This window comes from Suncus etruscus, chromosome 5 (genome assembly GCF_024139225.1).
Source record: "Suncus etruscus isolate mSunEtr1 chromosome 5, mSunEtr1.pri.cur, whole genome shotgun sequence".
NCBI classification, from domain to species: domain Eukaryota; kingdom Metazoa; phylum Chordata; class Mammalia; order Eulipotyphla; family Soricidae; genus Suncus; species Suncus etruscus.
The window spans coordinates 45,177,909-45,428,951 of NC_064852.1; the positions used below are offsets into that span (position 1 = coordinate 45,177,909).

Genomic DNA, 251,043 nt, shown 5'->3' on the forward strand with positions numbered 1-251,043 from the left:
AAATCTGTGGAGTGATGGAACTAGAATATAATTGAAGACCGTCTAACTCAGACTGGTTGCTCTTCCTTACTTCCTCTATTTTTTCTGTAATGGAACATAATTGAAAAGAATAGCACATATTTTTTGGTTTCTAACAAATGTCTTGTTCTGTACAAAGTGAAAAGGACTATATAGAATAGCACATGGTTAAATTGTTGTTATAAATTATATAGGCACAATGGTCTTTCTGTGTTTTTTTTTAATGTTAAAAGAACCTAAAGCTTTAGTATGGCCTAAACTGACAGTACTTGAGTTATGAATTAGCTTCGAAGCAGCTTTCTTTGACACCAACAGGCACTTTATTTGACGTGACAAAAAATTACAATCTAGTTTTAAAGGTAACATTTGAGCTGAACTCAAGATTTGCTTTTTAAAAAACAATCTGTAATCTTCAGTTACCAGTGGCTGATTTCCAGGTTCTATTTTGAAAGTGATAATTAGGCTTAGAAATTTTTTTGCTAACTTTGTTATGTAAATCACACCTTTTGGGGGAAATTGGACAAAATAACACAATAGCAATAGAAAACCACTTTACCCTAAATGATTTTTTTTCTATTCAATCAGATGAGATATGTGCTAGGCATCTTGCCATACTCAATGGTTCCTGGAGCATTTAAAACTTCAGTCTTCAAATTAGAAAAGAATAGACCTTGTTTTTGTTTATTCTAACCTCAAATATAATTTTGTGTTACTCCCAACTTGGGTCACTCCTTGACTAATTGAAAACTCATTGAAGAATAATGACCAAATAAAAATTTGAATAAATTTTATTGCATGTCATTCGGAGATAGCTTCTCCAGGATAGCTCAAAAAAAAGAATGATATCATGCTGTCCCAGAGTGGATAGCAAGATGAAAATGCTCCTACCAAATAGCTTGAAGACCCTATTCTTGCTCCCCAGGAAACAGTGTTTAGTTTTGTTGGGAAAGTCCAATTCCAGTGATAGACTCAAGACATCTGCAGAACTAAATATATTTCTAAATGCAGCACAGCTTGAAAAACAGATCAGATCTAGTTTCAAAACACCATGCCGTTAACCCTTTTCAAAACATAGAGTTGTTTGACGTGATTAACCTTAAATTTAAAGAGAAATGTCACAAAGAAGCATTTTCTATGCAAGCATTCACTTTTATCTTAAAATAAGACATTCCTGCAGCTGCTTTCCACCTTAAATATCTCACTGTATTCACCCAATGGTCTACTAATTTATGTAGCCTTGAACAAAAGCAAAATGCATATGATGCTCCTATTCATATGTGAGGTCAGAATAGAGAAGCTGACTCATAAAGTCATTTGTAAGTCATAGTCTTTTCTGTCATCAGTTTGTTCATTTGTTATTATGAGCTGTACAATTGCTATTTTTCTTTTCTTGTTCCAAGCAGAAACATAAGGTCTAGGACAGAGAGAGTGAAGTGTTTAATGGCTCCTTTCTTTCTCATTTCCCCATTTTAGAGATAGACAATTGACTGACATAGCTAGTTGGACACAATTGCCTTTGTCATCTTGCCTCTTCATGGCTTTTTGCTTTAATCATTTATCAGTGTGCTTTTGTCTCTGGAAAGAATAGGTTTCCAGAACACATGTGCTCTTTTTATTGCTTAATAAGATGTTTATCACAATGCAGGGTTGTGTTTTTTTTGTTTTCAGGTTTTTTTTGTTTTTTTTTTTGTTGTTGTTTTTTTACAAATTACCTACTTTTAAAAAGTAACCTTTCCTTTATTGATACTCTCCCAATAGCATGGAGAATATGAGTGAAGGGAATTTTCTTTTTTCAACTGTAGTTCTGAGCTTTTGTAAATAGACTGGTTCAAATGAGTCTTCCCTGATTTCCTAAAGATATTTTCCTTTTCTGCACCATAGAAGTATTATTTGGAGTATATATTTAATGCCTTATTCTGTTCTTATCATCAGTTTGCCTGTGGTATCAGTGGTTCCCTAATCTGCCACATTTCAAAAATTCTTAGATATTCTGTCAATTCTGATTCAGTAATATGTGAAATACCTAAGAAACTGAATTACTTTTAAAGCTCTCACAATATTTTTTGTTCAAATTCCTACCCCTAAAAAGAGACTGTTTGCCTTGTATAGTAAATGTGAAATAGTTTAAGTGGGCCACCATATATGTGAGAGTATAATTTCTTCTAATACAATTTCTTCTAATATAATTTATTTTAATTCCCTAGTGATCCTGAGATTGACAGTAATCGAGACCTTTTATTAACATCTAGTAAGTAACAGGGAATATAAAAGTAGAGATAGCAATGCAGAAAAAAAAATCTATGTGGTTGAAGAATATCGGTAAGGACTAAAATAATAGTCTAGAATAAATTAATAAGAATTTTTTAATGCTAAGTCAAAAATGAATGTTTAGTTAATAACTAAAAGATGAAAAATACCCTAACTCTTAGAATGTCATAATCCAGAAAAAAGTTTTAAAACATAATTCTGAAGTCATTAAAAGAATGAAATTGATGGGAGAGAGACTAGAGTCAGATAACACCATTAATATATTAGATATAAGATGAGGATACCCTGATTAATGAATGAGGCATCAAAGAAAAAATAGCAGACTTTAGGGTTGAAGAGAAGTATTAAATGGCAGGGAAGGTTGAAAATTATTTGTTGTTGTTGCTACTGTATTTGTTTTTGGGATACATCTGGCTATATTCAGGAACTACTCTACAGTTAAGGATCACATCTGGCAGTCCTCAGGGGGACCATATGGGATGCCAAGGATAGAATCTAGGTCAGCCATGTGCAAGACCCTACTTGCTGTAATATCATTCATGCCTAATAGTCTTACTCTTTCTTTTTATAAAAAAAAAATTTGTTTGCTTCCTCGTATTGTCTCCCCAAGCCTTGTCAATAATGACCCTTGAAGGCAGAGTCAAGAGTAAAGCCTAAGTACTACCAAATATTGGCCAAAAACTAATAAGGAAAAAGAAAAGAAAAGAAATAAATAAAAATAGAGAAAGAGAAAGAAAGAAAGAAAGAAAGAAAGAAAGAAAGAAAGGAAGGAAGGAAGGAAGGAAGGAAGGAAGGAAGGAAGGAAGGAAGGAAGGAAGGAAGGAAGGAAGGAAGGAAGGAAGGAAGGAAGGAAGGAAGGAAGGAAGGAAGGAAGGAAGGAAGGAAGGAAAAGAAAGAAAGAAAAAGAAAGAAAGAAAGAAAGAAAGAAAGAAAGAAAGAAAGAAAGAAAGAAAGAAAGAAAGAAAGAAAGAAAGAAAGAAAGAAAGAAAGAAAGAAAGAGAGAGAGAGAGAGAGAGAGAAGAAGAAAGAGAGAAGAGAGAGAGAGAAGAAAGAAAGAAAGAAAGAAAGAAAGAAAGAAAGAAAGAAAGAAAGAAAGAAAGAAAGAAAGAAAGAAAGAAAGAAAGAAAGAAAGAAAGAAAGAAAGAAAGAAAGAAAGAAAGAAAGAAAGAAGGAGGAAGGAAGAGAGGAAGGAAGGAAGGACTATAAGTATATAATAAATATACTGGAAATATAAGTATGAGCTCAGTGAAGAGGTTATGTGGATGTCTGAGAAAGAATAAACTGGTAAGGAAGGAGTATAAGAATTGTCTAGCAACATCAATTATCAATCATACCATGCCAAATACTATTTTTTTAATCTTTAAATGTTAATGATTTAGCACAATATGAGCACAAAATTTCTCACAATTTAATAAGGGCTGGCGAATTTAGGGGAAGCAAAGGATGATAGTAGATGAGGGACTTACTTCTATTTCATATATTCATTCAAGGATCCCAGTTTCTGCTCAATTCTACTATGGTACAAGACCAAGACTATCTTGAAAGGCATTGTGGGAAATGCTACAGACATTTTATGAGTCAAGATCATAAGAGTTATTTGCAAGTTTTCTTTGCGCTCCAGAGGAGTACATTTTAGTGGATCTATCAAAAGCCAGACTGAGTGTGATGCAATTACTACAAATTTATATGAAAATTTCTTAGCACTGCCAACTCCAAATAAATATAATTTACCAATCATAAACAAATAAAACAGACACATACATACACACAAATAAAAGCCAAAAAACACTAGCCTGTAGCCAAAACATGAATGATTTGATACATACACAGCCTATGTATAATAGTTCCAAAGGAAGGAGATTGGCCGTGCCTCTCTCAATGCTCAAGGTACCTCTAGTTTGGCTGCTGAAAAATAAACATTGGGAGCCGGAATCTGTTAGTACAGCAGGTAGTGTGCTTTCTTTGCCTTCCGCTGACCTGAGTTTGATCTCCAGCAACCTATCTAGTCTCCCAAACACCCCCCGCCCCCGGATTCATTTCTGAGTATAGAGCCAGGAATAAGACCTACACACAGCTGAGTGTGGCCCAAAAACCAAAAAATAAAATAAAATAATAAATACTGAACACTGCTTTTCTTTTGTGTCTTGTTTTTTTTTTAAGCCAAGTAAACATCCCCTTTAGATTTGTTTTATTAAATACAAGTACTAATATACATCATTGGTAAAGGTAAGTCAAGTAACAACTTTTGAAAAGGGGCAGGGACACTTGTGTATATTGTTTCTACCTGCTTCCATGGTGGGAATTTAATTATATAGCATTCATAATTATAAGAGGTGCTGAGATAACTAAATTCTCTAACAATTGAAAAAGGAAACATATTTGGTGAACACCGCCTATCTCTACCAGTTTTCTTCCTGGTTATCAAAAGGGCACTTATTTCACCATCTCTCCCCTTAACGAACAAAGTCACTACCACTCCATTGAAAGAAAGCCCAGTGCCCATTCAATCACTGCATCCAGCACAAAAAAACAGGATCTCTGATTAATGATTCAAACCCCCTAAAAGTCCCAGCGGGATTTTTCAGTTTCTGTGAATTATGAATTAAAAGTGCACAACTTTTTAGTCTCTGAAACATATCATTCCAAAATTCAATGCTGTAATGCACACAAAAGCATTCCAATTGGAACATGGAGATAAGAATGATAGAAATCCTAAAATTCTTCTGCTCAGAATTATGAAATTTTTCTATCCTGAAATGTGTAAAGGTTTTCTTGCACAAGGTCTGATTATATTATTTTATTTCTGTTATTATCAGTAGTAGTATCAATATTAAAATTATTGTTTTATTACTGTTTTCCCCTTTATTTGTATATGCACCACTATCAATTCATATGTGCAAAGTATGAGCTATAGTAGTGAACTACATTCTCCACCCATCTGATTCTTTTCTATTTCTTCAAGGCGTGGGGAGGAAGACTTCTTCCAAAAGGCTTATTTCTAACTCTGTGCTCAGAGATTGTTCTCAGTGAGGCTTGGGGGTGCCAATGATAAAAACATGGTCAGTTGTGTGCAAGACAAACACTATACCCTCAGCGCTATCTCTGTAGCCCCAATCTGGTTCAGGTTCGTTTCTTGCAAAAGACTTCTTTGACTTTTCTGTTGATGACCATTGTCTCTACCCTCTCAAAATTTTTTCCTTGCCCTAAATCTTTTTTTTTGGGGGGGGGCATATCTAAAGTGGGAATTTGGAGAATTTTCCTTCTTGCAAACTGTTGATGGAGGCTATTTGTTGTTAGAGTTATCTGATAGTGTAAGAGCTGTCTTACGGTTTGAACACTCAAGGAGTTTGTCATTTTTTAAATCCAGGATTGCATTTTGCAGTATCTTTGACCATACTTTTTCTTCACAAACCTATAATATATCTTATCTTCTTTATTCATGTCCATTCCATTCCTAAGACAAAATTTTAAATTAATTTCTAGACAAAATTCTTTAAAATGTGCTTTAAAATCCTTACAAGTGTGCTTTATTTCTGTTTTCTTAGTGCTGTAACTTGCAGTCTCAGTCAGACAGTGGTTACCACAATACCATCAGATTTGGTCTAAAAGTTCTAACTTTAATAGAATCTTTGCCAACTGCTTGGATATTGATGTTACATGTCGTTTTCTTTTAATTCAATTTTGTTTTCTACTAGCTAGGGCTGAGAAATGATCATGTTACCAAAACTTTAAGGTCTCAGATTTCTTGATTCTTTTAAATTCTTCTTTTTTCTTTTGGGGCCTTACCTATTTTTCAAAATATGTTTCAAATTTTAGCCAAACGTAGTTAATACATATTGCCAGTTTTATTCCTTCCTATCTTTTCTTTTGGAGATATTTCCTCAATAATAATAATAATCTGCTCTTAAAATATGACATGGTAACTTTACAAAACCATTTGCTACTATTTAACAGAGATTGACATTTTTCCTATCTTTTATATGAGTTTCTTTAAGACCTGCTTCTCCCCAATGAGAAGTCAATGTCATATGTTTTAATTTTTTTTATTTAGTATTCCAGTCTTCAGTACTAATCATACATCCTAGCTACTATAATAATACTAGATTCCCAATGACTTAAATAATGTTACTAGTTCATGTCACAGTTGGTACATAACAGGAACAAGGAGCTACCAAGAATCTTTTTACTTTAACATATAGTTTCTGTTATGGAATTAATTGTGTCTCTGTTCCATCCCCAGTTCAGCCATTCAACCACCAAAATTCATTTAAGTACCAACTAAATAGCTTCAGAATGTAGCTGTATTTGAAGACAGGGTATTTACAGACTTTATTAAGTTAAATTAAGGATCAGTGTGGGACTTTAATTCAGTATGACTGATGGCCCCACAAGAGAGGGAAATTTGGACATAGACATGTACTGACTAAAGACAATGTAAAGACATGTGGCAAAGTTAGCTACAAGCCAAGAAGGAAAGAAGAAACATTCTTCCCTCATGATTCTCAGAAGGAGCCAACACTGCTGACACCTTGATTTCAAAACTTAAGTCTCTAGAACTTTGAAAAAATAAAATGTGTTATTTAAGCCACCCCTGTCTATTGCACTTTAACATAGTCACCATAGCAAGCAAGAAAGCTTTCTAGTTCCCAGGTATTATTCAAATAATAGATGAAGAAAAGGATCCTAGAGACTCTTACAGATTGCTATAAGGTAATCATAGTGATGTTGAAAACATTAGCATAAGCTCAACCAGAAGGAAACCCAATTCTTATTTTTTTTTCTTCTGCTTTTTTTTTTTTTTTTTTTTGGTTTTTCGGGTTACACCCGTTTGACGCTCAGGGGTTACTCCTGGCTAAGTGCTCAGAAATCGCCCCTGGCTTGAGGGGACCATATGGGATGCCGGGGGATCGAACCGTAGTCCTTTCTTGGCTAGCGCTTGCAAGGCAGACACCTTACCTCTAGTGCCACCTCGCCAGCCCCTGTTTTCTTTTCTTAATTTTTTTGAGAAACCCCATATTGTTTTATTGTTTTTACTTTTTTGGGAGCAACTCCCATGTCCATCACCAACGAATAAGAGTTATTTTCTCAAGAACAGATGAGAAATATCCCATTTTGATTTTCTACATCTCACAACACAGAAATTTTGATTTGAATGGGTATGTGTATATGTATATTCATTACGGTGTTTAGTACAGTAGCCAAGATATGTACATGATTGGAAGAATGTATTAGAAAGGAAGTTGTGGTAATATAGTAGAATACTATGTCACTGTAAGAAAAGATAAAGTCATGCAATTCACTGCTACATATGGATGAATCTGGAGGGCATCGTGCAGAGCAAAGTCAGTCAGGAGATGGATAGGTACAGAATAATCCCTTGCAAAAATGAGATATAAAGCTGTATAGTAAATTTCAGATAGATTAATTTACATAGGCCATACAGCTTGTAGTGCTTTAAATTATATATAAATATAAAATATGTGTATACAATCCTTGAAAGGCATATAATATAAGTCATCTCATTCTGGCCTTTACTTTTCCAACCCTTTGTAGTTTCCCTAGCTTATTCAGAGTAACCAAGTATATTCAAATATAGATGTAAGGCACATTACAAGAAACTGATCATTTTTAATGTCTCCAACTTTTTCTTGACATCACCATAGCGTGTGAACTCTTCAACCATGTCTCCAAAAATGATTCCCACAGTCTGTTCTTTCCACTTAAGCTGTTCCTTTATTCTCCAAAATATGCTAGAGAAAAGCCCCTTCTCAGGTGCCCTGAGAATATGCTGCTCATATTTTTCTTGATTTCTTGTTTCTCTTGTTTTTTAGTTCATTTCCCTAGGTAGTATAAGCATACTACCCAAATCTTCCCAAATCCTCAAGTATTTTTGTGGAACCCTCATTTCGTGACCCCTTCAAGTCCCACTCTTCAATGCTTCTACCCTCTGCATACCATTTATGCTATTATTTTGTCATAGTATCCTTTGTTTGTTTGTTTGTTTTGGGGGGATTGTTTGTTTGTTTTTTGCTTTTTTGGGGCCAGGTGATGCTCAGGGGTTACTCCTGGCTTTGTGCTCAGAAATCATTTTTGGCTTGGGGGAACATATGGGATGGCCGGGGATTGAATCGCGGTCCGTCCTACTTTTGCACATGCAAGGCAAACGCCCTACCGCTTATGTCACTGCTCCAGCCCCATGTCAAGTATCCTTAATTTTAACTTCAACCGTTTTCTTGTGCTCAAAAGATTTAAAATAAAGTGTATTTTTATATTTCTAAAACTTCTGGGGCTTTCACAATTTATTTTATGGTTAGAATAAATTTGCATGAATCGTCTGCTCATTTTCTTCTTTTACAAAGTCATAAGTTGGCAGATCTTCTTTCAGTGTGTTGTCTAGATATGGCCTTCCCTGGTCAAAAATATGGAATAGAGAACCTCGTATAGACTTTCTAATCTTTTTAAAAAAAAAAAAGTTTTGCACTTTTTTGCATTTCTAAAAAAATAAAGTAAAATAAAAAGAGGGAGAGGGACAGGGAGATAGCTCCAAGTGCTGGAGTACATCTTTGCCATGTGGAGGACCTAAATTTTATTTCTAGAATGGATAATCCTCATATTTACCCACCTCAGAACCTCTGAATGTATCCCTGGTATTTCCTAGCAACACTAGGACAAGCATCAAACCTCTGAATCTTCAAGGTTGGGAATAATTACAGGGGTCTCCTGCATACTCCCTAAAAAATTAAAAATAAAACCCAAAGGACAAGGAGCTATATCAAATGATAAAAACAAGTGCTTAGTGTGTTTGAAGCTACGGATTTGATCCCCAGCACCATATGCCTGTCCCCAGTATCACTGAACAGGTCTGGTGACTGACTAAGCACCCTGGCCAAAAGCCCATATCTGGTTACCTCTTTCTAAAGTGTGGTGCCTATTTTAAACTAACAAATCAACCCCAGAGTACCTACATCCCTCTTTAGGATTGCAGGAGTTCTTGGTTTTTTGGAAGAATACTAAGAAATCTCAGTTCTCTCCTTCTCTTCCCAACAAAGTGTACAGGTCTCCTGGGAACCAGAGAAATAGTTCAGTGGGTAGGGCATTTGCCACACATGTCTGGCCCAGAATGCCTCATATCCCAAATGGTCCCATGAGTTCTGAGTACAGAGACAGGAGTAAGCCCTGGCCCTGCCAAGTGAGACACAAAAGCCAAACTCCAAAATGTGTATAAGTCCCCTTCTTCTAAATTCAGGTAGGCCAACGAATGCAACAAATTTACAGTGAATCACAGGTACCGAAGGTGGTCCAATTAAGTGGTTCCATTGCAAGGCCACAACTAATTGTGAAAAGTATAGTCCTGAGACATATGGAAGCAGAAAAAAAGGGAATCTTTTATATCCCTAAGATGCCAAAATACTTCCAGCAAAATTCTGTGCTCCAATAGAATATCTATGTAAAGGGAGAAATTAATATAGTAGTAAAATAGTAAAGCACGTGATTTACAAAATAATTTTAGCATTGTTATTTTCTATCCCTATGGCAGTTTTCTACAATATTATTTTATGGCTTTAAATAATGATTATATAGACCAGCTAAATATTAAATATAAAATAAACCATTTTCTCTTATCCAAGTTCTAATCCAGCATGACCTCTGCTGAGCGTCTGAGATTAGGCATGTTCAGGGTAGAATGGCTGCAGTAAAGAATGGTTTTTCTCACTTAGCTTTTTCTATGAAATGATAACAAGCAGCATTTGGGAGGACAACTGTCTAACAGTAAATTGGCCCAGGAGAAAAACAATAAATAGATTTAAGGATAAAAAGCATCTATCTTCTCTGCAAATCAGCTGGCTGGTTGGGCCATAAGCGAAACTTTCCAAACTCTCCAGAAGCAGCAAAAGCAGGTTCTGAACACAAACGAGAGGTTGAAAAGGCAGGAAATGAGTTTTAGATCATAGGTCTCAGGTACTGAGAGACTACTGCAGGATGATTTTCTTGATATACTGTTTTACATGGTGCAATTTAGACATTCTAATGTCCTACAGTGTTACTGATATCAGAAACCAGTCATCTCTGTTCATAGCCTAAGAACAGAAGAGGAACCTTCAACTACATTTAAATGTTCCGTTTCAGTTGGAACCAGATATTGACAAATCTTTTTGAACTTAAACATAAAGTATTTTATTATGCCAATTATAGAAAACCCAATCATTCAGACATGGAGAGAAATAAAATGCCTGCAGAGTCCAAGGTAATAATTATAAAACTGGACATGGATGTAAGTACAGCATTAAAAATGTCTTCCTAATTTTAATAATTTTTTTAAATAAGGAGAATCAATCATTTGTTCTTCCCTCTTAATTACAAATAAATATATGGCATTTAAATAGAGCAGTCATATTAAGCATAATGAATATAGGTCTATATTGGATAAAGTCAGTTCGAAGGACAAAGAAAAAGACAAAATATAGCAACATTCTGTGTGTGTATCTTCATTTTCCCCTCTCTCATAAGAGCATAACATACTGAAATTATTTAGTAAACAAAACTTCACAAATCTTTATATATATTTTTAAATAATAAGGGTTTTCATTATTAAACATCAAGATGGAACTAGTTTGCCTATTATTTATTTTTACTTTCAGAATATATCCCTTCATTTATAGATATTTGAAGCACATTTGTTCGTTGCACATATAATTATTAATTACAAAACTAACTAGGAAGCTGATTACCTGCAAAGCTTCTTAGCAATATTTTCTTGTATGACACACAAAAAATAGAGAAAATTGTTTTGGGTTGTTATTGGTATATTTGCTTATCATTTTAGCAAATTTATCTACCACCAATTGAAGTAATATTAACATGATTATGAATCTTACAAACTAAATCTTACAGACTTTTAACAAGTCTGCTTAATATTTTTGTTGTCAGAAAATATCCTTTACATCATCTTTGTTACAATTTTTAAAAGATAATCTCAAATCTTATTATATAAGTAACAAAAATGTTTTTCAACAAAAAAATCTAGTTTCAATGGTCCTTTTCAATTTGCTGCTGTAGAACTGCTTGATACATCAACAACAATGCTTTTCAGTTTCTCATCAGCACTTTCATTTGTCCTGTAACCTCTCTGGCTTCAAATATGTTAAAAGAAGATGTGAATAGCAATTAGGCACACCTTGATGCTTTTCCAAAAAGAATAATAAAGGTCTTTGGCTGTACCTCTAAATGGATAATTAGCCAACTTTGCCTTCCTTGCAATTTCTCCTCTTCCCCAGAAAGTCTCCGACTCATGGTGGTGGTTAAAAAAAAAAAAAAAAAAAAAAAAGGTACAGGGCTGTCACAGATCTCCTCTCCAGGACTTAGCCTACGCTATCTTGGTGACCTCACACACTTATGTGACAAAGAAAAAACTTGTTCGATTCTAGTTATTTGAACAGTTAGAGATGCGAAGTAGCCACATTTAACACCCACATATGTAACTGCATATATCTGTGCAAGTGAAAAAAAGTCAAAGCAGGGGCAGGAGAGATAGCATGGATATAAGGCATTTGCCTTGCATGCAGAAGGACGGTAGTTTGAATCCCGGCATCCCATATGGTCCCTGAGCCTGCCAGGAGCAATTTCTGAGCATAGAGCCAAGATTAATCCCTGAGCACTGCCGGGTGTGACCCAAAAACCATAAAAAAAAAGTTAAAGCAATTTTTCTAATATTTCAAACAGACAACCCACATCTTTACAAAGAAAATGAATTCTCATTTATTTAAAACATAGTTTATGTGCTTGGAACCAAAACACTTCACTAAATAATATCATATGGTAGAGAAATAAAAGGAACAAAGGGTGTTTTAGTAACTGGAATTTGATGTGTTAAATAAATGCAGCATAAAGCTTACCTGTTGCTGTGAGTGTAATACAATCTCAGAAAACTCATACATTTCTAAGATGATGTCAGAATATATGCATTCCTAAGCACTGAGATTAACAATACATTTATATAAAATGCACATGCTGATTATTAAAAAATATTGCCACATCTAAAAGAAATTAAAAACCATCATATAAAGTATATTAATCAAAACTCAGTTAGCTTAAGAGTGACTTGTTTAAAATCCAATAAATGTTCATTAAGCACTCTTAACTCAAGCTATAATCTACATGTTTTAATTTTAGCCAAAAAATTTCTCTAATTTTGTCTTTTTCCATTATGTCTAAATCAACATAAACACCTTATAAATATAAAAAGTATATAATTCTATATAAGTATAAAAATATACCCAATGTCTTCTATTTCTCCATTCAAAGTAGTCAGACTTCATTTAAAAGCATAAATTCTCAGCTACCTGAAGAGAATTACTCAACCCTCACAGTTATAACTAAGAGTTATGGCACTTTTAGTTTTATATTGGTAAAGAGTGTTGAGGCATGTGTATAAAAAAGCATTAAAAAAATCAACATGTGATAAAAACCGGCTAACCTTTGCAAAAGCTGGCTCCCTGTGTGTGACACCAGGCGGGGAAAATCCGCGAAAGTACACCGGCCCAGTGGGGCTCAGCTGCGAAAGACTGTGAGTGTGACCTGTCTATGTCTGTCTACTGTCCTCTTGCGTGAAACTCTTGCGAGTGGGGCAAAAAGAGCCTCCAGAAACCTCGCTCGCCCAGACGCCATTTTCAGGGAGGGACTTCAGAGCATAAAAACCGGCTAACCTTTGCAAAAGCTGGCTCCCTGTGTGTGACACCAGGCGGGGAAAATCCGCAAAAGTACACCGGCCCAGTGGGGCTCAGCTGTGAAAGACTGTGAGTGTGACCTGTCTATGTCTGTCTACTGTCCTCTTGCGTGAAACTCTTGTGAGTGGGGCAAAAAGAGGCTCAGAGGAGCACGTCCGCTCCGCTTCGCTACGCGAAGGAAAGAACTCCATTGCAACAAGAAGGAAAAATCACACTAAGAACGGCGCTATATCACAGAAGCAAACATTTCTCTCGGGACTGTCTTCTCTGTTGCATGCTCGGGCCTAAGATTTGACCCAGTGTGAGGCTTCATCCACGGAGGACTCCCCTCCCTTAGAGGCAAGTCAGCCCATCCAGAAAGGGAGGAGCCAGAGGAGTGTGCTGCCTACATCATATAGACAATGAATACCACCACAACACGTAGAAAAACCCACAATACAAGTGTGACAATGGGGAAACAACGCAGGCCAGCATCAGACATAGAGAATGAAGATGACAATTCTGAGGACCAGATAATGACTGAACAACTAATCAACCTCTCAGATAAGGACTTTAGACTAGCAATATGGAAGGTGCTCAACAGACTCCAAGAAACCATGGATCGAGTTGAACAGAACACTAATAAGAACCAAGAAAATATGAAGGCAGAAATGACAAAACTCCAAACTGAAATAACATGTCAACTAACAGGACTGAAAAAGTCAGTAAACGAAGTGAATGACAAAATGGATAAGCTCTGGGACAGGGTATCAGAAGCTGAGAATAGACTTGGTGCTGTGGAAGATGAGATACATAACAATTCCATACAGCAGGAGAGATTGGACAAAAAACTTAAAGCAAATGAGCAGACAATGGAAAAATTAGTCAAAGAATGGGAACAGACAAAAATAGAAGTCTATGATAAGATCAACAGAAACAACTTAAGAATCATTGGAGTCCCAGAGACCCAGGAAGAAAATTTCCAGGAAGAATCAATGGTCAAGAACATCATTAAAGAGAAACTTCCAGAGCTAAAGAATATATGTGATCAAATCCTGCATGCCCGAAGAGTACCAACCAAAAGAGACCCCAGAAAAACCACCCCAAGACACATCCTAGTCACAATGACAAATCCCACAGATAGAGACAGAATTCTGAAAACAGCAAGATCAAAAGGGGAAATCATGTTCAAGCAAGCTTCCCTGAGATTTACAGCAGACCTGTCACCAGAAACGCTCAATGCCAGAAAGCAGTGGTGGGATATTGTGACAAGACTGAATGAAATGAATGCTTCACCCAGAATACTATACCCAGCAAAACTCACTTTCCGGTTTGATGGAAGAATACATGGTTTCACAGACAAAAAACAGCTCAGAAACTTCACAGACACAAAACCAGTCTTAAGAGAAAAACTGAAAGACCTAATCTAAGACAAGACTACCCAAAAGACACACCAAATTTTGAAATAAAGATGGCGTTAAATCCCAGGACAATTCTTTCTCTCAACGTCAATGGACTAAATGCACCAGTTAAGAGACACAGAGTGGCTAAATGGATCAAAAAACTCAATCCAACCTTCTGCTGCCTACAAGAAACGCACCTGAATAGTCAGAACAAAAATAGACTCAAAATAAAAGGCTGGAGAAAAGTTATCCAAGCAAACAACACCCATAAAAAAGCTGGAGTGGCCATACTAATATCAGATAATGCAAACTTTATACTCAGGAAGGTTGTAAGGGACAAAGACGGACATTTTATATTAATCAAGGGGTACGTAGAGCAGGAAGAATTCACTCTCCTAAACATATATGCACCGAATGAGGGGCCAGCAAAATATTTAATACAACTGTTGACAAATCTGAAAAATAATATCAACAACAACACAATAATTGTGGGGGACCTTAACACGGCTTTGTCAACACTGGACAGGTCAACCAGACTGAAACCCAACAAGAATATACTAGACCTGAGGAGAGAAATGGAAGAAAGAGGCCTAGTGGATATATATAGGACACTCCATCCCCAGAAACCTGGATACACATTCTTTTCCAATGTACATGGGACATTCTCCAGGATAGACTACATGCTGGCACATAAAACATACCTCCATAAGATCAAGAGGATAGAAATTTTGCAGACTACCTTCGCTGACCACAAGGCTCTGAAATTATTTGTGAACTCCAAAGGGACTCAGAAGAAACACTTTAACACCTGGAAGTTAAACAGCCTCATGCTCAATAACCAGTGGGTCTGAGATGAAATCAAGGAGGAAATAAAAAGGTTCCTGGAAACAAATGACAATAAAGACACAAACTCTCAGAACTTATGGGACACAGCAAAAGCAGTACTGAGAGGAAAATTTATAGCTTTGCAAGCACACATCAGGAAGGAAGAAGGAGCTTACCTGAGTAGCTTAATGACACAGCTAATAGAACTAGAAAATGCTCAACAAAAGGACCCAAGAATAGGAAGACAGAAGGAAATAACAAAGCTGAGAGCAGAAATCAACGAAGTGGAAACTCAAAAAACAATCCGAAAGATCAACGAAAGCAGAAGTTGGTTCTTTGAAAAAATAAACAAGATTGATAGACCACTGGCAAACCTAACAAAGAAAGAGAGAGAGAGAAACTTGATAACTCGTATCAGGAATGAAAAAGGAGAGATCACTACTGATATGACAGAGATTCAAAGGGTAATCAGAAACTACTTTGAAAAACTCTACGCCACTAAAAATGAGAACCTGGAAGAAATGGATAAATTCTTGGACTCTTATAATCTTCCACGGTTGAAGGAAGAGGATGTAGCATATCTAAACACCCCCATCACCATTGATGAAATTAAAACAGTAATCAAATGTCTGCCGAAAAACAAAAGCCCAGGTCCAGATGGATTCACTAATGAATTCTATCAAACTTTCCAAGAGGAACTACTGCCAATCTTGGCAAGACTCTTTCATGAAATTGAACAAACAGAAACACTTCCAAATAGCTTTTATGAAGCCAACATCACCTTGATACCTAAACCAGACAGAGACGCTACCAAAAAAGAAAATTACAGACCAATATCACTGATGAATGCAGATGCAAAGATCCTCAACAAAATCCTGGCAAATAGGATTCAATGCCTCGTTAAGAAGATCATCCACTACGATCAAGTAGGTTTCATCCCAGGAATGCAAGGCTGGTTTAACATCCGTAAATCTATCAACATAATACACAACATCAATAACAAGAAAAATAAAAACCACATGATCATATCAATAGATGCAGAGAAAGCATTTGATAAGGTCCAACACCCATTCTTGATCAAAACTCTCAGCAAGATGGGAATGGAGGGAACCTTTCTCAATATAGTGAAGGCCATCTACCACAAGCCAGTGGCAAATATTATCCTCAATGGAGAAAAACTGAAAGCCTTCCCTCTAAATTCTGGCACAAGACAAGGCTGTCCTCTCTCACCACTCCTATTCAACATAGCACTGGAAGTACTTGCTATAGTGATTAGGCAAGAAAAGGATATCAAGGGAATCCAGATAGGAAAGGAAGAAGTCAAGCTCTCACTGTTTGCAGATGACATGATACTCTACTTAGAAAACCCTAAAGACTCTATCAAAAAGCTTCTAGAAACAATAGACTCATATAGCAAGGTGGCAGGCTACAAAATTAACACACAAAAATCAATGGCCTTTCTATATACCAATAGTAATAAGGATGAAATGGACATTAAGAAAACAACCCCATTCACAATAGTACCACACAAACTCAAATATCTTGGAATCAACTTGACTAAATATGTGAAGGACCTATACAAAGAAAACTATAAAACTCTGCTCCAAGATATAAGAGAGGACACACGGAAATGGAAACACATACCCTGCTCATGGATTGGCAGGATTAACATCATCAAAATGTCAATACTCCCCAAGGCATTATACAGATTTAATGCCATCCCTCTAAAGATACCCATGACATTCTTCAAAGAAGTGGATCAGACACTTTTGAAATTCATTTGGAACAATAAACACCCTCGAATAGCTAAAGCAATCATTGGGAAAAAGAATATGGGAGGAATTACTTTTCCCAACTTTAAACTGTACTACAAAGCAACAGTTATCAAAACAGCATGGTATTGGAATAAGGATAGGTCCTCAGATCAGTGGAATAGGCTTGAATACTCAGAAAATGTTCCCCAGAGATACAACCATCTAATTTTTGATAAAGGAGCAGGAAATCCTAAATGGAGCAGGGAAAGCCTCTTCAACAAGTGGTGTTGGCACAATTGGATAGCCACTTGCAAAAAATTAAACTTAGACCCCCAGCTAACATCATGTACAAAGGTAAAATCCAAATGGATTAAAGACCTCGATATCAGCCCCAAAACCATAAGATATATAGAACAGCACATAGGCAAAACACTACAGGACATTACAGGCATCTTCAAGGAGGAAACTGCACTCTCCAAGCAAGTGAAAGCAGAGATTAACAGATGGGAATATATTAAGCTGAGAAGCTTCTGCACCTCAAAGGAAATAGTGCCCAGGATACAAGAGCCACCCACTGAGTGGAAGAAACTATTCACCCAATACCCATCAGATAAGGGGCTAATCTCCAAAATATACAAGGCACTGACAGAACTTTACAAGAAAAAAACATCTAACCCCATCAAAAAATGGGGAGAAGAAATGAACAGACACTTTGACAAAGAAGAAATACGCATGGCCAAAAGACACATGAAAAAATGTTCCACATCACTAATCATCAGGGAGATGCAAATCAAAACAACGATGAGATACCACCTCACACCCCAGAGAATGGCACACATCACAAAGAATGAGAATAAACAGTGTTGGCGGGGATGTGGAGAGAAAGGAACTCTTATCCACTGCTGGTGGGAATGCTGTCTAGTTCAACCTTTATGGAAAGCGATATGGAGATTCCTCCAAAAACTGGAAATCGAGCTCCCATACGATCCAGCTATACCACTACTAGGAATATACCCTAGGAACACAAAAATACAATACAAAAACCCCTTCCTTACACCTATATTCATTGCAGCTCTATTCACCATAGCAAGACTCTGGAAACAACCAAGATGCCCTTCAACAGACGAATGGCTAAAGAAACTGTGGTACATATACACAATGGAATATTATGCAGCTGTCAGGAGAGATGAAGTCATGAAATTTTCCTATACATGGATGTACATGGAATCTATTATGCTGAGTGAAATAAGTCAGAGAGAGAGAGAAAAACGCAGAATAGTCTCACTCATCTATGGGTTTTAAGAAAAATGAAAGACACCCTTGTAATAATAATTTTCAGACACAAAAGAGAAAAGAGCTGGAAGTTCCAGCTCACCTCAGGAAGCTCACCACAAAGAGTGATGAGTTTAGTTAGAGAAATAACTACATTTTGAACTGTCCTAATATTGAGAATGTATGAGGGAAATGTAGAGCCTGTTTAGGGTACAGGCGGGGGTTGGGTGGGGAGGAGGGAGATTTGGGACTTGGGTGATGGGAATGTTGCACTGGTGATGGGTGGTGTTCCTTTTATGACTGAAATCCAAACACAATCATGTATGTAATCAAGGTGTTTAAATAAAAAAAATTATGCATTAAAAAAAAATCAACATGTAGTGATTGTCACCAAACACCTACCAAGTAGCAGCTGCTGTCCTGACACTCAATGCCGGTTCAGAGACCAACCCTGCACCAAAGCGTCTGTGGAAATTACTTGATCAGAGGTGAGTTGGCACCGCCCAAGAAGGGTGGAGCCATAGGAGTCTGGTCGCTCTGCTTTGCTATGTGGCAGCACACATTTCCTAGCACAATATGCAGTAAACATAAACTACATGCAAGACAATGGAGAAACAGTGCAGGCCAACACCATGAATAAAGAATGAAGATGGCAGCTCTGATGGCCTGAAAATTGTCAACCACCTATTTATTCTCTCAGATAATGAGTTTAGAAAAGAAATGTGGAGGATTTCAAAGAACTCAAAGAAAGCATGGATCAAGCTGAAAGGACCACAAATAAGAATCAAGAAGATATGAAAATAGAAGTAAGAAAACTCCAAACTGAAATAACAAAACAGAAAAGCATGGTAAGCAAAATGAAAACCTCACTGAGAAGTCGCTCCAACAGAGTAACAGCAGCTGAGGACTAAATCAGTGAGCTGGAAGATGAGGACCACAACAACTTCACACACAAAAAGAATGGAAAAGAGCCTTTAAAAAATTATCAGACAAGGTAAAAATATTCTTTAAAAATGTGAATAGATGAAAATATAAGTCCTTGATAAACTCAACAGAAACAACATAAGAATAATTGGAATCTCAGAGACTCAGGAAGAAAATCCCCAGGAAGAATCAACAGCCAAGTAAATTATTGCAGAGAAACTCCCAGAGCTAAAGAGTACATACAATCAAATTCTGCATGCCTGAAGAGTACCAGGTATAAGAAACCTGAAAAAAAGTACCCCAAGACACATCCTAGTTACAATGATGAATCCCACAGACAGAAATAAAATACTGAAAGCAGCAAGATCAAAAAGGAAAATTACATCAATGGAGCATCCTTATGATTAACATCAGACCTTTCACAAGAAATCCTCAAGGTCAGAAGGCAGTGGTGGCTTATAGTGATAAAACTCAATGAAATGAATGCTTTGCATAGAATACTATACCCAGCCAGACTCATATTCATGTTTGAAGTAAGTATATATAGCTTTACAGATAAACAATAGCTCAAAAACTTCAAGACACAAAACCAGCCTTAAAAGAAAAACTAAAAGGTCTACTTTAACACAAGGCAGAACAAAACACACAAAACTTCTACACAAAGATGACACTAAATCCCATGACAATTATCTCTCTTGACATCAATGGACTAAATGCACCAGGTAAGAGACAAAGAGTGGCAACATGAATAAAAAGCTGAATCCAACATTCTGCTGCCTACAAAAAACACATTTGAATAGTTAGAACAAACATAGATTCAAAATCAAAGGTTGAAGGACAGTTATCCTAGCGAATAACCTCTTTAAAAAAATCTGAAGTGATCATATTAATATCACATGCCACAAACTTTAGATTTAGAAAACTTATAAGGGACACTGATGAACATTTAGTAATAATCAAGGGATATGTACAACAGGAAGAATTCTCACTCCTAAGCATATATATACCCAATGAAGACCAGCAAAGTATTTAATACAATTGTTGACAAATATGAAAGAAGAAAAATAACCAAGAATGATAAACCACATAGCCAGGAATAATCCCTGAGTGTTACCTGGTGTGACCAAAAATCCAATAAATAAATAAATAAATAAATAAATAAATAAATAAATAAATAAATAAACCACTTGCAAACTCACAAAGAAAGGGACAACTGAAACTTAATAAATTGAATTAGAAATGAAATGAGGATATCACTACTGATACAGCAGAGATTCAAAGGGTAACTCAAAGAGACGACTTTGAGAAACTCTATGCCACAAAACATGAGAATGTGAAAAATATGGATAAATTCTTGGACTCTTGTAATCTTCCATGGTTGAATCAGGATTATCTAGCATATCAAAATAGACCCATAACTATTGAGGAAATTAAAAGGGTAATCAAGTCTTCCCAAAAACAAAAGGTCAGGCCCAGATGGATTCACTAACGAATTCTTTTAAATCTTTCTTTTTTTTTTTTTTGGTTTTTCGGCCACACCCAGCGGCGCTCAGGGGTTACTCCTGGCTGTCTGCTCAGAAATAGCTCCTGGCAGGCATGGGGGACTATATGGGACACCGGGATTTGAACCAACCACCTTTGGTCCTGGATCGGCTGCTTGCAAGGCAAACACTGCTGTGCTATCTCTCCGGGCCCTCTTTTAAATCTTTCAAGAGGAGCTTCTACCAATCCTTTTCAGGCTCTTTCAGGAAATTGAAGAAACAGGATCAATCCCAAATAGTTTTTATGAAGCTAACATCCCTCTGATACCAAAACAAGACAGAGATGCTGAAAAAAAAAAAAGAAAGAAAACTACAGACCAATATTCCTGATGAACACAGATGCAAAAATACTCAACAAAATCCTGTCAAATAGTATCCAATACTTCTTCAACAAGGTCATACAACATGACCAAGTAGGTTTCATTCCAGGAATGCAAGGATGATTTAACATAGGCAAATCAATCAACATAATACACATATCAACAAAAGGAAAAATATAAACCATATGATCATATCAATAGATACTAAGAAAATATTTGATAAGTTTAAGGTACGAAACCCATTCATAATCAAAAAGACTCTCAACAATATGGGAATGGAAGGAACTTTTCTCAATATAGTCAAGGTCATCTATCACAAGCCAATGGCAAATATTTATTCTCAATGGAGATAAACTAAAAGCCTTTCCTCTAAAATCTGATATGATACAAGGCTGCCACCTCTCATAACTCCTATTCAGCATAGAACTAGAAGTACTTGCCATAGAAATTAGGCAAGAAAAAGATATCAAGGGCATCCAGATAGGAAAGGAAGAAGTCAAGCTCTCACTGTTTGCAGATGACATGATACTATATATAGAAAACCCTAAAGACTCTACCAAAAAGCTAGATAAAACAGATTTATATAGAAAAGTGACAGGCTACAAAATTAACACAAAAATCAATGGCCTTCTTCTACACCAATAATGATAGAGAAGAAATGAGCATTAAAAAACATTCAATTCATGTGCTATGCCATGGTGCCTATCTCAAGACCACGGCGTTTTTTTGGTTGTTTATTTGTTGGTTTTGTTCTGTTTTGGTGGTGCTTAGCATTTTCGTTGGAACTCTTAATAGATATTTGACACTTCATTTCATAGGGGTGGAGTGTTTCACCTTCTTTTTCTCCTTCGTCTCTCAAACCGATGACGAGAGCCTCTAGAAGAATTTTGCTTATTTCCGGCGTATTAGACTTTTACCCCAGTTTATCACTTTTCTCCTCTTCAAACAAAACCACATAACCTGAACTACCTACTCCTGCCTCCCAACTGGAGGGGGAAATAAAGGAGGCATCAGACCAAACAGGTGTAAGACTACGAAGTAATAGGATAGGTACAGAGGGGACCACATATTCTAGCAGCCCTGGGGGTGAGGGAAGAGGATATGGGTGGTAGGACAAAAATGGAGGAGTAGGGAAGACAAACCGGTGATGGGAATCCCCTTTGATTTTATGTAAATATGTACCTAAAATATTATTGTCAACAATATGTAAGCCACTATGATCAAAATAAAAATTATGTTAAAAAAAACATTCAATTCACATTAGTGCCCCACAAATGTAAATACCTTGTAGTCAACTTAATTAAAGAGGTTAAGGACCTCTACAAAGAAAACTACAAAACACTGCTTCAAGAACTAAAAGAGGACACAAGGAAATAGAAACACATACTCTGTTCATGGATTGGGAGGATTAGCATCATTAAAATGGCATTAATCCCCCAAAGTATTGTACAGATTTAATGCAATTCTTCTAAGGACATCTATGACATTCTTCAAAAAAGTGGATCAAACACTCCTGGAATTCATTTGGAACAAAAAATACCCACAAATAGCTAAGCAACTCTAAGAAAAAAGATGGGATGTATCACTTTCCCCAACTTCAAATTACACTACAAAGCAATATTCATTAAAACAGCATGGTATTGGAATAAAGACAGACTCTCAGATCAGTGAAATAGACTTGACTACTCAGAGAATGATTCCCACACATACAGTTAATCCTTTATAATGGAGCAAGAAACACAAAATGAAGTAAGGAAAGCCTTTCAACAAGGGCTGCTGGGATAACTGGTCAGCCACATGCAAAAAAGCAAACCCAGATCTCATTCTAACACCATGCACAAAAGTCAAATCCAGATGCATTAAAAACCTTGATATCAGGCTCAGAAACATAGGTATATAGAAGAATACTTAGATAAAACACTCCATGACATTAAGACCAAAGGCATCTTTAAGCAGGAAACATTACTGTCCAAACAAGCAGAAGCAAAAATAAACAGATAGGACTATATTAGACTGAGAAGCTTCTGCACCTCAAAGGAAATAATGACTAGGATAGAAAGGCCAACCACAAAATGGGAGAAAGTATTCACCCAATACCCATCAGATAAAAAAGGGGCTAATATCTAAAATATACAAGGTACTGACAGAATTTAAAGAGAAAAAAAATCTAAACTTATCCAAAAACATGGGGAGAAGAAATGAATAGGTACTTCCTTAAAGAAGAACTACAAATGAAAAAATGCTCCACATTAACTAATCATCACAGAACTGAAAATCAAAACAACAATAAGATACCACCTCATGTCATAGAGACTGGCACACATCACAAAGAATAAGAACAATCAGTGCTGGTGGGACATGGGAGAAAGGAACTCTCATTCACTGTTGGTGGGAATGCTGTCTGGTCCAGCCTTTCTGAAAAACAATATGGAGTTCCCTCAAAAAGCTCGGAATTGAGCTCCCATATGATCCTAGGGACACAAAAACACAATACAAAAATGACTTCTGCATATCTATATTCATTTTAGCACTATTCACAATTGCCAGAATCTGGAAACAACCCAAATAGCTGACAACAAATGAGTGGCTAAAGAAACTGTGGTATATATACACAATGGAATACTATGTATCTGTCAGGAAAAATGAAGTCATGAAATTTTCCTATATGTAGATGGATATGGAAACTACTATGCTGAGTGAAGTAAGTCAGAAGGAGAGAGAGACACAGAATAGTCTCACACATCTATGGATTTTAAGAAAAATAAAAGACATTATTGTAATAATACACAGTGACTATAGAGATGAGGGCTGGAAGGACCTGCTCATTGTATGAAGCTTCCCACATAGAGTGGTTAATTCAGTTAGAGAAATAACTACACTGACAACTATCATAACAATGATCGTGAGAGAAATAGAATGCCTGTCTGAGTACTGGAAGGGTGTGGAGGAGGAGGAAGATGGATGGGGGGGCTTTGGTAATGGGAATGTTACACTGGTGAAGAGGTGTGTTCTTTATTTTTTTTTATAACTGAAACCCAAATACAAACATGTTTGTAATCATGATGCTTAAGTAAAGATACTAATTTGTTTTAAAAAGTGAAATAATTTGGTTAAATAGAATCATTCCATGACCAGAACTGAACCTGGTCTGTGATTAAAAAAAAAAAAAAAAAAAAAAAAAAAAAAAAAAAAAAAAAAAGAACATCATGTATAAGGTTGAAGAGATAGTTATAGAGTCTGAGCCCATGTTTTGTATGTGGAAATTCAGGGTTCATTCTCAGCACTATATGGTCTCTCAGCACAAACACTAGCAACCCCTGAGCTGATAGCTGGAGTAATCCTAGAATTGCTGTTTTTGGTTCCCAAATAAAATAAAAATAGACTTTTAAAATCTGGCTTGAAGAACATACAGAACTAGGATCTACATGTTAGAATTGCTTCAGTTCATCTAGAAGTGTTTCTCAGAGGTAAAGCATTTGACTACAGAATTGCTACAGTTAAATATACTCAGTTCTGCCTCTTTTTAATAACCTCAACAAATCCAAGTCCCTTTTGCATATCATTTTTCCAAAATTGTTTAGTCCTTTATTAGTAAAATTTTGACACCACCTTTTTTTATCTCATATAATACTATACATATATATAAATAAATGGTAGCTAACAGGAGCACTTACTCAGTGCCAGGCATTGTTTTACACATTTAACACATAATATATTTAGTGATTAAACTGCAAAAAATAGGTACTACTACTATGCTTCATTTTACAGGTGAAGGAGTTAAGGGGCATAGATGTTACAACTTACTAAAGTACAAATCCACATTTGTAAGTAGTAAAGTCAGATTTCAAAGCAAGAGTCTGACCTTTAAGCTATACTTCCCCAAGAAACACAAAGTATTTCTCCTATTTAACTAGCCCACATGAATAAAAAGGTTAGAATCCAACAGCCTAAACTACTTTCAAGAAAAGACTACTTTGGCTGTTTTGAGGAACAATAACAACTCCAGTAATTACTTATTAAAAAGAACCAAAGTCTTAAGGTAACCTTCTTTTTTAAATATTTTATTTTATTAAAATCATTGTTTACAAAGTTCTTCATATTTGGGGTTCAGACATACAATGAATCAGGGCCATACTATATGAAACTTACCACAAAGAGTGATAAATGCAGTTAGAGAAATAAGTACATTAACAACTTTCATGACAATGGTACTGAGAGAAATAGAATACCTATCTAGAATACAGGCAAGGGGTGAGGGATGAGAGAGTTAGGGGCATTGGTGGTGGGAAGGTTGCACTGGTGAAGGGGAGTGTTCTATTTTATGACTGAAACCCAACTACAAATGTGTTTTTAATCATGGTGCTTAAATATAGATACCACTTAAAAACAACAACAACAACAACAATAAATCAGGGCCAAACCCACCATCAGTGTCGACCTCTGTCCACCAATGTTCCCACAGTATATCCCATATCACCATCCTTTGTTCCCCAGCCTGCCAGTAAAACAGGACCAATTTAGTTTAGATTGTTAAAGTTTGGGAAGGTAACATTCTCAATATCTCTCACAATGGGTACTGTTTTCATTAGGGGTAAAGTAGTAGTTTATCCCACATAAACTACTCAAGCAAGAGATAAATTTCATGCAAAAATAAATGTTTTACATCTCTGTCCCTTGTTTCAATTGATTATAACATGAATCTTCTCCACTTCCAGGTGCCCTCATAAAGAATTCACAGTTGAGAATCATTGACTAAGAAAGAAAATGGAACTCTTAGGTTAGAAATCAAGAGCAAAGGGCTGAGTATGAAATTGAGTTTAGAAAGAGTCTGCAAAGAATATTTGATGGGCCAACAAGACCTTTCTAGACCCCCTAAAAAGTTAATGCCATCTAAAAAAGAAGAAAAGCCTGAAAAAAACCTTCTTCACTGTTTACCATTAGTTCTTAAGAAATATCACCTATAGTCCTTTTGTGCTCAACATCAATCCTTTCCATAATCCATTAAAGACCTCTGTCAGATGGAATGAAAACAAGGTCACTGAAGTAGGTTTACCACTCAAGTAGTCATAGTCATTCTTTCTCTCTCTCTTTTTCTCTCTTTCCCACAAACATGTTTGTTCCTACAAATATTTTCCATAAAGTTTTTTCTATTTTCTGCTGTTTAATCCACATATCACACAGTTCAGCCACTTAAAATATACAATTAAAATATCTTTTCAACACAGTGTCTAGAAAAAGTGTTCAAATAGGTGAACATCAAGGGTAGTTCAAGACTTCTTCAGCATACTGTTATCAACCAGTGTTCCATTTATCAGGGTATATGAAAGGTAATGGGGAAGAGGTTGTCTGGCTCTGCAACTACCCTCTTTAACAGTCTTGTACCAAATACATGGGTAATGTGCTATTACTGAGCAATAATCCTAAGAGCTACAAATAGCTCTGCCCTGTAAAAAGACTCAAAGTCAATATTTCCTCATAGGAGATTTATTTTCAGGTCTGTGTTAAGTTGGTTGGGGTTAAATATGATGATCTTCACTTTGGTACTCATAAAAGGGAAAGACATTGGTTTGGGTTTGGCTTACTCAAAATCCCACCATTTATTATGGGGCTGATTGAGCTTAGATTTTCAGTTAGAGTGCTTTGCTTTTATCTTTTAGGAGAATAAACTTTAATGGCAGTATTCTACAAGGTTGAAAAGCAAAAATTACAATAAAATACAATTCCTTTGTAAAATACGCTTGATGTGTTCTTTCAAACTTGATCTTTTGTTACTAACAATGAAGATTTAGCACTTATGTAGCACTTTTAATCCACAAAGCACTTTTCAAATGCTAACTAATTAAACATCACAAGCACCCTGGGAACAAGAAAGTTATTTTATTAGGCTACTTATAAGCTTCCTGTAATGTGTATATTTAATACTTTATTTTTGGGTTCATCAGAATTTTAGTGACATGGATGAAGACAATCTCATTTAACTAATTAATTGTCTTCTTTACATAATTCAATGGAAGGATATTGATTAGATATCCTGAAGTTTTCATTTAACTAGTATATGATAGGGTTTGAGGTTCTTAATGTGTATTTGGTGTGACATATTGTGATTTGAAAGTATAATAAAGTAATATTAAGTGGATAGTCCCAAATCAACCTTTGAAAGCGGGTTTAAAAAAAACACATCAAAATTGTTAATATTTATCAAGCCTTGCCTAACCCAAGAACACTATAGTGGTTTACATTTATTGGCTTATTTAATTCTGGCAATGGTTCTTTCCCAAAGTACACAATTAGCCCCATTTCACTAAGAAGAAATAAGAGAAAGGAGGTGAGAGAATGTGAACGGGGAATGTAAATAGCTGCTAAGAAATTTAGCCAGCCAGCCTGGAGAAAGAATTCATGTTCTTAGCTCTATGAATTACTATTAAATTCACAGTGGCTAGCAATTTCTTAAAAGATTATAATTAAAATCCAATGGTCATTTCATTAGAATAAAGCTCCCCAATCCCCCGCTAGAAATCTTACACTATGTTGTGGGGATGAGACTTCATCTCAGCTATATGGTGGTGCTGTGTTGTGCTACTGAGACCTGGTTGATGCAAGGAATATCAGGGCCACAGTCCTGGGGATAGGCACATAGAGTATAAGAGGGAATCTGTAGCCTCACCCTGCAACTCATGCATGCAACTTCTTTGATCTATTTCCCCAACCCCTTTAAGCAATCTTAAATTTAAATATAAAAAAGAGGTTGGGAGGTCCAGAAACATAGTACAGGGATTAGGGCCTTACTTTGCATGTGACTGATAGCAGTTTAATCCCTCGAAATGCATGAGCCTCTAAGCACTGCCAACCAATGAACCAAGAATAGCCCCAGAGGGCCTTAGGGTTTGATCCAACTCACCCAGACACCCTGAAAAAGAGCTTGGGCCAGCAGTGTGGCCCAATTGGTGAAGTGCACATGCCTTGAATGTACACAACCCTAAATTTGTTTCATGGCACCACAAACAGTCCCCCAATATCCTTTGATGCGGCCCCAGATAGTCCTCCTGAGCACTGCTGTGAATATCTCTTCAAAAAAGAACTCAAGTTCTGTTCCGCTTCCTATTGAGAAAAATAATTGTAGGTCTCAAACTTTCAAGAATGATTTTAAGGTTTGATAATTATTTTAAATGCACATATATTAAAAATACTCTGATCACTAACCACAGTTAAATTTTTGAATTTTTAATTAGTCAATTTGTTAATAACATCTAGAACAACTGTTAAACTTAACACTTAGTGGATAGAAAATGCCATATGTAAAAATTTTTCTTTAGATATGTAAAGTACCTAAGGATGTGTTTGTATATGTGTGTTTTATAAGTTAAGAACAAGTAAAATAAAACCCTTATGTTAGAAAGAAACCAAATTTAGTCCATTCTATTCAACATATACTTTTTCAAACATACTGGATCGGAGGACAATCTGTCTGTGACCTCTGGCATCCCATTCATTGATCTTCAGGGTTGATTCAGATGATCTGGCTGACTAGGTTCATGTTCTCAGCCTTCCTTCTTACTCCAGCGCTTCCCCCTAAATCTGTGTGGTCAGGACAGCCTTCCCCAAATAGAGACACAATGTATTTCTGTAGAGGATGTATATGTAGCTACACAGCACTGTTAGAAATTCCAAACAGCTCTCAAATAGCATAGTGAATTTAATGGAGTGTACAGATAATAAGGAATCTCCACATACAGCAGTATCTATTGAGCTCCTACTATGAACCTTTAAGAACAAATAAAAAATGTTAAAGCCTGTGTAGTATATCTATAACTAAATATATTTGCACAAATACCTTGATAAAAAAGAAAATGTTCATTTATTATGATTTAATGCACCATGTTTTAATTAGGTTGATTCAAAGTACAGATTATCCTGCAATAACTTATTTTACCCTAGATTGGATTTATACTTTAATTTAAATAGCAATCTTGAATATGTCTCTCATTAATATGCAGATGAAATTTAAATGAGACTATAACTTTTGTCTCTGTCACTACCATTATGTAACAAATATTCCATTGCATCATCAGTGCTCTCAAAAGTCAATTTTGATAATGCTATAGAACTTGCACCACCAAGTCTAACCAACTCAGGACAAATCCTCAAGGGAGTTTTTCACTATAAGGCAAATTCCTCAAAGTAGTAGTTTTTTACTTCTCATATCTTCCTTCCTTCCTCCCAACACTGCTTCAATGCTCTCTAGTCTTTATTCCCTCAGAGGGTAAAAAGTACAGCTATAAGAAACCAACTATGTATTTCAGACATTAGAAAATAATTCAAAGGTTTAAAATACACTTGTGATTATACCACTCAGTAGGAAGACATTCACATTATATAACACATCTTTGAAAGGTAAACTCAGCAATACTCAGCGGCTGCTCCTGATTCACTACTTTAGGGTTCAATCCCAGCAGTGTGCTTCAGACCATCCAGTGCTGAGAAACTTAACCCCTGGGACTAACATGCTTCCAGTTCTTAAAGCTATTATCCCACTCCTTATATATTCCTATATGTATACTTATATATACTTTTTTTACTCCTGCTAAGTGATTTCATCACTTTATCTCTACTTCTTGTAAATAAAAACATTATCTCATAATAGTTTTTTGAAAATTAGACAGTTTACAAATAACTATAAAATATTTATAAAATAATATTCAGTTATCAGTGTAAAATATTATTCAGTTATTCAGTGTAATATCAGAGATATTACAGCAGGCAGGTAACATGCTTCCTTTGCAGGTGAACAACCAGGTTCTAGCCCCAGAACTACCGCATTTTCCGGTGTATAAGACGACTTTTGAAACAAAAAAAGTCAACCGAAAATTGGGGGTCATCTTATACGCCAACTATATCCCGAAAAATGTTTCAATGTGCCGCTAAACGAAAATTGTCTGAATATTGCCACAAAACGAATTTTCCAACTCGATTCTGCACCGATCACTGCAAGGCTGCTCGGACCACCTCTCTAACTCAGCCTATCCAAGCAAGATTTTTATGCATGCAAATTAGACAATGTTCTGGACCTGAATCTACACTGTAAAAAGCCTGCTCAGATTGGCCAGAGTCAGAGAGGAAGTCTATTACAGTATAACATTTGAGCCTTTGCTTGTTGTGTTTGGCTCACTGTGGTACATACAGTTGCAGCACAGGAACGTTCTGTCTGATACAGCGAATATAGGCCTAAACCTATGTTTTAACTGCAAAATTAGTCGTCTATACGCCGGCAAATACGGTATGTATGATCCCCTAAACACTGTCAGAAGTGATTCCTGGAGCATAGATCCAAAGAGTAAGCCATGAACACAATTAGGTGTGCTCCCCCAAACTACAAAGATAATGATAATAATATAACTATATTAGCCTTCCACTTCAAATGCTCCTTTCATGTGTGTCAGAAAAAATGTCTACATTAAAGGTATATGTATTAAAGGTATAGGAACAATTTAATAATGATTAAGGCTTTTACACTTATTTTTAAAAGTTGTAGTTTTCAGGGATAGAGTGGCTCACTTGCCTTGAATGCACTGACCAAAATTCAATCCTTGGCACCTCATATGGTCTCTTAAGTATAGCCAGGAGTGATCTCTGAGCTCAATACTAGAATAAGGCCTGAACACTGCAGAAATGCTGACAACTTCCTCCTATAAAAAAGAATCTGTAGTTTTTCTTTTACTTTCTCTTTATTTCAGAACTACAAGTGAAGTCTGTTGGGTTACTAATCCTATACTAATCAATAATTGTACTCCACCCTAGGGTGTGATCTGGAGATAGTATATTGGATTATCCCTTACTTGGTATTCTTCTCCCTCCCTAGAGTGGGACTTGATTCTTGTCAATAAAAGCAGGGGTCTGAGGAAGACAGGGGCTCATTCTTCAGTCTTCTTCCACCAAGCTGCGCTCCATCTCAGGGGCAGAAAGCTTCGGTGGTTTGAATTCCTTGCGTGAGCACTGGATTTCCTGAACTCATTCTTGTACCTCTTCACTGTGAATTATTTCCTGTGGATCTCTACATCTGGAACTGTTTCCCCTGTCCTAATCAGACAAGGGAATGGGAACTGCCTTTCCTGTCTGGGAGCTCGGTGGGAATCAAACTTTGACCAATCTCCTAGAGAATGTGACTCTTCAAAGTCTATGTTTTAAAAGGCTGATAGAGAGAACACCAGTTGTGGGCTCTTAGCCATCTTAAGCATAACTATAATGTCTAATCATCAAACAAATGTTCCAATTCAAGAGTCAGTCATTGTGAGGAGCCAAAGAGATAGCATGAAGGTAGGGTGTTTGCCTTGCATGCAGAAGGATAGTGGTTCAAATCCCGGCATCCCATATGGTCCCCCGAGCCTGCCAGGAGTGATTTCTGAGCATAAAGCCACGAGTAACTCCTGAGCGATGCCAGGTGTGACCCCCAAAAAAAAAAGAGTCAGTATTTTGATATAAGCATCGTTTGATGATGTGACAAAATAATTTTACAATAAAAAAGAGAAATTTTAACCAAAATATAAATAACCTTGATTAATAGGTGCCAAATGGTATATTAAGAGCTGTATATGCAGACAGTTATTTAATTTCAAAGCTGTGATCTTGGCAAACTTGATAGATTTTATAAAAAAGGCAATATTATCCTCATTTACATGGAGGAAGCATAAGATTTTTCAAGTATGTATCTTTATATATTGAGGTGCAAAAGAAATAAGTCCTTTCTCTCCCAACAACACAATTCAGTGAAAGGCTCTCTTCCAAGAACTGACCAGGCCTGTCTTTGATCAGCTGAGATTGGTTGAGTTCAGGGTTGCATTCATTGGCCAGTTATAACTAGAAAATACCGTGTTGAGTTAAGTAAGCCAGAAGAAAAAAAGACAAATAGGATGCTCTCACTTACCAGTGGTAAGCAGAACAAGTGGATGAGAAAATGTAGTAAAAGGTTGCCTAGATCACCCTTTATCCCAGATTAAGGAGGAGGAGAGAGCAAAAAAGAAATCAAAGCAGAAAGGAAGAAGATGAGAAAGGGAGGCAATGTGGAACAGGGTTTGGGGCTTTAGTTATAGGTGATGTGGCGTAGCTACAAATACAACACTGAAAACATAAAATCTAAGCTAAGGCCACCAAATTTTGCAATGTTTAATCAAAATGACAGACAGGGAATGGGGATGGGTTGGAGGGGGAATATTGGGGGTATGGGAATACTGGTGATAGGAGTTGACACTTGTGATAGAATTGATTGAAATAGTATATGCCCTTTATGCTAAGTGAAATAAGTCAGAGAGAGAGAGAGAGAGAAAGACACAGAATGGTCTCACTCGTCTATGGGTTTTAAGAAAAATGAAGGGCATTCTTGCAATAATTTTCAGAGAGAAAAGAGAGGAGGGCTGGAAGGTACAGCTCACTTCATGAACCTCACAACAAAGAGTGATGAGTTTAGCTAGAGAAATAACTACATAGCGAACTATCCTAACAATGAGAATGTATGAGGGAAATAGAAAGCCTGTCTAATGTACAGGCAGGGGTGGGGTGGGGAGGAGGGACATTTGGGAATTGGTGATGGGAATGTTGCACTGGTGATGGGGGGTGTTCTCTTACATAACTGAAACCCAACCACTATCATGTTTGTAATCAAGATGTTTAAATAAAATATTTTTTAAAAAATAAATATTATATGCCTTAAACTCAACTATCAATAACAAACCACAGCTCTTTAAATAAAATACATTTAATATATTTTTTAAAAAAATAAAAGCTCTGGGGCCGGGCGGTGGCGCTAGAGGTAAGGTGCCTGCCTTGCCTGCGCTAGCCTTGGACAGACCGCGGTTCGATCCCCCGGTGTCCCATATGGTCCCCCAAGCCAGGAGGGACTTCTGAGCTCATAGCCAGGAGTAACCCCTGAGCGTCACCGGGTGTGGCCCAAAAACCAAAAAAAAAAAATAAAAATAAAAAATAAAAGCTCGGGGATGGAGCGGTGGTGCTAGAGGTAAGGCATCTGCCTTGCAAGCGCTAGCCTAGCACAGACCTCGGTTAGAACCCCCTGCATCCCATATGATACCCCAAACCACAAGCTATTTCTGAGCATGAGAGAGAGAGAGAGACAGAGAGAGAGACAGAGAGAGACAGAGAGAGACAGAGAATTTGAAAACTAGATTAATGAGATATTTCTGCAAAGAGAATATTGCAGGGGCCAGAGTGATAACACAGTGGTAGGGCATTTGACTTGCATGCAGCTGACCCAGGACAGATTTGGGTTCGGTCCTGGTGTCCCATATGGTCCCCCGAGCCAGGAGCAATTTCTGAGCATCAAACGAGTGTGGCCGAGAGAGAGTGTGTGAGAGAGAATTTGAAAAATAAAGGCTCCAAACTTTCTTGTCTGATCACATGCTCAGTACTTGCATCAAATAGTAAAGAAGAGAGAAATAAAGAGCCAGAATTGAACTGACCTGATTCTTTAGCCCATTCCTACCACAGAAGTATGCAAAATAAAATGACTGACATTTTCATCATAACTCCTAGAATGAAGAGAAAGTCACTCCTCTAATAGCAAAGCAGTTCTGGCCAAAATAAAACCACTGGTATTTAATGCCAATATACTTTAATTCAAATAATTAATTCCATTAAGAAATAGATATGGAAGTTTGTTTTTATTATTTTCTCCCTCCAAGAAAACATGACAACAGCATAAAGAAGCACATTTATAAGTTATCTAATAGACTGTAGCCATAAAAATGAAAATAAAAAAACAGCACACATTGGCAATAACACAAATGTAGCTTTTGTCTCAATTTAAAATTCACTTTAAAAATTGTCACCAGATCAACTGTATGACCAGCTTTAGCTTTGAAGAAAACTTAAATTTTTTTCCATAATTATTTCCTTTTCCTTGGGATTTTTACTAGCAAAAACTGTGTATGCAGTTGTTATTCATTGTCTTTAATAGCTTAACTTTTTAATGTATAAAGGAAAGGGAGGGGAATAAACTAATGTAAAGGCTTTCTAATAGCTTAGATTGACCTCTAATTGAAATGAGTCTTACTATGAAATAAAATGATAAAAGCTAATTTTATAGCAAGACTTAAAATTATTTCTCTTAATGACTTTATTTCCTGACAATGTACTCTATAAGTAATAACACTGAAATTGGTTTACAGCTAAAAGTGCTAAAGGATTTATTAATTCCTTTAATTCTTCACTATGTATGAAAGCCTCCTATATAGTCATTCACTGAATTAAGCATTATGGATATCAAAGAGAATCTTAGTGTCATAGAGGAAAGTTCAGGAAACACAGATGGCTACCAACCACTTACGTGCAAAGAGTTATGACAGCACAAAGGAACAAGCACTTAAATTTGCATTGAGATGTCAGAGAAGGTCTTATCGATGATGGTCTTAACGATGAGAGAAACATTACCTCTTTTTAATAAACAAAGATGAGAATAATGGTACTTCAGAAAGAAAAAGTAGCATGCACTTCTCAAGGACTTGGTGAATCATCTATATCAAGTAAGATAGAGACAGTAGAAATAAATGCCCCAGAAACTAAGAGGGGATAACATAGTAGGATTGGAATATTGTGCCATGTGGAGGAGTTTGGACAGAAAATTCTGGAAGGAGGTCAGGTGACAAGAAAATGAATTGTCATACCTATAGACCAGAAATCTACAGAAACTTTGCAGATTTCTAATAAAAAATTATCAGTAAGGAGAAGCAAAGGAATTATTAAAATAGTTTCTCTCATCTTGAAAAGATGGGTTGGATGAAGAAACCAGCAATGATATTAGGAAAAATAGAAGGAAAAGACAAGGAAAGGGAAGACAGAATAGGAATGCATTAGAAGAATGATCAGAGCTATATTTACCTATGTAACAAAACATAACTTTGTTTTTCTATATAATAGCTACTTCAAATAAGTTGTTTTGTGTCCATTGCAGCACACAGTACTGTTCAACAACAGACAAGTAGATCTGAAGATGTGGTACATATGCAGTGGAATACCACATAGCTAAAAAGAATGTTACAATCATGCAATGTGTGCTTCAGTGCTGATGGAACTAGAAGATGCATTAAGTGACGTAAGCCAGAAAAAGAAGGATAAATACAGAATGCTATCATTTATATGTGGTATTTAGAATAATTGCATGAAGAAATACAATGGTTTAAATGGGAGTTGTCTTGAACACCCTCGGTATAGCAAAAAGAAGGAAAGAAATAGAGTAGAGGAGGAGAAAAACAAATATGAAAGGAAGGGGGGACTAGGCGCATTAGTGGTGTTAAAAAAGGACAGAACTAAATATCCAAACCAAAGGCAACAACAATAAAATCAAGAGATTCAAACTCTAACAATCTATATTTAAAATGGGCCTGTTATACTGGCAGGATGGGAGACAAAGTGTGGTGGGATGGGATGCACTCGAGGAATATTGGTGGAGAGAGGTCAACACTGGTGGTGGGATTGGCCCTGATTCATTGTATGTCTGAGCCCCAACAATGAAAGACTTTGTAAATCATAACATTTTCAATAAAATAAAATTAAAAATCATCTGAATTGCACATTATATATTATTGTTTTATTAATTTTATTACTGTATTGATTATGCCAAAACATGTCACTAAATAACAGTATGGAATAAATCATCTTTTTCTGTAGTCACAATATTATAAAGGAATATTATATTTTTGAGAAGCATGGGCTGATGTGGTGGTGCAAGCAGTAAGGTCTGCCTTGTCATGCGATTCAATCCCCCCCCCCAACATCCCAAATGGTCCCCCAAGCCAGGAGCGATTTCTGAGCGCATAGCCAGGAGTAACCCCTGAGCATCACCAGATGTGTCCCCAAAACAAAAAATATATATATTTTTGAGAGGCAGTAATATCATGTTACCTTTTTCTGTAGTCACAATATCATATGATGAGTATAACATGTTGAATAGCAGTAATCTCATTTTGTGTTTAAGTAATTTTTTCAGAAGGATTTACAAATGCTTTGGTGAAAAAAAATATCTACCTATATATGATTGCACTGTAGAAATTTTTCAACTAAACTTCTTTCTTAAGTTCAACTATTATCTTCTTTATTAAAGTCAACAATTCATACATATTTTATTAATACACTTACATATTATATTCATGAGCTTATGTCACAATTTTAACCTTAATTTTTCACATGCATATACTAAGTATGTATGTATGTAAGAATATAACAATATTTTACATATTTTCAAATGTCTTTGGTATAAATTCATAAAACTTGAGGCTTAAAGGTTAAGAATAAACTACCAGAAATAACAATAGCTATTACTTGTTGAATGTTCCAATAAAGTTCCAATGATCATCTAAGAAACTTGATTTCTACTCTATAATAAAATTTTCAGTGATCTTAGGTAAGACACTGAAAAATATTCCAAAAACAATAGCTGAGATTTTTATCACATCATATGTCAGAGTGGAGAAGTTTGGGTGTCTAGTCTTATTTCAACTCTGAGTCTTTTTCATTTCTTTTCTTAATGCATTCAAAAGTTGTTAAAGTTTCTTATATAAAATATGATTGATTGTTATAGTGACAGTAATTGCATTTTAGCAAAAGTAACCATTATAGTAATTTTCTTCAAGGAAGAGAAATCTAGCTAACTAAAGTAGCTAGTTACTTCCTTGCACATTAACTTTGAAATTTTAAACATAAAAATACTTGACAATGGAAGCACAGATGAAGAACATAAAATGGCATGCAATATTTATAAAACTACTTCCATGTGGTGGTTCACAATTTTATGTAGAAACTTTATCACATATTAAGCAAAACAGAACACAGAGAAAATTTAAAAATTTCTGCACTCATGGGTCAAATACACTGAAGTCCCCATTTGATGCCTTTAAAAAGGTATCTAAAAAAGAAAAAAGATCTAAATATCTCTAATTTTCTCTAACTATAGAATATCCCTAACGACAGAAGGCTACAACCATTTTGAAACCAAGATTTATTATATTATGTTCTTAGAAGATGGTACCAAATGAATCCATGAAGATCATGTGATTACAAAAGAATTTTTAAATAATAATGCATGTACATACTGTACAGTTGCGTGAAGTAACAACTTGTTCATGTCAGATCACAAATGAAATAGCATTAGCATTTAATTTCATGTATTTCACTGCACACCTGAATATTAATTAGCAACTAAAATAGGAAATGTGTGGTACTGCACGTATTGATAAAAAATCTTAGTTCCTTATTCTTCAGACAGAAGCAATTTAACATAAATTGCATCCTGAGAAACACTACTTACCATTTTTACAGTTTCCTTTAAAATCTTGCCCTTATTATTAAAAGCATTATATTAATTTCAAAATCAATCAAAAGCAATTGAATTGCTAGCTAAAAATGGAATTGCATTTTCTAATATTTATTGTTAATAATGTATAAACAGTAACCACTATGAAGAATATAAAGCAGAAGCATATAACTCAGCATGCAAATAAATGAACAGGATTCAAGGTGCTCTAAATCTACTGAGCCTACAGAAATGTTTCAAAAGGCCACAGAGAACCTGGGTACTTTGCTTCCCCTTCCATAATCCTATTTTAGAAATGACCCCAGAACTGAAAAGGGAATATTTATTTTGCAGGTTGAGACTGAGGAAAAGAAAATTAAACTTAATAATTTTTCCCTCGCTGCCTGTATTCATCTCTATCTTCATTCTTTAGCTAGCTACAGTATTTAAATTGACCTTTGCACTACCATTTGATTTATCTTAGAGCTATTCATCTAGAAGAAAATTTCTTTCACAAAGCCACATTTATTTAATACTTTTCATTATTTTTGCACTATCCTTACAGATTACAGTTTTTCTCCCATGATTTCTCCCATTTGTTCTATCAATTGCATCTATAACAGGTATTTTTTGATGTATGGCAAGGAATGTCATGAGGGAATTAATAGGTTTGTGAGTGTGTGTGTGTGTTTATTTGCACATGGGAGTAACCATACACAAGTCTGTTAGCTTTTGAGTTGCATTTCAAAATAGGGACTAAATATGAAATTGATATGGGTTATGATTGTGATTCAAATGATAGGACAAAAACTTGCATGTCTGAGGCCCTGAATATAATTTAAGCATCATGTTGTCCCCAAATACTTCCAAATAAGTCCCATGCCTCCTCCATACCACCACCATCACAACAAAATTTGATGGTAGAAATCTTTATCGATGTTCTATTTCCTTGAATGCTGGCTAGTCTCAATTATTAACAGAGCACAAGGTAAAAAAAAAAAACATAATTGCAAAATAATTACATTAGTAGACATCAAAATAAAATACTCTTATCTGCTAAGAAATTCACAGGGTGGTGCAAATGTGAGTACTTTTTGTTATAAACAGAAAACCCAACCCAAACTTACATAAACATTAGAGAGAATGTATTTGCTGATATGATAGTCCAGGGGACAAGAGAGGAGCAGGTGCAAATGATCATAGTTTCAGATGATTTGGCTGCTGTTGTCACAATTCTTCAATTTTTTCTTTGTTGGCTAGTTTCTTTCCAGGTCACAAATATTTCAACTAGAAGCGAAGCAACCAGTACTATCTTCTTGCTAACTCACATATCAGAAGAGAAGATAGGTTCTTTCTTAGCCAAATAATAAAAGTCCTGTGCATCACTCAAATTAGCCCAGTTAGATTGCTTTTGAGTTATATATATCTCTAGTGTCAAAAAAATGAGAAAAAAAATAAACAGAGATTCCTAAATTAATTTGGCCTATAGTTTCTTTTTCTAAAAATAAAAATCACTCAATGGAACTCTAGCTTTTTTTTATTTAAAATCAAATGTTTTAATTAATACATATCTTTTTAAAAATAATATTTTATTTAAACACCATGATCACAAACATGTTTGTAGTTGGGTTTCAATTATAAAAATAAGAACACCCCCTCTTCACCAGTGAAACCTTCCCACCACCAATGCCTGCCATCTCCCTCCTCCCTCACCTCCTACCTGTATCCTAGACAGGCATTCTACTTCTCTCACTCACTACCATTGTCATGATAGTTATTAGTGTAGCTATTTCTCTAACTGCATTCACCACTCCTTGTGGTAAACTTCATATCATGACCAGTCCTTCCAGCCCTTAACTCTATTGTCTCTGGACCTTATTACAATAATGTCTTTAATTTTTCTTAAAACCCATAGATGAGTGAAATTATTCTGTATCTATCTCTCTCCTTCTGACTTATTTCACTCAACATAATAGATTCCATGTACATCCACCTATAGGAAAATTTCATGACTTCATCTCTCCTGACGGCTGCATAATATTCCATTGTGTATATGTGTGGCCTCATCCCCCCATTCTTCCCAGGTAACTTGATTTTACCTGCAAGACCCTGCCCATTCCTGGGAGGAGTCTTGGAAAGGTTAGATAAGGCTTTGACCAGAGAGGATTAAGGCCTTTTGGTCTTTTGTCTTTTGGTCTTTGGCCAGGATGGAGAGGAATTGGCATTTACCTGGATGGAGAGCTATGGCTGAGGGAGAAGCGAGAATGCAGGGCTGAATGTGTAAATGGTTAGCAGCCACATCTGTTGGCTAGGGCAATAAAGATGTTATCTCTCTAGAAGCCTTCCTGTGAGTGAGTTCAATACCGGTTGCTTTCCTGGACCCAGACCCACCGGTTAATGGGGGATAAAGCCACGTGGCCAGGGCCTAAGGACAAAGGCCTCCACCACCATCCAAGGCCATCCTAAGGGCTGGTTTGCAACATATATGTACCACAGTTTCTTTAGCCATTTACTTATTGAAGGGCATCTTGGTTGTTTCCAGAGTCTGGCTATTGTAAATAGCACTGCAATGAATATAGGTGTGAGAAATAAATTTTTGAATTGTATTTTTGTGTTCCTAGGGTATATCCCTAGAAGTGTTATAGCTGGATCATATGGGAGCTCAATTTCCAGTTTTTTGAAGAATCTATATTTTTTCCAAAAAGGCTGGACTAGACAGCATTCCCACAAGCAGGGAATGAGTTCCTTTTTCTCCATGTTCCTGCCAGAACTGACTGTTCTTATTCTTTGTGATGTGTGCCATTCTCAGTGGCATCAGATGGTACCAAAGTGTCTGTTCATTTCTTCTCCCCATTTTTTGTTAAAGTTAGATGTCTTTTTTTCTTGTTAAGTTCTGTCAGTACCTTGTATATATTTTATATTATCCCCTTATCTGATGGATATTGGGTAAATAGTTTCTCCCATTCTATGCATGGCCTTCATATTATAGTCACTATTTTCTTTGAGGTGCAAAAGCTTCTCTGTCTAATGTAGTTCCAAATGTTTATTTTTGCTTCCACTAGTTTGGACAAAGATGTTTCCTCCTTGAAGATACCTATAATCTCAATGTCATGAGGTGTTTACCTATGTGTTCTTCTATATTCCTTATGACTCTGGGTCTAATATCAAGGTCTTCATAATCCATTTATATTTGACCTATGTGCATGGTAGATGGAGGTCCAATTTTGCTTTTTTGCATGTGGCTGACCAATTGTCCCAGCACCACTGTTGAAGAGGCTTTCCTTGCTTCATTTTGCATTTCTTGCCCCTTTCTCAAAAGCTAATTGACTGTATGTCTAGGCAGCATTCTATGAATACTCAAGTCTATTCCACTGATCTGAGGGTCTGTCTTTATTCCAATACCATGCTGTTTTAATGACTATTGCTTTGTAATACAATTTAATTTTGGGGAAATTTATTTCCTCCTTTTCATTTCTAATTTAGTTTATTAAGTGTCTTTCCTTTTCTTTGTGAGTTTAGCTAGTGGCTTATCTTGTTTATTTTTTTCTAAGAACCAACTTTTGCTTTCATTGCTCTTTCAGATTGTTCTTGGGATTTCCATTTCAGTAATTTCTGCTCTAAGTTTGGTTATTTCCTTCTCCCTACCTATTTTTGGTTCATTTTGTTGATCATTTTCTAAATTTATAAGCTATGTCATTAAGCTATTTATGTATGCCTCTTCTTCCTTCCTGATGTGTGCGTGCAAAGCTATAAATTTTTCTCTTAGTACTACTTTTGCTGTGCTCCACAAATTCTGATAATCTGTGTCTTCATTTGCATTCACTTCCAGAAATCTTTTGTTTTCTTTTGTCATGCCATCCAGAGCTGCTCTGAGTGGGATGATTTACAGCAGCTTTACAGCGCAGAGCAAAGGCTTAAAAATGTCTTCCATGTGCCAATGCACAGAGCTCTACCCTCTATGGGCAGAAACAGTCTACCTCTATTGCTGTGCCCTCAGGAGAAGTTTTCTGTTATCATGCCCTCTGGAGCTTTACTGGGTGGGGTGGTTTACAGCAGCTTCACAGAGCAGTGCAAACTAATAGATATTCTTAAGGTTACTTTTATCCATATTTTCTAGGTATTAATTTATTTTTTAATTTTATTTTATTTAAACAATTATGATCAAATGAATCCTTTATTGTTGAAATTGAGATATACAATGAGTCAGAGCCCTTCCCACTATCAGTGTCAATCTCCCTCCACCAATGGCCCCAGAGTGCATCCTATACCACCAACCTTTACCCTCTGGCCTTTCTTTATAACAAGCATCTTTAAGTTTAGGTTGTTAAAGTTTAGGTCCCTTGGCTCTATCATCATAGACTTTGGGCTGGATATTTAGTTCTGTCCTTATTTATTTCCCCACCAATGAATTCGAGACCACTTAGTCCCTGCTCCCCAGTCTTTCTTTGATCCTTTCTTCTTAGTTTTGTAGAAAAATGTGGCATTATGTGGCAAAATAAAGTAATCTATGTTCTAAGATTCTATGAAAAAAGTGGGTATCCCAAATTAAAAGGTAAGAGATTAAAAATCCAATTTCAAAAGGGTGTGTATGGCAGGTTTTGTGTGTGTATGTGTGTGCTTCTTTTATGTTTTGCATAGGTCCAGCAAAATATGACGGCAATAAGAACAACCTTTGGTCTAAAAACAATAAGATCTTACCCCTGAAGCATCCTAAGTTGCATACTAAATTGCATAACCCCAAAGTCTTTCTCTGTGGTCCCAGTAAAAGTTTTTTTTTTTCCGTTTGTTTGTTTGTTTGTTTGTTTTGGCCACACCTAGTGACACTCAGGCGTACTCCTGGCCATGTGCTTATAAATCGCTTTTGGCTTGGAGGACCATAAGGGATGCCGGGGGATCGAACAATGGTCCATCCTAGGCTAGCGCAGGCAAGACAGACACCTTACCACTGTGCCACCGCTCTGGCCCAGTAAAAGTTCTTAGGTTCTACATAATTACAGTCAGGTTCCTGTAGTTAGAGATCATGGTTTTTGTACAGATCCTATGTTGAAGTCAGGGTGGCACGAGCATCTTCTTGTTTCGTCTCACCATTAGGTGATAATGCAGGGAGCCCTGCCATGCAAGCAAGTTGTTGCTGTTACCAAGTTGTCAGGATGTCATATAAAACCACTCTGGAATAAGTCTATGCCAGGGCAGCATTAGAGCCATCCCTGATAGAAGTCCTATTCCTGGTGCTGGTATAGAAAACCATGCTAGTTATACTCTACCTTATTTTCATATTTTATTTTGGTTTTTGGGTCACACCCAGTGATGCTCAGGGGTTACTCTTGACTATGCCCTCAGAAATCGCTTTTGAAACAATATGGAGATTCCTCAAAAAACTGGAAATTGAGCTCCCACATCATCCGGCTATACCACTCCTAGGGATATACCCTAGGAACACAAAAGTGCAATTAAAAAAAATCCCTTTTTTCCACCTTTATTCATCGCAACACTTTTTACAATAATCAGACTCTGGAAACAACCAAGATGTTCTTCAACAGATGAATGGGTAAAGAAACTGTGGTACATACAACAGAATATTATGCAGCTGTCAGGAGAGATGAGTTATGAAATTGACCTATACATGGATGGACCTATATATTATGCTAAATGAAATTAGTCGTATGGCAGGAGATAGACACAGAATAGTCTCACTCATCTGTGGGTTTTAAGAAAAATGAAAGTCATTATTTTAATAATGCCCAGAAACAATAGAGATGAGGGCTGGAAGGACCTGCTCACAATATGAAGCTCACCACAAAGAGTGATGAGTGCAGTTAGAGAAATAACTACACTGACAACTATCATAACAATGTGTATGAATGAGGGAAGTAGAAAGCCTGACTCAAATACAGGTGGGGGTGGTGGGGAGAAGAAAGATTTGGGGCATTGATGATGCAAATGTTGCACTGGTGAAGGTGGGTGTTCTTTATATGACTGAAACCCAACTACAATCATTTTTGTAATCAAGGTATTTAAATAAAGATTTAAAAAAGCAATCGCGGGCCGGGCGGTGGCGCTGGAGGTAAGGTGCCTGCCTTGCCTGCGCTAGCCTAGGACGGACCGCGGTTTGATCCCCCGGCGTCCCATATGGTCCCCCAAGAAGCCAGGAGCAACTTCTGAGCGCATAGCCAGGAGTAACCCCTGAGCGTCACAGGGTGTGGCCCAAAAACCGAAAAAAAAAAAAAAAAGCAATCACTCCTGGCTTGGTGGACCATATGGGATGCTGGGGGATTGAACCTCTATCTGTCCTAGGCTAGTGTGGGCAAGGCAGACACCCTGCCATTTGCACCACCCTTCCATTCCCAGAAATCTACCTTCTTAAATAAATAAATGGAAAGTGGCTCACAATTGTTTTCAAAACTACTGCCATTACTCTCATTTTTCTAGCACTCACTCCCATGAGATAATATGGTAATAGTCTTCTAGAAATTTCTTTGAAATTTCCTAATTTGGGATATACTGAGTTCTATACAAGGTATATTCCTAGCATATAGTAATAAATTCCAAAGGTTCTTTGAAATATTGAAATGTTTCTAACCAATTATACCTGCCCTTCAAACTTTTTACATGGTTTCTTTGGCAACCCAGACTGGAGTCTCTCTGACCCCTCTGTATACAAAAATAAAAATAAAATATCACAAACATAGGAATATATTTCACCTTGTGCTACCAATGAAACAGGCATCTTTTCTATTTGGATGCATTATGGTTGTTAGCACATATTTAATACCATACCATTGAGGACAGCATCAGTCCTATTGCATTGGTTTCTCTCTCTCTCTCTCTCTCTCTCTCTCTCTCTCTCTCTCTCTCTCTCTCTCTCTCTCTCTCTCTCTCTCTCTCTCTCTCTCTCTCAGGTTTTTAGTTTTTGGTCCATACCTGCTGGCTCTCAGGGGTTACTCCTTGCTCTGCACTTAGAAATCACTCTTAGCAGGCTTAGAGGACCATATGAGATGCCAGAAAACAAACCTGGGGTTTGCTATGTGCAAGGCAAATGCTCTACTCACTGTGCAATCGCTCTGACCCCTGCATTGGTTTTCTAAGGCTACCATAACACACACACACACACACACACACACACACACACACACACACACACACGACTGGCTAAAACAATAGAATCCATTCTCTCATCACTCTGGATGTGTCAAGTGCAAAACCAAATGATTGAACGTGCTGTGCTCTCTCCATATATTATAAAGAAGAATCTTCTAGCTTCTTTGGTCATCTTGCCTGTGCCAGAAAAAAATACAGATTTCTGACTCTGTAAGCTTCTAAGTGTCTATATCTAAATTTTTCTCTTCTTAAAATGAGCCCAGTCATTGGATTAAGCTCATACTCATCCATTATGACCTCAAATGAATTGCTTCTACAATGATCTTATTTTCAAATAAAGGCACATTTAGAAGTTTGTATGCAGAATGAGTATTTACTAATATGTTTGGTTGCTATGATGGAAAATTTGCGAAGTGATATTGTGGGAAATTTAAACACGTGGTAAACTATGGATACTGGACCCCTGGATCTTTGCTCACTTCATTGACCTCATTATAGTCAATAATTTTATAGTCAAAGTAGCACTTCAGATTTTATTGACTTGTGATATGGAACCCACATGCCTCTAGATTTTAAGTCTGTTAATTTCAAGAATTATTCTGGAGGTGGGCCAGAGTGATAGCATAAAGGCAGGGCATTTGCCTTGCACATGGCCCACTCAGGACAGAACCAGGTTAGATTCTTGGCAACCCATATGGTCCTTGAACCTGCCAGGAGCAATTTCTGCATGCAGAGCCAGGTTAACCCTGAGTGCCATCGGGTGTGGCCCAAAAACAAACAAACAAAAAACACCAAAAGATAAAAAGAATTACTCTGGGGAAAGAATCTGGAAAATAATTCTTAATATTACATGCTAATTCAAACATTATTAATAAAGTAAACCAGCAATATATCTCACCTATAAAAGTATCATTGCTCTTCAAATGTATGTAGTATATTAGGTTAAAATTCACTCAAAATCTTCTCGAATATGTGGTATTCTTTTGTCACTGTATATGGTTAATAATAAAATACAACTTGGATTGTGAGTTTTTTGGGGTTTTTTTTTTTTGGTGTTTTTTGGTTTTGGTTTTGGTTTTTGGGTCACACCCAGCAGCGCTCAGGGGTTATTCCTGGCTCTATGCTCAGAAATTGCTCCTGGAAGGCCCGGGGGACCATATAGAATGCTGGGGTTCGAAACACCGTCCTTCTGCATGCAAGGCAAAAGCCTTACCTCCATGCTATCTCTCCAGCCCCCTGGATTGTGTTTTTATGGAGTCCTCTTTACTATAATGCTCATGGCTGCTGACACAGACCAACAAAACAATAGCTCAAACACATCAATTTATTTTTCATATAAGAGTTGGACCACACATCTAGAGAGTTAATGCAACTTCATGGTCTTGATGATTTTTCAGCTAGGTTGTTCCTCCATTTTCAAAATGTGGCTTTCATTTGCTCCTTGTGCACATTTCAACAATGAACTTGTATTCTGCTTGCATGCTATTGGTCAGATCCTAAAATATGTAAACAAAAATAGCTGCAGGAATAGCTGGGAAATATAGTCTTTTTTTCAGGCAACCAGGGGCTCAGCTAAATCTTGAAACTGTACCACTGGAAAAAGATGGTTTACAATTTTTGAAAAAGGTGTATGTACTTGGGAGATAGTTAAGAATATTTTCAAATGATGTGTTTCTTCCCTTAGATTACAAGGTTTGTTTTACAATAGTTTTAAAGATCATTTAATATATTTTATATTTTAATTTTATCTTTATTATACTACTTTATCTGACTATTTTAATCCTACTTAAGTAGCTGACCTAAATATGCTCAGTGTATGTCAATAGTGAAAGGCTTTAGAGTAATAAGGAGAATGATTGAAAACATTTAAGGTCAACAGAAAGCAGTGTATAAAGAAAGGGAAATGACAACTGGGGAGTGGCTAGAATGAGGCTTTTAACTCTGCATCTCTGGTGACAAGTAATCCAATTATAACAAATGAAAAGTTAAGCTAGGATATCAGAATATCCATTTTATTGACGACAAAAACTGTTTGTACAGTGACACACATCCAAGTGAAACTCTGTAAATGTTAAAACATGATATCCTGGTCAGAAGAGATATTATATGGGCTAAGGTACTTGTTTTATATATTGATGGCACAGGATCAAATCCTAACACTGCTATGGAGTAATCATTGAGCACAAAACCAGGAGTAAATCCTAAAAATGGCCAGATGTGCCAAAAGGGGGGGGGCGGGGAGACAAAGCCCAACAACAAAATAAAGAGGAGGAAATAGAAAAAGGAGATATCTTTATAAGTGCCCAAACAAGAAATTTAAGCAGAACTCTGTCTGAACAAAACAAAACAATGCCAAAAAACTTTTAAAAAAAGAAAATATAGGGGGCCGGGCGGTGGCGCTAGAGGTAAGGTGCCTGCCTTGCCTGTGCTAGCCTTGGATGGACAGCAGTTCGATCCCCCGGTTTCCCATATGGTCCCCCAAGCCAGGAGCGACTTCTGAGCGCATAGCCAGGAGTAACCCCTGAGCGTCACCAGGTGTGGCCCAAAAACCAAAAAAAAAAAAAAAAAAAAAAGAAGAAAAGAAAAGAAAATATAAACAATTAAGAAAATACATAATGAATTAGGAGCATACTTTTCAATTTATGATTGTTTGAAGTTTTGTTTTGTTTCTAGGGCACAGCTGGTGGCACTGAGAGTTTACTCATGGCTCTGCACTCAGAATTTACTCCTGGCAGAATGGAGGGATCATATGGGATGCTGGGGGTCGAATCTGGGGTGGCCAATTGCAAGGCAAATACCCTACCCACTGTGCCATGCTCAGGCTTCCGTTTATGATTGTCTGAAATTTTTTGCTGGTGATAATAGTTTCACAATCTTGATTTGTTTGCATATTTTAGTACAAATTATATGAAGATTAGTACACTAGATACCTATGAAAAATAATCATCACCTCCCATACTTGTTCTTAATAGCAATTTTCTACTTTTAATGTACTTATAAACCATTTCTAAATTTACCAATTTTTCTTCTAGGTCTCTAATTGGGAGATTGTTTTTTCATGTCTTTTTTCAGATCCTCATACATGTTTTAAATGCTTCTAGATTTCTATAAAATTTTCTTAAAATGTCTTTCCCCAATTCAAACTATCATACTAACATATTTGCAAATCTTCACATCCAGTACCACTTGATACTAGAAAGACTCAAGGCTTAATTTCTTTTCTATGTACACTATTCCTCTGTAACTATTATCTAGTTTCATGGCTTTATATGTGAACAATTCTTTACTTATAGATAATAATGTCCCAAATTAATAATAAAAATACAAAAAAAGGAGTAAAAATAGATAACTGAAAGAAGAGATAGACTAAAAGTGACATAAGGACAGTAGTATAAAGAATTGGGGCACTTGGAAGTAGTGAGAATGCAATAATTTTCTGTATCATTAACACTATTGTAACCATGTTATCACAACTATAATTTAAAATAACAAAAACCCTCATCACTAACCACAGCATAAAAAAGATGAAATTAGGGGCTTAAGAGAACTCAATGAGTTAAGTATGTTTGCTATGCCTTGCAGGATGCTGATCACTACCCTCTGATCATGGGGGGCACAACCACTTGATAGGAAGGAAGGAAGGAAGGAAGGAAGGAAGGAAGGAAGGAAGGAAGGAAGGAAGGAAGGAAGGAAGGAAGGAAGGAAGGAAGGAAGGAAGGAAGGAAGGAAGGAAGGAAGGAAGGAAGGAAGGAAGGAAGGAAGGAAGGAAGGAAGAAGAAGAAGAAGGAAGGAAAGAAAGAAAGAAAGAAAGAAAGAAAGAAAGAAAGAAAGAAAGAAAGAAAGAAAGAAAGAAAGAAAGAAAGAAAGAAAGAAAGAAAGAAAGAAAGAAAGAAAGAAAGAAAGAAAGAAAGAAAGAAAGAAAGAAAGAAAGAAAGAAAGAAAGAAAGAAAGAAAGAAAGAAAGGAAGAAAGGAAGAAAGAAAGAAAGAAAGGAAGAAAGGAAGAAAGAAAGAAAGAAAGGAAGAAAGGAAGAAAGAAAAAAGAAACAAAGAGAAAGTATGAAAGAAAGGAAGAAAAAGACATAAAGTGAAATCACACATAAATGCTTAGATTCTAAGTGGATGGAAACTATAAAGCCTATATTTTTGAAGGAAAAATGCAAAGTAGGCCAAATAAAAGATTGACCAAAGATTAGAAAGACAAAACCACACACTTAAGCATACCAATACATTATGGTTAGAGAAACTGCTTTAAAAGGCTTATATTTTCTTCCCTTTTGTGGTCACCACTGAAGAGGCAAAAGTCAAACTAAGTTCAGTTCCTTTGAAATTGCTATCTAAAAGCAAGAGCCATAAAAAGTGATTTCAATATACCTTCTCACATTCATAGGAAGGTTATACTTTCCCTTTTTTCTAAATATCTGAGAGAGAAAAAGATGTCTAATGCATGTTCATCTGAAAGAATAACAAGTTTACATTTCATGAAAACTCTACAAAGGTCAACAGGTTAAGTCAGTACAGGTTTATAAGAAGGAATGTATACCTACACTGATTTCACACAGTGAGAAAAATTAATGACACAACTGTTCATATGGGCAGTTATCTTAGCAAAGTGTTAGTTACTGAGTTATAATTGCAAAAAGGCCACAAAAGGATCCTCAAAATTATTTTTGGAATCTTGCCAAATACCAAAGGAAAAGGGTAACGATAAAGAAGAAATAATTGAGAAGATGCATGTATAAAGTGATCTGATTAAGTAGCCTTCATTTTAATACTACTAAAATAAGAAACAGGGGCCAAGAGGGCCAATTAAGAAGAAGCTGTTGTGTCCTGCTGTGATCAAGGCAAAAATTACACTATAATTTAGATTAATCTACAGGGAAACTGACCTGAAACCCCAACAAACTCCAGTCATACCCAGGGACAAAAGCAAATAATTTAAATGAATTAGCAGTAGACACCTTTGACAAAATAAAAAACCTATCTGAGCAACAAACTGTGATGGGAAGAGTTCTCTAAGATTAGGAACTTTGTCCTGTAGAGCATAAATGAAGTTACCAGAATACCAGGCTTCACGACTCTACAAGACTGACAGTTTTACAATACAAACAAACTAGAGCAGATAAACAGGAATTAGAATCACAGGCAGGCACCATTTTGGTCACCTCTTATAAGTTTGCTGGTGGATCCCTAGTTTTCATACCTTGAGAAAAAATTCCAGAGGAGATCCATACCACCCCGAGTTAACTTAACAAACCAGTCATCTGATAGGTCCTTATTAGGATTGCTTATATTAATAAGCAAAGCTGGCCCCTTCACATTGACTGTTGGCAAATAAATCATACCCTTATAGACAGAAAGCAGCCTCCGACACCCATAGTTTAGACCACTATTCTGCTTTTACTCTCTTACAGTGCCAAAGATACACTTTGTGAATCTCCTATTAAGCCTTTCCTGGTACAGATTAACCAGACACCAGAACTGCATGACTATGGCACCCTGGATGCTTCAGGGCACTAGTAACTTTGAACCACTGATTGTTGCCCTAGCCTTCTAAATGGGTCTCGCTGATGCCTCCAGGAACTTGCAATTTTGAACTCATGTCACATCCAAGGCCTGTTTAAATTTGGCACATAGCCACCGCTGGGCACCTGTGACTATGTACCACTGCTCACGGTATAAACCTGCTCAAACTTGGTGCACAAGTGCCCCCAGGCACCCACAAACTTAAATTCTTGGCAGAAGTCCAGTTTTGATACACAGATGCCTCTAAGGACTATGATTTTGAACATTTATTGTAACCCATAGATGCTCAAATTTTGTGGTCCAGACCTTGTTAAAACCATTCTGCACCACACACACACACACACACACACACACACACACACACACACACACACACACACACACACACACAGTTTAAGTTCATTGGCCTTACCTCTATAGCTGCTTCCAGACATTCATCACTGCAAATCCCAGTTACCAAACAAACCAGCACTGTGATCCAACCACTGTCAGGCACTCTGACAGAAAATTAACTGTCATTTGATGAGCATGTCTTGCTTGGATGTGACTGCTACTATGAATCCTGCGTAGTCTTCTTGAACTTGATGTTGCAACCTTGGTGGGGCACTTGTGACCAAAACTCCCAGTGATTGCCACACAAACTCAGAATCTTAAACACTGCCTGACATTTGTCATTATAAATCTCTAGTCATTGTCTTAAGCAGTCTACCACCTTAAGCTCTCATGTAGAACTAGGTCTAATGAGGACACAGAATTTATTTATAAATGTTAACAAAAGACTGAGAAAAACCACATGTTTATTAGAGCTATGTAAACTCCCTGATAAAAACTTCAAAACAACAATCCTAATGATGCTCACTAAATTAAGGAAATTAATGTAGAAAAAGTTTCAAGAAGGAGGAAGTATGAGAAAATTCAAAACGAAATCAATGAGCTAAAGAACATAATATTTGAATGAAAAGTAAATAAAGGAACTCAAAGCAATATGATACAAGCTAAAAAAATTGAGTCGGTAAACTCAAGGTTATAATATGAAAAATCGTTAAAAAAGAAATATAATTTTAATTAGAAAATACAAATGTTTATGGACAATATTGAATAAAAACATTTGCATCGTCATAGGACTTCCAGAATAAAAAAGGAGCAGAATTCTTTGAATAAATAGTATCTAAGAATTTTCCCAAATTAAGGAAGGAAACTGAATTAGGAAGCTTAAAGAATTTGAAATAAAATAAACAACACATATCAGGACACATTATAATTATAATTAAAAAATTCAAAGATAAAGAGAAAATTCTTTAGGTCATTTAAAAGTAAAAACTATAAATATATTCCCAGTCCCCAGACTGTTTGAACCCTACCTCAAGGAAGACTTCCTTGGGACCCCTGATACCACCACCAGGTGCATTGGAACCCCCCCAGGACTCTCATACACACACATGCTAAACACCTTCAGATCAGAGAAAAAGAAAAAAAAAATACCTGGCAGTCAACTTCTGCCCAAGCTCAAGGGTTCTTGAAAATTTAGGTTAGTCACCCAAGTTTTGTGTTTTAGTGTTATATCATACTAGACTCCAAATACAGTTCTCAACATGGTAATGCCTTGACAAAATACTTCAATTTATCCATCTTTATTTGATTGTGCCTATTATCAAGATCTAATGCTTATGTCCACAGAGACCAAGGAAATAGGCAACTGCACACCATAAACTTTTGTTACAGGCCCCATTCATTGATCATGTTTTTACAATTTGCTTTTTGAACCAAGTTAGTTTACTCTTAGAGCACAATACACATTGTCAGTTTGCTTCCAGGAAAGAAATCTGGATCCTCGAGACATAGTAAATGATACGCCTGGGGTAGAATCCTCTTACGGAGCTCACTATCTTATTGCTTACTACCCTAGATGTGAAAATTATGATTGTTCTAAGAAATCTCTATGCACAGTCTAACCTCAGAAGCTTTTATCTAGCAAAGTTCATTCCCACCATTGATGAATTGCCTAGAAATTGGAATACATACACCCCATGTGCTGGTCTCACTTTTTTAAGTGCTCTGACCCATTCCACAATGGTCAGTCCTTCAACTGCAACCTACAAATAGAGCTCCATGTCTGTCTATATGTGTATGTGTGTGTAAGTGTGTATGTAGTGGACTCCTCTATGCTTGTCTAACTGCACATAATCTTCACATAATTGCACATAATCTTTACCTATATTGTATATAATTTGAATTATATAATATCCCTCCTCCCCCATCCCTGTCTACCACCTTACAAATCCTCTTCAATACCCTCACACCCTCAACCCTGATCTTCTATCTCCCTCTATTTAACCCTTTTCACCCTCATATCTTAATTCCTCAGGAATCGGAACCTTTCCCCTACCGCAGCAAGATGCCAACCAATTCCCAAAGTGAAAGAACACCCTTTCAACCCACTATGCCCTTGCCCCATGCTACAGACCCAATCTATGCAGCCCTTTTTCTCTCACCTCCTTCCACTGTAGACTGTTGCTTGCTACAGAATTGGGCTCCCAAGAAACCCTCAGCTCAAGGACACTAACTGATTCCCAACTTCTTCAAACCATTTCTCAGACTCCACAAGACCACGGGTGGGATGAAACTGTGTTTTGGAGTCTACCACCCCACAACTATCTCAAAAGACTTTAAGGGAATATCTATATTTATTTTGTATGTTTCTGTAGATGTATTTTCTTATAGTTATAATCCTTAGTGTCTATCTATTTCCATATATAGAGGTAGCTTCCACCATCCCTGTTTTGGATATGCTTAGTATGAAATATTTGTAGAAAAGTCTTGTTTTGGTTATGAACTCAGGTTAAAATCATGTTATAGTTTGTTTAGCTTGTTATTTTTACCCCTGTATGCACCAGGAGCATCATGTGGCATTGCTCCTTTTTGCATAGGCACACTAAAATGGGGAAATTTTACATATAGAAAGAAGTTTTAATCTAATATGGATAGGAACTCTTAATGTTTATAGTTCAGGGTGCCTTTCACCATGAACATTTGTCATGGAGACTTGACTTAGTCCTCAATGGATCGGACATCGGTCATCCAACTCTGAACCTCAAATATCAACATTGGTACTGACACAGTTTATGGCACCAGCACCAGGACTCAAACTCCCCCTGGGGGAAGCCCAAATGCTGCTCTGGCTCCAACCTACTTTACGGTAGGTTCATAAGACACCCTGACAAAGAGAAAATGTCAACAACTTGATCTAAGGTCAGGATGCCCTACCTCAGCACCCAATTGTGAGATGAAATCAGAAAATGCTCCATCCTAGGATCTGTGTAAGAACCACAATCTCTAATTATAGAAGACTGACTATACCAACTGCGACTAAGCAGAACTTTTCCTGGGACACAAAGAAAGACTTTATCCTAGGCTTCATTCTGGGATCTGTACAAAAATCAAGATCTCTAACTACAGAAGACTGACTTTGACAAACCCAAATGAGCAGAAATTTTTCTGGAATCATAAAGAGACTTTGGGGTTGGACAACCAACATGCCTGGAACCTGTAGTCAGTCTTTTGACAGTATGCTTTATGGGTAGAAACACCCTGTATCCCTTAGGTCAATAAAATTTCCTTTCTAATTTCCCCAACATTTGCTGTGCCTATGTAAAAAAATAAAAATAAAAAATAAAAAACTGCCCCCCTATTTTTTATTTTCTTCTTTTAATTTTACATGTATTCTAGATAAGAGCTACCACCTTTTTCATAGAACTTTAGAACTTGAATTATTTTGTTTTGCCTAATATTTCTATATCTTCCTACAAAATGAGAAAAGAAAAAAAAGTGGATGAGGCCCAGGGGCCAAGTGGTCTCAGGAGCATTGAGTGAGGAAGAAAAAAATGGTCAGATCTAAATACCCAAGCCAAGTCAATGACAGTAGAATCAAGCAACTCAAACTATAACAAACTAAACACAAAATGAATTTGTTACACTGTTAGATCTGGGGGCAGGGAATGGAGGTATGGGATGGTGGGGGGGGTCAACACTGGTGGTGAGAATGGCCCTAATTCACTGTCATTTAATTACTGAAATACAACCGTGAAAGACTTGTAACTCACAATAGTCTCAATAAAAAAAATTTTTTAAATATAAATATAAGAGAACTCTCATAGGGCTGTAGATTTTTTTTCATGCTCTGTGTGTGTGTTTATATGACCACACCCAGGCAATGTTCAGGACTTATTTCTGGCTCTGCATTCAGGAATCACCCCTCATAGAGTTTTGGGTAACCATATAGGATGCCAGGGATCAAATCCAGATCAGTCACATGCAAGGCTTTATCCACTCTACTATTTCACCAGTACCAGGACTGCATATTTTTTAACTGAAATTCTATAGGCAAAAGATAATGGCATGATAAATTTAAAGGGTTAAATGAAAAAGACCTCTAATCAAGAATACTCAATCAAGAATATTCAATTGATGTAGAGATTTTAAGTAATGATAAATATTTTCATCAACTAATTTCAATATTAATTCATTACAATACTTAGAGCAGCCAGTTACCTTTAAAATATAAAATGTGGTTGAGACCAAAGCAACAGCACAGCAGGTAGGGTGTTTGCCTTGCACAAGGCCAACCTGACCAAGTCCCAGCATCCCATGTGGTCCCCAGTGTACTGCCAAAAAAAACCCCTAAGTGCAGAGCCAGAAGTAACCCCTGAGCATTGCTGGGTGGGGTCCCAAAACAAAAACAAAACATATTTATATGCATATATAGAGAGAGAGATTGTGGGGAAATAATGTAATATTGAGTTATCTTAAATGGAATTTAAAATGTATTTACTTTCTTTTTTTTTTTTTTTGCTTTTTATTTTAGGGCCAAATTAGGTGATGCTCAGAGGTTACTTTTTGATCTATACTCTGGAATTACTCCTGTAGGTGTACCACATAGGCACCACATAGGTTTCTGGGAATTGAACCCAGGTCTACCAATTGCAAGGCAAGCATCCTACTCACTGGCCTACTTACCTGCCAAGTGCAAGATTTATTAGCTTTAAATTAAATTGGATATAAACTTAATACCAGAAATTTAAATCTCATATTATTCTCAAAGAAAAAATAAGTATGAAGAGGGAAATGGTGGGTTGGAGAGATAGAACAGGGGTTAACTTGCTTTGTACCCAATGGGCCTTGATCAATCCCCTGAACATGGCCTCCTAAACACCACCAGGAGTGATTCTTGAGCACAGACTCAGGAGTAAGCCCTAAACACTGTTGGGTATGCTCCTCCCCCCCAAAAAAAAAGAAGAAATAGAAGGAGGAAGAGGGGGAGGAAGAAGAGGAAGATAAGAAGAATGAGGAGGAGAAGGAAACAAGTCATCACAGAAAAAAAACAAATATCAAATGATGAGTGGAAGATATGAAAGAACAAAGAAGCAGAACAAGTAGCAGTAAAATCAATAGAGCTGTAAATTCTTACATATCTATAATTTCCCTAAATATCAGTATACTGAACTCCAAAACAAAAGGTACAGAAAGTATAGATAAATCTGAAAATAAAACCTAGCCTACTTCTAGGAGACCTATGTGAGTTCCAGTGATAAACATAAACACAAAATAAAACTTTAAAAACAATTTGGACTACAATAATTAAACTTTAAAAGTGTGACTGTTAAGGAGGCAAAATTGCAGTTAGAAAGGTCATTTGGGAGCAGTAGCAGTAAAAAGTTGACATGTGAGATTGGTTTTGGGACATTCAATATCTGGAACTCTATTATGGACACATTTGTAAATCATGGTGTTTAAATAAACAAATTATTTTAAAAAATTTTAGAACAATCATACAGGAAATAGTAGCTTAGGAAAAACATGGATAGCCACATTTATAACAGACAAAATAGCTATCAGACTGTAAAATGTAGTGAGAATTATATGGATGGTGAAGAATAAATAGGGATCAATACATCAAAAGTCCCTCATTAACACAGGTGTGTACCAGAAAATACAGCAACAAAATATACAAAGCAACTACTAACAGGCCTAAAGAGAAACAGCAACAGAAATACTTTAGTAGTGGGGCATTTTAAACCCAGTCTCAACAATAAACAGATCAATGCAACAGAAAATCAACAGGAGAAACCGCAGCTTTAAATAAAAATTTGAGCAATCTGGATTAATGACATTTGCAGAGTCCTATGAGCACCCCCAATATACAAATACAAATTCTTCTTTAATGCATGTGGAATATTCTCAAAGATACAATATATCTTGGGACACAAAACAAATCAATAAAATATAAAGATTGAAATCCCAGTGAGCATCTCTGGCTCACAATTAAATAGTGCTAGAATCCAATCATTAAAAGAAAACTGGAGAAAAAAAAAAAACCTCAGAGATTTTGAGACTAAGCAATTTGCTACTACTGTGTGTCAATGAGGATATCAAAGGGAGAATGAAAATATTCTTGAAAACAAAGGAGAGTGAAAACACCAGTTATAATACACATGACACAGCAAAAGCATGGTAAGAAGGAAGTTTGTACAAAGAAAATCTTACATCAAGAACAACAACTATGTTGAATTAAGCATCTAAATTCGCATCATAAAAGATACAAAAGAAAATAGGGTTGGGGAAATAACTCAAGAACTTGATGTATTGTCTCGTAAATGAAAAGTCCTTAAGTCTATACCTGGCACAGAAGGGTATTTCCAAGCATTTGGTGTGTGTGCCCATAGTGATCCCTGAGTACTAAAGGTGTAGCTCCTGTTGCCCAGCACAACTGGGCTCAAGTACCATCAGCTAGTCCAACTACTAAATAACCCAGTCTGAAGGTTAAGCATCACTGGAATTGTCACCACGGCTTAAGAACTCTGCACTGCCCCACAAAATAAAACTACATAAAAAAGAAAAAAAGAAAAAAATGAGGAGCCGGAGTGCTAGCACAGTGGTAGGGCATTTGTCATGCATGCGGCCAACCCAGGGGTTTGATTCCCAGCATTCCATATAGTCCCCCAAACCAGCCAGGAACGATTTCTGAGTGCAGAACCAGGAGTAACCCCTGAGCGCTGCAGAGTGTGGCCCAAAAACAAAACAAAGCAAAATAAAAACAAAGAATCATGAAACCCAAAGTTATTAAAAGAAAGAAAATTGTTAAAAAAAAGTTTCAGGAATAAAAGAGAAATCAAAATGGCAATATATAAGATTTGTGAAACCAAGAGCTGTTTATTTAAAAGATTAAACAAAATTAACAAAACCTTGGATGGAAGGAAGGAAGGAAGAAGCACAAATAAATAAGAACAGAAATGAAAAGAAGAAAGTCACACAGTTATCACAGAAATACAAAGCATCATAAAAGACAACTATGAACAACTTCATGCCACTTAAGTTGGAGAACCTAGAAGAATGAACAATTAAAAATCATATAACTCCCGAAGGCTGGGGCAAAAGAGAAAAAAAATCTTCTAAGGCTGTTAAAACAAAAAGGAAATAGAAAACTTGAGAAAGCCTATTACAAACAGGAAATTGAAACAGTGATCAAGTCATCCTTAAAACAAAAGACAAGGTCCAAATGGTTTAATTAATATATTCCATCAAACCTTTAAAATGACCTATTTCTATTATTCTAAATATCTTCCCCAAATGATGAAAAGAAAAACTTTTCAAACACTTTTTATGATTCCAACATTTCTCTGGTACCAAAAAGACTAATAATAGTCTTTTTATTAGACTATTAGGGAAATAGATCAAAGGGCTAGAGCATGTGCTTTGCATGTGGACACCCTAAGTTCAATTCTGGTAGCCCCAGAATCACCAGGAAAAATTCCTAACACCATAGGTGTTAAAATACCTACCTGTCAAAACAAACAAGTAAAATGAGAGAACGAAATCCCTAATGTACATAGGTGTAAATGAAGATCCTAAACAAAATCTTAAGAAGCTAAATTCAATTATGCATTAAAAGGATATTAAACCAAAACAGGGATACAAGTTTGCTTTAACACAAATAATTAATTAGATTAAAAATAAATGTTACACCTTAATTAATGTAAGATACTAAGTTAACAAAAGAAAGAAAAAAACAGATCATATAATCATATCACTAGATGTACAGAAGCTATAGACAACTATTATTCAACATAGGCCTACCCACAGCAACTAGGTAGTAAAAATAAATAATAGATTATATTTGGAAAAATAATACTATCACTAGTTTAAGATGATATGATTATATGTATAGAAATACCTATAGAAGCTACAAGAAATTAGTTATACAATAGATAAATACACTAAAGTGGTAGGATATAAAATAATCATACAAAAATGTGAGGTCTTTAAATATGCAAATAACAGATTAGAAGAAATGAAAAGGAGAAAGTAACAAGAAATTAAGAAACAAATTCCACTTGCAATTGTATTGGAAGAATTTAGTAACTAGAAGTCAACTCAGAAGAGAGACTCATCAGTCAACAACTATAAATTTTTGCTTTCCAAAAAGAGAAATCCCACAGTAAACTGCCCAATATCCCATGTTTGTTCGTTGGAAGATCATTAAAATGATTGTCCTATCCAAACCATTATTTAAATTCAATGTAATTCCTATCAAAATCCAAATGGCATTCTTCAGGGGCATGGAATAAATATTACTAAAATTTACCTAAATTATAAAAGACTCTAAATAGTTTAAAGAATCATGAGAGGTCCAGGGGATATGTGAGCCATCACATTCCCAATTTTATACCTACAAGACTAATGAATAAAAGCACCATGAAATTGGGTCTGAAGCAAGTGTATAGTTGGTAGGGTATTTGCTTTGTATGGACCAACCAGAGTTCAATTCTTGGAGCCCCATATGTTCTGTCCCAAATGATACACCAGGACAGATTCCTGAGCACAGAACCAGGAGAAAGCCCTGCGCACCTTAGGATATGACCCTCCAAAACAAAACAAAATGTAAACACTATGTTATTAAAATAAAAGCAGACGCTCAGATCACTGTAATACAATTAACATTGCAGAAATAAACTTTCCTATATGTAACAACTAATTTATAAGAAAGGAGCCAAGAGAATAAAGAAGAGGAACGTCTCTTCATCAAATGGTGGTGGGAAAAATGGATAGCAAGCCAAATGCAGAAAAATGAAACTGGATATATTACAACATACCTTTTAAAGTTGAATTTAAAATGAATTAAAGACTTGGATGTTATCCCTTAATCCATAAAAAAGATCAAAGAAAACATAGAGAACTCCATGATATTGGCATCCAGAGTGTTTTCAGGAATTCAACTCTTGTCAGCAAGGAAAACAAAGACAAAACTAAAACAAGTTTCTGAACAATTAAACAAAATCATTAAAACAAAAAGAAAGAGGTGAGAGAAATAACTCAAAGGGCTGAGCAACTTGCCTTACAAGCTCAAGGCCAGGAGAGCACTGCATGCCTATCCAAGCACTACTAGCCACAGTACTAGTTGGCTCCAGAGCATAAACTTGTGTGGCTGGTATTCCTCAAGGACTGAGCAGCACTGCACCACTGGATCTAAACATTAAACTGTTAGGCCGGCAATACTTAGTCACGTACATAAGAAGTTGTCCCTAGGACATTATTGCTAGAAGTCTCCTCCCAGGAAATAAAGATTTCCTATTGAATGAAAATATTTGCATATCACACACCTGACAAAGGGTAATTATATAAGATATATAAATATTCCACCAAATTCAACAAAATGTCATCCAAAAGTAGGGAGAATTGCATATACATCACCAAAGAAGACATACAGATGACTAGTAGTCATATGAAAACTGTTTACTATCACTTATAATCACAGAAATATGAATCAAAATGCCAAGGAGATATCACTGTGAGAATGGTCTATAATAATGCAGTAGCAGGGGGGTGGGAGGATAAAACCCTCACTCTGCTACTATGGATGTAAATTGGTCTAGACTCTATGGTCTAGAAAGAAAAAAGAAAAAAATATGGAATTATCTTATGTAGTGTTTAAAGAAACGAAGAAGAGGAATAAGTTCTTGTAAAAATAAGTCCTAAACTCTGACCATAGAATTGCAGTTACTATACTGGGTTGAGGCTAAAAAGATTCAATGAACAATGGTAGAGTCCAGAGAGACAGCACAGGGCACAGGGCTTACTTTGCATGCAGCCAACATGAGTTTAATCTCTATCTTCCCATGTGGTCCCCTGAACCCTACCAGCAGTGATCCTTGAGAGTAAAGCCAGGTGGAAGCCCTGAGCACTGCTGGATATGCTCCCTCCTCTAAAAAGAGAAAAGAAAAGAAAATTAAAAAAAGAAAAAAAAGAAAAAGAAAAACAGGGGCAGAGAGATAGCATGGAGGTAAGCCTTTCATGCAGAAGGACAGTGGTTCGAATCCCCTGTGCCTGCCAGGGCGATTTCTGAGCATAGAGCCAGGAGTAGCCCTCAGCGCTGCCGGCTGTGACCAAAAAACCAAAAAGAAAAAAAAAAAAGTGAGATAGTGTATTTGTTTAGGCACTTGCCTTATATGGAGCCAACCCTAGTTCTACCCTCAAAGTCCACCAGAAGTGATCCCAGAGCCCACCAGAAGTGATCCCTGAGCCCAACAGAAGTGATCCCTGAGAACAGAGCCAGGAGTAAGCCCTGAGCACTGCCAGCTGTGATGTAAATAAAAATAAATAAATAAGTAAATAAATAAATAAATAAAAGTACACCAATGGACTGTGGTAAAAGGATATTGACCCTTTGGTATTAGGTGTGGCAAGGTAACATTAAAATATATAAATATTTAAACCTTGTAAAGCTGTGTTAATTAAGTAAAACCATTAATAAACATTTTAACTGTTAAAATAAAACAAAAGAAAATCAACTCAATCTTCTCCTTTTAGACTACTAGTCTACCAAATGCCTCATAGTCCAACTGTCAGAATTGATTCAAGTTCTTTTCTATTAATTTGATTTAAAAAAAAACTTTTACCAGAAGTAAAAAAAAATCAAATACTTTCAGAAATAAAACTAGGTTCCTCCATTATAAAAAATTTCCACTGCCTCAATCAATAACAAAATAATAGTGAAGGCCTTCTTGGCCCTTCTGCAGGTAGAGTAAAGAATCAAGAAGCTAACTTTGCCTTTGTTCTTCTTTGAGTCTTCTTACTTTGAAAGATGCACTGTATTTAAAAACCACCATGTTTTTAAAATAATCCAAAAATGAAAGAGGGCAAAAGTCAGAGCATACTCCAGGTACAAGGATATATAATTGGAAAGCATTTACAAGTAGGTACCTGAATTTTTTCAAACCACATCAATGAAAGAAGAGGTTACATAAATGGCTCTTGAGTATTGAAACTTCAAGTATGTTCACAAATCTGAAGGTCTGCAAAGTAAGAAAAAATTCTTGCTAACATCCCTTAAAATCTCCAACACAAACTGAGATGCTAAAAAGACATTTTTATATACAATTCACATTAGAAGACAACAGAAGCCTCCTAACAAAGAGAACATCCCAATTACCAGCATCTCTCAGCATATAGAATAAAAGTCTTAAGATTTCATTTCCTAACATTATCTGATCTGGAGTTTCACTGGCTTTGTTTCAAAATTAATACCTCAGAGAAAACTAAATTTTATGTAAATTTTCTAATAAGGACTTTAGCATAATGGTACAAATTTATATGTTTACAGTTATTGTTAGCCTATTGCACAACTTTGTCTTAGGGATATACCATGGAATGCTCAGACTCCCTGCTCAATGCTTGGGGATCATTGCCAGTGATACTCAAGTAATCAGATGGTGCTGGGATTAAACCTAGACATTCTGCATGCAAGCATGTGCTCCATCCAGTCTGTTATCTATCTCTCCTACTGCTAATGAGCAACTTCCATATTAACTTATTCACTGCCCAATATATGTATTTGTGGTTTTTTTATTAATATAAATAGGGCAGAAGTTGTGCTGTACCTTGCAAAAACTATTCTTTACTACATAGATATTTCAGTATATAATGGTTACTTGAGTAAGAGGACCTGGATGACAGCTGAGGCTCTATAGAAATGAGCACTTTCAGGTTCTAATGTCCTAGAAAACTAATTTTGGGGGGCATACCCGGTAACACTCAGAGGTTAGTCCAGGTTATGCACTCAGAAATCACTCCTGGCTTGAGGGACCATAAGGGAGGCCGGGATCAAACCCAGGTTCATCCTGGGTCAGTCGCATGCTAGGCAAATGCCCAACCACTGCTCTATCGCTCTGGCCCCACCTAGAAAACATTTACCAAAACATTATTTCTGTCTAATCTAAGATTCTATATATAAGTTGCATATGTGTATATATTTTTAAATTCTCATAAATTCAACCACCATTGGAGATAATAAAGACAATGAAGGATAGCAAGAAATGGCTGGGAGAGATAGTACAGTGAGCAAGGCTCTTGCCTTCTAAGTTACCAACCCCACTTCAATTCATGGCATCCCAGATGAGTACTCAGCACTACCAGGAGGGATCCCTAGGCTCAGAGTCAGGAGTAAGCCCTGAGCACAGCCAGGTGTGTCCCCTTAGTCAAATAAAAAAAATAAATATCTTTTTTAAAAGCAAGATAGCAAGATATTAGTGAAAAGTCAACATTTTCTTCTCCATTTGCTAAGACAAGACATATTTGTTATCAAATTCAATATATGTTATTTTAAAATTTACATATCAATCACCAACTGGCTTAATTCACCTACATATTTGAGCTATATAACAAACAAAGAAAACAGGCATGGTTGAAAAGTCAATAAAAGTTAAATCAAGGCCACCCTGGGACCCGGACCAGGCAGCCAGAAAAGGTGGGTGTCGGGTGGTCCCTCCTGGAGGGGATTCCAAGCTTTCCCCGCCCTTCCCCCAGTGAAGCGGGGAGGGCACAGGGAGGAGGGTGGGTAGATCCTGGCTTCTGGTTCTTCACTGAATCCTTTCTTGATCTGGAGGCTAGCTCTAGCCAGCATGGGGTCTGGGGAGACCCCAGTTCAAAGGCCTTGTCCCTAGCTTGGGGGTGCTGGGAGCCTTAGTAGGCCCCCAGCCGTCCCCTCTCCTGCCCCCTCCTCAGCCTCCGGGCCTTCCCTGGGACCCAGCCCAGGTGGCCAGAAAAGGTGGGTGTAGTGTGGTCCCTCCTGGAGGGGATCCCAAGCTTTCCCCGCCCTTCCTCCAGTGAAGGTGGGAGGGCACAGGGAGGAGGACGGGTAGATCCTGGCTTCCGGTTCTTTATCGAATCCTTTCTTGATCTGGAGGCTAGCTCTAGCCGGCATGGGGTCTGGGGAGACCCCAGTTCGAAGGCCTTGTCCCTAGCTTGGGGGTGCTGGGAGCCTTGGTAGGCCCCCCAGCCATCCCCACTCCTGCTTCCCCGGCCTCCAGGCCTTCCCTGGGACCCAGCCCAGGCGGCCAAATAAGGTGGGTCCAAAGTGGGGGGTGCTGAGATTTGCTCATTTTTATTAAGGCAGTCTCTGGCAATTTCTTACCAGTCTACATGTTCAAAACCAAGCAGGGGCTATCGCCCCCCCCCCCCCGCGCACAGTAAATATTAATAGTATATCCTATTCTTCAGTTATGTTTTGTGTATGTAGAATGTCCATCTTGTATTGTGCCCTTTCACTCACCCCTATAAAGCTCATTTTCACTCCTTAACTCTATCACCCCCAAGCATCAGTTACCCCCCCATTTACCCTTTTTAACTTCAGTACTTCACAGTCCCAATCACACACCAAAGTGGTGCACTGGATTTAACAACCCCCAACTATTTCAAAAGACATAAAATGAACATGTATGGCCTTTGAATATTTTATGTCTATTTTATTTGACCGCTATAACTCTTACTAAATATTCTCTTATACAGTGAAGATTTTCCCCACTTTTTATCTTTTTTTTCTATCTGTGAGCTGTTCAATAAGGAATTTTTGCTGAAAGAGTCCCTCAGATTAATGCTTATGTTTAACCATGCCATGGGGATTTTTGGACTTGTTCTTGCAGTCCCTATATGGGCCTATAACACCATGTGGCATTGTTCCTTGTTTGCATAGGCACATTAAAATGGGAAAATACTATACATACAAATAAGTTCCTATCTAATAGAGGTAGGAACACAAAAATCTTGTACAGTAATGGGTCCTTACACCCTGAACATTGACATAATGACCTGACACAGGCCTCAGAAGAATGGGCATTCTTCATTCACCCCTGAACCAGGGAAACTAACTACAAAACATCCAAGGTCATCTGTAACATCATCTGGAAGCAATCCTCTACCAGGGAAGACCCTACCACTGCTCTGACATTGACCTGCTCGAAAGAGACTTCCCTCAACACTAAGAAGACTTGACAACAATGACCTGCTTACAGGACAGGGCTCTCTGCATTGCCCTTTGATTGTGAGGTGAAACTAGAGGACACTCTACACCATCCTGATTTTAATTTAGAATATGCAGATTCCAGGATCTTTAATACAGAAACATAACACCAACAACAGAGACTGTAAAAAATAAAAGTGTATTGGCACTACAAACAATGACTTGGATTGGACAAACTAGTTTGCCTGGAGCCTAAAGTTGGTCTTCTGCCAGGAAACTTCAGGGGTAGGGTCTCCTTGTATTTAGCCCAGGCTTTTCCTTTCCGTGTCCCTTATATTTTGGTGGGCCTATGCAAACAATAGCTGCAACTCTAATACCATTTATATGGTGTTCCTTTGACTCTAATCCTTAAAAAAAAACCCACTTAAACTTTTGTGATTAATTTAAACTAATATGCCTGGGCAAGGAAATGTAAGAAAATATTATACCTTCAATGTTTAAGGAGTTACATAAGTTTTATGGCCTTAGATTGCTTTGTGTACTGCTAAGAAATGTTATAATGTACTACAATATGGGGACTTAAGGGACAAAGTAATTGTACATGGGTTCTATTTTATTTTTCTTAATGTTCTTTGGCTGAAAGTTCAAAATTAAGGTATCAGCAAGGTGTTTTCTTCTAAGAATTCTGTTTATGAGTGATTGTCCTTCCACTGTAACTTTACCATTTCCTCTTTCTTTGCATCTTTGTTCTCATAATTAAAAATAAATTTATAAAAAAAGTTAAATCAAGGCCAAATTAAACAAATGAGACACCATACCCCCAAGATCATCAAAGGAGATCATTGTTAGGTGAGTAGGTTTAGTAACTTTAGCAAGGAGGATTTGCTATGTCCATCACCAATACAAAGAAACTTAAAAACAAACCCCACTGCAAAACTGATGTATAACTGGTTGTATACAACTGTATTTATTTTATTTTTTAATTCTATTTATTGATTAATTGATTGGTTGGTTATTGGTCCACACCCAGCATTGTTCAGGGGTTACTCCTGGTTCTGCCCTTAGAAATCGCCCCTGGCAGGCTAGGGAACCATATAGATGTTGGGAATCGAATCCACTCCCTCCTGGTTGACTGCATGCAAGGCAAATGCCCTACTGCTGTGCTATCACTTCAGCCCTCCAAATGTATTTTTAATTTGTCATGCTGATTAGCACTAAATTTTATTGAACTTCCATAAATGTCCCATGAATATTTTTAACCCCTTACTAGTAGTGCTAGTAACAAATAGACAACCATTTAACAATAATCTTATTTCAAAAAGACATCATAACATAAATATAATATTCAGTGGCAATTATGATCACCAAAATTAATATAATAAATAATTTATTTTAATAAAAAGTCCCCATTTTGTACTATTTCTAAAGTGACTCAATAGCTTTTTAAACACTGGCCATTATGTGATCATATATAGGATATAGGATATAGGATGCTAAGGAGTTCATATATAATCATGTGGGTCCTTTCAGAGATTTGTCATATGTAACTTGCAAGCACTATACTTCAAGGGAAACAATAGTTTTCCTTTACAATATCTATTAGAATTTAGACTGTCTAGTATTATAATTACATACCAGGAAAGCTCAGAGATTCAACTGAAAAACTATTTTGCAAAGCTGTGAGATATAAAATTAAGATACAAAATAAAAACAACAAATAGTGTGACTATATAGTTGAAGGACTCAAAAATATAAAATGTGCAGGAATAAACTCAATAAGAAATGTTCGATGGTATACCAAAATATTAATAAGTGGTAAAGATATACTTAGTTGGTAGAGTTAACCAAAACTATGTCAGTTACAAAAGAATTGATTTATAATTTCAACATAAGCCAAAGTAAAAAATATTTACAGAGTTAGAAAGATAATGCTGGAGTTAAGTCATTTGCCTTGCAAGCTGTTGACTCTGATTCAGAAGCTAACACTGCATATGATCCCCTAAGCACTGCCAGGGGTTATTTAATCCTGATTAGAGTCAGGAATAGCTCATGAGCACCACTAGGTATGGCCTAAACCCACCCTTCCACTCCCAATTTAAAACACAAACTGGTAATAGTTTTTTTGAAATTAGATGAACTAATCAGAAGATTTATGTGGAAAAAATAATTAACCAGAAAAAAGATAGAAAACTGAGGAAGGAGAAAGGAAAGGGAATGAAGGGGAATTAGCACTAGCAAATACTAAAACAAAATCTAAACTCCAGTGTGGCAATGGTTATTCATTAAATATTCTGATTAAGAGACTATTATAGAAAGCATAATTGTTAATGAAAACTGCAATTTAATATATGAAAAATTTTAAAATAGTATTTTAAATTATTAGGTAAAAATAAGCCCCTTCCCAAATAATAATGTGGGATGAAAAAGTATTGTATTTCTCCATACTCTAGAAAATCACAATAAATTTCAAATGATTTATATACAAAGTAATGAAAGCATATAAATAATAGGAAAAAACATAGGAAGTTAATTTTTTAACATCACAGTGGAGAGTCTTAATATTTATAACTCTAAATTCAAAACCCACAAAAGAAAATTACATATTTAACATTATAAAAATCTAATGAAAATATTTAAAGACAGATGACAAAATGAGAAATTAAAAACAAAAATAGTAATCTATTTTATATATGAAGAACTTCTTGAAACCACTAAAAGACCATACAAAAAATTGAAAACTAGGCAGGAAAAAATATTTGAGTCATAAAAAGAAGTTCAAAATGGCTAGTAAACATCAGTAGATGATCAAGAGAAATAGATGCTATAACTATACTGTGCATCAGTTTTCTGGATGACAACCACTAACCTGATAATGCATTTTAGTCTTTGTAAGACTTTCTTGTTCATTAGAAGGAGATAAAATTGGTACAATTCTTAGGCAGTGAATTTTGCAATGTTTATTGAAGCCACATCTACAGATCTAACTAGTTTCACTTATAGAAATTTTTCCTATAACATTTTATTATCATATCAAAAATATCATAGGTGCCAATAGAAATTAAACATTTACAATTTTAGAGAAATTAAAAACTGAAAACAATTTACATGCCCAGCAATAAGAATCTGATTAAAAGATGACCATTTATTTATAGTATCAAGTGCCTTACCACCTGTCATACTATCTCTCTGTAACCTCTGAAGTGAAGTATTATATAGTTTTAAAAAGAAAATTGAAGAAGCTTTCTAGTATTGTGTTTTGGGGTTATACTTGGCAGTGTTCACTCAAGATTCACTCCCTGCTCTGAACTAAGGGATCATTTCTGGAAATTCTTGGGAAAGAATATGGAATGCCAGATATCATGATTTTGTTTTTGTTTTTGTTTTTTTGGCAAAAGTGAAGGATTAAGATTATTGGGCCAGAATGTTAGCTCAGAGGGTATGTGGCTTACATGCAGCTGACTTAAATTCAATCCTTGGCATCCCATGTGGTCCCCAAAGTACCACCAGGAGTAATTCTTGAGAAAAGAGCCAGGAGTAATCACTGAGCATCATTTGGTATGACCCCAAATTGAAAAAAAAGCAAACTATTGATATTTTCTGGCAGATGCATAAAATAGTTACAAGAACATATCAGAAAATAATTAATTCTAGTTAAATGTGTGTGTGAGAGAGTAAGAGAGAGACAGAAAAAGAGAGAGAGAGAGAGAGAGAGAGAGAGAGAGAGAGAGAGAGAGAGTCAATTTATATTATCTTCTTTGCTGCCAGGGACTCTTTCTACTAAAAAGTACCACTAAAACCACACTTTGTAAAGAGGAAGCTCATACATTTTTTTTTTACTTATTTTTGCTGCTTTTCTAAAGATAAAAGAAATTATGCACAAACAGAGTGACTTTCTTTAAGCCTTTCTCTCCCTTTAAGCCCTTATTTAGTTTGTTTTTGAGGTTTGTTTGTTTGGGGGCCACACACAGCAGTGCTCAGGGCTTACTCCTGGCTCTGTACTCTGGGTTCACTCTAGTAGGACACTGGGGAAGTATGTGGTGCGGGAATCCCAGTTTATGAAGTGCACAAGGCAACTTACCTTACTATCACTCTGGCCAAGGATTTTTGGGTCTTTTTTGTTTGCTTGTTTGTTTAAGTTTTTGTTTTATTATTATTTTTTGATATGTTTTTTTTTTGGGGGGGGGTGGCACACACCAGCAGTGACCAGAAGCTATTTCCTGCTCTGTGCTCAAAGAACCATTCAGTGTCAGGGATTGAACCAGGACACCATATGAAAAACATGCATACAGGCCCTCAAGTTGTCTTGCCTCCCCACTCTGTGGAGGGCAGGGTGCCAGATCTAGCCATACTCAGGGCTTACCCCTGACTCTGTGCTCAGGGTACATGCGTGGCAATTACTGCTAGCAGTGCTTAGAGGACCATATGAAGTGTTCATAACTAAACGCAAAGCAAATGTCTTACCCATTGTTCCATTTCCCCGGACTGTTTAATCTCTTTTAAACATTAACATACAAAACCCAGGAACCACCAGCCCTTCAATTTCTTACCTGCTATCATATGTTTTAAGCTGCTATAATAGTTACCACAGATTTGGCAGCTTATAAATAACAAACTTTTGTTTCTTTTACTTTAGTGGAATCTGGAAACGTGAGAGATCAGGGAAACTTCATGGTCTAATAAGAGACTTTTTCCAGGTTGGAGATTCTCTTGCTAAATCTTCATTTAGTGCAGGGGTCTCAAACTCACAGCCCGTGGGCCATTTGTGGCCCTCCGTACAACATTTTGTGGCCCGCGGCCGGCCTTCAAATATCGCAATATTCGCGATTATTTGCTAACCGAATAATCACAATAAAATCGCATTAGTAAGAAAAAATCGCATTAAACATTCACATACCTCGAGCAGTTCCGTTCGTGGTATGCAAATGTTTAATGCGAGTTTTTGCAATTTTTTCTTACTAATGCAATTTTTTAGTGCAAATATTTGGCAATAGAATAATCGCGAATACTTTGCACCTAGCACTGACGTCTTTTCCGCTGCTCCTGCCCGCTGTCCCTTGCATTATTGAAGGCCTAAGGAAGAGAAGTTTGTTACAGAATTAGATTTTGTCATACCTTCATCATGACTTCATCAAAGCCTGCAGTGAAGAGAAAGACTGATGACAAACACAGACAATTTCAGGAAAAGTGGGAGACGCAGTATTTCTTTGTTGAGCACAGGGGCATCCCCACATGTCTTATTTGCTCAGAGAAAGTTGCAGTGCACAAGAAATACAACTTGAAATGCCATTATTCAACTAAACATGCTGAGGAATGTGCAAAATATCAAGGAAATGAGAGAGCCAAGTGGGTTGCCAGTCTTAAAGCATGTCTAATGAGGCAACAAGATATCTTCAAGAAAGCAACCAAAAAAAAAGTTGCATCAGTCAGAGCTAGTTACATGGTTAGTGAGATGATTGCTAAGGCAGGGAAACCATTCACAGGAGAGTTTGTTAAAAAATGCATGTTACAGGCTGCAAGTATTATCTGTCCAGAAAAGAAAGGTCAGTTTAGCAAAATCAGCCTTTCTGCCAACACTGTGGCAGAGTGCATTTCTGACATGTCAAGTGACATTTATCATTAAAGCCAAATGTTTTGATGCATACTCAGTTGCTCTTGATGAGGGAATTGCATTAAATCGATACAACACTTTGGGATTTGCCATTATAATGATGTTAATCCTCCCAATCCATGAGCAGGATATGTATCCATCTCTTTGTGTCCTTTTTTATTTCTTGAAGCAGTGCTTTGTAGTTTTTTGTATAGGTCTTTCACCTCATAAGTTGTTTTTTGGTTTTTTTTTTTTTTTTTTGGTTTTTGGGCCACACCCGGTAACGCTCAGGTGTTACTCCTGGCTATGCACTCAGAAGTTGCTCCTGGCTTGGGGGACCATATAGGACACCGGAGGATCGAACCGCGGTCTGTCCAAGGCTAGCGCAGGCAATGCAGGCACACCTTAACTTTAGCGCCACCGCCCGGCCCCCTAAGTTAAGTTATATATATATATATATATATATATATATATATATATACATATATATATATATATATACATATATATATATACCTAAGTTAAAGTATAACAGACACTGCGCATCTCACAATTTATGTCCGTAGTGTTGATTGCAATTTTGAATTATGGAATTTCTATAGGCCAAATTTCAATGACCCTAGATAGACTAATTGACACTAAGATGCCTTAAAAGACATAGTTAGTTTAACCCTCAAATTAGTTTTAACCCTCAAATTAGTTTCATCCTCAAACCTTAGTTTAACCCTCAAGTTAATCCAGGCAGAAAAGGTCATATCTTCAAGTATATGATCTTTGTAAAGAGTTTTATCAGCTTGATAGTGGAAGTAAACTAAGAAGAAAAGACAGTGATTTAAAAGAGCAGCAAATGAAACAATTGAGGGGCGAAAGGAATAGTACATACAGAGTAGGGCACGACACCTACCAGGTTGGTTGTCAGTACTCCCTATCATTTCTCAAACTCAGGTGTGATCCTTGAACCCAGAGGCTGGAGTGTGGCCCCAAACCAAAACCAAAAATAAAATAAACAAGTAGACAATAGTGAGATAGCTTAGAAGAGATAGATTATTGTTTTCAGTTTGTACTCACTTCATGAATTAAAATGCATCACTAACCACCTCATCTATCTCTAGTTTTTCCCTAAAATTACCCAAGAGAATAGATATATTAGTTGTGGAGTTGAATAGTTCATGTGTTCTGTACTTTGGTAGATATAATTTAAAAAGGTGAGCTCCATATATGAAAAAGAAACCAAAGCAAAGAGAAATGTTTGGAAGAGAAATTTCTCCCTTTTTAAATCTTTAAATGGCTGAGGAGGTATACCTTTTCTTAAGATAAGGGGCAGAGAAAATTCAATCAAAGTTGCTTTCTGTTTGTTATCTGTGAGTGGTGTTTCTTCAGGCATTTAGATCTTAATTGAAAAAGCATAAATAAATTTCCCAAGCCCCTTATTCTCTTTATAAATAGCACTTTCTCACTTGTGTGCTATATACTTCATTTGCCTGAAAAGCAATTTAAGACTTTCTAGTAGCTTTCAACAAATATATAGCAGCTTTGTAGGCCTGGTTTTATTTATTATTCTCATTTGTGATTTATTTTAAGAATATACTTATTAAACAGCCAAAGATACAAAATTAGTTGGCATGCTTAATACAAAAGAAAAAAATTTCCTTCAAAGTCATCTTCACAATTTTAATGGAGATAAATGACTATTCACCTACATTTTTTAAAAGATGTTTGATTTAGAGACATGACATATAGAAATTATGATCTATAATGTCATAAAATAACAAAACCTTTGTTTATGATCATTGAGCATGTCTTAGAGTATAGTGTTCTAAGAATCCTTGAATCTTTTTTTATAGAGGAGTTCAATAATTATGTTAATATTTAATAAATTATAAGAGAAAGTTTTTGAAAGTGGCTTTTACTAAAGAAACAAATAAATTTTGTCTCAAAATTGTGTTTTGTGGCATTTTAACTTACTATTCCCACTTGTCTTATATACCACAACAGACATAGAAAGGGGTTTTGAGTTTTTTTTTAAACCTCAATTGTCATTATTTGACCTGTTAATTCTCTAAAAAATCCCTATTGACAAAATTTGCTTTATTTCACCTCACCAAGGTTTGTTCAGTGAGAATTAGAATTGTTTTAAACTTTTGTGTGTGTATGTGTGTGTGTGTGTGTGTGTGTGTGTGTGTGTGTGTGTGTGTGTGTGTGTGTGGTTTTTTGGGCCACACCCGGCAGTGCTCAGGGGGAACTCCTGGCTCCATGCTCAGAAATTGTTCCTGGCAGGCACAGGGACCATATGGGAAGCCGGATTCGAATTGATGACCTTCTGTATAAAAGGCAAACACCTTACCTCCATGCTATCTCTCCAGCCCCGAATTGTTTTAAACTTATATTGTCTAAAACAATTCAGAAGCATTTGTTTAGAATAGCACTTTGTTTAGAAAAGATAGCACTTGCCATACTAAGAGGCCTGTCCAAAAAAATTAAAACCAAATTCTGGAAAATCAAAAGTCTCTCATGAACTTCGAAAAGTTCCAGCATTATCCTGAGATTCTAGAAAACCTTATGCATATGAGTGGTTGAGTGCATATCCCAGAATGGCCAGGAAAAGCTCTTTTCTCATGTTTAGGCCTTGTTCAAGGAGAAGTGAAAACTAAGACAAATTTGTAAATAACAGCACAGTGAAACATGTCCAATTACACACACACACACACACACACACACACACACACACACACACACACAGCCTATTGACAAGTCTGGACACTTATTGTTCTAAAGCATTTTAGAGATTTTTCCAACAATCTTTCGTTGACTACTTGACTAACAGAACAGGAACAACAGAAGTACCCTAGGGGAAAAAAAGTCAGGAACCTGGCAGATAGCTCAAAGTGATAAAGAGCCAGCCTTACATGCTTGAGGCCCTGAGTTATATCACCCGCACTTCATAAGAATCCACTGATTCCCCCATACCTACTAGGGTTTTGCCCTGGGAAGTCTCTAATACGATTGGGACTGAGCAGTAACCTAGCTTTAGAACTGCATTGCCAAACCTCCACTGATAAGCCAAGTGTTTCCAGAAAACAGTTAGTGCTCCAGCTAGGGAGGACCCCCAAAGGGGGGAAAAATGCAGTGAGCAAGAGACTTGCAGTCTGGCATCTGCCCTGCTTTGTTCTATGTGAATGACTGCAAGTCTCTTGCTCACTGCATTTTTCCCCCCTTTGGGGGTCCTCCCATGTAAATTAACAATAGAACTGTGGGTTGAGGAAGCACTTGGTGGTCGGAGCAGCCACGGCTATGGTGCTGGAGCTTGCCTGAAATGCCTCCAAGGACCTCAAGGTGAAGCGGATCATCCCATGCCGCCTGCAGCTTGCCATTCGTGTTGAGTTGGACTCATCAAGGCTACCATCGCTGGCTGGGGAGTGATTCCTCATATCCACAGGTCTTTGATCAGGAAGAAGGGGCAGCAGAAAACTGCCTAGACCTGTCACGACTCCTTGCCCACATCTGCTTTTCCTAGAACCCAAAAAACAACGGTGATGGGTGGGCCCTTTGGGAGCAGCTCAGGGGCAACTTAGCTGCTTGCTCTAGACTCCACAGCAGCATGTGTGACCTTAGACTCAGAGCTGGGAAAAGCCTCTATATGTGGCATCAGCTTCCTGCTGATCAGCTAGGTCCTTCCCATGCATTTTATACAAGATGGAATAAACCATTTTTTTTTACAAAAAAAAAACAACAACACACACACACACAAACAATAGAGCTGTGAAATATAAAATTAAATTAATAACCTTTAAATATGATAATATACATTTTATGATGATTATAATATTAATGATAAGGAGGGAAAGGACCTATACTGGACTATTATAAACTGATCTTTTCTTTTTTTTTATCTTTTGTTTTTTAAATTATATTTTAAACTGTTGTTGGGTTACAACTTCTCACCTCTTTAAGATAAATGACCTTGAGACTAAAGGCATCTTCAAGGAGGAAACTGCACTTTCTAAACAAGTGGAAGCAGAGATCAACAGATGAGAATACATGAATCTGAGAAGCTTCTGCACCTCAAAAGAAATAGTGCCCAGGATACAAGAGCCACCCACCGAGTGGGAGAAACTATTCACCCAACACCCATCAGATAAGGGGCTAATATCCAAAATATACAGGGCACTGACAGAACTTTACAAGAAAATATCTAATCCCATCAAAAAATGGGGAGAAGAAATGAACAGACACTTTGATAAAAAAGAAATACAAATGGTCAAAAGGCACATGAAAAAATGTTCCTCATCACTAATCATCAGGGAGATGCAAACCAAAACAAGGATGAGATACCATGTCACACCACAGAGATTGGCATACATCACAAAGAATGAGAACAATCAGTGCTGGCGGGAATGTGGAGAGAAAGGAACTCTTATCCACTGCTGGTGGGAATGCCGTCTAGTCCAACCTCTATGGAAAGCGTTATGGAGATTCCTCCAAAATCGAAATTGAGCTCCCATTCAACCCAGCTATTCCACTCCTAGGGATATACCCTAAGAACACAAGAATACAATATAAAAACCCCTTCCTCACACCTATATTTATTGCAGCACTATTCACAATAGCCAGGCTCTGGAAACAACCAAGATGCCCTTCAACAGACGAATGACTAAAGAAACTGTGGTACATATACACAATGGAATATTATGCTGCTGTCAGGAGAGATGAAGTCATGAAATTTTCCTATACATGGATGTACATGGAATCTACCATGCTGAGTGAAATAAGTCAGAGGGAGAAAGAGAGACGCAGAATGGTCTCACTCATCTATGGGTTTTAAGAAAAATAAAAGTCATTTTTGCAACAATCCTCAGAGACAATGAGAGGAGGGCTGGAACTTCCAGCTCACTTCATGAAACTCACCACAAAAAGTGGTGAGTGCAGTTATAGAAATAACTACACAGAGACCTACCATAATCACGTGAATGAATGAGGGAACTGGAAAGCCTGTCTGGAGTACAGGTGGGGGTGGAGGGAGATTTGGGACATTGGTGGTGGGAATGTTGCACTGGTGAAGGGGGTGTTCTTTACATGACTGAAACCTAATCACAATCATATATGTAATCAAGATGTTTAAATAAAGGGGAAAATAATATGCACCTACAAGGAATGATGAAATCATGCATTTTGCAGCAATTTGTATCGAATTATCAAAGGGGAGATACCTATATTAACCTTAATCCTAGATTATAGAAACAAGTAGAATAAGGACAGAAAAAATGGTGGTGTTCAGGGGTATTCAGATACAACAGGGGTAGGGATCAGAGTCAAGCACATTTAGGGAGAAGTATGGTTTATAAATCTAAACTACAGAGCTAGTAATACTATAAGCATGAGATACAAATTTCAACAACTAAACTTAAATATGTGTCTGTTAAGGAGGTAGGGTAGGTGGTGGGAAAAATCTGGAAACTTTAATGAATGAGGAAAGAAGATACTATTGGGTTTGATGACTCTGTATAACTGAAACTCAACTATGAATAATTATGAAAATAAAAATGCCCTAATAAAAAATTAAACATAAAAGAAAAAAAGGATAAATTTGTCTTTCAATTTGTTTGATCATATCATTTTTGATTATAGAATTTTCCTTTGGTCCTTTTTATGATTCTGGTTTCTTTTTTGGTTTTATTTATTTTTTGGTTGTTATTTATTTATTTATTTATTTTGGTTTTTGGGCAACACCCGGCGGTGCTCAGGGGTTACTCCTGGCTGTCTGCTCAGAAATAGCTCCTGGCAGGCACGGGGGACCATATGGGACACCAGGGTTTGAACCAACCACCTTTGGTCCTGAGTCGGCTGCTTGCAAGGCAAACGCCGCTGTGCTATCTCTCTGGGCCCTTGGTTGTTATTTATAAGTATTGTTTGCTTTTGGAGCCATCTAGGGCAGCAATAAAAATTTACTCATAGTTCTGTGCTTGGGGAACTATACAGGTGCCAGGGATTGAACTCAGGATTGTTGTCTGCAAAAAACTCCTTACCTGCTGTTACTATCACATTGCCCTGTCCCTCCAGCCCACCACCATTGGTATTGCTTAATTTTTAAAAATACTTGCAAACTTTTAAATTGAATGCTGAAAATCATGTGCTAAAAATGAAAGACTTTCAGTTATCTTTTTCCAGAATATATATATATATAATATATGGGATGATTGTATTATTTCAGTCATGCTGGATTTCAAATTTTGTTAGCCTTAACCATTCCCAATTTGTTCTAACATTTTATCTATTTTTGTGGTATCAGGGATTAAACCCTGGGTCGCATACATGCAAGGCAAGGTTCTACCCTTGAGCTTTATCCTTGGCTCTACGCCGACATTTAAAACTTAGCTTTTAATTTCGAAAAAGCAGTCTTCTTGGGTTCTCATCTGAAAACTTGAGGTATTTTCTTATGCTCTCCATCTTGGTGGTCTCTTGATTTCTACTGTCTGCCTAGCTCTTTGACCTTCAGGTTGTTATTTTACCCTGTACTTTATCCTGTATAGTTTGTGAGTTTAGCACATTCCTTGATTGTTAGTACACAGAAATTTGGGCAAGTATTTCTGTGCTTTTTCTCAGTCTTTGATTTTAATCTTAGCACCGTGGTAGCTTCAAATTCCATCTTTTTCTTTAAACAAGTATGATTTCCATAGACTGTTTGTTACTAGTATTACAAGTAAAAAGCTAAGGGGAGGTTCAACTCATTATACTTTTCTTATCTCTAGGATATTGATCCCTCTGATACTGGCTTTCTTCTCTAATAACTTCAAATAGTGCTTGCATGTGTTATTTTCAAATAGTTATTTTCAATAATAGTTAATATAATTTTTAAAAGTTTTCTCATAACCTGAAGTGGAACAATTTACTTTTAATTTTCAATTTTACTGAATTTGCACTTCCAATATTTGTCTCATTTGCGGTTTTAAAACTGGAACATTAATACTGAGTTAGAAAAATTATGTACCTGACTAAATTTGAAAAAAAACATAAATGATAAGTGAATAAAATTTTAATTCAAATATTAAGCAAACTTGATATTATTATAATTTTTCTATAATTTTTTTCTAAATAGCGAAGAAAAAATAGATTCCTGAAGTACATATTTATCTAATACTGGACATTTAACATTCTGAATATCTCAGGTCTAATATCAAAAACAAAATGAAAATATCCTTTAAATTATATATGTATAATATTTAGTATTTTAATTACACACATTTTAATTATCTTTGAAATATATAACATCTATCTCTTTTTTAACAAAAAGAAAAAATATGAGGGCTTGGTGATTTTTTTTTTCCCCTAAGTGAAAGAAATAGGTCTCTAAGATGTTTCATGGGTCTTCATAGGATGGGCTATGCTCCATTTAGAGATCTGTTTCCTGCTTGGAGGGACAATTAATATGCTTACTACTTGGGAAAAAGCATGGCTCATTGGACTAAACTTTGAATCAGTAGTTTGGAGTTATATTCCTACTTCTGCTCCTCATTCAATTTGTGGCCCCCTCAGGCAAGCTATTTAACCTTTGTATTTGTTCACCTCAGAAATGAGATAAAATAATCAGCTATTTGCGAGAGTGGCCTAGTAATAACTGATTTTGGATGAAAAGAGATGCATATGATATACTTTGAACCACTAAAGTTACTGAAAATAATTTTATAATTAGTTTCTCTTAAAGCTTCAGTACTACTTTGATTTAAATTCTTCTGATCTAAGTTAAAACGAAGCACAATAAAGTGCAGTTAAGTGTTTTGTTTAATTTGCATACTTAAACAGGTGGGAAAAACCAATGTACTTATGTCTGAGAAAACAAAAACAAAATTTTTTATAGAGAAAAAGTATCTTTCTATCATCCAGAGGTTTTCTTTTGGTCATAAAGTATATACACATATAATATTCTCTTGTCAAAGTGCAAACATTCACTTTTGTCATAATATAAATAAACATGCTTTTTTGTCTTTTTTTCTTGAAATTCTTTAAAATTAGAGTTTTATAATATTTTTGTCTCTTTAAAGTTTTTACTTTAGGATATACCTGGTGGTGCTTGTATCTATTTTCAGAGGACTGTGTATTGCCAAGGTTTCAACCTAGACTTCCTACATGAAAGCATGTGTTCAACCCATTGGGAAATCTCTTTGGCCCTATTTAAAATAATAAGTATCACTAATTTTGGTGGTAATTAGAAAATCTCATCATGCTTGGTGGCTACTCCCAGTTCAGTGCTCAGTGTGCTTCTAGTTGTCCTCAAGGGACACAGAGCCAGGGATCAAACCTGAGGCTTCTGAAAGCAAAGCAAGTACTCAGCCCATTGAGCCATTTCTATGGTTGTCAGCAATGATTTTTAATATTGGTATCACTGTATCATAAAAAGGAGTAAACACATCACTGTGTGCATGGCACTTTTTTCTGTTTTGTTTTTGTTTTCATTTTTGTTTTTGGGTCACACCTGCCAGGGCTCAGGGGTTATTCCTGGTTCCACGCTCAGAAATCGCTCCTGGCAGGCTCAGGGGACCATATGGAATGCCGGGATTTGAACCCCCATCCTTCTGCATGCAAGGCAAATGCAATACCTCCATGCTATCTCTCTGGCCTTGGCACTTTTTTTCTGAATGAATAACAAAGACTGTATATTTTTTGTATATAAAAAACTTAAAATACTTTTTCTTTTTGTTTTGTTTTTGTTTTGGGGTCACATCTGGCAGTGCTCAGGGGTCACTCCTGGCTCCACGCTCAGAAATCGCTCCTGGCAGGCTCAGGGGACCATATGGGGTGCTGGGATTCGAACCACCACCATTCTGCACGCAAGGCAAACTCCTTACCTCCATGCTATCTCTCTGGCCCCTAAAATACTTTTTCTTTAGGAAAATGCCATTAAAAGATAATCGTAAAAATAAGTCTTTAAATATTTTATTTCATAAACTAGAGTTTCATTTAGAGTACAATAAATAACCTTTTCCATTTTCTCTTCTCACTTCTAGTACATTTGAACTAGTACAATCTAGTATAATCTTTGAAACTCAGCTTTAAAACTTTCTTTCTATAAACAGTAAAAATATGATCAAAGTTACCTATCTCAAATAGTGTTATAAAATAACATTGTATTGTATGTTCTGTAGTATATGTTCACTGAATATTCTTATATGTTCATTGCAGTGTTATTTACAATAACTGAGATGAAATCTCACCATTTGTGACAATACAGATTGAGTTGGAGGGTGTAGTGCTAAATGAAATAAGCCAGAAAGAGAAAGATTCAGAAGTTATCTATAAATATAGTATAGGACAAATAAAACTAACCCAGCTCACCCTACTACATTCAACCAGAGATGAGATTTCCAGAGGCAGCTTCAGGAATATGAGTTAAGTAGATGGTGATGGAGGGAATTTTGTTTTGTTGGTTGATTTGTATTGTGTGACAATTACTTAAACTTTACTTTTTTTTTTTTTTTTTTTTTTTTGCTTTTTGGGCCACACCCGGTGATGCTCAGGGGTTATTACTGGCCATGCGCTCAGAAATCAATCTTGGCTTGGGGGACCATATAAGATGCCAGGGGATCAAACCGTGTTCTGTCCTAGGGCAAATGCCCTACAGCTTGCACCACTGCTCCCGACCCTACTTACATTTTTATTATTTTAGGATATAAGACTGCAATTATTTTTTGTTTGTTTTTATATTTTATGCCATACCTGGTGGTACTCACAGTGACTTCCAGCTCTCTGCATAATGACAGTCACTTCAAGCAGTACTTAAGGGTCTAGTGGTGTAAAGAGTAACTCCGGTACTCTCTCTGGCCTCATAGGCTGCATTTTTTTGTGATAGAATTTAACACCTTTTCAAAACACAAAAGGATTTAAGGATAGATCTCTTTCCCCCTTTTCCAGCTTGTACCCTGTTTCTTTTTTCTTTCCTAATTGCTGTGGCTAGGACTTCCACTGCCTTGGTAAGTGACAATTACTTCCAAAGAACATAAACAAGTAGTGCTGAAATACCTCCAGTGATATAAAACAACACACACATACACACACATATATGCACATACACAAAAGAGCATCATTGTCATTTCCCACATTGTTCAACATCTGGCTATTTAGATCAGTGGACATAGAAATAAAAAACCCTCTAAAATAATGCAAAAGAAGGTACACAAAAACTTTGACAATTTATTATACTAGAGACAATGTTGAGTAATACTGTTATTTTACAGCCTCCGAGTCATACCCTTATATTCTTGAAGTCTTAATATTTTCACTTGCCTGCCTAAAATTTTGTCACCATTCTGGTGGTTTCCTATTCTTGCAAATGACTCATCTAGCTCTCCGGATGATTAAACACCTAAATTTTTGGCTCTTCTTATTGCTGTTATTTAGTTTTGTTTTTAATTTTTGGAGGCCATACCGGTGGTGCTTAGACCTCACCTAAATCAAAGAACTAAATAGTAAATAGACTATAGGTTAAGGAGAAAATGGACCTTTGGTGTTAGTTTTAGCAGAAACCTAATTAAAATATTTGAAGGGCAATTTTGAAGAAAAGTTTGGAGGAAGAACAAAAACTTTTTTAAAATTATGTTTTGATTTTTACACACTCTTTGATACTCAACTGTTATTCTTGGCTCCAAGCTCTGCACTGAGAAATTACTCTTAATGGTGCTGATGGTATCATATGAGATACTAGGGATTGATCATAGGTTGGCCACATGCAAGGCAAGAGCCCTATTCCTGCATTACTATCTCTCCCGTACCTGAACAACTCTTTAAAGATACTTGACAGTCAAAATTAAATGAGGCAGGTAGTGGAGAATTAATACAGCAAATTGGGTGCTTGCCTTGCACACAACCTATGTGGTTTTATCCTTGGCATCCTGTATGTTTGCCCTAGCTCATTCAGGAGTGATCCCTGAGTGCTGGGTCAGGAATCAGCCCTGAGCATCTCGAAGTGTGGCCCCGAAATAAAACAAAAATAATCAATGGTGGGGGGTGGGGTGGAGCAGTGGTGCAGCAGTAGGGTGTTTGCCTTGAATGAGGCTGACCTAGAATGGACTGCAGTTTGACCCCACGGCATCCCATATTGTCCCTGAGCCAGGAGCGATTTCTGAGCGCATAACAAGGAGTAGCCTCTGAGTGTCACGGGGTATGGCCCTAAAACAAAACAAACAAACAAAATCAATGGGGATAGTAATTAAAGGTCAATGCAGAATCAAGAGAGGACTGCATTTCAGTTTTAATTGAAACCATAAATTACAAATTATCTATAAATACTTGTAGATATTACTTGTAAGATGACAACTTAATATGACTTAACACAACTTAAAAAATAAATTGAAAATTAAGACCCTGTAATTATAAAATTCTTTTTTGCATGTAATTTCTTTTGGTTTCCCACTTACTGTATTCTGTAGGAAGTAACAGTTCGAGAAAAAAATCAAAGTTTAATCTTAAAGATATTATACAGGGGCCGGGAAGGTGGCACTAGAGGTAAGGTGTCTGCCTTGCAAGTGCTAGTGTAGGACGGACAAGGTTCGATCCCTCGGCGTCCCATATGGTCCCCCCAAGCCAGGAGCGATTTCTGAGCGCATAGTCAGGAGTAACCCCTGAGCGTCAAACGGGTGTGGCCCAAAAACCAAAAAAAAAATATATATATATATATATACAGAAAACAACTGGCTATTGATATTTATATAGTATGGTCTTATCAAAGTTTGTTAGAATTATTCTTTTTTTTTTTTTTTTTTGGTTTTTGGGCCACACCCGGCAGTGCTCAGGGGTTACTCCTGGCTATCTGCTCAGAAATAGCTCCTGGCAGGCACGGGGGACCATATGGGACACTGGGATTCGAACCAACCACCTTTGGTCCTGGATCGGCTGCTTGCAAGGCAAACACCGCTGTGCTATCTCTCCAGGCCCAGAATTATTTTCATTGTCACCAGTTTCTCTTAACTTTTTTTGTTTGTTTTCAGGCCACACCCAGTGGTGCTGAGGGCTTATTTCTGGCTCTGTGCCAGGAATTACTCCTGGTGGGGCTCAGAATCATATATAGTGCCAGGGACCAAACATAGGTAAGCAGTAGACAAATACCCTACATGCTGTACAATAACCCCTGTGGTCTCCTTCTGAACTTCTTTCTGTTGCCTCTGCCATACCAGTTGGTCCCCTAGTTTCATGAGTTGGTCGATATTTATGTGATTTTCACCTGTGGCCCCTTGAAATATCCAATTGGGATCCATATGGGGATATCAATTGGGGGTTCATATGGCGCCAGTTGAGAAATGTTGCTTTAAGTCAGTGATCTTCAACTATTGGTCCACAGACCAAAGCTGGTATGCAGTTTAGAGGAAATCTAAAAAACCACTGATCTACTGCCTTGGTTATAATTGCCAATCTGTGGACAAGTATGCAAAATACTGGTCCGCAGGTGAAAAAAGGTTAAAGAATTCTGCTTTAAAATACTTTATTGGAGTATTTTAAAATGGACAGTACAGTGGGTAGGGAGCACTTGCCTTGCATGTGGTTTACCCAGGTTCAATGCCCCCTATCCTATAAAGATCCCAGATGGATCCTACCACCAGGAATAGTTCTTAAATATAGTCAGGAAAAACCTCTGAGCATTGTGTGTGTGTTCATTTAAAAAAAATCACTTTATCCAAAGCTAATTAAACAGTCCTCATAAAATCAAAGAAATCCAACCATTGTCCTGAAGATGAAGCAAGGTTTGCAAGGTTTGTATTATTATCTATACAGCTGTCAGTATGTCCAAACATAGGTTAATAAGGTAAATGTCCTTACAACATTTAGCAAACTAACCCAATCTCACAGGCAAATTTAGCTCCAGCCCAGTTCAATTCCATCTTTGTTACCAGTTTGGGAGATTTATATTTTTGGTTATGGGGCCATACCTTGCTGTGTCCAGGGGTCTCTACTAGATGGCCTTTGGGGACTAGTTTTGGATATAACCAAGTTAAGCACCTTACCCACTGTACTATATCCCTAACCCAGAGCTGAAGGCTTAAACCCAGTCCATATTTTATACCACGTGAGTTCCTAGGATAAAAAGAAATCATCCTTTTTTTTTCCTGGAAGCAGTCCATGGCTCATGCTTACTCATTCAGTTAAGACATACTTGAAATCTCTATATTGAAGTAGTATCTCAAAATTCTTCCAGCTGAGAATAACACACAATTCAACTGAATTTGTCAGGCTACTAGATTTGAAATTCTAGCACCCAGTGATTACAAGATTAGGTCTCAAGTTTGGGGACTGAGGGATATTATCCTTGTTAGACACATATCTAATACTCTGGTAGGCCTTTAATGCTTCCTTTTCCTTTCAGATCTTCCTTTCTGAATCCAGATAGCATAGTTTGTACTCTAGAAAATAGGAAAGATAAAATGTAGGGTTAGCTGCAGTCATGTCTAGCCTTACACTGGCAGTAATCAGCTGTCTTATTAAATCATTTTATGGAATTAAAAAAGATCTGATAGTACGGTATATATGGGCTGACCTGGGTTAGATCCATCAGTACCCCCTGGAGTAATTTCTTTTCTTTTCTTTTTCTTTTTTTTGGTTTTTGGGTTACACCCGGCAGCGCTCAGTGGTCACTCCTGGCTCTATGTTCAGAAATCGCTCCTGACAGGTGCGGGGACCATAGGGGATTCTGCATGCAAGGCAAATGCCCTACCTCCATGCTATCTCTCCAGCCCCCACCCCTGGGGTAATTTCTAAATTCAGAAAACCTAGTGCAATCTCTGAGCATTGCAGGGTGTGGCCCCAAAACAAAACAAACAAAACATATAGGTTAGGAATGAACACAGATTTAGAAGCAAAATAGTTACTATCTCTGGATGTCAATACATTCAGTCTTTATTTTTATTTAATTCTATATATAGAGAATAATCTAGTGAAGACTTACTTATTGCTCTTTTTTATTATAGAAAATATCCATTTAAAAAATCTTATACAAGAACATTTAGGCTATGTTAAGATAAGATACATATTTCAAGCTTTGGTCTTATTTCTGGTTATTCCAGTTATTCCACTTACTCTAGTTTCACAATTCAGAAAATATTGAGGTGATGCAGAGATAAGACAATAGCAGGGCCTGACACGGGGTGGTTCTGAAGAAAATACACTCTTCCATTCCAGAAAAGTTAGTGGCAATTTAGTTGAAGCAGTGGGTAGAAGGGGCTTTATATTTATTAGTTTAATCAGCTTATAAAGTACAGAGAACTTCATAATATACGATCGTTGAGATACCTTGAAAGTCAGCTTGGGACTGCTCTCAAGTATTGCACAGTATCAAATACTGAGCACCTCAACTTGGGAACTAGAAATCTTGGAGAGAGTTTAAAGAGCCACCGTGATTACTAATAACCTTGACAAGTTGTAGAAATAGGCAGCTAATTACAGGATGAACTTAGGAGCCAGAAATACAGAGTAACTGAGAAGAATAGAAAAATGAAACATTAAAAATACAAAGGAAAAGGCTTGACTTTGTTGGGGGGGGGCGGAGGAAATGTGGGGATCGGTACATAGCAAATAAAACACGAATCTCCATTCATTACAATGTTGCGTTAAGTAAAATAAATAAACCAGCTAAACCTAAACATTGACAGAATGAGCTTGTGAGATAGTCTATCTAAGAAAAAGACATGTGTCCCCCCAAAGCTTTATCCAATTATTTATGAGGCATTGATGAGCTCAGGGAATAAAACAGGGGTGTGGTAGTGGTGGGGTAGGGAAAGACATAAAATCTGTACCTTCATGGAGTTTCCCTAAATACATGACAAAAGCTAGCACCTTTCATTTTTATCTTTGTATTTAGTAGCTTTCAAATAAAGCAAATATTGCGAGGTCCTTGAAGTAGGGATTTTTTTTTTGAGATAGGTATCTTTGATTATTTTTCCTTTTCTATTTTTGGCTCCATTTCGTAATTAATACCATACCTTGATCAAACAATTTCTAAGGCTGAAGGCATTCATTACAATAGCTACTAAAAGAATAATTTGCAAGAGTCAGCACTGCCCCGGGGCCACCAAACACATGGATATGGATGGAAACCTGTAGGTATTCTCTTAGCCGAATAATAAAAATATTGTCACCCTTATTTATGACAGAAAGGCAGAACCTTTCTCAACACAATGTGATCAAAGAAGGGCTCGGTGGGAGAGGAATCCGATTGCACAAGGGGGGAAATCCTTGCAGTGGATCTGACCGGGTGCACACCCTCAACATCCTGGGCGAGTTTTATCTGTCTCTCTGGGGGCCTCAAGACGGACAATACAGGTGAGCGGGGCGAAGAAGCGCGGAGAAAGAAGAAAGAAAGAAAGAAAAGAAAGAAAGAAAGAAAGAAAGAAAGAAAGAAAGAAAGAAAGAAAGAAAGAAAGAAAGAAAGAAAGAAAGAAAGAAAGAAAGAAAGAAAGAAAGAAAGAAAGAAAGAAAGAAAGAAAGAAAGAAAGAAAGAAAGAAAGAAAGAAAGAAAGAAAGAAAGAAAGAAAGAAAGAAAGAAAGAAAGAAAGAAAGAAAGAAAGAAAGAAAGAAAGAAAGAAAGAAAGAAAGAAAGAAAGACGGGACGGGAGCGCACCCGCGCGCCCAGCTGGCTCCGGCGACACCGGCTCCCCATCATCCCCTTGGGGCGGCACGGATGAGGCGGGAGTCTCCCCTGGGGTAAAAGACGGGGCGCAGCAGCAGCAGCAGCAGCAGTGGACGCCCTTCGGTAAAGAATCACCGTCCACTTCGCCCCCCAATTCGGGGTTCTGTCTCTCTTGGGGCTCCCCTTCATCATTTCACATCGAGCGAGCAACGTTTCCTGGGAGGCCAAAAAAGGTTCAATTGAAGCAAAAAAGCGGGAGCTCCCGATTGCCGGCCGCGCGCACACACCCACACAGACACACAAACACACAAACACACAAACACACACCTCAGCAGGCCAAGCTCGCAGGCCGGACGCCGAGGCCTCGCGGGAACGCCGCTCCGCCGGCCCCGCCCACGCGGCCGCCGGCTCCGCCCACGCGGCCGTCGGCCCCGCCCACTTCCACTCCCCTCCTCTCCTCTCTCCGAACTCCCGCCTAGCTTTCCCCGACAAGCTCGCGCACTCAGCCCAGCCCAGCCCGGCCCGGCTCGGCTCGGCTCGGCTCGGCTCGGCTCGGCTCGGCTCGGCACGCGCGCTCTTTGCCCACAGCCGCCTGCCTCGGCGGAGCTCGCCTTCCACGGGCAGCTCGGGGCCGGAACCGGAAGTGCAGGGGGCGGGGCCGGCCGAGGCCAGCCAGGGGAGCGAAAAACGCGGCCGAGCCCGGACGAGCTGGTGGAGCCGGAGCCGGAGCCGGAGCCGGAGCCGGAGCCGGAGCCTGGACCAGAACTTGGCCGCCGCCTGCGCCGCTGGCTCCGTCGCCCGCCGACACCCCACGGGCGCTCGCTCCTTCCTCGCGCCGCCGCCGCCTTCTGGGTCACACCGCCGCCACCACCACAGCCCGCCGCGGCTGCTCATTAGGCGGGCGGGCGGGCGGGCGGGCAGGCGCCGGCGGTGCGCGGACTTTGGGTGTCCGGGTTGAAGGTCGGTCCGGACGTCGCGAGTCGTCGGACCCAGCTGGGCTGCCCGGACTGGCCGGGGCGGCCGCCGCCTCCACCGCCGCCGCCGCCGCCGCCGCCTCCTCGTCGTCCTCGTCCTCGTCCTCGTCGCCTTCGCCTCAGCCTGGCGTGTTTTCTTTTCTTTTTTTTTTTTTTGTTCCGAGGAGAACCCCGAGAGGCGAGCGGCGCTGACTCGCCTGACAAGAGATTGATTTGGGACTGTGATTCGCACCCCTTTTGCTTGTTATTGTTGCTGTTCGCTTTTACGTGCTGGTGGATTTGCGTGTGTCTGTGTGTGTGTGCGGTGGTGCATTTTTTTAAATATTATTGTTGCATTAAAAAAAACAACAAACCGTGAACTGTGTTCTATTTTTTTATTATTATTTAAATTTTTTGAACATTCGGGGCTCCCGAATATGTTTTATGACGGTTGATTTTTTATTTTTTTAGTATATATATTTTTTGCACCAGGAGGTTGGTCTCCCCCCCCAAAGGGGGCAACAATAACAATATAAACAATATATAAAAAGAACAACACAGGGTAGCACTGGATATCTGGCGAGAGAAGAGAGAGACAACTTGCTCCGGATTCCATCTCTCTAGCCCCGGCGCCTCGGGAAAATGGGAGCTGCTGCAAAGTTGGCGTTTGCCGTCTTTCTCATCTCTTGTTCTTCAGGTAGGTGCTGTGCTGTGTTGTGCTGCGCTGTGCTGCCCGCCCGGAGCGATCGAGGTGGTGGCACGGCTGTGCTCTGCTGTGGGGAGATCTCCCAGCTCTCTTCCTCTCCTCTCCTCTCCCCTGGAGCCTCTCAGAGAAAGGGAGAAAGAGAGAGAAAGATTCGGGGGATCCTTTTCTTCAGCCAGCGCGCAGCCCGCCACTGCCACCTTCTTCTCTTCTCTCCCAGGTCTCTCTCTCTCTCTGGCTGCAAGCTGGAAATCGCCCCCTGAATGTCTCTGTCTCTGTGGCTGGCTCTCTCTCCCTCCCTCCAGTGGGCTTGGGCGTTCCATCGGCTTGGTTGGCCTCTTCGGGCGGTGGAAGGGAGAGAGAGAGAAAGAGAGAGAGAAAGTCCTGGGATTTTTTTTAGGGGGCCACCCCCCCCCCCCAGCGATGACAGCTCCGCTTCGGTTTGCAAATGAAGCCGCAAAGACCACAAGTGACAATTTTCTCTTTCTATGAAGGTTCCGAAACCTGAAAGAAACACACACACACACACACACACACACACACACACACACACACAAAAAGGCATATTCGAAAATGTTGTACTGTAGCAAGGGGCTACAGATAATTTTCTTATCTATATTTTATTTTTTGGGGGGGATCGTCTATTTTTTTTTTTAAATGAAGTGCTTTTCCCGGGGACTCTCGAGACTAGTCATTTGCTCCTGCATTTGTAGGACCATGAGGAACAATGCATTATTCCTCAAAGCAATCTCCTTTGCATCTCTCCCTTCACGTTTTTTTTTTTTTTCTTTCTCCAACTTGAGCGTCCAGCAACGTTAAAAATAGTTGTTGTAGTTGTTGCCGTTGGAGTCTTCAGGGGAACCCAGTGTTGGAGGTCTTGCCACGGGTGTGTTGACAATGTGCTGCTGGCTTTCCACCACCCTCTATGTATGTTGTTGCTCTTTGCTGGCCTGGATTTTGCTTACTTACGGAATACTTCTTTTAAACGCATTGTATCGAGGCATTGTTTTCGGCTTGCAATGACCCATTTGAAATTGTTGCTACTGTCACCTAGGCTGTTGCCATAAAAATAGGTTTGGGGTCCGCTGTAGGAAGATGAATTCGGCCTTTTTTTTTTAAGATGTGAAATTTGGATTTTGTGATCATGTTCCACGGTTTGCAACCAGTGGTTGAAAACTATCTCGTCTTTTGTATTCAGCATTACATAAATGAATACAGCATCCAGCTTCAAAAGGCATGCAAGGATGCATGAGAGGAGAGAGAGGTAGAGAACACTGTTTAAGTCACAGTGGATGCGTTTATCATAAAATTCAATATCTAGTTACTTAGGCTGTGAGATAGAATTCTGTGAGGGAGGGGGAGCGAATTGACAGGTTCCATTGCCTTGTCTTTATCTCCTTTGCCACTGGGAAATTAGAGGGTGGTAGTCTTTTCTTTGTGTACCTGTGTGTGTGTGTGTGTGTGTGTGTGTGTGTGTGTGTGTGTGTGCATCCTCAGTCCCCTCCCCCATATAATCTTTTGTAATGTATAGAATTTTGCTGAACGGTACATTTCCTTGTGGTTAAATAAATGGATAAAGTCTAGTCTTATGTCTGTAGTTGTATTGATCAGTTCCGGGTGGGCTGAATGTGTTGTGAAATGGCGATCATTGCCAGAGATTAACCAAAAGAATCATGTCTGTTTAAATGGAAGAAGGAATATGCTTCAGGCAGGCTGACAGTTCTTTTTGTGCATGGTTCGAGAGGAGGATAAACAATGGTGTCTCTGAAATGAATGAAGACCTTGGTAACATTAAACTTCTGGCTTTTTGACATGACTTCACCATCTAGTTTTTATTTTTCCTGTCGTACTCTTTTTCTTCTCTGCTTTGCATATTGTGGTGAACTCCTCTTGTTTCAATCCCTTTATATGCTCTCCTGCCCTCAAGGAGGAGGGGCATCATGGCCACTGACCAAGGAATTGTGGACATTATTCCCTTCTCAAACTGAGTTGCAATAATTGGTGAAGGAGATTATTCTTGAGCAGTCTCAAGGAATTACTTTTGGAAGAGCAGGCTGTTGCTACAGATCTTCTAGGTTTCTTTGCTTGGTTTGAGAGTAAAAGGAATTGAGCTTTCGTTTCTAGTAGGATAGTTTTCACTAGGCAAATAGGTTAATAGCTAAGGTTTTGAAATAGTCATCTTGTTGCTAAAGAGCATATAGATATTTAATTTATGTTAAACTAATATGGAACAGTGGCATGGTTTTTAAACATAAGCATTCCTAGTTGAACTAAAACAATCTTTTTGAAGATAATTGTAAGGCTTTAGTTTATATTTGTACATAAAGACTTCAAATAAATTTCTGATTTCATAATGGTGTTTTGAATAAAATGTGCTCAAAAACGTATGTCCCCCACTTTATTTTACTATGTAATAGATAATCTGGTATGGTGGAAACATAAGGGAGTACTATTTTCATGAGAACAAAAAATTTCTCAAGATTTGACAGGATTTTGTGAGTTCTAGAGATTTATAATTAAATGGAGAATGGTAGTAAAAGCAGTTGTAACTCAGGTGTTGAGGAAAGATGTTTACAGTTGCCTTCAGAGTTTTGTGGACTTTGACCTTTCACTTTCATCTGATGGTATTATCCAAACACTGATCATGCAGACTACTCCTATAGGATATGACCAATGTATAATTTCCCTTTTTCAAGGGAAAGGTATTTTCAAGTTTTCCCTTTTTCTAAGATGTATTCAGATTCTACTTGATTTTGAGTTTCATTCTCCTTATCTTTGCTCAGATTCTGTTTCAAACACAAATCTGCTTCTAGTATTTTTTTCTCTTTGTTAAGATATTGTTCATTTGTCATCTTTAGCCACAACTTGTTAAAATGTGAAGGTGAATTGGACAATTTTCTAGTATTTTTGGTTTAACCTACCTTGTGTTGTAGCTATTGTGGTTTATGCACTATGTTGACTAAGTTGGGATATCCTTGATTTCTGGTTACTGCTTTGGAGCTTTTAATAAAATGAGAAATAAATGTAAATAATTGAATGTTGAATGTAGGTGTGGTTGGAGGGGGAATCTGGGACTCTATTGAATTTTGACTAACAAGTAGTATAAAATGTTCTGTTTTCTAACGGGCAGTATGAATTGATCTGTGATCAAATTCTAGTATCTTGATATGTCCACTTCAGAAGATAAACAATTCCATCCAATTATGAATAACTGTTTTACTCATAGAAAATAAGTAATACATTATTACTGTGGTTTTCAAATTTGGGTGATTTTGTTCCCTGCCCCATCTGTAAGTCTTCTCTCCTCAAACACACACGCACATACACAGACACAGACACACACACACACACACACACACACACACACATTTGGAGACATTTTAGTTTGTTACAGTTGTGGAGAAGGAGGGAAGAGTATGCTACTGGCATCTAGTGGGTAGAGGATAGGATACTGCTAATCATTCTTTCTTATTAAGAAAAAAAAGCAGTATCAGTAAAAGAACTGTGATCCTCTTTGTCCATATTGTAAATGTATAAGGTATTGGTGAGTTCCAGTTCACTTTGTCTTGAGGATTTCATGAAAATATATAAAATTAGGAAAACAAATGAAAGGTTTACATAATATTTCATCCCATTTACTTTAATAAAATTATTAAAAATTGTTGACATAGGAAGAATTCTTTGCAATTCTTTTGATGGAATGCTTAATGTAGGAAGCATGTTTAGGGGTATGAGGAATGATTGCATCACGATATCAGTATCAACTTTAACTGTATTTGCTTATGATTCTATTTATTATAGGATAATTTTAAGATTATTTAAAGTTATTTTATTATTTTTGAAATCACTAGTTCAGGTTTTTGTTTTGTTTGTGTGAGTTTAATATAATGCCTGAAGTTTTCTGTTTCATATATAAGAATTACTTTTCTTATTACATGTTCCCATAATTTTGTGTAAATAACTTTAATTTCAAGAAATGTTTAAAGTGATTTCTTAAATGTTTTTGAGACTCATTGCCTGGCTGTTGGTTACTATGAGAACCATTATAGCAATACTAAGTAATATTTTATTTATCGCAGACCCTTGCCCTTCTTAAGATTAAATTTAAATTTAGACCATCATTGATAAGTATTTACAATGTTTTGAACTCTGGTTTTAAAGAACTTACCGTACGTAGTCAGCCAGGATAAGAATTACAGTGAACCTCTTAAAATAAGTAGCACTATTCTATTAAGTATTAAGTAATAATTTTGAAGTCCTCCTATATAAAGAATGCACATAAGCCTGTCTCTGTAGTTTACTTTCCATTGCATATCTCTGTTGCTTACTTTGGGGTTCACCAGACTCACTATTTCATGGGAAAAAATCAGCCCAATTAATGCAAGTTATTTTATTTATTTATTAATTATATTGGGAGGGGAGGGTTGAATTATACCAAGCAGTTCTCGGGTTATTTCTACCTCTGTTGTCAGGAATAACCTCTAACAGTGCCTGGGGATGGGGAATCCACTGGGAACGAACAGTTGATTGGTTGACCTCCTATAACTATATCTTTGGCCTCAAAGAGGTTTTAATTATCTTGAAATTGAGTTTTATATTGCAAAATGATGTTATTTGTTCATTTGCTTTTAACTTTTGTTATGTTTTGGGGCTACACCCAGCAGCGCTCAGGGTGTACTCTGCACTCAGAAATTACCCTGGCAGGTTTAGGGGACCTTATGGGATGCCAGGGATTGAATTTAGAGTGTTCTGATGCAAGGCAAATGCCCTACCCGCTGTGCTATTGCTCTGTCTCCGTGTTTTTAACTTTGGTAGGGACTCTCCTTCCTATTTTAGATGTCTCATAAATCTGTGATTTTAATTTGACTTTTCATGCTCTTTTGCACAGTAATTTTGGAGTTAATAAACCTGGTCAATTTGATTCCATGTTTAGTATAACTCATTATTTTTCCCATTTGCTTTGATTCTAGTATCCCATCCCTGTTCTATATCTCCTTGTCCCCCAACCCTCATTTTCTGCCCCCCCCCCCTTTTTTTTTTTTGCCACTCCAGTTTCCTATTCTGTACTTTCTATGCTTGGTGCACTTTAGGCTATTTACTGGTAAAACCACTTATTTTTGTATGAAGGGCAGCTCAACAGGTGTTCACCATGGTTTAAATCAGTGTTTCCCAAATTTGCATGATCCATGGGGGCATTAATAGTCTCATTTGAAATTGTGTTTGTTTGCTTAAAGAAATGATTTTTAGCAGACACTTAACAGACTTTTATTTTTGGTCAGGTTTAATGCAGTTGAATTGATAGGGCCAGAGAGATAGTATGGAGTTAAACCTTGTATGAGGCTTTCATTGGTTCAATTCCCAGTACCTCTGTACCACATAAGATCCCCTGAGAACAGAGCCAGGAGCAAGCAAATCCTGAGAACCACGGGGTCCTCCCCCACCAAATAAAAAGAAAACTTTGAATTTAGAATGTTTGAGATTTGACCCCAGATGGTCTTTTCTATAGTTTGTTGATTTTGGGAATGAACACACAAACATACACCTACGCTCATACACATGAATGATATTAAATGACTTGAATTTATTCTTTTTAACAGTTTTGGTTTTAACTCTTGACTATTTTTAAATACTCTTGTCTCTTCTTATTATTCATCCATCATTTCTGCTTAAGCCAAAATTTGAGCAGACCAGAGAGAATACTTATTACCACATTTGATTTAATTCTGTTAGGTTATAATAGTCATGTCTAGACATAACATTGATTTCAATTGACTATTGAACATGAAGGTTCCAGGAACAGTCTATAGAGGAAGAAGGGTAGTAAAGAAGGCAAGAAAACTATTGCAGATACAATTGATTTTCTTTAATTTCTTCAACTAGGTTAGTCATTTTCATATACTCAGTGCATCTAATGTTCAGGTTTTATTTCATAGAGGAACCTAAAGTCAGTGTAGTTTAGATTTCTTTAACTGTTAGTGACCAGACATCAGTAAGACATTAGTTCTTTTGTAGTGGACAGGAGTGGAAATAGATTTGGGTTTTGTTGTCATCACTGCCATTATTTAGCTCACCTATCATTTTACTTATTTCAATCATTGAACCTTTCTAGTTAAGACTAACTAGCTCCCTATCATTACTACTTCCAGTTCATCTACATAGCTGCACAAATGGCTGCATTAAAAGTAAATTTGAGTATGTTACTCTCACAATTTTTGTCACTGACGGAGTCACCTTTAGTATAAACCTTTATTGTTTTGTAGAGGCATACAGGGTTCTTTGTTGTTTGTTTCCTACCAATTTTCAATAACTTAAGGTGTGGAGGCTGAATAGAGTTAGATATCCAGAGTTAGACATCTTCAATTTATGTTCTGGATTTACAACTTAACTAAGCTTCATGAACTAAGGTTCATGATTTCATCTCTTGTGTTCAGTTTTGCCATTTATAAAATAGGGATGTGTCTACTTCAGAGAGTGGTTTGAAGATTAAATACTATGTTATTAGTATGGCTCCTCATCATGAATCTATATTTCAGCTATGCAAATTTGAAGTTTCATTTGATGAATGTGTCATCCTTTGTATATCTGGAAGTCATCTTTGTCCATGTTATTTCTATTTTACTTTTTGTTTGTTTTTGGTTGTGCTCAGGACTTATTCTTGGTTTTCTATTTAGTGATCATGCCTGGCATGTTTGGGGGACCATATGAAGTACCTGGGAATGAACCTAGAGCAGCCACATGCAAGGCAGATACCCTACCTACCCTATGTGCTATCACTCAAGCCTAACCCCTTGTATTGAAGACTGAGAAGTATCACTTCTTCAGACATACCGTATTTGCTGGCGTATAAGACGACTGGGCGTAGAAGACGACCCCCTAATTTTGCAGTTAAAACATAGGTTTAGGCCTATATTCGCTGTATCATACAGAACGTTCCTGTGCTGCAACTGTATGTACCACAGTGAGCCAATCACAACAAGCAAAGGTTTAAAGGTTATACTGTAATAGACTTCCTCTCTGACTCTGGCCAATTTGAACAGACTTTTGACAGGCTTTTGATTCGGTCCAGAACATTGTCTAATTTGCATGCATAAAAAGCCTGCTTGGATTGGCTGAGTTAGAGAGGCGGTCCGAGCAGCCTGGCAGTAATTGGTGCAGGATTGAGTTGGAAAATTCGTTTTGTGGCAATATTCAGACAATTTTCGTTTAGCGGCATATTGAAACATTTTTCGGGATATACTCGTTGTATAAGATGACCCCTGATTTTCGGTTGACTTTTTTTTTATTTTGTTTCAGAAGTTGTCGTATACGCCGGAAAATACGGTACTTTCATCCTAGAGCCCAGATTATTGCTTTCTGTTAAAACATTTTTAGGGGAGGGAAGGAGAAGGAATTTAAGAGCAAACCTAATAGGTCTCAGAGATTTTCCTTCATCTCTGCTCAGAAGTGGCCCCTGGCAGTGCCCAGGCATGTATTAAGAATCAAAGTAGGGTCTGTTGAATGCAAGGCAAGCATTTTAAATTTGTACTCTGGCCCTTAAAACACTTTGTAATGATCCTTGATTTAAATAATATTTGTAATGTTTACTTGTATTCACCTTAGACTGAGCTTTTAGACAATATTTATTCATAGTACCATCCATTAAATTAAGTGGAAAACATTTTTGAATGTAAATTTTCCTTTTATATAATAAAATATTAATTTGGATAAGATTTTTATTGGCCACACCCATTTGATGCTCAGGGTTTACTCCTGGCTAAGCACTCAGAAATTGCCCCTGGTTTGGGGGGACCATATGGGATGCCGGGGGATCGAACCATGGTCCTTCCTTGACTAGCGCTTGCAAGGCAGACATCTTACCTCTAGCACTTGCAAGGCAGACACCTTACCTCTAGTGCCACCTCACCAGCCCCATGGATAAGATGTTTTATAATATTTTTTCTTACTCAAAATTTTTGTGATTCTATAAATTTTTGTTAATTTTTTGGGCTATACCGAGCAGATTTGAAGGCTCTGTGCTCAAGGGTCACTCTTGTTGGTGGGCTCAGTGAACCATTCTGGGTGCTGGGGATTGAGCCTGGGATGCCACATTTAGGACTTCACACCCTACTGCTATATTGTCAACAGCAGCATGATTCTAAAATTTCAAGGTTAAAGTTCAATAGTGACATTTTAAGATGAAAAAATGATTTTGCTGATTATATTTTCAGTATTCTTAGTTTTTAAATTAACATTTCTTTTAATTAAAAAAAGTTCATTTTAAAAAAAGTGTATCTCTGATCCTTAATTTTTTTTGGGGGGGGGGAGGGGGACACATTCAGCGGTGCTCAGGGGTTACTCTTGGTTCTGGGCTCAAAATCGCTCCTGGCTGGCATCAGGGACCATATGGGATGCTGGGAATCAAACCACCATCAGTCCTGGGTCGACTGCATACAAGGCAAACGCCCTATTGCTGTGCTATCTCTCCGGCCCTGATGCTAAAATATTTTGATATAATATGAATAGTATAGTATGATAGGCCATCTTAGATCTTTAGTTTTAGTAACTATTAAATGTTTTGACACAGGGCCATCATAAAAAAATTATTTTGCTTTATCACTCAGTTTTCATTTATATGTAGTGTGTATATTTATCAGATGTTGTGATTTTGTAACTGCAACTTACTGTGTAGGGTACATTTATTTTTGATATCTTTAATTTATTAGTAGTATTGATTATTAAACCTTTTAAACTTGGTTTAATTCAGTGACCAGCTGTGGGTTGTAAACTTAAAAAGAATATTGACCTAATTAATTTCCTGTTCTCTTTCAGTTCTCTTAAAGAAATTGTGTAGTTACCTTGAAACATTATGCACATTGAAAAAATAAGCTTTTAATCCATAAGAGAGAAAATACAGAAAATAGGGAAAACTGGTTTCAAAAGAGAAAATGAATTTGCTCTAGCTGAGTTTTGCTCTCTTCCTGGACCAATTGAATGAGTTAAGAGACAGAGAGAGGGTATTAATGCAATATTAAGTTGTAATTTTGAAGAACTTGGATTTTTTTCATTGGGAAAGGCATATTAGAGGAAATAGATCCTAATACTAAGGGAAAATATCTTGGTAGGAAATAGAAAATTATATTTATCTTATTAAGAATTAAATTTGATCATGAATGAAAGACAACTTGAGATGAAAGAAATTTGACTATCAAAGAAATATATACATCTATATATACATATAGATGTTTATATATAAAATGCAAAGGTATAAGAAATGCAAAAATGTATAAGAACTTAAGAACTTGAAGAATAATTTCAGCTAAAAGGACTTAACATTCAGTGAAAAGAAATTGGAAACGGGAGATGGGAATAGATGATGTAAATTCTGTTAGATGTTCCAAGATACACATATGTGGAATATAGGACAGAAAGTAGCTTCAATATTAAGATAGGATGATAGCACTGCTATGTAAAAAACAAATCAATAAATTAGTTTTTGTGCCACACTTTGTGGTGATCAGGGATGCTATGGATTGAATCTGGGTTGGCCATGTGCAAGGCAAGCATTCTACCTTCTTTTCTGTCTCTCCAGTCCCTCAAATACTTAAACTAGAAAAAGTCTATGGACCAATCATGTATTTAGATTATCAGCCTGGCTGAAAATATAGCTAGAGTTGGGAAAATAAGAGTACATGAAGAACATGAGGGTATGTAACATTCTTACTGTATGATGGAATATCTTCATTATGATTTCAAAAAAGAATTCTAAGCACTAGTGGCTCATTGTGTTTAAATAATAGTCAAATTCCGGTAATAGCTTACAGTGGCTATCCAAGTTATGTTTTTTGAAATCTATGTAATTCATTTTCCTCGCAATAAATTATATTGTTCTATAGAAATAGACTTAGAAACTTTTCTGAACTTGGTATATATTGTTCATTCCTGAATCCTAAATCTTTCAGTTATTCCACGATAGATAAAAATGTGTTTACCTCCTTCCCCCAAGATAATATTCTTATTAGACGTTCTAGACACATTGGGAATCACATTTTTTTTCTGTAGAATTCCTATGGAAAGTAATATAAAGTAGCAGAATATATTATTATGCTTTTTTTATTATTGATGTTCTAATATCTGTCATTCTAATTATTAGAAAAGAAATAAAGATTACCTATTTTCTAAAAACTATCACATAATGTAATAAAACCAGCTCCATATAAAGTTTTGAGGAAGAAATTTTCCTAGTTATCATTACTAACTTTACAATTTACTTTTTAGAAATGAGATCTTTATTAGGAATATTTTTCTTGATCTTGATAGCTTTATGACGAAATGACTATGAATAAATGAACCTTGTTTCAAGGCATTTTTGATGAGAAATGAGCATGGATAACTTATGAAATCTTATTAAATTTCTAGACTCTGGGGTTAAATTTTTAAAATTTGTAGACTCATCAGCTAACATGATATATTACTTGGATTAAATTATCCAACCAAAGGAAAGATCAATAATGAGTACCAAAGAGAGGTTAGGGAAAATAGATCATTCAGGTTAGCATGATTCCTTTACAGAGAGTTTGAAGTCTCATGCATTTCATGGAAATTGGTATAAATTCCAACTTTTGTTGGTATTTAAAGTACCTCATTTTTAATATGTTTCTGTGTTTAAAAAAAGTGAATAATATGTAGAAATTTTTCATGTGTTTTGTACACATCAATAAACTTTGAAAACCATAATAGTATTGAAATCAGTTGTTTGGAATAAAACTTCAGTCTTACTAAAATTTCTACTGTGGGATTGAATGTTTTGCTTTGAACTGGTGATCACATCAGGCTTTGCATCGGGGACATTACAGGTGCATTGCTATGGAGTCAAACCATGCACTGCAGCCCTTAGGGCCATCTCCCTGGCCCTTTCCCCTAACTCTTTTTTGACCTTTAGCAACCATGAAATAGGTCATTCATTTAACAAACAAATATTGAACAATGCTAGACACTGTGCTAAAGTTCTTGGGATGCACTAGTGAATAAGACAGACTTTATTATACTTCTATGGAGTTTATAATCCTAAAGTAAGTAATCAAATGAATAAAATAATTAAGAATTGTCTTATATGATCTAACAGGAAAACATAATCCTAAAAAACCAAGGCCCCAAGTAATCTATTTGTTTTATATCATACATCACAATCAAATTATTTTACTTACCAATTTATTATGTGTCCTTTTTACTTCTAGAATCAAGCTCTATCAAAAAATTTTTTTCTTTCATACCACAATTATCTTGGTGTTCAGGGTTTACTACTGACTCTGCTCTCAGAGATTATTCCTGGCAGGAATCAGGGGACTATCAGGGATGCCAGAAAATGAACTCATGTCAGTTTTGTGTAAGGCAAGCAATTTACCCTCTGTATACTCTATCCAGCTTCTCTGTGAAAGATAATCTTACAATGTTACCTGTAGAGTATTATACAATTTCTGACTCAATGTTAAGTTTAATAAGTAGTTGAACCTTTTATTTAAAGAAATAAAGATGCTAAGAAGTAAAATTCCAAGAGCACTGGGAAGCAAAGGATTTTTTTCTTTTTGAGGAGTAACTAGGTCTGGGTTATGTGTTAAGATCACTTTGGCAGCTATTTGGAAACATATTGGAGGTATGTAGTAGTAAAAAGCTGAGACCATGAGTAGGTTATTACAGCATCTTGTGCTAGAGAGACCAAGATTCTTTGTAGCTTTGAATACTCTCTGATTGTATCCTGAATCTTGCCTGCACACCATTATGCAGACTATAGTTTATATGTCTTTTGTTATTTTTTTTATTTTTTATATTTTTGGATTTTGGTCCACACCCGATGTTGCTCAGGGGTTACTCCTGGCTATGCGCTCAGAAATTGCTCCTGGCTTGGGGGACCATATGGGATGCCAGGTATTGAACTGATGTTCACCCTGGGTCAGCCGCGTGCCAGGCAAAGGTCCTACCACTGCGCTGTTGCTCCGGCCCCATCTTGTTATTGTTTTAGTTACTTTATTTTTCCCTACTTAGTAGTATTTTAAAAAATGGATAGTCTGCATGGTAAAAAATACTGTGAATATATGGTAACTTAGAGTGTGTCAAGAAAAAAAAATCAGACATTAAAACATTTACAACAGGTTATTGCATCTTGTGGCAAATTCTGTTTGTTTAGAATTTATCCATCTGCAATTTTATATTTACTAAGGGGATTTATTTTGCTCTGAAACAACTTCTTTAAAACTGCTTTTTTCAAGCTTCTCTTATTATTTTGTATATAATATACTGTATAGTTAGCATATGAAAGATTTAAAGTAGGATTTCAGCTTAGTTTATAAAGTAGGATTTTAGCTTAGTTTATATTTTAAATGTTAGATACTGATATTTTTACAGTTATCAAACATAAACTATATAGATTTAAGAAGTAAATAGTACCAGAGACTATATTTTTTTATGTAGGGCTATGGCCTTTAATGCCTAAGTAGTCAGCTTGTATATATGTGTATGTATATATATGTGTGTGTATATATATATATTTTTTTTTTGTTGTTGTTGTTGTTTTTTTTTTTTTTTGTTTTTGTTTTTGTTTTTGTTTTTGGGCCATACCTGGCAGCACTCAGGTGCATTCCTGGCTCGACACTTAGAAATCACTCCAGGGGACCATATGGGATGCTTGGAATCGAACCTTGGTTAACCACATGCAAGACAAACACCCAAAACACTGTGCTATCACTGGCCCCAGATTAAATATTTTTATCAGTAAAATATTTTAAACCTCTGGGGCCAGAGAGATAGCATGGAGGTAAGGTATTTGCCTTGCATGCAGAAGGACGGTGGTTCGAATCCCAGCATCCCATATGGTTCCCTGAGCCTGCCAGGAGTGATTTCTGAGCATAGAGCCAGGAGTAACCCCTGAGCGCTGCCAGGTGTGACCCAAAAACCAAAACAATAAATAAAATAAGTTTCAAACCTCTGTTGTGGGTGAGATGGGCAAATGGTGCTTGGCACAAAGAAATCAACTGAAATGGCAGCTGTTCAGTAGTATCTCTGGTTAGGAAAACTACAATAGATAAGCCAAAAGAGAAGTTAATTTTTATTGAGTTAAAAAAAAATGGTCGCTGCCTCTATTAACATAGTTTTTTTCATTTTTGAAGAAGATAAATCTACAGCTATTTCCCATTCTACAAAGAAATATACTTTCAGCCTGGAAATATTATAGGCTTTAATGAACTATTACATTATATAAAGTAGTTCTAGAAAAAAAGAATTCGTTGTCAGGCTTTGTGTTACCATATAGTAGGGGTTCATACTGTGGGAATAGTAGATAGAATTTGCTAATTATTCTTAATTCAAGATAAGACTCAGTGATTTTTTTATGTGTATAACAAATATGGGACAAATGAACAGTCAAGTATAAAACAGAAGGGGCCGGAGAGATAGCATGGAGGTATAAGGCGTTTGCCTTTCATGCAGGAGGTCATTGGTTTGAATCCCGGCGTCCCATATGGTCCCCCGTGCCTGCCAGGAGCAATTTCTGAGCCTGGAGCCAAGAATAACCCCTGAGCACTGCCGGGTGTGACCCAAAAACCATACACACACAAAAAAAGTATAAAACAGAAATAATGGATAGAGCAGTTGTATGAAATTGATGCAAGATGGGCAATAGTAAAGCAATATAATTAGTAAATATTTAGAATCTTAAAAAAATTACTTTCTGAATGACCAAGAAATAAATGGTCACTGACCATCCTTTTATTCTATATAAAAGATTATACCAGGTAGCCTATTTTTATTTTATTCCTTAATTCTTTAGAGGTAGATAAATCTAGTTTGATTGTTGAAGTAGGAAATTAATTTCTAGTTATTTTCTTTGTTAAGTTAGCGATAGGCATTACCTGTTAGCTGAGAGTACTAGAAATGCTAGATACATATTAAGTGACTGACTGTCCAAGGGCCTGTCAGGTACTGTTTTCACAAGTAACTACTTTATCAGAATGGTTTTTATGGAGAATTAACTATTTAAGCTGATCCTAAATTCTGAAAGATGAAGTAGACATAGGATTAGGGTCAGAGATGCAGGGTATTAATTACAGGCGTTTCATATTTTCTTTTGAATCAGTAAAGGATTGTTTTTAGCTCCTATTCACAAATCTTTATCTTTACCACTGTCATCTATCAAGAATTGTAATTCTTAGTTAAGCAACATGTATTTGGGAGTCATGATTGAGCAGTTTTTTGTAATTAATACTGGTTTTGTTTCCTTGAGACGTAAAGAAATCAGTTCACTAAGCCAGAGAGCAGAAGGTAAATAAGCTTAGTTACAGATTATAGAATTTTCTACAATGTGGTTGGCCAGTAAGGCTAGTTAATAAAAATAAAAGTTAATCTTGTTGGTACAAATTGACTCTTTGTTAGCAAGAATGGTTTTCTCAAAAGCAAAGTAAAACAAAGCAGTGGGATTAGCCATCTATGATTCAGTAAAAGTAATTAATCATACAGTTCTTGGAATGTTGTGTAGACAAAGGAGCAAGTATTTTTAAAATAGTGGTCTCCATGTGTCTGGAGATCTGTAAAGTTTGAAAACAAATAGTCTGCTGCCCTGATTATAACTTTGATCTGTTGTGCAGGATAGGTGCAAGGAGCCAGAACAATAGTTTAGTAGGTAAGGTGTTTGCCTTGCACACAGCTGATTTGAGTTCTATCTCCTGCATTCTGTATGGTCCTGTGAACATCACCAAGAATAACTCCTGAGTGCAGAGCCAGAAGTAACACCTGAGCATCACCAGCTGTGCCAAAACTAAAGAAATAGAAAGCAGCTGTAGTCTCCAAGCTTGGGAGTTGGACCTTTCTCCAGTGATGTAAAAATTTATGTGAACTTTGGAAATTTTCAAACTTTATAGTTTCTTTATATATAGTTTACATTATCTCCAAGATTATAGTGTAGATGAAAGACAGCATAGAGGAACACAAATACCCTTACATATACATATATACGTATCATTTTGTCAGCTTTGAAATATTCCAAATACTTGTCATTAATATGACTATTGTTTCCAAATTGATATCAATAGATGAATTCAGGTGATATATAGTAACATATTATTATTCTTTTTTTTTTTTTTTTTTGGGTGGGGGAATGCCTCTTTGAATGGTGCTTCCTCAAACCATAGAGCCATTCCTGACAATTCTTGTCCCTAAGATGCAGGCTTGATAGTTTCACTTTTAGGTCCCAGAGTGCTTGCAGTTATAGGGGGCTACTAGGGGCTCTAGAGTCACACATGACAGTGCTCTGGGCGATACTGGAGATCAGACTGTAGTCCTGGTTATTGCAAGGTATGTACTCCAGATTCTAATAATACTTATGATTCAAAATTTGTAGAGAAGCTAATTCCAAGCACATAATATAAAAAGGTTTCTTCTATGACTATAAGAGTATTGCATTCCATGACTCTTTTTTGACCTCATGTTTTGCTTTATGGGGTCCTTCGGATTTTTCCAGCAAACCATTTCTCTGAGCATTTTTTTCTCACTTGCCAAAGTTAATATTTATGATCAAGACTATGTCTAACTTTCACGTGGTTTCCAGTCTGGCTTATAGTAGTAACTGCTTGACATATGTGAGAATTGAGAATGAATGGTAAGTGCTTTCAAAGGGTTAGAACAGAAGTCTGAAATATTTTTTTGTAAAAGACCAGATAGTAAATGTTATAAACAATCTGAGAGTTTGAAACCACTTAGCTCTGTCAATTGTAACATAAAAAGAATCACATACAGTACATAAATGAATCATTTGAATGTATTCCAGTAAAACTTTATAGATGTTGGAATTTGTATTTCATATTTTTATGTGTCAGAAAATAATATTTTAAGATTTTTTTTTAGGGTCTGTATCAAGTGACTACTTACTGGCTTTGTACTTACAATTTATAATTGCTGAACACAATGCATTATATAAACAGCAACCTGTCCCAATTAAGAAGTATGTTATGTTCCCAAAACTTTGGAAATTGGCATTGTCATAGAAAATCATGGTCATAAATATTTAAGCACTGATACCGATCTATAGTTTGTTTTACTTTTGGTGTTCTGATGCTTTTCTATAGAAATAATACTGTCTCAAAAGGAAAAGGATTTTACATTCTTTCTTGGACTAGGAATAAACAGTACTGTTCCCAGCATTTTAAGAATTTCATTCTTTCAGGGCCAGAGTGGTAATGCAGCAGGTAGGGCTCTTGCCATGCATGTAGCTGAACCGGGTTCAATTTGTAGCATCCATTAGAATTCTCTGAACCTGCTTGGAGTGATTCCTGTGTGCAAAATTAGAAGTTTCTTTTTTCCTGTTTTCTCATTCATTTTCTGCTTGACTTAGCATTTGAGAAGTAACCTAATTCCCACTATAGTATAGTAGTATTGATAACAAAACTAAAAATCAATACTCCATCTATAAGCTAGACACAGAGGGGACCACTTATGCTGGCAGCCGGGTGGGGCGAGGGGGGAGGGGGAAAAGGAGGGGGATATGGGATGCATGCTGGGAACAGGGATGGAGGGAGGACAGCATTGGTGGTGGGAATGCCCCTAATTCAATGTCATTATGTACCTAAAATATTACAGTGAAAGACTTGTAAGAAAATAATAAATTAAAAAAAGAGCTTCCTGTATATAATTAGAGAGAGGTCCTCCTTCCTAAAGAAATGAAATAAAATTTTTTTAAAAGTAGTATTTTTTTTTTTTTTTTTTTTTTGGTTTTTGGGCCACACCTTGCGTTGCTCAGGGGTTACTCCTGGCTGTCTGCTCAGAAATAGCTCCTGGCAAGCACGGGGACCATATGGGACACCGGGATTCGAACCAACCACCTTTGGTCCTGGATCGGCTGCTTGCAAGGCAAACGCCGCTGTGCTATCTCTCCGGGCCCAAAAAGTAGTATTTTTTTCATTGGTTGTGGACAGAAAAATTTTAGCCTGTTTCAAGGGTTTGTGATATTGATGCTGAGTTCTCCCCGCAATTCCCACCCTTACAGAATATTAGAACCAAATGAAAAGTACAAAAAGAAGTTTCTTGACTACCTGCTGTGTACCCAGGAAGTGTTTCCCCCTGAGAAGACATTCTCCTTATCAAGACATGTCCCTTATCAGTCTTACAATCAAAACACAGATACTGATTTCATTTTAGAATATATACTTTGCTCATCTTACTGTGTTGTTTCCCCCATAGGGAAATGGGATTCTGTTATGCTTTAGAAGATAAAAATATTCCCAGTTGATGACAATTCAGTAAATTATGAGAGACAGGATATTGTCTTAAGTAGTAGAACAGAGGCACCAGGAAAAATGGCTAAGAATGCTCTATGAAGAATGACAGTATATATATTTTGCTATTATTTTTTTCATCTTCCCCCCATACCATTATATCGGATGCTGCTAATTTTTTGCCTCTTTTGCTTTTTATAAAAAGATGCTGTGATTTGCAATGCTATTAATTATAATTAATGTTTATGTCATACAGTGTTGCACTCACTACCAGTTTCCCCTCTACCATTTATCTTAAGGTCCTTTACCAATTCCTACATTACCTCATTTTCTACAAACTTTTGTAGATTGACTCTGAGGATCTATTCTCATTGCTCTTAATATATTTCTCTGTATTTCACATATGAGAGAGATTTTTCTAAATTTATCTCTCTCACTGATTGATTTCATTCAGGGTGACACCCTCTAGTCCAGGGGTCTCAAACTCAATTTACCTTCGGGCTGCAGAAGGCAAAGTCCGGATGATCCTTGAGTGCAAAGTCAGTAGTAAGCCTTGAACATTGGGGGGTGTGACCCAAACAACTAAAACAAAACAAAACAAAACAAAAAAGATTCCTCTAGGGCAGGGCCACAAAATGTTGTATGGAAGGCCGTTTGCGGCCCCTGGGCTGCGAGTTTGAGACCCCTGCATAGTCCGTTCATATTATAGAACATCACGTGCTGAGTAGCATTCCATTGTATATCTGTATGTCACAATTTTCTTTATCCACTCTTTCATTCTTTAGTTTACAAATCTTGTCCATTGTGACTAGTGCTACTTTGGACCAGTATTCAGAAAGAAAGAAAGAAAGAAAATTCCTGTTCGCCATTGTGCCCCAATATCAAGTACCTGAAAATTAACACAGAAAGTGAAAGACTTACAAGAAATAAAATAAAATCACTATTGAAAAAAAATAGAAGAGGGCATAAGGAAATGTTAGCACACTCCCTGTTAATGGATTGGAACGATTAACATTAAAATGATCATACTATCTGAGACACTAACAGATTCATAAAACGTTCACTGTTTAAGGGCATGGATAAATTGCTATTGAAATTTATATGGAGTAATAGAATTCCCAGAATAATTAAAGCAATTCTGGCAAAATTCTGGCTTTTCTTTCCCAACATTAAATTATACTGTGAAATGATAGTCATCAAGACTATGTAGTGTATCTTCCTCTTTATAGTTTGCCATTTTATAATTTTTATATTTTATATAAATATTTATATTTTATATTTTATAATTTTTTTTGCTGCTGCTATTGTTTTTTTGGGGGCCACACCGGGTGGTGCTCAGGGTTAATCCTTCTATACCCAGGAATTACTTCCGGAGGGCTCTAAGGACCCTATGGAATGCTGTAGATCATATGCTGGTTGACCACATGCAAATCAAATGCCTTACTGTACTATCTCACTGGACCTCCATTTCATAATTTTTAATGGATACTAGAAATAATCATTAGTCAGAAAGAGAAGTACAATCTTTGTTTTCAGCTGAAAAGAGACTGAGGAAAATATATGGAACAGACCAAACTGACCAAGTGACAGTTAATGTGCATTTAGGTGAAGCAAAGTCTTTGGGGATTTTACTATGCCTTCACTCTGCTAGTTGAAAATAGTTTTTATGGAGCTGGAGTGATAGCACAGTGATAGGGTATTTGACTTGCACACGGCTGATCTAGGATGGACTTTGGTTCGATTTCCTGGTGTCCCATATGGTCCCTGATTGCAGAGCCAGGAGTAACCCCTGAGCGTCAGAGTTTGGTCCAAAAAACAAACAAACAAAAACGTTTTTACTTACTAAAGGAAAGCCTCTTTATGTGGGTAGTTTATATTAAGTTACCCATCTTTTAAAAAAGTAGGGGCTGTACCAAGTGTTGTGTTGTGTTGCTTAAGGACGCTTACTGCGATGTTCAGCTGGGAAGTTTGATTCAGTAGTTTAGTGCTTGGACCTGGTGGTTCTCAGGTGGGGTAGGAGTGGGCATGTGATAATGGGGACTGAATTCATGGCATTTGTTTTACCATTTTGAGTTATATCCTTAGTCCCTATTTACTCATTTAAATATTAAAATAATGTTTATGCCTAGATATTTGTTCCTCATTATTGAGAAAGCAAGTTATAGTGAATACAAATTTATGCTGGTCCTGACCTCTGATTTGGAATTGTCGTGGGAAGAATAGGATTGATAGGCTATTAATTTTACCTAGAAAAGTAACAAAAACAGCAGATAGGTATTTGCTTTGTGGATAAAAGAGGTGAAGGATGGGGTTTTTGCCATGTTTATTGTGGAATACAGCTATTGAATTAGAGCTGTATACTTCATTTTTCAGGTGGCTGTGTGAAGTGGGGAGAGGTGAGATGGCTCAGACTCAAGGAGTCTGCCATTTCCCCTCTTTATTTCTGTCATCAGCAAAGTTTGCACTGATGAAAGTTGTCTCTGAGCAACAGCATGGTGCAGACCTTATAGTTAACTCTCACTAGCCTCTTGAGGCAGTTGTGAAACTGCACTTGAGTTTTGCTCAGAATGCGAAATGATCCCTGCCACTGACTTTTCAGGGAGCTCTGGAATACAAACTGGAGAACTGTAGGAAAGGAAAATCTGTTCTAAATCCTACTGGGGGGGAGGTGGGGGAGTGGGGGACAGACTGATAACACTGAAGGTAGGTTTTTTTTGCCTTGCATGCTGCTGACCTGGGTTCAGTCTCTTCGATCATGGTCCCATGATCCTCCCAGGAGTGATTTCTGATTGCAGAGATAGGAGTAACCCCTGAGTGCTGCCAGGTGTGGCCCCCAAACAAAAAATCAAAATCTTGCCCAGGCTTTTCTGGTCTGTTAGAATTTCAGAAGGAGGGATTGAATAGTTGTAGTAAGGTAACATTTATTTGGGAAATGAAAGGCAGCAAAGAGAAAAAGAGATGCATGTGAAAGAAAACATGCACTGCTCGAGAATGGGAAAGTAAAATACATATTCTAAGTAGATCTGCATTGAATTCTGAAGATGATGTCATGAAGAAAGTACACACTTAAGCAATGATTTGGGCAAATGTGCCCTAACTAAGAAGGAACACATAGGAAGCAGAATAAATGGGTGCATATGTGTCTCTTCCTTTGCCAAGTTACACTAGACTTTTTTTTTTTTTTTTTCATATTGTCCCTCAAAGTGTTGTAGGATGGTTTTCTGTTGCAGGAAGCTTGGAGCTGTTGATTAATTATCTTTGACATACTTAGCATAATGGCCTCTGTGAAACCTCTCCTTCCAGAAGTCCACCTATTCACTGGATCTGAAATTCTTTGTCTAGGTGGTTTTCCAGTGTGTCTATTTGGGTGCAGTGTTTTATTACCGTATTTTCCGGTGTATAAGATGACCGGACGTATAAGTTGACCCCTTAATTTTACAGTTAAAACATAGGTTTAGGCCTATATTCACTGTATAAGACAGAACGTTCCTGTGCTGCAACTGTATGTACCACAGTGAGCCAGTCACAACAAGCAAAGGTTCAGAGGTTATACTGTAATAGACTTCCTCTCTGACTCTGGCCAATCTGAGCAGGCTTTTTACAGTGTAGATTTGGTCCAGAACGTTATCTAACTTGCATGCATAAAAAGCCTGCTTGGATTGGCTGAGCTAGAGAGGTGGTCCGAGCAGCCTGGCAGTGATTGGTGCAGGATCGAGTTGAAAATTCGTTTTGTGGCAATATTCAGACAATTTTCGTTTAGCTGGGCATATTGAAACATTTTTCGGGATATACTCGGCATATAGGACGACCCCCGATTTTCGGTTGACTTTTTTTTGTTTCGAAAGTCATCTTATACGCTGGAAAATACGGTAATGCCTTGGGGCTGGGGTCTCATTTGTTCTGGACACTTTTTCTGCAATATACCAGGTTTTCCTGTATTTCTGCCTTTACCACCTGATTAATTGAACAGACCCTCATAAGATGTCTTTGTCTTTCTCAGGTTGTTGAGATTCTTATTTTTATAGTGAGAATAACTGATTCATATGGGATTACTTTCCAAGCATACCTTGCAGTTGTTAGACACATTTGCACCCATTTCTGCCTCCTATGTACTCCTTCTTACTTTTAGGGTACATTTGCCCAGATCACTGTAAGTATGTACTCTCTTTGATCCTCATCATGCCCAGTGCATTTCCCAGTGGCACTGCTATTAAACTCCCCAGTGCCACAACAAAAAAGAATGTGTAATTTCAGGTGTCCTGGAACCAAATCTATGGCTCATAATGAACACTGAACCAAAATGTGCATATGCCACAACAGGCGTGTATTTTCCTATCTTTACAATATAATTGCCACTTCCACCACCACCACCACCTCCTCTAATAATGGATGAGGAAAACAATAAAAATGTGACATTCTGTATAATATGTAACTTATGACATTTGGGAAAGGCAAAACCTTGTCAAGAGAGCTAAAAAGATCATTGATTGCTGGGGTGGGAACAAGTAGAGAGAAGTATTTTAAGGGTAGTGAGGATTGATATATGCTTGCCATCATTTCCCCAAAGCTATTGCCTCTACCATAGTGAGGGAAACACTGTAAAGTAAATGATTGGACTTTGGGTAAGTAAGAGGATTATAATTTCTCTTTCTCCTTTCTGCTGGTGAGTAAAATTGATGATGGAGGTAGATAATGCAATGTTAGAATCAGAGGGTATATGGAAAATCAGTTTTCTTTCAGTTTAGATGTGAACCTGAAACTGTTCAAAAAACAAATAAAAATTAGTTGCTGGTGCTACTTGTTGTTTTTGTCTATCACAGTGTGTTAGCTTCTATATGGAGTCTGAATGAATAAAAAGTGAAATTTTAAGCTGAGGGCAGTTAATTATTTTTAGTCAGAAACTTTGTGAATTACAAATGTTTCACAGTTATACTTAAAGTACATAGTGACAGTGAATTAGGGCCATTCCCACCGCCAGTGTTGTCCTCCCTCCACCCTTGCTTCCAGTATGCATCCCATACCTTCCCCTTTTGTCTCCCGGACTGCTAATGTAACAGCTCTCCTTTGTGTATAGCTTGTTGTAGATTGGGTATTGATTCTGTTGTTCTTGACTTTGGGTTTGATGTTTAGGTCTGATTCCCCTCCCCTCCCCACTCAATGTTCATGTGACTGTTTGCTCCTGGTACCATCCACCCTCCCCCTCAATTTGTGAGACAGAACAAGATGATTCATGTTCTGTGATTCTGTTGGAAAAAAAAAGAAAGAAATCTGGGAGGAGTCCATCTAGAAGCTATAAAGATCATTAAATTTAAAAAAAGAAAGGGAAAAAAAGAAAAATACCAAGCCAAAACAAGCATTGACAAAAGAATCCTCAACAGCAACAAAAAACAACAAAACAACAATAAAGAAAAAGAAAAGAAAAAAAAGAAAGGTCTGGTGTGGAAAGGCTTTGTGTTTCTTTTTCTTTCCTTTTGCATAGGCACAATATGTATTGGGGAAATTAAAAAGGGAACGGATTTCTCCACTCTTGAAGCATACTGTCATGGGAACAACTGCAGGCTCTGGACATGCTTATTATCGAACCTCAAGGTCTTTTTATGGTGCCAGAAAATGTTCTGCTCAATTGTGGATGACAAAATTATTCCCCTGTAATTAGGGATCTTGGTATTTGCACAGGTCATAGGACGAAGTCTAGGATAGAGTCTTTCTTTATGGTTCTAGAAGTTCTGCTCTGTCAAGGTTGTTGTAATCACTCTTCTGTAATTAGTGATCTCGGTTTCTGCACAGATCCTAGGACGAAGCCTATGATACAGTCTTACCTTATGGTTCCAGAAGTTCTGCTCAGTTGCTATTGTCAAAGTCAGACCTCTGGAATTAGAGATCTTGGTTTATGTAAAATCCTAGGCCGAAGACTAGGCTAGGGTCTTTCTTATTGGTCCCAAACAAAGTTCTGCCCAGTCATGGTTGTCAAAGTCAGTCTCCTGTAATTAGTGATCTTGGTTTTTGCTCAGATCAAAGGACTGAGTGTCTTCTGATTTCGTCTTGCCTTTAAGTCAGTGTTTCTCAATTATTTTCTGTCATGTCCCCCTAGGAGAAAGAAAGCATTTTTCGTGCCCCTCCGCAACTGTAAATAGTATCTTTATTAAAAAAAATTAACCTGCAAAACAAGCATACATAAAATAATTTGAGCTGAGTTTTTAATCAGAGGTGATTAATGGCTACAATGAGCACGTTTTGCAGTGAATAGCTTTTCGAAGCGGGGTTTGAAGCAGGACACAGCAACTCTTAGCTCCAGAGACATACAGAGACATAAACATGGGGCTTAGCTTGTATGACAGTGTTTACCGAGGTCAAACGCACCCCCCTTTACGGAGCCTCGCGTCCCCCCAGGGGCACACCCCACTATTTGAGAACCACTGCTTTAGGTGATGAGATAGGTCAACTTGCTCTTAGATCAAGTTGCTGCTGTTTCCTTGTCCTCAGGATGTGGTATCAACCTGGCGCAATTTGGTGCCAGATCGATATTAGAAACTCCCTGTGGGAAGTTTAGTTTCTGGTGCTATTACAGGGAACTGTATTGATTCTACAGTTGGGATCTGGGGTTCAGGTTGGACCGTGTTTGGTCAATCACATGGAGTCTAAGTCTAGTCTCCATGACACATGTTTAGGGTGGGAGGTGCCCCTGTATTGTAAAATGTATGTGTTCTTATCCCTAGTAGATAAGAGTTTGTTTCCATACATAAGATTTCCCCTTTTTTTAGTATGCCTATGCAAAAGGGAATGGTGCCATATTATATTGCTGGTGCATTTGGGGTAAGAATAACATGCTATACAATCTCTGTATCCTGGTTTTGACCTGAGCTTTTATCCCAGCAAGACTTTTTCTTCTAGAATTTTGGTACTATGCAGAACTCAAACAAGTGAAATTAAAAATGTTATAAATATATAGAAATTAAAAAAAATAAAAAAATAAACATTTAAAAATTAAAAAAATAAAAAAAAGGGATGGAGAAGACTACCTTTACATTTGGAAATAAACACACTAAAGGTATAACTATTGAGGGATTAAACATACAAAGAAAATGTAGATGTCCCATTAAGTCTTTTGAGATATATTGTTGGGGGTGGTGAGATTCAGGGCACATTTTTGTCCCACACGGTGGTCTCGTTTAGTTTGAGAAATGGTTTGCAGCAGTAAGGGATCAGGTAGTGCCCTGGAGCTGAATCTGGTAGCATGCAACAGTTTACATTTAGGAGGTGTGTGAGAAGAAGGGCTACATAGAATGAGTCAGCAAGGGTGGTGGTTGCAGCTTCTTGTTGGAGCATGAGATGTGGGTTAGAAAGGGTGTCCTTTTGCTTTGGGAATTGGGTGGTGGCTTATTGGGGCAGATGGTTGGTCTTGGTACCTAATGAGTTAAGAACTGAGGGTAAAGAGGATTAAATAGGGAGGTATAACGGATCAGGATTGGGGGAACACGAGGATATAAAGAGTTCTGAAGGGGGGGAGAGATAATATTTAAGAGGGGGCTATATACTTTATAGACAGGGATTATTTGCAGTATAGGTTGCAGATGACTATGTTGTTTTGTCCAGAATACAATGTATTTATATTTATATTAGACTGGCTTTCTTCTAGGACATGAGCACATTTTCAGGGGAGAATACTGACAGTTTATACTTGGTGTCAATGTAATTTGGGGGGGTTGGGAATTTGGGATTTCAGGCCGCAGTGGTCAGGGCTTACTCTTGGCTCTGTTCAGAGAGCACTCCTGCCTGGAGTGTCTCCAAGGACTTTATGGGGTTCAAGGGATTGAACCCAGATCAAATATATGCATCACCTTACCCCTTGTACTATGTTTCTGGCCTCATGGAAGTAATAGTTCACTTAGGGTTTTGGGGAAATCATTTCAGAAATCTACCAAAATGGAACATTTTGATTTAGTGGAACATGTGATTTAGTGGTATATTTCTAAATGAGAGTACTTCGGAACTTAATTTATAAAACGAGAGAAAGACAAAAGGGAGTGACTATATTAGGTGAATAAGTGGGATTTGTAAAATTGTATCTTGTTTTATTTTCTCAGTAATTGAATATCAACATTTCAGGAAAATTACATCCTTTTATTATTAATGCTTTATAGTTCTTTAAGTGATTTCATCTGTGTTCCTGTTTGATCCTATTTAAACTTTTAAAAATAGATTTCATGTTTTGTTTTAACTCGGGCTATGAGATAATAGCCTTGAGTCACTAATTAATCACTTCAACTACAGCTTAAACTGCAATTTTTAAGCTGTTTTATAAGCTATGTTTTTAAAGGGAATTTTATGTTTACCAATTTTTCTTATCTTCCTCTACCACCCTTAGTGGAAAACATGTTTGCAGTCATTTTTAAGAGGTAGTTCCATTGTAGATAATCCTTACCACACTTTTGAAGTATCTGTCCTTATTGGGGAACTGGAAGTAGCAATATTGCAAGAAGCTTCAATATCAACTCTGATTCCAAAGCAGAAGATACTTTGCTTTTGCTAAGATTGCTAGCTAGCAACCTTACAAATAAGCCACCGTATTTTCTGGCAGGGTGTATAAGAGACCCCCTAGTTTTACAGTTAAAACATAGATTTAGGCCTATATTTGCTGTATAAGACAGAATGTTCCTGTGCTGCTTCCACTGCTCACTTGCTTCCACAGTGAGCCAATCACAGCAAGCAAAGGTCCAAAGGTTATACTGTAATAAACTTCCTCTCTGACTCTGGCCAATCTGAGCAGACTTTTTACAGTGTAGATTCTGGTACAGAACACTGTATAATTTGCATGCATTAAAAGCCTGCTTGGATTGGCTGAGTTAGAGAGGCGGTCCGAGCACCCTGGCAGTGATTGGTGCAGGATCGAGTTGGAAAATTCGTTTTGTGGCACTATTCAGACAATTTTCATTTAGCAGCATATTGAAACATTTTTCGGGATATATTCAGCATATAAGACGACCCCCGATTTTCGGTTTGTTTGTTTGTTTGTTTATCATTTTTGAGCCATACCTGGTACTGCTCAGGGATTGCTCCTGACTCAGGAATCACTCTTGGCATGTTTGTGGGGGACCATATGGGATGCTGGGAAACTGAACCCGGGTCAGCCTCATGCAATCAAGTAACCTTATACCAACTACCCTCTGTACTTCTTTTGATGAAAAATGTTTAAAATAGTTTTCTTAATGGGTCATTTTAGGTGAGTTCTATTACACTTGTGCCAGAATTTCACTTTTCTATTTTTCTCGGTCAAAATTGGGACTATCAAATTATGCCACAATCTAGTTCTTATGCAAAACAACTGTGTTAATGGCCTGTATTAGTTAAACCTGTCATTTTAATACCTTCCATTAACTACATGCTCTGGGCTAAGTGCTTTTAACTTTTAGTGATAATGTGTGACTTAGTCTAAGACATAAATATTACCCCCATTTTATAGATGAGAGAACTAGGACTCAGTGACTTTACTCAGACTACATAGCTAAGCAAAGTCCAATATCTGTAGCCAAGGTTTGTGGGGTTTGATTTTGTTCTATTAAATTGAATAACCTGAAACTTGTTTTAAAATAGAATGTTAAAAATGTGTATTAAATAATTAGAGGGCTGCATGACTTTTTTTTAATCTGTTCTGCCAAGCTTTCATTTTCCTTCCCTCCACTGACAGTAGCAGCTGTTGCTTAAAGACGATGATGTAGTAAAAAAATGCTGAGTTATGAAATTGATGTGTTGATAGTTTACTGTGGTTCATATAGCAGAGTTTTCTCCACCTCTAAAATAATTATTTGTCCACAGCTATTTAAAGATTAAGAAACAGAAATTGTTCCGTTTGGTATGAAGTGAATTAGAATCAGAACTAGGTCAGAATTCATTTGCTCTGATCACCACTTGAGTAATTAGTGAATCAAATGATCGGATTGAATGCATCTTTTAAAAATGATTATACCTTGATTCAGATAGGTTGAATTAATTGAAATTTTCTCATGTGAAAGAAAACATATCCAAGTTATATTTTGACTCATATTTGGAAATAATTTAATGATAACAGTTGTTTAATTGCTCACTTAGTGCCTTATTGCCTATGCTGGGTGGGTGAGAAAGAACATGTTAGATAAGTATGAATGAGATTTGAATGTGTTATTCCCTTTCCTACTTTTCCTGTTTAGACAAATTCATAAAAAGATATAGTACACATACTTTTGTTTTCCAAATCCAAGGACTTCCTTTTATTATAATTTTTATATCTTTTAGGTTAGCTGATGAAAGATGATGAAGAGAGTAGGAGTAGGTGAAAACTCCTGATTTGTTTTTTTAGAAGAGAAAGAAGAGTGAAAGGTGGCAAATATTTGGTAGAAGTGTGCTGAAATTAGCTGATATTTAGGGAAAACCTATTGTGCTTCTCAGTATGTCAGATACTATAGATACTACAAAAGGGATATGAAGTCTTTCTCTAAGAAGCAGGTTACTTTGGAGGAACTCTACACTCTATAATATACATCCCCAAACTGAAAATGTAATATAAATCATTTAACACATTAATTACTAAAATTAATCGTGTCAGACTCTTGAGGGACTTTTTTCTTTCCAACTTTTTGAGTCTTTTGACCTTGTTTCTTTCCAAGTGTATTACAGCTAAAATAAAAGTATCATGGGAATAGGATCCTTATGTGGATCTCTGAATACTTAATGTCCAGTTTTCAATTGTGGTTTTTTTTTTCTCACTGATTTAATGTGAAAAGAGCCTCCCTTCTTTAACAGGATAGTTTCTTGAAAGGTTTCTTTTCTACACTACTAACCTTTTGTTCCATTTAATCCACTGTTATTCTGAAATAAGTGAAATAATTTCCTCAGATATCAGTTTTTTTTAATTGCTTAATTCAGAGAGTTGTTACATTTGTTTGGGTGTTGCTTGACTTTTCTATAATTTTGGAATTGTTATATGCCTGTTACTAGTATTTTTCCTCTTTGTATTCCTTTTTTTAAAATTCTTATTTTGGACCACACCTGGTGACGCTCAGGGGTTACTCCTTGCTATGTGCTTAGAAATCACTCCTGGCTTGGGGGACCATATGGGACCGTGGTCTGTCCTAGGTCAGATGTGTCAAGGCAAATGTCTTACTGCTGCGCCATGGCTCTGGCCCCAGTATTCCTTTTTTTCCTTTTTTTTTGGTCTTGTTTTTTGTTTGTTTGTTTTTGGTTTTTGGGTCACACCCAGCAGCGCTCAGGGGTTTTTCCTGGCTCTACGCTCAGAAATCGATCCTGCCAGGCTTGGGGACCATATGGGATGTCAGGATTCGAACCCCTGTCCTTCTGCATGCAAGGCAAAAACCTCATCTCCATGCTATCTCTCCGCCCCCCCCCCCCCATCACCTCAATATTTAGTTTCCCATACTCATTGTTCTTGTTTCTTAAAGTTAAATTTTATGGATGTTTTTATTTACATACCCTTTTTGATAAGGTTTTCCTTATTTTTTGGGATGGGGGGGGGGTCACTCCTGGATCTGTACTCAGAAGTCGCACCTGACAAGGTCAGGGGACCATATGGGATGCCGGGATTCGAACCACCATCCTTTTGCATGCAAGGCAAATGCCTTACTTCCATGCTATCTCTCCAGCCCCGCTGATAAGGTTTTTCTATGTCTCATTTTCTCTCCCATTTTTATTGAGGTACACTAATTATTACACTGTTAATGATAGTTTTATGCATTTCTTGTCCCAACACCACAGCCAGCACCAAAGTTTTCACTTCTATCCATTAATGTCCCATGAACCTCTCCCAGCCACCTGTGTTGCTCTATAGGTCTGTAGACTAAGTCTCGAGTTCTATTATTTTGGCCATTTCCTTCCTTCCTTCCTTCCTTCCTTCCTTCCTTCCTTCCTTCCTTCCTTCCTTCCTTCCTTCCTTCCTTCCTTCCTTCCTTCCTTCCTTCCTTCCTTCCTTCCTTCCTTCCTTCCTTCCTTCCTTCCTTCCTTCCTTCCTTCCTTCCTTCCTTCCTTCCTTCCTTCCTTCCTTTTTTCTTGTCTTTCTCTCTTTCTCTCCTTTTTTCCCTCTTTTGGGCTATATCCAGCAGTGCCCAGGGCTTACTCTTGGTCCAGAATAAGAGAGCACTCCTGGCAGGCTTGGGGGTCCTTATAGAATGCCTGGGATAGAATCTGGGTTGGTTTCATGCACAGCAAAAGCCCTCCCCACTTCTGTCGCTCCAGCCCATGAGGTGCCATTTCAAGTCAAAGAATGTTTCATGTTTTATCAAGTTAGATCTTGCAAGTAAAGAAATGCTTAAAATTTTGTCAAATTGAGTCCAAAGTTCTTGAGAATCATCTAGCTAAGGTTAGTAAATTAGTGTTTGATGACCTGAGCTATATTAAGATGATAGAGATAGATGATTCAGACGGTAGAGATATGAGACTATTCAGCCAATGGGCAGTTATGAAATCAATTAGGTAGACGATAGAGTAGAAAATGAGTAAAAGCACTAACTCTTGGGAACATTAAATTTTAGGATAGGAAGAGGTTGAGTAAATTTGTGGAGACAAAGATATGACTAGAGAGTAGAAGGAAAACAAGAGTGACAATGTAAGACATCCAGATGGAGGAAATATTCAGCAGTGCCAAAGAGATCAAATAAGATAAGAGACAGAAAAAGTCACCATGGGATTAGAGAGATTATTTGTCACTTCACCCAGAGTCATTCTGTGGGATGGTTGAGATAAGAATAATGTTATAGAAGATAAGGAGTGATAAATAGTTGAAGTGAGTTCAGTTGTGGTCAATTACTTATTATGTAATTGTTGGCTGCTGTTAAAATGTAATGTCACAGAAAAACGAAACAAAGAGAAAAATAAATGGACTATATCTGCCTAAAATGCTTCCGCATGACAAAGAAAATGTTTTCAAATAAGATGCCTACAGAAAAGTTGCAGATTGCTTATCGTCTGACAAGGGGTTAATTAAAATAGATGTGCATAAAGATCAACAGAAAACCAAACAACCTGATTAAAAAAGGGGCAGAGGGACTAAAGAGATAGGACAGTGGGTAGGGTGCTTGCCTGGTGCTTGATTGACTTCATTTCCCAGCACCTCATATGGTTTTGTGAGCCACATCAGGAGTGATTACTTGCGCTCAGAGCCAGTAGCAAGCCCTAAGTATAGACAGATTATGACCTCAAAGCCAAAATGAATATATATGTAAATAAAAGAGTACAGAATATTAGATACCTTCTCTAAAGAAGGTACAAAGATAACATGAAAAGATGTTCATCCACCAGTGAAGGGATGGGTGTTACTGTCAACAGCTTTCTAACTCTGTCTAATGATGATTTAGTAAATAAAAAAAAGATGTTTGTCATTTTGTTAGGAAAATGCAGCTACATGTAACCTCATACTGTGAGATTATCTACTGTCTAAAAAACAAAGAACAAATATTGAAGAAGATATGGAGAGAATTGTACACTATTAATGGGAAAGGAACTTGAAATAATTGTTCTAGAGACTTGTCACAAATTCAAAAGTAGAAATTTCCTGTAAGCTAGTTATCTCACTTTGGGGTGTGTCTTCAGAAAATGCAGGAATATTAATTTGAAAAGATAGATGTTTCCAGGTTAATGCAATATTTGTAGTGTATAAGAACTATTAATTTAAATGTTCACCAGTAGATGAATGGATAAAGAAGACAGTATTTAAATAGACTGGAGTACTATTCAGCCACACGAAGGGAATCCTTCTTGTTTAATAGTGACATTAGCATGTGTATGCATTTTCTGATCTTTAATGATGGTTATCTGGAGTTTAATGTTACAATGCATTGCTACCTTTAAAATATGTTGACTAATATAAAATGATGGGAAGAAAGATAAAGTTGAGATGCTGGTTCTTTTATTTTTTACTTTTTTGGTTTGTTTTTTGGGCCACATAACAGCTGTGCTAAGAACTTGTTTCTGGCTCTACACTCGGATTACTGCTCATGTGTTCAGGGTACCATAGGATTTACTGAGGAATTTGGATTGGCAATATGCAAGTCAAGTGCCTACCCCACAGTATTGTCGCTCCAAAGTCAATATATTTTTGTACTTGAGTTGGTTCTGGCTAAAGCTTGTGAGAGAGAAAGGTTAAACCTTAAAACCTTTAGAGCCCCAAATGAGTACCATCTTCAGTACTTCTTAATGAAGCAGGGACATTAGTTTGTTTTTGTTTTTGTTTTGTTTTTGGGTCACACCCAGCAGTGCTCAGGGGTTACTCCTGGCTCTGCACTTAAAAATTACTCCTGTCTGGCTCGGGGACCATATGGGATGCCGGGATTCGAACCACCTTCATCTGTCCTGAATTGGCTGCATGCAAGCAAATGCTCTACTGCTGTGCTATCTCTCCAGCCCTGAGTTTTTTTAAACGGAAATTTACTTAGAAAGATGTGAGAGAAAAGAGGGGAAATATGTCTTACACATATGAGGTATATGTTAAGAACCACATTCTTCAGTTCATTAATATTGGGTCTAGTATTTTTCATTCCTACTAGATATAAGAGGTTTGTCTCAATTCATTTCCAGTTTCTTGATGTCCTCCTATCCAGTGCTAGAGGAGTTGCTGCTCAGTTTATTATTAATTTATTAGAATACAAATAATTATGGTGGAGATAATGTTATTTGACTAGACCTGGGAGAAGATTGATAGGATTTTTCCAAATGGCCTTCGATGGGGAAGAAATTGTATGTAGAATGGCTAGTGCAAGAACATCACATTAGTACATCTAATATTTATAGATGTGTTCAATTCTTTTTTTTTTTTTTTTCTTGTCTTGTTTTTGGGTTTCATCCAGTGATGCTCAGGAGTTACTCCTGGCTCTGCACTTGGGTACTTCTCTTGCTGGCTGTGCTTATGGGATACTGAAGATTGAATTTGGATCAGCTATGTGCAAGACAGCGCCATTCTCTCTCTCTCTCTCTCTCTCTCTCTCTCTCTCTCTCTCTCTCTCTCTCTCTCTCTCTCTCTCTCACTTTCCTCCTAGATGTGTTGATTTCTGCTCTTACTTGCTTATCTGTATTTAAATTTTCTTCTCTGGATGCTATTTTGATGGTGGAGGGGTTACACACATGGATTGATTGTGCTGTAGAATATTGGGCCTGGTGTGGGGGTGTTGCTTTCCTTTTAGTTGCATTATTATGCATGTGCTTACAGAGAGTTTTATCATTTTAGTTGAGGTTCTCACCTACTCTTTTTTTTTGCTCACCTACTCTTGGCTATGATACTCGAGTTTGCATTCTTTATTGCATATCTCTCTGCCAGGGTCCTACATAGCAGTGCCGCACGTACTGTGCTCAGCGTATGTGGCTTCATCTAGGAATCCTGCATAGGCCTTGTGCTTGCAAGGCATGGACTTCAGCCTCTGAGTCATCTCCTGGACTTCTGCTTTTATTTAAAATTACTTTGATTTATCCTTTCCCTTTCTCTTACCTTTTTTTATTGCTGTGATAAGTGGGAATTGGGAGAAGGGATGGTAGCACACATGCTTGCATACTTGTTTGTTGTGCTTACTGAGGGTCACGTAATTGGCTGCAGTGATCTTTGGGGGTATTCTTTGTAGGTTGCACATTTTAGTTGTTGTGGTGCTTATGTATACTAGGTTGTGGTACACCAGAGATTACATGCTTTGTTGTGGTGTGAGGGGCTTATACTAGCAGTGTCACAGATGAGACTTGGGGCCTCATTCTTGTAAGATAGGGATTCTACAATTGAGCTATCCTTGAATTATTTTTAATAGTTTTTATTGAGGCCAATGTGAATTACAAGTCTTTCACAGTTATGTTTAAGTTACATAGAGCCAGTGAATTGGGGCAATTCCCACCATCAGTATTGACTACCCTCCACCCCTGTTCCTAGCATGCATCCTGTACCTTCACTCTTAGCCCCCTACACTGCTGATGTAACAGTTTGGTGTATAGTTTGTTTTGTTTTGAGTCTCTTTATTCCATTGTCATTGGCTTTGGATTGGGTATTTAGATCTGATCATTTTTTATTTCCACTCAATGTTCCTGAGACTGCTTGCCCTCCCTGGTACCATCCACTATTTTCTCCTCAATTTATGAGACAGAGCAAGATGATTCAAGTTCTTTGGTTCTGTTGAAAAGAAAAAGGAAAAGGATAAAAAAAATTTCAGGGAGAAGCCCCTGTCTAGAAGCTGTGAATATAAATTTAAAAGAAGAAGGAAAAAGGAGAAAAAGAAAAAACCCAAATCAAACCAAACAAAAATTAAGAATAATCCTTAAATACTTTGAAATATGAGAAAATGATAGAAAATAGAATGATAGCTATGGAGAACAAGAGATAGCACTCTCACCTTCAATGTATCTGAATTTAGTTCAAATCCCTGGCACTATATATGCCTACCTAAGTACCACCAGGGATCACTCCTGAGCACATAAACAGGAGTAATAGCTATTGAATACTGTTGATTGTGCCCCTCCCCCAGCTTAAACTTCCCCCTCTTGTATACAAGGATTGAGAAATAGCTTTAGGAAAATTAATTGAATACAAATGTAGTGGAGCTTTGGGTGCCTTGCTTTAATATCTCCACCCACCAATGTGACAATCCTTGTGGGATGTTAAAATGAGACATAAAACACCAACTTTCAAATTTGGAGGGTAGTCTTTTATAATATCTTTAAGTGGAAGACCTATTTTATGAAGAGTTTTAGTAGATTCTGTATTTGGTTTACTGTTTTCTTAGTTCTTCCTAGAAGCAGTAAGATAGCACTCTTTTTGGGTATGTTGATACTTTCATTGTTTATTAATATTAAAGATGGACTCACAAGGAGCTACTGACCTTGGGATGATAATGACGGAGGGATATTTGGCACTTCGATGGTGGGGATGGTAGAGTTGATGACTATGATATCCACATTATTGTAAATAATATGTTAATAAGAACAACTGATTATAAAACAAAATCATTGATGACTAGTTTTTCCATAGCTAATCATTTGTCAATGGCAGTTGTGCATCATTATTTTATATTAGAAGATTTTTAATATTGCAACTTTATACTTTTACAATAACTCACTAAAATTGCTCCTTTTGGTCTTGGTAGCTTAGAATTCTTGTTAGAATCTTAAGTCTGGAGGTTTGTTGTACACACATTTTTTCCAGATTATTTGTAAAAATGTTAAGTTGAGGGGCCAGAATAGTAGTGCAGCAGAAAACTCAATTCGCATACAACTAACTACCTGGGTTTGATCTTCGGCACTCCCGTATGGTTTCCAGATGGTGCTCAGGAGTGATCCCTGAGTGCAGAACTAGGAGTAAGTCCTGAGCATAGCTGGGTTTGGTCTAAAACTGGAAAAAAAAAGTTAAAGTTGATTCTGCATCAAATTATAAGGGAGTCTGATTATTTTTGTCTCTTGTATATCCCTCTAAACCAGTGTCTTAATTTTTGAAACTATGGAAGGAACAAAGTTTGATTATGTTTGGGGAACTATTATATAAAATAGGTCAAGTAGGAGATTAGTGGCTTAAAAATCATTTAACATACTATTCAGCATACTTTATTGTATTTCTGTCGAGAAAACAAAAGTTGTGGTCACTACGTGTGCTCTAGTAGAAAAGAGTTCAATATACAAATTAACAGTAAACTGTACACTGTAGTTATATGTAAGCATTAATTTGTTTGGGAAATGAGTTGAATGCCAAATGAATAACCAAGAAGTTCAGAATCAAGAGAAATTATACAGAGGTGGAATATCCTGGAAAATGTTATAAAGGAAATGAGACTTCAATAAACCTTTAAGATGAATGAAAATCTAAATGAATGGAAATTGCTTATGTGTATGTCGGTGAGATGTTGGGGAATAAAAATAGGAACAACTACTGATCTGGAAGTACAGTGAATACTCTTTTTGTACCGGTGGATTATCAATGTGCTTGGGAGAGTGTGCTAGTAATTACAGGGAATGTGAGCATCTGTGCGGGTGTGTATATTGGGAGGATGAATGAGAAGGGATATAATAGTATATATGATATACTAATATACTAATGGTATATATAATAGGATATATCTATGAGGAATGTATGTATTGAGGTATAAAAGGTATGGGGTGTGTTAGAAGAGAGAACGGGAGTGTATGTGGGGTTATGTTAGAAAATGGATATGTTTAGGAGGTGAGAGGAAGAGGGGTGTGTGTACTGTATGTTTTAACACGAAAACTAGTGTAGTAGGAAATGACTGTAGTTTAAAGAAACCTTCAATAACCAGTCATACTTACACTTAACTAGTAATCAGTGAGTATTCCTACAAAGCACAGCACCAACTTAAGTATGCTATTTTTTCTTCCTTTAACATACTGTTTATTTTCTTTTAACTGTTACTACTTGAATCTCATTTTTTCTTTTGTATTTTTTTCGCCACACCTTGTAGTGCTTAGGGCTTGCTTGACTGTGTTCAGGAACCACTCCTGGCAGGCTTTGGGCACCATATTATTTGCCAGGGATTAAACCAAGGTTGGTCTCCTGCAAGGCAAACATTATCTGCTGTACTATGATTATGACTCTGTCAATGCATTTTTGAGTTAATTTATGGTGTATGCTTAGAATGTCACTTTTGATTTTGTTGTCGTTATTTGAGCATTTGGGACTTCAGAAAAATTGTCTCAAACTTTGTGTAGTTCTTAAGTCTGAGTAGTATCCTGTAGATTCCTTTTTTTGAGGTGGGGGTGGGGTCAAGTCAGCACACTTGAGTTTATTCCTGGCTTTGCACTGAGGAATTTCTCTGGCAGTTAGGAATTACTTGTGGGGAACCATAGGGGTGCAGGGATTGAAACTATGTTAGTCTTGTGCAGGGCAAGAACCCTGCCTGCTGTACTATCTTTCTAGCTCCCTGTGCATTGGTTTAGACAGATTTGTTTATACTAAGCAGGTTTTTAACCTGTAAAGGCACTGTGTAGCAAAACTGCATACTCATAAGTAATTAGCATTTCTTTTATTAGAATAATTTACCTCGATTTTTCATGGTTTTTTTTTTTCTGTTTCTTTATTTCATTTTATTGCGAAGATCTTTTCCATTCTATTTTCTAGAATTTTCTGCCTTTGTCATTCTATTTCCATGGTGTCCTTTTCCTTTTTTTTTTTTTTTAATGGTCATATATCTTTGTTTCAAAGATAATTAAAATCTGATGAAAAAAAGTTAATCTTTCTGTGCAGTCTTTGCAGATGGATCCTCTTATCTCTTCAAGATTTTTATATTCCTCACTTAATTACTATTCACACAAATTATATATAAGTTCTTAATTTGATATTCAGAATGTATAGATTCCTCGAGAATAGGAAAAAAATCATTGGGTTTACATGTTTCCATAATATTTTGCAAATTCTGATTCTTGAATATGGTTATTGCGTGATAGTTGATTATCTTTTCCTGTATCGAAAGTGCATTTGTAGGAAGGTGTTTCCTCTGTATGTTGCATGTTCTAGTCCAGTGATGAGACTAATCTTTTTGATCCCGAGTGCCCACACTGCCGCAAAAAACCAAAGAATTTCCTCAAAGTGCCAGCACATCCTTCCAGTGGCCAGTCTGGCCTCGTTGCCAGGTGAGCTGCAAAGCAGACACCTGCACACTTGCCTCCCCTGCGCTGCATATCTTAATTGCGGACCTTCCCTCATGCCAGCTGCAAGGCATTTGCATGCCCCAGGTATCATGGTGCCATAGTTTCACCATTGCAGTCCAGTCCTTTTGCTTATATGTTTTATTATACTAAAATTTTAAGAATGGTGTTTTTTTTCTTTTTTTGTTTGATCAATGTTGTATTCATACATTATTACTACTAGTTTAAATAGTTGAACTAGCTTTCTTCTGTCCTTGGCTTTACTAAATCACTTCTTTGAATTTTAATGCCTAAATTATAAGAAAAAGAATGATCAAAATATTTAATTTGTTCCTTTTTAATACAATATTTTAATTTAGAATGCATCTTATAGGCGAACTGGTCCATAGTTGTGGGGTGATAGAGAGGGGAATTTAAATGCTTGGAGGATGGAGATGGGTACAGTGGTGATAGATGTGTGGTTGGAGGTTATGTGCATGAGAATTGGTAGTATTTTAAATCACAAAATTTCATTTAAAAGGTTTTCTTATCAATTAAAATTTTATCTTATAGGAAAGAAAATATCTACCTAGGTGCACAATATATACCTAGGTACCTATACATTTATTATGTATGCTTTGCTTAATTATAACAAAATTTTTTGTTTTTGGGTCACATCCGGTGACGCTCAGGGGTTACTCCTGGCTATGCACTCAGAAATCATGCCTGGCTTGGGGGACCATATGGAATGCTGGGGGATTGAACTGTGGTCTGTCCTAAGTTAGCACGTGCAAGGCAAATGCCCTACCACATGCGCCACCACTCCGGCCTTAATTATAAAGAAATTTTTTATAGCCAATGTGTCAATATTTTTTAAGGAAAAAGTAAACCTATGCTGCAGTAAAGTCAACACAAGCAAAAACACAGAGCAGGTGCTTTTAAGCCTTATACTCTTCTTTAGTGTCAGTGAATTTGAGTAGTTATATATTGAAAAAACTCATTTTCTAAATATCCTGAGGAATAAGGCCTCCTTTATTTTATTTTATTTTTGGGGGGCATTACTCTTGACTCCTGATTCTGCCCTCAGGAATCATTCCTAGTGGTGCTCAGGAGGGCCATACAGGATATTAGCAATTGAGCCCAGGCTTTGTATGTGCAGGACAGGCGCCTTACCTGCTATTTTTGCAGCCCCTTAAAGACCTCTTCTTAATCATTTATTAGGATGATGTTAAATTTGCCGTTCAAATTTCCCTCTTCTTGCTCTTCTCCAAGTTGACATATTAATTTTTATACTCATTCTTTTGTTACTTCCATTTACATTCCTTATGACTTGATTTTTGCTGGTGTAAATAGATGAAAAAGAATTGAGTGTCTCTTCTGTTAGGAGCTTATTGGTGAAGATTTCTTGCTTTCTGATATGTATTTCTCATTTTGGTTTTTGGTTCACACCTAAGTGGTGTGCTATTTTTGGTTCTGTGATTAGGTAACTTTGTGATATTGGGTACTGTATGCAGGATCCCTGCATGGCAAACATGGGCTCCAGTCTGTTGAGCCATCTCTCTAGCCCCTGATACAAAAAATTTTTTTAAATTACATTTAAAAAAATTGGGGGCCTGAAGGTAGTGTTTAGGGAGTCCCCTGAAGGCTTTTGGCTAGCTTAGTGTTAAAGCCCAAGAATTTGGTGCAGCACTACTCTGGGCGAACCCTTGCTGTGTTATTTGTAATCTACAGGGTCTCATCCAGTGATGACTAGGGTACTATTACCTGATACACTGATGTGAAAAACTAGGGTTTTTTCGCATGCAAGGTGTGCACCTAAACTGTCTTACCTCCCTAGCCCTTGATACAAGGATCATTTATTTATTTTTTATTTTTCTTTAAATTTTTTGGGTTTCAGGCCACACCTAGTAGTGCTCAGAAATCACTCCTGGCAGAATTGGGGAGCATATGGGATGCTGAATATTGAACCTGGCTCAGCCGCTTGCAAGGCAAACACACTACCTGCTGTGCTACTGCTCTGGCCCCTGATACAAGGTTTTTAACCTCAACATAGTAATTGGCAAAACTGATTACATATAGTATACTTCTTTTAGCTTTATTTTACTTGAAGAGATTTAAGTTGCCTGCCATCCATTTTACATCAGAACTATTAAGTACAATAAGATGTTTTAAGAGAGATCATTCACATAATTTTATTTAACATATTAGTATGATTTTTCTAATACCAGGTTTTGTGTATCTCTTTGTGTCTACTTATACATTCATCTTTATTATAGGTATGAATATAGGAAAATGTTAAAATATGTATAAGGTTTGGTACTTGGTTTCAGGGGAACTATACTTCATGGGTAAAGCAAGATGGGGGGACTACTGTAGAGCTTCTGGTTTGTTATATATGCATGCATATTGCCACAATATTATATACCAATTTATTTTTATGTAAAAACATTTTATGTGGAGGTACTGAGGAAAAGAAGGGAGAGGGTAAGAGCGAGTAACATGTTCAGGGAGAGCACAGGTATCTCCAAAGGTGAAGAGAGAGCCCTGGTGCACAACCCAGCTTGAAAGCATGAAAATACATATCTCAAGAGGGGAGATGGAGATGTGGTGACATGTGCTCAGTTGGCACCATGCATCTAGGCAATACATGTGTGCTATAGTAAATTCTTAAAAGAGACTTAGGTATAAGTTTTACTTTTATTCAAGAGTCATACATTTCAAATGTTAAAATAGTGAACATTATTTGAAGTCCAGATAAAAGTAAAATTTGCCTTTAAAATAAAATACTTTTGTTATGTCTTTTGTTTGTTTGTTTGTTTTTTGTTTTTGGGTCACACCCAGCAGCACTCAGGGGTTACTCCTGGCTCTAAGCTCAGAAGTCTCTCCTGGCAGGCTCAGGGGACCATATGGGATGCCGGGATTCGAACCACTGACCTTCTACATGCAAAGCAAATGCTTTACCTCCATGCTATCTCTCCGGCCCCATACTTTTGTTATGTCTTAATGGAAACTTTCATTCCAACATGTTGAGTAATTGGTTTAAAATATTCTTAGCCTACACTATGTAGGACTTTACATTTTCAGGGCATTTCTCAGTAGAAACTTTTAGAGCCTAATATCAACAAATTTCAGTGTTTTTCATCTGATGCATTGTTATTACTGCAATTTTTGCACATTCAGTAGATATGACATAAAGCATCTCATGGCTCAGTCAGTAAAATAAATATTTGTATGATTTCTTCCTTTGATGGGAATGCTACTATAAGACCATAGTAGAAATATCAGTTCTCACTATTTTAAGGTCATTTGGATAAGCAGGATTTGTGGTAGAAACTGTTAAATTCATTCTTTTGAAAGTTTAATGATTTTCTTAATAGCTTTCTAACTCCCAGAATTTTAAATATATATAGAGTTTTGTTTATACATGGCTTCTAATATTTTCCTTTTTTTTTTTTTTTTGATTTTTTGGGCCACACTCGTTTGATGCTTAGGGGTTACTCCTGGCTAAATGCTCAGAAATCGCCCCTGGCTTGGGGGGACCATATAGGACGCCGGGGGATGGAACCTTGGTCCTTCCTTGGCTAGCGCTTGCAAGGCAGACACCTTACCTCTAGCGCCACCTCATTGGCCCCTATTTCCCCCCCTTTTTTTTTTGTTAAGAGATAACCATTGACTTATCTTCTTTTGGAGTACTCTGGGCCAAACCAGCAGTGTGCTCAGGGACTATTTTTGCATCTTTGCTCAAGGAATTATTCCTGGCAGTGCTTTTTCCAGACCCTGAGATCTAACCAGGTCCCAGCTACATTGTCACATGCAAGGGAAACACCTTGCCTTGTGTATTATCTCTCTGGCCCTGGGGGGTGAAAGGGAATGGGGTGGGGAGTACCTTTTAAGGACATTTGAAAGAAAGCTATAAGAAAAGTTTTAAGGACTAACTTCTAGGAATAGGAGAAGATTATTTTTAGAATAGCAGGATGTATTATATGGTTTTGAATAACTTATTTGCTAATTACCACCTAACTTGTATTTCCTACTTTGGAGACATTACGGTAGTTTCAATACCAGATGGTGTTCTTAGAAATGCACATAATGTATTTTTGCTTTGAACATTGTTTGGATTTTTTGTGGGGGATGGTTAAAGAGGTTCCTCTTCAATGTTTAGGAAACTGGGTTCTACTTGCAGTGATTGTTGGCCCAGTATTACTATTCAGATATTGCTTAGGCTGCCCAAGTAGTGCTGCTTGGCTTAGAAGTGCTATGGGGCTGCCAGTGCTATACTGGTCAAGGCTAGCATATGGTACCAGTGAATCTACCTTGGGGCCATAAATATACAAGGCACATGCTTCTACCCTTTGAGCTGTCTCCCTTGTTCCTGTTCCAGAATTTTGTTTTTTAATAGGATCAACTGATGGTAGCTTTCAATGGCTAGTTGAAGGAAAAAGTTCTATGATTTAAGTATCATGAGGGCATTTGTCTAGCTAAGTTCAGAATGGTGGAGTGTTTAGAGCAGTACTATAAATAAAATCAGTACAAGCCACAAATGTGAACTTCAGAATGTGATTTTACATTTTCTAGTACCATATAAACATTTTAAGAAAGGTCAAATTAATTTTAATACATCTTCTTACTCAGTATAAATGTATTACAAATTCTTTTATTTATTTATTTATTTTTTTTGTATTACAAATTCTTTAAACTAATATGAAAACATTTTTGATGTTGTCTTTTAAATGTAGGCATATTTTATCCTTAATGATATATCTCAATTCAGATAAGCCATATTTCTAGTGCACAGAACCTGATTGTTAATTGGGTAGATGATGCCAAAAAATTTAAGAGGGCATTAGAGGTGCAAACATGAATCTCTGAGGTTGATCTATGCAGGAGACTAAGATGGAATATAATTTTTTTTTTTTTTGGATTTTGGGTCACACCCTGGGTGCTCAGGGGTTACTGCTGGCTGTCTGCTCAGAAATAGATAGCTCCTGGCAGGCACGGGGGACCATATGGGACACTGATTTCCGAATCAACCACCTTTGGTCCTGGATCGGCTGCTTGCAAGGCAAATGCCGCTGTGCTATCTCTCCTGGCCCGGAATATCATTTCAATAGAGAATCAGACTGAAAGAAACTGGTGTGACAAACCTATGGCCGACTGTGGAAAAGCTATCTGCCCATATGGGATATCAAAGGTTTAGAAGATGATGAAAATAGGAAATGGTGGGACTTGACAGTGAACAGAAAATTCTTAAAGAATATCAATTATTATGATAAAAATAACTTTTTTGCAACTAAGGACTTTTTACATTGTTTGGAGGAAAGCAGTAGTTAAACTCATTATGATATCCAAGAGAAGCCATTGAGATCATCACATTAAAGTACTCCTTTGAATACTTACCTTGCTTGAGAGAAACTTCTCTGTCTCTTTATTCCACTTTGGGAAGTGTGTGTTCTCTCTTGAACATATACTTCCTCACTTTCTGTTCCCTCAAATCTTTAAGTAAGTTTAAATACAAACCACCTTGCGTCACTTAAAAAAAAAAAAGAGAGCAGAAAAATGTGATTACAGTGGATTAATGTGGATATTAGGCATGCAGGAGAGTATTTATACTAATAAACCAGAGAGGAATCATTTTTAGATAAATTATATTTCTGTAATAACAAAACAAAGTGACTTAAGATCAAATAAAAGACTATATATAGAATGCCATATAAAATTATTTCTTGGGCAGTGAAGGAAAGGGACTAATGGCTACTGAATATAAATGAGGCTTTAATTTTAGTTCTAGATCTGGTCTGAAAATTGAACATAGTTTTAATTTTGTTGGCAAGTTACATCCATGTAAACCAAAATTTCTTCATAAATGGATAGAAGTTGTAATTTATTTAATGATGTGAATTAAATGAGATAGTCTACTTTGTGACCTTGACCAGTATGCTGCATGTTCATATTTGTTGTTCCACTTAGTTTGGTATGTCCAGCTGGAGGAATAAGAGCACTGAAATAAAGCTCAAACTATGTCTTCTACACTCTTAACCCTTAAAGTACTTTTTAAAGTTCTATTTAATATTTGGTCACCATTTATTCTTACACATAATTCCTACAAAGTGAAGAAAGACTTTCAGAGACTTCATTTTTTTTGGGGGGGGGGGGATACACCCGGCAACACTCAGGGATTACTCCTGGCTCTACGCTCAGAAATCGCTCCTGACAGGCTCGAGGGAATGTATGGGATGTGGGATTCGAACCACTGTTCTTCTGAATGCAAGGCAAACGCTTTACCTCCATGCTATCTCTCTGCCCCCTAGAGAGAATCTTCTTAATGGTGTGGATAGTGAAAATAAAAGTCTGGGAATTAACTTTCAGCTCCAAGGCACAATGTTCTAAATCTAACTGTACCATTTAGTGTTAGAATTTAGACTGCCACTGAATATTCAATTTCTGTTTGATCAAGTGTTTTATGCTCAAATTTTATAGTTAATATCTAATCTTTATATATAATTATTATAATTTACCAGTAGTGTATTAAATGATTTTTAAAAGAACAGAGTCCAGGCAAATGATACTTGTACAGCATTTGAGTTAGTGCGTCTTAAGTGGGTCTTAAAGTTTGAGGGTGTTAGCTCAGAGGACTGGAATGAATATGTTCTAAGTGGTAGGTCCTGAGTTTGGGCCCTAATTTTGTATGCATTCCTGCATCCCTCTAGTACCAAAGAATGTAGCCCTGTAGCCCTGGTGGCTTCAGCCCACATGGCCTGAGCAGTAACACCTCCCTGAAATTGAGCACTAAACTGTGGCCTATGAATTCAGCTGTATTGTTGGGTTGAATATCACTGAAAGTGGTCTCTGAATCCCCTCAACACATATTCAGATGAATAAATGAATAGTAGCACGGCCTATTATGTTGGTGATTTTTGGTGGAAGTTTTATAGGGACCTACACTTTGAGATACATAGCTCTGAGTTTCTTGTTTCTTTTAGAAGCATTAAAGGATAGGCACTGGTTACATAGAATAATTTAGCAGTAGAATGTTTAGAGCTTGAAAATGAACACAAAATGCTGCACATCAGAATTTCAAGTATGTTGGGTATGTTTTCTATTAGAACTCAGTATTAACATACATGCCACATGAAGGGACAAGCCTACCACCTGCAGGATAAAGCTGTTAATATCACAGAGAACAGGAAAAACCTGTTAATATCACTGAGAACATAGCTGGCTATTGAAGGCATCTATCTGTACACTGAGCCTTCCTTATTTAAGTGATTCAAAGACCAATAGTGTAATCCATAGTGGTAATATAAGAATATGTGACACAATAAAGTGGAAAAGAGAAAGTAGACTAGGCAATGTCTGGTTACCTTCTCTTTACTATTGAACTTCATTGCATGTTTAGTACTGTGTTCCTGTGGGCATCTTCCACAGGCATTTTATTCTCATGTATAGTCTTCAGTTTTTGGTCCTTTATTTCTATTTCTCTTTTAAGTACTATCTGTTGTTCCTTTATTAACAGTCCCATTCTTTATGTTTCTTGTTGGCTTCTTAGTTTTCCTATTTACTGTGTGCTATAATTTGAAAATGAATGAAGTAGTTTCTAAAGGAAATCTTAAGTTCCTAAATACCATAGGAAGAGGAAAAATTAAAATTTGTCTTGATAAAACCCATTTTAAAAATTAAAGTAAACTGGTATGACTCGTGTATAAATTTTCTTTTTTTTATATTTTCTTTTACATATTTATTTTCCAAGCTATTTTGAAATTTTGTTTAAGCCACAAGTGCTTTTTATATTAAAAATGCTAATATATAAAGAACTTGGATTGTGTGGTTCTTAGGACATAATTCTCATCAATTTACCAGATTTTTTCTCATCATATTTAGAGACACTACATAAATATAGCCATATAAGCTAGCATTAGCCTCAGACATCCATTGCTGTTGCTACATTTTTATAATTTTTTTGCTGTTGTTGTCAGGGAAGGGGGTGGAGCAGGGATCAACACTTAGCAGTGCTCAGGGCTTTCTCCTGACTCTGCTTAGTGATGGCTTCTGGCATTGCAGTGCTAACTGGCTTAACCCTCTGCTATTTCTCCATTCCTTTAATTTGCTCTTTCTTTGATAAAAAAATATTTTATTGAGTGAGGAAACTAAGGGAAATGACAAGGGGGGTGAATAAGAGAGACAAAGAGTGAGAGAAAAATGGAATTCCAATCTGGGGATTAGAATTGTTACCCTTGGAATCAGCTGCTTTACTTACTGCAAACTAATTCTGAAGGATACTGTTGCTTTTCATGTCCTTCCAACTGCTTTTTTGTCCATCATTTTTCCCTCTGCTCCTGTCCCTTAGTCTCCTCAGTGAACAAATACATCACCAAGTATGAAAAGTTGCTTTACTACTAGAATTTCTGTGTCTATCTCTGTTAATACTTGTCTTGATCTCAGACTTCTATTCTGAAGGTAAACCTGCACCTACACATCGGCTACCTGTGGTTTTAGAAGTTTCTGGCACTGGGAAAGCACTGGTTTAACTGATCTGTATTTTAATGTCTCTAAATTTTATTTTTATATATTTCAGTGTGAATATTTCTCTCTCTCTCTCTCTCTCTCTCTCTCTCTCTCTCTCTCTCTCTCTCTCTCTCTCTCTCTCTCTCCCTCTCTCCCTCCCTCCCTCCCTCCCTCTCCTCTCCTAGGTTAGCCTTGTGCAAGATAAATGCCTTACCGCTTGCGCCACTGCTCCGCCCCCTATTTTTTCCATTTTTCTTGAAGAACTAGATTAAACCCAATAATAGTTAAGTTCTGTTGTATCTTTTTTTCTTTCTTTTTTTTTTTTACGCCCCTCTGTTGTTTCTAATGAAGATGAAATAGGGGTGGTATGGTATTAAAGGTATGCCAACAGAATTATTTTTCAAGATACTTAATGTATTAGAATGAACTCACATAAGGATTTAGCCATGTAGCCATTCTCTTTCACCATTAGATATATGCATTAAAATTTTTATTTGGTTGTGTGATTTATACCCATTTTTATATTACTGTTTTATACTTGAAATGTTTTTTCACCATCCCTATCACTGTAGTGTCAGTTTCCCATGGGATTTAAAAGTAAAAGTTACTGTTTTCCAGTTTTACTTTTCCAAGATTGACTGATACTGCTGAACATCAAAGTGCCTTTTACTATTAGCTTAAGTGAACACATTTTTTCTGATTTTACTAATGAGATATAGGTGTTGATATATTAGAAAATAGTTGTTCACTTTGTACATCTAATCATTTATTGATAATTACTGAAGTAAAGGTGTCTTCTTTTCTGTGTAAAAAAAGTTTTTCAGTTTAGTAAGGCAATAAAATTTATCTCCTAAGCAAGAGTAATATGCTTTTATAGATAATGATATTAAAGCTTTCTGAATGAGGCTAGTCTAGATTCTGTTGTGTAACTTTAATCTTTGATTTAAAAAAAAAGAAGAGCACTCCATTAATATCATATTAATCCTCCTGCTTTATTTTTTCTTTGAAAGCTTTCTCAACTACTAACATGTTATGCAGAGATGGGAGTAGATGCAATAAAAATTTGTTGTCTGCCCCTGGTGTCCCATATGGTGTCCCCAAGCCAGGGCAATTTCTGAGCGCTTAGCCAGGAGTAACCCCTGAGCATCAAATGGGTGTCTCCGAAAGAAAACAAAACAAAACAAAACAAAACCAAAAAATTTGTTGTCTGTAGTGTGTCTATTTTGTTCCATTCAATTGTTTTTGGGGAAAATTCTATTGAGATACTAGTAAAATAGTTTTTTTGTGTGTGTGGTGATTAACATTAAAAAAATTAGGTACTGAGAGGCTGGAGAGATAGGACAGCGGTAGGGCGTTTGCCTTGCACACAGCTGATTTGAAGGGACAGTGGTTCGAATCCTGGCATCCTCTTGCCTGCCAGGAGCGTTTTCTGAGTTCAGAGCCAGGAGTAACCCCTGAGCGTCGCCGAGTGTGACCCAAACCCCTTCCCCCCAAAAAAAATTAGGTTTTGGGTATATCAATATACCAACATGGCTAAGTTGTTGAAGAAATATTTTCTTTAGATGTTTATTTAGTTTATTTAGAAGTTTAGTTTAGAAGCCAAATATTAAAACTAGATTTAGAAAAGTGTTTTAAAATGGTAGCTGTCAAAGGTTCAGTTTAAAGGAAAGGTTTTGTGAATGGGCAAATGTGTTTTTCACAAATAAGACTTTTATTTAAAATTTTACCCCATTGAAATTTTATTTCAACACTGATTTACAAAATTGTTCATAGTCATATCAGGTATTCAATATTCTAACACTAATCCCACCACATGTGACCTACCCACCATCAATGTACAAGTTACCAGTCTGTCTGCTTAGCAGGCACAAAATAATTTAACTTTATATTGCTTCTTGTTATATATCTTATAATAGTGTTATTGAAGTTACTGAAAATTTTGCTGAGCTGTGAGGTTGCTAGTTGAACCTTCTATTGTTTTAACTAGTTGGGTTTAGGGGGTTTCTACTCAACCTTCTCACCTGATTTTTGGTGTTTCTGAGCTGTCAGTAGTACTATGAACTCCCACAGTTGTATCCTAGGATGATTAATTACTATTGTTTCTCTATCCTATCACGATTAGTTCAATGGGTGGTGTCCCTCCAAAACCTATCTTAGATCTTGGCCATTTGAATGCTTGCCAAAGCAATTGCCCTTTGGTGGAGCTCTGGGCCATCCAAGTGGGCAGAGACTTCCTAACAAGTCTCCAGTAATCTGGATCCAAAGACTGGCCATGCTAGGGTCAGCATAGTTAAGGCTCTCTTCTCTAAAATCCACTTTTACCTTTTTTTTTAAAGTTAATACACAAATACAAACTGAACTAGATTCAGATTTTTATCTAGATTTTTATTTGAGTATTTACTGAAGGTCTTGCTTAACTTTCTCTGGTTGTTGAAGCAACTGCAAAATTTTTATTTCTGTGAGAATATTTTGTAGAAAAGTTTTAAGGTTTAAAAGGCTTTCCCCATAATTCATTATATTAAGAAGCAAATGAATCTTTTTTGTTTGGTTTTTGGGCCACACCCAGTGACACTCGGCTTACTCCTTGCTATGAGTTCAGAAATCGCTCCTGGTTTGGGGGACCATATGGGATGAACCAGGGATTGAACCATGGTCTGTCCTAGGGTAGCGTGAGCAAGGAAGACACCTTACCTCTTGTGCTACCTTTTGGCCCACAAATGAGTCTTGTTGCCATCATTGCTTGCTTTTAGGTCCTTATCTGCTTTGGGTCTTATTCCAGCTCTTTGCTCAGGATTTTCTTATTGTTGTGCTGAGGAGATGTTCTGCCTAGGATTAACCTGAGCCTCCTGCATACTTATTAAGCCCATTTTGCTCTCAAGACTTCTTCTTTATTCTTTATTTGTGGGGGATAGGGCACATCTGGCATGCTCAGGGGTTACTTCTGGCTTTGTGCTCAATCATTCCTGGCAGGCTCTGAGGACCATATGGGATGCTGGGAATTGAACCTGGGTCAGTCGCATGCCAGGCAAATTTCCTACCTGCTGTGCTATCACTCTGCCCCCTTCTCTTCATTTCTCCTTCTTTTACCCTCATGTCTCCTTCTCACCCTTTACCTTCTCCCTAACCCCCCCCCCCCATCTCTCTCTTTTAAGAGAGGATGATGGTTATAGAAAACATTAATAGATTACTTATTTTTCTAGAGACTAGTAATTTTTCTAATTAGTCAAGAAGATGCTAAATAGATGCATATTAAACTGAGCAAATCTGGGGCCAGAGCATTAGTACAACAGGAAGGCACTTGACCATTGTTCTATCCCCAGTACCAGGTATGGTTCCCCAAACTCCTGCAGGAGTGATCAGAGTGCAGAACCAGGATGGATCTGAACAGAGATGGATGTGGCCCAAATAAACAAAACAAAAATTAAGCTTACTAAATTTATTAAATTTATATAAAGGTCTAAAACTTAATAAATTTACTAGATGAATCAAACTTGGTTGATATTTACAAGTTGGAGTTGATAATTTTAGTTTTTAAATTTCATGATCTGGTGGGGCTGGGGAAGGGTTATAAAAATATTAAAAGGTCTGCAAGTTTGATGTTCAAAGAAAGATGTTTAGTTGGTTGTGAATTGAACTTGAGAAGTCAAATAGTAAAGGTTTTTTAAATTTTGTTCAGTTTTATTTTAAGGCCAAGATCAATGAGTGAGAAGCCATTTAATTGTGGGTGAGTTGATTGGCATACTGTTTGCTCTAATAAGAAATCTGACTTCTGTACAAAAACTGATTTGGTAGGATGAAAATAAACCTGAGAAATCAGTTAAGGGAGTTGTTTCTGCTGTTGGTGACTTGCAGTAGTAACTTTTCTTATTTCAAAAACTCTTACTCTCCTTAAAAGTAAATTTAGAGAGGGGCTGGAGATATATACAGCAGGTAGAGTGCATGCTTGCCTTGCACACAGCTAATCTGGTTTCTGTCCCAGTACTACTTCTGTAGTTTCCTGAGTATTGCCAGGAGTGAGTGATCCCTGAGTGCAGAATATCCTGAACATAGTTGAGTTTGATCCTAAACCAAAGGAATTTTAGTATTCTCTAATTTTGATGCTTAAATTTCTGACCTGATTTTGTCCTTTCCCCCTTTATTTTTCCATTTTTTTTTTAGATTTGCATGATCAGATGTGGTCACATACTGTTTTTTATTCATTAGGTATATAGTATGAATGGATGCTCATTTTTTAAAAGCCTTTATAGAGGGTTTCTTTACTTTTTTAAGTTACTTTTTACTATTATTAACTACATACATGTAAGGAATTGATTTAGTTGCTCAGTGATACTGAGCAGTGATTTGTGGTAAGCACTTTTACTTGCTAAATTAGGATATCTCTTTAGAATTTTGTATTTCTTTATTCATCATTTATTTTGTGTGAGTTGTGCAAGTCATAAAACTACCTAGAGGCATTTATATGGTTGTTTTCTTTAAAATACATAGCACATTGATGGAAAAAATACTTCAAATTATCTGTTCATGGTGAGGAGAAGATGTGCTACCTGTGTGAAAGACAGTGATCTGTAAGATTTCTAATAGCTTGCCACCAGTATAAACTAATAGTTACCGCTCGTGGTAGAAAAATGGAAAACAAACAAACAAACAAACAAACACCAGGTCCTCTTTCTTTTTTTTTGTTTTTGTCTTAATGGAAAATTTCCCCCATAATGTAATATGAAATCTACATCTGTTGGTTAAAATGACAAAGGATAAGTTATGATAGAGAATTATAGCATCATTTTTTCTTTAAAAATGTTATTTTGAGAAGGCTCATAGAATTTAAGGTCTAGAGATTTGCTAGATATTCTTAGGCTATCCTAGAAAGGTAATCTTACATGTGTTTCCAAGTGCTGTTCAATTAAATGAGAAATTTGGACTTTTGTGATGTGCTCTTATCTTGGTTCCTGTTGTTCTGTATGTACTTTATGTATTTATCGAATGAAGTAAATATCTTTGGTAGTTGACAGTAATATGAGTACTACTAGCATTGTATTTGGCTACTAGCCAAATAAGCCAACTTGCAGTAGTTGAGCCAACTTACTCAACTCAAGCTGTCAACTTATTGAAAAGTTTTAGAATGGTTTACATTTAAAGATGGATGCTCTATCAATGCTTCTGTATCAGTGACTTGTAAATATTTTTTTCCTTATCTTTAGGTCTTTTGGAAGGAAACGATGCTTTTTTATTATTTAGTATTTTAGTAATTGAGTTCGGATTAAAGAATATATCGAATGAGTTTTTTTTGGGGGGTGGGGTGGTTCCCACCCAACTGCTCTCAGGTGCTACTCTGGCTTTGCACGCAAAAATCACTCCTGGCAGGTTTAGGGAACCCACATTATAGGATCCCCAGGAGGGAATTGAATCCATATCAGCTTTGTATAAGGCAGACCCCCTACCTGCTGTGCTATTGCTCTGGCTCCTAAAATACACCTTGTTGTATTATATGCCATTTACAATTAAGTGAATTTGGGTATAACCAAATTTGGGACTGGGAAGTGACTTAGTGATAGAACACATGAAGTGGTGAGTTCCTGAGTTTGATCTCCATTGCCTTGTGGTGCTCAGAGCACTGCTGAGTTGGCAATGGTAGCTCCCAAGCACTAATGGTTGGCCCTTATTTTTATTTTTTTTAAATAAGCAAATTTTGTTAAAATTTTAAGAGAGTACCTATTTTATTAAAGACAAGGTCTATTATTGCAATTTGGTTCCTTTTTTGAGAGGGTAGGGGGGTCACACCTGACTGCACTCAGGGCTTAACTTCTGGCTCTTTGCTCAGAAATAGTTCCTGGCAGGCTCAGGGGACCATATGGGATGCCAGGAATAGAACCACTGTCAATCCTGCTGCGTGCAAGGCAAATGCCTTACCTCTGTGCCCTATTGGTAAATTTTTTGAGACTCACAAACCTGGGTTTTTCAAGAGATATTTGAGATATTGAGAAGTCAAGAGCCGGAGCTATAATGCAGCAGTAGGGTGTTAGCCTTGCACACGGCTGACTTAGGATGGACCTTGGTTCAATCCCCAGTGTCCCATATGGTCCCCCAAGCCTGCAGTAACCCCAGAGCGTCATCGGGTATGGCCCAATAAAACAAACAAAAGAAATTGAAATATCAGTGGTCTTCAAAGTTTCATCTATATAAATTTAGGTACATGCTTATTTTAGAGCTCTTTCAGTAACATTGAAAAAATTAGGTGGTTATTTTTGTAGTTTGTTAGAAATTACATTATGGAGTCTTAAGAAAAGTGATTACATGTTAACTTTTAAGTACTTTTATAATGCTAATTACCTGTATATACTGTGTATAGTGTCTACATAGTGTTGACATCTTTAAATCTTATGTGTTATTTTTAGTTTATATTATTTTATCTAGATGGACAGACTCTTAAAATATTTTGCCAGACTGATTATAAGTACACAGAACAGAATGTTAGAAACAAGGAAAAAAAAGCTCTGGGAAGAATGCCAGAAAATGTTTGTATTTTCATTTAGATGTGATTGTTCAGTGGTAGGAAGAAAGATTTTTTAAAAAAAATAAATTAGATTGGCATGTTGTGTTACCATACAGAAATTTTATTTGAAAATTTCATCCTCATGTTTTTAGGTCTCTATTACAAATCTTTAGGGGACTTTTTTTGGGGTTCTTTTTAAAATTTTATTTTATTGAAATAATTGTGATCAACAAAATTCTTTCTAGTTGAATTTGAGATATACAGTGAGTCAGGGCCCTTCCCACCACCAGTATCTACCTCCCTCCACCAATGGCCTCCAGAGTGCAAACTGTATCACTATACTTTGTCCCCTGGCCTGCCAGAATAAAGGCCCCTTTAAGTTTAGATTGTAAAAGGTTAGGTCCCTTGATTTTATTATAATTGACTTTGGCTTGGATATTTATTTCTGTCCTTATTTATTTCCCCATCAATGCATTCAAGACCATTTGGCCCCAGGCCCCCAGCTTTTCTTTGATCTTTTCTTTTTAATTTTATGGAAAAATGCAGGAATATGTGGTAAAATAAAGTAATTTTTGTCCTAAGGTTCTATTGTGAAGGTGGGGCCCCCATTTAAAAGATGAGATTAAAAAAATTCAATGCAAAATAGGGGTGTGTTGGGCTGGAGAGATAGCATGGAGGTAGGTCATTTGCCTTGCATGCAGAAGGACGGTGGTTCAAATCCCGGCATCCCATATGGTCCCCGGAGCCTGCCAGGAGTGATTTCTGAGCATAGAGCCAGGAGTAATCCCTGATTGCTGCCAGGTGTGAACCAAAAACCAAAATAAATAAATAAATAAACAAACAAACAAATAAATAGTGGTGTATGTGTGGCAGGTATTTGTGTGTGTGTGTGTGTGTGTGTGTGTGTTTTGTTTGCTTGTTTTTGGCATAGGCACAACAAAATATGGGGCAATAGAAAGGAAAAACCTTTGGCCGAAAAACAAGGTGAAGCATGAAGCATCCTGGCATAAGACCAATTACATTCTCTGGGCATACTAAGGTGTCTAACCCCAAAGTCTTTCTTGTAGTCCTAGTAAAATAAAAGTTCTTCACAATCACTGTTGTTGCAGTCAGATTGCTGTACTTAGAGAACATGGTTTTTGTACAGATTCTATGTTGAAGTCAGTGTCATGTAGTGTCTTCTGGTTTCATCTCACCATTAGGTAGCAATGCAGGGAGCCCTGCCCCTGCAAGCAAGTTGTTGCTGTTACCAAGTTGTCAGGGTGTCATATGAACTCATTCTGAAGCTAGCTGATGCCAGGGCAGCATTAGGGCCATTCCTAGTAGAAGACTGATTCCTGGTGCTGATGTAGAAAACCATTCTGGTTCCATAGATGGAATCCAAGGTTCAGGAGTGAATAGCCAGTGTCTGATCTTCTGGAGCCTAAGCCTAGGACATTTTTATTTTGCATTCTTTACCACCCAAAATAGCCAAATAGGAAAGATGACTTGTCTTTTATGAGGTATCTTATATAGAAAAGAAAAAATATTAGATTTATGATGTGTTTGTATTTGCATAGAAGCAAATTATTAAAATAATTTTGAAACGGAGAACTTATACAACAGAAATGTAAATGGAATTTTATTCAAGTTCTTATTTATTTTATTTTGTTTTGGGGTCATACCCAGCAGTGCTCAGAGCTTATTCTTGGTTCTGGACTTAAGGATCACTTGGGATCAAACCTGAGTCAGCCGTGTGTGCAAGTGTCCTACCCACTTTCCTATGTCTCCAGCCCCAGTTCTTACTTATTTTGAAAATTTTCTCTGAATTCAAGGAAGGCTTTATATAGGCCGAAAGGGAAAAGAGTGAAGGAAGATCCTTGCTGATTATGATTATGGGAGGATTCTACTACAGGAGGGTTCCTTCTTATTTTAAGTTTTTAATGAAGTAGCAGTTTATAAGATTTATGTTTCAGTTGTATATCGTTATAAGTAAACATCAGTGTATGCTATATTACATTTACTACTGGAAGTCTTGTAGGAGTCATTCCTAGTTGTGCTTGTGGCAAGTGGGAGCTGAAGTGCACTTCTAGTTGTGGTCCTGATAAGGTTTTGTGAGAGCCTGGCATTTCAGTGCTTGGTTTGGTGATACAGTACTGCTTTGTACCCAGCAGTGCTTGGGGATACGTTCAATGCAGGGTTTGAACTTTTATGATCTTGTGCAGGGGTGGCAAACAAGTTCGACACAAAGAGCCAAATTTTTAAACTGTGAGAGTCAGAGAACCACACCACGCAGTGACCTGCCAAAACAGACAAATACTCACACAAAAGCATATAATTTAACAATAAATATGAAACACATATTGCATTTTGCCATTTTAGTGAGGGTCAAAATTCTGCAGTGATGGTAAGGGTGTGCTGCGCCCTCCACACTAAGAACTAACGGCAAGATGTGACCCAACATGTGACACACGGGTGTCCCGGTCGTCCCCCCCCCCCCTTGCTGGCCCGTGCAGTTTCCGAGGGATGGGAGACGGGAGGTCACAGCCTGGGGGCGGGACTCCAATCGGAGATCTCTCCTTGGAGGTCCCTCCTCAGAAGCAGCAGAACAAAATCCAAACTTGGCAAAGAGCCACAGTATACAAAATAATGACAAGAGGCAAAGAACCGCACACATTTTGGCCAGGAGCCGCATGCGGCTCAAGAGCCGCCTGTTTGCCATGCCTGGTCTTGTGCATCTTTTTTGCAACTTTGGTTTATTTTCTCCAGGTCGTATCTTTTTATTTAAAATTTGTGTCCAATTCTGGTTATTGCACAATTTTTAAAATAGTTTATTCTGTTCGGAGTGTGGTTTCTAGCTATGTCACCAAGATATCTATTGCTCTCCAAAAGATGAACATTTAGTATCAGAAATCTGTTACAGGGATTATGATTAATATTTATTTTGTGCATAAATTGAAATATATTTTATTTTTAAATACATACCACAGAATTGCCTTGAGTTTTAATCTTGAGATGTGAGTATTTATAGAAACCCTACACATTTTGTGACTGAAGACAGATCATTTATATAATACCTTATCTTTAAAGATGTCATCTTTATAATGAATAGTATAAGACTAAATGTCAATAAGTTTATAACAAAATAAACAAAGGATGAGTATGTAGAGCAATGGGTTAGTCAGGTGGTAAACTTAGAAATTAGACTATGTTCAAGTCTAAATAACTTTCTATGAGAATCAATTTTATTTTATACTTAACCAAATAAGGTTATACATAGCAAAATTTAATATCTATTCAAATTTGCCAGTTTTTGATATTGTGGCCATCTGATCCATATGGATATTATAGACTGGAACTTCTTAATTTTTTTCCACATCACTCTGTTTTGCTTGACATAAATAATCCAGATGAGTGCTACCAGAAGCACTTTGAAGTTGATTTTGAAATATTTTTGTTTGTTGGTTGTTCAGAAACCTTTTATTGTTAGCAAAAATTTTTGTGAACCCCTCATATTCAGTTATCAGTTTGTAAAAAGCTAGGTTTTAGAATATTTGTTTTTATTGGATAGTTCAGATGATTTATTGAGTTTCTTTTCATTTTACACAGATTACACATTAGTTTTGTTTTAACAATATCACTTCTGGAGCTAGAGTGATAGCACAGTAGGTTCCGCAGTTGCCTTACACTCAACAAACTCAGGATCAGTTCCTGGCACCCCAGATAATCCCCCACACCTGCCAGGAGTGATTTCTGAGCTCAGAGCCAAAAGTAAACCCTGAGCACTACCGGGTGTGGCAAAAGCACTTCTTGGAATCTACTGTGACATACCACATTCTCTCTCTTTCTCTTTGTTTAGTGGGCTGTCCTGGCCTGAGATACTGTTAAAAACAAATAACAACTCACATCTTGTTTTTTAATCTTTGCTGTCATAGTTTCTTCCCCCCTTTTTCAGAGCCCTGCTACTGATTCCAATTTGTCATAAGACTCTTGTTTTCTATGTGAATTGATTGATTTGAGTTTCTGTATTGTGCCAGCCATTGTTGATAGAGACAACTCACCTTGTTCTAGAATCTCATAGATTAATGGAGTTCCTTGGTTATCATCTTTAATTTTGAATTGCATTTATCTATAAAATTGGTATTTTTACATATATTGCAATCATATTATTAGTTTTTCATTCATATATGTTTCGGGATTTTTTCTTAAAGGTCTTTTTTTTTTCAGAAAGCCATTCACATAAGTTTTTACTATTAATTTTTTATTTATTTATTTATTTATTTATTTATTTACTATTTTTAGTGCTAGTTTGGAATGTTTATGGAGATGTTCTGAGGGAATAGGTGGAGGGAATTATGGGTTGAAACAAATAAATTGTTCTTGGGAAGGGAGTTATTACAATCATTTATTTATACAGGTCACAAATAAAGCAGAGACTTTAAAAAGCAAAATTGTAAAGGAGTTATTTAATGAAAATCTTAGTATATATTTTTGGAATTAGATGCAGGTTTGAGGGGGGGTCGTAACCTGTACTTCCTATATGCAACGCATATTCTCCAGCCTGTTTGGTTAACTCTACACTATTTAGGGTCTGACTAGATGCTGTTTGATTAGGATCTTACATTATTATTATTTTTATTTGTTTGGGTCACACCCGACAGAGCTCAGGGGTTACTCCTGGCTCTACTCTCAGAAATTGCTCCTGTCAGGCTTAGGGAACCATATGGGATGCCGGGATTCAAACCATCATCCTTCTGCATGCAAGGCAGATGCCCTACTTCCATGCTATCTCTCCGGCCCCCTTACATTATTCTTTTTAAAGTAACTTATATTCTACCATTCTTTTTTTTTTTTTTTTTGTGGTGTTTTTTTGGGTCACACCCGGCAGTGCTCAGGGGTTACTCCTGGCTCCATGCTCAGAAATTGCTCCTGGCAGGCATGGGGGACCATTTGGGATGCCGGGATTTGAACCAATGACCTTCTGCATGAAAGGCAAACGCCTTACCTCCATGCTATCTCTCCAGCCCCTATTCTACCATTCTTTTTTTTTGGGGGGGGGGGGGCACACCCAGCGGTGCTCAGGGGTTACTCCTGGCTGTCTGCTCAGAAATAGCTCCTGGCAGGCACAGGGGACCATATGGGACACCGGGATTTGAACCAACCACCTTTGGTCCTGGATCGGCTGCTTGCAAGGCAAACGCCACTGTGCTATCTCTCCGGGCCCTATTCTACCATTCTTTTTTTTTTTTTTTTTTTTTTTTGGGCCACACCCGGTAACGCTCAGGGGTTACTCCTGGCTATGTGCTCAGAAGTTGCTCCTGGCTTGGGGGACCATATGGGACACCGGGGGATCGAACCGCGGTCCGTCCAAGGCTAGTGCAGGCAAGGCAGGCACCTTACCTTTAGCGCCACCGCCTGGCCCCTATTCTACCATTCTTAAGAGTTACCAGGATGATGCTCAAAGGACTATATGGTGCTAGGGAATATGTGACAATTTTCATATTAGGAATGAGTTTTGACACTTAAGCAACATTCTCGACCTCTAAAATTGCTCTTGTATCATGAATTTTATATTCCTTTTTATTTGTATTGTAAAATATATTGCATTAATTATTCAATTTTATGTGCCTCTATAATTCTCTTTGGACATGTATTCAACTCCTAAGGTGACTTAAAGCAAGAATGATATGGAAAAATAAGCAAATTTCATTTGTTCATCTGTTTATTTGAGTTACAAATAGCATTATAATAGGTCTTTGAAAGTAAGCTTTGTTTTTTTTTTTTTTTTCCTTTTGGTTTTGGGTCACACCTGGTGATGCTAAGGAGTTACTCCAGCATTGTGCTCAGAAATGGTGGGAATGTTGCACTGGTGCAGGGGGGTGTTCTGTTTATGACTGAAACCCAACTATAAACAAGCTTGTAATCATGATGCTTAAAGATTTATTAAAAAAAATAAAAAAGAAATCGCTCCTGGCTGGAGGGGACCATAAGGGACACCAGGGATCGAACCAGGTTTGTCCTGGATCTGCCGCATGCAAGGCAAGCACCCTACTGCTGCGCTATTGCGCTGGCCCCTATGCTTTGGTTTTGTTGTCTAATTTTGTCTGTATAGTGTCTATTGCATATATAAGAAAACAGGAATACTAAGTCTGTTCACAGGACTAAGAAAAACCTGATTAAAGCTGTTAATTTAATCAAAAAATAAATTTATGGTTATAAAAGATACTTGTTTTAGGGCTGAAGTAAGGGGTAAAGGGCTTGCTTTGTACATAGTTGACCTGGGTTTGATCTCCAGCATACCATGTGTTCCCTAAGCACTGTAAGGAGTGATTCCTGAGTGCAGGCAGAATCAGGAGTAATTCCCAAGCATCACTGGTTGTTGGGCCCAAACAAAAGTTACTTGTTTCACAGCAGGATGGGGAAAGTGAAGATGAGTTAAAGACAGTGAATGAATAAATCATTTTATGTTGGACTGTAAGGAAAGTGCATTTGGGTGAAAGAGAGCTCCTAACTAAAAGAGTTTTTGTTATTTTGTTGTATCTACCTTTAGAACATTGGTAAAATGTCACATAATGATATTTAGCCTGACATGCCTTTTTATATTATTTAGCCTGGAAAGCATTCAGGAACTTCTAGAATGATTGATGTTGGGGGAAGGGCATTGAAGATATATTCACTTGAATCAAGTCCCATTGTTCTACCATCATTTATTTAAAAGGCTGCCCCTCCTTCATTGAATTACTTTTGCTCATTTGTCAAAAATTAATTGGGTATATTTGTATGGATCTGGGTTTTCTGACTATTCACATCAATAAGTGTCTGTCCCTCTTCCAGAAGCAAGCTGTTGTGCTTACTACAGCTATCTCAGAAGGCTTAACTTCAGAAAATAATAAGACACTTGGTTCCATTTTAAACATTTTCAGAATAAGCTTGTTTATGTCTACAAAGACATTTACTAAAATTTTGATATGAATTGTATTATATCTATATATCAGTTTAGTGAGAATTGGCATATGTTAAAATTTTTCATTTTATGAACACAACTGTGTCTTTCCAAATGTTTGTGTTCTTTGATTTATTTTATATGCATTTTATTTTTTATCAAACAGACCTTTTGTGCTGTCTCTCTCCATACACATGACTTAATATATTCTATATGTTGAGCTATATCTCCCTCCCTTGCCCAGTATGTTTTGTTAGGTTGTACTTACTTACGTTTTTACTTTTACTTACTGAAGAGAAATTATGACTGGTATTTTACTTTTAACTTCAGAATTACTTAGTCATCCTAATCTATAGAAATAAAGTAGATTTTTGTGGGTTTTATATTTTCTTTGACCTTGACTCACTCACTTTTTTGTTTTGTTGTTTAAAGGTGTCTGGGAAAATTCTACCATATGCAAATATGAACAAATTTATATGATCTCTCTCTCTCTCTCTCTTTTTTTTTTTTTTTATCTAGTTTGCCCTTAATTTTGGAGAAAGGGTGGATGGGGCACACACCCAGTCATTTTTCAGGGCTTCCTTCTGGAGATGTGGTCAGGAAGAACTAGATGAAGTGATCAAATCAGGGTTGTGGCCTTACAAAACAACCATCTTTAATCTCACACTATCTCTTTGGTTTCATGTCCTAACTTTTTCTTTATACAGTAACTGGACTTTCAGTAAGAATGTGCAAGTAGCCATCATTCCTTTGTAACTAAATATAGGGAAGCATACAGTCTTTCACCATCAGTTGTAGACCTCTGTGTGTTTGAGGAATTTTCTCTTTTTTGATTCTAATAGGCAAAACTATTTGCTTCTTCTCTATATTGTGATGATTTGATAGATTATATGGATGGATTTTTTGTTGTTGTTGTTGTGGGTTTTGTTTTGTTTTGTTTGGAGCCACTCCTGGATGTGACTGGGTACTTCTTGCTTTGGTGTATGTGGATTTTTTTCAGTAGTGCTTGGACATTGTATGGGTCCTGGGAATCAATCCCAGGGCTCCCTTAATAGCCTAACTGTTTGGGCTGTTGCCCCCACCTCACATTGATTTTTTTTCTCTTTAAATACAAAATCACCTTTATTTAATCGTAGGAATAAATTCTACATGATTGTGATACGTTACTTAAAATAAATGCATTGTTGGCTTAATTTATTTTTTTGTTTGTTTGTTTTTGTTTTTTTTCTGGCCACACCCATTTGATGCTCAGGGGTTACTCCTGGCTAAGAGCTCAGAAATTGCCCCTGGCTTGGGGGGACCATATGGGACGCCGGGGGATCGAACCGTGGTCCTTCTGTGGTCCTTCCTTGGCTAGCGCTTGCAAGGCAGACACCTTACCTCTAGCGCCACCTCACTGGTCCCGGCTTAATTTATTTTTAATGAAGTAAAGAAGTTTTATTTTTACTACTTTTTGGAGAAATCCAAACAGAAAGAGAGTTGCAATTTGAGACAACAATGCTCTCCAAAGGGGACAGGGTGGAAAGTCCACATCTCAGGTTGAGATGTGGGTGCATCTTCAAGATAGGTAAAACATTTCTTTAACTTTTATTGAAAATATTTGTGTTGATGATAAAGATTTGGTATGGAGTTTTTCTTTTGGGTGGCATCTTTATTTTTGGTGTCAAGGTCAGTAGTACTCGTCTTATCAAATAGTCATTAAGAAGCCCATTTTCAGTTTTTGGAAGATTAAATGTTTGTATTGGCATCCTATCTTAATACTTTGTTTTTTAAAAAGTGCATAATGCTAAATGTACCAGGATTAAATTGCTTTACTTGAAATTTACTTCCTTTAGATCTGAATATGGCAAAAGTATAATTTTTATATGGCCAAATGTTTATCAAATTTCAAGTTTTATCAGTTTTTTATGGTAGGAAAAGTAAAATCATATTAATCATTCATTTATCAGCAATGCTTTAGGAATAGAAACATTCTAAATTTTGCTGGATGCTGTGATGTTGGAGTATTGAATTGCTATAGCTGAGTATTCTGTGAATTATGAATATATGGAATTATTCATAATTTGGAGTTGTCACAGAAATTGAAACAAATTTGGAAACAAGGTAGTTAAAGGTTTCTTAACTTGTTCATCCATGTCATATTTGTGAACCAAATTCCAAGTCAGGTCACAATCTACTAAGCCAGAACTATTTAATTAGGGAGAAACACTAGATCACACTAGATTTTCCCAGAAGAAAAAATAAGTAACACACAAATTTATATACACCTCCTCCATTCTATCCAACCCAATCTAATCTATTTCATGGGGAAAAAGTGGTGTTTAGTTTAAGTGGTGTGACTGTATTACTAGAGGTTTGCTTTGGAAATGAAAATAATACTGATTTCAGAATCCATTTCATGCTATATAGATTAGGCTTTTGAAGTTAGGAAACTTTTTAAGGGGGAGCTGATTCCTGAATCAAATCTAGATGTTGAAGCAAAAATCATTTATATATTTTGAAATCATTGTGAAAAAGAATATTTTGTGACATGTAAAAATTATGTGTAATTTCACAAAGTTTTATTAGGACCAAGTTGCCTATTTTCTGTCTTACATATGCTTTTATGTTACATGTGCAAAATTGAATAGTGAATTGCAAAGCTTAAAATATTCACTACCTGGCCTTTTACATAAATTGTCAACTTTTTTTGAAGATGTTACAAATAATTGCTTTTGCATTGTTTAGAAAAGGAAGAAGCTAACTTTGTAGAAGTTAACTTTGTTTTTAAATTCTGGAAAGCAATTTTAGAGAAAAACTACAGTATATAGATAAATAATATCAATACTTTTGTAGATTCAATTTAGGAGTATTCAAAATAGGAGTATTTTGCAGGACTAAGAGTTACAATGCAAGAAGTGTCAGTTCTTGCTAAGTTTTCTTATATAGTTTAGAGGAAGTATGTAGTACCAGTACTTCCATAGATGATAACATATCCTACTAGTGCCTGTAGATTATAGAGCAGCAGTTCTCAAATTTTAGTGTTAGAACCTAAAGCTCAGAGATTGCTCCTGGCAGGCTTGGGGGACCATATGGGAAGCTGAATTAGAACCACCATACTTCTGCATGCAAGGCAAATGCCCTACCGCTGTGCTATCTCTTGGCCCCCGAGCTTTTTCATTGTAGTTTACATCTATCAATATTTTTCAAATAAGGAATTAAGATTACAAATTTTTATTTTAAAAGTGATGATTGGAGCTGGGGATGTGGCTCAGTGATAAAATACATGCTTTTTATGTATGTGTGACAGATAGGAGCCCTGCCACTGCAAAATCAAGCAAGACTAAAAATGACAATAATAAAACTATTATATCTTAACAGAACCCAATTTTAATGAAAATACTAGTAAATTTTTAGAAATCTAATGAGTAGTAGAAGACAGCTAGTTTCTTACATCTCTTCATCAGACCTCAGATATGCTAGTCATGTGTTCTACGACTTGAGTTCACACCCCTAGGTCAAAGAAGGAGTATTTTAAATACCTTTATGTGTTGTTTTTCTTTGAAACTATACCCAAACTCAGCAACTAGTTGCTTGTTGATGTATATAATAGCTTCCCAAGCAATTCTGGAGCAGAGCGGGGTGGGGTGGGTTTATACAGGGCTACTCATGGTTGTTAACCCACTAGTGCTTGGATTCTACAGTTTGTTGGTGCTGGAATGGGTGGTATGCTGGGGCTATGCAGTACTGAACATCTAACTTGGTACCTCAGACATGCTAGACTCGCATTTAAGCCCTTTGAACGCCTTCATTTATTTAGTTTAAATGGAAACTGTTGTTACATCTTCCCCTAACCTTGTTGTGATGACCAGAACTGTGTTAGTTTCACATTTTGACCCTGGTTCTTGCTAAATGATTCAGATCATGCTGTGGTATAACTAAGATACTCAGCCAGGCTTTTCATTCCTTTAGTTGTGTTGTGCACACAAATGATTGCCAGGAATTACACCCTAATTGAGGCACACAGATTCTGCTCTTAGTGTTCTCAGAGAGATTGTTGCAGTGCTTGCCAGGGGTCACATTGTTCACTAGATCACACCTTTAGTGATGTTTGCACAAACTTGCTTGCAGTATTACAGAAAATTTGTTGCTGCACTAGGGACCACAGAGTAGAATTGCTTGACACAGACAAACAGAAACAATAGAATTGCCAGGATTTCACTTATTAGCACAGTGGTGGTACTGCTATTTGAATTTAGGATTATATGCTTGCAAATCAGGCATTCTGAAGCATTGAACTATTCTTTTTCCCCTTTACATTAAAAATTGTTTCTTGTAATATTGTTTATCTAGACTAAAATGTATTTTCAAAATAAACAAGTCTGTGAGTTTTCGTTAATAGAAACAAAAATTCTGAAACCACCACCGAAATTAAGATACAGAATATTCCTATCACCCCCACCTAAGATTTCCTCATGCCCCTTTGCAATTAGCTTTCACGTTTTACTTTCTGGTCTGGTAATAACTGATCTTATTTTTGTCTCTATAATTTTCCCTATTTTTGAGTATAATGTAAATTGATGTCTGAACTATATAAATTTTTCAGTCTTACTTTAAAAGATAAACTTTTAGTTGATCATCCATGCTATCACAATTATTTATAATTCAGTTTTTTAGTGTATAGATGCTTAAGTACCCATTTTCTGGATATTGATTGGGTCGTTTCCTGGTTTGAGTGATTATATATAAAGCCTTTCTCAACATTCACATAACATTTTTTTGTACTTTGGTTTTCATTTCTTAGATAAATGACCAACCTTGTGATTGCTGAGTACTGTGGTTATTGTATACTTAACTATAAGAATAAACTGTTAAACTGTTGAACAAAGTGTTCCAACCACTTTGAATTTCTGTGAGAAAAAAAAAAGAGAGTTCCAGTTGCTTACAGATTTATCAATCTTAAGGGTTGCCCAATTTTGTTTCAGCCACTAATTAATTAAATTTCAGTTTGTATTTACATAGTACCAAGTATCTTATGTATTTTCCGCTCTAATATTTTTGGAAATTTCTTAAGTCCTTTGCTTAGTTTCCAGGAATTAGGTGGTATATCATCTTAGCAATTTATGATACATCTTTATGTGTTTTAAATATGTTCTTTTCTAGATACATATTTGCAAATATTCTTTCTAATCTGTCTTTTTTCTTTGATTTTTGAAGGTTTTAGTTTAATAAAGTTCAGCGAGTTCTTTCTGTTGTAGTCATATATTATGTGCTATAAGAAAATTTTCATAATTCAAGTTTTATGTTGTTGTATTTCAGAATATTTTTGATTACACTATCTTTCTCATCCTCCCTCCCCAAATCCACCCCTTTACCAAAGGGAGAGGCCTCACTTTTGATATTTTTCAAGTGGCATATATGTATAGGTCTGTTTTTGGATTCTCTAAAATGGATTGTTGATGCATTTTTTTTCTCACCAAAATAACAGTCTGGATTATGGACAGTTACAGTAAGCCTTTACAATAGGTAGTATGAGTTCTTTTCAGTGCATTATTTCTGAATTACTTTAGGCTTTTAGTTTCTTGCTTTTTGTATCTTGGTTTTTTTAACTAAATAATTTAGATTTTTAAAAGTTAGTTGCAGCATAGCTCTGAAATAATTAATGAGTTATATATGTGTATATATATATTTTTGCCTTTGTGAATTCATTTGGGAAGTAGTGATTTTCTGACTTTTTAAACCTAAGTATGGTCATATTGTTCGATATTTTACTCATTTATTAATAATATCACTGATCTTATCAGATAATTCTTTAAAGACTAAGAAGGTATCAGGATAATTATGGTGATATAAAATTTAAAATGTTACTAGTTTTTACTTAAAATTAAAAATTGTGATTAGTTCCTCTTACTGTTGTTTTCTTGATATAATATATTTACTTCTTCTTCTTCTTCTTCTTTTTTTTTTTTTTTTTTTTTTTGGTTTTTCGGGTCACACCCGTTTGATGCTCAGGGGATACTTCTGGCTAAGCGCTCAGAAATTGCCCCTGGCTTGGGGGGACCATATGGGACGCCGGGGGATCGAACCGTGGTCCTTCCTTGGCTAGCGCTTTCAAGGCAGACACCTTACCTCTAGCGCCACCTTGCCGGCCCCTACTTATTTCATTTTTAATTATATCTGCCAGGTACTCTATTCTGAATAACCCAGGTTACTTTAATTCAATACGCAAACAAAAAGTTTTTCTTGAGATTCTATCACGTTAGTACATAATATGAAGTGCTTTGGCTTTTTCTCATTTTATCACACAGAATATTGAAAAGAAGTATATATATAAATATATATAAATATATAAATATGTATAAATATACACACAAACTTAAATATACTTATGTATTGACTTAAATTTAATACAACTAACAATTTTACTGTTTTGATCAAGGACATTTGTTTATATGAAATAAGCCATTTCTAGTGAGATTATATATCTTAGGTGGACACATTACACTATATTGGATATTATATTTTATGTACAAAGGTTCAAAAGCGATTTTTAGGCAGCACATTAATGATATTTTTGTAAATTTGTGATTGTTGTACTGATATAGCATTGTTATTTTATTATAGGTGCTATCCTTGGTAGATCAGAGACTCAGGAGTGTATTTATTATAATGCTAATTGGGAGAGAGATAGAACCAATCGAACTGGTGTGGAACCATGTTATGGTGACAAAGATAAACGGCGGCATTGTTTTGCTACCTGGAAGAATATTTCTGGTTCCATTGACATAGTAAAGCAAGGCTGTTGGCTGGATGATATCAACTGCTATGACAGGTAAGGAAATTTTATCTTTTTTATTTACTGTTTTGGATAGTTATCATTACTCCTTATTTAAAAAAAGTTGAATGATTTTTAAAATTGGGATTACAGAACTTAAAGTGTTTTAATAACATGGTATAGTATTGTTTAAAATAATGTAAGAAACATGGCTTGTTTTTTCCTTTTGTTAATCATTGAATAATAAATCAAATAATAAAATCTTTAGATAAGAGTTCTTTCCCCATCTTGTCAAGATGTTTAAATTGCTTTGAAAGACAGTATGACTTGAAAAAAATCTATCCTCAAGTAAGTGAATAAAGTACAATATTTGATTCCTTTTTAATTTCCTTTTTTATTCAGGAAGAAATTGATCTTACATTCTTTTTTTATTGTAACATTCTTACTCTAAGAGATATTTTAAGTTGGCATTAAGAATAAAACCAAAACTGATACAGTCCTTATAGAAAGCTATATTTCATTTGAAACAACTTGCATGAATTGTTCTATTCTGCACTGAAAATAAAATATAGATGAGTTATTGATCACTTGTGATCTTTCTGTTAGGAGTCTGATATGTTGGACTGGTTATTTAAACTACTTGGTCCACAGAATTTTTCAGTCATGGGTAGGTGTTGATGACTTTTAGAGGCTGCAGTCATGGATACCTAGTCTATTTGAAGTCTCAGAATACCAATGTTCTGAAGGAAAACTAGGCAATTCCTTACTTATGTGCAGGAAGCTCTGTTGAATGCTATGAATCTGTAGTTAATTGGCAGATTTAATATCAGTTAAAAGTCATTTTGGTATATATTTAGCATTTATAGTATATTTCTGAATTTTAAATTTTGAAGTGATTATTTCTTCTTGATCACACAGTTTAGCGACCTTTCTGCTATAGAGCTGTTTATCTAATTTATCTGAGGTAACTTAAAAGGGAAAAATAAAATTAAATCCACTATGGAAACTGTATTGGGGTTACTCCCCAAACTTTTTCAGGGGTGTTCGGGTAACATCAGTAGTCAAGGCTCATTCCTGGTCAGACTTGTGGGGGGACCACATTTGTGCTAGGGATCAAAAAGGGTTGACTGTATACAAGATATGCCACTTACCTGTTATACTATTTCTCCAGTTTCCAAATATTAAAAATAAGACTACTATCCAAAATACTTCTGGATATTTATACAAAAGAAAACACAAACTTTAAAATATACATGCATGAAAAAATATACATGCATGTTAAGTGTACCATTACTTGTAATAACTCAGAAAAGCACCATAATTATTAGTTAATGGATAAATGACTAAAGGAAATGTTAAAAGTACATTGAGTACAGAATATGTATCTGTGTTGAATATGTGTATCATGTATGCATACATAATGTATATGTACAGCATGATTATGTATGCATATATACAAGAGTATATAGATATAAAGAGAAAAACTTGCCATTTGTGACATAGGTGATCTTTGAGGGTTTTATTCTAAGTGAAAATAATTGAGGGGCCGAAGCGGTGGTGCAATCAGTAGGCTGTCTACCTTGCAGGCACTAACCTAGGACGGACCATGGTTCAATTCCTTGGTGTCCCATATGGTCCCCCAAGCTAGGAGTGATTTCTGAGCGCATAGCCAGGAGTAACCCCTGAGCATCACTGGGTGTGGCCCCAAAACCAAAAACTGAAAAAAAAAATCAAGACAGATGTTATAAGATCTCCTTTAATATAGGTTTTATTTTAAAAGTTCAAACTTAACTTGCAGATACAGTAAACAGATTGGTTTCTCTTATACCTCTCCAGAAGCAGGAGCTGTATGTTTGGGATGGGGGTGGGCAAAAGGAATGAAAGTATTAATTTCCAGTTATAAAAGAAGTTCTAATATTGGCAGGGGAGATACCATGATCACGAAGGTGGTTTCCTCAGGGCAAGGCTTATCCATTGCACTCTGGATTTGCTGACCCCTATAATTTCCCCAAATGTGCGATACCTAACTGCATAATTTGTGGTAGTGGGGGACTGCATTCATGCTCTGCCCTGATTTAAAAAAACAAAAAACAAACAAAAAAAATAAATCCTTTTGAAATGAATCAGTCTTTATGTAATATATAACATAATAACTATGGTCAGTAAATTTTATGTATATTTGCTAGGAGAGAACTTCGTAAAGGTTCTCAGAATGGAAGAATATTGTAACTATTACAATCATAATTTTTTTTTTTTTTTGGTTTTTGGGCCACACCTGGCGTTGCTCAGGGGTTACTCCTGGTTATCTGCTCAGAAATAGCTCCTGGCAGGCAAGGGGGACCATATGGGACACCGGGATTCGAACCAACCACCTTTGGTCCTGGATCGGCTGCTTGCAAGGCAAACGCCGCTGTGCTATCTCTTTGGGCCCCAATCATAACATTTTTAATATAAATTTTTTAACTATAGGTTTGTGGTGATATTAACAAAGTTGCAAATATATAATCATGTTGCTCACCTGAAATTAATATTATGAATTGTATCTTAATTATTTTTAAAAATGGGCAAATGGGGGGATGACCATCTTTTCCAAATTTACTTTTTAAAATTAGGAATTATAAGCAAAGAGCCTACAGGGCCTCTTATTTAAGGCCTTTTCACTAGAGGTAAAAGTTTGTTGGTTAATGTGGCTGTTCAGTATACATGCTCTTATCAGTGATAATTATTATGCCAGCTTTGTTTCTAAAGTGTAAGAATTAATTTAAAATAAAGTATGTGACTTTGTTTTCATGCTCAGTATTTATTTAAAAGTTAAAATTTAAAGTTAGTAACATTAAAGAGAAAGGAAAAGATGATTCATATACTCCAAAATGTGGAGGAAAAGATAGTAATAAAAAGTTTGCATTTGCAGCACTGTTCACAATAGCTAGAATCTGGAAACAACCCAAATGCCAGAGAACAGATGAGTGGGTAAAGAGAAACTGTGGTATATCTACACAACGGAAGACTATGTAGCTGTTAGAAAAAATGAAGTTTGCTTATACATGTATAGATATGGAGATTATTAGACAGAGAGAGAGGAGTGAGAGAAAACAGAGAGAGAGAGAGAGAAGGGAGAGGAGAGGAGAAGAGAAAGGAACTGGGTAGCAAAACGTAATTTTCTGAATTAATTCTGTTAGATAGTTAGATATTTAATCATGTTAACCTTTTTGAGGCATGATTCTAAATATTGACACTTATTTTTTCTTTTTAAAAATAGTTAAAAAACAGCCCTCATTTGTCATTTATTGTTATTGAATATCGTTACAGATTTTAAAGTGATTTTGTAAAATTATATCTACTTCCTAAAATGTTTAAAGATTTTCAGTTTTGGGCCCGGAGAGATAGCACAGCGGCGTTTGCCTTGCAAGCAGCCGATCCAGGACCAAAGGTGTTTGGTTCGAATCCCGGTGTCCCATATGGTCCCCCGTGCCTGCCAAAAAAAAAAAAAAAAAAAGATTTTCAGTTTTACAGTTAAGTTCAACTGTAATATATATATATATATTTTTTTTTTTTTTTTATTTTTTTATTTATTTTTTTTTTGTGTGTGGTTTTTGGGTTACACCCGGCAGTGCTCAGGGGTTATTCCTGGCTCCAGGCTCAGAAATTGCTCCTGGCAGGCACTGGGGACCATATGGGACGCCGAGATTCGAACCGATGACCTCCTGCATGAAAGGCAAATGCCTTACCTCCATGCTATCTCTCCAGTCCCTCAACTGTAATATTTTAAGAATAGTCACAAATTCACTTACTTTTTGTAAAATATTCCCATCTAATGTTTATTAGAAATTTTAAAATGTTTAATTTTTTTTAAATGTTTGATTTTTTAAGTAAGTACAGTTCTTTGTGTTTGATTAGGAATCATTAGAGGTTAATTCTTAACCTTTTAGCTACTATTTTTTTCTTTTTCATTTCTTTGGGGCTACACAAATACCACTCAGGATTCTTGGGTGCATTTCATACAATTCTGGCCAATCAGGCAGATCACTTAGCGGTAGGACTGAGGATGTTCCTCTGGCTGTGTGATGCCAAGGATTACAGAGACTCTGGGAAAAGACATTCATAGATACACACAGACACACACATATGTGTACATGCTTGAGATCCTCCAGAGCCGTACCCTGCGATGCTCTGGAGACCATGTGATACCAGGAATTGAGTCACTGAGGTAAATGAAGGTATTCATTCACCTTAATGCTAATATTGCCTTCTTGATTTTATTGATTACCTTCAAAAATTTTTATTGATATTCTTACTGATTGTTTTAATCCAATCAGACTCCATTTTGAGTACTGATTCCTGTATTTTTTTCTTAACTGATTATTATATTGTTTTCGTGAAATTTAAAAATTATTGCTACAAAAATCACACTCTCAATTTCTGGATCTTTTTATGTTTTTAATATTGAGATACCGGGCTGGAGAGATAGCATGGTGGAGGTAAGGCGTTTGCCTTTCATGCAGAAGGTCATTGGTTCAAATCCCAGCATCTCACATGGTCCCCCAAGCCTGCCAAGAGCAATTTCTGAGTGTGGACCCAGGAGTAACCCCTGAGCACCGCTGAGTGTGACCCAAAAACCAAAAAAAAAAAAAAAAAAAAAAAAAAAAAAATTGAGATACCACTGTATTATGTGATAATTAGCTTGCATAATTTTATGCATGTATTTAAGGTATAATAGATTCATAGGTATGCATTTATTTTTCATGCAAATAGTTCAATACATTATGTTTAGTTTTTTTGGTTTTGGCCTGAAGTTGTGCTTTGACTTTTATCCTGGTTGTATGCTCTAGGCCTTCTCCTGGAGGCCTCAGTGGTGCCAGGATTGGAACTAGGGTTGGTCATACGTATAAGTAAATACTTTACAAGCTCTATTTTCTCTCTGGGTCCTTGTTTTTAAATTTTACATTTAAGAAAGGGGTAAGCTGTGTAAAAAAAAGCACATTGAGAACAAATTATTTTTTTGCCTTTTATAATTTTTATTAAACTTTTCTAATAATTAAAAAAATGATTGCCTAGATCTCTAGCAACCATATTAAAGAAATAGTCCCAAGAAACCAAAGTTATTAATGTAAAACCAGCTCTTTATTTTTTTCTAATGAGATTTAATAACAATCAAAAACATATTTGGCTTTTAAGACTTAATTATTGATTGTTAATAAAAATCTTGACAGTGGCTGAGAATAATATACTTATTTTATCTTTGTGAAGAAATTTGGCAAAACATATAATTTAGTATTATACTGCTAATTTTTAAATTCCTTTTGTTTTTTTAATAGGACTGATTGTATAGAAAAAAAAGACAGCCCTGAAGTTTATTTTTGTTGCTGTGAAGGCAATATGTGTAATGAAAGGTTTGCTTATTTTCCTGAAACAGAAGTCACACAGCGTAAGTATACAGGGAAGACATATAGTTCTGTTCAAGTAATGCATTGAAAATAAAGCATAGTTGTCTTGATAATTAATTTCTGCCTTTTTCTGTTCTTATTTTACTTCTAAAATTTGACATAAGAATAAATATTGACTTTGGAACTTTGTGAAGCAATTCTGAGGTTTCTTTATTTTTTTAATTAAATTTTATTTTATTTAAATCATTTTGATTTACAAAGTCCTTCATAGTTGGGTTTCAGACATAGAATGAATCAGGGCCAATCCCACCACCAGTGCCAACCTTCCTTCACCAATTTTCTCCAAGTGTATCCCAGGCCACCACCCTTTGCCCCCAAGCTTGCCAGTATAACAGGCCCATTTTAAGTATACATTGTTGAAGTTTGGGTCTCTTGATTTCATTGTTGTTGCTTTTGGCTTGGGTATTTAGTTTTCTCCTTTTCTAACACCATCAATGCACCTGAGACCTCTTCGCCCTTGGCCCCCGTCATTTCATATTTGTGTTTCTCCTCCTCCACTCAGTTTCTTTCCTTCTCCTCACTATACTCTGGGGCCAAGGGTGTTTGAGACAATTTCTTTTTAGACTATTATATTTCTTTGTGCAATTATTTTAAATACCATATATAATTGAGCTTTCCTCTCTTCCTTTTCACAGCTACTTCGAATCCAGTTACACCTAAGCCACCCTATTATAACATCTTGCTCTATTCCTTGGTGCCACTTATGTTAATTGCAGGGATTGTGATTTGTGCATTTTGGGTGTACAGACATCATAAGATGGCCTACCCTCCTGTACTTGTCCCAACTCAAGTAAGTAATTGTCTTGTTCTTTTTGTTGTTTTATGTTTTATTTTAAAGGAATAGTACAGTGGTGAAAACCAATTGTTGTTACTATTATATTTGAAGTTAATTTTAAATGTTTATTATTGAGATTTATAAAACTAATTATGAAAAATTACTAATTTGCTTTGACCTAAGCACTTTTCCTTAAGGGTTGAGTAAAAGTAAAATAAATGTCATTCTCATCCTTATTCTTTGGAGAGTTTTATGTTCATTATAATAAGATATAAGTTACATTTTGCTTTGTTTCATGGATAGTAATCAGTGATGGAGAAGTGATATAATCCTTTCTCTTTGATTCTCTCCTTCATTTGTTAAATCTTTGAGCTTGTTGTTTGAGATTATTTGCCAGACATTCTTTTAAGCAGAGGAGAGATCTAATAATTAACCAAGAAAACATGGAAAGGAAAATTCTGTTTCACAAAGATGAGTGAAAATTTATCCATGAAAATATTTGTGAAGAATAGTAAAAGCATGACCTCTCATTTGTTATTGATAGGTCCAAAATACTTTTTTTTTTTCAACATAAGATGTATATTCTGAAGGCTAGAAACATTTCATTGTCTTTGATTTGCACTCCTGGTCCCTCTAATATATATTATATTATATTAATTATATTATATTATATTATAACTTATTATGTATATATATTTATATGGTATATATAATATACATATATTTATATGGTGTGGAGGGTAGCAGGAAATTTTCCTCATTATCTTGTAATATAGATAGTTGGTCCAGTGCTTTATTCAGACTTTTAATATAAATAGTTCATGTTCTATAGATGGCAGGAGAGCTACTAAGTTTAGGTTGTATTTGCTTGAGGCATTTCTAATCTATATATTTTGTGTTTCTTACCTTTTGGATCTCTTGGTTTAACTTTGTTTCCCTAATACTTGTAGGACTAATGGTTAAAATTTGATACAAGACAATGGTAAAGGCCTATAATTTAATGCCTAAAAAAATTTGTTTCCCTTCAGCTTTATTTGCAGAGCACATCTTTGTCAGTATTTCTAGCAGTCTGTTAGAATTAGATAATTGATCTGCTTAATCTTTGTTTGATATGTATGTGGAGAATCAACATAAAATACCTGTTCATTGTTAGAGAATAGTGGTAAGCACAATTTTGTATAGGGAACGTATTTTAACTTTTTTAAAACTTAACTGTAGATCCCTGCCATGTGCTTTGGCACATGGGAGATATTTTGAATGGCCTCTGATGGCCTTGAACCACCCCACTCAGAAGAGTTCCCGAGGGCACTACAACAGAGGGGCGCAGTCCCAAGCACCAAGGAGAGGCAGAAGAATATGGTCACTCTGCTTTGCTTCCCAGTCATGCATATCTCCTTCAATGAAGCCCAGCATAACGTAGAAAACACCACACTACAAGCATGACATTGGGGAAAAACTACAGGCCAACACCATGCATAGAGAATGAGAATGGCGCTCTGATGACTGAAAGTGCCAAACACTTATTTTATTTAGCCTGTCAGATAAGGACTTCAGAGAAGAAATATGGAGGATGTTTATAGAACTCAAAGCATGGATTGAGCTGACCACAAATGAGAATCAAGAGGATATGAAAATAGAAATCAGAAAACTACAAACTGAAATAACAGGACTGAAAAACTTGGTAGGTGAAATGAAGACCTCACTGGAAAGCCTCTTCAATAGAGTGACAGCAGCTGAGGACAAAATCAGTGAGCTAGAAGATGAGGTGCATAACAACTCCAAACAACAAAAGAGAATAGAAAAGAGCCTTAAAACAAATGATCAAAGGATAAAATTCTCAAGAATGTGTACAGATGAAAATAGAAGTGTTTGATAAATTCAACAGAAACAATGTGAGAAATATTGGAGTCCCCGGCACCCAGAAAGAAAATCCCCAGGAAGAATCAACAGTCAAGGAAATCATTGTAGAGAAACTCCCAGAGTACATGCAACCAAATCTGCATGCCCCAAGAGTACCAGCTAATGGAGACCCCCCCCCCAAAAAAAAGTACCCCAAAACACATCCTAGTCAAAATGACGAATCCCAAAGACAGGGATAGAATACTAATATCAGCAAGATCCAAAAGGGAAAATACATCAAAGATTTACAGCAGACCTGTCACAAGAAACCCTCAAGGCCAGAAGGCAGTGGTGGGATATAATGACAAAACTCAGTGAAATGAATGCTTTGCCTAGACTCCTATACCCAGCCAGACTCGTTTTCAGGTTTGAAGGAAGTGTTCATAGTCATAGATAAACAAAAGCTCAGAAAATTTACAGATTCAAAACCAGCCTTAGAAGAAAAAAAGAAAAGGTCGACTTTAAGACAAGGCAGACCAAAAGACATGCCAAACTCCTATGTAAAGATGACAATAAATTCGATGACACTTACTTCTCTCAATGTCAATGGAATAAATGCACCAGTGAAGTGACACATAACAAATTGGATCAAAAAACTGACTCCAGCATTCTGCTGCCTACAAGAAACACATCTGAATAGTCAGAACAAACATAGATTCAAAATCAAAGGTTGGTGACAGTCATCTAAGCAAACAACTCCCTTAAGAAATCTGGAGTGGCCATATTAATATTAGATGGCACAAAAATAGTGGGAGACTTCAATACCGCCCTGTCACCCCTTGTAGGTCAACCAGCCTGAAACCCAGAAGAATATACTCGCTCTGAAAAGAGAAATGGAAGAAAGTAGACTAGTAGGTGTGTGTGTGTGTCTGTGTGTGTATGTGTGTGCATATATATATTTATATATATAAATAAATGAAATCACTCTATTCCCCTGAAAACTGGATACACATTCTTCTCCAATGCACATGGGTCATTCTGCAGATAGAGCACAAGCTTGCTCAAAAAGCATACCTTCATAAAATCAAGAGGATAGAAACTGTACAGACTAGTTTCCCTAATCACAATGCACTGAAATTAGAAGTGAACTACAGGGGCCGGAATGACGGTGCAGTGGTAGGCCATTTGCCTTGCACGCTGCTTACTCAGGACTGCAGATCAATCCCCCAGCATCCCATATGGTCCCCGAAGCCAGGATTGATTTCAGAGCACATAGCCAGGTGTAACCCCTGAGCTTCACTGAGTATGCTCCCCCCTTCTCCCCCCCAAAAAAGTGAACTACAAAGGGACACAGAAGAAAAACTTTAATATCTGGAAATAAAACAGCTCACTACTGAGCAACCAGTGAATCAGAGATTAAATCAAAGAGGAAATCAAAAGATTCTTGGAAACAAATGCAAATGAAGGCACAAATTGTCAGAATTTGTAGGACATAGCAAAAGCGGTACTAAGAGAAAAAATTTATAGCTTTGCAAGCATATGTCAGTATAGACGAAGGGGCCTATATAAATAGCTTAATGACACCACTTAAAAATTAGAAGATGATCACAAAATGAACTAAAAATAAGTAGGCAGAAGGATAACAAAGTTTAGAGCAGAAACCAATGAAATGGAAATCCCATGAACAATCGGAAAGATCAACGAAAGCAAAAGTTGGTTCTTCGGAAAAAACAAAACAAAACAAGATAAGCCACTAGGTAAACTCACAAAGAAAGGGACAGAGTGTAACTTAATAAATTGAATTAGAAATGATACTACATTTACTACAGATACTAATCACTACAGATAATACAAAGATTCAAAGGATAATCATAGTCTACTTTGAGAAACTCTATCCCACAAAGCATGGGAATGGGGAAAAATGGATAATTTCTTTTACTCTTAGAATCTTATATATATGGTTGAATCAGGATGATCTAGCATATCTAAACAGACCCATCACAATTGAGGAAATTAAAAGGCTAATCAAAAGTCTTCCCCAAAACAAAAGCCCAGACTCATATGGATTCACTAATTCTTTTCAAACCTTTCAAATACTACCAATCCTTTTCAAACTCTTGAAATTGAAGAAACAGGATAACTCCCAAATAGTTTTATGAAGCTAACATTACCCTAATACCAAAACCAGGCAGAGATGCTGCAAAAAAAAAAAAAAAAAAAAAAAAACAGATTACAGACTAATATCCCTGATGAACACAGATGGAAAGATCTTCAACAAAATCCTGGCTAATAGATTCCAACCCCTCATCAAAAGGGTCATACACCATGACCAAATAGGATTCATTCTAGGAATGCAAGGATGATTTAACATAGGTAAATCAATCAACATAATACACTATATCAACAAAAGGATAAATAAAAACCATATGATCATATCAATAGATGTGGAGAGAGCATTTGATAAGATTCAGCACCCATTTATGATAAAAACTCTCAATAAGATGGGAATAGAAGGAACTTTACTCAATATAGTCAAGGCCATTTACCACAAGTCAATGGCAAATATTCTCAATGGGGATTAAACTAAAAGGCTTTCCTCTAAAATGGGTCTCAAACTCAATTTACCCGGGAGCCGCTAGAGGCAAAGTTGGGTGATCCTTGAGTGCAAAGTCAGTAGTAAACCTTGAACATTGGGGGGTGTGACCCAAACAACTAAAACAAAACAAAACAAAAAAAGATTCCTCTAGGCCTAGGGCAGGGCCACAAAATGTTGTACAGAGGGCCGCGAGTTTGCGACCCCTGCTCTAAAATCCGGTACAACACAAGGCTGCCTCCTCTCAACACTCCTATTCAACATAGTACTGGAAATATTTGCCATAGCAATTAGGAAGAAAAAGATATTAAATGCATTCGGATAGGAAAGGAAGAAGTCAAGCTCTCACTGTTTGCAGATGACATACTACTATATTTAGAGAACCAAAAGGACTCTACCAAAACCTTTTATACACAATAGGTTCAAATAACGTAGTGGCAGGTGATAACATTAACACACAAAAATCAATGGCATTCTTAAACACCAATAATGATCGAAAAGAAGTGGACATTAAAAAACAATCCCATTCACATTATTGCCACAGAATACTTTGGAGTCAACTTAAAGAGGCCATGGACCTCTGCAAAGAAAACTACAAAATACTGCTTCAAGAAAAGAGGACACAAGGAAATGGAGACACATACCTTGTTTATGGATTTGGAGGATTAACATTTTAAAAATGGCAGTAATCCCCAAAGCATTGTACAGATTTAATGCAATTCCTCTAAGGATACCTATGGATTCTTCAAAAAGTGGATCAAGCACTTTTGAAATTTATTTGGAACAATAAACAGCCATGACAGCTAGAGCAACCCTGAGGAAAAAGAAGATGGCAGGTATCATTTTCCCCAACTTTAAATCATACTTCAAAGCAGTAGTCATTAAAACAGCATGGAATTGGAATAAAGATAGACCCTCAGATCAGTGAGATAGACTTGAGTATTCAGAGAATGTTCCCCAGACTTACACTCAAATAATATTTGATAAAGGGGCAAGAAATGCAAAATGGAGCAAAAAAGCCTCTTCAACAGTGATATTGGGACAACTGGTCAGCCACACGCAAAAAAGCCACTCACATCTCCATCTAACACCATGCACAATGATCAAAAACAAATGGATTAAATACCTCAGTATCAGACCTGAACCATAAGAAATACAGAACACATAGGTAAAACACTCCATGACATTGTGACTAAAGGCATCTTCAAGGATGAAATACCATTGTCCAAACAAATGGAAGCAGAGATTAAAAAAAAAAATGGGACTATAATATGTTGAGAATCTTCTGCACCTCAAAGGAAATAATTTCTAGGATACACAGCCAACCACAGACTGGGAGAAACTATTCACCCAATAGCCATCAGATAAGGGGCTAATATTTAAGATATACAAGATACTGAAAGAACTTAGCAAGAAAAAGACATATAACTCCATCGATAAATGGGGAGAAGAATTAAAAAGACTCTCAATAAAGGTATACATTTGTACTAAAGGCACATGAAAAAGTGCCACACATCACTAATCATCAGAAAGATGCAAATCAAAACAACCATTGATATAACATCTCATGCCACAGAGACTGACACATATCACAAAAACATAGTCAGTGTTGGTGGGGATATGAGGAGAATGGAATTCTCATTCACTGCTGGTGGGAATGCCATCTGGAGATTCCTCACAATACTGGAAATTGAGCTTCCAAATGATCCAGTTATACCACTCCTACATTTATACCCTAGGAACACAAAAACACAGTACAAAAATGCCTCCTGCATACCTGTATTCAATGCAGTGTTTATTTACAATAGCTAGAATCTGGAAACAACCCAGATGCCTGACAACAGATGAATGACTAATGCAGCCATCAGTAAAAATGAAGTCATGAAAACTTCCTATACATGGATGTCATGGAAACTTATGCTGAGTGAAATAAGTCAGTGTTAGATAAACACAGAATACTTTCAATTATATGGGATTTAAGAAAAATAAAAGACATTATTGTAATAATACTCTGAGACAATAGAGATGAGGGCTGGAAGGACTGGCCCACAGTATGAGTCTTGAGTCTTACCACAAAGAGTAGTGAGTTCAGTTCGAGACATAATTCCATTGACAACTATCATGACAATGGTAGTAAGTTGAGAGAAATAGAATGCCTGTCTCCAATACAGACAGAGATATTGGGAGGAGGGATTTGAGGACATTGGTGGTAAGAATGTTGCGTGGTAAAGGGAGTTGTTCTTTTTTATAACTGAAACCCAACTACAGATATGTTTGTAATCATGGTGCTTAAATAGAGATATAATAAACCTAATTGTAAAAAGTAATGAAAAATGATATATTTAAGATATTTTAATATAAAAACTTCCTAATTATGTGTTTATAAGATATTTTATATTCTACTGATATTATGTAGTATCTACATATGCATATTTAGATAGTATCTAAATATTTATGTAGTATTTACATGTAGATAGGATCTTAATTGGTGTTACCAATTTTGGTATTACCTTAACTTAGATTAGTGTTAAAAGGAGCATGTGAAAATAATATTAAAATTATTATGATCATTAATATAACTTTAAAAATAATGTAATTTCATTGTTAAGATTGATTTGTGTACAAAATGTAATATATTGTATTTGTATTGAATATGCAAATATGAAGTATAGCTGTATGTATTTTTAAAGCAAACTTAAATTGAGGTAACTTTAAAGTTCTTGTCATTTAAGGATTTAGAAATCCAAAAAAATCGACCATGTTTATAAATAAATAAAAGTAAAGAATCTAATAAGTCTTCATCTCTGTTTTTATGTAGTTATTATAGTGATTACAATTGTACACATTTATGTAATATTTGCATTGCTCAGTGCTTGTTCGCTTGAATTGTATGAATTACTTCAAAGAAGGAATACTTTAAAAGTTTCTTGATTTTGTGACCTAGAATGGTACATGTCTGACTTTACATTTTCCTTCTCTCAGAAACTGTTTTGGAAAAGGGGAATTGTCATCTATCTGGAATTCTATTTATATAATGTTAGTGTCTCAGAATATAATTTTAGGGAATTTTGCTTGGTTTGGGGCCACATCTGGAGGTGCTCAGGGCTTATTCCTGATTTTGCCATCACTTTTGCTGGAACCTGGGACCATATATTTTGCTGGGGATTAAACCAGAGTGAGCTAGTGCAGGCAAGTGCCCTACCTGCTTGTACTATTTCTCTGGCTCTAATTTTATGTTTCAACTTTGGTGAAAAATTTTGAAAATTCAGTCTGCAAAACTACTTAATTGCGTTTTTGTTTTGGTAAATTATTGCAATGGGGGTGGGGTGGCAGACAGATAGTATAGTGGGTAGTTTACTTTTGTTTTATGCTACTGACCTGGGTTTTATCCATGGCAACCTATATGGTTCCTCAAGGCCACCAATAGTACCTTGAGAAGAGAGCCAGGGGTGAGCCCTCAGCATTGTTCCGTGTGGCTCAACCCCTTCTATTTGTTTTAGCACTGATAAAAATAAATGCTGGATAATTATATTACATTTTTACTAAACATATAGTATACTAGAGGATACTAGTAAGTTCGATATGTATGTGCTATATAAAATATGTGAAATTATCAAACATAAATTTTTAAGGATTTTGATATATTTTTTAATTCTGCAATATCCTTCTTCTGCAATAAAAACTATACTTGAAAGTAATTTACTGTGATTTTCTGCAAAGTGAGCCTAAGTTTCATACTTTATGCTCATTTGTTAGTCTGATGTTTTTTCTTTTATTTTGGGGTGTATGTGTATTTTTTCTGCAATACTCAGAAGGCTTAGGGATGTGTGTGTGTGTGTGTGTGTGTGTGTGTGTTTTCATTTGTTAGTCTGATGTTTTTTTTCTTTTTTTCTGCAGTACTAAGAAGGCCTAAGGAAGTTTCTTAGAGATTTTCTGGTGTGTGTGTGTGTGTGTGTGTGTGTGTGTGTGTGTGTGTGTGTGTGTGTGTGTGTGTGTGTGTGTGTGTGTGTGTGTTTTCATTGGTTAGTCTGATGTTTTTTTCTTTTTTTCTGCAGTACTAAGAAGGCCTAAGGAAGTTTCTTAGAGATTCTCTGGTGTGTGTGTGTGTGTGTGTGTGTGTGTGTGTGTGTGTGTGTGTGTGTGTGTGTGTGTATGTGTGTGTGTGAGAGAGAGAGGGAGAGAGAGAGAGAGAGAGGGAGAGAGAGAGAGAGAGAGAGAGAGAGAGAGAGAGAGAGAGAGAGAGAGAGAGAGAGAGAGAGAGAGAGAGAGAGAGAGAGAGTGTTCATTTGTTAGTTTGATGTTTTTTCTTTTTTTCTGCAGTACTAAGAAGGCCTAAGGAACTTCCCTAGAGATTCTCTGGTCCAGTGCTAGGACTAAGAATGTGGAGATTACCCTGGGTTACCCTAATAGTTTTTGGGTGCTTCCAGTGCCATACTTGGAGATTCTTGGATGACCATGTGGTGCATTGCTGAATCTGAATTTCAGGGTTATCTTCATGCAAAGCTCCTTAACATCTGTTCTGTTTCTCTGGCCTTTGGTCTCACTAACCATCTTTTATTCTTATTGGGTATAAAAGATCACCCCCATGAGGCATGCTGGCGTACTAAGGTATATATTCATATATATCCTTTAATAAACTTGTTCTGGCAGTAGCACTATTTTTTTTAGGACAGCAACTTGTTTATAATTTCTTCTGTTTTTTTTCCCCCCAAAAAATGATATAGAGGATGTATATACTTTAAAATCCCATCTTTAAAAAAATAATAATAAATAAATCTCATCTTTAATTTTGGATCTTAGTAGCCAATTAAAATATTCTAGAGTAACTTGCATAGTTAAAGGTATTAAAGAAAGTTGCTGTTTTAATTTCTTTTTTTTTTTTTTTTTTTTTTTGGTTTTTGGGCCACACCCAGCGGTGCTCAGGGGTTACTCCTGGCTGTCTGCTCAGAAATAGCTCCTGGCAGGTACGAGGAACCATATGGGACACCGGGATTCGAACCAACCACCTTTGGTTCTGGATCGGCTGCTTGCAAGGCAAACGCCACTGTGCTATCTCTCCGGGCCCTCTTTTTTAATTTAAGCCATGCTTTCTTTATAACCCATAACAACTATGTTTCTAAGATTGTTTTCATGGTATTATTTCCAGTGATCCTGGTTGAGAGCCTTGGAGACACTTACTATTCCTGTTCTTGACCCTATCATTTATCAAGTCCTGTTTATTCACCACTTCTTTTCTGATCTTGTAGTTTTGGAAATTGGTGCACCAGAATAGATTATTTCTGTGATTTTGTAGCTAAGCTTGTTTCCAGCTATCACTATCTGAAAACAAAAAGATTACATTACTAACATATTGATCATGTTACTTTTGTGATAATTTTCACAATTCATAGCAAATAATATGAAGCTTGAAATATGATATGGTCTTTTATAGTTCATCTTCCTTTTTGTTTTTTGTTACTCATTATAACTACCATATAATATAGATTAGCATTAGTTGTGTATCATCTTTGAAAAATACCAGAGAGTGAGTGAGAGGAAGTGGAGGCAGTTTCCTTGGAGAGGTAGATGGGTACACTGGTGATGCTTATGGTGTTGAAATTATGTCCATGAGAAACCATTATTAATAGTACTGTAAAGCCAATACCTTTAAAAAAAAAAGAATTAAGCCTTCTTAAAAAAAAAACTCAGAAAATAGTGTTAAGACATTTATATCTTCTTCATTTAAGTGAGGTGAATGGTATCAGTTGAGAATTGTGCAGTCATTTGTGTATAAGTAGTGCCTTTCTTCCACTTGATTGCTTCTTGAAGAGAAGATATAGATTGTAATTGCTGCTTTATGTTACAATGCATTGGAATGTAATACTGCTCTGTAACGGATACATTTCTTAATTGACTGCATTTAGAGTTACAATATTGAGATTATAATTGAATAAGTTCAAGGATTACTCTAATAAATATTTAGTTGTTGTAGGGCTTTGCTTTAAGGTAAACCTTGAGACTTTTTTGAGATATAATAAATGTAAGTATTCTAGGTGTTTATAATAGAAGGCCATTATTCAATTCCACAAACTCCAAGTACCTTTAACTTGTATCACCTAGGTCACTTAACTTTTGCCTGTGCTGAGATTTTCCACATGTAGTTGTTGCAATGAGTAAACTGAATGTAAACTGGTGTTTCAAGTGCTAGTGAATCCTGAGTATGAGGGACTTGATATATTGACTATAATTCAGAAAACTTACTGTGGTTAGGGTTATGTGGCTTCAATAAAGCTTTGTATTGCTTTTGTAACCATGCATGAGCTGCAATTTCCTCTTGTAGGATCTGTACTTGTAATAAAAAAATCTACCTGATAAATAATTAATTTTAAATACTAGATATGATCTGCATTTAATACAAAATACGAAGCTAGTTTCTTTTGTATTTTAGGAGGGAGGAAAAGATAGGAGGGTGTGACCATATTTAGCTTCAAGCTCTGGGATTGCTCCCAATTTTGCTTAAGGGTCCGAGAAATGTCTGGGGATGGAGCACAGGCCTTGTTCAGCTATTGAACTGTCTGTCCCTTGGCTTTTCTTTGTTCATTTTGTTTGCTTTGTTGTGGGATCTCATCTGGCTGTTTTCTGGAACTCTTTCTTCCTCTCTGCTCACAAGTGACATCTGACAGTGTTCTGGGGATCATATGTGGTGCTTAGGATTTGAACTAGGGTCAGTGCTATACAAATGCCTTAAGCCCCCCGATATTCTTCTCTAATACTTTTTTTTTTTTTTTTTTTTTTTTGTGGTTTTTGGGTCACACCCGGCAGTGCTCAGGGGTTATTCCTGGCTCCAGGCTCAGAAATTGCTCCTGGCAGGCACGGGAGGACCATATATATGGGACGCCGGGATTCGAACCGATGACCTCCTGCATGAGAGGCAAACGCCTTACCTCCATGCTATCTCTCCGGCCCACTTTTTGTTTATTTTTAATGGGCATTATAATACTGTAACATTAATACTTTTTGAATAATTACATCAAAAGTTTCCATGTTCTTCATGACATTTTGGACTGATCTGATTTGGTCTGAGTCTGATAAGAACATAAGGCTTTCTGATAGTTAGGATATCCAATTAGTCATTCAAAAATATTTTGCCTTAATAAAAAATAATTTTAAGTGACCATTTTATGCAATGTTAAGATTACTGCTCAGTTGAACCTGAGAGTGTGCATGTATTCACTTAAATTCAGTGAGAGAGCAGAAAAGTGGCCAAATCAGTTTAAGAAAATTTACTTTGGAGTCAGCAACAGCACAGGGGATAGGAAATTTCACTTGCCTTGCATGTGGCTGAACTGGGTTCCATCCCTGGCATCTTCTGTGGTCCTCTAAGCCTGCCAGGAGTGATTTCTGAGTGTAGAAATTCTGAATTCAAGGACCAGAGAGATAGCATGGAGGTAAGGCGTTTGCCTTTCATGCAGAAGGTCGGTGGTTCGAATCCGGCATCCCATATGGTCCCCCTAGCCTGCCAGGAGTGATTTCTGAGTGTAAAGCCAGGAGTAACCCCTGAGCACTGCTGGGTGTGACCCAAAAACCAAAAAAAAAAAAAAAAATTCTGAATTCCTGAATTCTACTGGTTATAGCCCCAAAACAAAGGAAAGAAGGAAGGAAGGAAGGAAGGAAGGAAGGAAGGAAGGAAGGAAGGAAGGAAGGAAGGAAGGAAGGAAGGAAGGAAGGGAAGAACACTTTTTCTTCATTTGAGGAAACGCAGTGGGAAAATAAAGCACTAAGTACTTAATATGTTAATATTAAAATATTAAATACTATTAGAAGTTCATTGTGAAACAGGCTGATGTTAGTTTACAGATACAACTTGTTTTTGCTTTTGCTCTTTAAAAATAATATTTAATAATACTTTTTAATACTTTTAATGCTTGTTGTAACATGACAAATTATATAAAAACTATAAAATAGTTTGTTCTTTTCCTTGATTACTTTTTTGAAATTGCTTTTTAACGGGTTGGTATGTATCCTTTGACACTTATCATTAATCTCATTTGTTTGAATACATATGCTTTTAAAAATTCTTTTAAAAACTCTAAAATGTTTATATCACAGTTAATTTGGACTGTTGAAGATAAATTTTTCACTTTGATCATTTTTATTTTTATTCCACTGTTAATGTGCTTGTAATATTTGTATTTTGTTTTTTACTATTATTTGAACTACACCTGGCAGGGCTACTCCAGCTCTGTGTTCAGGGATTGATCACAAGCATGGAACCATGATATGTTTGCTGGGAATTAAATGTGGGACAGAAGCATGCTACGTGTGCATTTCAATCTTCAAATTAGCCCTTGGCCCTATATTTGTTTTTTTGTTTGCTGTTAAAATATGTCCTATACAAGTATGCATTTTTCTAACCTGTAGAGATGTTTTAAAAAGTCCATTAGCTAGGTCATTGTCTTACTGTGCTTAAGGATCATTCCTGATAGGCTTGGGGACCATATGTGGTACCAGGGATTGAGCCCAAGTACTTAATATGTTAGATAAGTTTGCTACTCAGCATTGCTTAATATGTTAATATGCATGAAAGTGCCCTATCTGCTGTACTATTGCTCCAGTCCTTAATTTATGTTTTTTTTTTTTTTTTTTTTTTGGTTTTTGGGCCACACCCGGCGGTGCTCAGGGGTTACTCCTGGCTGTCTGCTCAGAAATAGCTCCTGGCAGGCACGGGGGACCATATGGGACACCGGGATTTGAACCAACCACCTTTGGTCCTGATCGGCTGCTTGCAAGGCAAACGCCGCTGTGCTATCTCTCCGGGCCCTAATTTATGTATTTTTAAGTGAAATTTTGGAAGCTTAATTTATGTTCATGAAGTATTGAATTTGATGCTTATGAGCTAAGGGTTTGTTAATTTCTGTTAAGATCTAGGACTTAGATTTTGCTATTTTTATTCTTGAATCATCTTTTTTAAATTGCATATGCCTAAGAACTATTGTAGGACAACTAATTACTATACATGTCTTCCATTATATTCTACTTTTGTTTATGATTTTTTTTTATCAGTGACCCAAAACAACTTGTTTTATATATAATTCTACTTTGCTTTTACGAGAAGTTATTCTCATAAGCTGTTTTACTTAAAAATGCGTGTGTGTGTGTGTGGTTTTTGGGTCACACCTGACAGTGCTCAGGGGTTATTCCTGGCTCCATGTTCAGTAATTGCTCCTGGCAGGCACCGGGGACCATATGGGACGCTGGGATTCAAACTGATCATCTTCTGCATGAAAGGCAAATGCCTTACCTCCATGCTATCTCTCTGGCCCATAATTTTAAAATCTTGACTTAGTTTTTTTTTTTTTTTAAATCTGTGCAGGATCTTGTCTACCACTATCCTGATAAATACATTTATGTTTAAATATAATTATTAGGGAGACTATTAAATGTCAACCATATACCATAGCGTATAAGTGGACTGGGCGTAGAAGACGACCCCCTAATTTTGCAGTTAAAACATAGGTTTAGGCCTATATTCACTGTATCAGACAGAATGTTCCTGTGCTGCAACTGTATGTACCCCAGTGAGCCAATCACAACAAGCAAAGGTTCAAAGGTTATACTGTCATAGACTTCCTCTCTGACTCTGGCCAATCTGAGCAGGCTTTTTACAGTGTAGATTCGGGTCCAGAACATTGTCTAATTTGCATGCATAAAAAGCCTGCTTGGATTGGCTGAGTTAGAGAGGCAGTCCGAGCAGCCTTGCAGTAATTGGTGCAGGATCGAGTTGGAAAATTCGTTTTGTGGCAGTATTCAGACAATTTTCGTTTAGCGGCATATTGAAACATTTTTTGGGATATACTCCGCGTATAAGACGACCCCGATTTTTTGGTTGACTTTTTTTTTTGGTTCAAAAGTCGTCTTATACGCCGGAAAATACGGTAGTTTATTTCTAGTCTGACAAGGAAATGGGAGAAGTGAGCTTGAGTTTTTATTTTTTTATTTTCTTAACCTTATCCTAACAAGTGTTTTCAATTCTTAGTTACTTCATTACTATGAAATCTTTACCTGCTACTTTAAATTACTGAGAAGGAAAAGTTTATTTGTTAGTTTAGTAGGCTGGGAAGACTTTAGGTTTGTCTTATTTTTACTTATTTTATTGAATGCTTGAGTGCCAAGCAGGCATCGGTTGGAAATATAGTTAGAAGTAGCATAAGAATCAGCTTTGTTGGCCCTTTTGATCCCACAATTATGTAAATGGTTGAAAAACATTTGATTGATTGGTTATATAACTGCATTTTGCAAATGCAGGGTAAAGAGAATAAGAATTTCATTTTGGAAATGTTGGGTAAAGTGAATAAGAGTTTCTTCAATAGTTTTCAGCAAATAGAGTAAAAGAAGAGGAAGTCTGATACCAAACTTTAAATGTATTTTGGAGAAGAGTCATATCTGGTATGCTTATCTAATGTTACATGTTCAAGTAATGTAAAACTGTGTTGTAGACAGTAATGACTTCAAAATCATTCACAAAGGAATCTTTTAGTGAACTCATTGATATACAAATCAACAATTTTGCAATTTAATGAAATATTTCATTTTGAGTACTGTGCCAAACACTGTCACAGAACATATTACACACACTAGTTTATATAATATTTAGTCTCCCATAATACAGGTTCTTTTTTAGTCTATAGGTAAGAAAACTGAGGCACAAATAGGTGAAGTAACTTCTTAGAGTCAGTACAGCTTGGACATTTATAACCAAGTGTTATTATTCATTGAGGTTATTTTAGTGGGTGATTTTGTTTTTGTTTTTGGGTCACACTTGGCAGCACTCAGCAGCACTCAAAGGTTACTTCTGGCTCTGCACTCAGAAATCACTCCTGGCAGGCTCAGAGGACCATATGGGATGCTAGGGATCCACCCCAGGTCTGCTGCGTGCAAGGTAAATGCCCTACCCTCTGCCCTATTGTTCTGGCCCCTGGGTGGTTTTTTTTTTTTTTAATTTGGTATCATACTCAGGGATCATTCCTGGCAGACTTGAGAGACCATATGGGTTGCCAAAAATCAAACCCAAATCAGCAACATAAAGGGTATGTGCCCTATCTATTCACTGTACTATTTATCATTCAAGCCCCAGAAATTATTTTAATGTAATGTCCAGTTTTAGCAAATAGTTAGGTGGCCATAAAATATATAGTAGGTTAAAGAGGTTCAGACAACATAAATAAAATTTTTTTCTTGTATTTTTTAAAATTTATATAAGCACCATGATTACAAACATGTTTGTAGTTGGGTTTCAGTTATATAAAGGAACACCCCCCTTTACCTCTGCAAACTGTCTCACCATTAATGTCCCCTTCCCCCCCATCTCCATTCTCCCCCATCTTTGCCTGTATTCAACACAGGCATTCTATTTCTCTCACTCACCACCGTTGTCATGATAGTTGTTAGTGTAGTTATTTCTATAAATAAACTCACCACTCATTGTGGTAAGCTTTATATTGTGGGCCGGTCCTTCTAGTCCTCTCTATTGTCTCTTGGTGTGATTACAATAATGTCTTTTATTTTTCATAAAACCCATAAATAAGTGAGAATATTCTGTGTTTATCTCTCAACCTCTGACTTATTTCACTAAGCATAATACTTTTCATGTATAGGAAAATTTTATGACTTTTACTGACAGCTGCATAGTATCCCATTGTATATATATGCACCACAGTTTCTTTAGCCACTCATTTGTTGCTAGGCATCTGGGTTGTTTCCAGATTCTGGCTATTGTAAGTAGTTCTGCAAAGACTATAGGTGTGCAGAAGCATTTTTGTATTGTGTTTTTTTGTGTTCCTAGAGTGTATATCCCTAGAAGTGATATAGCTGGATTATATGGGAGTTCAATTTCCAGTTTTGTGAGGAATCACTATATGGCATTCCCACCACCAGTGAATGAGAGTTCCTTTCTCCCTACAACCCTGCCAATACTGATTGTTCTTTTTCTTTGTGATGTTGTGCCAGTCTCTGTGGCATGAGATGGTAACTCATTGTTGTTTTGATTTGCATTTCCCTGATGATTAGTGTGATGTGGAGCATTTTTCATTTGCCTTTTGGCCTTTTGTATATCTTCATTGAGGAAGTGTCCATTTCTTCTCCCCATTTTTTGATGGATTAGATATCTTATTCTTGTTAAGTTCTCTCATTACCTTGTCTATCTTAGATATTAGCCCCTTAGGTCTGTTGGACTCCAGTAATTCTTATGTTGTTTCTGTTGAGTTTATCAAAGACTTCTATTTTCATTTGTTCACATTCTTTAAGAATGTTTTCCATTGTTTGATCATTTATTTTAATGCTTTTTTTTTCACTCTTCTGTTGTATGAAGTTGTTATTCATCTCATCTTCCAGTTCACTGATTTGGTCCTCAGCTACTGTTACTATGTTGGAGAAGCTTTCCAGTGAAGTTTTCTTTTACCTACCATATTTTTTCAGTACTTTTATTTTAGTTTGCAGTTGCAGTTTTCTGATTTCTATTTTCATATCCTCTTGATTCTTATTTGTGGTTCATTCAGCTCGATCCAAGCTTTCTTTGAATTCTATGAACATCCTCCATATTCTTCTCTAAATTCCTTATCTGAGAGGCTAAATAAGTGTTTGGTACTTTTTGGGTCATCAGAGCTGCCATATTTATTCTCTATGCATGGTGTTGGCCTGCATTGTTTCCCTAATGTCATGCTTATATTATGATGTTTTCTATTTATTTTGCTGAGATCATTGACTAGAAGACACGACCATAAAGCAGAGTGGCAGTACTTCTCTGTCTCCGCCTTTCTTTGGTGGAGGCAGCTGATGTGCCCCTCATGAGTGTTCTCAGAAGCTATTTTGGGTGGGGTGATTATGTTCACCTCTTACTTGTATTAGTACTAAGGATCTAGTCTGTTTCAAATATCCCTTATAAATGGATTTGCCAAAATTGTGCTTTGTAAAAGAGCCTTTCTTATACCTTTCCTAGGAGTAGGGTGTTCACTCTAGAGTGGTACTCATTCTTCTCTCTCCTTGGTCCTTGTGATGGACCTGTTCCATGGATCTGACCACTTATCAGTGGATGGAGGAGAGTTGGAGACAGTCTCTCCTTCATGCAGCCTGGTGTAGCAGAAGATGGGAGGAAGTTTAGGATGAGCCTGAACTGTAGGAAAGGGTGTTTCAGAACTACAGTGATTCTGCATGAGGCCTGTGGAGGAGAGGGAAGCTGGTCAGAGGCTTTAGGTCAGAGTTCAGGGGTCTTCTAGCCAGTGCACTGTGGTGGCATTGCTGTTACCTTTCTAGTGACTCAATCAAGGCTCCAGAGTTCTCCAAGGCTTTCTAGATCCAATATGTCACTCATAGCTGAGCGAGGGTCCAGTTTGGCATTGGGGATTTTTCATAAGATTTAAAATTGTTTTTATATAATCTTTTTGATAAACAGTCATTTTACCACATTACTATTTATTGATTTATAGGATGTCCCTGTTGTTTCCCTCCTCCCCCATATTACTTGCAGGAAAATACTGCGTAAATTTATAAATAAAAATAAATTAAATCAATTTTTTTTACATTGACTATTAAACCTGGTTCTTCTGAGTAGTAGCCCACAGGAGAATGAGTTGTCTATGTCTGTTTCAGATTTTGGTTTACCTCAGAGTTGACTATTTGAGGTGCTAACCACTTCCTAGGAGACATCCAGGAATGTGACTTCTTCACCTGTGGGATCATCTCTCTGTTTTGCTTTGCTTTGCTTTCAGGACTTAGATGAAACTGTTGGTATTAGAAAATGATGCATCACAAAAGGATTTTGAATTGATTAAAATCATAATTTGTATTTGTACAAATATTATTGAATCTATTAATGTAATATATCTGGTTGTGCCTCGTTCAGAAACATTAGTCTTTGCATACATAGTGTATTGTTTTCTTATGGAGTTTTAACCTGCTGAATGACAGTTTTCTTTTAAAGTAACAATTGTAAAAGTTATTTGTATTTAAGGTAATTAGATGACTAAGAGAAATAAATTCATAATTTGTCATTTTTCAAATACTTAGTAAAGGGGTAATTCATCCTGCTTCATAATTCTAATAATTCTAATAAGTTAAATAAGGTATCTAAACATTAGATTTCAAATATAGTATAACATTTTATAATTGTATATATAGACATGTTTTATACATTTATTATTTATAAATATCTTAGAATGGCCTAAATAATAAGAGAACATTTATATTACATATTATATGTGGCATGTCCTCAGCTATTTAATTATATTGGTGAGATAAAATGACCCTGTTGATTTTAACAAAATATTGTTTGAGACCTTTTTTCATAAATGACATTTCACTGAAAGTAGCATTTCCTAAGAGCCTATTCAGTAGTGTTAAGTGAGGACTTACTGTATTTATGTATATATTGCTTATAAGTGAATAAAAATCCATATGCCTTGAAAGATTTCTATATTATGCCATTTTATAATTCTGCTTGCCTACTGAATGCCTCTAGAGACATTTAACAGTCCAGTGTAATGCTCTCCTTTCTCAAATTGATTTATGGTAAGTGGAACCAGTTGGTTGCACAAGCCAGAAACATGATGTTTCCAATGCTATTTTTCTTCTAATCTGCCTCCCTCTTGTACTTCATCATTTCTCACAGATTCTCTCCTCAGGAATATCTTATTTAAGCTGTGAGTCAGGTTGCTTCTTACAGGTTCTCATGATACTTAATTCCGTCTTACTACTCTTAGTTTCTAAGTTCTTCATTCATTATCTTACTTCTTTGATTAGCCTTTCTCATACTATTGGACATATCATGCGAACTGAGATATTTTGTGTCTGTTAAAGTAGGTATTCAAAGATTTATTGAACAGATGGAAAAATATTATTCATTCTTGAGTGATGTTTGGCAATATATACTAAAGGAGTAAGCAGGAAGTCTCTTTTTCATCGAGCAATTTAATTACTTGACATTAATGTGCAGATTTGATTTTCACTGTTATTTTCGATTATAGTGCTTGATATTCAAGCTACATTTTCAGTTGTGATTTCAGACGGTTTGGCTTGTTTACTTTATGTTGTTTATTTTGGGCAACTTTTTCAAACTTCATTTCAAACGTTTTGTTTTATAATATTTGATCAATCGAGGTTTGTTCTTGGTGACTTATTTAGTTTGGATCATCTTATAGCTTATTCTCATACTCAGTTTATTTAGAAGTTTATGGAACAATGATATATTTTACACCTTCTTGCTGTATGTACCTTTTTTCTCAGGGATATTACGTGACATCTTTATTTCTGAAAGCCCTGGTATGAGAACAAAACCTGAAGGACCTGTGAGAGATACCATATAAGCTTTGGGAAGCTCTGGTCTATTTAACCATTTGGTATTGACATCTTTTAAAGGAGTTTATTTTGGAGTGCTTTTAAGATGTTTTGTTAGTCAGATTATAATTCTTAATCATTATCACTGAAAAAATAAAGAAGAAATCTTAGTTAAACTACTGGTACTGATAAAGGAATTGTCAAATCTTTTTATCAGTGCTATTGTTTGCTATCGAAATATTGTTGAAAGTTGGAAACTGGAGAAGATAGTGATAAGATTCTTAGTTTTAATTTTTGATGTATAGTATTTTCCTTCATTTTAAAACCAGACCCTTAACCTATTTGGGAGAAACTAGGAAAATAAAAATACGTTCATGGTCTGTCAGTATCTGAATGTCCTCAAACTGAAAACTGGGTGACTACTGTCATGGGAATACTGGTTTATTTCTTGATTTTTGCTATATGTCAAGGAGATTTTAAAACTTAGTCCATGTCTGTCTTTATGTTCTACTTAATTCTCATGATTTTATTCTTACTGTTTATTTTCCCATAGTGTATTATGCTGTGTACATTCACATAGGCTCTAGAAAACCATTTCTGTCCTACTATTGACCCTTCTATGAAAAGAGAGTGAAGCAATTTTCAAAGTAGGAAATTCCTAGATATTAAGCAAATCTCAGTGACCTAAGAAATTCTAGCTCTGAAAATTTCTTAGCTCTGCTATTAATTTTTTAAAGGCAATAGTGCCCTCTAGTGTTCAGAAGCCAGTTCCAGGGTATATATCTTCTCAAATTGCCTTTTTTTTTTCCTTAAAAGTTTAAGATCTACAACATCTTAGAAAAATAAATAACAGTTATTTAGACTTTATTTGATTTATTTGCTAGTTTGAATTCCTTTGAATATGGTAACTGGGGGAGATTCATCATACAGTTATACCCCATATCTGATTAATAATATCCTACATATTTTTATATGAACTTTCCTTTGTTCATTGGAAAGTGCTCTAATTTAAAATTTTGATATATTGGATCTTTGACAACTTTTAGATAGATTAATCATTATTCTCTTTCCTTCATTTTTATAACTGATGTGTCATTTTCATTTCATTCTGGATATAAATCGTAATTTCTTTTGCCTGTGTTTTTTCTTCACAAGCACGCCTTTCATATAATGATAGAGGTAAGCTGCATTGATGTTTGTTTATGGTTGTGGAACTTTTGTGGGTGCATATAAAACATTTTAGTTTATTTTCTGCTGTTGCTTTATTGTGCATCCTATAGTTTATAAATTTGTTATTTTAAACCACATTTAGTATTAAAAATATGATTGATTTGCCTAGTAATAACTTTTGCTTTTGAAGTATTGTTAATGGTATTATTGCCACTTCTCTAAAATGGAAAATAGAAACAGTTGGTTAGAAATTAACATCTGGGGCCGGCGAGGTGGCGCTAGAGGTAAGGTGTCTGCCTTGCAAGCGCTAGCCAAGGAAAGATCGTGACTGCGGTTCGATCCCCGGCGTCTCATATGGTCCCCCCAAGCCAGGGGCAATTTCTAAGCGCTTAGCAGGAGTAACCCCTGAGCATCAAATGGGTGTGGCCCGAAAAACCAAAAAAAAAAAAAAAGAAAAAGAAAAAAGAAATTAACATCTAATAAGAATATTTTTGGTCTTAAAATCTCATTGGTTAATTTTAATATGTCATTAGCTTACATAACAATATGATGATTTTAACAGGATACTGACTTTTTGATCAAACCCATTATCTGTTTGAGGGAGAGAGTTTTCAAGCAGTACTCAGATGTCCCTATTCCTCTCTGATTCTTGGCCAGCCCATACCTATAGTTCAGTGATCAGCTGAGGGATGCAGTGCTCTTTGGGTCCTATGGTGTCAGGTATTATTTAGGTCATTCTGGTAATTCTTGGGTAGCATGTGGTGCCAGAGATTGAATGGTGTCAGCCATATGCAAGATTTGTGACTTATTTTTATCCACGTGTTATCTCTCTTGACTCCTCAAACCGTTTATCTTTTAATATTTATATATATTTTTTCACATTGTTCCTTTCATCTTTGGCATCTTAAGCAAATGGACTAACTGGAGAAATGTTAACCTTATACTGTCTGGAAGCTCAAGGATTTATTTTGATTAGAGTTCACCAGTCATAAGCAGAACTCAGTATGTCAAATGTTAATCAACTACTTAACAACTCTTTATTTTTTTGTTTTGATTTTTGTTTCTGGGCCATACCTAGCTGTACTTAGGGCTTATTCCTGGTTTTGTGCCCAGGGCTTACTTATGGTGGGGCTCAGGACCGTATTGGGGTGCCAGGAAAGGAACCTGAGTCAACCACACACAAAGCAAACACGTTACCACCTTACCTGCTGTACTATAATTCTGGCCCCAACTCTTCACCTGCTATAGCTTTCCCTTGATTTTGGTTTCCATTAATTATGCCAATAATATTGGTGTTGGGTTTGAGGCACTTTTTTTTCAGCAGTTGTCCTTGGTTACTCTCCAGTGTGATAAATTTTCTAGTGCCATAAATTTTACCTATCATTGTAGAGATGATGTACTCAGAACCATGTTCTTACGCATACTTTTAAAGTAAGATTGTATGGTTTTACAAGAAAACTAGGGAAAACTTTAGGAATTCTGTAGTCCTTATAGTTAATTTACCCCAGGGCAAACCTACAATTTGTATATAATTTAGAATGTTGCTGTCATTATGAAGCTTATGTTTGAATTAGTTTTTCCAGGTGTTCATATATTTTAAAGGTATAAATGTTTATTTCTGATAACAAGTATTGGGAGTTTTGTGGGCAGGTAATTATAATGATACTAATAAACTAGAAATCATTTAATATTCTTAGCTTATAGCATAAGAGCTAAATATTAAAGTACATTTAGGGTCCTCAGAATTTCATTCAAAAATGGAAAAGTATGATATAGAATGTTCTATTAAATGTTCATTAAAACAAAGAAGGATTGGGATATAACTTTGTGTGTATGGATACTATATATTGCATATATACATAAACTTTATATGTGAATATATATAGTATGGGATATACTATACAGTAGTATAGTATAAGCTTTACAAGTATGAGACCCTGGACTTGATTTTTAGTACTAAGAAAAGGCATAAAGATAATTAGGTTTTATAGTTATTTGAACCCAGTCTTTTATGTATTTTAAATATATATTTTCAGATGATATTCTTTATTTTTTTTTTTGTTTGTTTTTGGGCCACACCTGGTGACGCTCAGGGGTACTCCTGGCTAAGCGCTCAGAAATTGCTCCTGGCTTGGGGGACCATATGGGACACCTGGGGATTGAACTGAGGTCCATTCTAGGTCAGTGCTTGCAAGGCAAATGCTCTACTGCTTGCACCACCACTCCACCCCTCAGTTGATATTCTTTAAGAATTTATTTTGACTTTTGTTTTTGTGTCACACTCAGGAGGTGCTCAGGGCTCTAAGCTCAGGGATCTCTCTTGATGATGCTCAGGAGACCATAAAAGATATTGGAAATCAAACCTGATTTAGCCACATGCAAGGCAAACAGGCTTACCCATTGTACTATTGCTTTGGCCTTGGTCTTCTTTAAATATATCTTTGTAGAGCTTTCTCTCTTTTTTTGGAAAATTGACCAGTGTTCTTATTACTTTTGACAGTAGTGTTTTCAAGGTTCTGTGATAAAATGCCAAATTTATTGGCATTTATTTATGGAAATAATGGTAATTTAGAAATTTGGACTATGCATTTGGAAACAGTCTTTTTTTTCTTTTGGGGGCCACACCCAGTGGGCTCAGAGGTTACTACTAGCTCTGCACTCAGAAATCGATTGCTCCTGGCTTGAAGGACATATGGGATGCTGGGGATTGAACCCAGGTCCAACCTATGTCAGTCCCGTGCAAGGCAAATGCCCTGCTGCTGTGCTACAACTCCAGCCCTGGAAACAGTCCTTTTATTCCCTCTAAACATAAGGTTTTTTTTGTACATCCTAAAAGTAGGCTAGCATTATACTAAAATTATTATAAATTAATTTGAACTGCCAGCATATTCATTTGAACTGTGGACTAAATAATCTAAATCCCATTTTGTACCCATGTGATCTGTATTGAATTGACTGAGTTGTACCCATGTGATGAGTACTTTTTAGGAGAACGTGTAGTACCTTACTTACCTAGATAAACATTGTTAACATATATATTGATGTATTAAAAGTTTGAGTGGCTTCATTTACCATTCATTATGGTTTTCCTAGTTATTTTTCCTCAGCTTTCTGCTCTTATTTGCACATATTTTTTTCTGTTATCCCTGTCTTGAAAATTTTTTTTTAACTTTTCTGTAAAGGACAGGGAAATAATTATCTTTGCCTTTATAAATTATGAAAGTTTTTCGAATTGAACATTTCACATTTATATATTTTTAGCCAGAATCTTTGGGAACTTTGTCATTTTATTTTCCTAGAAAATAGTTTTTAGTGTTTCTTCACTCCTGTTAACATATATCCTATTTGTAGAATCTCTTGCTGCTGAATGAAATGATAAGGTGTGAGGCAGGAAGGTTATAATTTTGTCAGACTTTACTAGAGATTCCAGTGTACTTTCACCAACAATTGTAATTTTATGGACCCTATCTGGTTTCTTTGGCTTAATCATTCTGTTCAAGTTCATCAACTTCAATGGTTTCTGTGTGCTGAAGGAAGAACAACTTTTTAGAAATTTTAAAAGTAAATGTGAGCCTGAATTAGTTGCTGGTGTTTTCTAGTTTAACTCACTGTATTATGAATAGGATTATCAAACCATTCTATAAAGATATATCTACTTGAGAAGAAAAAATTGCATGTTTTTCCTTTTTAGTGCCTTTCAAGGTTTTTATTGTTGAAGATCTTTTTTTTGGGGGGGTGGTTTTTGGTTTTTGGGTTGCACCCAGTGGCACTCGGGTTAATCCTGGTTCTTAGCTCAAAAATCGCTCCTGGCAGCTTGGGGGACCATATGGGATGCGGGGATTTGAACCATCTTCGGTCCTGTGTCGGCTGAATGCAAGGCAAATGCCCCACTGCTGTGCTTTCTCTCTGACCCTGAGAATCTTTCTAATATAGAAGCCAGCGCTTTAAATTGCAGTGGTATCAGTGGACTGATAAATGTTTAAAAACACTTAAAACACAGGTTTTAAGACATTTGAAAACTTTTTCTTTAAAAGGGGAATTTGGGGCCGGGCGGTGGCGCTGGAGGTAAGGTGCCTGCCTTGCCTGCGCTAGCCTAGGACGGACCGCGGTTCGATCCCCCGGCGTCCCATATGGTCCCCCAAGAAGCCAGGAGCAACTTCTGAGCGCATAGCCAGGAGTAACCCCTGAGCATCACAGGGTGTGGCCCAAAAACCAAAAAAAAAAAAAAAAAAGGGGGAATTTGGGGAGGAAAGGTAGAGAGATACATTGATATAAGGGCAACATTGTGTTTTCAGAGGTCTTAGGTGCTTTTCCTGCCTAGTCTTGCCATGTTTGCTGTTGCTCCAGAAATTTTAATTTCCCTTAAAATACTCATTATTTTATTATGTAATAAAATTATTTTTATTATTTTTTTTCTCTGGGAGCTTTCCAAAGATACTGAAATACCTTGCTTTAGTTGAAGGTATTGAACTGATTGATAGAGTGCTTTCAGTGAAGAGTTCTCACTCTGCTTTGTTTGGGGAGGACTCCCTTGTGATTTGTAAATGTTATACTCTTATTTTTATACTGTATTTGATTTATTTAAAAAGGCAGTAGTAAAAGATATCTTTTATTTGCTATACCTTTTCCTCTGTGGTGGCCACTAGATTGTTGTCTGGAACTCTTAATAAATTTTGAGCAATTTTGGAAGGCCATTGCAATCAAAGGCATAAATTGTTTATTAGAATGAATGAACAGTTCAAATTTAGCATTTTAAACTATAGTTGTTATGTACTTAATGTATCATCCATGTATTGAGAATGTCATGGATATTTGTAAGATTAATGGAAAAATTATTTAACCAGTCTTGGGAGAAAATAGATAATTTTTTCAATTAGATATTCTTTTAAGACATTGCCATAATTTGCTATTTCTGGCACTTCTCACATCCTCAATTAAGAAAGTATAAACTGGGGCTGGAGCTATAGTACATCGGGTAGAGTGTTTTACTTTGCACATGACCAAACCTGGGTTTAAGTCTCAGCATCCTATGACTGCCTGAGCGCAGAGCCAGGAGTAACCCCTGAGCACTGCTGGTTGTGGTCTAAAAACCAGAAGAAAAAAGGTTTTATAATCGGGTTAAGCCAAAGAACTTTTGTTTGCTAAATTATTCTTTATTGTTAGATAAAAATATTTCAAGTCATGGAAAATCTTAGTCTAGAGCTAAATTAGTGAGCTAGGACCATAAAACTTTAAATCTTTTATATTGCTATTCACATATAACAGTAGTTCTGAATGTTATTTTTTGTAAGTCTATTCAAATGTTTCCTTTATGATTACTACTAATAATTAGTGAAATTTAGGAACTATTTTGGAAAATTAAAATTTATGCCATCTATGCTTTTATATTTTAATTGATTCTTTAGTATATTTTTCCCTCATAATTTGAATTAAAGTCTTATGTGCCTCTTTTAAATTATGCTATTATTTATCTGTAGGATCCAGGACCACCCCCACCTTCTCCGTTGCTAGGGTTGAAACCCCTGCAGTTATTAGAAGTGAAAGCAAGGGGAAGATTTGGCTGTGTCTGGAAAGCCCAGTTGCTCAATGAGTATGTGGCTGTCAAAATATTTCCCATACAGGTATGTTTTTTTTCAGTTTTCTAATCTATCTAGATGTTTTTAAAGATTCAACTGGTTAAGTTATTATAACAGCCTAAAGCTTTAACCATATGTTTCAAGGTGATTCTCTCTGTTATCAGGAAAAGCAGTGCTTTTTAAAATATTGTCCACCTTCTGATTGAAGAAATGGAATGAATGGCATGATGATCATATTTGCTTAAAGTGAGAAAATTACAGTAAATGAACATAAGGCTTTATTTTGCTATAAGAAGTCTATAGGAATGCTAAATGAAGAATGAGGATTTCAATAAAAAAGTGATAGTAGTTAAATGTAATATTTCATTGATATTAGAAAAAGTAAATAGAAGAATGAAAAATACAATGTTTTTAGGATTGCTATTCAGAGGTATGTCATCAAACTGAGTAATTTTTGTTATAATTTGAATATATGTAGTCATTTCAGATTTTGTTGAATTTTCAGAGCCAGTAATTCAAGTCTCCAAATAATTGTTTTACTGTAGAAATGTTTTTCTTTTAAAGGGGGCTTATGTTAAGACCCTGATCAAAAGTAACTTTGAGCTATTCTTAGGCTTATTTGTTCCTTTCCTACGTCTTTTTGCTTCTGCAGCAAGTGCTATTCATAGATTAGAGATTCTGTCTGGGGGTTATGATGTTGCTCTGTCCATGCACTTAGTCTATGTAACTTTTTAGTGCTAAAGATATTATACATAGTTTGTCATAATTTACTTAATTTGTCCTGATTGACTTTTTAGCTTTCTTTCCCTTTTAAATGCTGTTACTTTGAGTCTCTGAAGTTTACATTTTTTGGGGTTGCAACTCAGATAATGCAGATAGTAGTTCAGTTTTCAGAGAAAGGGCCTATTCTGTTGTACTGTTAGTTACATTAATAACAGGGAACTTCATTGTGTTAGGAAACTAAAATATCAGAATTTAATTTAATTTTTAATTTAATTTAATTTAATTTTAAGAGTAACAGATGAGTAACTATCATGTTGTTTAATGATTTATTATAGGTAGACATGTTTTATTGCTCACTAATAATGATTGTTAATATAATTCATTAATTTGATTTCTTTTTATTTTCTTTAAATCACTGAGATAAAGTTAAAAAGTTGTTGAGAGTTGAGTTTCAGTTATATAATGTTCAGACATCCATCCTTGATAGGTTCATTTCCTGTCACGAATTTTCCAAGTTATTCCTCTTGTCCACACTGCCTCAAGTTGCCCACTATGACAGCCTCTTCTCTGTCTTACTCTCTCATCCCCGACTTTCTTCTCTATTCTCGCTCTCTCCTCCTCCCCTTTTAGGCACCTTAGTTTGCAATACTGTTCAGTTTCCAAGTCTTGTCCAGAGTGATCATTTCTTTCATTGTCATTGTGGTCCCATCTCTGTTTCTTTTTTAATTTTGGTTTTTGGACCATACCCAGTGACGCTCAGGGGTTACTGCTGGCTATATTCTCAGAAGTCGCCCCTGGCTTGGGGGACCATATAGGATGCCAGGGGATCAAACCGCAGTCTGTCCTAGACTAGTGCGCGCAAGGCAGATGCCTTACACCCTATGCCACTGCTTTGCGCCCTCTCCACTCCCCGTCTCTGTCTTAAATGTCACCCCACCCACATCATTTCTGTTGTCTTTGGGTATTATCAATACTATAGTGTTTTTTTAAGTTTCCTGCAGATAACTGCAATTATTCTGTCTGTCTCTCTCCCTTTGACTCATTTCAGATAGATACACAGCATAATACTCTTCATGTCTATCCATGTATAAGCAAATTTCATGACTTCATTTTTCATAACAGCTGCATAGTAATCTATTATGTAGATGTACCATAGTTTCTTTATCCACTCATCTATTCTTGGGCACATGGGTTGTTCCCAGATTCTGGCTATTGTGAATAGTGGTCTAGTGAACATGGAAATGTAGAGTATTCTCAGCATTGTGTTTTTGATACCCTAGGGTATATTCCCAGGAGAAGTATTGCTGAGTGGAATGGAAGCTCAATTTCTATTTCTGTTTCTTGAGAAATGTCCAAAATGTTTTCCATAAAGGTTGGGCAAGTCCACCTTCTCATTTATACCCCATACATATAATACATTATACATGTACATCTTAATACAACCATTTTATGAAGCAGGGACCATAGTCCTTGTTATATCAATGAGGAAAGTGAATGATTATGTAACTTGCCAAAAGTTCTTCATAATTTGTATCTAGACGCATTGGTACTCAAACTTATTAAACAGGGGTCCAGTTCACTGTCCCTTAGACTGTTGGAGGACTGGACTCTAGTAAAAACAAAAACTAAACAAATTCCTATGCACACTGCATATGTCTTAATTTGAAGTGAAGAAACAAAACGGAAACAAATACAATATGTGGCCTGCAGTCCGTAGTTTGAGGACCGCTGAATTCTAAAGGAATCTTCACAGATAATCCCTAGTGCCTCCAACAGAAGTATTCTTTCATTATGAAAGGAAACTAATCTTTATAGGTAAATACACAATAGTCATGGATCACAGCTAGTGATAAGTGAGAATATGGCATTAATAATAATAGTACTGCACATTTCTACTGTATTGCTCTCTTGTTAACTTTTAAGGTATTCGAGACATCTGTTAAGAATGTTAAGAATACATTGCCTACTCTTCAAAACTGTTTTCTCCCTTGAATACATATCTTACTTGCTTGTCTCTGATTCTTTGCTTATTTCCAATCTAGAGAAACCTGTGCTCTCTCTTGCACACATATTCCCCTCTCGCTCTATTTCCAATCTAGAGAAGCCTGTGTTCTCTCCTGCACACATATTCCCCTCTCGCTCCTCTCTCATCTTATTTAAGCAAATTGTATTCATTTTTATTCTATTTTAAATGAGTAACACAAGTAACTTCCTAGCAAGATAAGTTATATATATTAATAATTTTTGAGACCCATGTGAATTATGACTCTTTCACAGTTATATTTAAGGTACATAGTGATAGTGAATTAGAGCAATTACATTTTAATACTCACTTGTATATAAAATGTCAGCTATTGTAGAATACAGAAGTGCAAATTTCTGATGAACTCATATATTTAGACACTAAAATACAGAAAACTATGTCTTGAAGGAATAGGGGTAGGACAGGGATTTGCTATGAACTCAATTATAATCAAAAGTTTTATTTTTAAGACAGAACAGAAGAAACCAAAGGATAATATTTAGCAGTTTGCTTTTTCAAATTTTTTTCGAAATAGAGAAATCTCATATAGTTTATTTACGTGTATTCTTGCATTCTTTCTGTCAAAATCTAGGACAAACAGTCATGGCAAAATGAATATGAAGTCTATAGTTTGCCTGGAATGAAACATGAGAACATATTACAGTTCATTGGTGCAGAGAAACGAGGCACCAGTGTTGATGTGGATCTTTGGCTAATAACAGCATTCCATGAAAAGGTAAATCTTTTAACTCAGTAATATCAGAGTTGACTTACCTATCTGGCTTTAAATTCCTTAGACAGTAACATTGTGAGAGTAGTACATTAGTATAATTGGTTAGTACTTCTAAATAAAACCTTTCAAGAAATAATTTTAATAAGAGCAAAGAGCAACTTTTCACTCAGTTCTCTATGTAACGGAAGTCTTCTGCACCTGAGTCTAATGCTTCAGTTCTCTCATACAAATACTCATTTTAGCATAGCCAATGTTAATAATTTCATTTACTATTTATGATTTATTTTAATTACTTGAATCATTTATGAAAGCTTATAGCTTATGTTTAAAACTATAATTTGACTGACAAAGTAAGAGGAAGGAAATTAATTATATGATATTTAGTCTGTCACTCTTCTATATAGCATATACTTAGAACATATTTGCTGCTTTTTTCTTGATGTCTACATACTGAAATAGTAAATTTTGTTATCTATTTGGTAATCAAATTCTTCACTGACATTAAGCTTTTACCTCTCTTATTTTCAACCAAAAGGAAGACAGTAATCTCTAGTAAAAGGGGTTTTCAATCATTGGGCTGATAGCCTAGTGCTTGTTGATGGTATAAAAATACTGGAAACCATTGTTCTAGGTGAAAATTCTTTGTTAGTTATTTATAGGTCATAGTTTTTTGTTCTCCTAGTTCAATGAAAACATTTCTGTGGCCAGTTTTTTTCTTTTTTTTGTGGCAGTATATTTTATATTTTTAAATGTTTTCTAGAACTTTAGGTTTTTAGTTAGTATATTGATAATTTGATTTCTAAAAAGGGACATTTAACTATGAATACAACCATTGTTCAAGGATTAGTGGTAGTCCTTTCTAGGCAAGTTGTTTTTAATGTGAAATTTGAACAGTTCTAGAAACATTACTTTTGAGTATTATTCAGTCAAAAGGAAGACAAATTGATTTCTAAAATTCCTTAACAGTTAAAAAGGAAAGACTCCATATAGGTGTGGGTTTGTCAAGAGCATAAGTTGTTTTTTTTCCCCCCTTCCACTCTCTTTAGGGTTCACTGTCAGACTTTCTTAAGGCTAATGTGGTCTCTTGGAATGAATTGTGTCATATTGCAGAAACTATGGCTAGAGGATTGGCTTATTTACACGAGGATATACCTGGCCTAAAAGATGGCCACAAACCCGCCATATCTCACAGGTAGAGCTAAATTTATATTATTTTACCATATAACTCAGTATGTCTATTATTTAAGCTTGTAATCATGTGAAAAATTATTTCCTCTCCTAGTTGTCTACCTAGTGATATGAGTCAGTTGATTTTTATGTTTCTCAAATTAACTGGGCAGGAAGTGTTTTAGTTGATTTATATAGTTAATATCATTAGGAAAATTTAGTTAGCAGCTTTGCTTTGTCTCACATATGAAAGCATGGTTATTAATGAAAATCTGGTGACATATAGTACATTAGTAAAGTGCTTCACACATGTGAGATATTGGGTGCTGTTCCCAGTCATAGAAATGCATGAATGTACACATATGTCTCTGCATATATATTTTGTCACAAGGAGAATTCTTTTACCTCAGAACTTTTACTTTGAAGCAATTATAGTGGTATTTGAGGAGGCAACTAAGGAGAGTCTTAAGTATTTTATTGCTTGTGCTTTTTTAGGACTTTATTTTTATTCAAGCTAAGGTGGAAGGAAAGTGTCATCTGAACATAAAATTTTACTAAATACCTTTTTCAATGAGGAGGGTAGGGAAGGATAGGGGAGAAAAATAATACATGTTTGAAACCTATAATTAATATACCCTGAACAGAGAAAATGATTGGTTCCTTAGACATTAGATTCAGTTTGGTTTTTGCTTGTAACTTAAACATTGGGGTTAGCTTGGCATCTTGTGTTCAGTTTAAAGATGGTTGCTTTAAAATAGGTATGAAGTTACTTGTTTAACAGACATTTAAGTAATTGCTTCGAAGTACCACTGTAGAGTTCTGTGAAGCATTGCTTTTAATTCAGTTCTAATGTAGACTGTTTTGCTTTGTTTTGTTTTGTGTTTTTTGGGGGGCCACACTCAGTGGAGCCCAGGAATTACTCCTGGCTGCTCTCAGAAATCACTCTTGGCAGTCTTGGGAAACCATATAAGATACTGGGTATTGAACCCCGGTCACTCGCATGCAAGGCAAATGATCTACCTGCTGTGCTGTCATTCCGGCTCCTAAACTGATTTTTCAAACTTTAAATGATTTTCACTTCAAACATAGATATATTTTCCCCTCCTTTCTATATACAGTATAATGGCTATTTCTTGGTTATTTGTGTTATTCTTACCTAGTCTTATAGGAATTTAATGTGCTAGAAACCCAAAGATTATAGGATTATGGCTCCAAAACTAATGTGGGGGGTGTTGTCTACCATTACCTCCTCTATCCCATTCTTAGTCTGTGTCTATACACAAAGACAGATTTGTTTTTCATAACATAAATTGTATTTAGTTAGGTTTAGTAATCTTAATAATGAACCTATAGTTGCTAGAAAAAAAGCTTACTGGCTCTCAATGGTTACTCTTCATAATGCCAAAATGTAACTGTAGAAATTACCATGTTGTAAAGTTTTTGTTGCATATTTTTAGAGATGCTTTTGAACAGTCAGGCTTATAAATAAATATAAGAATCACTCAAATAGGAAATTATTCTAAAAAAGTAATCAGAACATCACAGTTCAGCTATTACTTTCAAGTTTATTCATTTGGTTCTTCAATTTTGGTTTCAATAGTTTTAAACTATAAACACAAATATTTCTGTTACCTTAAAAACAAGGCATTTTATTATTTGTGATAGAGACATAGGTAACATGTAGACTGACTATCATTTTAGAATGATAGCTCTTTATAAAACTGCTTTGGAGAGAATTCCTTCTTTATTACTCACATTATGACTAGAAATTTGTCAATATATACAATGCTAAATGGAGAAGTGCTTAAGCTTTTTTTCTGTCTCATGGCATGCATAATCTCCGCCTTTTAACTAAATATTGAAAAAAGATAACTTTGTTTAGACTTAATTTGAATGTTATTCTGTTTACAAGGGACATCAAAAGTAAAAATGTGCTGTTGAAAAACAACCTGACAGCTTGCATTGCTGACTTTGGGTTGGCTTTGAAGTTTGAGGCTGGCAAATCTGCAGGTGATACTCATGGTCAGGTAAGGATGATAACTACACATTAAGAAAAATCGTATTTCATATTTTCTTTGAAAGCCGTATTTGTATTGAATTACTTTGAAATTATTGTAGTGATTTTTTATATTTTTTTATATTTGGGCAACACCTGGTACTTACTGTGTGCTCTGCCCTCAGGGAAGACCTTAGTAGACTATATGTGATGTCCGGAGATTGAGCCTGGGTTAGGTGCTCACATGGCCCCAACTAGTGATTATCTATCTCTCTGGCCAAGTAGTGGATATTTCATAAGCATCTAATTTAAATGTACTTTCCTAAAAGTAACATGTTAATTTTGCTGAGAATATCTTTATATGGTAATGAAGGACTGTTAGGACCTCAAATTATTTGGATTTATAGGGCATAAGAAGCCTTCTAGGGAGTTAGCTCAGAGGCCTTTATATGTACTATGCATGCAGGAAGCCCAGTTTGATCCCTGGCACCACATGGTTTCAGGAAAATTGGAGCACCACAGGGAGTGACTTCTGAACACTGAGGTAGGAGTAGTGCCTGAGAAGTACTGGGTGTGGCCTGAAAACAAAATAACAGAAAACCCAAACATTGAATTCTAATTAAAGAAGAATTTAAAAATAGGAGTTAGCCATAATTGGAGTTAGACCTCATCTTTTGGTTTAGTTTTTTATCTTGGCATACTAGTTTTAAGTTTTTAATTCATTATCATAGAAGAATGAAAGAAAAAATAGAATGTAAAAAGAATCAGTAAAATTTGTGATACAGTATCTTAAGACCTACTGTTTGTAACTTTTGTACCTGTCATCCACTATAGTTTGTTATTTTATTATTCATTGTTTAATCAGCTTTATAGATATTCTTCAGGATATAGATCACTTGTGAGTTATAGTCAAGATATGCACAAAGATATGGGTAGAACAAAAAAATCATTCCTCCATTTTTGTCTCAAAACTCAGGCTAGAAAAGGTTTTTCTTCAGTCCTGTAAGATCACCTTTAATTATGAAAATCTATTTGAACTGAAAGGTAGTATTAGCTTTACAAAATCAATTAATTTAGGTTTTGGAATTCTTCATATTCTAAATCATATAAATTATTTTCATTCTTTTCTTTTTTGGATTTTTGTTTTTGTTTTTGTTTTTTTTGGGCCACACCCGGTGATGCTCAGGAGAAATCGCTCCTGGCTCTGGGGACCATATGGGATGCCCGGGATTGAAACAGGTTCATCCTGGATCGGCTGTGTGCAAGGCAAACAAATGCCCTATCATATGCTATTGCTCCAGCCTGTTTTGGATTTTGGTTTACACTTGGCAGTGCTTTTAGGGTTTTCTCCAGCTCTTAGGAATCACTCCTGATTAGGTGACTGATTGGGGGACTATATAGGGTTCCAGGGATTGAACCCTATATGATATTTCACAGCCACATACAAGGCAAATGTCTTATCCTTGTACTATCTCTGACCCCAAATAAATTATTTGACCCTTTGTTAGTTTTGTTATTTCTCTAGTATTTCCTGATGCCCTCCAAGAACACATTTATTTTTGATTTTTGACTATGTCCAGTGTTTGTTGGGGACTGCTCTTGGAGTTCATGTCAGGCGAGGATCCCTAAGTTTTTGCCTAACATTCCCAACACAAGAACACAATTATTAAAGAATCATGCCTTAATTTTTACTTATTTATTATTTTTTTTGTTTTTTTTTTGGGCGATACCTGTTGGCGCTCAGGGGTTACTCTTGGCTCCGTGCTCAGAAATCACTCCTGGCAGGCTAGGAAACCATATGGGATGCCAGGGATTGACCTCAGGTCTGGCGTGTGCAAGGCAAATACCCCATCCTCTGTGCTATTGCTTCAGCTCACCATAACAAATTTTGACAGGACTAACATTTTAAGGAGTCAGTTGACAGTCATATATCTATAGAAAACTTGACAATAGAGATCAGGGCTGAAAGGACCAGTCCATGATATGAAGCTTACTACAAAGAGTGGTGTGTGCAGTTAGAGAAATAACTACACTAACAACTATCAGGACAATGGTAATGAATGATAGAAATAGAATGCTTGTCTCGAATATAGGTAGGGGGTGAGGGAGACGGAGGGAGTTGGGGGCATTGGTGGTGGAAGGTTGTACTGGTGACAGGGGAGTTCTTTTCTTTTTCTTTCTTTTTATTTATATATATTTTTTGGTTTTTGGGTTTTGGTTTTTGGGTCACACCCGGTGGTGCTCAGGGGTTACTCCTGGCTGTCTGCTCAGAAATAGCTCCTGGCAGGCACGGGGACCATATGGGACACCAGGATTCGAACCAACCACCTTTGGTCCTGGATCGGCTGCTTGCAAGGCAAACGCCGCTGTGCTATCTCTCCAGGCCCTGGGAGTTCTTTTCTATAATTGAAACCAACTACAAACATGTTTGTAATGTTTCTTAAATAAAGGTATTTAAAAAAGTTAATTTTAAAAAAAGAAAAAAAACTTGACAAGAAGTTTATTTCTGGTTTTGAAGCCAGATTTGTTTGTTTGTTTTCTTTTTGGTCACACTTGGCAGTGATCAGGTGTTACTCAGACTCTGCATTCTGAATTAGTTTTGACAGTACTCTGGGGACCTTATGGATGCCAACAATTGAACCTGGTCGGCTGTGTGCAAGGCAAAAGTCCTTCCTGCTATGCTATTGCTCTGGCCCCAGAGGGCACTTTTGTGGAGAATGCTATAAAAATGGGCTATTGTGTAGGAAGCCTGGGAATACATTCTAAGTATTATTTACTATGAAGATGAAATTTGGTTATAGTTCAATCGGTTGAATACCTTACATCATCATGTCTTTTTTTTTTTAAAGAAAAAATTTGAAGACTTGTCTTAATACCTTCACATTTAGTTCACTTGATGAAGTAAAAAATAACTTACAATAGTGGTTCCTTTTTTTAGAACTTTATTTATTAATTGATTGATGGATTGGTTTTTGGGTCACACCCAGTGGTGCTCCTGGGTTACTTAGGGCTCTGCACTCAGACATCACCCCTGGCAGCCTGCAGGACCATATGGTGCCAGGAACCAAATCAGGTCCCTCTCTGGGTTGGCCTCATGCAAACACCCTTCCACAGTGCTTGCTCTCTGGCCCAGTGGTTCCTTGATTTTCAAAAATTTCACAATGATATTAAATATATCATCAGAAGGAAAGAACAGTAAAGGAATAATATTTTATTATCTTTTATAAGATATGAAATATAACACTTAAAAGATAGGCAAATACAAATTTATAATAAAAATATACTTAGGAGAAAATGAGGTAATATTTAATTATGATAGTTACAATACTAACTTAAAATAGCCAAAAAGTTGCAAGAGCTGATTCTTTTCTTTTCAAATTGAAAACTGAGTTTTAAGGTTTTAGTAATTTGCTAAATTTTTAATTAAAACATGAAATATTTGCAGAAAACTAACTTCCAGAGCAGAGACCACAGCAGTCACCTAAGGATGAATCTTTATGGAAATATTTGAGTGGCTGCTGCTTGAATCTATCAAAACTCAACTAGATTATGAGCCACCTAGTTATTTCTCAAAATTAAAATAGAAGTATTCATAGGACTGGTGAGTTAGTATATATAATATGTTGCTTGCCTTGAACAGAGTATTGATCCAGGTTCCATCCCTGGCACTACATATGGTCATCCAAACCTTGTCAGGAATAATCCCTGAGCTTCAATCCCCCCAAACCCCCTTTACCAAAAAAAAGAAAAGGAAGGAATAATGCATTTATATATGAATGTTGTCAATCAACAACCAGAGCATGTTTAATAATCATAGGTATGTTACTAAGACATACCTGATTGTTTGGGATGTATATAAAGAAAGGACTTAAAGAGAGAACTGAAGAATAATACTTGGGTTTTATACAGATTGTTGAAAGTTTATTCATTCTCTACTTGTTAGTCTTTGTGTGTTTTATATTTTGGCTTTTGTTTTTTTTTTAAGTCAGGAAAGAAAGCTCACAGAAAGTATGTTCTTAAGTTATATTTTAAATGATATGCAAATGTACGTTCAAGAAGCATATAGTTGTATAGTTTTTTTCTCTTATTATATTCTCCCTACAACTAATCATAGTGTTTTCTTGTAAATACTTCCAAAAATGGGTGGGGAGGGGATTCTAAATCTGTGCTAGCATATGTGGTATATCAAGAAAAGATCTTAGCATTTTGATTTGTTCCTTCCACTTTATGATTCAAACTATTTTATTTATTTATTTGTTTGTTTGTTTGTTTGTTTGTTTGTTTTGGGGTCACACCTGGTAGCGCTCAGGGGTTACTCCTGGCTCTACACTCAGTAATCGCTCCTGGCAGGCTCGGGAGATCATGTGGGATGCGGGATTTGAACCACCACCCTTCTGCATGCAAGTCAAACGCCCTACCTCCATGCTATCTCTCTGGCCCCTGATTCAAATACTTTTATCAGTATTTTCCAAAATTGTTCCATATAAATTTATTTAAAAGATTTATGTACATATATGTATAGATTCTCTACTGATGCATACTTGTGCTTTTAGAAACTATTTTAACTATTATGTTACTTGAAATAGAATAAAATCCTCTTGATTCTATAGGCTGGTAGTTATAATTTAATATCAGGTCACATTTGGTTTGGATTCTTACTAAAAATAATAAGATTAATGGATTAGAATTGTTTGCTTTCACCATCTTTTTCAGGTTGGTACCCGGAGATATATGGCTCCAGAGGTATTAGAGGGTGCCATAAACTTCCAACGGGATGCATTTTTAAGGATAGATATGTATGCCATGGGATTAGTCCTGTGGGAGCTGGCTTCTCGTTGTACTGCTGCAGACGGTAAGGCGAAAAGTTTTAAACATTATGAATGTTTCATGCTTTTCAGCACATGTATATAAAGAAATGATTACATTCATAGGTAGTCATTTAAAATATAATTTAAGAAAAATAAACTTCAGGATGTGGTATTTAAAGAGAATTCATAAGACAAGCAAGAGAAGGGATTACTGCTAAAAGGATGTAAAAAATCAAACAAAATTATTATCAGATGTTTTTCTATATTTTATATATTTTTAAATAACTTTGAAGGTAACTATTTGTTATACAGATGAGGAATCTAAGTCCAAAACTTAAATAGAAATTAAGTAGCCTGTTTATTTTAACTTCAAGCTTTAAATAGTACAAATTGAATTTGAAACTGATGCCAGGTGTTTGGAGAGGCTGTCACTTCAGTTAGGTTGCTTGGATCCTGCCTCTAGGTCTCAAGCAACTCCTCCAAAGAGAGCAGATGTCTGATGAGAAACCTGTCTTTTAGGACACTCGATTTTATTAGTCTCTCTGTGGTTACTACATGTAATCTTTTGTTTTGTGTCTATACCCAACCATGCTCAGGTATTACTCCAGGCACTGAGCTCACAAGTTATTCTTGGCGATGCAGGGGGTATGTTATGGGATGCCAGGGATTGAACTTGGGTCGGCTACATGCAAGGCAAACACCCTACACGCTGTGCTATTACTCCAGTCCAACCACATGTAATCCTAAATTAGTGACTTTCACCTGATGGTTTAAGATGTAAAGAAAGGTTGAAGCTACTGCTCTAAGTGACCAGATAGGTTTTTGTATTCTGTAATCTATTACACAAAACTATGAGCATGTATTTGTGATAAATCACAGATTATACTTAATGCTTTGAAAGTCTTACCTGATTAGACATTACTATCAATATTAATTACATTCCTTAGTATAGCACCTTGTGTTCTTGTTAATACCATGTGCAAGCCCTATTAATGTTTGCACAGATTATTAACATACCACATTGATAATGTGACAAAATTATGAATAGTGTTCTAAGTACTGTTTCTTTTCTGTTTCTTAAAAGATCTTTGCTCTGATTAGTTCTTTTATGTTCTCTGAATATCATTGTATAAGGCAAACTTACCCCCAAGAAATGTAAATTAGCTTGATCATTTTCAATTTACTATTGGCTGAAAATTTCAGCATATGAAAGATTATATGAAAGATCCTGGTGAAATTATATTGAATGTTTTCAGGAATCTTAGACCTATATTTATTAGATGACTTTCTGAGTACTTTTTTTTTTTTTAGTTTTTGGGTCACACCCGGCAGTGCTCAGGGGTTACTCCTGGCTGTCTGCTCAGAAATAGCTCCTGGCAGGCACGGGGGACCATATGGGACACCGGGATTCGAACCAACCACCTTTGGTCCTGTATCGGCTGCTTGCAAGGCAAACACCGCTGTGCTATCTCTCCGGGCCCTTTCTGAGTACTTTTTAAGTCTCAGTGTAAGACAGAATACCTCTGTTATATTACATTTGATTTGGGATATTATACTTTTGAAGAGATAGTAGAGAATAAAGCATAGTAGAGAATGCTTAGCTTAGGAAAGGCTATACACATTTTTCTTAAGATTCAGGGTTTGGGGTAAAGGGACTCTGAAACTAAAAAGGATTAAAACAGTTGGACATACTTTTATCCTAGAAATCTATAGTGCATTATTCATTGTATTTTGGGCTCAAGGTACATTTATGTAATATGCAATATATAGTATATATTGTTTTATGGAAGCAGAAATATGTTTGTTTCATATTAAAAAGGACATTTTCTTGTATCTTATTAATATATATATACATATATATTATATATATATATATGTATGTCCTCTAACAAGAACTATTTGGTTCTTCTTTTGTCTCTTTAATATTGCTAGATAGACATTCTTTACATGCTTTTTGGATACCATAATACTTGGGAAATGTAAGGCTGTACTGTGGTACTTAAAGAGGACTAGAAAATGATATTGTTTGGGGGAGCGGGATTATCAGGTAAATCTTACAGAAAAATTAAAAGATTGGGCCCAAGAGATATTACAGAAGGTAGGGCAACTGCCTTCCATTTAGCTGGATGGGTTGATCACCAGCACCAGCCCCTCAAACCCTACCAGGATTGATCCCTGTGCCCAGAGCCAGGAATAATCTCAAACTTTAATGTACATACCAATATCATGGGTGAGAATTAAATTAAGATTCAGGTTTGGACTGATTTTTATGTTTCTTAACAGCTACCAGACAATACCAGTGCAACTGATTTAGAACTCACCCTGGGTAGCAAAGATTAAACACACATTAGCACACCAGTAATCTGTTACTGAAATGGACAAGCAGGAACTGTTTAGGCATCAAAGATTATTTTACATTTAGAGAGGGTCAACTTAGGTTGGTATTAGGATTCACTGTTTAGAACATATTTTACCCAATGTATTTAGTACATTTCAAGAACTTGTATATGACCATATCTATATAGAGATATAGCTAGTTGCTGGAATTGTTCGTTACTTACCATCAAGAGGAAATATGGTGATTAAAAGCACAATCTTTCATAGATTTAGATGCCAGCTCTAAAGATTAACATTTGTTTACTTTTCAATAATGCCCAATTATATAAATTATCTGAGCTTTGTTTCTTACCTGTAAAATACATGTAATGCTATTTTTACTATATGAAGATTAGGTTAGGGCAAGTTCTCATCAGATATTATTATTATTATTATTATTATTATTATTATTATTATTATTATCACTTCTGGTTTGGGGACCATATGGGACGCTGGGGGATCAAACTGCGGTCTGTCCTAGGCTAGTGCGTGCAAGGCAGATGCCTTTATGCCCTGCACCACCGCTATGACCCCTCAGATATTATTATTAATGATTAGCTGCATCTTCCCTATTTATTTGGTTAGGTCTAAGGAAAAATTACTTTTGAAGGCACATTTTGAATTGTTTTTGGAAGCCTGTTTAGAGGTTAAAAAATATGAAATATATTTTTGTTACTCTGGGGAGAAAAGAAGATGGGAGGGGATCAGATATTATAAATGAAGATGATTATCTAAATCTAAATTCAGTTCTTCAGAGACAGAATCATACTATTTGTAGCCTGATCTGAATGAAGAACAGTTCCTCAAGGCCCGAGCAAAAGTACAGAGGGAAGGGTATTTGCCTTGCACATGCCCAACACAAGTTCAAACCCTGGCATCCTATCATGTTCCCTGAGCCCACCAGTAGTGGTCCGTTAGCTGGGAATAACCCCTGTGCACTGCCAGGTGTGCCTCCCCCCAAGTGGTTCCTGACAAGAATAGATTTTGATGATTTCCATATATATATGTATAAGGATAAAATACTCCTCATTTAGTAGACATATAACACGTTGCTCCCCGATTCTGTTCTTCAAAGGGGTGACATGCCACATTATAAGCTTTGATTTCTCTTAGATTTTAGTGTGGCTAGTGAAGTACAATTGTGATTCCATTTTGCTCCTTACATGATATGGGATAAAGGTGATAGAGTGTTTTGAAAAGTGTGTTGCAATTTGGAAGTCATAAAATATTTGAACTAAAACTGTTACTTTTCTTTCTCCTTTTTTTATATTTTAGGCCCCGTGGATGAATACATGTTGCCATTTGAGGAGGAAATTGGCCAGCATCCATCTCTCGAGGACATGCAGGAAGTTGTGGTACATAAAAAGAAGAGGCCAGTTTTAAGAGATTATTGGCAGAAACATGCTGTAAGTTATCTTTTATTTGAAATGTCAATAAACTGCATTTTAGAAAAGGAATGTTTCATATAACTTCACATTTTCTATTCTTCTAGGAGGCAGTCTTCATATAGGTTACTCTGTATTGTGGATCTAGAAACAATAGAATTAGGACTGTATCTATATATTCCTGAGGAGGGAGATAGGCCATCCTTGACTCTAATTAGGAAAGGAGAGTTGAGTTGTTTTAAAGAGCAAACCATCTGTGTGTGTGTGTGTGTGTGTGTGTGTGTGTGTGTGTGTGTGTGTGTGTGTGTGTGTGTGTTTTACTCTCTTTTGCTTTGGGATTAGAAGACTGAATTTCATAAGAATGCCTTTGAACAAGGCCAGAGTGATTGCCTTTCACGTGCCTGACGTGTGTGTGTGTGTGTGTGTGTGTGTGTGTGTGTGTGTGTGTGTGTGTGTGTGTGTGTGTGTGTGTTTTACTCTTTTGCTTTGGGATTAGAAGACTGAATTTCATAAGAATGCCTTTGAATAGGGCCAGAGTGATTACCTTTCACGTGCCTGACCTGTGTTTAATCTTCGACATACCATATGTTTTTCTTTTTTTCTTTTGGATTTTCAGCCACACCCAGTGACACTCAGGAGCTTCTCCCGGCTATATGCTCAGAAATCGCTCCTGGCTTGGGAGTCATATGGGATGCCGGGGATCGAACCATGGTCTGTCCTAGGCTAGCACGCACTCAAGGCATATCCCTTATCGCTTGTGTCACCGCTCTGGCCTACCCTATGGTTTTCTGAACCCCTCCGGGAGTGATCGCTGAGTGCACTGGGTGTAGCCCCAACCCTTTTATTTCCTCCCAAACCCTCCCAACCCCCAATACTCCAAAACTTATGATCCAAGTAGGAATTGGAACAATATTGATCTGGTCTTTTTACTCTTGACAACTATTTCTGGATAAAACCACATAGAGAATTCTGGGGGGAAAAATGGCTCTCTTGCCTCTTTTTCACCCTCTTAGTTAAAAGATAGAAATGCTTAAAAAATAAGAAAACAAAATATGGGAGACCCTCATTTTAGCCTTGACTTTAAATCCAGTTTAAGAGTTAGCATTGGAATGATCTGGATTATGAACAGTGATTTTTGGAGTTAAATAAATATTAGGGGCCCAAACAATAGTACAGCCGGTGAGGCATTTCCTTGCATATGGCCAACCTGAGTTAGATCCCCAGCATTTCATCTGCTTCCCAGAGCATTGCCAGGAGTGATTTTTTTGGGGGGGGGGTTGGGCTATACCTGGTAATGCTCAGGGGTTACTCCTGGCTATGCGCTCAGAAGTCACTCCTGGCTTGGGGGACCATATGGGATGCCGGGGGATCGAACCATGGTCCGTTCCTAGGCTAGCGCTGGCAAGGCAGGCATCTTACCTCTAGTGCCTCCGCACCGGCCCCACCAGGAGTGATTTCTGAGTCAGAACAAGAGTAACCCTGGAAACCCTTCAGAATATTAGTTCCCTGAAGTGATGATTTCGGGAAAACAAAATCCAGTTTCTCTATGTACTTTTCTTCATGTAGCTATACATAGAAGATGTTCAAGTGATTGTGACTATGTCATTTGGTTAATTTTTAAATTGTTCAGTAATCCATAAAGATAGCTGTGTTAAATTTTATTTTTTTTAATAGAAAGCAAAAGTAATTTTGGTTTGAATGTTTTTCCTTTTCAGGGAATGGCAATGCTTTGTGAAACAATAGAAGAATGTTGGGATCATGATGCAGAAGCCAGGTTATCAGCGGGGTGTGTAGGTGAAAGAATTACCCAGATGCAAAGACTAACAAATATCATTACAACAGAGGACATTGTAACAGTGGTCACAATGGTGACAAATGTTGACTTTCCCCCCAAAGAATCTAGTCTATGATGGTTGCACCATGTGTACACACTGAGAAACAGAACTCTGAACTGGAGCTGCTAAGCTAACAGAACTGCTTACAGTTTATTTCTGCGTGAAATGAGCAGAATGTCTCCCAGACGTGGCAGAAAGAAGGCCCTCATTTAAAAATGTGGCTCTGGAAGACATTGGTATTGCCTACAGCTGATGTGAAGGACACAAAACTAAGAAAAGTTGCAAACTATAAACTTTTGAAAAAAGTGTACATGAAGAATGTGGCCCTCCAAATCACAAGGATCTCTTGGACCTGGCTGGCTAATCAAGTGTTTGAAAACTGACATCAGATTTCTTAATGTCTGTCAGAAGACACTAATTCCTTAAATGAACTACTGCTATTTTTTTTAAATCAAATACTTTTCATTTCAGATTTTAAAAAGGGTAACTTGTTTTTATTGCATTTGCTGTTGTGTTTCTATAAATGACTATTGTAATGCCAATATGACACAGCTTGTGAATGTTTAGTGTGCTGCTGTTCTGTGTACATAAACAGTCATCAAAGTGGGGTACAGTAAAGAGGCTTCCAAGCATTACTTTAACCTCCCTCAACAAGGTATACCTCAGTTCCACGGTTGCTAAATTATAAAATTGAAAACACTAACAAAATCTGAATAATAAATTTATCAATGTTTTGTAACAAGATATTACAAATTCACTGTGTTATTTAAGGAAAAAGGTAAGCTATGCTTAGTGCCAACAGTATGTGGCCATTTGTAAAGCAGTGTTTTAGCTTTTCTTGTGCTAGCTTATAATTTAAGGGGAAAAAAGTGCTGAATTTTGAAATAAAAAAAAAAAAAAGGTGTCATTACCCCCTTTCCATGTTTTAAAGCTTCATCTTATATTCCGTTCCCAAAATATTGCATACTTACTATGTATCTTTTTTTAGGTGTGCTGTGTTTAGGGAATATTTGAAAATTTAAAGCATGATTTACATTTTTTTAAAGTGAGCTGTGACACTGGAGAGCTCTTCATTTTTATTCTTTTAAAATAGATTTTTTTCCTATTTATACATGTAAAACTGTAATGTATTTCTTTCACCAAACAGTGTGTTGGGACATTCTTTATCACTGTTTTAGGATCACCTCAGGAAGTGTCATTACCCAGAATTCCTCACTCTGCTTTGAAACTTTATCATCATATTTCTGCTTGGTGCCATCTTGTCAAGAGTAATATTTGATGTCTGTGGTATATAAGGAATTATCCTAGGATGGAGATTGAAAACTTAAGCACAGATTTCAGATGTTACTGCTTTAAAATAAATCAGGGATAACAAGTTAAATTTCTAACTGAAAATATGCAATGACATTTAGAGGTAACCATGACATTTAGAGGTACCTATGTTGATATAGGTAACATAGCCTAGATTTCTCCTGCAAATTGTTTTCACAATTAACTGACAATTGGGATATCTAATGCCTTATCCTTGATAAGAAAATGTAATTGATAGTAGGTAGGTACCAAAGTGCTTTTAAAAACCAAGATTACATTAGAATAGAATTGGATTCATCTTCAAATTTAGAGAGGCCAAATTAAAACACTAATTTTCTGAATTTCTCGAGATCATTGACCAATAAATAGCCAGTATTATGCTATGTACTTTTGTCAGGTCATTTTTTTTTAAGTTCATTAATTTTATGGAATAATTTTTTTTTACATCACTACCAGGAGCTCACTGTGAATGTGTTATCTTCAACTAGTTATTTAATCACACTACACTACATTTTACATATAAATTTAATCTCTGGGAATAATAAATTATGTTATTTATAAATAATATGTAGGTCAATAGACTGAGCAAGGAGGAGAGTTAATAGCATTGTTCTGTATGTCACACATACAGAAACTGTATTCTTGGCCACATATGTAATTAAGGCTTCATTCTATTCCTAAGAATTGCCATTTGATATGAGCTCACCTCTTTATTTAAAAAGTATTTGGCTTCTCGATTTTTCTTTTATTTGTTTGCTTCTCTTTTGGATATAATTAAGGGAGATAAAGAGAATATTCATACATAAAAATCTTCTTCTCCTGAATACTAGTATCTACCTGTTCTCAACATTTGGCCCTATTTTTACGTTAAAATCAAATCGAAACCAAGGAATTTTGTGATGAATGTTTGGCTTATATGAACACTAGAGAGAAGTTTTATAAAATCAGTTATTCATCAGATAAAGTTTTCTCTTCGTGATAGAATTTTTTAGAAATTCTGGGTATTGTACTTAACTCTAGCTAACCAATTTTAAAAGCCTGTATCCTTTTGAGAACTATATTAATATAAAAACATTTTTATAAGCAGTAAAGTAAGAATGTTCCAGTGACTACCTGTCCCTGATACCTAGTCTTGTTAAAACTTTCCTTTGCAGGGCATTTTCATGTTTGGTTTACAGTCAGTGCAGGGTGGGCAAGATAAAGTTTGAGCTAGGGATACTGTTAAAAGAAAGATCAAAGAATGAGAAAAAAAATGATGGCTCTTGTTTGGGGCTCAACCCAAGACCCCAATACTTTTCCTCATGTGTATGGTGCTTCTATGACTTGTCTTGTATTTGCCTTTCTGATACTCATCAGAACTGCTGCTCTAACTTACATTCTTTACCTTGCCCAGATCTCCATGTCAGAAATACTTTATGACCAACTGCCATAGGATTAACCAGTGTTTGGCTTTATTCAAAGTTTATGCCCTGCACAGCTCTTGTATGTATTTTAGATGCTAGGAAGTTTTTAGCATGTGATGTGTGATTCTTGTTTGAATGTTTATTACAGGTACCTTGTGAACTCCAGAACAGAGACTGTGCCTCACAATTATTGGTCCATGAACTTGCACTCTTTCATGGTAATGTTCGAAAATACAATCAGGAAATGCAGTTTGGAATTGAAAAATAGAAATGTATCATGAAATTAAAAAGTCTTTCCCTCCATTTACCCATCCCTAAGTAAGTACTTAGGAAAACTATGGCCAGAGGATAGTTTAGTGGAATAAACTGATTACTGTTTTAAAAAAAGAAAAGCTTCACCACAGCTATTTTCCAATTTCTCTTTTTTAACTTTTTGAAAAATTACTTTTTAGGAATATTTGGTATATAATGTGCATACAATTATTGACTGATTTATGGGCAAAATGATACAAGTAGCATTTTGATTGAACATCATTTACCTCAGATATCCAACCAGCAGTACATTTTTTATGCAGTCTCAACCCATATCCTATTTGTTACCTCTCAAGATCTTGGTAAGCAATTATTTTAGCTTTATTCTGTATTTCTTGTCAGTGTTTTGGGCACAGGTTGTTGTACTACTGTCAAATTGTACTTGCTCTTTTTTTCTGCAAGTATTTAACAAAAAGCTAAAAATAAAAGCCCCATGAAACCCCACCTTGGATAAGTGATTGTTAAATATTGTACAAATAAAATGTATGGTATCCCCATTCCATCCCCGTTAAATAAAAAAATGAATATGAAGTGATTTGCATATGCAGTTTTTTCTTTAGGTATAAGCTCTTAATGAGGGGGAGTAGTGGCTTTTATAATTTACCATGAGGTTTATATATCTTTAAGATTTGCAAAACGGGTACAGTGATGAAAAGAGCAACCATGGCACTACCCTCCTTTGTCTAAGATCGTAGTCTCACTAATATTTGTATCTTGGTCCTGCCTCCTTAGGAAGCCAAGGCTAGGTGAAATTTCAGGTATTTTAATTTGGGAATAGACAAATTAGTCTTAGCTTAGTCATTAGAAGGCTAGTAAATGAATGGAGGATTCCTGGCATTAAGGCAAACCAACAGTAATCAACTCTCATTTACATTTTTGATGTTAGTCAAGTTTTGCTTATCTTGTAACTCAAAAAGCACATGGTAGAAAAAAGTCCCCATTGTCACACTACCAGGTTTGACATTAATGTACAATTTTTTTCATAATTGAGTTTCAGACATGATGTATAAAATGTCTTAATCCACCCTTTTACCAGTGCACATTTCCCATCACCATTGTCCCCATTTTCCCTCCCCCCCCCCCCCACCTTTCTCTGTGGCAGACATTTTTCTTCTCTTTTTCTTCCTTTTAGACACTTATGGTTTGTTCTATTGATACTCAAAGGGTATAGTGTTTATCATTTTACCTCCTTTCAGCACTCATTTCTTGTCCAGAGTGATCATTTCTGTCATCATAGTGTTTACCTTCTCTGCCCTAACTGCTCTCCCCTATTCTGTGTGGCAAGCATCGGACCATGTCAGTCCTGCTGGCCCTTGTCTCTATTGTCTGTGGGTAATATTACCATTCTGTTTCTTTTTAATATAGCCCACAAGTGAGTGTGATAATTCTATCTTTCTCCCTTTGACTCATTTTAGTCAGTATAATACTACTCATATCCATCCATGTATAAAAGTTTTCATAACTTCATTTTTTCCTAACAGCTGAATATTATTCCATTGTGTAAATATATCACAGCAGATTCTGGCAATTGTAAATAGTGCTACAATAAGATTTTTTTTTTCATCTTCTGTTGTTTGTTTCTGCAGTTCTTTGAGCTCAGTCATTTGGTCCTTAGCAGCTGTTACTCTGCTGGTAAAGCCTTCCAGTAGTGGGGAGGGGGGGGGGTTTCTTTTTTCTTTTTTTTTTTTTGCTGAACAAGGTTTTTCATTTGACATTTTTGTGTACATTTTTCTCATTTCTGTTTTCATGTTTTCCTGTGTTTTATTAGCAGTACATCCCATTGTTTCTTTAAGCTGATCATATAGGGGATTACTACTGATTGGGTCTACAGGATTTCAGTCTTCATCCACAGGTCTGGTGTTTTCCATACTGCTTGATTTCTTTTGAAGTCTCAAGATGCTTCTTTCCTATGTCTCTGTCATTCTTTTCCACTGCCAGGGGAGTTTATGTGGGTGGAATGTCCATTTTTTTTAAAGTGAAGATGACAGGCTACACTTAGGTCTTAGTGGTTTGAAAGAACCTACATTCCCTTCTAAATGGAATGAAAATGTGAACCAAATGGGATTTCTGTAGTTTTCCACAGAAAACCTTAAAACCACTGGTTTTAAGGAAATTGATAATAGCATATGATATAGTATTTTGATATAGCATGTTAAGGCCAACCAGTCTGTTGTGTAAGTGAACTGGAACTTTTAAAATTTGTTCTTGGGATCAAGGGATCATGCAGTGGTATGCAAAGAACCTGGGCTCTTAATTCAAAGCATGTGCTTCATCCAGTTCTTCAAACTATTTTCTTAGCCCCTTAGGAAGTTCCTGATTTTAGTAGGGTATCTATCTTCCTCACCTGCTCCAGCTTGATTCAGAGTTCTTTTGAGTTTGTGCTATTATAAAAGCAACATTTCTCAACAATAAATAAAATTCTTTGTTATATTTGTTTAGGATATGCAGATATTTTTACTAAGACCATTCACATTTGTTACAAGTCTAATAAGCAGCTTAGGTGGGGACCACTACCTTAAATGCTCATTGGTTGCTCAAGTGGGCCAGAATTCTCTGTTGATTAAGGATTGCTTAGGCCCATAGTGCCAGGGATGAGCAGGGGTCCATCAGGGTCCTGCTCCTAACTGCTGTTTTAAACATGAGATACAATTAAGATTTTCAAAATGGAAACATTCTTCCTCCCTCTACCCACAGTACTGCACTATCTGTCCAACCCTTGAAAATTGCTGTGGCTAAGGTGCTTGTGTTCCGGACTGCAGACATGGGATCATTCTTAGTACCACATATTATGTGGGCCCTTCCAGATTCCTGAGTGCAGAGTCAGGATAGACCCTAAGCATTTCTGGGTATGACAATTAAAATTTTTTAAAGTATATATACACATATGATACTTAAATTACATATATATATGTATTATATGTAATACATTTACATATAATATGAATATATTCTATAAATATATACTACATATATTCCTCACTGGACTTAGAGAACGTGTTTTTTTTTACAAGTTTTTCTAATTTTTTAAATTGTTCCACTGAAAATGAAGCCCACTTAATTAATTTTTCATTGAATAGACATGAATTTGAAGGATCTCTGCAATTCTGTGAAGCCAAGGAAGCAGTGTACTCTAAAAAAAAAATTGCAACTCATATCAATGACTTTAAGGTTAGTAGTACTTTCCTGAAATAGCTTAGGCTTTCCCCCCCAGCTTTTCAGCCATCAGAGGCCACAACACTCCTGTTTTGAATTCTGTTCCATGATGGAATTCATGCACAGGTTCTATAAGGAAACACATACACTCCAGCTTATTGGATAATATCTGGTCCTTTTAATTTTTTTTTAGAGACAAGAACAGTGAAAGTGTGAAACTCATGTTTTCAACGATGCTACCATTAAGATGGGGCCGGGCGGTGGCGCTAAAGGTAAGGTGCCTGCCATGCCTGCGCTAGCCTTGGATGGACCGCGGTTCGATCCCCCGGTGTCCCATATGGCCCCCAAGCCAGGAGCAACTTCTGAGCACATAGCCAGGAGTAACCCCTGAGCGTTACCGGGTGTGGCCCAAAAACCAAAAAAAAAAAAAAAAGATGTGTATACTGCTATGTAGAAATTATTTGCAAGTTTTAGTTTCCACAAGAAACTACTGATCAAATAAAATGAACGAGAGATGACTTATGAGGCAAGGAAAGAATGGTTTTATAAAACATGTTCTGACTGTGAAAGAGCTAATTTTATGTTTCTTAAACCAGATTAAACCATTTCTTACAGCAATACTTTAAAATGTAAGGGCAAGGAAGCTCTTACTTAACTTAGTTCTTTTAAAGGCATATAAAGCTAAGTAAGGAAAGACATGGACGGGTGTGGGTGCAGTGTTTCAAGCACTGGACCCTGGAGATGCTGGGGACCATCAAGGCCAAAAACTTATGTCAAATGCTAGTAGGGGCTTTTAAAGTGTCAAACTCAAATCCAGGGTCTGTGAATAATTTTTTCCCTCTTTTTAGTATATAAGAAAGAGGCCCCAGATTACAGATTGAAACTTGCAATAATGATATAGTCTATCATTAAAAAAATTTTCCTATGCATAGCAGACAAACCACTCTGGAATAAATGTGTCCAGCAATGAATTCTGGTTTTGTTTTTAACGTTACTAGAGCATGTTGTCCTGAATTATAAGGCAAATTGCCTGGCAGTTCTATATTCATTTTGGAATTACTTAATACATACTTTGCTAAACATTTCGCATTACTTTTGGTTTTTATCCAGGAATTAATAAAGATCTTAGTTTGGGTGAATTGTGATTAATTTGTCTAAAATAGGCCCAATAAATTGTGTTTAAAAAAAAAACACCCTACAAGGGATTCTTGAGTAGCTGGAATATGTATCACATTTTAAGAAGACTACGAAGAAATATTCAAACTTTTGGCCTTAGTCTATTTGAGTTATGCTCTGGCTAAACTTGTCAGTTTCTGTAATTAGAAGACCTAGGTTTGAGATCAATTCAAAATTTGTAAACCAAAAAGTAAGTCATTACAACTCAATTCTTAGCATTATTTCTTTTCATTTTAATGTCTTTAAAAGCATCTTGCTGCTGGATTGACATGAGTTCTTCAAAAGTACCAACACATAAATACTCCAAAGGCATTAAATAAGCATAAGGTTTAAGACTCAAGTATTCACATTTATTCTTTAAAGGATTACAATTCAATCAATGTAAATCACTGGATTTCTAAACATGTAATTGCTCATCACCCAAAGTTAAGACACAGCAACTATACATGTATAAAAGAATCCTATAAATATGAAAATACATATTTATAAATATATATGAAAATGGATGTAACATGTTAAAGGACAGTACTCTTTTTTTTTTTTTTTTTGGTTTTTGGGCCACACCCGTTTGACGCTCAGGGGTTACTCCTGGCTATGTGCTCAGAAATCGCCCCTGGCTTGGGGGGACCATATGGGACGCTGGGGGATCGAACCGCGGTCCTTCCTTGGCTAGCGCTTGCAAGGCAGACACCTTACCTCCAGCGCCACCTACCCGGCCCCCAGTACTTTTATTTTAAAGAGATGTCACAAACTATATTTGAAGGCACTGGTTATGTTCATAACCAGCTTAGAGAAGATGTAGCCCACTGCCTAACATCTGTGGGACAATTGGGGTATTTCTGCAAAGCATTCATGATTTGAGTATTATCCAAAAGAAGTTTCATCAGTTGGTATTCTTTCTGTGCATTTACAAATGTTCTTTCCATGGGCTTTATTAATTCTAACTGTTGTAAGTGTTCAAATGCCTGAAAGATGAATAAAAAAAAAACTTCAGAGTGAATAAGGAAACAAAGTTAAAACTCAGAAAACAGGATTTTGGTTAGTTTTGGATTAGAGTGCCAATAAGCAAAACTTAAGATAAATGAATAGTGCCGACAAATTCAGTGACCTCATTAGAAGTTGTATATAACAAGTAAAATAGTGCCAATGAACTGTTATCTGGCTCTTCCTGGCTCTGCACTGAAGAATGTAAACAAGACAAACTTAAAACTTCAGTCTGTATGATATGGTTTTTGTTCCAAATCTTCCTTGTTATCTGATGGCTTCTCAATATACTTATGGAAGAAATTTCTAGTTTACTTCTCTAAAATCCTAAGAATAGCACTTTGAGACTACCTTTTTTTCGTTTTTTGGGTCACACCTGGCAGCGCTCAGGAGTAACTCCTGGCCCTATACTCAGAAATAGCTCCTAGCAGGCTCGGGGGACCATATGGGATGCTCGGGTTCGAAACACCGTCCTTCTGCATGCAAGGCAAATGCCCCCTACCTTCATGCTATATCTCCAGCCTCACCAATTACCTATTTTATTCAAATTTACATATATATTTATTTTTACTTTTGAGAACTTGACTATATCAAAGTGTACCACAGTTGCTAAAAGGAGAAAGCATAAAATACCTCCAGGATTACACCAAAAATGTTCAGTTGAACCTTCAAATACATGATTCAGCATGGTGGAACATGTATCGATAGGCTCTTGTTTTCTTCAGAAATCTGTCAGAAAGGGGCTAGAATAAGTACAGAGCCAAGATTTGCCCCTTAACACTGCTGGCTGGATGTGAAGTCAAAATAAAGACTGACAGAAACTGCCACAAAACTTCAAAAAGGCTCCTTCCATCTTTATTTACCTTAACAGTACTCTTTTTGTTTCTTCACATCTCTAATATCCATTATGTACTTTCTAACATTATTTTAAGTATTTATGTTTATTTTAAAAAATACATTTACATTAGGCCTTAACTATTGATAAGTTGCAGTAGATTCTTGAGCTTTATATTCTCACAGCCTCATTGTGAAACTATCAAAACTTCTTTGTGAACTAGCAAATGTCTTCTGATAAAGAGAAACAGCCAGATACTATTCATTTTTAAAATGAAAAAAACAAAACAAAACAAAAAAAACAACCAGAGGTTGTGGGTCTCAGGATTAAATAAAATGGGCAGATATTTTAAATGTAAAAATGAGTGCCAAGGAAGTTAGCTAAAGATGGTAGAGCACAAATCTAACTTGCACGGCCCAGATTTGAACCCTAGTTCCACATGGCCCTTCAGGCACCATAGGGCAGGTTTCTGTTCCAAAGAAAACTGTCAGACCCATATTATCAGAATGATAATTTCTCAAATTATTGATTAAATGGTGACTCAGACAAGAACTTCAAGAAAGGGATTAAACCAAACTAGAAATATTAATTACTTTTCCTTCTCATAAACAGAAATGAGTTCTACTTTTTTTTGTTGCTATCAGAAAGGAGATTCTGACTGAAAAGCTTAAAAAAAGGATGCTAGGGGCCCTGGACAGATAGCACAGCAGTAGGGCATTTGCCTTGCACGCAGCTGATTCAGGACAGATGGTGGTTCAAATCCCAGCATCCCATATGGTTCTCCGTGCCTGCCAGGAGTGATTTCTGAGTGCAAAGCCAGAAGTAATGCCTGAGCACTGTTGGGTGTGATAAAAAAGAAAAGAAAGAAAAAGAAAAAAATGCTAAAAGACTCAACGACCCACAATTTTATTAAAAAAGAAAAAAAGATGCAGGATGGGGGAAAAGGAAGAGAACTGGGAACATTGATAGAGGAACTGTTCTAGCAACTTTGTATGCCTGAAACCTAAACTTTATAAGTCACAGTGACTAAGTTAAAAATATTTTTTTTAAGTTTCTTCCTGAAAAGTCCTCTATAGCTATTTACTATTGAATAATTTATCCACAGTTTTAAATTTAAATTTCATTATGCTTAATTTAAAAAACTGAGTAATAACCAATGAGTCCAAAAATTTTATGCTTAGAATGATTTCAGAATGGAAAAATTTTTTTTTTATCTAAAAGTATTATGGACTCTATAAAGCAAACATTTCCAATGACTAGTGATTTAAAAATGTGTTTTTAAGGGGCCGGAGAGATAGCATGGAGGTAAGGTGTTTGTTTGCTTTGCATGCAGAATGAAGGTGGTTCGAATCCCAGTATCCCATATGGTTTCCCCTAGCCTGCCAGGAGCGATTTCTAAATGTAGAGACAGGAGTAAGCCCTGAGTGCTGCCCGGGTGTGACCCAAAAACCAAAAAAAAAAAAAAAAAAAGTAAAAGTGTTTTTAATGCAAATACACACAGGATTTTAATTTTTTTAATGCTTATTTTTGGTTTTGGGGCAACAGGGCTTTTTCTTGGGATAGCTCCTGGCAAGCTCTGGGAACCATATATATGCATGGTGCTGGAGATCCTACCCACTGTACTATCATTTCAGACTACATAGGATTTAAGGTTTTAATACAAAAACAATCTGATTAAAAATTTTATTTACAGATTGAAATGTTTTTAGTATAAGATTAAATATTGAAGCTAATTTCATTTTGGGGGATGCTACCAGAAAATTTAAAAATACATTATGTGAGGCACATTTCTGCTGCTTGATGTATAGATGTTATTTAAGTATTCAAAATGATGCATTATCCTGTCCTAATTTTTGATTGCCTTTACCCACCAATGGCATTTCTAGCCTATTCTTTTATTAGTTCATATATTCATCTTTGTTGCCTTTTACTATTGAAACTGTAAAGCTATCAAACCTTCCAATTGTAAAGAGATGGTAATTGAACAGTCTACTATGAAGTCTTTTAAGGATGCTATTGCTAATAGAAGACAGTAGAGGGCATCATACCCCTACAAACTGAATTTGGCTGCTTTAGGATTACATTTTTCAGAATTTTTTTCAAAGAAAATGCCTATGAAAAATACTGAATGTTTCAAAATTAAAGAAAAGTTTCAGAAAAATAAATCTTACCTTCATAACAACAGGTTTCTCAAAATTATAAACAGAATGGGCCTTCCTCTGAACAAACTTCTGAAACTCTGGACAGAAGAAAGCAACAACATTGCTAATAGATTCAAGTAACTAGGTAAAATTAGAAAAAAATTATCAGTTTCATCTCACCATTATAGACCATTTGAAAATTAAAGGGCTCATCTTCATAGATGTCATTTAAATGTTTCATTGCTATAATAAGACAGATTTCCAAGACAGACAGACCTATAGTAAAAGAGAAATAAAATATCAGTTGTAATTACTTAATGATACATAAGATTGAAATAACTGAAGCTGGAGTTATATAGCACACTGGGGAGGGCATCTGCCTTAGAAATCTCATGGTTGGGCCTGGAGAGATGGCACAGCGGCGTTTGCCTTGCAAGCAGCCCATCCAGGACCAAAGGTGGTTGGTTTGAATCCCGTTGTCCCATATGGTCCCCCGTGCCTGCCAGGAGCTATTTCTGAGCAGACAGCCAGGAGTAACCCCTGAGCACTGCCGGGTGTGGCCCCAAAACAAAACAAAACAAAAAAAGAAATCTCATGGTTCCCTCAGCCTGCTAGGAGTTTTTTTCTGAGAGCAAAGCTAGGAGTAACCTGAGAACTACTGGGTGTGGTCCAAAAACAAAAACAAAAAAAGATTGAAATAACTGTTCTCCAATAGAAAGTAAAGTCTAAGGATGGGAAAACAAGGCCAAGAGAGGTTCAAATATGTTTGCTTCAGTCACTGTTATCTTTCTGCTAGCTTCTTAACAATGATTGGGGGGGGGGGGACCTTGAAAAATCTGGCAACAGTAAAAAGTTACTCAAGGTGCAACGACCAAAAGTTAATTCAAAACCAAGCATGTAATGGGTTACACCTGTTTTTTTTTTTTTTTTTTTTTGTTTTGTTTTTTTTGTTTTTGGTTTTTGGGCCACACCCGGCATTGCTCAGGGGTTACTCCTGGCTGTCTGCTCAGAAATAGCTCCTGGCAGGCACAGGGGAATCACCAAGTGTTACACTTCTAATGCAAAATAGGATCACAACTTGTAATGCTTAAAAAGCCAGGGTAAGACTTGGTCAAGATTTGGTCATCTTGAGCAAGTTACTAAACCTCTCTGACAAGCTTTTCCTTATCTGCAAAATAAGAACCTTCCTAAACATACAGAAATATAGGGATTACAAACAGTAAGAAATAATCATGTGAGAGCTAGTAAAAGAAAATTAAGTTGCAACTATTATGACACATCACCTAAATAATTATCCAGAGAATTCCTAAATCTCTGGAAATTACATCTATCTATTTTTTCTGGAAAATATAGTCATTAGATTCTTAAAAGGAATAAAGAAACTAAAATGGCTAAAAATCAGTTCCCTTCGGTAACACCTGTACAATGACAATGCCAACGCCAACAAAAGTCTTAGCTGAATTTCCAATGTGAAATGGCACGGCAAGTCTCTCATTTATTTTTGTAGTTCTTTTTTAAATTTTTATTTATTTATTTATTTATTTATTTATTTATTTATTTATTTATTTATTTATTTATTTATTTAGGTTTTGGGGCCACATACGGCAGCACTCAGGGGTTACTCTTGGCTCTGTTCAGAAACCACTCCTGGCAGGCTCCGGAAACCATGTGGGATGCTGGGGAATTGAACCCGGGTCCATCTTGGATCAGCTGTAAAGGCAAACGCCCCACCTGATGCACTATTGCTCCAGCCCCACCCCTTTCTATTTGTTTTTTGCGGTTCTCTTTTTTAAATTTAATTTATTTAAGCACAATGGTTACCGACACATTTTTAATTCAGTTTCAGACATAAAATGCACATACCCCCTTCACCAGTGCAACTTTCCCACCACTACTGCCCTCACATTTTCTATCCCACCCAGTCCCTGCCTGTCTTCAATACAATAAAGCCCTCTTTCACTTTATATGAGAGTGATTAAAAGGGCTATTTTATTTATAAAACACAATGCCCAATGTTATAATTATTTTTCTTTTTTACTTTTTGGGCTACACTCTGACTCTCAGGGGTTACTCCTGGCTAAGCACTCAGAAATTGCTCCTGGCTTGTGGGACCAAATGGGATGCCAGGAGATTGAACCAGTCTGTCCTGGGTCAGCCGCGTACAGGGCAAATGCCATACCGCTGTGCTATCGTTCCGCCCCCCAATGTTATAATTTTGAAAATTATTACCTAAAAATTCAAACAGTGAAAAAATACTAATAAAGCAGAGCTCTTACCATGTACAATATTTGCTTTAGAGTCCATGCTACACAACTGGTATGCTTCCATTAGATCTGCTCCAGTTATAAATGGGCGAGAGATTGTCACATGATTTAAAGCAAGCATCTAGGAAGTGTAGAATCAGAAAAATAATCAGATATTTGTTGGGCATTATTGAGATATCAATGAGTAAAACTAAAAAAAGTTTAAGAGGTAGTACACATTTAAGGTATTAGCTCATGTTTAAAATACATTATTTCAATCCACATATGACATAGATGTCTTTGCTATTCTTTCTATTTCTCTAGCATTATCTTGTTCGTTTACAATCCAGCTGTAGGAAAGTTTTAAAGCAGTAGAATAACAAAAGACCAAACATAAATGAGATTATAGTCCAAGAAACAAACCAAAAAAGTAAATATCCGATTTTATAAACTTTTGTCAACCCAGCCTATCAGTTGAGGTCACTGTTCTATGAGACAAATTAGGTAATGTGAATTCAATTCTATGAAACAGGAAGAGTGCAAAGTCACACCCAGAAACATCTTGAAGATATATCTACTCTTCATACAGCTAGCTATCTTTTCGCCAATACCTTTAGCTGATGATTTATACAGAATTAAAATTTAATCTTTTGAATAGGATTGAAAAATTAGTAAATTTGCATGCCATTCAGTTAAATCTTAATTCAGGTAAACAAAGAATAATTTCTCAATGCACCACATTCCATTCAGTATTTGGGAAATAAAGAAACCTGTATAAAAAACTGTGTGTGTGTGTGTGTGTTTTTTCCCCTAATGAGGTAGGGGCAGTCATACCTGGATGTACTTAGGACTTACTCCTGGCAGTGCTTGGGGGAAGAGGGGACTGTAAATCATGCTGGAGATCAACCCTGGTCACCTTTCCTACTGTACCAACTCTCTGGTAACATTTTGAAAATTATGCAAACTAGATATAATCTTAGTCAAGCCTTTCCTCTATAATTTCCAAGAATTATAAAATTTTAATTCATCAAAATCCACTACAAAATCAATACATTTTTATTTTGAATTAAAAGCATAAGGCCAAAATAATGTACTGTAATGGGTATGAAGCTTGCACTGCATGTAGCTGACCTGGGTTTGATTCCCAGAACCCAGTCAGGAATATAAAATATAAAAAGAGATAGGGAAAGAGAGAGAGGTGGGGAAGAGAGAGAGGAGAGAGAAGGAAAGAGGTGGAGAGGGAGGGGTGAGGGAAGGAGGAAGTGGGTAGAGAGAAAAAGAGAGAGAGAGAATCCAAAGTAGGGGCTGGAGCAATATAGTATAGTGTGTAGGATACTGGTCTTATATGTGGCCAACCTGAATTTGATCCTCATAGTCCCATATGATTCCCTGAGCCCTCCAGGAGTAATTCCTGAGGACAGAGCCAGATGTAACCTTTCAGCAAATCAGGTGAGCCACCATCCACCCCAAAAAAGTGCTTTATGGCACAAATAATTGTAAATGTCTAAATACTTTTTCTCTTAAAAAGAAAAGGGTCTCAGGGCTGGAGCAATAGCAACAGCAATAGGGCGTATGCCTTGCATGCAGCTGACCTGGGTGGGACAGACCTGGATTGATCCCTGGCGTCCCATTTGGTCCTCAAGTCAGGAACAATTTCTGAGCGCACAGCCAGGAGTAATCCCTGAGTGTCACCGGGTGTGGCCCAAAAACAACAACAAAAAATCTCTTCCTTACCACTTTTATTAAATATAGCATGAGAAATTCAAGAAACAGTACAAAAAGATACAATCTGAAATGGGAAAAAAATACTTATTTGCAGAAAACAAATCTAAAGAAATCTATTAAAATATCTGTAGGCACTTAGAGGGATAGACCCTAGGAATACAAAAAGACAATATAAGAATATGCCTTGCACACACCTATATTCACTGCATTGCTATTTACAATAGCCCAAATCTGGCAACAACCCAGATGTCCTACAATAGATGAGTGGCCACTCTAAAGAAACTGTGGTACATATACACAATGTAATACTATGCAGCCATCAGGAAAAATGAAGTCATGAAAGTTTCCTATACATGGATGGACTATTACGCTGTGTGAAATGAGTCAGAGGGAAAGAGACAGACACAGAATAGTTTCGCTCATCTAAGGAATTTAAGAAAAGACATTATTGTAATGATACCCAGAGACTATAGAGATGAGGGCTGGAAGGGCTAGCCCAGGATATGAATGAAGCTTGCCACAAAGATTGGTGAGTGCAGTTAGAGAAATAACTACACTAACAACTAACATGACAATGGTAATGAATGATAGAAATGGAATACCTATCTAGAATATAGGCAGTGTGTGGGGGAGGCAGGTGAGGGGGAGGCATTGGTGGTGGGAATGTTGCACTGGTGAAGGGGGTGTTTTTTATTTTTTAAATAAATGAAACCCAACTACAAACATGTTTGTAATCATGGTATTTAAATAAAGATATTATTTTTTGGGTCACACCCTGGACCACTTAGGGGTCACTCCTGGCTCTGCACTCAGAAGTAACTTCTGGTAAGACAAATCCCTTACCGCTGTGCTATTGCTCCGGTCCCAAATAAAAATATTACTAAAACCAAAACCTGTAGGGCTGGAGCTATAATACAGTGTGTAGGGCACTTGCCATGCATGTGGCTCATGCAGGTTTGATCACCAGCACCCCAAAACTCCCTCCACCCCCACTTCCACCAGGAATGATCTTTTTTTATGTTGTTTGTTTGTTTGTTTGTTTGTTGGTATTTGGGTGCTCAAGTGCTACTACTGGCTCTGCAAGAAGGAATTATTTCTGGTGGACTTAGAAGACCTATGGGATGCAGGGTATTAAACCTGGCACAGTTGCATGCAAGGCAAGCAACTTGTCCACTATATTATCACTCCCCAGGAGTGATCCATAAACAGTCAGGAATAACATTTCTATATATAAAGAGTAGAAAGCTGAAAGAAAAGTTACAAAAACGTATTTCCAATTGCTAAAAAAGATATTAATGTTTAAAATATACTACTGGAATTGTGTGATCAGATTATACAATGGTGATGAAAGAAAACAAAGATATGGAAGACTCAATGTTGTAAAAATGTCCTTTTCAAATCTACATTTAAGCTATTCCCTACCCCCCTTCAAATTAAGTTTTGTCATTTCCATCAAAACTTAATACTTAGTGAAAGAAAATGATAAAATTAGTACAAACCAGTAACATGTGTAACGATCGCAGATTTTTGCTGACATTAAAATGTTTCTGCAGTACTTCTCGCACATTTCCATCTTCTGAGAGACCCTAAAGGTAAAAAAAAAAAGTGCAATTAAAATTGAATATAGTCTTTGCATTAGCTGGTGTACATCAATTACTCTATCTGATATTTAGTATTATGTAAGTGCTAGTCTTATTTGCATCAAATAAAACTCAATAGGCACCTAACTCACTCAGAAGATGGATGGCCAAAACAAGCACTCAGTTAAGGTAGGTAGCTACATTCATCCTGTTGTGAAGACATTTCCTGGACAATGCTCAACTGAGAATCATAGGCCCACAGAATATTTCAAAAGGATCAGAGGTGAAAATCATATGAATGGAAAGAGATGAGGGTACAGGCAGAAGCAAATTCTGGTCAACGGGTTTGGAACAACAGTACTATGGGTAGGGCATTATCTTTGTGGGTGGCTGACTTAGGATAGATCTCCCAGATCCTATATGGTTCCCCAAGCCTGCCAGAAGTAGTTCTTGAGCCTTATAAGGTATGACTGATAAACCAAAACCAAAATGAAAAAATTAGATAAACAGTTGGGAGACACTAATCTACACTACTGCTTTGGCTTAATTTGGAAATTAGAAAAACTTGCTAAATTGTCATCAGCACTGAGAAAAAGGATAGCTCCCTTAATAAACTCTCCACTTTCAGAGGAGGACTTCTGGCCATGGTGCTGACATAGTTTCTCTGAGGAAGTAACTTATAATAAAGAAAAGCTAAATTATTAGATTACAGGGTAATAAGACAATATTAAAATTAAGACACAACCAGAGATTAACTAGTCTTATTTTACAAAACACTAAAATTTGTCAAAAAGAATGCAGATTAATGTTCCCCCAATCCATTCCTACAACTGGCCTTTAAATTCAGGAATATAGGACATGCAAAAAGAACCCCATACTTAAAGTTAGCCACTATTCCACCATCATGGTTATTTCCATACCATCCAGAATTATATTTCACTAGTAACATTCCCACAATCTATCTCCTTATACTAAAGTCAGTCTTAGGTGTTCAGAATGAACATAGCTGTAAAAAAAATATGATTTCAATAAAATGAGCCTGAGCTACGCAGTCATCTTAGTAAAACAAACTTAAGTAACAGAAATAAAGTGTAAAAAGCTTTTAAATGCTACGAATATATATTATATGTGCCAAATATATATCTGCATTATGCATATTAAATATTACATATACTAAATACTATGTCTATATATTTAAATATGAATGTTTCGGGGCCAGAGCGGTAATGTAGCAGTAAGGCATCTGCCTTGCCTGCACTAGCCTAGGACAGACCACGGTTCAATACCCCAGCGTCCTATGTGGTCTCCCCCCCACCCCCCCAGCCAGGAGTGATTTGAGTGCATAGCCAAGAATAACTCCTGAGCATCACTGGGAGTGGCCCAATGCCCCCCTGCCCCCAATGAATGTTTCAATCTCCAAAGTAGCCAGAAAATGTTAAGGAGAATGCCTGAGAAGCTATAACAGGTGATCCAGAGGCCAAAGCTTCAGAAGTACTGATCTGCTCTAGAAAGAGTAAGAGAAGGGACAATATGACTCTAATGACATACAGCATCAAAGAAAATTCTGAATTGCAAATATATAAGACCTCAATAAGATTAATTTAAATTAGATTAATTAAATTAATTATGTGAATCTGCCATTTGTCTCTTGGCATAGCACCTGAATTTTAAAGATAAAATTAACCTCCCCCCTCCCCCACTCCCTGTGGCACTAGGGTTACTCCTGGCTCTGTCCTCAGAAATCACTCCTGGCAGGCTCAGGGGACCTGAGGGATGCCAGGGATAGAACCTGGGTTGGCTGCATGCAAGGCAAATGTCCTACTGCTAGCCATTTTTTCATATAATTCCATATAAGGAAAATGAGGAATTATCAAACAGAACAAAATAGAAAGGTAAAGAATAACATGGAAGGGTTAAAACCTACAAGAAAAATAAGTTTAGTGTGTATGACATCTGAAAAACTTTATTAGTAATAATCTCGTATAATAGAGAAAGGGCATAGATAGAAATGAAACATTTTTTTTCATTTTTACTTTTTTAGAGGGGGCACAACTGACAGTGTTCAGGGTTAACTCCTAGATATACACTCAGTAACTAATCCTGGTAGAACTTAAGAGGATTTTATAGTGTGTCAGAGATTCAAGCTGAGTTAGCAGTGTGCAAGGCAAATACCGTACCCACTGTACTATCACCTTGGCCCCTCTACCACTTAAATTTTGTTAAATACAATTTTATACTTTAAAAGAAACAAACTATCAAAATATTACTACTTAAATAAGCAGAATATACTTTGTAAAACAGTAATCAATTTTTAGGGGCCGGAGTGGTGACACAAGGGGTAAGGAATCTGCCTTGCCCATGCTAGCCTAGGACAGACCACAGTTGGATCCCCTGTCGTCCCATATGGTTCCCCAAGCCATTAGCGTTTTCTGAGTGCATAGCCAGGAGTAATCCCTGAGTGTCACTGGGTGTGACCCAAAAACAAACAAACAAACAAACAAAAAACCAAAACAAAACAAAACAAAAAGAATTGAAAAAGGGGGCCAGAGAGCATCACCAGGAGTAATTCCTGAGTGCAGAGTAGGAGTAACTCCTAAAGACTGCTGTTGTGACCAAATAAACAAAAAGAAAACTGGGAAAAGGAAAAATCCACACTGGATAGGTTGTTATGAATAAACTAGATTTAGAAAATAAGGTTTTAATAAAGCAAATTTTAATCTGATAAACATCATTAATAAAATAAAAATGTTAAATTAATAAACAAGATAATGTAAAGTATAAACCAGATATAGCAACAACAAAAATTTTTATCAAAATTTATTTGAAAGGGAAAATAATCAAGGAGTTTAAGACTTCAGTTGTCTTCTAAAAGAAGCCCGGGGTACAGCTGAAGTGGTAAACGACATGCTTTGCATGAGTAAGATCTTGAGTTAGAGCCCTGGCATCCCATAGTCTTTACATAGCCACAGCACATTTAGGTGTAGCTGCGTGGTCCATGAGCACTCCACATAATCTATGCACTCTTATACCAATATATTAAAATTCACATAATAAGTGTATAGTTTACACTGCTGTGGTTTTATGACAGTAACATTTGAAGTTCTGAGCTCATTTACTAATTTGGAAATTATAAGAGCTTTCAACTATAGCAAAATACCATTATTCTGACATTTAATATCTTTTTTCCCAGTTACCTGTATATGATCATTCCATTTCTCAGCAAAAAGCTTGTCTGGAAATTCAACAGGGAGCGATAATTGCTCTTTAAATATTTTAAGGTACTGTGGAAAACCAAATGAATTCATTATGTGTATCTGTCGGTGAGAAAATCGTGACTTTACTCTTTTTTCTAAAAGCTCCAAAATGTCCTAAAAACAAAGAAAACTCCTGTTAAGAAGTATGTTGAATAAAACAATACACCATTAGATTTAAGTTTCTGAGCCATCATCTTAACTAGCAATGCTTATTACTTCTGGCATACAATTAAGCATTAAAATATTATGCTAGTCTAAAAATTAAAATCATTCTTTGTCTCCTAAAATCTACACAGTAATAAAGTGGAAGTGTAGCTTGGAAAGAAATCAAAACTGTAAAAAAACTTTTTTTAACTCCAAGAGATTTGTTTTGGTGATGTCTCAATCTTTAACATTCTGAAATATGTAATAATTACTAAAAAGATTATAACTGTTGGTATTTATGCACACCAATAAAGACTCTTAATAAGGATTTTAATAATCTGTGTAGTATTTAGACAGAAATTAGAAAAATAAAAAGCAGTGAAATAAATTACATGACAATTTAACCATCATGGGCTAGAGTGATAGTATCATGGATAGGTGATTGCCTTGCATGCAGGAGACCTGGGTTCGACCCTTAGTACCCCAAATAGTGCCCTATGAACCACCAAGAGCAGTTACCGAGCACAGAGTTAAGAGTAAGCCCTGAGTACTGCTAAAAAAGGAAAAAAGACAAGTTAAAGGTCGGAATGATAGCATAGACGCTTTGGATATAAAGAGATAGAAGTAAAAGATAAATTAGAATTAGTGGTAGACACTAAACAAAAGCTGATAATGTGGGGACTGATAAAAAAAAGGATTATTTCCACATTTGCTGGCAAGTAATTATTCCAATTTTGCTCTCATTCTCTAAACATGGGAACACAGATATTCTTATACATCAAAGAACAGTACTCTTGAATAATTATAAAAAAACAATGGCAAAGAGAATCTGATAACAGTGATAAAAGGCAACAGATACTTTATTCAATCCTTCAATGAGGCCATAATATTTGCCCTGTCATGTCTGTACAAAGGAAGAATTTTTGGCAGCAAGGAAGACATTCCCTCAACCTCTGTGCTAAGATCGTTTTTGGCAAGGAGTGCTTTCCTTAAAATAAAGAGATACAGGCAAAGAGTAAATAAATGGTCCTGATATAAATCTAGAACAGAGAAATGAAAGAAGGATAAGAAATTGAGATGCATTTACTCAGACTAAGAAAAGATATTATACTCGAAAACCTGTTTTATCTGAATTCAGAATTTCACACTAAAAAGTAAAAGATAAAAACAAAAACTCTTGAAAGTACAAAGGGTCCAACATTTACATAGCTTTAATGATGAACATGTTAATGACATTAAGACTATAGTTAAAAATCATTAAAAAATTCCTTTAAAAAGGGACTGGAGACAGAGTACACAGAGCAAGACACTTGGCCTTATATGCAGCAAATCTGGGTTTGATCCCTTGCCACCAAATATGGTCCCCCAAGCACTGCCAGAAGTGATCCCTGAGCACAGAACGAGAAGTAGTCCCTGAACACTGCTGGATGTGGCACCCAAAGTAAAAGAAAAGGAGTGAAAAAGAAGAAAATTCCCTAAAAAAAAAAGAAGCTATTATCTACTATGTTATCTTTATAGAACAAATTTCTTACATTTTGGGAGATATGACCATAACAAGTTATGATAGGTAAATCCAGCAATTTTAAATTATGAAAAATTTTAATGTAAAAGCAAAAAAAATAGTGGACTTTTATGAAATAGTAAACTATCTTATTTGCTAATGTAGAAATTAAGTCTTAGCAAAATCTGACTTCACATTTTAAAATTCTGTGATACCACTAGAGGGAGAAAATAGTGATTTATAAGAATGTGTGACAATTGCTTTTTGCTTCTTCAAACATAGCTGAATAGTGGTATAAATGAAACCAGACAAGGGTAGTAACACATCTGAAAATACAGCTAAAAGTCTACATAACTTTCTAAATAAAATAAAATATTTTAAATAGACTTACCAATCTACATGTAAGACCAATTACTGCTATTGGAGTCTGAGCAGACTGAGAAATGTCAAAAAGATTATAGAGAAGTGTTTGGCTTTTATGATGAGCAAAAAGATCAAATTCATCTAGAATAAAGATCACTGGGCAACTAGTAGTCCGTTTGCCTAAGATAAGAATAAAAGAATCATAATTAAGCAATTAAATTATATCAACCTTTCTAAATTTCCAAACAATTTACTGAGTTTCTATTTTTCAAAACTCAACTCAACAAATACACACTAACAATCTACTTTAAATAGGGCAGTTAACTGAAGTTGTTTGTATATTTATTCAACAATAAAATTATGAGACAAAGAGCCTCTATTGCTTTTAAGAAGTCCACCATAAATTACAATATCCAGAACTTTACTAATGAAAAATTATGATCCTTCTGACATCAAAAAATTGGCAAAGATCTTTTAATTTCAACATAAGCAAAAATAGTTTTGAATTAAATACATAAGAAACCACTAATTGGGCTGGAGCAATAGTGCAGAAATAGGGTGCTTGCCTTGCTTGATTCCCATTATCCTTTATTATTCCCTGAGCCTGTCAGAAGCAATTTTTTTTCCTCCCCACTCCTCCCTTCTCTTCTCTTCTCCTCCCCTCTCTTCTCTCTTCCTTCCCTTTCCTTTCTTCATAGTATATGAATAAAAAGGTATATTTTGTATATATTTATATTTCTGTATATTTTGTACAGGAATAAGAAACATACAAAATGTTAATGTTGTTCTTCAGAAAAATATGAAATGCTTCATGAATTTGTGTATCATCCTTGCACAGGGGGCATGCTAATCTTCTCTTCCAATTTAGGTATATGTGCTGCCGAAAGGAGCAATTTCTGAACCCAGAGGCAGTAGTAATGCTGGGCACCGCCAGGTGTGGAACCAACCCCCACCAAAAGCCACTAATTAATAAACAAAGCTAGAAATGTAAGTAAACCTTACTACAGAAGTATTTTATTAGAATGAGCTTGAAAAGAAAGGTCAATCAAAGTTACTTTAAATCACTCTAACCACAAGTTTTGACATACAACAGGGAAAGTTCAACATTATTCTGAATTCATTTTCTTACCATCATAATTGAAAATACCTTAACAAATTACTATTATAAGATTTCAAGCTTCAGAGTGGAGAATAAAGATTTCAGGTTTGCAAGCACAATTTAGAAAAAATGAATCAAAGAAAACTCAAATATTTACTAATATGGAAGATACTAACAAGATAGCTAGTACATGAAAATAAACTTCATTTCGAAGAAAACATTTTGGAAGATTATTTTCTCTGACTGGTATCTCTAATGATACGTTAAAGGTAGAGTTATTCTCTAACAATTAATGAACATCAACTCAAGCTAAAATGACACAAAACCACAGGAAACAGACCAACAGGGGCTGGGGTGACACCTCAGTGATTAGTGGTGCATACCACACATGAAAAAAGGCACAAGCTAGATCCCTAGCACTGCATGCCTTTTGCTAATGCCCAACTGAAGTACCACCAGATATAGTCCCCTTGCCTTTAAGCACTGTGAGGGTGGTTCTAGTGGTCCCTAAACTACTGGTTCTCATCCTTAAAGTGTCCTGTCAAGTTGGCCAATTATCACTAGAAATGGCTGAGTTCCCTAAATACAGCCTAGAAGATGTCCTCCTTCCTCCAAATATAAAGAAATGTACGGGCCCGGAGAGATAGCACAGCGGCGTTTGCCTTGCAAGCAGCCTATCCAGGACCAAAGGTGTCCCATATGGTCCCCCATGCCTGCCAGAGCTATTTCTGAGCAGACAGCCAGGAGTAACCCCTGAGCACCACTGGGTGTGGCCCAAAAACCAAACCAAACCAAAACAAAACAAAACAAAAAAAAAAACAAGAAATGTACATAACTTTTAGTTATTTGATTTAAAAAAACATTCTGAGTTAAATAATTTGATTAGATTTTATACTTTATGCCAAAATAAATTTTAATAAAATTATATATTGGGATAATATGTATTAAATTAAAACATATATGAATGCCTTCAAAATCTGTAGGAAAAAATATTTGATTATGCAAAAACCTACAATATCCATTCAGTAGAAACTTCAATCCAAATTTAAAGTGCAAGAATTCCCACAAAAATTAGGAAACCAAAGTGATGGAGTTATTTCTGAATGAAGACAAAGAAGTAAGTCCTAAGCACATTTTGGACCCAAAATGAGAGAGGGGAAAAAAAAAAAATTACACCAATAAGTGTGATATTCATAGAATTAAGCCAAATACAAAACACAGTAAAGTATACAAGAGAAATGCATAAATAAGAAAGTATCAGTGACAATATAAAATGTTAAATATTATAACCAGTAGAATTATACAAATCAAACTACAGAGAATGACTGGTAGTACACTGGTCTGTCTTGCAGTTTGAGCTCTTGAGTTTGACACACAATACTATGGAAAATAAGAAAAGAGGGTTTTATTTTGGAGAGGGGGCTCATACCCGGTAGCGCCCAGGGGTAGTTACTCCAGGCTCTACTCTTAAAAATCAATCCGGGAAGGCTCAAGGGACCATATGGGATGCCGGCTTCAAACCACCACCCATCTATGTCTAAGGAAAACACCCTACCGCTGTGCTATCTCTCCGGTCCTGGTAATATAGTTCTTTTAAAGTATTGTATTTTTTTAAATATAACTCTGCTATTTAAGCACAATGGTTTACAAAGTTGTTCATGATTTACTTTCATCCACAGAATGTACACCACCCTTCACAGTTCACTTTCTGCCACCAATGTCCCCAGTTACCTTACCAACCCCCCCACCTGCCTCCGGAGGAGCATTTTACTTCCTTCCTTCTTTATTCCCCCCCCCTCCATCCCCCCTCCCTCCCTTCCCTTCCTTTCTCTCTCTCCTTCCTCTCTCTCTCTCTGCCCCCCTCCGTTTTTGTTTGACTAAGTATGGTATCTTTTAATTTGTAACTTTTACTTAAATTTACCATAGTTAATAAGTGGATGATCATCTAAGCATTTTTTCCAAATTATGAAAAGTTAGAATAAAATGCCCCAAATCATGAGAAGTAGTTCATATTTATAATTAATTATAAGTAACTTACATTTTTATAATATATAAGAACCATTAAAATTATAATAAAACTCAATTATTTACTAACATGGAAGATGCAAACAAGATATTTAGTAAATAAAAATAAACTTCATTTTAGAAGAAATATTACTGAAGATTATGTTTTTTGACTGTTATCTCTAAAGATATGTTAAAGATTAAAATATATTCCACATAAAATGACAGATCACTGTCTACAGATTTACAGCAATCACTTTACGATTTTTTTATATTTCCATATTTATATCGAGAATGTATAATTATAATTAGGGGAGAATACAATTAAATATATTTTGATAGTGCTAAATATATTAGTATTTACCTTTTTTCATTTGATTTTGTGGGGGAGGGGAAACACTTAGTGGTGCTTAGGGGTTACTCCTGGCTCTGTGCTCAGAAATCACTCCTGGCATGCTCAGGAGACCATTGAGGATGCCGGGGATTGAATCTGAATCATGTCAAAAAGGATGCATGTCAGGCAAACACCCTACTGCTGTGCTATCACTCCAGCCCCTATTTACCTTTTTTTAAAGCTTCAAGAAGAAATGAAAGGTTCTCAGCAAAGCTTCCCTATAAAAAATAAAAACATATAGTGAAATAAGGAATAAAAGAGAAGTATCAGACCCTTAGACATAATATGTACCATGCCATCTACTTTTTCCTAGTAAACATGAATTGCTGACTAGATTCTCAGCTGAACGGTACTAATCTTCAAAAACATCAGGCTTTTACAAGATTCAAATATATTTTATAGCTAAAACAAATGTCCATGATATAAAATAACATCCAACAGAAAAAGAGAGGAATCAGTTCCAATCCTTAGATAGTACAGTAGCATCTGTTTAAAAGATACATCTGTTTTTTTATTTTATTTTACTGAAACCATTGTGATCTACAGAGTCCTTCATAGTTGACTTCCAGATATACAATGAGTCAGCATTATTCCCACCACCAGTGTCAACCTCCCTTCACCAATGAATCCAGAGTGCATCCTATACCACCACTCTTTGCCCCCTTTTCTGCCAGTATTACAGGCCCATTTAAGTTTAGATTGTTGACTTTGGCTTGGATATTTACTTCTGTCATTTTTTTTTTCTAACAGTGCATCTGAGACCACTTGGCCCCTAGCCTTCAGGTTTTTGTTTTTCCTCTCTTCTTAGTTTTATAGAAAAATAAAGAAATTTGTGGTAAAAAGAAAGTAATCTGTGTTCCAAGTTCTATGAAAAAGGTGGGATCCCCTATTCTAATATAGAAAAAAATAAAATAAAATAAAAAAGGAATGTGTAGCAGGTGTTTTTGTTATTGTTGTTCTTTGTTTGCATATGCACAGAAGAAAATGGAGAAAATAGGAAAAACCTTTGGCCTAAAAACAGAGAGATCCTACCCATGAATCATCCTGTCCTAAGACCAACTACAGGCTCCAGGCATATTAAGTTGTCTAATATGTCTTTCTTTGTGGTCCCAGTAAAAGTTCTTCTCAACCAGGGTTGTTGTAGTCAGGTTTCTATAGTTAGAGAGATCCTGGTTTTTGCACAGAATCTATGTTGAAGTCAGGGTGTCACAGAGTATCTTCTAGTTTCATCTCAGCTTTAGGTGGCAATGCAGGAAACCCTGCCCTGAAAGCAAGTTGTTGTTCTTTCCAAGTTGTCAGGATGCCACAATAACCCACTCTGGAGCTAGTTGGTGCCAGGGCAGCATTAGGGCCTTCCCTGGTCGAAGTTTGATTTACTGGTTCTGGTGGAGAAAACTATGCTGGTTCCATAAGGTAGGATCCAAGGTTCAGGGGTGAATGGCTGTTGTTAACTTTCTGAAGCCTAAGCCAAGCCACTAAGACAAATGTTGCAGGTGTAAAACCCCACTGCAGACCTTACACCCTGAATAATTGTCATAGTGACTTGGCTTAGGCTTTAGAAGATCTGTCATTGACCAACCATTCACCCAGAACCTTGGATCCCATCGATGGAAACAACAGTTTTAGTTTTCTACACCACCACCAGGAATCAGACTTTTATCAGAGAAAGCTCTAATACTGCCCTGGCATCAACTTACTCAAGAGTGGGTTCATACAATATCCTGACAACGTGCAACAGCAACAACCTGCTTTCAGGGCAGGGTTCTCTACATTGCCACTTAATGGGGAGATGAAATCAGAAAATGTTCCGTATCACCCTGACTTCAATATAGGACCTGTACAGAAACCAGGAACTCTATCCACAGAAATCCTGTCAGCAACAACTGTGATTGTGAAGAGCTTTTCCTGGGACCACAGAGAAAGACTTTGGGGTTAGATTACAGGGGTGGCAAACAGGATTTTTACCTCACTCAAAATCGCAAAATGCAATGTGTATTTAATATATTATTGTTAAAATTATATGATATTGTGTGAGTGTTTGTCTGTTTTGGCATGTCACTGCATGGTGTGACTCTCTGACTCTCACATTTTAAAATTTTGGCTCTTTGTGTCGAACTTGTTCGCCACCCCTGGGTTAGAAAATTAGTAATGCCTGGAGCCTGTAGTTGGTCTTATGCCAGGATACTTCATAGGTAAGATCTCCCTGTTTTTAGACCAAAGGTTTATCCTTTCTATTTTCTGATATTTTGCTGTGTAAACAACAACAAATACCACACATGCACATCTTTTTAAATAGTATTTTCTTATCGCCTGTCTTTAAAAAAAAGAACTTACTAAACCTTCTGCTATTGTAATTATTGGAGATACAATAATTTTCACAAATATACTTGCTACTGAACTTTTTCTTCTTTCTTTTTTCTTCTTTCCCATTTTATATTTGAGTTTTTCTATTTTCTATTTTTTCAATAACTTTGCTTTCCCTTACTTGAAACAAATGTATTATGATCAGTTATGTCACCTATGTGATGCATTTTCTTTAAATAAAAATGAAAACTCCCACTGCAATATAAAATTTGAGTTCCTATCCCTATTAGATAAGAACTTGTTTCCAAAGTAAAATTTCCCCATTTTAATATGCCTATGCTAAAAGAAAAAAAAATGCCCACGAAACTACCATATCATTACTGTATCGCTTAGTTTTCTAGACTCGTTTTTAAAAATGCCCTACACACAATTTAACTCAGGAAGTCTTTGTTTAATAAAGTTTATCCCCACCAATGATAATTTGCCTAGAATATGGAAAATATTTACATCTGACTTCCTTGCTTTATATTTTTTAAGTGTTTTGACCCATGCCACCTCAGTCAGCTTTTCATCTATAACCTATGGATCCATTCTCAGTGTATATCTATGTGTGTGCATCGAGTGTGTGTATTAGCCACCTCATGTCTGTCTTATGTTTGCTTGTAATATACATAATGTCAAAGAGATATTATATACAAAATTTGGTATAATTATATGAAACAGACAAAATATTTTTGGAGACGTCAAAATTCTAGATAAAAATTACTAGAGTTGCAGGTCCATCATAAAAGCATTTTTTAAAAAAGGGCATTAATTTATTTAATTCCCATTTTTAAATTTAAAAAGACTGCTAACTATATTTATTATGTTAGCTTGTTTGGCCACACCTTGTGGTGCTCAGGGGTTATTCTTAATGGGCCTTAGGATAACATAGTGCCAGGAATGAACATGAGACTTCCAAATTAAGGTTTCTGAGTAATTTCTTGGTACTAAATTAATTTTGTGATAATATAGAGAAAAAAGAAACTCAAGAAATAGGGTTAAAAAGTGTTGTCCTGGATTCAATACCCTCCCCCCGACTAATTCTAACGACATAAAAGGGACATGTATATCTCCTTTTGACTACCTTGTATTCCCTTAGCAGCTATAACTCTTACTGAATATTCTCTTACATAGCGACAATTTCGCCCACTGTTTTTTTTTTTTTTCTTTGTGATCTCTTCAATAAAGAATTCTGGTAGAAAAGTCTCTCTGTTTAGTATTCATGTTAGAACCAAGTTACGGGGATGTTGGACTTGTTCCCTCAGCCCTCAGATGCACCAATAATACCTTGTAGCATTGTTAGTCTTTTGCTAGGTACATTAAAATGGAAAAATATTATGTATGCAAACAAGTTCTTATCTAATAGAGATAGGAACACAAATTTTGTAATGCAGTTGGGCCTTATACCCTGAATACTGACATAATGACTGGGCTCAGGCCTCAGAAGAATAGGCATTATCCATACACCCCTCAACCATAGATACCCCTACAGAAACAACCACAATTGCCCATAACAACACTAGGAAGCAAACATCTACCAGGTAAGACCCTACCGCTGCTCTGGCATTGACTTACTCCAAAGAGGTTTCTCTTAAAACCCAGAAGACTTAGCAATAGCAACCTGCTTACAGGGCAGGGCTCTCTGCATCTAATGGTGAGGTGAAACTAGAGGACACTCCACATCATCCTGACTTCAATGAAGGAAATGCACAGAAACCAGAATCTTTAACTACAGAAACCTGACACCAACAGCTAATGTGCAAAAAAATTTCACCGGGACCATAGAGAATGACTCAAGGGTTGAACAACCTAGTATGCTTAGAGCCCAGAGTTGGTCTTATGCCAGAAAACTTCAGGAGTAAGGTCTCCTTGTATTTAGGACAAGGCTTTTTTTTTTTTTTTTTCATTTTCCCCATATTTTGCCAGGTCTATGCAAAAAACAACTGCCACTCTCACACTGTTAACACTGTATTTTCTTTAAATAAAAAGAAAAAGAAAAAGGGTTAAGTGACAGGTTCTGAACTCACTAAATGCTAGATATCAAATCTATAAAAAGAAGTTAAACTAATAACCTCTTTATTTGATAATTACAAGAAAAGTCAGACTAGGTTGACAAACAACTTAAGAAAGTTGGAAACATCAAACAACATCAGGTGGAAACCAGTGCCAAATTGAGCCAATTTAACTGTAACTCTTTTGAGAGAGTTCCATGAATGGTGTAGATCAAATTTAAAATCTAATTAAGCATAAAAATCCTTGATGACAGGCTTACACACATATGGCTATGTCACTGCAGCAGACCAAACTGTTGAAGAACTGAATTGCATGACCACCAGTGGCCAGAATTAACTTGGATATGTAACCCCATTCAAGTGCATAATAAGGTTGAGTCATTTCATCATGAAAATTAATTGTAAGTCAACTCAATAATATCAAATATTAGGAAGAAAAGTTTAATGAAGTTCCAAAACATTTGAGGGTAGGTGTTCGATAACACCTAGTGATGATCAGGGGACAGTACTTAACTCATGCTCAGGCTCATTCCTCGAAGTGCTTGGGAGTAGGGTACAAATGTAGAGCCATGATCAAACTAACTGAAAACAACTCATCAAATGTAAGTGCGTGATCACTGTACTATCTAACTCTCCAGCCCTCTAAAATATTTCTAATCAGAATCTTTCAAGTAGCTTTCCACAGTGGCACTATTAATATAGCCAATGAGTTTTATCCAAGGTGAAATTATTACTAATTGAAAACTTTTCCCAGAATCTTTCTAGTAACTAAAGTCTACTATCTGAAATTTACAAAATGTTATGTGAAAGTATGGGTAAGTTTTCGGAAATATTTTGATAGAAAGCGTTAATTGATATTTGTATAGCACATAATGATCCAGCCATCTAGAAACAATGGATGTTTAAAGATTCTTTTTCTTTAGATTAAACCTGTGAAGCATAATAGAGAATGCTGATTAATAGTAAAATTAAAAATTAAGATTAATAAGTATTGATTATAAAAGTAAAATAGTTCTAAAACAAAACTCAAATTCACCCATTTTAGCTATTTCTACTACTCACATGCTATCCAAGTATTAGAAAATCAAAACTGAATTTCTAGTCCAATATAAAGAAATATTAATCTAGGATGTCAGAGACAATACAGGGGGTTAAAGGACTTGCCCTGTATGTGGCCAACCCTAACTGAATCCCCAGAACTACATAGTCTTCTAACCCACCAAGCACAGCCAGGAGTGACCCGAGTTCATATAGGAAGAATAGCCCTGAGCACAAAGTGAAGCCCAAACACCGCAAATCCAAGAAATTTTAATATGTAAAAACAGATAATCAAAGTATACTGTAGATAATATCTATAGAAACTTAGAACAGCTTTAGCTATTTTATATAGTTAATAAATATTCTTACATATAAAAACATAATGAATAATTAAATTATACTAGTTATTAATAATCCCAATACAATAAATTATTTCTATTACAAGAAACCTTTATATTTTAATTCAGAATTTCTGAACTCTTATAGTCATTTCAAAATTTAAACACATGTACAGAGACTTAATTTTAACAAAAGAATGGACATGACTGATACTCACAAAAACTTTATCTTCAACTACATTTTCCAAATTCAACTGCCTCGTGATTTCCTTTAAGGCAATTTTATCATTAATCTGCAGCAATCCTGAGATAAAGTACATTTAAAAATATTTAATTAAAATTAAATATGCTTTTGATACAGTGGCAAATGATTTTCCAGTCAAGTAAGTTTTCTAATTTTTTTTAAAAAATTCTATTAAAATGTCAGTGTTTAAGTGTGTAGTATTTACTTTTTAAAACTTGGCAATGGATCCAGAGATATAGTACAGCAGGTGGGATATTTCTCTTGCTTGCAACAAAAAGTTCAAGGCCCAGCACCCCATAGTAGCATAACAAGCACCTAAATGCAGAGCCATAATTAACCCTCCTGAACACCACACCATCAATGTGGCCCCTAACAAAATGAAAATGAAACAAAAAACAAACAAATAAAATGAATTTGGCAATTAAATATTTAATAGATTCAAAATCCCATCATTTTCATAGTAGCATTTAACAGAAACAAAAATCCTTTGTACCTTCTATTATACTATGATATTTAGCTTCTTAGAGGTACTGTGCAAGATATGTTATGCTTAGATCTAGTTATTATTCATGGCACTAGTTGTTACTTAAGCTACTTAATACAACATATTAATTAATAAAATAGTTGTTAAACAAGAATATAGCGATCAACTTAAAAGTAGAATAAATTTTGTAATATAAAAAGCTCACATGACAAATAGTAAAATTTCTACTGGCAAAAATGACACTTACCATTTAGATGAACTTGTAATATATTTTCACTTGCTTCTCCTTCCATTAGTTCTTTCAGAGCATGATTTATTAACTAAATAATATTAAACATTTATAAAATATTCTACTATATGTAAAAACATTTTTGAAAACAATTATTAATAAAAATATAAAAACATTATTAAAAATGTAGAATCCTTACAGATTAAAAGTTTTAACTAGACAGTTACTGTCTGCACTCTTCTTCAATAGACACCTAAGTCAGAATTAATGTGTGCTCCTCAATCTTCTACCCAAACGCTGTTAAGTGTTTAGAAACAATCTTCAAGTTTACAAAAGAAAGCTTTCTCTCAGTTTTCACTCAAAACTTGAAGAACTTCTGCTTAAGAACTTCAAGTCTTAAAATATTGTATATTATTTAACATTTTCTCTACTAAAATTAAATGAAGAATTATTGAAAAATATTAAATATTGTGCTGACTGATTTACAATTCCCTACTCCCTTTGTACTTTTGGCAGGCAGGAAAAGGCAGATATGCTAAGAGTCAAAACTTTAGGCTTGATAAATATGAGGCAAGTGCTCTACAAATGAGCTATATCCCCAATTCCAATTTCTATTAAATACTGTGAGAAACACTTTGTTATGTTTCACAAAACAAAAACTGGAAAAATAAGACACATCAGTTGGCTAAGAATTCGTCCTGTTGGTTGCTAGAAAATCTTTATTAAAGAAACATAGTATTTATATTTAAAATCACAATTAATAAATGCTAATAATTGCTACTAAAATAAACTTTATGATCATACTCAAAAGCTGCAGATAATCTTATTTTCTTAACTATTTGCTTAACTATCGATCTTCACATTTTTATAATTATAAAATTAGTTTCTAAACTACTGACTTATACTTTTTGATTTCTAATATGTGACAAGTTTTAGCATAGTGTAAATCATACACTTCATAATCTATACTTTTTCTTTTCTTATATTTTGGGGAGAGGCCCTCACCAGTAATCCTCAGAGATCATTCCCAATGATACTTGGCTTTGCTGTGCAAGCCTAATAGTTCAGTGCTTCGCCTGACACTTGCTTAACAGTGCTGATGGCTATACTCTACAGAGTTCTGGAGGTTCTGAGTTGGTAGGAATCAAACTTGAGTTCTTTTTTTTTTTTTTTTTGGTTTTTGGGCCACACCCAGCGGTGCTCAGGGGTTACTCCTGGCTCTCTGCTCAGAAATAGCTCCTGGCAGGCACGGGGGAGCATATGGGGCGCCGGGATTCGAACCAACCACCTTTGGTCCTGGATCGGCTGCTTGCAAGGCAAACGCCGCTGTGCTATCTCTCTGGGCCCAAACTTGAGTTCTTAACGTGCAAGGTATGTGCACCAGTCCTTTTACATCTTCCAAGCTCCTACTTAAAAATTTGTACTGATTTTAAAGTCTTTTATTTTTCTTATTTGAAGCACTGTGTGGTTTATAATACTATTCTAACACCACACTCACTACCATTGTCCCTACTTCTCTCTACCAATGTCCCAGGGATCCCTCCCTGTATACTTCCTTCTCCTTCACCTTACCACCTAAATAAGCTCAATTCTGTAAACCAGCTCTCCAGTTCTCTGAAAAGTTCTTTGGTCACTAAATACATTTTAATATTAGTCACAGCAACAATGGTCAGGGGTATATATGCGGGGGTAAGGGGCAGTGCAGTAGGCGAACAGGGCATATTCCACTCTGGGCAATCCTCTCCCCTTAAGTGTGATTTTGTATTTAGATACAATTGTGATAAAGTAATTTTTAAAAATTGTAAACACTTAATAAAAACAAAAAAAGGTTTTAAAAGAAAAAGCAATAATGAAGTACTATTGCTTCTAATATTATAAAATGTACAATACAAATTATATTCTTGTACTAAGAATACGGGCTCTATACACAAAATTTTCTCCGTAAACATGGCTTATGTGAGAAGAAGAAATAGTTAATAAAGGCACTGACTACTGGTAAACTTTTTGAAAGACTAAATACTATGATACTTGTAGTATTCTACTATTGGTTATTGCACTATCTTTGTAAAATACAAGTAGCAAATGTGCGCGTGCCACATCCAGCATCGCTCAGGGGTTACTCCTGGTACATGTAGTATTCTACTATTTGTTATTGCACTATCTTTGTAAAATACAAGTAGCAAGTGTGTGTGTGTGTGTGTGTGTGTGTGTGCGCGCGTGCCACATCCGGCATCACTCAGGGGTTACTCCTGGCTCTGTACTCAGAAATCACTCCTGGCTCAGGGGAACATAAGGGATGCCAGGAATCAAACCCAGGTCCATTCTGGTCAGGAAGTGCAAAGGCAAAGCCCTCCTGCTGTGTTATCACTACAGTCCCAGTAATCTGGTTTTACAACAAGATATCAGATACAATAACCATTCCTTTTGTATACATATAATTTTTAAAACATGAAAATCTTCCTCAGTTACAGATTTTCTAAAACCATTTAAAAAATAATTTGGGGCTGGAGCAATAGCACAGCAGTAGGATGTTTGCCTTGCACAGAGCTGACCCAAAACAGACCTAGGTTTGATTCCCGGCATGCCATATGGGATACCCCATATGGTTTCCCCAAGCCAGGAGCGATTTCTGAGTGCATAGCCAGGAGTAACCCCTGAGCATCACCAGATGTGGCCCAAAAACCAAACCAAAACAATAATAATAATATAGAGGGCTAAAGTGATAGCACAGTGAAAAGGGCATTTGCCTTGTTTACCATGGTTCTATCCCGAGCATCCCAAATGGTCCTGAACCCACCAGGAGTGATTCCTCAACAAAGAGCCAAGAGTTATCCCTGAGCAGCCCCGGTGTGGACCAAAAACCAAGCAAAAAATTTAGAGGTGCCATAACAATAGCACAGGGTGGACGTTTGCCTTGCCAAGTTTAATGCCCAGCATCCCATATGACCCCAATCCTGAGCCTGCCAACTTGGCAGTGCCAAGTAGTAATTTCTAAGCACAGAATCAGAAGCAACCCCAGAGTGGCTCTGGGTATGGCCCCAAAATAAAAGCAAAAACAAAAAACAAATGAAAAGAAGTATCAGGTGCTGCCCAATAATTGACTTCACTTTAAAGCCAGCAGGTGCTTTAAAATATCTATTCCTGGGGCCAGGGCATAGCACAATGGGTAGGGCATTTGCATTGCATGTGGATGACCTAAATTCAATCCCCAGCATCCTATATGGTCCACCAGAGTACTCCTCTGCCTTAGAGGAGTAATTTCTGAGCGCAAAGCCAGGAGAAAATCCTGAGTGCTGATGGGTATGGCCCCAAAACAAAACAATAAAACGCCCCAAACCAAAAACCTAAGGTACTTATAGAAGAAAATACTGAAGTAATCCAATCAAATTAATCAAATGTTTTGAACACTGAAGAGTGGTGTCAGAGTGATAGTATATTGGGGAGGGAGTTTAACTTGTGCACAGCCAATAAAGGTGCAATACAGCATTCTATATGCTTCTTACATCTCCCATACCCAGCACTGCCAAAGGGACTCTTGAGTGCAGAATCAGCAGTAAGCCCTCAGCATAACCAGGTATGGCCCCCCAAAAAAGGCAAAATAAAAAACATACTGAGATTGCTATTGTTACTGAACCCCAAACAAAGGCAAAATAAAAAACATACTGAGATTGCTATTGTTACTGAACATATAATTTAACCCAATCAGATTGGTAGAGAAATTTAGAAGGGTGGAAAAAGAAGAATCACTTGGAATTTTCCCTCCTAAACGCAAATTAGATAAAATTTATATTGTTTCAAAGAAGGAAAATTGTGTTCCAAACAAGTAACAGAAAAATGTTAACACATACCATGGTTTTTCCAGATCCTCGAGGTCCAATAATAAGAGCAGAGTTACTTTCTCCATTGATAGCAGTTCTTTTTAATAATTCAATTAAGTGTCTGAAATGGCATTAAAAAAGGCCAAATTTTAAAAAGAAAGCTGAAATAATTTGAAGATAATACTTTTAAAAGCTTACTTGAGTATGCACAGAAAATCAGCTACTTTCTTGCTCTGGGCATGTGAGCTATAATCTCAGTAGTCGTACAAAGAAGAATACTGAACATGTCAGGGCAACACTAATTCTCTATGCAAACCTCAAGGGGACACCAGGAAAGATGGAAATACCTTGGTCTTTAAAGTAGTATATGGGACAAGAAAAAATAGTGACAACTCTTATGCCATTTTACTCCACAGCTGACTGATGAGAACTGACTGTAAGTCCAAATATTATGTATTAACAGCTAAAAAGATTACACAATGATGAAAGTCTGAGGATATCTCATAATAGGAATGCTTATAGCTGCACTTGACTTTGGAGATTTGTGATTTCTACAAATATGTTACTTGGCTGACAACCCCTTTCTTTAGAGAAAATTAATTATTCAGAATAGCCATGAAATTCTATTTTCTTTAAGCAGAGAAAGCACTTTCACATCACATTCCAGGTTACTGCCCCCTTTCTTGATTGTTCCTGTGGCTACTAATGTTGGTTGGTATGGTGAGCAATACTGTTTTGCTTTCTTTGTGTGTTTGTTTTTTGGGTCACACCCGGCAGTGCTCAGGGGAAACTCCTGGCTCCATGATCAGAAATTGCTCCTGGCAGGCACGGGGGACCATATGGGAAGCTGGATTCAAACTGATGACCTTCTACATGAAAGGCAAATGCCTTACGTTCATGCTATCACTCCGGCCCCGTTGAGAAATATTGAACTTCTTTCTCACTCCTCTTCTCTCTCTCTCTCCACTGTTATAATTCTCTTTCTCTCTCTCCCTCCCTCCACTGCTATAATTAGGCAGGTTATTCCCTCCCCCCCATGTTGGGTTGGTAGTGTTAAGAAATATTGAGCTTCTCTCTCCTCTCACCCTCTTTCCCTCCTTCTCTCTCCCTCTCTCTCTCCTCTCACCTCTTTCCCTCCTCCTCTCTCCCTCTTTCTCCCTCCCCCCTCTCTACCCCAACTCTCCCCTCCCTCCTCCCTAACACTGCTATAATTAAGCAGGGTTTTCTTCCCCTTTTGGTTTTTGGAGTACTTCTGGCTATTCTCAGGGGCTATGCCTGTCTCTACACTGCACTCAGGGTATTACTCCTGGTAGTGTTTGGGGGACCATAATTACTATCCCGCAGGTACCAAGAAAACCAAATTTTTACTTCTATAAATTATTTATTAGCTCATTTAGGATAAAATTGATGAATACATTTTGAAAGTGTGCAGGCCACCATAATTGACCATAATAAAGATATAGCTCAACTTACTTATACTGTCCTTGAACTCCAAATAGGTTATTATTTGAACTTTGATGACAAAATCGTTCACGTAAAATCCTTTGTATCTAATAAAAATAAAATGAAGATAAGTTAAAAATATTTCATAATGCAATAAAATATTGATACATATTTAAAAATTGATGATACAATTTAGCCCTCCCTAAATAAACCCTATTCTACAAGGTTTCTGGTACTTTTAATGAATTGTAAATTTAATGGTTCTTTTTACCTATTTTATTAAGTCCCAGAAAAAAGAGAAAATTTTAGTCATGGAAAGTTCAGTAAGAGAGAATGTCATTAGCTATATCAGCAATTTGAAAGCTGGTTTGTAGTTGATTTTAATGCATGCGAGTTAAAGAATGCCTCACTGCATAACATGTCAGTCAGAGAATAACATCAAGAAAGATTTATTAAGGTTAAAATAAATTAATAATTGTTTTTTTTTCTTTTCTTTTCCCCCTCCCACCTTCACCACAACACTATCCACTTTTCTAGAAACCAACATAATCTGAACTTGTTTAGCTCAAGACCAATTCATCTGCATCTATCAGGAAAGCCAGAATTCTTGGGACCAGAGTGATATTACAGTGGGTAGGGTACTTGCCTTGCAAGTACATGACAGACTCAGGTTGGATTCTTGGTATCTCATATGGTCCCTAGAGCCCACAGGGATTTAACCCTGAGCAAGGAGCTAGTAGTAAACCCTGAACACAGCTGGGTATGGCCCAAAATACAAAAGTAAGAATTCTTGGACCACAATTATGTCCTGGGGGTAGATCATAGGCCTCATACACATGTCCTGGCTTTGATATGAGACACACTTCCCTCCAAAGAAGTCAGAATTCATCAAGAAAAAAATTTTTTTCAAAGATCATATAGCTACTAAGGACTTTTAAAATACATTAAAGAAGCAATCTGCAGGCCAGGAGAGATAGCACAGCGGCATTTGCCTTGCAAGCACAAATCCAGGACCAAAGGTGGTTGGTTCGAATCCTGGTGTCCCATATGGTCCCCCGTGCCTGCCAGGAGCTATTTCTGAGCAGACAGCTCATGCTGAGCATCGCCGGATGTGATCCAAAAACAAAAACAAAAACAAACAAAAAAGAAGCAATCTGCAAAGTAGTGACTCTATATATAAGGGATTGTTAACTATGGGGTAGTAGAGGTATGGGTAGAACAATTATCTAAGTTGGGATGTAAAGAATCAATGAATTAAGATACACATTCTTTTTAAGGCCACATTCAGCAGAGCTTAGGGTTTACTCCTGGCTCTGTGCTAAGGGATCACTTCTGGCAGGTTTAGACAACCATATAGGATGCTGGGGATCAAACATGCAAGGCAAGTGTCCTACTAGCTGTACTATTATCTCTGGCTCCAGGAAACATATTTTTGTAAGGAATTAAAATTTTAATTCACCTTAGAATAAAAGAGTAAGACAAACACAGGGACCAAATCTTGATTCCTCATACCCTTCTTAAGCATCATTGGATGTAGCTGGGCTGGCTCTCAGCACAACTAAAGAGACTTCCTAAAATCCCATCCCAAAATTAGAAAAATTACAAGGAAAGGCAGATACATAGATGCTTACAAATTAATTTAGGTATGTCATGAAAATGTATTACTACTCAGAGAAAAATGAAAGAAAGCAAGATTATAATAAGGATGTCATAGTTCTTATTAAAAGAAAATGTAACTAGATTGAAATATGTTCTCTCTTCTAGTTTTAAGAAATGTAAGTTGTTGGAGAGATAGTACAGCAGCGTTTGCCTTGCAAGCAGCCGATCCAGGACCAAAGGTGGTTGGTTCGAATCCTGGTGTCCCATCTGGTCCCCCATGCTTGCCAGGAGCTATTTCTGAGCAGACAGCCAGGAGTAACCCCTGAGCACCGCTGGGTGTGGCCCAAAAACCAAAAAAAAAAAAGTAAGTTGTAAGTTTTCTGTTTTGGTTTGTGGGCCATAACCGGTGGTACTCAGGAGTTATGCCTGGCTATGTGCTCAGGTTTCATTCCTGGCAGTGGTTAGGGAAACACATATGGGATGCCTAGGATTGAACCACGTTCGGCCACATGGGCCACATGCAGAGCAAACTACCTTTTATAATGCAATATATACTTAAAATTAAATGATCATGACAATAATACTCAACAGATTAGGAATATTAGGGAACCTCTTTAATCTGATTAAGAAATTTATAAAAATCTACAGTTAACATTATAGTCATAATAAAAGAACAAATGCATTTACAATTTCAAAAACTAATCCAAAATGTCTGCTGTTGCCACTTAGGACTTTTATTTTGTTTGTTTTTTATTTTTTGCTTTTGGACCATACCTGGCAGCACTTAGGGGTTACTTCTGGCTCTGAACTCAGAAATTAGTTCTGGCAGGCTCAAGAGACCATACTGGATGCCAGGAATTGAACCCACATCAACACATGCAAGACAAACATACTACCCACTGTTCTATCACCCTGGCTCCAACCACTTATATTTTTAAATCAACATTTTAATGAAGATTCTAGTAAGAGCAGTTAGATGAGAGCAATAAAACACATGCATTTAGTCACCAAGAAGTGAACAAGTCAAAAAATTAAATTTAAAAATTTCCACTTATCACATTAAAAAGAATGAAATACTAAGAAATTAAATTTAATATAAAAGCACTAACTCTAAAGATAATACTAAACTAAAGCAAAATCGAGCCACATTTTGGAAGACATGACGTATATATTAGGATTACAATTATCCATAGAATCACAATGGATAAAATTTAGAAGTGGCATTAAGATATTCTTTTATAAACATAAACATTTTATAAAAATATGAACAATGATTCTTCATAAATCTATAAAAAATCAAATAAAGATTATTATTTTTCTTATCACAACCATATGGTAAGAAATATACTCACCTGTGAAAGGATCTCTGGATGTACTAAGTTGGTACTCTTTGATTTACGACTGCTCATTTTAAGAAATTGAAGTCCTAAAAAATAATATTCGAGAGGTTATTTAAGAACTTAATGTTATAGATTCCAAATAAAAATATTTTCAAAAAGAAATATAATCCTGAAATAAAATTTCAGTAGTTCCCATTTTCTAAGTGATCCTATTTGACACTCCCATGTTCTATGCAGTTCTAATGCACTCATGAAGTTGGAAACCTGAAAATGCAGAGAAGATTCTCATTATTCTGATTCCAGAGTGCTTCTATATTATAAATCAGAAAGTTACCAGCCATTTAAAATTTAGCATGACAAAGGATAAAAAAAGATAGTAATTATAAAGTGCCCCCTGAAATTGCCTAATCAGAACAGTCTTAGTACATTTTCCAGACATTGAGTCTTCAGACTAAGTTTTAATACAACTTTCACATATATAAAGAGATTTTAAAATTATATTGAAAAACATTAACTGGTTACCATTATATCTATAGTTAGAATGCTTTCTTTGAAAAATATGTTAACGAAGGACCCAAGAAAGAACTCAAAGGGCTTTGAGTCATGGTTTGTATTATTTAGAAGCCTTTGTTCAATCCCTTACCAACACCAGGATGAACCAGCATTGCTAAGTGTGGCCCAAGCCAAACCAATCCCCCTATCTTGCACTCACCACCCCTAAAAAATTCACGTTACACAAAGGAGATGGCAAAATGAATATATCCAATGCTCAATCATGGTTATATTGAGTTTCCTCTTATCAAATAAAATGGCTTTATATGACATTATTCATTCCTATAAATCTCAAGGATTATGTATAAGTAAACCTCTGAGAGTTATGAAGAATATCATTCCCTGCTCCTGGGATTATATGAAACTAAACTCTTCTTTCTCTTCTTTTCATTGTTCCTTCTTAGACTCCACACTCTCATTCAGAACATTTAACTATATTTTGTCTCTAGAATATATTTTTTATTAACTATTAGGTCAGCAACAAACTACTAAGTAACCAGGAAAAAAATAGTAATACCAATTCATGTATAAAGATAGCTCAACATTCAGTCAAAAAGATGTCAAATGTTTTCCCACCAATCCACGGTGTGTAAGTCTTCTCTAGAGAACATACAAAGTCAACTAACTTCATCACTTTAGGATGGTTCTAATTATTGTCTTTTAACCTAACAATCCAGGGAAAACAAACCTAGACTAACTTTTGAGATAGTAATTTTGCCCCCATTGCTAAGGATTAAACCCAAGGGCCTCACTGGCCATGAACTTTAAAACTAAATCACATTCTCAGTCCTAAAGTTTTTTAAATTTAATTTAGTAAAATTATCAAATATCGGGGCCGGGTAGGTGGCACTGGAGGTAAGGTGTCTGCCTTGCAAGCGCTAGTCAAGGAAGGACCACGGTTCGATCCCCCGGTGTCCTATATGGTCCCCCCAAGCCAGGGGCGATTTCTGAGCACATAGCCAGGAGTAACCCCTGAGCGTCAAACGGGTGTGGCCCAAAAACCAAAAAAAAAAAAAAAAAATATCAAATATCTTTTCATGAATCAATAAAAGTCATGCATTCTTGAAGTAAAAATTTTCCTTCTTTTTTTTTTTTTTTTGATGGGGGGAAGTGTTACACAGGATTTTACTCAGGAATCACATCTGAGAGGCACACAGGACAATATAATTTTTTAAATGGGTGGGTGGGGGATGAAACTGGGTTATCTGTGTGATTTACAAGTGTTTTACCTGTCATATTACTAATTCTCTGACCTGTTCCTTTTATATATTTTATATAAACAAAATATTATTTGTATGCTTATCTTTTAATATATACTTTGAATCACTGAGAATCACAGTATAAAGTTGATTTTCAGTCATCCAATGTACATCGCACTTCACTAGTACACATTTTCCATCACCGATATATCCAGTTTCCTCCCATCCTCCCCGCTAACCACTCCCCTGCCTGCCCTGGGACAGTGGGACAGGGACTTCCCTGCCCACCTTTTCTTTTAGACACTAGTTTGCAATATTGTTACATTTTGTATCTCACTTTATCTCATTTCTGCACCCAATTTGTGTCCACAGTATTTCCAACTACCATCATAGCAGTAGTCCCTTCTGACCTAACCTCACCTCCCTACTCTTTGTGATAAGCTTTCCTATCATGGACTAGTCCTCCCAGTCCTTGTCTCTATTGTCTCGAGATATTAATAGCACACTCTTTTTTTTTTATAGATCCCACAAATGAGTGAAATCATTCTATATCTCTCTGTGACTCATTCCATTCAACATAATATTTTTCATAGCCATCATGTATAAAAATATATAACTTCATTTTTCCTAATAGCTGCATAGTATTTCAAGTTATAGAAGTACTAGATTCTTTATCCAGTCATCTGTTCTCAGACACTTGGGTTGTTGATTCTAGATTCTGGCTATTGTGAATACTGTTGCCATAAATATAGAGGGCTTTTCTATATTGTGTTTTTGGGCTCCTTGGGTAGATTCCTAGGAGTCATTCTGATGGGTCATATGAAGCTCAATTTCTAGATTTTTGAGGAATATCCATACTACTTTCCAAAAAGGTTGGACTAGTCACTAGTTGATATTCCCACCAGCAATAAGTAAATGTCCCTTTATCCCCACATCAGTGCCAGCACTGGTCGTACCTGTTCTTTTTGATGTGTGCCAATCTCTGTGGTGTGATTATCCAAATGAAGTTTTACTTATATTTGAAGGAATAAAATACAGCAGATTGATACATTCTGGAAAAATTAATATCAAGATTATCAAACTAGGTATTCAATGTTGACAAGTTTTTCAATGCATATTGGTATAACTGATGGATTTTTTTTTTTTTGGCTACATACTTAAGAACATAAACCTCCTTAGTTTCATTAGAAAGGAATATGTGCTTTCCAAGAAACATTGGACACAAGGAAATACGAATAAGGCTCACTGTACAAAACTAAATCAGAAGTTTTCTTTGCTCATAATGCCTAATGAAAAACTCAAATATAGTTAACTAAAAAATGTTCTTGGTGGATTTTTGAAGAGATGGCAGAGTAGAAAGTACTAAGAATCTTCTCCACACTTGGAAAGAACTACAGTAGCAGAATCTCTCTTATAACTATATTAAAATTTTTGGGCATATTAAAGATTGTAATTTCCAGGGGAAGATTTGAAAAGCAAATTGCCATTTATTTTGTTCAATTTCAGCTGAGTACACTGGCAGTTATCCAACTTAACATCACAAAGACCAAAGTAAGGCAGCTATGGCAGTGTTCTTGGAGTGCCTTAGAGGACCCTGTAACACAAATTTGGAGGCACAGAGCTCCTTGTTGCTTCTTTTTACCATCCATCATTGTTAAATAAATGTCTTCCTCGGATGAAATAATTCCCAAAGGTTTAAAAAATAAGACAGAACCCATTTTTTTTCCTTACTATGAATCATTTCTATTGGGAGCCAGATATTAACAATGTATTTAAAAGTATATGCAAGGAAGAAATCTGAAAATTACTGTGCATGTTCAAGGAGAGGTACGGGCTCAAAACAGGCCTGATAAGCTGTAAGTTTAAATCTTAGGTTTCTCAATAGTAGAAACAAACTATGAAAAATATCAAAACTTGGATTGGAGGGCCGGAGTAATAATACGGTGGGTAAGGGCATTTGCCTTGCACAGGGCCAACCTGTGACAGACCTGAATTCGATCCTTGGCATTCCATAGGATCCCAAGCCTACTAGGAGCAATTCCTGAGTGCAGAGCCAGGAGAAACCCCTCCATAGAGACAGAAAACAAAAAGGAAATCAATTTTGGAGCTGAAAAGGATAGTAACTAAGGTAAATACTTTGCTGGACAGATTAGAAAGCAGAGCAGAGGAGGCCGGAGTGATAGTACAGCGGAAAGGTGTTTGCCTTGCACGTGCCCAACACAGGAAGATCCCGGTTTGAATCCTGGCATCCCATATGGTCCCCTGAGCCTGCCAGTAGTGACTTCTGAGCACACGGCCAGGAGTAAACTCCTGGGCACTGCCAGGTGTGACTAAAACACGGAAGGAAGGAAGGAAGGAAGGAAGGAAGGAAGGAAGGAAGGAAGGAAGGAAGGAAGGAAGGAAGGAAGGAAGGAAGGAAGGAAGGGAGGGAGGGAGGGAAGGAGGGAGGAGAATCATAGAACAGCAACAGAAAATATTAATTCTAAAAACTAAAAAGAAAACTGAACGAAGTCCATGGAACCTGTGAGACATTATCAAGTAAACTACTGAAAAAATTTAAGGAGTTCCAAAAGGATAAATATGGTCAGGCATGAGAATATTTGAAGCCAAAAATTATCCTTATTTGATATAATATAATCATTTAAGAACCTCAAATGGGGTGTGACCCAAAAACAAAAAAAAAAAAGAAAAAGGGCCGGAGAAATAGCATGAAGGTACATGTACATGCCTTGCATGTAGAAGGGCGGTGGTTCGAATCGGGCATCCCATATGGTCCCCAGAGCCTGCCAGGAGCGATTACTGGATTACTGAGCGTAGAGCCTGGAGTAACCCCTGAGCGCTGCCGGGTGTGACCCAAAAAAACAAAACAAAATAAAAACGAAAACAAAACAAAAAAAGAACCTCAAATAAGCTAGGGGATAAACTCAAAAGGATCTGCTTCAAGATAGAAGATAGAAGTATTCTTCAAGACAGAACACTGATTAAGTAGCACTTGTTTTGCACACACATGACCTAGGTTTGAACCTCAGTTCTCCATATATTGTTCTGGTGTACAATCATCTTTTTTAAAGACTAAGGCAATCATGAAGGCAGAAGAAGGAAGTTTTCACATACACACAACCATCAAAAAAATTATAAATTTCAGCGACCAAAGTTGCTCAGCACCACCACAGGTTGTGATCCTACCCAGAATTCACATCAAGTTTGCAATAAGTGGACTAATATTTTAAATTCTACTAAGAAATATTAGCCAAGAACTGTCACTCAACAAATTGTTCCTTTAAGAGTGTGGAGAGGGGCAGGAGAGATAGCATGGAGGTAGGGTGTTTGCCTTGCATGCAGGACGGTGGTTAGAATCCCGGCATCTCATATGGTCCCCCAGGCCTGCCAGGAGCAAGCCCTGAGCGCTGGAGGTGTGACCCAAAAACCAAACCCTCCCCCCCAAAAGTGTTGGAGAGGGGCCGGAGCCATAGCACAGGGATAGATCACTTGCCTTGCAGGCAGCTGGGACAGACCTAGGTTCGATTCCAGGTATCCCATATGAATCCCCAAGCTACCAGGAGTGATTTCTGAGCACAGAGTCAGGAGTAAACCCTAAGCCCCTGAGCACTGCCAGGTGTAGCCCAAAATCAAAATTAATAAATAATAAAGTCTTTAAAAGTGTGGGGAAAATTTAAAATTCCATATAAATAAACCTGAAGGATTTTATGAGCACAGTTAACCTTTGAAACTGTTTAAGGAAATCCTTCAAGGTAAAATAAAAAGTCACAGATTTCAATGTCAAATGAAAAGATAAAGTTCTCAATAAAGGTAAAAATGAGTTAATTTTGAAAGCTAGTTTTTAACTTCACATTTTGTGTTGTGCATAACTTGGGAAATTAAAGCACCACGATGATTATCACTGTAGATATCAGTAGTTCCCCTCTTGGGGGAAAACAACCTAAAAAAAAAAAAAAAGGCAGGGCCAGAGTAAGGTAAGTAAGGGTAAGTAGGGCATCAATTTTCCAATGGGGGCTTCACACCAGCATCCCATACAGTTCACTTGAGCCCCAGCAGCAGATTCCTGAGTGCAGATCCAGAAGTAACCACCCGAACACTGCCAGGTATGGTTCAAAACCAAACAACAACATAAATAAAATAATAATAAAAAAACTAAAAGGGGCAAGCAGAAAAGAGAATATTTTTATTTGTTACTGAAGTAACACAGGCAATGATACATTTAGAGTGTTTTAATTCTAGGATGTTAAAGTTAATCCAGTGTCAACAGAAGAAAAAATCTATAAATACATACAAAAGGAAATGATAAAGGTATTTAAGTAGTTCCCTATCCCCAAATCTCAACCAAACATACACATACACACACACCATTACAATAGAGCAATGCAGGAAGTGAGGAACAAAAGCTTTAAGACATAATAAAAATAGCAAAATGACATACTTCCTAATCAGTAGTTTGTTTAAATGTAAATGTTAAAATTCTATAATGGATTATAAAGACATAGAAGTCATTTTCTTCTAACAACAAAAGACTCAATTTAGAGATATATGAGTTCTGAACAACATTCTGGTAAATGATAGACTGTAGATAGTGGTACCAAAAGGTGATGATGCTATTACAGTGTTCTACTATACTTTATGCTATTTGCATAACAATGAAGTTGTGTAATAATTTCACTATCTCCTCTGTTAAAACAGTGCACTCCTCCCAAAAATACATAAAATAACTTCATAAAAGTGAACAACTGTTTATTAAAACATGGTTAAAAGGAAATGCACAAATTTAAGGAGATATTTGCAAATCACTGGTTATTATGCATATAAAAACACAATTACAAAATATAACCAAAAAGCCCAATTCTCTGACAGAGATATGCAAGTAAGCATATAAAAAGATTGAGGAGGCCAGAGCAACAGTATAGCAGGAAGGCTATTTGCTTTGCACATGGCTGATCCAGGTTCGATATCCAACATCCTATATATAGTCCCCCAAAGACTGCCAGGAATAATTCCTGAGTGCAGAGTAATCCCTGAACATCTCCAGGAGTAGCCCAAAAGAAAAAAAATAACTAGAAAACAAAAAAGATTCAGGAGCCAGAGCAGTAGTATAGTGACTAGGGTGCTTTCATCACCTACTGCCAATCTAGATTCCATCCCCCCAACTGATATGGTCCCCTAAACAATGCTAGGGGTGATCCCTGAGAGCAGAGCCAGGAGAAAACCCTGAGAACTTGCTTATGTGACCTTAAAAAAAAATTAAAAAGACAATGAATAGCAGTAATCATTAGGCAAAAGGGAATCAAGATTATTTTGAAATATTTTAGAATATTTTAGAATGACTATTATTTGAAAAAGAAAGTAACAACTGCTTACAACAATGGTGAGAAATTGAATCTCTTGTGAGCTTCTGTCCAGAATGTAAAATAATACAGCAGTTACAGAAATGAGATAGCAGTTTCTCAAAATATTAAAAACGAAATTATCATGTTACCAAGTCATTTTAAGAACCTATAAAAATGAGATAAAACCTGGGACATAAAGGGTTACTATATAATACATTTATAGTTGTATTATGTAAGCTGATGAAACATGGAAGTTTTCCTTCCAAACAGGAAAAAAGAAGCAAAATATAGCACATTCATACAATGGAAGACTCAAACTTAGAAAGGCCGGGCATTCTGATATAGATAAATCAAGTTAATCACTAAAAAATAATTCTATGTAATTATAAGCAGTACAACAGTCCAAACCAAGAAGCCTAAAAGTAGAATGGTGTCAGGGAGTGAGGTAAAGAAAATGAAGAGCTATTTTATTTGAGAGTGGGTTCCAAGCAGTCTTCAATGATCTGTAGGTCACTCCTGGGCAAATTTCAGCCAACTAGACCTGTGGTTCAAGGATGCTATGCTAATTGGGTAGGCCTGGGGATTATCTGTGCTACCACCAGCAGTGCTGGACGGCCTCCATAGCTACACTGGAAATGCTGGAGTACATGTGGTACTAGGGACAGAAATGGCATCTTGGGGCTGGAGTGATAGCACAGTGGTCAGGAGTTTGTCTTACACACTGTGGACCCATGTCGGACCTGGGTTTGTTCCCTGGCATCCCATATGATCTTCTGAGCCTGCCAGGAGCAATTTCTGAGCTCAGAGCCAGGAGTAAACTCTGAGTGCCATGGGTGTGGCTAAAAACAAAACAAAATACAAAAGAAATGGCATCTTAATCCCTGTTCTTTCTCTAGTCCAAAAGTCACTTTTATTGGGGGGGGGGGCACACCTGTTTGACTCTCAGGGGTGACTTCTGGGTTATGTGCTCAGAAATCGCCCCTGGCTTTGGGGGCCATATGGGACACAAGAGGATTAAACCACCGTCTGTCCTAGGCTGGTGCTTGCAAGGCAGATGCCTTACCTCTAGCGCCACCTATCTGTCCCTCAAGTCACTTTTTAATGAATACTAAGTTTCAGATTTATAAAAGAAA

The 251,043-nt window shown here is 36.5% G+C and overlaps 2 protein-coding genes, 1 non-coding gene and 1 pseudogene across 4 annotated transcripts; 2 read left to right on the forward strand and 2 right to left on the reverse strand.

The window, feature by feature from the left end:
- Positions 1 to 86,999: 86,999 nt before the first annotated feature.
- Positions 87,000 to 203,049, forward strand: ACVR2A (activin A receptor type 2A). 2 transcript variants are annotated; one of them, XM_049773005.1, is made up of 12 exons: positions 87,000 to 87,069; positions 152,408 to 152,615; positions 157,874 to 157,983; positions 158,638 to 158,792; positions 179,671 to 179,694; positions 185,163 to 185,306; positions 188,600 to 188,743; positions 189,787 to 189,932; positions 191,820 to 191,934; positions 196,617 to 196,755; positions 200,363 to 200,493; positions 202,188 to 203,049. In XM_049773005.1, the coding sequence occupies exons 1-12, from the start codon at positions 87,015 to 87,017 to the stop codon at positions 202,380 to 202,382; spliced, it is 1,566 nt and encodes a 521-aa protein (XP_049628962.1). In that variant the 5' UTR covers positions 87,000 to 87,014; the 3' UTR covers positions 202,383 to 203,049. The 2 variants fall into 2 exon arrangements, with proteins under 2 accessions (XP_049628962.1, XP_049628963.1); XM_049773006.1 differs by lacking the exon at positions 179,671 to 179,694.
- Positions 154,473 to 154,631, forward strand: LOC126010284 (U1 spliceosomal RNA). Its single transcript, XR_007496376.1, has one exon. It is a non-coding gene; the product is annotated as a U1 spliceosomal RNA (small nuclear RNA).
- Positions 203,050 to 210,396: 7,347 nt separating the features above from the next.
- ORC4 (origin recognition complex subunit 4) lies at positions 210,397 to 242,906 on the reverse strand. Its single transcript, XM_049773058.1, has 13 exons — positions 242,833 to 242,906; positions 239,912 to 239,988; positions 238,469 to 238,559; positions 234,639 to 234,711; positions 233,882 to 233,967; positions 228,099 to 228,147; positions 224,461 to 224,612; positions 222,365 to 222,538; positions 219,090 to 219,176; positions 215,899 to 216,007; positions 213,803 to 213,898; positions 213,653 to 213,720; positions 210,397 to 210,627 (listed from the first exon to the last, which is right to left on the reverse strand). The coding sequence occupies exons 1-13, from the start codon at positions 242,887 to 242,889 to the stop codon at positions 210,439 to 210,441; spliced, it is 1,308 nt and encodes a 435-aa protein (XP_049629015.1). The 5' UTR covers positions 242,890 to 242,906; the 3' UTR covers positions 210,397 to 210,438.
- Positions 225,226 to 225,325, reverse strand: LOC126009798 (uncharacterized; annotated as a pseudogene).
- Positions 242,907 to 251,043: the final 8,137 nt, after the last annotated feature.

Bases quoted from the DNA above. Each gene is read 5' to 3' on its own strand.
- ACVR2A (XM_049773005.1), top strand. From the start codon at position 87,015: ATGGGAGCTGCTGCAAAGTTGGCGTTTGCCGTCTTTCTCATCTCTTGT. The intron at 157,984-158,637 runs GTAAGTATACAG...TCCTTTTCACAG, and splicing joins TGAAACAGAAGTCACACAGC to CTACTTCGAATCCAGTTACA. The intron at 191,935-196,616 runs GTAAGGATGATA...CATCTTTTTCAG, and splicing joins CAGGTGATACTCATGGTCAG to GTTGGTACCCGGAGATATAT.
- ORC4 (XM_049773058.1), bottom strand. From the start codon at position 242,889: ATGAGCAGTCGTAAATCAAAGAGTACCAACTTAGTACATCCAGAGATC. The intron at 233,968-234,638 runs GTAAGTGTCATT...ACTTTATCTCAG, and splicing joins ATTACAAGTTCATCTAAATG to GATTGCTGCAGATTAATGAT. The intron at 210,628-213,652 runs GTAAGATTTATT...TTCATCTTTCAG, and splicing joins AGAAACCTGTTGTTATGAAG to GCATTTGAACACTTACAACA.